The 288,358-nt window shown below is 39.5% G+C and overlaps 1 protein-coding gene and 1 pseudogene across 2 annotated transcripts; one reads left to right on the top strand and one right to left on the bottom strand.

Annotated features, from left to right (window-relative positions):
• The first annotated feature begins 82,832 nt into the window (after nucleotides 1–82,832).
• Nucleotides 82,833–208,384, top strand: epha7 (eph receptor A7). Of its 2 annotated transcripts, none has more exons than XM_063001847.1 (17): nucleotides 82,833–82,883; nucleotides 88,447–88,511; nucleotides 90,481–91,150; nucleotides 122,907–123,062; nucleotides 139,697–140,032; nucleotides 182,983–183,107; nucleotides 184,806–184,980; nucleotides 188,829–188,937; nucleotides 191,344–191,399; nucleotides 196,365–196,478; nucleotides 197,503–197,688; nucleotides 199,035–199,096; nucleotides 200,041–200,250; nucleotides 201,223–201,372; nucleotides 205,136–205,329; nucleotides 205,978–206,133; nucleotides 207,575–208,384. In XM_063001847.1, the coding sequence occupies exons 3-17, from the start codon at nucleotides 90,547–90,549 to the stop codon at nucleotides 207,687–207,689; spliced, it is 2,748 nt and encodes a 915-aa protein (XP_062857917.1). In that variant the 5' UTR covers nucleotides 82,833–82,883; nucleotides 88,447–88,511; nucleotides 90,481–90,546; the 3' UTR covers nucleotides 207,690–208,384. The 2 variants fall into 2 exon arrangements, with proteins under 2 accessions (XP_062857917.1, XP_062857916.1); XM_063001846.1 differs by having other exon boundaries at nucleotides 196,353–196,478.
• Nucleotides 208,385–239,997: 31,613 nt separating this feature from the next.
• LOC134320820 (large ribosomal subunit protein eL13-like) lies at nucleotides 239,998–244,411 on the bottom strand (annotated as a pseudogene).
• Nucleotides 244,412–288,358: the final 43,947 nt, after the last annotated feature.

Raw genomic sequence — 288,358 nt, 5'->3', positions numbered from 1 at the left:
TGTCGCTATTGTACAGCAGCAATAAAACTTTGTTTCCACCCCTCCCTCAGGCACGGACAATTGTGCCAGTTTAGCACCACCTGGGATTCAAACGCGAGAGCTTAGGATCTGATGGATTAGTGAAATAAACAATGCAAACAAATAAATAACGTCACAGCAATTTGTGAGTCAAAGTTCAACAATTTTAAACTCTGTGCAAAGTTTCCTTGTTTTTCTTGCCATTTTTACCAATGGGGAACATGCAAAACCACAAATCACTGCAAATTCCATTAACAGGAAAGTAATTTTATTTGCTGGATTTCTCATAAACAAAACTGGGGTTTATTGATTCTTTTACAGCCTGTGAGGTTTTTATGATGACAAAATGATAAACTGACAAACCCTGGAAGAAAATATGACACATTTATTGGGCAGATAAGCATGTCTATTATTGCAAAATTCTTTCTTTCAGCTGCTCCTGTATTAAGGGGTCATCAGAGCGGATCGTTCTGGTCCAGACATCTTATTTGGCACCTTTTTTTCATGTCGGATACTTTTTCTGATGCATATACCTCAGGGACAGCCAATCATGTCTGTGTAGCCCAACCAGCCGATAGCACTAGTCAACTAGCATATTTTACTGCAGTGCCACCCCTTGGCGTGTCGATTGATTAGTTGTTTATAAAGCTTACTCAGGATGAGCTATAGGAACACTTCGTGTTAGCAGCCTGCAAGTTTATTTAGCGAGTCAGTTCACTTGGTTCTTTGATTCAGTCCGAATGTTCACAGATTTTTCTCCTCAGTTTGGGTACTTTAACATGCCATTCCTTCATTCCACAACGTCTTTTTCAGTCTTGGCAGTAACAGAATGCGCTCCACACCCCGTCCACTGTGGCTTTCTCTCTCTGACGGCTTGTTGGACAGCGAGAAAGATCAGGCTAGTTTGCAAGCACAGCTTGGCTTTTGCAGCACGATGAGAAAGAGGACAGAAGATCAAACTGTTTGTGTTTACTGGACAGACTTTTCAAATGCTGCTACACAAATACGCAAACATGCAGTCACCCGTGCCCGAAGCGCCCTGTCCAATACAAACATGACACTGTCGTTTCTATAGTTCCTATTATCATAAACGTGTGTGTACCTGTGGGTCCAGTTCCAGTACCAAAGCTTCCAGTACCAAAAAACTCAAGATCTGTAAGACTGTGTTGGAGTCATTGATTGTCTTTTCTCTAAAGTAAAATTTCTGAGAATTTCTGGTAAAAAATAAATAAATACATAAATAAATACATAAAAAAAAAAAAAAAACATAAATAAACAAATCATTAATAAATAAAATAAAACAAGCAAATTAAAACATAAATAATAAAATAACTAAAAAAATATATGAATAAATTAATAAATTGTAGTAAAAAAGTTCCAGTACCAAATGTTTTAAAACCAGTACTAAAATAATATGATATGAAAATCATATAATTCATGATATGAATTGTCTTTTCCCCCAAGTAAAATCTATTAGAGGTTCTGGTAAAAATAATAATAATAATTATAATCATAATAATAATAATAATAATAATAATATTTAAAATAATAATAATTAAAATAAATAAAAAATAGTAAATAAAACAAACAAATTTATACCTAAATAAATAAATAAATAAAAAACATTAAATAAGAGGTTTTGATAAAACAAATTAAAAACATGAATAAATAAATAAATAAAATAAATAAATAATAAAAACATTAGTAAATAATAAATTAAATAAAACAAATAAATAAATACATGAATAAACAAATAAATTGTAGTAAAAAAAAAGTGTCAAAAATAAAAAAAACATTAAATAAGAGGTTTTGGTAAAAATAATAAAAAACAAATTAAAAACATAAATAAATAATGAAATAAATAAATAATAAAGAAATCAAACAAATAAATAAATACATGAATAAATAGATACATTGTAGTAAAAAAGTACCAAAAGTCTGGTCTATGGTCCAGAATATATATATATATATATATATATATATATATATATATATTCAATATAATGTAAGTTAGCATATCAAAAGTAATTAGTGACCACGCCCTATTGATAACCCCTGATCTGTGGTACTAACTTTTCTTTGTCAGTTAGTGCGACAAATTACATATTTAATGTCCAACAAATTAGGTCGACCAAGAAAATCTCTTGTCAGGGACAGCCCTAATATAATTCAGTTCATGCCTGATTTCCAACTCGACTTGTGGCTGCTGCCAGCGGGTGAATTCTTAACCCTGAAAAAAGCAGATGGGCCGAATTAGCGGGAGCGCGCTCTTGGATGGCGTTCAGTTGCTCCGCTTTGGAAATCTGCAGAAGAGATGGTCTATGACCATTTGGCCTGGAAGTCTTCGACAAGAACGGATCAGGTGTTCGCCAACAAATGATCCGTACCAGAACGGAGCGATGAGAGCAGATTGCCTGGCCGGGCTTCGGGTTACCGCGGCCTACAGATGGACAGCACGGAGGAGAAGAAGAGGGAGAGTGTGGGTGAGCGAGAGGAAGGATCGGGGAAGGTCGATGCTGGATCACACACAGTAATACACAGTTTGTTTTCTCTGCCATACCAACACAACGGGAGTTGCTGTTCTAATTTCAATGCCAAAAATAGACCATAACGTTCAGGGGCATCTGTGTGGTGTCCAATTCCTTCATTCTATTTGGACAAATTGTTGCGTGAGATCTGTTTCCAGAAATGCTAGCTGTACTGGTGGGTGAATTGTAGACCATTCATTGTGAAGAAATCATTCATTGTCAGTATCAGCTGAATTCCATTCATAGTCATGCGGAGAAACGCTGGGCTTAAGGAGGTAATCATGGTAAGTCCTGACATGGCACCAGTCCAACTCACTTACCCTCACGTTCATACCGGTCAGTCCCAGTGACTGAGACATGGTCTCTGTGCCTGTCAGGCCTGGTGAAGTAGGTGGGATTTTCACCTATCATTGGATCATAAATGTTTGGCCTTTATTTCTGTTAATGCCAGTTCAGAGCCTGTGAATTTACCTTCCAGTAAGTGTACCTGCCAGTCCCAGTAAAGGAGATAATATCCTGCCAAAGGTGTAAAGAAAAAAGTAAAATAAAAGTTAAACTAGATTTCTGGTTACCTTCATGGCTTAAATATTAGTTCCTCTTTTCTATGTGGAGTTTGCATGTTCTCCCTGTGTCCGTGTTCAAAGACATTCAGTCAGGCCAACTGGAGCTACTGAAAATTGCCCTCAGTCAAAGCACAAGTGTATCTGTGTGTGTGCCCAGTGATGGACTGGTGACCTGCCTGGGGTGTGTCCTGTCTTTTGCCCAATGAATCAGACCCACCACGACCCTGATCAGGATAAAGCGGTGGTAAAATAGACAATGAATAACTGAATGAGTACAGTTATTCTTTTCTTTTTGCCCATGCATTCTGCACAGGCGCCTCTGTCTGTTAATCAGGGTCCTTACACAGCGTTTGAAGACCCCACTCACATAGTCCGGTCATCCCGCCCTAGCAGACACGGTGGCCAATTATTGTCTGCTGCAGGCACTTCCAATTATTCCCGCTAGATGGCGCCCAGCCGACCGGTGACAACCCCGAGATTCGAACCGAGGAGTTCAGAACCTCGGCGCTGGTGTGCTAGTGGGATATCCCGCTGCACCACCTGGGTGCGGTAAATCTTTTTATTTCATAATTTTTATCAGGTTCAGATTCACTAGGAACTTCAGTACATTTTTACATTTCTAATCAGTGATTATTACTATTATTATTATTATTATCATTTTTTATTATTATTATATTATTGTTATTATTGCTATTATTATTATTATATTTAGTATTATTATTATTATATTATTATTATTACTATTATTATTATCATTATTTATTATTATTATTACTATTATTATAATTATTATTTATTGTTATTATTATTTATTATTATTATTTATTATTATAATTTATTGATATTATTGTTATTATATTATTACTATTATTATTTGAATCAAAACTTTACAATTTAATACACTGTTTTCTTTCTTTTTTTCCTTTTAAACTTTAATACCGTTCACTTTTTTTCTACTCTTTCTAGATGGTGAATTCTTGGGTAGCATGAATGATGCATGAGAAAGAAAAAGGTCAACACTGCGAATAATAAAATAAAAATCCTTTTTGTCTGAGACAGAAAGGAACAATGATTTCTCCACTGCTCTTAATTTTTTATTTATTCGCCAGGCTGGAGCCCTTTTGTGCCAGAGCACTTGTGTGAGAAGATGCCGAAGGATCACCTACGTTTCTTTAAAAAAACAAAACAAAAAATCCATTGGCAATGACGCATCCCGACCACATAGGATCAACCAAAATAAATGGCTGCATATCCTGAGGTTTGGGAAAAAGAGTAAAGCATATTACCTCATTAAAGCGCTATTTACAAATCCTAAAGCACACAGATGCGTTCGATTTAGCATGAGGCTTGCACAGACTGATCCAAATGTAAAAAAAAAAAAACCTACCACTAAGAAACAGAACATTAGCTTTAGCTCCTATGCAACACTGGGACTGTACATTTGAATTAGCAAGCATGTGGGTGTCATCACACACCTCATGTGCTGCCACTGTGTATGTTTGGAAGAGAAAGATTGGTAAACTTCCAAAAATTCTGGTGAAATCAATCAACGGTCAAAGATATTAGCATTACAAAACTGTCTTGTATATATATTTAAAGCAGTAAAATAGAAGATCATTTGGATTAAGGACAGACACAGCTGGATCAGGGTCTCTTTCACAAATTTAAGATCTTCCACATGTTTATGGTGGGTTTTTAATGATATGAAAAAATCTGCTGAATCAAAAATATACAGAGCACACAGCATAGTGTTGCTGACATCGTGATATATGTTCCTCGTTTCCATCAATAATGTGAACATCTGAACATGAGCTCCCAACCCCCTGAAGTTGTGTCCTCAACCCTACAAGCATATGTAGACTGTACTAAATAGAAAGCCAGAAAACCAACACTTGGTTGAACCAATTCTGCCAGTCTTGGTTATAAATCTTCTTTATAGCTACATTATGTACAGGATATGACAAACGTATGTTGGGTTCATGTTTCAGCCACACTTATTGATAACAAGTGCATTAAACCATTCTCTGTGCCAGCATTATTTTGTCCTGTAAACCAATGAGGTCACTAAAAGACCTGGTTTGATAAGTTTGGTGTGCAAGAACTCCAGTTGGTGCCCCATCCAGTCACGCAGGCAAAGAGAAGGCCTGGCTCACAACTGCCATTCCAATTCATCCTAAAAGTGTTGTATGGAATTAATGTATTAGCTCTCTGGTGGGAACTGGAGTTCCTTCACACCAAACATATTAAACCAGGTCTTACTGACCTTGCTTGGTGTACAAGGCAAAATAATGCAAATAAGTATGGCTGAAACATGAGCCCAGTATACGTTTGTTATATCCTGTACATAACGTAGCTATTAAGAAGCATTTGCAACACCTGCAGAATTGGCTCAACCAAGAGTGTGTTCGAAAACCTAGTGAGCTGCCTTGCTGTCTTACTGCCTACATAGGCAGCTGCCTACGTATAAAGAGTTCTAATAAGTTCTAATAAAATTATTCGAACGCACTACTTATACAGCGCTTCCATCAGTTTTTGCTTACTAAGCTAACACAGTTAGCCTCATGCAATTCAAACCAATGGGATGAGGTGGCACAACGCACTAGCATGTCAACTAACATCTCCCTCCGTGTACCGAAAACAGTTACATTTGCTGACAAGCCCAAATTTGCTAATAAATCACACTTGTGCGCATTTATACAAATTAAAAATCAATTATAATTTATTTATGTTTGAAAATAACTCGGCACGTCAGCCATATTTTTTATTTTTCTGTGAGAAAAGTTGTGCGGCACTGAATGCTGGGATTGCCTTTACTGTTAAGGCAGCATCAGATTTAAGGTACATTACTAGACAGCATTTTAAGGTCGAATCCAAGAATTCGAACAGCCTCCTTCTCTGGAGCGCGGGTAGGATGATGTACAATGCTGTCTATGTAGAGAGATCACTAGAGAGGGTTTTTGAACACACCCCAAGTGTTGGTTTTCTGGCCCAGACTGAACTGTTTGGTACAGTCTACACTGTAGAATTAAGGAAAAGACTTCAGTTCAAGATCAATCCTTCATTTCAGCCTGATTTAGTCACTTTAAAACCAGGGTAATAGTTAAAACATCCAGCTGCTTTAAAGATTTCACATTCTGCTGGTGTTTGTACTGAAGAATTTTGAGGTAATCTTCATTTATTATTCCATTTACTTTCAGAAGTGTTTCAATTCCACTGGCAGTAAAACAGTCCCAGACCGTAATCCCAGCGTTGGAGGGTTTGAATTCCCTACCTCCTCTTTTCCAAACATAATTCTTATTATTGTGGCCAAATAAATATTTGTTTCATCAGATCACAAAACTCTTATCAAGAAAGATTTTGTTTGTCTGTGGAATCGGTAACTTTGGTCAAGTTTTAAGGTGTCGGTTTTACTGCTTTGTAGCTTTTAAAACTATACTGGGGTAAATCAGGGTTCCAACAGGTTTAAATTAATCAAAAATCTTTTTTTTATTATTACATTTCACCCTCTGTATAATAATAATAATGATAGTAATAGTAATAATAAATATTACTGTTAAATATTATTGTTATTAATTACTTGTTGTTGTTATTATTATTATTATTATTATTACTGTTATTATTGTTATTAATTACCTGTTATTATGTTAATATTATTATTATTATTATTATTAATAACCTTTTATTTATTTATTTATTTTACCACTGCTTTATCCAGTTCAGGGTTGCAGTGGTACAGTTCACTGGCCAAAAAGGTAAGAAACACCTTAGACAGTTTGCCAGTCCATCATACAGCTATTATAATAATTATTATAATAATTATTATTATTATTAAAATAATAATAATAATTATTATTATTTTAATAATTATTATTATTATTAAAATAATAATAATAATTATTATTATTTATTATTATTATTATCATCATTATTGTTATTTTACTATTATTACTATTATTGTTATTATCATTATTGTTATTTTTACTATTATTATTGGTTTTTTTATGCAGATTGACTGAACGATTCCACAGAATATTACAGATTGTTAATTGCTTGATTTTATCATGCAGTTGCGGTGTCTCCTCAGTCATTTTTTTTATTTTTCTTTATTTGTTTTACATGTCTGTAGCAGTAGGGCAGATAAAACACAAGCTCATGTAATAGAGCTGTAATCAGTGAATGTCTGTCCACAGCAGGCAGAACCCACAGGCGGGAGATTAGTCTTTACTCAGAGAGTTTTACTCTACCCCAGCTTCTGAGGAGGGGACATCTTTTCTCACCCAGATCCCCGGTGTGGGTAGCTGCTCCTCAAACAGCCCTCTAGCAAGAGCATGCCATTCTGGGGTACGTCGCTCAGCTCCCCGCTGATAGTCGGATCTCTTTATTTTACTTCGGGTATCGCAGATTCAGTGCTAAATGTTTGAGGCTGTGTTGGTGCGGTTATGGTGACAAGTGTAACATTGTCTGGTCCAAGCAAGTCAAGTCTTGTTCAAAATACACTGTTTGACTTAGTAGAATTATTGCTAAATAAACACTTTGATTGATTTATCTACACTGGGTGAAAGAAAACACATTGGACGAGGTGCAAATTCTTTGCCGGGCAACACACACAATTGTCTATTCACTTGGTCATTCACTCACTCCAATGGGCAACTGGAGGCATCCAATCCAACCTTACTAGCTTTTTTGAGATGCTGGAGGACACAAAGCACCAAAGTGGGTGAACATGGCAAAATCCTGCATACAGTGACTGGAAGTGAAGTCTGTGTCACCCATTAACAATTCCATCTACTAGCAAAATAATACATTAATTTACTGTCTGTTTTACCACAGCTTTATTATATTTATGGTTGCAGTTTGATTTGAGTCACTGGGCTAAAGGCAGGAAACACCCTGGACAGGTCACCAGTTCATCTCTGGGGTATTTCCAATTAACCTGACTGCATGTCTTGGACTGTGTCAGGATACCGGAGCTTCCAGAAGAAAACCCACACAGACACAGGGAGAACATGCAAACTACACACATAAAGGACTCTCCCTCACCACTCCACGTTGTCATTCTAGCTATGAGTCGGCAGTGCTACCCACCAAGCCACCATGCCTCCCCAAAACAAAAAATTCGATCTAGATGAGAACCAGTTCCATTCTGAGAGTGGGTTTGCAGGTCCAACAAAGTTATCCCAAGCATCCAGCACATGAGCCTCCAACGCCTGTTTCACTTGCCGCTAACGAGCTAACCAGTGTATCAAGTCCTACAGCTAATTGTACATAATAAAACGCACACATAAAAGTAAAACATGTTATTTTATATGATAATTAAATAAAAATGTAATCTTACTTTGTTATAGTAAAACTGATGGTAGTGCCGATGGTGAATTTATTACTAACTAACATACGCTTCATGCAGTACCGACTGCATCTTTTCACCTGCACGAGGTGCATTCATATGTGGATCAGCCTTGTGCACAGAGAGTCACACCCTGATCGCATTATCTCTTGTCTCTGTTAAGGCAGCATCAATCAGCCAGCAGAGGTCATAATTGCATCAGTTATGAAAAATCCCTCCGGCCCCCTCCCTGAACAACAAGCCAATCGTTGTTCATGTAGGCGTACAGCCCAGCCAGATGGCAGAGCTGAGATTTGAACCGCTGAGTTCTAGATGTCAGCTCTGATGTACTAGCGTGTTTTACCGCTGTGCCACCTGAGCGCATTTATTTAAATATTGTAAATTTACTGCACATGCATGTTTAGATCTTTGAAAGTTCACATCTAGAGGACTTACTGGACTTACTAATCAGCAAATCAGAAAACACACCAGCAAACAGCAAAACAGACGCAAACCATGACACCCGATTATTGTATTACATCCAAACATTCTTATTAATTTCCTCTTCGCATTAGATGACAGTTTGGGTTTTCCTTGTTCCAGCTGTGGAGACCACTGTTCCACATACGTACATTGTACTTGCTGAAAATTGTACAGATAATCCTGAAAGCTCAAATTACTCCGAGTGTCTAGAATGATTGTTTATGTGCTCAGGCTGGACACATCCTCGGCTAGTCCTCTCATAAATGAAAATATTTTTCCACGTGAGATGAGACAACACTTCCTGTAAAAGTTCAGCTGCGGAGGGCTCGTGGAGAGACGGCATGCCGGGAGATTTATTGCTTTTTATTGCCCCGGTCGCACCAATCCTGAACTGTAAATAATGGAGCGTATACTGTGGGCTGCTGGGAAAAGGAGGGCTGGGACCAAGGACAGAAATGAACACACGTTGGCCGACATTTCCTGCATTGTTATACGTCTGAAAATGATCAGTATGTCTTTTTATTGAATACAGTGGTACCTTGGTTCTGGGAGTGGCGTCGAGTTTAAAAGGCGTTGAGTTTCAAGGTATTTTTTTCTATAAGGATGTTTGGGAAACCTGTTAATGCATTCTGTGGTCCCGTGGAATTGCATATACTGTATTTTGGGCTAATGTAAAATAATGGGGTTGTTTTTGACACGTATACACTGAAAATAACACAAATATAGTATAAAAACACTAACATACAATCAACAATCAATAAAAGCTGCACTTTACCTTTACTTCTTTATTGTTTCCTTATGCTTCTTAACCGTGGAGATGCTTGATCTTGGAATACCATTCCGTTCAGTAAATATGAGAAGTGGCATAATCAGCTGTGCCATTATTTCCTACGAAGTGTGGCGGTGCTCAAAGCTTAACGTGACGTATTGTACTAAAACAACAAGCGAGGAATTTTATTAATGAAGAAAACTTATGAGCAATAATAATTAAGAGAGGTTTAGTGTTTCTGTGTCGTTCTATTAATACATTACGTCATGTTAAGCTTTGTTTTTTAACGATAAGTCTTTTAGACTCTCTCTGAGAAGCTGATTCTCACCATTTCTCAGCCCCCCGAGCTAAAACACAAGTTTAAAAGTGAAACAGGAGGAAAATCCAGCTAAACACAGATACTGTGGAGCTTTCAGAAAGTCTAAAATGCTTATTGTTAAAAAAAAAGACTTATCGTGACTTAATGTACTAAAAGAACGACATAGAAACACTATGACTGCTCATAAGTTCTCTCCACTAATAACGGGGCAGTTGTACCCTAGCGGTTAAGGTACTAGACTAGTAATTAAAAGGTTCTGGTACAAGCCTCACCACTGCCAAGTTGTCGCTGTTGGGCCCTTAAGCAAGGCTCTTAACCCTCAGTCCTGTAAGTCGTTTTGTCTGAGATCAGGTTGAGACCACGTTGAGGCTTAGCCGTACAGCAGGGCCGATGAGAACATTTTCAGCCTTATTAGCTACAGACATGCTCGTCAGGCATGATGGAAGATCTGGTTTTGTTCTAATGAGACCCTGAAACTTTGCCCTGCCTGGAAAACAAAGCCACAGCCTGAGCGCCAAGACACACATGGCACGAGCTGAAAGGCCTATTCTGTGTCTTTGTGTGATTTAGACCTGCAGTGTAATTAATAACCAGATCTACGTTCCAGCCGGCCGGTGAACGGGATTAAGACAACTACGATCTGTCTAGTGCTGTAATGAAGTAATGAATTCCAGAAGCCTTAACATCTAAATAATTCGCTAGCACACCAGCACCAATATTCTGAGCTCCTGGGTTCGAATCTCGGCTTTGCTACCAGTCAGCTGGGCACCTTCTAGCAGGCACAATTATCTATTGCTGCGTCAAGATTCTGAACTCCCGGGTTCGAATCTCGGCTTTGCTACCGGATGGCTGGGCGCCCTCTAGCACGCACAATTGGCTAATCGGGTGCAGAGATTTCGAACTCCCGAGTTCGAATATCGGCTTTGCTACCGGATGGCTGGGCGCCCTCTAGCAGGCACAATTGGCTAATGCAGCGCAGAGATCCCGAACTCCCTGGTTTGAATCTTAGCTCTGCTACCAGCCAGCTGGGCGCCCTCTAGCAGGAATAGTGATCTATTCCAGCGCAGAGATTCTGAGCTCCCGGGTTTGAATCTCGGCTCTGCTACCAGTCGGCTGGGCGCCCTCTAGCAGGCACAACTGGCTAATGCAGCGGCAGGATTCTGAGCTCCCGGGTTTGAATTTCGGCTCTGCTACTGGTCAGCTGGGCACCCTACAGCAGGCACTTGGTGGACTAACATACCCCCTGAGCCCCCCTAAATAAAAATAAAAGCATTTTATTAGAGTTCTACTGGAGTATAATGACATTCTTGCAGTTTAGAGCACAGTTCTACAGCACGTCTGAAGCTGAGAGGGATAATGACTTTGCTCAAGGACCCGGCAGTGCCCTAACCCTCAGACCCCCACCACTTTTGATTAAGAGCCCTTACGGCTGAGCTACCACTGACCAAAAGAAGTGTCACAAAAGGATGCATCCAAATTCAGGAGTGCCAAGCTAGCACAAAAAGCATTTGAATGTAATTAATTAGCTTGTGATAATATTTATTTAGATTTTTATAAATCTGATAATAATATCATGCAGCAGCTGTTAAATCACCCGGGTACGAGTGGACGACTGACAGCTGGTCGACCGGGTCATCTACAGCCTGCTGCTTTAAAACTAGCATTTTTTTTAATTATTAATTCAGTTAATTAATTAGGGCAACTATCAACAAGACAATGACAGGACAAAAGATTGGCATGCACCAGTCTCAGCTGCCAGCTGTTAGTGCAGCAGGGAATGCAGAGGACACATCTGCAGTGATGGATGCTGCACTGCATCTTCTGATTCTCCGCTTCATCTTATTCTGATACACCGAGCAAACCTCAGTGTAACTGTGGATTAAACTCTTCTACTCTATAAAGCATTGATCTGATCATGTGTGGCACTGTCGTACAGCTGGTACAGCTGGCATAAGAGTGGGTGTTTCACCTCCAGTCACTGTCTCTGAGGAGTTTGGCATGTTCTACTCATGTAATTTTTTTTTATGTGTGTTCAATATGTGTGAGTGTGTATGAGTGAGTAAGTGAGTAAGATTGACACTCTGTGTTGCTGCCCTGCACTCAGTGTTTCTAAGTCCCTGTGACCCTGACCAGGAGGTCGGTGCCTGAGTATGTCTGTTGGTGTGTTTAGATATACGTGTAAATGTGCTTGTATGTATATTGCTTGTGTGTGTAAATGTGTCTGTATACAGTATGTGTGCTGGTGTGTGTGTGTGTTTGTGTGTGTAAATGTGTCTGTATATGTGTTTGTGTTGGTGTGTGTATGTACAGTATGTCTGCATGTGTGTGTGTGTAGGTATGTATGTATATACAGTACTGTATGTGTGCTGGTGTGTGTGTGTGTAGATGTGCATATATGTGTACAGTATTTGTGCTGGTGTGTGTGTGTGTGTGTGTGTATCTGTACAGTATGTGTACTTGTGTGTGTATGTGTATAGAGTATGCGTTCTGGGGTGTGTGTATGTACAGTATGTCTGTGTGTGTGTCTGTAGGTGTATATGGTGAGTGTGTGTGCGTGTAGATGTGTGTATGTTTATACAGTATGTTTGCTGGTGTGTGTATACAGTTTGTGGGCTTGTGTGTGTATGTGTGTACAGCTTGTGTGTGTGTGTGTGTATAGATGTGCGTATATGTGTACAGTATTTGAGCTGGTGTGTGTGTGTGTATCTGTACAGTATGTGTACTTGTGTGTGTATGTGTATAGAGTATGCGTTCTGGGGTGTGTATGTACAGTATGTCTGTGTGTGTGTCTGTGTAGGTGTAGATGTGTGATGGTGTGTGTGTGTGCAGATGTGTATGTTTAGACAGTATGTTTGCTGGTGTGTGTATACAGTTTGTGGGCTTGTGTGTGTGTGTTTGCATGTGTAGATGTGTGTGTATGTGTGGTGTATGTGTATACCTCATGTGTACATGTGTGTGTTTGTGTATGGAGTATGTGTGTTTGTGTGTGTACATGTATAGAGAGTGTGTGTACAGTATGTGTGCTGGTGTGTGTGTGTATGTGTATGGAGTATGTGTGCTTGTGTGTGTACATGTATAGAGAGTGTGTGTACAGTATGTGTGCTGGTGTGTGTGTGTTTGTGTATGGAGTATGTGTGCTTGTGTGTGTACATGTATAGAGAGTGTGTGTACAGTATGTGTGCTGGTGTGTGTGTGTATGTGTATGGAGTATGTGTGCTTGTGTGTGTACATGTATAGAGAGTGTGTGTACAGTATGTGTGCTGGTGTGTGTGTGTTTGTGTATGGAGTATGTGTGCTTGTGTGTGTACATGTATAGAGAGTGTGTGTACAGTATGTGTGCTGGTGTGTGTGTGTTTGTGTATGGAGTATGTGTGCTTGTGTGTGTACATGTATAGAGAGTGTGTGTACAGTATGTGTGCTGGTCTGTGTGTGTCTGTGTATGCAGTGTGTGTGCTGGTGTGTGTGTATACACTGTGTGTATGTGTATACTGTATATGTGCTTTGGGTATATGTATGTGCGCCGATGTGAGTGTGTGTGTATAAAGTGTGTTTGTGCTGATGTGTGTGTGTGTACAGAGTGTGTGTGTGTATAAAGTGTGATTGTGCTGATGTGTGTGTGTGTGTGTGTGTAACCTGCACTCTTTTTGCAGTATACAGGCTGGTTTCAGTGCAGGAGCGACTGCAGAGCGTGATTGAGTGGAGTCTGATGATAGGATCCGTTTACGTCGCGGCTCTTTCCGTTATCTGATCCGCTCTGCACCATTTCACAAAAGCCCATCTAAACCATTCACACAAGACGTCCAATCATCAGCTACCACCATCATTCCCAGCTCCAGCACACACACACACACCACACACACACTTTCCCATGTCCTCACAAGTCAAGTCAATTTCAATTATCATTCTATCTACAGTATATACACACGTACAGTGGTGTGATGAGCTGTACAGAGATCTGTGTGGAACAGCTCGGGCCACACAGTCAGAGTTCCAACACATTTGACTCACTTCTCCTTCAATTAAAAATATTTAAAAAAGGTGCAGTGGGATACTCCGCTAGCACACCAGCGTCGCGATTCTGAACTCCTCAGTTCGGAACTCGGCGTTGCCACCGGTCGTCTGGGCACCATCTAGCGGGCATAATTGGCAGTGCCTGCAGCAGACAAGTTTCTGCCAGGGTGGGATGTCCGGACTATGTGGGTGGGGTCTTCAAACGCTCTGTAAGGACCCTGATTAGCAGATAGAGAGGCGACTGTGCAGAATGCATGGGTGAAAAAGGGTTCCGCTAAGGGTTCTGACTGAGGAGAGCCGTGACTGACACACGCCCCCTCCGACACGTGTAGTAGCCGTCCGTTTTTTTTCTTCTTTTCACACACAGAGAATCAGCTTTGGAATGAACCAGAACATCAGTTAATACATCCTTGGCCTCTATTTTTAAAGCTCTATTCTGAATGGGCACAAATTCCCACAGACATACGTCAAAGTCTTGTGAAGCCTTCTCAGAAGAGTGGCTGTTGTTCTAGGTCACTATTTGTTTTTAAACTGGGATGTCCAACAGATTGGTCAGGTGTCCAAATACCTTTGGTCACATAGTATTCGCTTCACATAGATGCTTAAACTTTTTAACATTTAAAAATGATCATTAAGCTACAACAACAGCTCGACAGATTGATTTTACAGAGCAGTGCATTAACATTGACTTTATTCAGAAAAGCTTTGGACACTCTTTTTTTGCTGAGTAAATCAACGTTCTAAATGATAGTCATCAAGTTCTCTGTTTTAATTTTTTGATGACTTGACTCTTTTAAAAGCTGCTAAATTAGGCTTTCATTAATTCTTTATTCTTTCATCAATGTATTTATATTGTTAAGTGCTTTTGACATGCATCCAGATGGTCAGATGGGATCCGAAAAATTGGTCTGCTCTGAATTTTGGCAGCGGAAGCTCAGTGCTTAAGGTAGCCTACTGCACTATTGATCCTGAGGTTGCTGGTTCCAGCCCCACCACCACCAGATTGCTTTTGTTAAGCCCTTGAATTAGACACTCTTCACAGTCAAATGATCCTTACATAGCCGTGGTCTTAGACTAAGGACGTAGCCATGAATTGAACATTGGCAGGGGACCAAATCTGTACTAGTACTGGTTAGTACTAGTCAACCTTTCGAGTTCTAGTCCAGTACCCTAACCAGTAGGCTACAACATATATCAACACATCAACCCCCTGCCCCAACCCCCCATATTGTGAGTACAGTTTTGTCTAAGAGCACCTACACCTGTAACCTGTAGTAAAGCTTGCTTGATTGTGGACCTGGCAGACCTGTTTTTGTTTGTAGGTGTGTTTGTTTTTTGATGGTGGGGGGTTGAAATGTAACTGACCAGGGCGCCCAGATGGCATAGTGGAATAATCTCAGCGCTGCTAACGATCAGCTGGGCACTCCCTAAGAGACACAATTGTCACTGCCTGCAGCAGACAAAATTGGCCACAAGTCTACAGAGTAGTAAAAGACCAGACTGAAAAAGAGGGTGTATCTTTGGTTCTGTGTAAGAACTGTGGAACGAAAGCAGAGCTTCAGTAAGAAAACCCAAGCCATACACAGGGAGAACGTATGGCAAACTCTGTGCAAACTCCACACAGAAATTACCCGGACCACTCCACCTGGAAATTGAGCCCAGGACCTTCTTGCTGTGAGGTGACAGTGCTACCCACCGAGCCACCGTGCCGCCAGTTGCCTATACAGTGCAAGCAACTGATGGTTAAGGGCCCTACTGAGGGGCTTAAGAATGGAAGCCTAGCAGTAGCGGGGCTGGAACCAGTAACTCACTGATTACTAGTCTAGTATCTTAACCACTGAGCTACCACTGGCCCAGAAAGCCATGGCATAAACGACTACATGTCTGCTGTGTCACCTCAGTAACTAAACCTCTCTAAAATATGGGGTGGTAAACTGATGCCATGCTGACGTATAAAAAAATAAATAATCAAAACAAAAACTTGGGTGATATGCTTATCACAGTGTGAATTCCTCATACCCTCCCACCCCAAACATCAAAGACTTTCTCCAGTCCAGCTTCCTCAGTTTCTCCAAACCTCACGGCAGGATGCGCTGTGACTCCAGCCAGCCTGTCCTACTTTTTCGCTCTAATCAGAAGCTGGATGGATAAAGCATTACCCACGATGCCACTGTAATGTGTAACAGTAGCACAATGGGGAAAGATGAGCGAAGAAAAAAAAAAACAGGAAAAAAAAGCCTAGAAGGACAAAATGTGTCCAAATGGACAAATCACCAACCTCTATGTGATTATATGAAATGGACCATCAAGGTTTTGTGGTGCTGTTTTTTTGCTACTTTTGGCTGCGGAGCTGCATTAGTCATGGAGGTAGTGCGTGCATGCTAGCGTTAACATGTCTTCACAGAAAAGAGAAGAAAAGAGCTTAGGGAGGCGTCTGTCTCTGCTCATTTTCCTTTTGTCATTCAGATGGACAGGTCTTGATGGAATCCTGGATTTATGATCTGCCAGCCGAGAATCTTTAATACTTATAAGAAATCTGGGTAAATGGTTGGTGGTGGATCAGTGGAACATTGTTCAAGCTTTCTATGCTACAATCTGCATTCCGGAACTTTCAAAACGTTCAAAGATGTTTAAGTATTTTGATTGAAGAAGCCATGAAAGGAGGTTTACTTCATTTTGATGTATATTAAAATACTTCAGCATTATGTATGAAGACATTCGTAGAAAAGTGTTTGCACCATAGGGTGCACCTGGTCTGCCCTCCTCGACCAACATGGGGGTTGATGGAGTAGGGGGGCGTCTAGCGGCATGATTTTGAAGCATTTGAAGACTGGATTGGGAGCAAATGGTAGAAGACATTATATTTAGTATAGTACTGTACATAGTATGCTATTTGGGACACAGCCACAACAAATGTCATGTTTTTATTTTTTTGTACTTCATCCTTAGGAGGCATAAATTGGTGTATACAATTCAATCTAAATTTACTCACTCACTCACTTTCTTTACCGCTTATCCAATTAGGGTCGCGGGGGTGGGGTGGGGGGGGGGGTGCTGGAGCCTATCCCAGCTTTTCAATGGGCGCAAGGCACACAGTAACACCCTGGACGGGGCGCCAGTCCATTGCAGGGCAGACACACACACATACACACACCCATTCACCTACAGGGCAATTCAGTGTCTCCAATTAACCTGACTGCATGTTTTTGGACTGTGGGAGGAAACCCATGCAGACACGGGGAGAATACGCAAACTCCACACAGAAAGTGTGCAGACTGGCCCGCCTGGGGATGGAACCCAGGACCTTCTTGCTGTGAGGCGACAGTGCTACCCACTGAGCCACCGTGCCGCCCCAAACTGAATTTATTCCCTCCTAAATGATATTGTGTTCCCACCCACCTTGAAACTAAACTCACAGACACAGTTATCTTATATGCTATTGAAAATGTAGACATCAATAGAGTGTTTGCACCATTTGGTGCACCTGGTCTGCCCTCCTCGGCCAATGTGAGGGTTGATGGTGAAGAGGGGGGGCGTCTAGCGGCATGATTTCAATAGAAAGAAACTGGAGACTGGGAGACTAGATTGGAAGCAAATGGTAAAAGACATGATGTGCAGTATAGTAGTATGCATAGTATGCAATTTGGGACACAGTCAAAACAACTCATTCATGTGTTTTTTTTTTTTTTTTTTTTTTTTTGGCTTATTGGCTTATACAATTCAAACTGAGTTTGTTCCCTCCTAAATGATTCTTTGTCCCCATCCACTTTTAAACCAAACTCACTTGATAGATTTTCTAGACTGCTATTGAAAATTTAGGCATCAATAGAAAAGAGTGTTTGCACCATAGGGTGCACTTGGTCGTATAAAATGCCATCACATTTGTTTAGCTGTATTGACTTTTCAAACCATTCAACCTATTACATATATTATATACCCATTACGGTACCTTATAGCTGGCAGCAGATATTGCGGGTTGAAGGCATCCTTTGGCTTCATTCAAACTAATATCCAACCAATATCCTTTTTTCTATTGCTCAGGGGTCCAGGCTTTGTGCTTTTTACACCCAGTTGTGCATCTTTACCAAGTGTTTTTTTTTTCAGGTCATAAAGGTGCTCATTCAATTATCTGGCAACATTTGTGGCTGGAGTTTTAACGCAGCGGCCCCCATCCTTTTAAACAATTAAAAAGTTTTTTAATTCAAAACAAATGATGCTTCTTCTCACCTACTTGCACCAGACAGGAGGCTTTTGCTCTTATCGTGTACCTCAACAGTCCTCCGGCAAACGCAGAATTACTTCAGCATCTCCTCGTGCCCTCGTTCTTTCCATCAAACGTCCTTTACTGTTAGTTAGCAAGCCTGTTTGTGCTCATTTGAAGGAAACATATTGCCGTGCAGCACAGCACCGTTAGCTCGAGGGGTGTTGGCGCTCACCGCCTTTGTGTTCGGAGGGTCTGTGGGTTTGGAGGACGCTGTGATGGTGGTGCTGTGGTTCTTTGAGGAAGGTTCAAAAGAGCACCAGTCTTTAATGTCAACAAGCCAGCTGTGTTTACAGACACATTGTTAGCAGAAAAAAGCAGAGATAGTTAGTGAGAGGGCAGCAGGGTGAGGGTGAGGTAATGGGTCTGGAGGGGGTTGAAGGGGTGACCTTTCACCTTTTTGAAAAGTGTGAGGGTTCTCAGTGAAAGTGTTTTCTGTTCCACATAGTTTATATGATTGATTTTATGAATCTGGTAGCAATGGATGTGACTGGACGCCTGAAATCAATAAGTGCACATATTTTTAGCCATAAAGTGTATCAATAATATAACTATTAGTGTCTGAACCTGCATTTCATCTTCAATCCGGAGTTAGACAGGTGCAATTTAGGTGATTAGCATGAGTGAACTGAATGCTAATGTTAGATGTTGAACTCTTGTCATTTCAAAAAAACTAAAAAAAGAAAACTAAAAAAACAAACAAACAAAAAATAAATAAATAAATAAAATAATAATATTAACTATTATTATTATTTGTTATTATAATGTATTTATTATTTTATTATTATTATTTATTATTTTTATTATTATTGTATTATTATAATTTATTCATTTACCATTGTTTGAATTTTTTTTTTTAAATAACTACTCGCATATATGGAACCAAAAGCAAACAAACAAAAAAAAAACCTCCTGGGAAGAAGGTCCTGGGTTTGATTTCTAGGTGGAATGGTCTTGGTCCTTTCTGTGTAGAGTTTGCATGTTCTCCCAGTGTCTGTGTGGGTTTCTTCCGGGAGCTCCGGTTTCCTTTCGACAGTCCATCCAAAGAAATGCAGTTAGGTGTGTGTGTGTGTGAGCGTGTGTGTTTGCCCTGTGATGGACTGGCAACCTGTCCAGGGTGTTTCTTGCCTTTCGCCCAGTGAATTCTACCCACCACGATCCTAAATAGGATGAAGTAGAGGTAAAAAAGACATTAAATGAATAAATGAATGAATGTCTCTATGATAAATTTAACAGGCTAATTGAATAAAGTCCTTAGACAATCCGATTTTTGCATTTTTCACCTTTAAAATACACCAGGTAGGTCAGATATAGCACAACACACAGCTTTAAACAAATTCTCATTGCGTTCCCTCAGCCCCATCGGCAGCGAGCGCACTCATTCATATTTAATTGCTTGGCCTGAAGTGTTCAGCATTGTTATATACATGCGGCCTTCTGCATCACTACCTGCACACTCGCATATTTATTCTGTACACATAGACGCTCCACATATTGCAGTGGAGTTCTCCGGGAGCCTGTGCTGCTTCTGATTGTGTGTGTAATAAACAATAATAGAGTTATCGTTTTTACACAGGCTAGCATTATGCAACGCTAAGGGATTCAGCACGTCAGTGAACGAAAATATTGATTTTTACACATGTTAAAATGACAGAAAGTTGCTTGAATCAGGATTTTAAATCCCTGGAAGCACTGGTAGATTTTTATGATGGATATTTGGTAGTGATCCAATTAGTCTGAGAAGACCAGTCGACCATTCTCAATACACCCAAGGTATACATAATGATGTACATATTTTGGATCAGACAAGAGAACCTTATCCGAGGATCTAAGAGAACATGCAGGAGAACAGGGGTATAAAAGTTCTGATAAGTAGATTGGGGCCAGACCCTTGAGGGATTGAATTGAATGAAATGACGTTATATGGTTTCAAACCGCATCCTGTGTCTTACACAATGTTTTTCAAACATTTCTTGTGCACTAATAAGACATTCTATTTAGGGGCGCCTGGGTGGCATAGAAGTCAAATGCACTAGTGCGTTGCCACTGAGATCTGAATTCGAGTCTCAGCTGTCCTATCGACCTGCCTGCAGGCCTCAGACAGATATGTTTGGCTGTGCCTGTATGGGAGGAAAAGGTTGCCACAGTACAGTTGTGGCCTGTGAAGTCTGGCCAAGGTGTCAGGTACATTTGCAGTGGATGCTCTGGAAGGCTTAGTGTGTCTCTCTAAATGTAAAGCAGCTTTCTTTGAGACTCCAGTGCAGAGAGTTGTGATGTGGCCAGCGACTACCTGTATGTCTGAGGAGATGCATGGTGGTCTGCCCTCCTCAGCCAACAAGGAAGTAATCAGAGACAAACTTGGGAGCAAATACTACTGTTTAGTATTGTAGTATGCATAGTATGCTATATGGGTAGAGCTTTGGACTATCAATTGATAGGTTGAGAGTTAAAATCCCAGCTCTGCCTTGCAGCCTCTGTTGGACCCTTGAGCAAGGCCCTTAACCCTCTCGGCTCCAGGGGCGCCATACAACGGCTGACACTGCACTCTGACCCCAGCTTGTTTGGATATGTTAAGAAATAATTTTGTGGTGGTGGTGTGTTAGTGTGTGTTGTGCTGGTATGAGTGGATCAGACACAGCAGCGCTGCTGGAGTTTTTAAATACCGTGTCCACTCACTGTCCACTCTATTAGACACTCCTACCTAGTTTGTTCACCTTGTAGATGTAAAGTCAGAGACGATCGCTCATCTATTGCTGCTGTTTGAGTTGGTCATCTTCTAGACCTTCATCAGTGGTCACAGGACGCTGCCCACGGGCACTGTTGGCTGGATATTTTTGGTTGGTGGACTATTCTCAGTCCAGAAGGGACAGTGAGGTGTTTGAAAACTCCTTCAGCGCTGCTGTGTCTTATCCACTCATACCAGCACAACACACACTAACACAGCACCACAATGTCAGTGTCACTGCAGTGCTGAGAATCATCCACCACCCAAATAATACCTACTCTGTGGTGGTCCTGGGAAAGTCCTGACCATTGAAGAACAGCATGAAAGGGGGCTAACAAAGCATGCAGCGAAACAGATGGACTACAGTCAGTAATTGTAGAACTACAAAGTGCTTCTATATGGTAAGTGGAGCTGGAAAAAATGGACAGTGAGTGTAGAAACAAGGAGGCAGGTTTAATGTTATGGCTGATCGGTGTATATTTTTTAATATAGCAATATCACAGGATGCCATAGAATTGGTAGAGCTGCTGTTGCCAACTAACTTTTATGATATAGAAATATCCAGGAGTAACTATTGGCATGCAAACTCAAAAACAATGGCCGCTGATTGCTGAAATGAATGTATTGTAAACGATGTCTGTTTTGGTCATAACAGTAATTCTCTCTGAATGCAGTGTTGATTAAATTTTGGTAGTACTAAGCCAGCTATTGATGAAACTATGCTAGGTCTAGATTAAGTACAAAAGCACCACCAACTTTTTTTCTTGCGTTTGCCTTTCGCATTAACTAGGAACTTCTAATCTAAGCCGTGTTCCACGTGTCTTTTATTCTTTGAGTACTTTTAGTCTTTCTAAGACATCATCTGATTTAATAATGAGCACGTATTACATTAATAAAAATATCTACTCACGTATATGGATCATTAGTCGATATAAAGAGACTCAGACAGCATGTACTGACTCTGACATTTGTTATGAGCTCCTACAGATGTTATGTGAGGTTGGGTTTCAAAGAATCATTTATTTTAGGAATATTGCCAAAAATTCACTTCTTCTTGGCTCAGTAACGTCTGACCCAGTTTTTACACCCAGCTCGGCATAAATCGTGTATAGAATCCTCCAGAGGATGTGGGAGGAATATATGAAGGTACATTGCTTAAGGAAATGTATATGCAATGGTGTAGTCAAAAGTTTCTATACACTTTAAAGTTACGTGTTTGTCATTTTAGTTTTGGGATTTTAAATCAACAGTCTGGATCTTTCTTGTTTCAGCGAGACATAGTGTTACCCTGGGTGCAAAGCAATGTCTATATAGATATTTTGGGATGAATTGGAACAATCATATTCAGTGCTTTTTTTGATTGAATGGGCACAAATTCTGCACACTGTTTTATGTAAAGCCTGTTATACAACCCCAAATCAGAAAAAGTTGGGATAGTATGGAAAATGCAAATAAAATAAAAATGCAGTGTTCCTTACATTTACTCTGACTTTTATTTGATTGCAGACAGTTTGAACACAAGATATTTCATGTTTTATCTGCTCAACTTCATTTCATTTGTTAATACACCTCCATTCCTGCATTTCAGGCCTGCAACACATTCCAAAAAAGTTGGGATGGGGGGAATTTAGTGCTAGTAATGAGGTGAAAAAACTAAATTATGATGTGATTTTAAACAGGGGATTGTAATCATGGTTTGGTGAGTGAATCATGAGTCTTTGATGAGCAAAGATGAACAGAGGATCTCCTGTTTGTCCAGAAATGTGTGAGAAAATTGGAAGAGATTTGCATATTTCTCCCTCTACAGTGCATAATATCATTAAACCAAGGAACGAGGAGGAATTTCAGTGTGTAAAGGCCAAGGGCACAAGCTTAAGCTGAATGCCTGTGATCTTCGATCTCTCAGACGGCACTGCATCAAGAACCACCACTCAACAATAGCTGATATAACCACATGGGTGAGGGATTACTTTGGCAAACCTTTGTCAAGCACTACAATACAGAGTTACATGCACAAATGCCACTTACAACTTTACTGTGCAATAAAAGAAGCCTTATGTTAACCATGTCTACAAGCGGCGTCGACTTCTCTGGACTCTGAGGCATCTAGGATGGACCATTACACAGTGAAAACGTGTATTGTGGTCAGATGAATCAGCATTCCAGGTCTTTTTTTTTTTTTTTTTTTTTAGAAAAAATGGATGCCATGTGCTCTGGAGCAAAGACGAAAAGGACCATCCAGACTGTTATCAGCAACAAGTCCAAAAGCCAGGGTGTGTCATGGTATGGGGTTGTGTCAGTGCCCTTGGTAGAGGTCATTTACGCTTCTGTGATGGCAGCTTTAATGCAGAAAAGTACACTGAGATCTTAGAGCAACATATGCTGCCTTGAAGTCGTCTTTTCCAGGGACGTCCATGCAAAACCACATGCTGCACACATTACAAAGGCATGGCTGCGGAAGAAGAATTTACAGGAACTGGATTGACCTGCCTTTTTATTTGCATTTTCCATACTGTCCCAACTTTTTCTGACTTGGGGTTGTAAATGCAAGGGAGCCAAAATTAATGCACATGGTTTTGGAACTAAATATCGAAAGAGCTCACGGTAATTTTTCCCCACACCTTTAGCCATATAGTGCATGTAATGTAAAATAAAAACAGCCTGAGGCCAGTTCACCCCAGGTTATGTGTGTTTTTCTTGCACCCTGTCTGGCCTTGTTATAGTGAATAAATGACACCTTACACGGTACTCTATGTATCCCTGTTTCTCGTCCAGTCTTCCCAGGACAGACACCACCACCGATACTCTGAAAGGTTCCTGAAGATCGACCGAGGAATGATTAAATTAAGGCTTAAACCAAAAAAAGAGAAAGCATTCTTCTCACAGATTGCTAGCTCATAGCAACACAATAAGCTTGCGATTGGGGCTTTTACTCAGTAGTGATCGCTTATTGTGGACAGGGGGGAAGAAAAAAGAAAAGTAGCAAGGGTTGCCGTGGGAGAGAGATAGCAAAAACGAGAGAGCACAAATCCGGACAAATGAGGAGCTTGTTGCAGTGACACAAAGCGGCCTGGTTGAAATCAATAAAGCAGAAAACAATGAAGCGCTCAGCGAGGAACAAGCCTGAGATGACTCAATAGCCTGATATTAACAGAGATTTGGAAGGTTGGAGAGCGCTGTAGGTTCAGAATAAAGTATCAAACTGAAAATAAATCGTTCTACTATGGAAAAAATATAGGAACATTTAGGAAAATCAAGTAATTTTGGTGCCACAAAGCTTCAGGTTTCTGGAAATCCTGGCTGTAAAGATTAAATAATACACTCACTCACTGTCTTAACCGCTTGTCCAATTAGGGTCTCGGTTTGGGTGCTGGAGCCTATCCCAGCTTTTCAATGGGCGCAAGGCACACAGTAACACCCTGGACTGGGTACCAGTCCATCGCAGGGCAGACACACACATACACATACACACATACACACACACTTATTCACCTACAGGGCAATTCAGTGTCTCCAATTAACGTGACTGCATGTTTTTGGACTGTGGGAGGAAACCCACACAGACATGGGGAGACCATGCAAACTTCTCACAGAAAGGACCCAGACCACCCCACCTGGGGATCAAACCCAGGACCTTCTTGCTGTGAGGGGACAGTGCTACCCACTGAGCCACCATGCCACCCTTAAATAATACATTTAAATTTAATATAAATTTATTATTTATTCATTCATTTTCTTATTTACCACTGTTAATCCTCTTAGGGTCACAATGGGTCCAGATCGCCAGTCCACAGGGCAAACACACATAAAGTCCAGTAAAGTACAATGTTCTTGTATGCAAACCAGTCTGTATAACTTTCCTTTGACAGTAAATCTTGAGAAACTTGGGTGTTGCCAAAAAGCTCCTGTTAGCTGTTTGATCTGGCCATCAAACCAAGTTACAATCAAGGTCCAGAAGCATCACGCAAACTCCTTGCTCTTGTGTTTGTGGTTATATAAGCAAAAAACCTTCTCCTGGCATTTTAAATCTTTGAATCTTGGCATGAAGATGGCATTGAACTGATTCCAAAATACTGCAGCAACTATATAAAAGCAGATAATCATCCTCCCTTCTATCTTATATAAAGGATAAACTATTTTTCTTAATAAAGAACACTTCTCTAAAGTACATGATGAAATATAACTGCTAAATCTCCCGTGTGCTTACCATCTGAATCCACCAACAAGAACTGTTTTATTTAATCAATTATTTAAAACTAATGAGCTGAAACTCATTATTCAGGGATACATTGTTTAATGTAAGAAACCCTTGTTTGAAATTAAAATAAATCAGAATATTTACACACCTGTTTACACTCCACTTGGTTCATTATCTCAAATTGTTTTGACTCCACATATTTCATTTAAATGGCAACGCATGGATGCTGCGAACATAGTGTTAATTGTATCTTAACAGCCTCAATTAGTCTCAATTACTGCAGCTGCTATGTGGTATGTGTTAGTGTTTTTCCTACTGCTTTCATTATGAAGAAATGCTCTTTCTTGTCTTCTAACAGTGACAATCAATATCAGAATTTGGTAGAATTTCTTTTGTGAAACATCACTTAACATGTAATCGAAATGACCCCCAATGTTCATGAGACGTTCATGAGACGTGCATTGGATTTATAAAGTATTCAGACCCCTTTAATCTATGCACACTTTACTGTGCTGTAGATTTGTTGACTGATATAACTGATGTAATGGTCAGGATGAAGTGAAAACAAAAGTATTCAGACCCTTTTTGTAATAATGGTCACATCACCAGAAGGACTACAAGAGCTGTTGTGTATAGTATCTGGTGGACTCCTTATATTTGGGAAGTAGAGTATCAAATACTACAGAATGCGCTAGTGAAGTGAAGTCTACAAAAACAATGGGAATGGTGGTGATTGTCAAATTGACAAGGATATGAATCAATTAGTACGATAGCCAGGCTACGATTGAGGAAAGCTTTGGTCTGGCCAGTAGCCACATATAGATGTGAAGCCTGGACAATGAAGAAAGAGAAAGAAAGATGCATTCATGCTATTGAGAACAAGTGCATGAAAAAATCTGAAATCTTATGAAGGAAGATGACCATCACTGAGCGAGTTTACAAGATGGCCAGAACAGAGCCCTGCAAGTTACGTGACCTTAGGTATGCAGTAAGGCACCCACATGACAGTGTTATGACAGGACTTGTGGAAGGAATTAGAAGACAAGGAAGACCAAGAATAAGTGGATCTGGGGCTAGTCTGTTACAAGCGACCCAAGACAAAGGGCATTGAAGAAAGCTGACCCATCAGTGCAGCCGACCATTGCAAGGCTATGACGGCAAAGAGACATGACATTCAGACCCTTTTTTCAATACTTTGTAGGAGTTTCTTTGGCAGCAATTACAGCTGTAAGTCTTCTGGGATACGTCTCAACAAGCTTTGCGTAAGTGGCTCCATCATGTCAGATCCTCTCGTGCTATCTTCAGCTGATTGGATGGCAAGCGCTTCTGAATTGCAACTTCAGGTCTCTTACCAGATTACACAGTTTAAATCTGGGCTTTGGCTGGCCCACATTTGGGGACTTGCCCTGAAGCCTCTCTAGTGTTGTGTTGGCTGTTGGTTCGGTCCTGTATTTGGCTACATTCATCAATCCCTCAATCTGCACTCCCTTAGCATGATGTTCCAAGACCATTTTGTTCTGTAGGGATGATATTAGCTACGTAATCAGCAGTGCCTGTTTTTCACAATTCATAGTGCTTGCTCTTCTACTCAATCACTTCAATTTTTGTTTTATCACATTTCAAGGTCTTGTTCTTTACATGCCGTTTAGCAAACCCCAACTGGGCTGTCATATACTTTTACTCAACAGTGGCTGCTGTCTTGTCACTCAGCTATAAAGGTCTGATTTATGGAGAGCTGCACAGATAGTGCTGCAGAGATCTCTGCACAGGACATTGGGAGACAGGGCAGTTGTACCCTAGTGGTTAAGGTACTGGACTAGTAATCAAACCCCACCCTTGCCAGGTCGCCACTGTTGGGCTCTTGAGCAAGACCCTTAACCCTCAATTGCTTAGACAATTTACTGTCACAGTAGTGTAAGTCGCTAAATGCTAAAAATGTAAATGTAGATTGACTGTGGGGTTCCCTGAAAAAAAGCCCTTCTAGCAAGGATACAATTTGGATGGAGAGCCAACTTTAGGAAGGTTAAAGGCTGTGCTTAGCTTCTTCCATTTCAAAATTATTGATGCCAGTGTGGTCCGGGAATCACTCGAAGATATTGACATATGTAATATTTAAGGCCCTACCTAATTCACGGCCGTGAAAATGGTGTCACAGACTGTTAAATAAAATGTTTCCAGTGTTGCTGTGTTCGTAGCATTCAAGTGCATCACGTTTACTGGTTAAATTGCACTATGAGGTGGTCCTAGTGATCCTACGGCAATTAAGTTAGCACTTGCTTAGTCAAAATGTCCAAGATGTTGAAGTCCAAAGCTGTTAAAAACACGACTCTGGTAAATAAACTCCCAACCAGTTCTGTAGACACCGAAGGGGGTGTCAAAACAAGGATGAGTATTTTCATATTTGAGACGGAGCCTCGCACTGTTGCTGGATGTTTTAGGTTTCCATTCAACTCTTAAGGTAGCTGTGCTGTGTATTGCAGCTTCCATTTATTCTATTATTCAATATATGAGTGTCATTTAATGACCGTCATAAAATATGGATACAATTTCATGAGGACAAAGTCACAGGGTCTAAATACTTTCTAAATATGTTGATCCTAAATAGGGTCTAAATATGTTGATCCTTGATTTGTTAATTTACATTTGCAATCAAAAACCAAGGCTTTACATTACATGTAGAAGAAACCCTGTTCCACAAAAGTTGTGACAGTAGGTGATGTGTACTAAGTAATTTATGAGCTTTTTAAACATGTAATCAATTGGAAACAGTTTAAAAAAGAGATGTTAATATTAATCACCATTGATTTTTGTAAATATATGCTAATTTCTAAATTAATTAAATCAATGAAAGGGTCAGTCAAGGATGGGTTAAGGTTTACCACAAAACTTACAACTGATTAAAATCAATGGTTCTATGTGCAAAGTTGCTAAGAATTTATTGATGTTTCCAGCTACAGTGCATAAAATTATTAAAAGATGTATATGCATAAACGGGCAAGGCCAAAAATAAATATCAAATGTCCATAACCTTTAATAAGTCAGACTACCTGAAATTCCACTTTTGCTACTACAATTGGCACTATTAGGTCCCAAACAAGAACATTTTTGGAATGAGTGTGTGTGTGTATGCATAGTGTTAATTCGGCCCGCCACGTCATTTTATGTGGCCCGTGAGATCTTAAAAGACGTATGATTGTCTTTAAATACACTGTAAAATCGTACATAAACTGCATCTCCCGCAATGCATGTCGATTTTTTGACCCACAAAGTGACCTCATCCCGCCACTAGATGGCAGTGTTTCCACATTAGCGTTTAACTGAGGCGGTTTTCCAACAAGTGATGTTGAGAAATATTTACAAATAATCCCAAAATGTGTGAGGATACGTTATAATCTGCCCTTCGAGGGCCAACATAATGCAGATGTGGCCCTTGGTGAAAATGAGTTTGACACCCCTGTGTCTAATTTGCTAAATGACCGACACTGGCTGGCCATTTCCAAATAAACTTTCCCACTCGCAGCCTGACCACGTCCCTGTCACAAAGCAAGACGAACTGTGAGTTTCTGGTGTTTTCGGTGCTGGCACTTACCATATTTTGCTACGCTAATCCCTTCCCCCTCCTCACAAACACAGATAGACACACACAATTACACACACACACACACACACACACAGAGAGAGACAAGCAGGTGCAGGGTGGTGTGCTAACAAACTAATCTCTCATCTGTGCTATCTGAAGCCCATTCCAGCACTAAATGTGTGTCCAAGTGTTAAATTCGCCTGAATCTGCCCTCCCACAGCCCCTTCGTGAACCCACAACCCATCCCCCGCCTCGCTATTCACTCCATTAACTCACACAGAGGAAAAGCCAAACGCTGGACTAATAATGTCACACACAAGTTTTAAAACAATACACAACAATATTTATATTTAGTTCAACTTTTTAGATTGGCAGTTTTTACATTCCCACAACTAGGTAGGATCTTACTTGGATGTAAAAAGGACCCCCACAGGACCACCACAGAGCAGGTATTATTTGGGTGGTGGGTCATTCTCAGCACTGCAGTGACACTGACATGGTGGTGGTGTGTTAGTGTGTGTTGTGCTGGTATGAGTGGATCAGACACAGCAGCGCTGATGTAGTTTTTAAACACCTCACTGTCACTGCAGTGCTGAGAATGATCCACCACCTAAATAATACCTGCTCTGTAGTGGTCCTGTGGGGGTCCTGACCATTAAAGAACAGGGTGAAAGGAGGTTAAAAAGGCATATAGAGAAACAGATGTACTACAGTCAGTAATTGTAATACTACAAAGTGCTTCTATATGGTAAATGGAGCTGATAAAATGGACAGTGAGTGTAGAAACAAGGAGGTGTGTGTAATATATATATATATACAGTATATATATATATATATATATATATATATATATATATATATATATATATATATATATATATATATAATGATATTAATATGATAATTTATTTATATGAATTATTAATATATTTTCTAATTAATTATATGAATTGATTAATTTAATTATTATATTATTTCAACTGTTGCGGCTGAAACACATGATTTTAATCATTAGAAGGGGTGTCCCAACACAACGTGCCATCTACTATGTGCCATCAAGTTGATTCTGAATCCTGGCAACCTGACACCTAACATCCTGTACCCATCAGAGCTTTGCCCGTTTTCTCACTGACAGCCTTTTTCTACTAATAACTAGACTAACCAGATCACTACTAAAGCTAATACTCATACAGGGCTTCCACCTTTGTGTGTGTGTGGCGCTGGCGTCCAGAGAAACAGGTCTGCAAGATATCCTCACCCTGCTGGGGTGTATTTTTAGCCAGAAAGGTTTTAAGGTTTTTAAACCGAGCCTTTGCTTTCAGGAAGCATAGTCATGAAGAGGACGCACACAGTCCTGTAACAAGTCAAAAGGAATAATGCAAGAATCCGTCTCAAAGCACACTGCAGCGCGGCGTTCTGTAAAAAGTGCAAGAATTTTTACACTTTGTGTGCGCGTGTGTGTAAATATATAACTTAGTATAGATGGGTCGTGTTAATAATTCAGATCCGATGATGCGTAATGGACTTTCTGTGTAAATCTATACGCTATCCTTCAGAAACGCCGCGCTGCAGATCGCATTAGTAAGCAAAAGCTGTCGGGGCAATGCTTATCCGAAGGGACAGCTGCAGCTGATTAATTCTCTGTCGATAACAGCACGAAAGTAGACGGGCCTAAAATAACGTCCAAGAAGGTCTCCGTTCGGGGCGGGGAAGGTTCCGAGGCCCCCAGACGGTCCGAGCAGTCTCAATTGAGTCGTCAAAAAACCAAAGGTTCTGCTCTGACAGCTGCATAAAGGTGATGAGAGGCGTATCTGCGGACTCAAATATTGACACAAAGACACATTAGCGAAAGCATTCAGCCCAATTTTGAAAAAAATCAGGGATCAGCTGACCTTGTTGCTTTATTAGTATGGAAATCCACTCATTACAATATCCAAAGTCTTTAACCTTGCGCCACACACCATGTCAGAAGAGGGATTAGTCTGGTGAGGTTCCAGCACTCCCATCGGCAGGACAGAATTCCACAATGTGTTTGAAGCATCATCAGGGGTCAGTTAATAGTGGTCAGTTTCACCCAAAGATTCAGAATTCAGATTGAATTTACATTGAAATTATTGTGACTGACTTAAAAAGTCTCAGTCTAATTATTCTTTAATCTTTTGGCACAAATGACCACTCTAGATTACTCTGGACAGCATAAAGGGGTTTGGAAAGAAGGTCACTCTTTCCACAGGGTTCCTTTTAAGAATATTTTACAACAAAGGTCCAGTTTCTCTCTAGTGAGGGTGTCTGAGAGACTGAGAGACGCTTATTGTCCGGATTTAGGGCCATCTGATTTCCACCTTTTTGGACACTCAAAAAAGCTTTAAGGGGAAGAAGATTTTCATGTGATGATGATGTGAAAGCAGCGGTGCATTAGTGGCTACACGTTCATGCTCAAACTGATGGTATTAAAACGGTACGACACTGAAAAATGCATCTCGTCATTTGTTTTAATAATTTGTTTTTAATAATAGTGCTGAAACTTTTTGAAGAACCCACGTACATATTTTCTGAACACAGCAGCTCGGGTTAACCTTGTACTGACATTCATGATCACACCTAAATCACAGGTATGTGTGTGTTTAGAGAAATTGACAGTGTGGGAAAGGGTGTGAAGGAAACTAAACAGTAGTCCACATCAGGAAGCACTTTTACTGCAGATCAATGACTGCCCGACCTGTTTGGCCTTTTCCTGACTAATGCCTGCGCAGTGGTGAAGAGGATTGGCTTGGCATGCTAAATTACCTCCATTGTGATGTGCTTTCCACTCTTGCTCCTTGTAGCCTATCAAGTTGAATATTAATTGCCTGCAGAGAAAGGCTCGTCTGGCAGGTTGAAATAAAGACCTGTGGGTTAGTTCGTACACAACAGCGGCTAGGTTTTTTTGTTATTCTGTTGTTACTGAGACATTGTGTCAGTTATGGCGTTTGTGAAAGAGAAAACATGGGTGGCAGTTTTGAATGTTCAGAAGTGATTTGGAAACAAATACTAGCAAGAATACTCAAGCATTTTATGATCCAATCAAATTGGTTCCAAATTGGTATTTATTATTATTATTATTATTATCACTATTATTATTACTATTATTATTATCACTAATATTATAACTTTATTTATTGATATTTTTTTATTTTGATTATTATCGTTAATATTATTACTATTACTATTATTATTATTATTATTACTATTATTATTACTATTTATTTATTGCTATTTTTAGGTTTTTATTATTATTATTATCATTATTATTATTATTATTATTTATTGATATTTAGGTATTTATTATTATTATTATTATTACTATTATTATTATTACTATTATTATTAGTATTAGTATTATTATTACTATTTATTTATTAATATTTTTAGGTACTTATTGTTATTATTATTATTATTATTATTTTATTATTATTGTTATTTATTGATATTTTAGGCATTTATTATTATTATTATTATTGTTATCATTATTATTAATTATTTAATTAATGTATTTATTTATTTATGTATTTATTTATTATTGACCTTTGATCGAAAGTCAGATATTATTTGCATTATGTGTAAATTGTGAACTAGCATTGCTTCATTTCTAACACATTATGCTTGTGGCATTTAGCTTAGCTTTTCTTACACTGATTCTTATACCATATGGCCAAAAGTATGTAGACACCCTTTTTTAAATATCATGTTCGGGTGGTTTACCCACACCCAATGATAACCCTATTTTTATTAAATTATTTATGTATTTATTTTAGCCTTTTTCTTAAATTTATTTAAACTTTTTTTATGTGGCCAGACTCGGCCCAGACCGAAATGTCATTGCAATCTTTCGGCCAGAATGGCTGGTCTGTTGGGGGACCTATCTACATATTTAACCATAGGCCATTGCTGCTGGGTCATACCGAATAATGACACAAATGACATCTATGGAAATTTGTCCTCCCAAGCCATATATAGCTAGTACTTAGATAGAGAAGATCAGGGCACAGGTGACTAACTGTATTTGAATATAAGGTTGAAGAAGATTGAGATGTATGTATATTCTACAGGGCTCCTAAACTCAAGTCTGATTGTCTGGTTGTCTTAAATGAGCTACATTGTCTAAGCATTGACAAAATAACTGTTAGATTACATTTGTTTGGACAGGGATGATATGAATGTAAGATAACTTTGTTTCTTTTGTGTAATACATTTAGTTTTTTGATCTGAAAACAATTAGTGTGATACATAAGATGTACATGGGATACATGCAGCTGAAAAAGGGGGCATTTAGTTTTTCACGCCAACATATTTCATGTCTAACTTTGTCCTACCGGCCTGTAGTGGCAAGGAACAGTTTCCCTTTCTAACCATGGTTTAGCTTAGCCTACCTGTATCAAGCCTCCTAATGAGAAAGCTAACAGATGGAGTCATTGGCTCGCTTTCACTCAGCCAAGGTGATTAAAAATACCTCTCATGAACCCATAATCACCACGTCTCTGTGGCCTTCCTGCTACACTTTATCACTTCTCCATTTTACACGTTTTTGGCCACTCGTCCAGAAGTGAATTCTGCTCGTATCATTTCTGCTAAACCCAAGATCATTATTTTGTTGGAGAGGAATAAAGAGCCTCGTTGCTAAATATCCTGCTACCAAATCAATAGGTTTCATTTTCAGTCAGGCTTTTTGGTCCAAAATATGTTGGCAGAAAGAGAAGGCTAGTTCGACGTTTGACGAGTCAGATATTAGCTTGCATTATTTATAATAAGTGAACTAGCATTGCTTCATTTGTAGCACATTGTGGTTGTGTCATTTAGCTTAGCTTTCTTTAACTGGGTCTGACCATTTGGCCATAAGTATGTGGACATTTCTTTAATTAATGGGTTCAGGTGGTTTACACACACCTATTGATAACAGCTGTGAAAAAATCAACCTAAACTTTGTGGAAAAAGTTTAGGGAAGGACCTTTGCTATTTCTTTCTGACTAAATCTAAACTTCAGAGACTTTTTTTCGAATTGTGAGCTCAATCTTCTCAACACTGGTGCCTGATGTCACAAATGCTAATCTGATCACCACAGCGACACTAAAAATTTTGTGCCTTCCAGACAAGAAGAAACTGTCCATGTCCCTGGTTTTGTAATAATCACATGTCCAAATACTTGCAGTCATATAGTGTATTACATTACTGGTAAACTCTTGCCTTAATTTTATTCAGTAATTATACGAGGGATCTTCAAAAAGTTTCTGCACTTTTATATTTTGGATGGAGGCGGTGAGGGTGAGAGGAGTAGTAATTGGTCGTGTCTGAGAGACGAGTTGGACCTTTTTGGACCTCTCAGAGAAGCTTTAAGGGGTAGAAGATTTTCATGTGATGATGATGTGAAAGCAGTGGTGCATCAGAGGCTACACGCTCAACCAAAAACATTTTTTTGCTGATGGCATTAAAACATTGGTACAATGCTGAGAAAATGCATTGGAGGGTGACTATGTAAAAGTGTGGAAACTTTTTGAAGAATCCTCGTTAATTAAATATAATTTTTTTAGCCCGAATCTGCTACAGAAGGAGTCATTTATTACTTCGTGTTTACACATGTCAAACATTACGACCATGCAGCCATAAAAATCTATAGTCCTTATTTATTGTTTAGTCTATTGATGGGTTTACAGCCGATCTGTCATGACGTCTGATGTGTCTGATGTTTGTTAATGGCTGATTATTCCTGAAGTAGGCAACAATACATTGTGTAATAAACAATAGTTTCTAGAAATACAGTAGTTTCTATAAATAATTCATTTTTTGAGCATTTTAAACAGAAAAAAAAGATAAATATAAAATAAGAATAAAATATAAAAAAAATACAGATTATATAAAAAATAATAATAAAATTTTTTAAAATAAATAAATATAAAATAAGGATAATAAAATATAAAAATATATAAAAAACAAATAATAAATTTTTTTTTAAAAAATTAATAAAATATAAATAAAAACAAATAATAAAATATAATATATATATATATATATATATATATATATTTATAAATAATAATAGATCATGACATATTATTCCATGTTTCTAAAATTTGTTTAATTAATTTAATTTAATTTAAAATTCCCAACCCCATAATAAATACATTTTTAATATGGTGACGGATACTTTTCTTTTATCAGTGTAATTCAAGACATATGTTTGTTTATACTCTTTTGGTAATGTCATAGTAGTGTGTTGTATTAATATTTAATTAATAGTGTTTCAGGTGCAGCAGTGTTGTTGGGATAACATCTGGCGATTGGGGGTTCAATGGGGTCTGTTTTATTTGATGAATGGGTACAGAGCAACAAACAGGCTCCAAAGTTTATTTGTATGGTCACTGTGGCTCAATTATTAGATGTAGCTAATATAAAGCTCTGTATGTTCTTGTCTTATTTGAATATCGAGCACTGTTGTTTCAGCCACGCCCATTTCTAATACCTAAAAATAGAAATAAGACTATAAAACAAGGTCTATGACTAAATCGTTTGGTAACTGACCCTTTGGAATTGACTGGAATGCGGATTGTGAACGGGGCATTTTGTCCAGCATCAGTACCTGACCTGACAAATGCTCGTTAGACTAAATGTGCCCAAATTCCCACATAAACAGTCCAAAATCTTATTGAAAGTCTTCTCAAAATGGTGCAGACTGTTTAGCAACAAAGTGCAGCCAACTCTATTTTAAGGCTTATGGTGTCTACATACATTCAACTCACTCTCTTTCTAAGCTGTTTATCCTAATCAGGGTCTTTGGGGGGGGTTGCTGGAGCCTTTCCCAGCGCTCAATGGCCACAAGATACACAGAAACACCCTGGACTGGGTGCCAGTCCTTGCAGTTTTACCCATACAGTGTATATTAAATATAAAAAAAAAAAAAAAAAAAAACAGGTTGGATTTTTGTTTGCTCACTATGTATTTGTCAGATCTATGCAGTCATGATCAGCCATCCGGAAGAAGATAACCGTTAAAATGACATTTTGGGTTGACGGGTGCTTTTAAGGAACTGGTCCTGCTAAGACGTGTGCAACTGGATGTGAAGCCTAGACAAAAAATGTGATGGTTGGATTCTCTTAGGCGATTTTTCCCAGCCTCCGTCTTTTGAAGGCCGCCTAAGGCACGAGGAGCGCAGTCAGATCGTGCCAAAGCTCCGTCTTTTGAAGCGCTCGGCATACTAATTAGTAAACACGGCAGACTTGTAGAACATGTGCGTGACTGCGAGCTTTTACAGTGCAGTGTGACAAACAAAAGGAAACGTCACTTCGATGTCAGACGTCGCTCTGATGCATGCAGTGACGTTTAGAACTACTGGCTAACAGTTTCTTAGGGCTGGCATGGTGCGGCTAAAGCTCATCAGAGTCTGTGTATGAGACGAATCTGCATTTGTCCAGTACAGTCTGAAAGTGTCCACATACATTTATGTTTAGCTGTACAGTGGTACCGGCGGCACGGTGGCTCAGTGGGTAGCACTGTCGCCTCACAGCAAGAAGGTCCTGGGTTCGATCCCCAGGCAGTGCGGTCCGGGTCCTTTCTGTGCGGAGTTTGCATGTTCTCCCCGTGTCTGCTTGGGTTACTTCCCACAGTCCAAAAACATGCAGTCAGGTTAATTGGAGACACTGAATTGCCTTATAGGTGAATGGGTGTGTGTCTCTGCCCTGCGATGGACACCCGTCCAGGGTGTTACTGTGTGCCTTGCGCCCATTGAAAAGCTGGGATAGGCTCCAGCACCCCCACGACCCTAATTGGATAAGCAGTTAAGACAGTGAGTGAGTGTACAGTGGTACCTTGAAACTTGATGTCCCCTAAACTCGAAACTTTTGAAACTCGACGCACTTGAGAAATCTGTACCCTTAAACTCAGCGTTTACCTTAAATTCTTAAATAACTGTTTTTAATTGTACTTTAGAGTTTTTATTTTATATTTGTGCTATTCTCAGTGTATAAGTGTCAAAAACAATCTCATTATTTTACATAAGCCTAAAATATATTCAGTTCCACAAGACCATGGAGCACATTAACAGGTTTCCCATACATCCTTATGGGAAAAAATACCTTAAAACTCAATGCCTTTTAAACTCAATGCCACTCCCAGAACCAATTGATAGATCCAGCTTGCTCATAGTCAGGTGTCTACATACTTTTAACTCACTCATTTTTAACTCACTTATTCTAATCAGGGTCTCAGGGGGTGCTGGAGCCTGTCCCAGCTCTCAATGGCCGCAAGGCACACAGAAACACCTTAGACAGGACACCGGCACATCACAGTCGTAACCATTGAGCTGAGGGATTGAGTTGAAACTCAATGCCTTTTAAACTGCCAAAGTTTAATCAGGTGACTGCCACACTCCATAGGAAACAACAGCACAGCCAGCGCAAAAGCGGTTTTGCCACTTCTCATGTGAATGCAGTGAGTTTAACCTGGGTGCAATTTAACATCCTGACAAACCAACTCATCCTTATCAACGTACGCTTTCCTGAACATGTCACCTGCCCGGATATCAGCCGGATAAAGACGTTCGGTTTCAGCCGTAGTTTAGCGGTGCACCGTGGGGAATCGGTGATAGCACGCCAGCCCGGAGTTAATCAGTGGAGCATGAATATTTCACACATGCGTCTCTTTAGATCGAGATCATTATTTACTATCTGCTGTTATGGATAAATTATGAAGCTTGCTCAGCTTGCGCACATTTTAATTAAGTGAGGCCCACTTTTCATAGCACGCCAGGCAGGGGGACGGGAACTCGGATGTGAGCCGGCAGTCCTTGAGCGATGCGATGCCCTCGGATCTTCCTGTTGAAGGGGTACGGTCAATATCGGCCGTTTTTTTCCGGATGAAAAGTGTGTATGATGCCAGAGCTTTAAAAAATGTCATTGTGTCCGTGATTATGCATCGGAAGAACTCAGATGCCAAGAATCAATGTGGACGCAAGAACTAGGAGGGGCATAATCTATCAGAAAAGAGCAAAGTAGGCAAAATAGCTGAGCTCTGTCTTTAATACAGACACAGTGACATCACTGGTGCAGATTATATATGATAATTCTAGTAGTGCTGACATCATTGGCCCACTTATCTTTGGCTTTTTTTTCTTCTCAGAACAGTATTGAGGGTAAATGATAAATTTTTAAAGCATCATTATTACACAACCTTCTCTGGTCTTACAACCACATGGTACGGTTTCCCGCTTAAATGCTGCCCAATTAGATACCAGCACTGCTTCCTTCTTGAGAAAGTATTCACCCTTATCCCTTATGTCTCTTAAATGACGTTCACAACCTGGAATTCAAATACATTTTAAATATTTATTTAAAATATTTAAATAGTTATTTTGACCCATTTTGACTTGGAAATTGTTAGCGTACACAGTTCTCAGAATTGTTTGATAGCCAACTAATAACAAACTTTCTCAAATCAATTATATTATACATAGCCTTAATGTCATATTTTACACATTATCAGTAAGAGACAGGTCTGGACTGCTGGCAGATCAGTCTAGCATCCGTACTCTGATCATATAGTAATGCTTCTGTAACATGTGAACAGTGTGGCCTGATGCTGACAGGATGAAATACACGTGAAAACCTCTAAAAACGTCATTCTTTAGAAAGCAGAATATGTAGCTTCAAAATGTATAAATTAGGGCTGTCAAACGATTAAAATTTTTAATCGCGATTAATCTCAGATTAATCATTTATTTATTTATTTTTTAAAGGAGGTGGTTTTAATGTTATGGCTGATCGGTGTACATACACTAACATACACAAAAACTCATTCACAATCAACACAGTCTTGTTCCCTGGGTTCTGACAACTCATACTAGTGACTATATTACTTGCATCTTTGCACAATATTGCATTGTTTTTGCACCTTATTCTCACCTTATTCTACCTGCTGCTATATAAACCCTACTCTGCTAACTGGATATCAGAATAAGTTTTTATTAGGGCTGTCGAAGTTAATGCGATAATAATAACGCGTTCCAGTGTTGCCAGATTGGGCGGTTATCTGCCAAATTGGGCGGATTTTGTTGGAAAACAATTTAATAGCATTTAAATAACACTTCTGTTTAAAAGAAAATATTCAGTTTTAAGAAGCACCAGCATTGTAGAAGGCTATTAAAAGTAAAGTAAATTTTCAATGCTGATTTGGCTTAATAGTGTTGGTCAGTCTGTATCATATTCTTGAAATGATAAAGTATTGCAAAGGAATATCTTTGAAATTCTTCCTCATAATGTTAAGGTTGCTATATTTTGGTTTTTCACTTGTCAGGGAAAATTAAGAGAGAAAAAAGCTTATTATTATCATGCGTGTGATATATATCATTTACGTGATCTGCGTATCACGTTACCACTGTGTTGTACGTCACTGAGCTGATATGTGTATCAGGTGACCAGCGGGTAACGGCGTGTTATGTTTAAGTGTGATGCTCCAAGTTGTGGATTAAGCAATAAAGACAACACGTTCTCCACATAACTAGTGTTATTTGTATTTCGTGGTTAAGTACAAAACATAACAATGCGGGTCTTCGTGATGTAATTCTACATGGCACTCACTGCCTGTATAGGTAAATTTTTCCTGTATAGAATTTGCGTTAATGGCACTATTTTTTAAATCGCGTTCAATTGAGATCGCGTTAATGCGTTATTATCGCGTTAACTTCGACAGCCCTAGTATAAATATCTTTAAGGGTTATAGGTGCCTTTACTAATGCAATACAGGTGCCATAGGCACTAATACACCCTCATATAATAAGAGACTGAATTATTTGCAGACAGCTTCTTTCTTTTTCTTTCTTTCTGTCTGATCGTCTGTTTTTGTCACTTTTTTCTCTGCTTTATCCTGGTCAGGGTTACAGTTGGTCTGATTCATCAGGCAAAAGGCAGGAAACACTCCAGGCAGGTCGCCAGTCTATCACAGAGCAGACACACAATTACACTTTTTTAGTAGCTCCAAATTGCCTGACTACACACAGTACGGACCCTGGCTGCCCGGCTGGGGAATCAAACCCAGGCCCTTTATGCTGTGAGATGACAGTGGTACACACTGTGCCACAGTGCCGCCCAAACAGTTTAATGCTTCTGAACATGACTACTGAGGAAGAATAATAGACTGAGAATTAAAGAAGAACCTGGGTGGTGGAATAACGAGCATCCTGCGTCTAAAGCTGATTAGACTGATTGTGCTTCAGCTTAAGACAGAAGAGGGACGAGTTAAGCACTCTGGTTTGACCTCTTCAGATCCCTGTCACACTGCTATTGTCCTCAGAAGCATGGGGCATGTTTGAGAAATGGCTCACGGGCTCAGCCGCATGGCTGGAGAACACTCCAGCGTTATTAAAACAGAACTAAACGACGAGACAGGGAGGATCAGCTGATCTTTAATATGGAGCCAATAAGCCTGCAGATGTTTCTTCAGCCATGCTGGTTCTCATGGAAGAGTGCTATGTGTAAAATGTTATATTTAATAATGATACTGACATGTAATCAAATACGGGAAATGCGTGGTTCCGGAGGTCCTTAGTTCAAGCCCTGCTTTTGGTCACTGTCTGTAAGAAGTTCTCAGCATTTAGAGATCCTTAATGTTTAAAATAATAAGAAATAAATAAATAATTAAATAAACAAATAAATAAATAAAAAGTATGTAAGTTAGTTAAGTTAGTCAGTAAGTGAATAAATAAATTATAAATAATAAATAAAAACTAAATAAATGAATAAGTAAAGCAAGTCAGTCAGTAGGTAATAAATAAATAAATAAATAAATAAATAAGAAGTAAGTTAGTAAAGTCTGTCAGTAAGTGAATAAATAAATTATAAATAAATAAATAAAAAGTAAATTAATAAATACATTAGTAAAGTCAGTCGGTTAGTAAGTAAGTAAATAAATAAATAAAAGTTAAATAAATAAGTTAGTAAAGTAAGTCAGTCAGTTTGTAAGTAAATCAATAATTAAAGTAAGCAAGTAAGTAAATAAATAAATAAGAATTAAGTAGTCAGTCAGTGACAGAAATAAATTATAAATAAATAAAAATAAATAAATAAATAAAAAGTACATAAATAAGTTAGTTAAGTAAGTCAGTCAGTAAATAAATAAATAAGTGGGTAGCACTGTCGCTTCACAGCAAGAAGGTCCTGGGTTCGATCCTCAGGCGGGGTGGTCCTAGTCTTTTCTGTGCAGTTTGCATGTTCTCCCCGTGTCTGTGTGGGTTTCCTCTAGGAGCTCCAGTTTCCTCCCACAGCCCAAAAACATGCAGTCAGGTTAATTGGAGACACTGAATTGCCCTATATGTGAATGGGTGTGTATATGTGTGTGTGTGTGTGTCTGCCCTGCGATGGGCTGGCGTCCCTATTATTACTGTGGTGTTACTGTGTGCCTTGCGCCCATTGAAAAGCTGGGATGGGCTCCAGCACCCCCCGCAACCCTAGTTGGATAAGCGGTTAAGACAATAAGTGAGTGAGTGAGTCAGTAAATAAATAAAAAGTAAATAAATAAATTAGTAAAGTCAGTCAGTCAATAAGTTAGTAAGTTAATAAATAAAGTAGGTAAGTAAGTAAATAGATAAATAAATATAAAGTATGTCAGTAAGTAGGTAAATACATAAATAAATAAGAAGTAAGTTAGTAAAGTCAGTCAATCAGTAAGTGAATAAATAAATTATTAATAAATAAATAAATATTAAATAAATAAATAAATTAGTAAAGTCAGTCAGTCAGTAAAGTTAGAAAGTAAATAGATAAAGTCAGGGTGTGATACTGCATTGCGCCCAGTGATTCCAGGGTAGCCAGACCCACTGTGACCCTGACCAGGATAAAACTGTGATAAATAAAAACAAAATGAAATGGTGGGGCAAATGGACATGTGTTGCTTGGGAGTAAACACGAAATTAGATTACATTTACCGCCTATTATGTATTTATTATTTTATTTATATTTTTGAGGATGTGATTTGACAAAAATGCAGCTTATTCTTCTTTTTTGACAGCTGTGTCTCAATAGTGTTGGTGCTAAGCGGCCCTCCAGAGTGACCTCACTCACCACAATAACCACTCAGTCGAGAGGAAAAAATTGGAAATAGCATTGTGGAGTGTTTTATTCTTCTGGCTGGTGTGTGTGTGTGTGTGTGTGTGTGCAGTGCGGGAAACACAATTTGACCTTCCCTTAAAGAAAAAAGTTTCTTATTCAGATTGTGGCCACAGTGTTAAAATGAACCGTTCAGGAAGGTCAGGAGGCTTTTTTAATGTAGCGGTTTTTTAATTTGCTGACTTCCAGGGACTTTGAAGCACAAAATAATAAATCAATATAATAAATCATGCCATGGAGCTAAATTCTTCTGTCTGGATCTGCAGACGGTGCCAGTAACGGTATGTTGGATTGATTAGGATTCAGTAGAAATGTGGATGTTAATAGATCAAATTAAGTAGCTCTAGCAGGTCTGAGATGATTATGAGCTTCATAAATCAGCTCTGGATTTACTACTGAAATGTTCTGCAGGGATTCACATATGTCCGTTCTTTTGTGATGCCAATTTATTATTATTATTATTATTATTATTATATTCTGTATAATATCTTAACTGGGGTGGGTCGGTGGGTAGAACTGTCACCTCAGAGCAAGAAGGACCTGGGTTCGTTTCCCAGATGGAGCATCCTGGTCCTTCAGTCCAAAGACATGCAGTCAGGCTAAATTGCCCCTAGATGTGAGTGCATGTGTGAATGTGTGTGAGTGTGTTTGCCCTGTGATAGACTGGCAACCCTGTTTTCTAAATTTCGCCCAGTAAATTGTACCCACCACGACCCTGAATGAGATAAAACAGTCATAAATCAGACTGTAAATGAATGAATGATATCTTCACCATGCACTGATCTGAGTGTTTGTCGTCTCTAGCATAATCCTGACGTAAACATGCATCATGCTGCATATTGCCAAGCAGTCTGGCACAAACTAGGTCATCTTCTCAACAGTTACAATCTGACTTGCCAGTTCTGCATGAAAAAAAGAAACTCAACAGCCATCAAAAACCACATGAATTCTTCATTCTTCATTTAGCTTGAAGGTGAGGTGGAGCAAAGGCTCATTATGGAAGAAACAAACTTAGTTTGGATTGGATACAAGAAACAGCTCAGGATTCAAGAGGCTTTATTGTCATTTCATTTATATGCAAGTACAACCCCAAATCAGAAAAAGTTGGGACAGCATGGAAAATATAAATAATAAAAAAAAACAGAATTTCTTACATTTACTTTGACTTATTTGATTGCAGACAGGATGAACCTGAGATATTTCATGTTTTATCTGCTCAACTTCATTTCATTTATTAATAAACATCCATTCCTGCATTTCAGGCCTGAAACACATTCCAAAAAAAGTTGGGACAGTAAAGCATTTACCATTTTGTAATTTTGCTATTCCTTTTCACCACACTTAAAAGACATTTTGGCACCGAGGAGACCGAGTGATTTAGTGTTTCAGCTTTTATTTTGTCCCATTCTTCCTGCAAACACGTCTTAAAATGTGCAACAGTACGGGATCGTCGTTGTGGCATTTTTTTTTCAAAATTCTCCACACATTCTCTATTGGGGACACGTCAGGACTGCAGGCAGGTCGATCCAGTACCCGTACCCTCTTCTTCCGCAGCCATGCCTTTGTAATGTGTGTTACAATCACCTGCTGACATAATTTCACTTCATTACTAGCCCTGAATTGCCCCTGTCCCAACTTTTTTTGGAATGTGTTGCAGGCCTGAAATGTAGGGATGAAGGTATATTAACAAATGAAATGAAGTTGAGCAGATAAAACATGAAATATTTCTGGTTCAAACTGTCTGCAATCAAATAAAAGTCAAACTAAATGTACGGAACACTGCATTTTTATTTTTCTAGCATTTTCCATACTGTCCCAACTTTTTCTGATTTGGGGTTGTACATATTCAAATGAAACAATGTTCCTCCAGGATTAGAGTGCAACACAGAACACAAGTGCAAACAATACAATACACACAGTGCAGATAAAAAACAGTAGGGCCTAAGAGATACTTGGTGTACGAGCAGACGAGAACATACAAACTTTTGTACAACAATGGTCTTATTATTATATTATTAAAAAACCGAGTATGTAAACAGCAGTGATTTGGTGTAAGATGATGTTTGCTGTTATTTAAGATCTGATGAATTCTGCCCCACTATCAGAATGTAATGTGGCCTGTTCATGAACTGACACTGAGGTATAACTGGTTTATGCAGGGAAAAAATAATCCCAAATATAATGGGACATCTGAATGTCTAAAAAGAAACAGAATTTATTAATGTTTTTGTCTTTTGTTTGGAAAAAAAAAAGTAGGTAGGTTTCCATCATGATTAAAATTTCTCCCAATTTTCTCCCAATCAGTCTTGCGCAAGGAGAGTCACGCACAGATATCCACCTTCCTCCACTTTAGGTTTGGGCTACTAACCAGGGTCCTTACACCGCGTCAAAGACCCCAAAGTCTTTTTAGTCCAGTCTTTTCCCAACCTGCAGACTAGAGGCCAATTTGGTAGCCTACTGGGAAGAGCTTTGGAGTTCAAATCCCAGCTCTGCCATTCAGCCACTGTTGGGTCCTTGAGCAAGGCCCTTAACCCTCTCTGCTCCAGGGGCGCCGTACAATGGCTGACCCTGCGCTCTGACCCCAGCCTCCAAAAGAGCTGTGATATGCGTAAAAAGAATTTCATTGTACTGTACATCTGTATATGTATGTATGACAAATAAAGGCGTTCTATTCTATTTTGTCTTCTGCAGGCACAGCCAGTTGTGCCTGCTAGGGGGTGCCAAACCGACCGGTAGCAGAGAAGAGTTCAGAATCCCAGCGCTGTTGTGCTAGTGGAATATCCTACTGCGGCACATGGGCGCCGAGTACAAGAATAGTGCAGAAATGTCCACAAACGCAAGAACAAACGCATTTAGTAGCTGTGAAATAATTAGCATTAACAACAAAAAAAAACCTATAACCCCTCTTTTATGTAGTCAGTATTGGGACATGGGTGCTAGCTAAATTACACTGGCCCATTTCCACTACTGCTATCAGCTGGTTGGGTGTCTACATACAGACACGATTGGCTGTGTCTGAAGGGGGATACCCGAGTCACTGCACTAGATTAGCATCCTTTCTGGGTGTGTTACTGTATTACACCTAGTATTTCCAAGGAGATCTAACCCACAACAATCAAGACCAAGAAAAAGTAGTGGTAAAACATCAATATTTAATGTTATAATTGTTGCTAACAGGGTTGCTAATAATCTTTTGCTGTATTTATTAGCTAAAAGGTCATTCAATTCTCTAATAATAAATGAAAGTTCAGGTGTAATTGGTTCTTTATTGTGAAGTTAAGACAGTAACGTTATCTGAAAAAGCATGTTATACCTCTTTATAAGAAGTACTCGGTAAGTCCCTGTTTTAAATTGAGTTGGTATTTCTAAACGTTAAACACTGAAGGAGCTTTAAGCATCTCTCACGAGCACCTTGTTGAGGACATAAATCCTTGCAGTAGCTCTTCTTACTCCTCCCGTGTTTGACCCGTGTCACGTTCAAAAGGTTTTCCATCTGACATCTGTCTGTCTAAGTGGATAATGAGTATATATTTCCCTAAAATAACTGCTATGTTTAGCTATCCTGCCACACCTTATAAAAAGTTAGCACTTACATCCGGCAGCCTCCGGGTTCCTCTGGTTTTTCTCCCTCTCTTGGGGATGACAGTCTCCAGCTGTGTAGTCCAGTGTCGGCCGTGATCTCTAATGAGTAAAACATCTGGGGAGGTCTGTGCGAAAGTTATCCAGAGGTTGATTCATAGCACCAGCAAAACAACATTTTAGACTTAACAGTAAACAAGGTAAACAAAGACGTCAAAATAAATGTGTCACAAATAGGCTTATTGTTGGATGTAGTTCCCTCTAATAGGTTTTATTGCACTTTTTTATCTTTTCTCTTAGATAACAGAGCACCATTTACACAACATTTCCATAGCAGACTGTGATCAGCAGAGACACAGAGCAAGACAGTTTAGGGAAGGCCCTTTCCTGTTCCAGTATGACTGTTCCCCTGTATATCTATATCTATAAAGACATTAAAAAAATCTCGGTTTAAAGAAACCTGACCTCATCCCCACTAAACAGCTTTAGAATGAACCTGAACATCAATTGAGGCTTTTTTGACCAACATCAGTGCCCAGCCATACAAATGCTTTGTTGACTGAATGAACACAAATTCCCACAGACACATTTCAAAGTCTTGTGAGAAGCCTTCTCAGAAGAGATAAATAGCTAAAGCAGGTCACACAGAGGTCACTGTTTTAATATGATTTGTCCAATAAGCTTATGGTCAGGCGTCCAGATACTTTTGATCATATAGTGTAGAAAGGAAGGAAAGAAGACAGACAGACAGAAAGAAAGGAAGACAGACAGAAAGACAGAAATAAATAAAGGTAGACAGACAGCCAGACATCAAAAAAGAAACAAACAGACAGAAAAAAGAGACAGACAGACACGGACAAACAGAAAGAAAGAGAAAGAAAGACAAACAGAAAGAGACAGACAGAAAGAAAGAGACAGACAGAAAGAAAGACAGAAAGAAAGAGACAGATAGAAAGAAAGAAAGAGACAGACAGAAAGAGAGACAGACAGACAGAAAGAAAGACAGACAGACAGAAAGAAAGACAGAAAGAAAGACAGACAGACAGACAGAAAAGACAGAAACACAGACAGAAAGAAAGAAAGACAAAAAAAAAGGAACACAGACAACAAAAAGAGACAGACAGTTAAACAGAAAGAAAGAAAAACAGAGACAGACAGAAAGACAGACAGACAGACAAACAGAAAACAAAAAAATTGGGCCAAGATTGAATAGGAGACATTAAATAGATCCAGACTGGTACAGTATCCAGCGTTCTGTCCAGGGTATGTTACTGCATTGTGCCCAGTGATTTCAGGGAAACCTCACTCACCGTGACCCTGACCAGGATAAAACTTCAGACTTAACTGACTAATGTTAGCTGGGATTTTTCAGTCACGAGAGCTGACGTCCATGTTTGTGATAGGTGTCTGTTATTTACGCTGCATCCCAAAAAGCATTGTATGAGCTACTTTGTGTTTGACTATAGTATTACTAGTGCACTAATTAGACCTACTATTAAGTACACTTGGTGGTTGGAACATAACCTTGATGCTGTTATGGGTCTGTAAAGCAGGTTTAACGTTCTTGTTATTTTCTTTTTAATTTCAGACAGAGTTTCTGTGTTGGATGAAAGATGGCTGTATCTTTTGTAATTACAATAATAAATAAATATATATTCCAAGCAGAACAATAGACACGAGTTTGGAATTTTAAGAAGGTCCGGTGAGGTATTTCTCAGGCCTCGGGCGATTGACGTATGTGTCAGCTCCCGTGGCAGGAGGCTAGCGAGGATCGGCTGCCCCTGACAGGACCTGTCTTGGGGGTAAGATCCACCTCAGCTCAGAAGCTACTTCTTGACCTTCATGCCCTGCTGTGTGGCTCTGGCACCTGGACAACACCTGAAGCTCCTGCCACCCGTCTGGAGGCCGAAGGCTAGATGCTGGAGGCTTGAAATGACACAGTGGGAAACGTTTCCATCCCTGTGGAGGTGTCAGGATGCCAACGTGAAGTCCAGAATGCAGAGGTTTGTGCAACCTTGTGTCACCTAAACAATTTACTGATAAACTTGGTTATGTTGAATAATCTACACACACTGACTATCAATCTAAAGCAACAAGACCACTGTTCTGTACTGGTGAGCCAAAATATTAGGACCACTGGTATAAAATGCTGTCAAAACAGCGCTGATCTACTAAGACATAGAATCCACAAGACATTAGAAGGAGTCCTGTTGTGTCTGGTACATTACCAGCAGCTCCTTCAACTGTACGTCCTGTGGTGGTTTGTCCCACATCGCACCCTGGTGCACATGCCAGACTGACCACATGATCTTGAAGAACACAGAATTTGTCAGACCAGTTGATTTTTTTCTATAGCTCCCAAGTCCAGTTCTGATGCCTGTTCACCCATTATAGATGCTTTTTTTTTAAATTATTTTTGTTTATGCATTTTCTCCCCTTTTCTCACGATTTTATTTGTATCCAATTACCCAATTTGCATTATGCTTCCTTTGTACTAATGCCAATCCCCACCCTGATTGAGAAGAGCAAGACTGACACATGCTCCCTCCGACACGTGTGCAGTAGCCGAAGGCATCTTTTCACTGGCACAAGGTGAGTTCATATGTGGATCAGCTTTGCACCTGGAGAGTCACACCCTAATCCCATTATCCCCCGTCTCTTTGCAGGCACCATCAGTCAGCCAGCAGAGGTCGCAATTGCATCAGTTATGAGGAATCCCCCACCAATCACTGTTGGTGTGGGCACCCAGCCTGCCGGTAGCAGAGGTGAGAAGACACTTTTATCCAAAGCGACTTACAATACCGCAACAGTATACAGTCTAAGCAATTGAGGTTTAAGGGCCCAACAGTGGCAGCTTGAAAGTGGTGGGGCCTGAGCCAGAGACCTTCCGATTACTAGTCAAGTACCTTAACCGTGAGGCTAGAGCTGCCCGATATTGTGAGGAATCATTACAATGAGAAAGAGAACAGGCCTGTACAGATTATTTGTACAGACAGGTAAAAACTATAACTACAAATTATTTAAAATAAAATAAATAAATAAATAAAAAAGTGGTTTGTTGGGGAAAAAGATTGGAAAGAAAACCCAAATAAATGAACAAACAAATAAATAAAATGATTAGAAAGAAAACCCAAATAAATAAATAATAAATAAAGTGGTTTGTTGTGGAAAAAGATTGGAAAGAAAACCCAAATAAATAAACAAACAAATAAATAAATAAAACGTAGTTTGTTGGGGAAAATGATTAGAAAGAAAACCCAAATGAATAAATAAATAAATAAATAAATAAATAAATAAATAAATAAATAAATAAATAAATAAATAAATAAATAAAAAGTGGTTTTCTTGGGGAAGAGATTGAAAAGAAAACCCAAATCGTGATCTTATCCAAAGACAAAATTAGTTTGTGAGAGTGTGACCTAATAAAAAGAAAAGTAAATGAAAATAAAAAGCATAAGATGATATTAGGACATATTTGTTTTCAGGCAATCAAGCTTTAATCAAACAAATGATTAGGTTATACAGCCACAATAACCAGAACTACAACAACACAAGTTGTGACAGGAAAATCCTGGTGCACAAGTATAAATAAATACTCTCTTCATTTCATGTTCATGATTTACCGTCAGTGAAATATGAGCTCACTTTAAAAGGATGACCTCAAAGCTAATGAAAATAAGCCAACATTGATTAGAAGGTTTGCAGGAAGCACTTCTGGGAAATGAGACATCTCATCTCAGCGAGTCGAGTACTGATCTGAGGAGGGACTGTAATCAAGGTATAGCCTTAAAATCTCAATCGTGAGTGCTAATTAAAACCTGAATATGAATGCTAATTGTTCTGAGCAGATCAGATTATATATTTTTATATTGTTGCATGTCGTACCATGTCTCTCTCGGTGCGTGTCATATTTCAGTTTGCGAGATGAACTATGAAAAGTTGCGACGTCTTTTGAAAGCATATGAAAGAGTGTGTGATTGCGCTGATTGCCGTATGTCAGTGTTTGTTTTAATTACACTAAACAGGTGTCATGAAATCATGAGCTGCATTGGCAAAACAGCAGCATAAAGTGGCACAGATTTGGCAGACTTTGCGTAATTATGCACTTATTGTAGAGTTCTGCATAATTATACGTGTGCTGTTGCTCGCGGTGTGATTTTAGAGCTGGGATCAGGCGCTCGGGCTCTAATCACTGTCCACCTTTATTAGCCTATTGAACCGCAGAGCTAAGCATAATCCAGAATCTATTATTCTTCAAATAGAGCTGAGGTCAAGAGTTTATATTTTACATACACTTGTAAAAACATGTACCTTTCATACATTTCATAATACAACCACAAATCAGAAAAAGTTGGGATAGTATGGAAAATGCAAATAAAATAAAAATGCAGTGTTCCTTACATTTACTTTGACTTTTATTTGATTGCTGACAGTTTGAACCCAAAATATTTCGTGTTTTATCTGCTCAACTTTATTTCATTTGTTAATATGCTTCCATCTCTGCATTTCAGGCCTGCAACACATTCCAAAAGTTGGGATAGGGGCAATTTAGGGCTAGTTATGAAATGAAAGAACTAAATAATGATGTGATTCCAAACAGGTGATGTCAACAGGTGATTGTAATCATGGTTTGGTACAAAAGCAGCATCCAGGAAAGGCTGAGTCTTTGATGAGCAAAGATTATCAGATGATCTCCAGTTTGTCAACAAATGTGTGGGAAAATGATTAAAATGTTTAAAAACAATGAACCTCAAAGAAAGATTGGAAGGGATTTGCATATGTCTTCCTCTACAGTGCATAATATCATTAAACCATTCAAGGAATCGGGAGGAATATCAGTGCGTAAAGACCAAGGGAGCAAGCTGAAGCTGTACACCCGTGATCTTCCATCCCTCAGACGGCACTGCATCAAGAACCAGCACTCAACAATAGCTGATATAACCACATGGGTGAGGGATTACTTTGTCAAGCTCTACAATACAGAGTTACTGCACAAATGCCACTTTACAAACTTTACTGTGCAAAAAAGAAGCCTTATGTTAACCATGTCCAGAAGCGGCGTCAACTTCTCTGGGCTCAGAGGCATCTAGGATGGACCATCACACAGTGGAAACGTGTTTTGTGGTCAGATGAATCAGCATTCCAGGTCTTTTTTGGAAAAAATGGACGCCGTGTGCTCAGGACCAAAAATGAAAAGGACCATCTGGCGTGTTTGCACCAAAAATGTCCAGAACTTACAAGGGGCTTTATCACAGACTGGACTGAATAATGAAGAATTATTTTTTTGCTAGTTATAACATTCAGTTCAATTGAATTCTGTGTTTGTATGATTTGTGTAAATCCTATTTATTTAAAGTATCCTCCAGGCCACCCAAGAAGGATGGGGGTCCCTGCTGAGACTGGTTCCTCTCAAGGTTTCTTACTGTAATTTTAAGGGAGTTTTTCCTTGACACTGTCACCCTCTGCTTGCTCAGTAGGGGTTTTTGGTCTGTTGGTCCTGGATTCTGTGCTTTGAGTTGCTTTGAGACAATGTCTATTGTAAAAAGCTCTATATAAATAAATTTGACTTGACTTGACCATCCAGAGAGTTATCAGCAACAAGTCCAAATGTCAGGGTCTGTCATGGTATGGGACTGTGTCAGTGACCTTGGCAAAGGTCATTTACACTTCTGTGATGGCATGATCAATGCAGAAAAGTAAACTGAGATCTTAGAGCAACATATGCTGCCTTCAAGACGTCATCTTTTCCAGGGACGTCCATGCATTTTTCAACAAGACAATGCAAAACCACATGCTGCACACATACTTCTGTGGAAGAAGAGGGTACGGGTACTGGACTGGCCTGCCTGCCTGCATATGCTGCCTTCAAGACGTCATCTTTTCCAGGGACGTCCATGCATTTTTCAACAAGACAATGCAAAACCACATGCTGCACACATACTTCTGTGGAAGAAGAGGGTACGGGTACTGGACTGGCCTGCCTGCAGTCCTAACCTGTCCCCAATAGAGAAAGTGTGGAGAATTTAGAAACGAAAAACGACGACCCCGTACTGTTACACATCTTAAGACGTGTTTGCAGGAAGAATGGGACAAAATAAAAGCTGGAAACACTAAATCGCCAAAACCTCTTTTAAGTGTGGTGAAAAGGAATAGCAAAATTACAAAGTGGTAAATGCTTTACTGTCCCAAACTTTTTCTGGAATGTATTGCAGGCCTGAAATGCAGGAATGGATGTTTATTATTAAATGAAATGAAGTTGAGCAGATAAAACATGAAACATCTCAGGTTCATCCTGTCTGCAATCAAATAAAAGTCAAAGTAAATGTAAGAAACTCTGTGTTTTTTTTATTATTATTATTTGCATTTTCCATGCCGTCCCAACTTTTTTTGATTTGGGGTTGTACATCAACTCACAGCATTGACTGACTTGTCACTCAAACGATCAACCGCATCGTTCATGACAGGTATCTTATAGCCATATTGCTGTATTTCAGAACAGGAAACAGTTTTAAAAGAACACAGCATGAAATCCTGCTCAGTGATTGCTGTAGTTAAAGGCAAGACCGTCTCCTATTGGAACTCTGACTCGGAAGTTTGTAGTTAATTCTGTCAAACTGTCGCTCTCGCCACATTGTCACTAAGGATCCAGTCAGATATTCAGTGGATTTTTACAGCTTAATTTGCATATATATAGAACTCTAAAGATAAACACACAGCTCATGATAAGCGCACAGACGTATTCCGGGACATACGGCGTTCCGTGACTATGCAGCCCCAGGTTTTAATATTTGTATAGGGATGACTATTACAAATCTAATCATAATGTAATCACCAGGAACGCAGACAACCGGTTTGATAACAATATCCATCAAAAATCTATTTGAGGAGAAGAAGTAAATATTACTTTTTTAGGATTTTATCAAAGTTTTATGCTTGAATGAGCAGGAAAAGTTCTCACTCCATCAAAAGAAGACTCAATGATTAGCTTACATCATCTTCTCATGTCTTGTCTGAATAGACAGTAAAATACACCAAGCTGTCATTTTACTTCAAATCTTTCATATTTATATATAAACCCAGTTCCAAAAAAGCTGGAACAATAAGCAGAGCAGGTAGCATTGATGAAGATGCTCTGATTCTTGTCAGGAGTGACGAGGATTGAATAGACAGGATTATGAAGGAGTTTATCAGAGGGACAGCACATATAATATGTTTTGGAGACAAAGTTAGGAGGCTAGATTAGGATGATTTAAGCATGTGCAGAGGAGGGATTAGAGTTATATAGGGAGTCGCCAGGCAGGAGGAGGACAGGAAGGTCAAAGAGAAGGTTTGATGGATGCAGTGATGGAGGGGTTGCAGGTGGTGGGAGAACAGAGGTGGATGTTCAGGACAGGACATGTACAGTAGTTGAATGATTCGCTGTGGTGACTAACGAGAGCAGCAAAAATAAGAGGAAGAAGAAGAAAAGGTTTAGTCATTTACAAGAGAGCATGGGTCAAGATTCCCACTGCCTAAACAAAGTATTCAACAGTTACAGAACATATGATGTAGTTCACCATTTACAGTCCTTAACATTATTAAAACATTCACACAACCTGCAGAAATATCTGTGAATTAGTGGGCAAGGACATAAGTCGATAGTAAATGCCTTTGACCTTCAGACAGATGGATAGACGGATGAAAAGACCGTAAAGTATGTAGACAAACCTTTTAATTATTTATTTTAGGTGTTTTAGCCACACCAGTTGCTAACAGATGTCAATTATATGAATTTCAGCATAACTGTGTGCATAGAGGCAGACTGACAAACAGACAGATAGACAGACATACAGACAGAGAGAGACAGACAGACAAATAACTAGACAGACAGACTTACAGACAGCTAGACAGACAGACAGATAAATAGATAGATAGATAGATAGATAGATAGATAGATAGATAGATAGATAGATAGATAGATAGATAGATAGATAGATAGATAGATAGACAGACATACAGACAGAGAGAGAGACAGACAGACAGACAGACAAATAACTACACAGACAGACAGACAGACATACAGATAGAGACAGATAGACAGACAGATAGATAGACAAACAGGCAGATAGATAATTAGACAGGTAGACACGCAAACAGACAGAGAGATAGACCAACAGACAGTGAGATAAAAAAGACAGATAGATAGACAAACAGACAGATAGATAATTAGACAGACAGACAGACATACAGACAGTGAAATTAAAAGACAGACAGACAGTGAGACAGTGAGATAAAAAGACAGATAGACAGACTGAGATAAAAAGACAGATAGACATACAGTGCGATAAAAAGACAGACAGACACGCAGACAAACATACAGATAGACAGACAGACATAGACAGGCAGACAGATACACAGACAGATAGACAAATAGACAGACAAACATGCAGACAGACAGATATATATATATAGATAGATAGATAGATAGATAGATAGATAGATAGATAGATAGATAGATAGATAGATAGATAGATAGATAGATAGATAGACAGACAGTCAGACAGATAGTCAGATAGACAGACAAACACATGGATAGATTGACAGACCGACAGACAGATTTATCCAGCTTTAGTGTATGACCTTACAAATACAAAATCGTGTGATTCAGTCATTTAGTAACAGATAAAGAACAGTTGCAGAAATCATTGATAAAGCAACACTGTAATGACATACGACCCCCAGCAGGTGCGTGTATACTTTTGACTTTAAATGTCGGTAATGGATTAATGCAGGTGATTCTCTGGTAAAAGTCACAGGGTGATACCAGTAAACAGGGTGATTATTACAGGTATCTGAGGTGGTACAGCGACAGCCGAGGTAGAGTGTAAGAGAACTGACAAGGTAAAGGTTAATGGTTCTGTCCCACTGCAGAGTAATGAGGGTGTTAATGACCTAAGGGAAGGTAAAAAAGGGGGTTTGTCCTTTCGCGGCTAATATTAGCTTTCTTCACACGACGGCTTAAAATAAACGAATTGACTTAATGAATTATTGATCATCAAATCAGTAACGATGTTTAATATGTATACGTCGTTACTGCCGCGCGCTGAGATACTCTGTCATTCTGAGTGCTGTGTGTTTTCTTTCCATGCTTCCAACTGGAGTGAAAATGAGAGATACTGGTGTCTTCTGGAAACCCCGTGAGGACCAACACCTGGATATGCACGATGGAAACAAACTCCTCAAAGGAGGAAAAATAAAGCATCTGTGTTCCATGTCCCAGCCTTCAGAACGTAGATCTCACTGGATCCAGATATGCAGTTGTGCTGAAACGCTCTCAGCTGGAACAGCATCTGGAATAACAATCAGATCTTCTGATCATTTTGACGTGTGAGGGTGCAACCGACACGTAGACGCATCATCTCCCAAACATCCTGGGTTTCATATATACACGGCAGCATGGGTGGCATAGCGGCTCAATGGGTAGCGCTGTCGCCTCACAGCAAGAAGATCCTGGATTCAATTCCCAGGTGGAGCGACTCGGGTCCTTTCTGTGTGGAGTTCGCATGTTCTCCCTGTGTCTGTGTGGGCTTCCACCGGGAGCTCTGGTTTCCTCCCACAGTCCAAAGAAGTGCAAGTGAGGTGAATTGGAGATACAAAATTGTCCATGACTGTGTTTGACATTTAAAATTTGAACTGATGAATCTTGGGTAACCGGTAACTACCTGTCCTGTAGTATATATCGACAGGGTTAAGACTCCAGACCCTCTATGACCCTGACCAAGCTACCAGTTACTGTAGCGATATAAAAAAATAATAAGAAGAAATCTTGGGCAGCATGTTGGCTAAGTGGGTAGCACTGTCGCCTCACAGCAAGAGGGTCCTGGGTTCGATCCCCAGGTAGGGCGGTCCAGGTCCTTTCTGTGTGGAGTGTGCATGTTCTCCCCATGTCTGCGTGGGTTTCCTCTTGGAGCTCCGGTTTCCTCCCACAGTCCAAAAACATGCAGTCAGGTTAATTGGAGACACTGAATTGCCCTATAGGTGAATGGGTGTGTGTGTGTGTGTGTGTGTGTGTGTCTGGCTTCGATGGACTGGCGCCCCATCCAGGGTGTTACTGTGTGCCTTGCACCCATTGAAAAGCTGGGATAGGCTCCAGCACCCCCTCTCGACCCTGATTGGGTAAGCGGTTAAGAAAGTGAGTGAGTTTGATATATAATACAGCTGCATAAAGCAGCTTATTAAGACTGTCTTCAGTTCATACATCCAAGGTTGCCAGGTTTTACTGTGTAGAGCTCCATGTAGCATGACATATTCATGATGGCATTCTATTTTAACAAACCACAGTTGAAAAAATCAAAACAAGCCTTAGGTCTAAAAGATGATGCATATCTTGGGTCTGTCCAATAACCTAGTAAGCTGCCTTGCTGCCTACTGCCTACCTAGGCGGCTGCCTAAGTAGAGAGGATTCTACAGTAATAAGACATTTAACTTATAAGGCAGCTTATTTATTATGACGATTATGACACCACAGTTTTAGCTTCCTAAACGAACACAGTTAGCCTCAGGCCATTCAAATAAATGGCCTGAGGCAACAGTTTGGCTGTTGTTCATCCAGGGAAGGGAGCCGGATAGGAACTCCTCATAACTGGTGCAATTATGATCTCTGCTGGCTGATTGATGGTGTCTGCACAGAGTAGAGGAATAATGCTGATCAGGGTGCGGCTCTCCGTGCACAACGCTGATTCGCACATGAACCCGCCTCGTGCAGGCGAAAAGATGCAGTCGGATACTGCTCACGTGTCGGAGGGGGCGTGTGACAGTTTGCTCTCCTCAGTCGGGGCGGGGGTCAGGACCAGTAAAGAGGAAGCATGACACAATTCGGTAAAAATTGAACGCGCTAAAATCGGGAGAAAAAAGGGAACTAAGGGCACCTTAGTAGGCAGCATTTTAAAGCATCTAAGAATTCGGACAGCGTTCTTCTCGGGAGCATGTAGGATGACGTACAATGCATCTATGTAGAGAGCTCACTAGGTTTTCGGACAGACCCCTTGTCTCAGTGAGGATTAGCATTGATTAGTTTGAAAAGCATCAGGAAGGAAATGACATGATTGGCAGGTTTGGCCAGTTTTAGGCTTCAGACCCCCTGTGGTCCTGATTAGGATCAAGCATTGACTAAAACGTAATGAAATAATGTCGTACCACCATGAGCCATATTAAGGATTGTCAAGCTAATTTAGCATTTGGAATCATTTAACAGACTTGCAACACGTAGCTGCATTGGCCAGCATAATCACCAGGGTAACCAGAGTAAAGTTTACTTCTTTACAAGGGTATGTAGGTTTGGTTGTGTAGTGCTGTTAAGGAATTTCAATCTTTAAAGCATCCGTAATGGCACTTTCTGCCTCAGCTTAAAACTCACTGGTACCTGAAAGCTTGACTGCTGCCATTGGAATATCAAGATAGCATAAAATGACAGGTTTGGTTTAACGCCGCATGTTGAAGGACAAATGAGCGGAAAAACGTCGAATAAATATTCCAGAGAGAGTGGTGTCAGCTCCGGATGATGGGTTAGGAACCCTGGGGTCGGGAGATGGAGGTTAAAGTGGAGCAGCTGAAGGAACTGGAGCAGTTAGCATATCAATTTCTACCTGCTGAGCTCTTTTGTGGAACCAATTCCTGTTTCTTTTATTCACCTCCCCCCACCTGTTCTGTTCAACTGTAAGATCTGTTTGTTGTTTCTATTACAACTGTATGTAACTTTACTTCATCCTTAACCCCAAAAAGACCCATTATGCTTTCTAATTATCTCTTTTATTGCATAATCATCACGCTAACAGATTGTGAATAATTTAACAGTACAGTAGGTGATGTAACAAAAAGAAAACAGTGCTGCAACCAGTTTTTGTCAATGGAGCAATTATTTTCTCACATTAACTACAATTTATTCAAATATGTGTTTTATATTTGTATGTTTTATTTAAAATCATGGAGTTAATGCCCTATTTAGTAGAGCTACAATACGGTTTCAGTAATTCTGAGGTCGCACTGGCTTTCAAGCTTTAAAACAATAACCCTGTCACCGGTTTACCACTGTTCCTTTCTTGGATCACTTTTGATAGATACTGACCACTGCAGACCGGGGACACCCCACAAGAGCTGCAGTTTTGGAGATGCTCTGACCCAGTCGTCTAGCCATCACAATATGGCCCTTGTCAAACTCGCTCAAATCCTTATACTCGCCCATTTTTCCTGCTTCTAACATCAACTTTGAGGATAAAATGTTCACTTGCTGCCTAATATATCCCACCTACTAACAGGTGCCACGATGAAGAGATAATCAGTGTCATTACAATAGCATGTGGATTTTTAATTTAGTGATGTCTTAGAGATTAAAGATTACATAGTCATTCTCTAAATCTTTTGATAATGTCGTGGACTGTAGCTGGCGATATCCCTTAAATCCCTTAAAGGTCTTGCATCTTCATGAGATACATTGTTCTTAAACTGTTGGACTATTTGTTTATGCAGTTCTTCGCAAACCTTGACTCAGCCTTGCTTGTACTAATGCTTGTTCTATACCCATTCAGGACAATATTTTACCTACTGCCTCATTGTTAATTGTGTCTGTAGATTTGGTTTGTATTCTGTTACTCTAGTCTAAGCCCGTGTTGTTTGATTTCAAGGCTGGTAATGAACAGAATATTGATATAACAGCGGAGTTAGTTGTTGAAAATGAATCAATTTGGACCGGACGCCTCCGTTAATTCCTCGACATCTGTCAGATCATCCATACAAAACAGAGAGAATGCACAGGTACCAGCTGTCTTCAATAAAACCCAGGACAGTGTAATTATCACCTCGCGTTCTCCGTGTCGGCTGGCATGTCGATGCATACGGAGGCTAAGGGTAGCTATTTTGTCCTATAATTGGGGGTTGTTTTTGCTGTTACAATGAAATCCCATTGAAGCAAATCATATTACCAGACATGATACCTTATTTGCAGGTCATGCTGCTCGCTGACAAATCTCATGATGCACTGGGGTGTATTTGTACATCCATAATTTAATGTTGATGGGGTAATAAGGTCATTACCAATCTTACCAAGTGCTCTAGTGTTTTCTTGACACGCCCTGGCAAACCCTGGGGTCTGTAGAGCTAGACTGAACCAATTCACACTTGTGTTAATGTATAGTCATTGGGAAAATGTTTTTACAGGCCTGCTGATGTTGACAGTCCAGGGATGAGGGAAAGAACACGTCTAAATTATATGTAGAAAAAAAATAACAAGATTGACCCTGAAATTCAGCTTTAATTAGAAACGTGAAGCCCACATAATAATATCAGATAATTAAATCGAGCAGCCATTGTGCTTTACATCTTAAAGCTGATCTGAAATCTGAAACTGCCACTCTCGAGGGCTGCAAAACGGCCATAGAGCAAAGTAGCACTTTCATTTTCCAGCAATAACTCATCATCAGAGGATTAGAGATGAGCTCAGCTGTGAGACGTGTCAGATTAGCAATTATTCCACCGACTCTTGAATTTCCAGCAGCTGAGTCCTGAAACGTACCTGAAACAGGTAACCTTTTTTTTAGGTCTAAATTGAAATCTCATCCCCTTGATAAAATAGATACGACACCCGCAAACGTAATAAGTCGCCGTTCGAACTCGTCTGCGGCTCTCCGGGTTCCGAAGGGCGCCGGACATCTCCGAGACTCGTGCGTTTCCTGTCAAATCGGAGACGTTTGAATGACACTCGGGGATGGCTATTAGACCTCATTTCGTCGAGGTGCACGCCCGCTTTAATATTGTGCGCGGCTGGAAGACACGCAGGGTGAAAATAGATTTGTTTATGTGAACGTCGGCTTCCTGCGACCGGTGGAGATATGAAGCCCCCGCCGCTGCACTTTATCAGAGCACAAGATGAAAGTACAGGGTGACATTTGATGACGGACACGTCGTGCACGTAGTGCGATATACAATCTCGCTATCGTCGTTCCACCCTTGTATCCTGTTGATCTTTACTAGGTTGGCGAAGAATCTTCATATAGATTGCCTTTATTTGTCATATATACATATACACGTGTACAGTACAACGAAATTCTTTCTTCACATATCCCAGCTTGTTTAGAAGCTGGGGTCAGACTGCAGGGTCAGCCATCATACGGTGCCCCTGGAGCAGAGAGGGTTAAGGGCCTTGCTCAAGGGCCCAACAGTGGCTGCATGACAGGGTTTTAGTTGATAGCCCAAAGCTCTACTCACTAGGCTACCACTGTCCCAATTCTGAATACAATAACAATACTTTGACCAAAACTGGGTCAGGTTGTTGGGCAGCCAAGACTTATTGATGTCAGAGGACATGAAGGCTACAGAGTCTGGTACGGTCCAACAGAACCGCCAGTGTGGCCCAAATTTCAGGCAATTTACTGTTGGTTGAGCAGTCACAAGCCAGGGGGACTTCTGTCCATTGTTGTTTTACTTTTGCAACATTTAGCAGACGCTTTTACTCACAGCGATGAGGGGGCTTGAACTGGCAACCTTAGGATTACTAGTCCAGAGCTTGAACCACTGCCCTTATCACTTTTTTTTCCTGTATTCCTTTTGCTTGGCATTGTTGAAAGCACCTGCAATGGGCACTCAGGTATCAGAGCTGGACGTTAGAGCAACTGATCCAACAAATCATGTGGACAGCCGGGCACGTGTGCATCATTTACATAAAGATTTGGCATCAGGATGCACTGTAGGAGGATCCACCATTCAGCATACAGAAGTTGAAGGACCTGCTGGAACCTGGTCTTGGTACGACATACCACAGGACTCTTCAGATGTCTTGAGGAGCCCATGTCCATCCTGGACCCCTCACCAGTATGTATTAGTTATTATTCTGGCCATTTAAACACAAAGTCATAAACCCTTGTACATTTGCCCACCCCCTCTCCCCCTCCACCTGTATATTTATATACACACTCACTCACTTTCTTACCCGCTTATTCAATCAGGGTCACTTGGGTGCTGGAGCCTATTCCAGCTTTTCAATGGGCGCCAGGCACACAATAACATCCTGGACGGGACACCAGTCCATTGCAGGGCAGACACACACATACACACACACACACACACACACACACATAGACACACCCATTCACCTATAGGGCAATTCAGTGTCTCCAATTAACCTTACTGCATGTTTTTGGATTGTGGGAGGAAACCGGAGCTCCCGGAGGAAACCCACGCAGACACGGGGAGAACATGTAAACTCCACACAGAAAGGACCCGGACCGCCCCGCGTGGGAATCGAACCCAGGACCTCTTGCTGTGAGGCGACAGTGCTACCCACCGTCGCCGTTGTTTATTTATATAGACTTGTTAAATTTCTCATCCTAGCACTTCATTTTTCATGTGTCATAATGTGTTTTCATATCCGTTTTCTTTAAGCCTACCATCAACACAAGTCTTGACAGTTTTGTATTTTCAGGTATGTCTGGCCCCTCCGGTGTCCCCGCTGAGCAAAAGGAAGAAAAGAAAAAAAAACAAGAAATAAATCACATGGGTAAAAGTTTCCCGTGTTGCTGTTCTCGCATTCTGATTTGCTATTTTTTTGTCTCATCTTTTAGATCCTGATAGCAATCTCTTTCAGTATTCATTCTTTTCTTTCCTTGTCAGCACTCCTGGGGGAGAAGGGTGATGCCTGTCAGAGGGCGCGTCCAGCTTTTGTCTCTGCTACCCATGTTGCATAGCAAAAATGTGCTCGAATGGGTCGAATCTTTTTATCGGCAACAAAAAACCACAAGGCTTGGTCTGTATTGGATCAGAACGCGTGTCAAGATCAGATGTGAGCAGCAAAGTCACGCAGAAGAAAAAGACAAACGTTGCATGATTCATAGTTGCCTTTTTAAAAAATGTGATACACTGTAAGTGCAATCATGATGAATCAAGATACAGGTCACTGTGCATCAAATAAATCCAGCGCCCTTTGTCGAGAAATTTGTACCCTCAAAGTTAACGTTTCCCTTAAACGTGTTCAGTTTGTTTTTTAAAAATGTATTTATTTAATGTCAAATTAAGGCGGCACGGTGGCTCAGTGGGTACCACTGTTGTCTCACAGCAAGAAGGTCCTGGGTTCGATCCCTAGACGGGGCGGTCCGGGTCATGACATGCAGTCAAGTTAATTGGAGACACTAAATTGCCCTATAGGTGAATGGCTGTGTGTCTGCCCTGCAATAGACGGGCGCCCCGTCCAGGGTGTTACTGTGTGCCTTGCACCCATTGAAAAGCTGGGATAGGCTCCAGCAAACCCCCCCACCATAATTGGGTAAGCGGTTAAGACAATGAGTGAGAGTAAGTAATTTCAAATTAACAATGAACAGTCGCTTTGTTCAGCGCTTGGCTTGAGCGGTGCGGTAATACGTCATCAAAGTGCAAATATGAGACGAATCTGCATTTGTGTTGAATAACCGTCAAATTTACTCTGAAAGTGTCCACATGTATCTGTGTTCATCTGGATTTTCCTCACTGTTTCACTTTTAAACTTGTGTTACAGCTCGAGGTTCTGAGAAATTGTAAGAATCAGCGTTTTATTCCAGTTTTTTAATATAATATTTGTGTTATTTTCAGTGTATAAGTGTCAAAAACAACCTCATTATTTTACATAAGCCTAAAATATATGCAAGTCCACAGGACCATGGAATGCATTAACAGGTTTCCCAAACATCCTTATAGGAAAAAATACCCTAAAACTCCACGCCAGTCCCAGAACCAATTGACGTTGAGTTTCATGGTACCACTGTATTTAAAACCTAAACTGGTTTCAAGAAGCACAGCATTTAATATCAATAGAGTTGTCATCCGTACAAACTTCACCTCAGTCAAAAATGCATTGCATGCATGTTAGTGGAGACCAGAGTGCACAGGGAAATTGACCACATTCCAATTGGGTGCAAAGAGAACAGGAAAAGTGACCAATCTTAATGCTTCATTGATTTTAGAAGGGCAGTGTTTGCAAAAAAAGACCTTTCTCTACACCACTACACCACCACCATGCTGAATTATTGCCACATGGCAGGTTGGGTCCATTAATTCATGCAGCTTATGGTCATTCCTGACCCTTCCATCTGCAAGCAGGAGCAAAAAAAAAAAAACAGTCACATGATCAGCATCTAGTTCTTGATGCCTCTTCACCTACCTTTTGGCTTCAGTATGAAGCTTAGATTTGGTCTATGGGTCCATGTTCAAGAATAGAATAGAATAGAAGAATTTTCCTGACCCTCTCCTCAACCTTCCAGTCCTTTGTGATTGGTTAGAGTCACAGTGCTGTTCCCGGTTACAGTATTTTAGATTGGTGGCCTGATCTAGACAGTGTGTCTGTAGCTTCATATTTTCTTCACACAAAAATCAAGACTCATCAAACCAATCATAATTTTTCCAATCTTTAATTGTCCAATTGTGGTGAGCCTGTGCCCACTGTAGTCTCAGATTTCTGCTTTTGGAAGGCAGAAGTGGAACCCAATGTGGTTGTGTTGTGTATCCTGAGAGGGCTTTCTGTGACAGTCTATATAATGCATGTACTGTACAGATGTGTGTGTGTGTGTGTAGTGTGCAGATGTGTGCACTGATGGTTCAAAGGGGTAGATATCAGTCTAGAGCAGTGGTGCCCATACTTTTGTGGCTTGAGATCTACTATTTTCAGTCGACAGGTCATTGCGATCTACTGTTTAAAGATTTTGCACAAAATGGTGTCAGCCAGGTTTGTGTAGTCTGGACAATAGCTGCTGATGCCAATTCTCAAGCAGCTTCCAAGTGTAAGAGAATCAATATGGGTGGACCGACATTTAGACTTAATTATTTTCATGTGGGATGATTCACATAAGTAGGTTGATCCAAAAATGCTGTTAAATATGTGACACATTTTCTTATGTTTGGATATTTTTCCTCCACCAGCAAGTTCCAAAATCGTCCATCAGAGGCCCTTGACTTCATATGAGTGTCAGATTGTAGGGTTAAAATTTCTGTTTGTAACATGAGATCTGAATATTCTCCGTTAGCCTCTTCCACGTATGAACGAAACAGCCGTCTCTGAAGTGCGCTCATCTTCACAAACAGTATAGGTTACAGTAGGAAAAATGCAAAAATTGCGCAAACTGGCTACTGATGAATGAAAACTTTCTAGATTCACGGTGCTTTAAATGGGCTGAGGTGTATCTATGGTAACAAACCGCAAATTAAAGAAATAATGGGCACATTTCATGTCAATCATGTTGACCTGTTTGATCAACTGGTCGACTGAGCACCCCTGGTCTAGAGTGTGTGTTGGTGGGCAGTATTGTGGGTATTTTGAAACACACTTCCAAGTGTGAGAGTGAGGCTAGCATATGCTTTGTCCAAGTCATAGGATGCTGGCAATCACCTCCGGTTGTTATCAAGCATTGAAAAACTGTCAAGTGTTTATTTATTTTTTTAGACAATTCTACAGTTGATAACTAGATGTAAGCAGCACTTGACAGAAATGAAGAGTAGCTCTGCTGTGTATGTTTCGTCTTTCATATTTCTTCGTAATGAGGAAACTATGAATATTAGTTTTGATTACTTTGTGACTAATACACAGACTCTGGGTGCAGTTTGTCCTGAATCTTACATTTATAAGATTTATAAGTATATTTTCCATCTTCACAAAATCCTACAAGGATTATATTTTCCTCTCCAGCTTCATCACTGTCCACCCATACTTCACTTCTTCACAAAAAGAACAAGACTGTCATCGTGCACATTAATGGTCCTTCTCTCTCTTTTTTTCTCATTTGATTGGAGTCACGGGCAGTGAAAGTGTTTATTTAGGCAGTGCAGAAAGAGAAAGAGATCAGAGCAATACAGTCTGCTGAACACATGGACGCCCAACACAAACACACCATTGTTAGAGGTGAAGTAAAAATTGCGTACAATTGTGCGAGACAAGTGCAGTCAAGACACTGGCACGACACACAAGTTGCTTTAAGATGCATTTGGAAGTCCTCCGACTTAAAAGAATGTTCTGTGTGCCTGAAAGGTTATTGTCAAAAGTATGTGGACACTTGATCATGAGCTTGCTAGACACCAGTGGCGGTTGCTGGTCTTTCAAACAGGGGAAGCTCATTGTTGGCTTACATCATAAAATTTGTCAATTTATTTATACATAAATTCTGCCCTCTGTTCCTTTTCAAGAAAATGGCCTGAAATGGGATGCAGTTTGTCTTTCGACTTCACTCGCAAAATCCGCTATGGGACTGAAGCTCTAAGTGATAGCTGTCAATCAAAACGGGATTCAGCCTTTCAACTGATCCTCCAATCATCTTGCAGAAGCTCAGCGTCCAGACCCGCCCACAGCTCCATTCACCCCCAGAGACGCTCAGCGTCCGGGGGCGGGACAAAATCGTGGCATTTATCCAATGACCGACGAGTTTCGAAGCAATGAAAAAAACCCTTCCCATGCAGCCCCATTGAAGTGAAGAGACGCTCATATTCTGCGGGCAAATGCATTGAGCTACGGGAATGTATGAGAAGTTCGAGTCAGTCGATTTGTGATAAGTAGCTGATTCTGAACAAACTCGTCTTCGAGATGAACGTGTTCTAACGCATTTGTAGTCAATGAAATGTTAACACAACTGTACATATTTGACCATTTAATTTTTGACATTTTAGGGGAAGCTGAGCTTCCCTTGCAGTCTTAGAGAAATCGCCACTGCTAGACACTCACTCACTGGGTCATGGGGGGTGCTGGAGCCTATCCCAGCTTTTCATTGGGCGCAAGGCACACAGTAACACCCTGGCCAGTCCATCACAGGGCAGACACACATACACTCACTTATAGGGCAATTCAGTGTCTCCAATTAACCTGACTGCATGTTTTTGGACCGGAGCTCCCGGAGGAAACCCACGCAGACAGGACCCGGACCCGGACCGCCTGGGGATCGAACCCAGGACCTTCTTGCTGTGAGGCGACAGTGTTGCCCACTGAGCCACGGTGCCGCCCTTGCTAGACATTTTACTCCAAAATTATGTGCATTATTACAGATGCTAAAACATCAAAACTAAAGAATACAAAGTGGTGTCTAGATACCTTTGGACATATGGGATACATTTAAAGTCACTTCAAGTGTTTTAAAACTGAGAATCTGGTGATAACGTAGATGCTGATGATAATGAACAGACACCCAGATAACACAAAGCTAACCTTGTCATTAATGAAGTTTATAATACATAATACATCTGTATTATAACAGATGCTAAAACACCAAAACTAAAGAATACAAATGTGTGTCCAGATACTTTTGGACTTTTGGTGTACATTTAAAGATTAATACTTCAAGTGTTTTAAAACTGAGAATCTTGATAATGTGATAACGTAGACGCTGATGAAAAATGAACAGACACCCAGATAACACAAATCTGGCCTTGTCATGTTTTATTTACATTAATAAAGAGTGATGGAAGTTTAAAAAGCATCATGGGAAATCAGCCAGTAAAAAAAACCTGGATGGATCTGCGATTCTGGACAATCACAGATCTGTCTGGCTCAAATCTAGCCTGGCAAGCATTGCTTTCTGGTCCAATGAGAATTGAAGCAAATATGGTAGAACTGTGTATGGAGGGGAATGAACTGAGACTGACTGAGATGATGAACAGAAAGTAAAGAATAAAAAGATTAATGTGAGGAGATAGAGTCAGGAGGTCATGATTGAGGAGAGTAGCGCAGGTCCAAGCTTAGAAACTGAACCCTTGTCAGCACATTTGCTGGCCCCTTTACTCTGATAAAGACTAGCATGAAGGAGGAGATAAAAAGACCAGGATAGCTCCAATCCGCTTCAGTCGTACATAATCAAGAGCTTTTTTTTCCTCAAGAAGAAGAATCGGCTCACACGGGAGTCAAAATGTCCAAGAGGAAGTGCTTCAGAAAAGAGCCGTTCACATGTTCAGCTTCAATTAAATATCAAGCTTAAATTTGTACCGAGGTCTAAAGGTTTATGTTCAAGAATAAAAATATCTCCTGACATCCTCTCTCCCACACTTTGTCCTTTGTAAATGTCCTTTATCACAGTGCTGTGACTCAGAAGGCTACAATTTGTATTTCAATTCCTAGCTACAGTATTTAGATTGGTGGCCTGATCTTGGCAGCGTGTCTGTAGCTTCATATTTTCTCCTTGAAAATGAGCTTTGAGGTATGGTAAATTTGCTTTTTCATGGGCTTCCACAGTGTGATATTTTTAGCTTAGATGATACTTTATAACCATCTATGGCTGTGTCCCAATCCACATCATTCTGTACTAAAGTCATAAACATCATTTAGTACATTTTATGTGGTTTGAAATGCAAATTTGACAGTGATGTGAGTGCTTTGAGTTTATGTCCAGGCGATCACACTTTTCTGCACACAGTGCTGCTGGAGTTTTTAAACACCTCACTGTCACTGCTGGACTGAGAAGAGTCCACCAACCAAAAATATGCAGCCAACAGCGCCCTGTGGGCAGCGTCCTGTGACCACTGATGCAGGTCTAGAAGATGACCAACTCAAACAGCAGCAATAGATGAGCGATCGTCTCTGACTTTACATCTACAAGGTGGACCAACTAGGTAGGAGTGTCTAATAGAGTGGACAGTTAGTGGACACGGTATTTAAAAACTCCACCAGCGCTGCTGTGTCTGATCCACTCATACCAGCACAACACACACTAACACACCACCACCATGTCAGTGTCACTGCAGTGCTGAGAATGATCCACCACCTAAATAATACCTGCTCTGTGGGGTTGGATTATTCCCCACATACACACAGTGATGTTCCTGAAAACTGTTTAATATATAAAATGACTTTTTAATATCATGTTATACTTTGATCAGGCGAAATTGCCTCTTATAGAATTTGGAGTCGGAGTCTTTTGAAAATAAAAAGTAAAAAATAATGTAAGAACAAAACAATAAGAACTATATTTTTACAGTTCAGAGTAAACATCAGCAGAGACAATTTGTTTTTGATAGAAAATCAGAACCTTTTATTTTAGTTTTCTGGCCCCAAAAGCGAGTTGAAAATAGTAAATTTTCTACATTAAGGCCACGAGATGAAGACATGTTTTCTATCTGCTCTTCCTTGACTTTTGCAGGAGCAGATACGATGAATAATTAAACAAGCTCAATATTGAATAAGCTTTCCAGAACGTGCTCTGGTTCAGGAACCATCTGAGCACCTTCCTGCATTACACTGAAATCCTTTTTTACATATTACTAGGCTGATGAAGCTTTTTTTCGAATCGTTTTGTTTGACATGGGCATTAATTATGTAAAAGTAAAGGTTATGAAATTAGTAACAAACTATATGGTCAGAGGTATATGGACACCAATTCTAAATCTTTTTGAGTGTGGAAGTTTGGGTGTTTAAGCCACATTTATTGCTAACAAGTGTGTACAATCAAATAAATGGATGGATGGATGGATGGATGGATAGACAGACAGACAGATATGGATGGATATGGATGGATGGAGTAAAACTGCCATCACAGAGGTGCCATAGGTCTCATCAGACAGAGCAAACGCCACCTACTGCTTCTTTCCAGAAGCTATCTATATATTTAACAGCTCTGGTTAATGCTATTTGTCAAAAAAATTTTTTACCACATAAGTCATTTTGACACACATGCACTTTTGCACCCGTCACGCTTCACCACGTTGTCTAATGTCATTTTTTTTGTACTTTTCAATGACAATAACTGTCATCTACTGTCTGTCATCCTGTTCATTGTGAAATCACTGTCTGTTGGCTGTGCTTCCTGTATAGCACTGTTGTCTATTGTTGTCTACTGTTTCACTGGGTAGCACTGTGGCCTCACAGCAAGAAAGTCCTGGGTTAGATTCCCAGGTGGAACGGTTCAGGTCCCTTCTGTATGGAGTTCTCCCAGTGTCTGTGTGGGTTTCCTCCGGGTGCTCCGGTTTTCTCCCACAGTCCAAAGACGTGCAAGTGAGGTGAATTTGGAGATACAAAATTGTCCATGATGAATCTTGTGTAACCAGTAATTACCTGTCCTGTCATGAATGGAACCAAAGTGTGTAAAACATGACGTTAAAATCATAATAATTACTGTAAATAAGTGGTAGCTTAGTGCTTAAGGTACAGGGATTCCACTGTTGGACCCTTGAGCAAGGCCCTTAACCCTGAACTGCTTGGTTTGTATTCTGTCACATCTGTATAAGCTTTGGATGAAAGTGTCAGCTAAATACCACAAATGAAAAATGCCTTGTAATAAAGCTTAATAAACTTTAACATAGCCAATCATAGCCGGAAAAAAAGGTGAGAAAACACAATATTTAGCTTTGGGAAACCAAAAACCAAACCCACCATGTATAGACTGGCATATCATTTTTCATCTTCACAAATCACACATAGCACTTTTTGCCATTTTGGACCTCGGTGGCCATAAATGTAAATGACAAGCTCACTGAAATGCTATTATTGACTAGAGAGGTGTCGACGAACACAAAGCTCGGGGGAGAGAGGCAGACAGAAAAGTAATAAGCCTACATAACACCAATCAACCCTGTGCCGATATACATACCCATCAAAAGGCATAAAGATTAAAACAATGCAATCTGTTGAATAAAAAGCCTGGTAGCTTGTCTTTTTTACATCAGCGGGCACGAGAACGGCGGGGAACCTCTGAGACTCGGACTGCAGGGAGCTAATTGCATGTTGTTTGCTTTTATCATCACAGATGCTCCGGTGAATGCCATTACTCTGAGCGTGTTTGCTGTCAGTATGTGTGTGTGTTCTGATGCTACTTCATTCAAGGCCCTATTTTAAGTCATTAGCGCCCTGATTGAACAATAATCACTAAAGGTTAGCAGATCATTTATTGGTCGGGCCAAATAAAAAATCAATAAGGTTCATATTTACCTCCCGCCGCCTCAAGGGCGTCAAATTTACACCCACCTTATAAAGTCTAACCAATAACCAATGTTGACGGCTGTTAGCGCACGATTTATGCTAATGAACTCAGAACGTAATGAAGTTAGCCCATAACTGCTGCGATAAACTATCCTGTAACGTTCAAGCTCTGAAATGAATAACGTTCCGTCCATCTACGACTAAATACAAAGAACAAAAAGTCCAGCCATGTTGGAAAAAGAAGCACTGTTCACATGCTTGAAATGTGAGACCAGACGCTCAGCGCTAGGTCAATTTATCATCCAGTACATAGTAAAAAGGGTGTTTTTTTCTCCCCCAGGCTAAATGGCTAGGACAACAGCGGGGTTAAAACACACATTCGAGAAAAGGTGAAAGGGGGCAACGCCAGCCGTCCTCCCACGGATCACAAATCAGAGCAGCTCAGTATTTAGGCCTGGTGGAATGCTGAAATTATACACTGGTATTTTAATTAAAATGAAATTATGCTTCATTCCTGCTACCAGAAACCAACACTGAGAACGCTGCTCTCCCTCTGTCTGTCATATATTCTTACCCCTCACTGCATCACTTTCTGTCTCTAGGGCAGAGGAGTTCCAGAACTGGCCCGTTGTATTGTATTCAGTTTGGGAAACGGTCGCAGCATTTGCAGTACGTGGGACAGAAGCAGCATTAAAGATAATCTGATCTGCTATATAGCCATGAGCTACATTTACATCCTATAGCAAAACCGCATGGACATTAATCATTCCACTATATTACTCCATTTATCCTTTTTTATGAAGTTTTGTTATTTGCTTAAGGAAAACAGTGTAACATCACAGCAACATTTAAACCACAAGCTGTTCGCTTGCAGTTAGTGATATGATACTTGAACAGATTGATTTGTACCAGATCAGAATCTAAACAGAGGATACTATATCAGACAAACATAAAAAAAGTGCAAAGATCAGATGCAATGTCAGCTTTACATGAGGTGGGGGTGTAACATGCCAGATGTTGATGTGTCAGTATTTATAATAATAATGAGAAGAAAAAAGAAGAAGCAGAGAAAAAGAAAACATAGAAAAACATAAAAAGGTGATTTGATAAATTATTACCATGTTATTCATGATTTAATTTATTTAATGATTTAATATAATTATTATTATTATTATTTGTTGCTTTTCTGTTATTGCTATTAATTATATATATATATATATATATATATATATATAATAATTATTATTATTGTTATTGCTATTATATGTATGTATAAATCATATAATTATTTTTATTATTTGTTGTTTTTTGTTATTGCTATAATAATTAATTATAATAATATAATAATATGATATATATATATATATACATATATATATATATATATATATATATATATATATATATATATATATATATATATACAAATTTTATTATAATTAATTATTATAGCAATAAGAAAAATTACTATTACTATTATTATTAGTATTATTAATAATATTATTAAGATAATGATGATGGATTCACTGCTTGTGAGGGACTGAATGAACGGGTAAGTGTGTGATGTCGTGTGATAAATTAGTGCCATGTTCACTGTGTATCCTGTGTTCTGTCTACTACATCCTGGTGGACTTGATTTACCACGCCCTGATCAGAAATATAACTATAAGAAATACAGTTAAACTCTAAGAAGAAGACTGCTAGGATGTGAAAGAAAAAAAAAATTAAATCTAAGCACCTGTGCCACATTGTTCTCTGCCCACATATTCACTTATTTCTTCATTCTCACCTAGCCACTGTCTGACAGACGTCATTTAACCTGCATATCTGATTAAATGCAAATCAAACATTTCTCCTTTTCACCTCCACGACTGTGAATGAATATAAACAGTAGTACAAAAACTAAACGACAATATAAACGCTGCTGTTTCCCCCTGAACATGGTGTGGTTTGGTTTGCTACTGAACCATCAGTAAACTCTAAAGCTTCCTTCCTCTGGACCAGCGCGTCCGCTCCACCCTGCGCTCCGTGTTTCCGTTTGTGTTTTGTCTGTTTATTTTGAGACTGAGGTGATCGTAGATCACTGAGCTCACAGAGTAACGTGTAAATGGGCCGGGCAGTGGTGAGGGGTCTGTTCTAATTAACTAAATGCATACGTGGATATGGAGACTCTAGGAAAAGCATGGATGCCTGGAGGTCTTCAACTGTCCAGATGGAAATTCTGGAGTTTCTCTTGTCCAAAACATGTTAGTGGCCTTCAAGCAGACTTTGCTTCTCACAGTAAGTAGCACAGTCGGAAAGGGCTCGCCCTAAATCGTTGGAACAAATTGAAAGCATGTAATTACATTTACACACATGGTATAAATGGCAAAAAAAATCTCAACTCAATAATTATAAGGGGTGTCTACATACTTATGATCAAGTTTTTAACGAGTATTTGCAGTTGTTAATGTGTCAGGAATTTGTGTACCCAGCGATCTGTCAAATAGGATAATGATTCGATTATAAGCGTGCATGCAAACCCGCTCACTGAAGGAGTTTCGTTTTTGGTCCTAATTAGAAGCGTGCTCTTGCTGACTGGACACAAAATGAAAACCTGGCGTGTTTTTCGTCCAGTGATATTTCATTGATTGGATTAATGAGGGTGTTTCATCTTTTCGCCTTAATGAGAGCAAATGATGCTGTGTGTAGATTAGCATTAGCTTTGAGCTTTCTGTAATGATTATAGTTCCTGCTGTCATCTTACCTGCCCTCCTGCTCTCTGTAAGGCTTTTTTATACAGTTTAATCAAAAGGAAATTAATTAGACGGTGATCAGACCCATAGTCAGCCTAAACACTGTGCCGCTGCTGCTGTGAGATTCAGTACTGATACATAAGGCCTTAAAGATTTCTAATAGAGGATTTGGTTAGTTTGAAACAATGACATACTAGATGACTGATATGAATCACATCACATCATATGTCTGGTACTGATGCACACTAAAAAAAATTAATAGTGACAAAATCTACTGCTATTAGACCCTAGCCTGTGAGGAGTTGCTTCAGTAGTTGTAAACTAATATATTTTGCTTCAACATACGAGGGATCTTCAAAAAGTTTCAGCACTTTTATATTTTGGTTGGAAACAGTGAGGGTGGGAGGAGTAGCAATTGGCCGTGTCTGATAGATTGAGAGATGCTTATAGTCCGGATTTAACGCCATCTGATTTCTACCTTGTTGGTACGACGCTGGGTAAAGCATTGGAAGGTGACCATGTGTGACTCCCAGATTTTGCTTGGCATCTACACAGACATGATTGGATATGGTGGTTGATGCCCTGCAATGGACTGGGAGGGTTTTGTTGTCAATGCTTTCTGGTGGAACTGGATCAGATATATACACACCAATCAACCATAACCACCTCCTTGTTTCTACACTCACTGTCCATTTTATCAGCTCCACTTACCATATAGAAGCACTTTGTAGTTCTACAATTACTGACTGTAGTCCATCTGTTTCTCCGCATGCTTCGTTAGCCCCCTTTCATGCTGTTTTTCAATGGTCCGGACCCCCACATTCTCAGCACTGCAGTGACATTGACATGGTGGTGGATCAGACACAGCAACTCTGGAGTTTTTAAATACCTCACTGTCACTGCTGGACTGAGAATAGTCCACTGACCAAAAATATCCAGTCAACAGCGCCCCGTGGGCAGCGTCCTGTGACCACTTTTGAAGGTCTAGAAGATGACCAACTCAAGCAGCAGCAATAGATGATCAATTATCTCTGACTTTACATCTACAAGTTGGACCAACTAGGTTGGAGTGTCTAATAGAGTGGACAGTGAGTGGACAAAGTATTTAAAAACTCCAGCAGCGCTGCTGTGTCTGATCCACTCATACCAGCACAACACACACTAACACACCACCACCATGTCATTGTCACTGCAGTGCTGAAAATGAGTGCTTAATAATACCTGATCTGTGGTGGTCCTGTGGGGGTCCTGACCATTGAAGAACAGGGTGAAAGCAGATTAAAAAAGTATGTAGAGAAATAGATGGACTACAGTCAGTAATTGTAGAACTACAAAGTGCTTTTATATGGTAAGTGGAGCTGATAAAATGGACAGTGAGTGATCTGATCAGTGTATATCAGTGTATTTACTGTATCTATATATCTATATCTTTTTCCATTATGTACAATTATCTGTAATGGACATGGCACCCCTCTCCCATTGGATTCTATGCCCCTTTTTATTGGATAAATTAATAAATCACTTTTTTTGTAGATTGAATCATAGCATTATAATCTACAATGTACAATTACCTTTATTACCCTTAATTATTTAGACATTATTAAAACAATAAGTCTGACACACAGAGAAAAAAACAGGCCTGCAATTACCCCAAATGCATGTCAGGTGCAAACGGTTGCTACCTGGGGTACAACCATCCCTCTACATATTAACACTGAACCCTCTAAACGTCCTCCTGGGCCGCAGAGGCTCTGCATTACTGAGCTAAAAAAAGACCTAAAATAGTTTGGGAGTGTTCACCAAAAAACCCCATGCCTCTCTCCTTCTGACTGCTGCTTCTGGTGGCTATTAAATCCCTGGGTGGTTTTTTTTTTCTTTCCCCTTTAAAAAGGGCCCTAGGAGGCTCCACCCAGGCTGGAGAGAGGGATCGGGACGAGGCCGCTTGTCCTTCTCTCTTATTACCCTCCCAGCTAAGGGTGCTCAGGAATGCAACACAGCACCATTCATGAGCTGTTAGACGTATAAGCATTTCTCTCTTTGAGTGAATGTGAGGACAACATGAAAAAAAAAGAACGTCAGAGAAAAAAATAATAAAATACACAATCGAGTCCTGCAGTGAACTAACCCAGAATAAAAGAAGTACATGTCATCGCCCGCTGATGAGACGATGCTGTCTCAGAACCTTCTGCAAATAAACACATGGTAAAATATGCAGATTGAAAGCAGCTCGCACGGCCAGTTTTCCGTTTTTGTAGATTGTACCTTTAAATGGACAGATGCTCGGAGGAAATCGTTCTCATTTTGGAATGATCATTTGCTGACATCAAGGAAAACAAGTTCTTTTTACTGGAAATTGCAACAAAAATTTTCCAAATGAAACTGAAGTTATTATTGTTAAAGTAAAGTGGTACCGACGCATGAAATAATGTAGTATAACACTGTTTCAGGGGAGCAGTTTTTCTCTGTGTCCTGTACACTATTTACCTTTCCATTCATTTTGACCAGATTGTCAAAAACTTCTGTTGAAAATCATTTCCATAATGTGATGCTACCGCCACTACATTTTACAGTTAGGATGATGCTATAAGGTTGCATTTAAATTTGAGGCATTTAGCAGACGCTTTTATCCTAAAGATTTACTTAAGGACCTTGCTCAGGGGACAAACAGTGGCAACCTGGTGATAGTGGGGCTTGAACAGCAACCTTATGATTACTGGTCCAGCATCTTAACCGCTAAGCTACCACTTCAACAGAGGATGAGGTACTTGGATAGATTTACATCACCCATATAATTTAACTTACAATTGAAGCCAAAAAGTTGTACGTTTGTCCCACCCCAAATTTTGACTGCCATCTACACAGACATGATTGGATATGTATAGCGGGGTGGTCGAAACCCTGTAATGGACTGGCACCCTGTCCATGGTATTGTTGTCAATGTTTTCTGGGAGAATGATACCCGCTGTGACCCTGACCAGGACCAAGCAGACCAAGCAGGAAAAAATAACGCCAGTTTGTTAAGATGTCACTCAAGTGATGTTTTGCAAGTGTCTTCAGTCAGAGCTTCTTTCTTGCAACACTTTGAGTGTGACACCTTATATATTATTGATTCATCATCTTCACCTTTAGTCATAGCTACTGACTTACAGTTATTACAATAGCCATTGTATTTCTTTGACTAGGTGTAAAGAAACGGCCTGAACTAGGCAGTGTGTCTGTTGTTTCATATGGGCCGGGGCGTCATGGTGGCTTAATGGGTAGCATCCCCAGGTGGAGCGGTTTGATCCCCAGGTGGAGCGGTCTGGGTCCGTTCTGTGTGGAGTTTGCATGTTCTCCCCGTGTCTGCATGGGTTTCCTCTGGGTGCTTCCGTTTCCTCCCACAATCCAAAGGCGTGCAAGTGAGGCACCTGTTAGTAGGTGGGATATATTCGGCAGCAAGTGAACATTTTATCCTCAAAGTTGACGTTAGAAGCAGGAAAAATGGGCGAGCGTGAGGATTTGAGCGAGTTTGACAAGGGCCAAATTGTGATGGCTAGACGACTGGGTCAGAGCATCTCCAAAACTGCAGCTCTTGTGAGGTGTTCCCGGTCTGCAGTGGTCAGTATCTATCAAAAGTGGTCCAAGGATGGAACAGTGGTAAACCAGCGACAGGGTCATGGGCGGCCGAGGCTCATTGATGCACGTGGGGAGTGAAGGCTGGCCCGTGTGGTCCGATCCAACAGACGAGCTACTGTAGCTCAAATTGCTGAAGAAGTTAATGCTGGTTCTGATAGAAAGGTGTCAGAATACACAGTGTGTTGCAGTTGCAGGGCTGTTTTGGCAGCAAAAGGGGGACCAACACAATATTAGGAAGGTGGTCATAATGTTATGCCTGATCGATGTACAGTATAATGTCCAGGGGAGGAAAATTGCACTGATTTGGTGGAATGGCCCAAATATTCTCCACCTTCTATGACAGAATAAACTGAGCTCTGAGTTTGTTTGAGATAACTGCACATCCATCTCCATATCTGTGCTTCTCTATGATTAGATCCCCTGACATGCATTTGAGGACCATATTTCTACAGGGATTTGAACATGCAACCCGCTGTTTTCTAGCACAGACCTTAACCACTGAGTTGCTCAGTGAGCTGTAAAAGAGAGACGGCTTTTTCGGAGGCCTGTGATAAGGAGCCGATGATGATCCACGTAGAGCTTCTCCTGCGGCCTGTCGTCCCCACATGACCACTACAGATAATCCCATTTCAAACAAAAGAGCCTCATTACCAGATGCTACCAAAACAATAAGGCGGTGTCGACGCGCGCTCACAGCTGTGCATTCCGAGTCGGGGAAAAACCATAATAATGCTAATTTCCTATCTGTGTTTTTTTAATCAAAATCCTTCCTCCGTTGCTAATTTACCTTTCTCAATTATGTACAAAGCAATCCAGAGCCAGACTAAAGCTGCCGTTTGCGGCCCAGCCACTCAAGGTTGGATCGAGTATGCATGCTAATGAGCAATTTTCTGATATAAATATTCACAACGAGTATTAATAGGTGCTCCTGTTTAATCCATTACCAACAGTGGTTTATAGGAAGACCCTGCTGAAACATTACATCGTCACTTACTGCCATGTTAACCAAGTGAAGCACCATTTATCTTATAGGAGCGTAATTACAGTTAATACATAACACTGTTCAATCAAAGCTCCTCAAAGTGAAAATTTTAGACGCTGATAATGAGCGTCACGGAATATAGCGGTGCAGGAGTGTGTGTCAAGGGTAAAAAAGGATTAGGCGTCATTTGCATAACAAACAGCAAATAAATAAGCAAAACAGTGGTAAATAAACCTTGGAGTGAGTCCTTGCTTTCCATGTACACAGTGTATTCATCAGTATTTGTGGGCCATAATTACAGCCGCTTCTCTTTTTCTAGGTAATGGAGATTCATAAGTGACCTACAGCAAATGCGTCATACGTTCCGAGGCTAATGAGTTCCCTTCCACGCCTTAATTTATCAATGATTTGCCAAGTCAACTGAGAGACCGGAAATTATCTTCACACTTTTAATTGCGTTTGGTGTTTATTTTGAATCTTTAATGCTACTTAAATCCCCTGCAGGTCCTTCTTCACGACCCGACCTCTCCAATAATTAATCGCTAAGCATGTATGTGTAGGGTGATACGATACACACAGTGGTGTTAGAACGTTCATCTGGCCAACAGTGCTCTGTCCTATATATACACTGATCAGCCATAACATTAAAACCACCTCCTTGTTACTTCACTCACTGTCCATTTTATCAGCTTCACTTAGCATATAGAAGCACTTTGTAGTTCTACAATTACTGACTGTCGTCCATCTGTTTCTCTACATGCTTTTTTAGCCCCCTTTCATGCTGTTCTTCAATGGTCAGGACTCTCCCAGGACGACCACAGAGCAGGTATTATTTGGGTGGTGGGTCATTCTCAGCACTGCAGTGACACTGACATGGTGGTGGTGTGTTAGTGTGTGTTGTGCTGGTATGAGTGGATAAGACACAGCAGCACTGATGGAGTTTTTAAACACCTCACTGTCACTGCTGAACTGAGAATAGTCCACCAATCAAAAACATCCAGCCGACCTCGCCCCGTGGGCAGCGTCCTGTGACCACTGATGAAGGTCTAGAAGATGACCAACTCATGAGTGGACACTGTATTTAAAAACTCCAGCAACAGTGCTGTGTCTGATCTACTCATACCAGCACAACACACACTAACACACCACCACCATGTCATTGTCACCGCAGTGCTGAGAATGATCCACCACCTGAATAATACCTGCTCTGTAGTGGTCCTGTGGGGGTCCTGACCATTGAAGAACAGAGTGAAAGCAGGCTAAAAAGGTATGTAGAGAAATAGGGTTGATGACGGTGAAGGAGGTGGGCGCTGACGTCCCGTGAAAGCCTTCTGTATTATCTCCCTTTTAGTTATGCTGTAATAATTAGAAGTGCCAGAGTCTCTTGCTACTTTCTGCAGAACTGACATTTACTCTTAATGATTTTACATTTTAACCACAATTTGTTTTTAACCTCAAGGAGGTTGACGGGAACCTGTTTACCCACCCGAGGTTAAAGCCTGCAAGTCGAGACTGCCGTGCCAACAATGCTGCTTTTGTTAGATTTGATGGGAACCTGGCATGTTTGCACCAAAAATGTCCAGAACTCACTATGGACGTTAATACTGACTGGACTGAATAATGAAGAACTCTAATTGTTTACATTATTATTATTATTTTGATAAACATAACTTGTGTATGTATGATTGTGTAAATCCTACTTATTCAAATGATTCTCCATGCCACCCATGGAGGATGGGTCCCTGTTGAGTCTGGTTCCTATCAAGGTTTCTTCCTTGCCACTGTCGCCCCCGGCTTGCTCAGCAGGGGTTTTTGGTCTGTCGGTCCTGAATTCTGTTAAGTTGCTTTGAGACAATGTCTTTTGTCTTTACTTGCTTTTGGTGTGGTGTGCACAGTGATCTAAGGCCTGTTAGCCGTAACTTGGCCATTAATACACAGTCCATGGAGCTCCTGACCAAAGATGCTTGTGCTGTTTTTGTGTTTGCGTTTAGTGGTGGTTTGGAACTCTGTAGTGAGGGCTGCAACTAAGGACAGACAGGTTTTCAGGGATTGTGTGGGATACTTCTTCACAGTGAGCTGCTGCTTCATAAAAACAACTTATTCATATGATCGGGCTGCTCTACAAGGAAGAACTTTTACTGGCACTAAGCTTTTCAGTGAGACTCACTTGTCTAAGGTGATGGCATCATTGTACGCTTATAAGAGTGGCCAAAATAGTCAAAATGTCTAAATAAAGGTGGTGTCCATTTGTTAAATGTGCTTATGCATTAAATATTGTTAAAGGATTATCAGTAAGTGTGGCCCAAACAAAGCAGCCCTGCTTAACAGTACAGAGCATGCACAGTTCTTTTGTTCCCATGATGTCTTGGCAAATATTGACACCAATTTGTGTTGAGACTTGTCCCTTATTGAATTAATCATAAAATAACAATCTTGACTGCTTCCTCATGAGTTGCCTGATCAGCTGAGTATTAGTAAGTATTAGTGCACCCACTGTGGGCGATATCCAACAATCATTTATGGTATTATGCTGCAATCATTTTTCCAAGACTCACTGTTGAGACATGCTAATTCTGCCTTGCCCAACTTCGACCATGTCAAAACTATTTCAGAGATCTGTAAGCAACTTGCCGCTAATGGCATTAAAATTGGGGATTTTCTCTTTTGTAGGCGTTTTAATTAACTGCAAATTTGGAAAAATATATTCAGGTTTCAACAAAGTTCTGTAATTGTTTCTAAACTTTACAGTGATTTTTCCATCCTGTCTTAATAAAACACTTCAGGTGCTCAACAATCCAGGTTCTCCATTGTCATACACTGATCAGCCATAACATAAAAACCACCTCACTGCTGCTACACTCGCTGTTCATTTTATCAGCTCCACTTACCATATAGAAGCACTTTGTAGTTCTACAATTACTGACTGTAGTCCATCTGTTTCTCTTCATATCTTTTTAACCTGCTTTCATGCTGTTCTTCAATGGTCAGGATTCTCCCAGGACCACCACAGAGCAGGTATTATTTAGGTGGTGGATCATTCTCAGCACTGCAGTGACACTGACATGGTGGTGGTGTATTAGTGTGTGTTGTGCTGGTATGAGTGGATAAAACACAGCAGCGCTGCTGGAGTTTTTAAATACCGTGTCCACTCACTGTCCACTCTATTAGACACTCCTACCTAGTTGGTCCACCTTGTAGATGTAAAGTCAGAGACGATCGCTATTGCTGCTGTTTGAGTCGGTCATCTTCTAGACCTTCATTGGTGGTGGACTATTCTCAGTCTAGCAGTGACAGTGAGGTGTTTAAAAACTCCATCAATATTACTGTGTCTGATCCACTCATACCAGCACAACACACACTAACACACCACCACCATGTCAGTGTCACTGCAGTGCTGAGAATGATCCAGCACCTAAATAATACCTGCTCTCTAGTGGCTCTCTCTGACCATTGAAGAAGAGCAGGAAAGGGGCTAACAAAGCATGCAGAGAAACAGATGGACTACAGTCAGTAAAAGTGCTTCCATATGGTAAGTGGAGCTGATAAAATAGACAATGTGTGTAGAAACAAGGAGGTGGTTTTAATGTTATGGCTGATCGGTGTATATTGTATTCCATAATGTGCCACACATTTTCAATAGGAGAACATTTTGTACTGTTTGGACTATGGGCAGTTGTAGCCTAGCGATTGGGGTTGAAGGTTCAATCCTCACCACTACCAGATTACCACTGTTGGGCCTTAGATTGTATACTGTCACAATTGTAAGTCTCTTTGGATAAAAGCGTCTGCTAAAGGCTGCAAATGTAAACGGACTGCAGGCAGCCCAGTCAAGCTCTTGCATTTTCTTTCTACAAAGCCATGCTGTTGTAGCATGTGCAGAATGAAGCTTTGATTACCAAGCAGGTATGTTCCTAAAAAGATGTCATCTAGATGGGAGCTCATGTTGCTTATGAATGGTGCCTTCACAGATGTGCATGTGACTTACACACAATTGTTTAATAATGTTATGGACTGTAAGTGACAAAACCCCCAAATTCTATGCAATCTCGCATTGAGAAATGTTCTCTAACTGTTGGAGTATTTGTTTACTAGCAAAGATTTTAAACCCAATCATAATAGCATCAACTGATGCCTGTTGAACTGTTTATATAAAGAAAGAAGTTTCATTTTTATTCCTTCCACAGGCTTGCCAGACTTAAATTAAATATATTGTTGACATCAAATTAGGGATTAGCATATATTATCATATATTAAATATAGTTTAAAAAGTTGATAAGGTTTGTGATCAAATTCTGTAAAAGACAATTCAAAAATTACTCACTGCTTCAGTTTTAATGGCTTGTTTTATTTTATATATGTTTTATTTTGTGGGTGGCACGGTGACTCTGTGGGTAGCACTGGTCCTGGGTTTGAGCCCCAGATGGGGCGGTCCGGGTCCTCTCTGTGTGGAGTTTGCATGTTCTCCCTGTGTCTGTGTGGGTTTCCTCTGGGAGCTCCGATTTCCTTTCACAGTCCAACGACATGCAGTCAGGTGAACTGGAGATGTGTCTGTGTGTATGTCTGCTCTGCGATGGACTGGCGCCCTGTCCAAGTTGTTTCTGTGTGCTTCGTGCTCAATGAGAGCCGGGATGGACTCCAGCATTTTCCACGACCCTGATCAGGATAAGCGGTTTAGAAAGTGAACGAGTGTTTTATTTTGCACACCTGTTGTGTGACTAAAACACATGAGCTTAATGATTGGGAAGGGGTCCACATACTTAGAGAAACATAGAGTTATTATATCTTATCTTTGGGGGGTGGCACGGTGGCTCGGTGAGTAGCACTGTCACCTCACAGCAAGTAGGTCCTGGCTGTGATTGACAGATGGAGTGGTTTGGGTCATTTCTGTGTGGAGTCTGCATGTTCTCCCCGGGTCCGTGTGGGTTTCCTCCGGAGTTCCGGTTTCCTCCCAAAGTCCAAAGACATGCAAGTGAGGTGAACTGGAGGTGTTTGTGTGTGTTAAGGTGTGAATGGACTGGCGACTTTTCCTAAGAGATGGGATAGGCTCCAGCATTTTCCTTGACCCTGATAGGATAAGAAAGTTAGAAAGTTGGTTTATTTTGCACACCTGTTAGCAATAGGAGTGGCTTAAACACATGAGCTTAATGATTAGGAAAGGGTCCACATACTTTTATCTATACAGTATACTGGATGTAAAAACATAGAGTTATTATAGCTTATCTTTGGGGGGCGGCACGGTGGCTCTGTGGGTAGCACTGTCACCTCACAGCAAGGAGGTCCTGGGTTCGATCCCCAGGTGGAGCGGTCTGGGTCCTTTCTGTGTGGAGTTTGCATGTTCTCCCCGTGTCTGCGAGGGTTTCCTATGGCGCTCCGGTTTCCTCCCACAGTCCAAAGACATGCAGTCAGGTGAACTGGAGGTGTGTGTGTGTGTATGTCTGCTCTGCGATGGACTGACACCCTGTCCAAGTTGTTTCTGTGTGCTTTGTGCCCATTGAGAGTGGGTAGCACTGTCGCCTCACAGCAAGAAGGTCCTGGGTTTGCTTCCCAGTTGAAGCGGTCTGGCTCCTTACTGTATGGAGTTTGCATGTTCTCCCCGTGTCTGTGTGGGTTTCCTCCGGCGCTCCGGTTTCCTCCCACAGTCCAAAGACATGCAGTCAGGTGAACTGGAGATACAAAGTTGTCCAGACTGTGTTTGACATTAAATTTGTGTAAACAGCTACCTCTGCTGTAATTAATGTAACCAAAGTGTGTAAAACACGTTAAAGTCCTAATACATAAATAAATAAATAAATAAATAAATATCTCTTATCTTTGTTTACATGGATGAGTTTGGACGCACTGAGCGTCTGTGTTGAAGCCCCGCCCCTTCTGCAGCGCGCTCGTTCTCACTTATCCTAGATTAACACCGGTGCTGGCCCCGCCCTCTCCCCGCCCTCGCCCCGCCCTCCGCTCCGCTATTAGGCTTGTGCGCTGGTGTGGGTCTCAGTCAGAGCCGGTGGCTGTACTGTGAGTTACTGAGGCATCCATGGCAAAGCGACGGATGTAAACGCGCACTTTTCTTCCTTTCAGCTTGAGCTGTTCCTTGTCCTGCCAGCACCATGGCCGGCGTGTCCATTCCTCGCCAGTGGACTGTACTAGTGCTGCGCTTCTGCTTGTTCTTGCACGCTGGATTAGCGCAGAACGCGAGAGAGGGTAAGTGAGCACGCCGACAAAAGTTTCCGCGCATCGGCCGTGGAGAGGAGCGTTTCAGCAACAGCACCGGAGCACCAGAGCGGAGTTTATTCTATTATTGAATACACACCGGTGCACCTGCACCACAAGAACGGATTATAGCCAGTGGATCTTATGTTGCGCTATGCAGATTTGGATATTGGATATGGATACAGTGTTGCGCCATTGGGTTTAGTGCGCAGCGGGTGATCTCTTTTTGGGTTTCATACTGGAGTAATGAAAACAAAAAATCAGCATTAAAAAAATCATGTCATTTTAGCTATAATGTTTTATCACGCACGACACCCGTGTTGGGACCCTGTTGGGTTGCTTCTGGTGCGCATTTTGCTCCACGATGCGTTACTGCCGCAAACTGTACGATCTCTGGTCCATCGAACACGTTCGGTCGGTGTGTGTTCTGTAGACGAAGTAGCGCTAAAACTAGTGTGAATCAAACTTTGAGAGCAATAGCCGCAGCGCAAATGAGTAAAAGCCGCATCGTGGAGCCTATAGGAAGACGCGTCTCTTATATACAGTGTCAGTGCACGTATTCAGAATTTAGATGCGATCCGCATAAAGTATTAGATCTAATTCCAGTTACCAGTTCAGAATTTTAGGACAGTTTTGACCCTGTTACAATGCCAACATAGGACCAGGAGGACATCCCCTTAATTTATTGTGAAATTACTTTACATTAACAAAACACAATCACTTTCTTTATACAAACAAGCTCTTTTCCATACAGCACTCGGTTTTCCCATAGAATTACCGACTTATTTTGACTTATTTTAATCCCTTTATTTATTGTGTAATTATTTTACATTAACAAAACACAATCACTTTCTTTCTACAGAATAGCTCTTTTCCATACAGCACTCGGTTTTTCCATGGAAATAATGACTTATTTTGTAGGTCTATTATTTTTGGGAATTGGTGCTCTTTACTAATATTAATGACAAATCTTTAATAATCTAATACAAAACACGTTGTAGACCTTGGTGAAACAACTTTTTAGAATTTTTTTTTTTTACATTTTTAAAATATTTTAGAATATCCTAGTTTAAGTTTAGGATGCTCCCTCTTTAGACTTTACAAGAAAGGGCCCAGCTGAAAACTCACATGACCCAGATATTTTTCTTTCAAATAGTTTTAACATGTATTCTCAATAAGTTAAAGTTTTCAAACTAAATTTAACACGCACATGTGTATTCCATAACAAGTAATTTAGTATAGGACTGGTGTCAATAATAAAAGTTTGATTTTATTTAACCCATGCCCGTGTAAGCAATTTTCATTATTCTTACACCATACTACACCATTATGTAAAAATAAATAAATAAATAAAAATAAATATGAACACACACAGCCAACCTATTAATGCCATTTAGTTTAATTAAGTTTGGACTTGGTATATTTTCAGTGATAAACACCTTGTTTGTAGGTCATGACATGGTAATTATCTATGGTTATCTGTGCAGTTCATTTGGTGGCACTGTTAGTACACACACGCACACACGCACACACACTTTCTGCATTTTCTGTATTTTTCGGTGCACATTTATATTGCGACGCTTCGGAGCCGCATAAGCGCGTTTTGCGCTCAAACGGCGCTCATAATCCTTATGACCTCCCGGTTTAAATAGCGCGTTATGACTGTTATCAAATACTTAATACATCTATAGACAATTGAATGAAAACCTGGTTATTCGGACACTGTGAGATATTTATCACCGTCTCTTTAGGACCCGACAATCCAAAACTGCGCACAGTTGATTACCGCACAGCAAAATTGCCATATATTGTTATGAATGATCTATTCACTGCACCGTTTTCTTTGTTATATGTAGACTCATATAAGCACGTAAGTGTAAAATAATCATTAAGGATTTCGATCTGGGTATGAGTGTTAATTACCTCCAATGATCATCAGTAAGTCAGTCGATAGACACAGTGTAGAACTGGCTCAGCTGTGTGAGCTACTGGCGTTGCTTTTATTCATAATTATAGTGCATACTATAATATTACTGAGCATTGTGTAAGCCATCATTTATCCAGATGTAGACCATAATCAGGGTAGGGATTACTTAATTTTAAAAAGAGAAAAAGCAACCCTTACCAAAGCATTTGGCCAATCATAAATAGTAATTAGTTGTAGTAATGTAGTAATTAACATCGTATTACAAATATGTTGAATATGTGTATATTATATGTATACAGATGAAAGAATTTATATACTCAGGTGTTCGGGTGTTACAAAGTTTGGATCATTGACCTACTTCGGGTACAGAAAAGTACAATATCTGGATATACAGGACACCATCAGTGTTCAGTTACTTAGTTAACTACTCTATAGGTATTTTACTGTGTTTTATTCTGTTAATGAGGGGATTGTTAAACAGCTCCACTGATAATCAATCGTAATATGTTTACTGTGGCCAGCAGTTTTGCATTGTATGTCATTATTTAAACTGATCTGAGCTCCCATTCAGTCCGTAAAGAGCTTTCCAGGTTTCTGTTCAGAACACTTGGGTTTACTTTTTATTTAAATTTAGAAATAATGACAAGAGGAAAAATCTAAAACAATATTATTTCTAATAATTTGTCAAACGGGGCAAAACAATGAGACATTGCTGCTTTTTTAAAAAGTTTGTTATTAAAAGTTGCACCAGATTTGCAGGATTGTGTTTCAGTATTTTAAAAGAAATATAAAACAAGCAACATGATGTAAAATTACATTTACCATGAAGAAGGTTATTTATTTAAGTTATATTGCCTGGCCATTAGATAGATATACATATTAGAAAGTTTTGATCCACCGATCATTGTCCCACTTTTAAATGCTACAGTGTTAAATTATGTAAAGTGATCACTTGCGTCCATTTGGACACAGCGCTCTGCTGTGCTTATGTACTTTAATGACCTTAGCTGGTCATCCGTTAATCGATAAGCACATGTGGGTGCCATATAGCACCAGTATCCTGAGGGTCAAACTTTTTCTCATTCAGTGTCTCTAAGAAGTTGGCTGTGATGTTCTTAGAATGATGCAGTGAGTAAAAATAAATAGTTAATAAATAGTCTGTTCGGCCACATTTTAAATTACATTTGTGGCGTTTTGTAAATGGGCCTACAGCAGTATTTATAAATTTATTAGAAAGGACCCGGTTAAGAGTTGGACCCTGCTGTACAAAAAAACCTAGTGCTTTAATAACCAGCTGTTATGTGCACTTTGAAGTCCCAGTTTTATTTACAAAAAATAATGCTACACCGTCAGACACCCATATAAGAAATATTACCAAATGCTTTGTCAGTCAGGGTTGCCAGATTTCAGCCGTGAAGAAAAAAATGCACGAGGGAGATAATGTTGTTGAATGCTTCAGTCACATTTAATCTCCAAACCTGTCATAACACAGCCTAAAATCTCAAAAATGAAAGTACTAAAGTGGACCATTTTGTTTCTTAGCTGAGGAACCTGAGACCTGAGGAACAACATACAAATATTTTACCTTATATAAGTTTTGTGTAATTTCTAATGTAAAAAAAAAATACAAACTAAAATTCATTTTTCAGCCACATTTCTGAGAGTAAAAATGACTTCCATCACGAAACCACTAGTTATTTATTTTATACATATGTTGTTATTTTTGAATCGAACGTATTGAAATGTACCTTCGCTTGTCACTTGTTCTGGGTTCATCTAGCAAAGTCAGTTTACAATAGTGTACAAACAAAAGTGTTAAAGCAGGATAAGAGTTCCATTCAGCTTGGCTTAGAAATGGGACGTGGGAACTCAGCAGCCTGATTTACGTCCCGTACGTCCCGGCAAGTTTGAGCTACAAGGTGGATGCTTCACTATTGTACACTTGTATTTACAGTAGTTTGGTCTGTTAAAGCACTAAAAGCTCATGTATATATTTGTACTTTTAGATACATAGAGCTACTGCAGTGGCTTTTGGGTTAATCTGAAATAAATATTACATTTACTACTTCATTATTGTTGACAGTGTAAGCGACCGTGTTATTATGACTTCTATTTCTTGTTAATAAGAGTTTGTCTTTGTTTTTTCCTGTAGTTAAGTGTTGGAAATTCCGAGTTCTGACCTTTAGACCACGGAAGCATTTTTCCATTAATGAGGAGCTTGTTAAACACGTTTTTACACTCCAAGATGTAGGCCGTACTATGTGCTTACTTATAAAGTAATGTAGAATATAGACCCACTACATTTACTGACAAGCAATTTATCTAGCACTGAATGAACATAGTGTGTTAAACTAAGTACAGTGATCGTTTTGTCTATTTGAATGTTTATAAACACCATAGGTAATTTAACTCCAGGGATTTTGCTGGGCTTAAGTATTTTAATTACCTCCACTGATCCACAGTAAATCAATAACCCCAGTCTAGTAAAGGACTACAGTTGTGAGTGTAATCTGTAGCGCATTATTTTGACCGTGGACTGTTTCTCATTATTGTGTCTGCGATAATTAATAGTTCACATTCCGACCCAATAAGCAGCCCCACTAGGTTTTAGTTCTTATTTGTGATTGTTGCAGACTAAAAGGTTAGATTTTGCACCAGCCAGTGTTTGAACCTGGTGGCAATAAATGCAGCACATTTCTGTATTTTATTGAACCTTAGTAAACTGGCATAGTTGCTTCTTTTAATAAAACAAGGAATTTGGGATTGTGGCTTTAGAATGGTACATCAGAAAGATGCTAGTCTAAGGCCTAACTTTACCATAAACCGATCATCTTTGTTGGGGCACCTGGATGGCGCAGCAGCCTGCATGCCAGTCCACTGCTGAAATCTTGAGCTCTCAAGTTTGATTCTCGGTACTTCTATCAGACAATCGGGGGCATACACAGACACGATTAGCTATGTCTGAGGCTGGGTGGGCCGAAGGGATTCCAAATTGCTTCATGCAATAGCGCATGCACAGAGATGAGGAATAATGGATAACAGTGCTTAACTCTCACTATGCATGTCAAAGGAGTACGGCGCTCTGCAGAAGTAGAGGGGAGATACAAGTGGGTAGTTGGATAAGAATCATAGCAAACATAAGGCCTATGTTATCCTGATGTAGTGAAGTTAATGCATGCTTTTAAAACCTTGAAGTTAAGAAACTATTCCAGTTAGTTTTTACCAGAAGAAAATAAAGTTCCGAAAATAAGTACCGGGGTAATTTGGCCCATTTAAATACGGACACACTAATCACATTGCTTTATTCGCTCAGTAAAGAAGTACTGTAACTTAAAGTTGTGAATAATTCATGCTTTCAAACATACTATGTGGAAACTAGGAGGGTATAGATCATATTCTATAACTTTTTGTCCTTAAATTTTAACCATTAAGATCATTTCATGGTGTTAATACTCAGTCCCACAACACTTCATCACAATCTGGTATTCCAATAGCTGATTTTGTCAGTGAATCGTATTGGAGCTAAACCCTCCTCTTTACCTCATGCCCTTGAAGCTTTTGCAAACTTCTTCTCACTGAAATTCTGATGTTAAAACTCATTCATGTGTTTCTATCCCTTATGGCCAGTGATCCTGCTGGACTCGAAGGCGCAGCAGACTGACACGGAGTGGATAGCATCTCCTTCTAATGGGGTGAGTTCTCACTGATATTGAAATCAGCATGGGATTGAACATCTGATCATTCTGGCCTTTGTATAACCAAACAGACCCCATATAGAAAGAGTCTGATCCATATTTAATACTGCCTACTACTAATGTATAATATACAGTTTATAACCAGATATATGTGGACATATAAGTTTAAGCCTATACACTAACAGCCCAGTTTTATTTTAAAATATTTAAAATATTTTTATTTTCTTTTTTATTTATATATTTTTTATGCTGTCTGGACAAATTTTTTTTTTTGAGTTTTTATTATTATAATATTATTGTTTTGCGCAGTCTCAACATATTATTGACCCAGTCTGTATTAAAAAGTTATTGGAAAACTTTTTATGGGAAAATACTGTTATTATTTTTGCACAGCCCAGGTTTTCTCTAGCAGTTAATGTTATTTGATTTATGCCTGTTTTTGACAAGTCACACTAAAAGTTTGCTTTAATATACAGATTCAGGTACAACAGTTGACTTGTCTATTTCTTAGTCTGTATTTACACATATACTGTATTTATTATATTGTATATAATATAGATCTGCAATGTTATATTTTGCATTTTTCTACAGTACATGACCTTTGTTGAAATAAAAGATGTAGCATTATTGAGTGAGCCAGATAGGAAAAAGAATATCTTGTGTCAGTAACTGCTGTGACTCACATTCACTGAACTCAAATATTATTACAATTTTTTGCACTTATTATTATTAAAAATATAGATACACAAATATTTCTATATTTTTAAGCTGAATTTTTTTAAATTATTGTGCAATTTTATATTATTTTTAATAAATAACAGTTTGTTGTGTCTTTTTGTATTTTTTAATTTTAATTTTTAGTTTTGTTTCTAGTGTGGTTTTTATAATAATAATAATAATATAATAATAATAATGAGAAGAAGAAGAAGAAGAAGAAGAAGAAGATGATGAAGAAGAATTATTATTATTATTTATATTATTTTATTATAATTATTCTATTATTACTTACCTGTTTTTTATTTTATTTTATTATTATGAAAAACATTAAAAACATTTCTATATTTTTTAACTGAATTTTATTTTGTATTATTCCTGGATTTTATATTGTTTATAATAAAAAAAAAGTTTGTTGTGTCTTTTTATATTTTTTAGTTTTAATTTTTAGTTTTATTTCAAGTGTGGTTTTTATAATAATAATAATAATAATAATAATAATAACATATTAACATTATTATTATTATTATTATTATTATTATCACTGTTATTGTCATTATTGTTTTTATTATTATTATTATTAATAACCTGTTTTTCATTTTATAAAATGTTTGTTTTGTTATGTTTTTAAGATACACTCAGGAGTTTATTCACAGTTTCTTGCATGTATGTCAATTTTTTATAGCCTATCCATCTACTGGCATGTGGAGGAAACCTGACATAGCCGACAGCCAAAGATTCTGATTAACCCTCAAAATATCAAAATACTTATTCAGTGTATTATTATTATTATTATTATTATTATTATTAATTATTATTATTATTATTATTATTATTATTATTATTATTATTATTATTATTATTATTATTATTATTATTATTATTATTATTATTATTATTATTATTATTATTATTATTATTATTATTATTGTATAAGTATTATTATTAGGGCCAGTAATAGCTCAGTGGTTAAGGTACTGGACTAGTAAACAGAAGGTTGCCGGTTCAAACCCCGCCACCACCAAGTTGCCACTGTTGGGTCCCTGAGCAAGGCCCTTAACCCTCAATTGCTCATAGTGTTCCTCTCATTGTGTAAGTCACTTTGGATAAAAGCGTCTGCTAAATGCTGAAAATGTATAATTATGGTTCTTTTTTTTTTTTTTAATTAAATTGTTTAATTGTACCTAAGAGGTCACAAAATCCCTAAATCCTTAAATAAATGCATGTCATTCACATGTCTTTGTTTCTGCAGTGGGAAGAGATCAGCGGGCTGGACGAGAACTTCACCCCCATCCGAACGTACCAGGTCTGCCAGGTGATGGAACCCAATCAGAACAACTGGCTTCGGACTAACTGGATCGAAAAGGGGGATGCACAGAGGATTTTTATCGAGCTCAAATTCACTCTACGTGACTGTAACAGTCTGCCCGGAGTCGTGGGCACGTGCAAGGAGACGTTTAACCTGTACTACCAGGAGACAGACGCTGAGATGGGCAGGAATATCCGCGAGAACCAGTACGTCAAAATCGATACCATCGCGGCGGACGAGAGCTTTACTCAGGGAGACCTGGGCGAGAGGAAAATGAAGCTGAACACAGAGGTGCGAATCATCGGGCCCCTCTCGCGCCGGGGCTTCTACCTGGCCTTCCAGGACGTGGGGGCTTGCATCGCCCTCGTCTCAGTGAAGGTTTACTACAAGAAGTGCTGGTCTATCATAGAGAATTTGGCTACCTTCCCGGACACGGTGACAGGATCGGAGTTTTCTTCGCTCGTCGAGGTGGAAGGGATGTGCGTCAGCGATGCCGAGGAGGAGGCAGAGAATTCTCCCAAGATGCATTGCAGTGCCGAGGGCGAGTGGCTGGTGCCTATTGGGAAATGTATCTGCAGGGCCGGGTTTTATCAGAAAGGGGACGCCTGTGAACGTGAGTATCTGCTGGTTTTGGGAACCTCATACAATGTAATGCCTTGAAAAGTACACTTTGTGACCAAAAGTATGTGGACACCTTACCATAGGCGTGTTGTTTGTCCCATTTAAAAAACAGTTGGCCTTTGGGTGGCTAGAACACCCTACACTTCTCACCTTGAGTGTGCCCATTTAGTAAAAATTTGTGCATTTGTGAGGTCAGGCATTGATGTTGGACAAAAAGGCACGGGTCACCGTTGACGTTCCAGTTCATCTCACATGTGATCAGTGGGGTGGAGGTCAAGGCTTTGTGCAGTCCACTGTAGTTCCTTCACACTATAGACCTGGCTTTGTCCACAGGTGCACATTAGGGCTGAAATTCAGGCTACCAAAGCTGGAGGAATAATAATGATAAGGAGGAGTGTCCAAATACTTTTGGCCATATAGTGTGTCATTTTTTTGTGTTCATTCTTTTACTGTTGTTGTAAAAATGTGAAATGTACTCCTTGTTAGGTGATCTGAACACTGTTAAGGCACTGTTGGATTAGATAATTGGATAAGAAAAGAAAGAGAACCGAAGAGTGCATGGAGTTTGGCCGAAATAACAATGGCGGATCAAATCTGTGGTATATCCATGGCGTACTAAACACGCATCTGGTTGATTAGCAAGCTCTTAAATGATAGTGGTTGTTGTGTTGGCTTTGGGATTAAGCGATGACTTGCATTTCACTCTGGTCTTTTGCTCTTCAATGACTCTCAGTCGTTCAGTCTCTCCTCTCGTCTAGAGAGCAGCCAAATCAATCACTCACAAAATCCTTCGGTCTGGAGGAAGTCCAGCTCCTCTGTCCGTCTGTCGTCCTTCCGTTGCTTATCGCTCTGTCTCACCTCTAACTGCCCTGATGGGAAAAACAACCAGCGTGCATTCCGTACTGTAAAACTCCCCGGCTTGTTTACTTACAGGAAAGGCAATCATGGATGTCACCATGTTTTCCTGCAGCCCTTCATAAAACTAATGGCATGAGCATTCCAGTTTAAAGACTCCTAGGGTCATCTAGGGCTTAAAGGGGAACACTTAGTTCCCCACTGTTTAAGCAGCCTTACGTAAGCTCTCATGTGCAAATCGGCACATAAATCGTACCCTGTCTGTGCCCGCTCGGTGGCTCGTCAGCTACAGCAAAAAGCGACGCCTCGTATCGGCGTTCGGCTCAGATGGTTTTTACAGCACGCCCAAGTCTGCATCATTGAGTTAGCATGTGAAGAGTGCTCCACAATGCAATTACACCATCAAAAAGCAGAAGCAGGCCTGATCCGGGCTGCTGCTACGCTGAGAACTTATTTTAGACCTGGAAAGAGTCAGTCCTGAGTCAAGGCAATATTTTATAATCAGAACCAGCTGAATAACGGCTTGTATTTTATATCAGACTTTTATATGGCAAAATCAGAGCAAATAGTGGAATGCAATGTATTCAGTCAGAGATCCATCAGAGATTTAAAAGGACGTAAAAAAACACACACACACAAACAACCCAAAAATAAATAATAATTTAAAACAGGTTTTTACATTTGAACTGAGTTGACAAAGATTAGTGTAAGATTACTTTGAGCTAAAAATAAATACTAGCCAAATTCTAATAATGGTTCTAATAAACCAAGTCTAAATACTTGAAGACTTTTTTAACCAGATGATAAAATGCAGGTTTGATAATCTGTTGGCTCTGGAAGAACTGTAGAGCAACAAAGCAATTTTTACATGGCACAGTTATAATTATAATACATGTTAATATTAAAAAGCTATTTTAAAAGAAAAATAGCTAAATAAATAAAAATAAATAAATAAATAAATTACCTCCCTTTTCCACAGCAGTTTTAATGTTTTTATATTATATAGTATTTGCAGTATATTATATTATATTGGTATTATATACTATTACATTAGATTACATTGGAATGCAATTCATGTAACATTATAATTACGTGTATATAGTTACATTATATTTACATCATGTTATTATGAAATACACAAAAAATAAAGAACTTAATAAATATTGCAGTTCAGCAACTAAACATGTTTATTTATAAATAGTTCATAGTTTACAGGATTTTATAATGATTAAAGTATCATTACACAACAATTTAATTATGTAATTTAATTAATATATTACTTTAATTAAATATTTAATTTGTGTACGTATTATATTAATTATGTAATAAATTCATTCAATTATATATTAAACAAGGGGAGCTTAGGTCGTGCAGTGGTCTATGATGATAGGAAAATACCAATGAGATCAGGGTACAGTTCTCAGCGGTGCTATCAGTTGGCTGGGCTTCTTTACAGACATGATTGGTGTTTCCACAGTGTTTCACAGTGAAACCCGGGCTGCCGTTACCCTGACTGGTAGAGAAAATAAAATGACAGTTCTTTCTTTTCATTTAACAAACCTTCTATTTTAGTGCATGATAATAGTGTAGATTTATGGAACAATTTTAATTAAGTGATTGTGTGATTATTGTCACAGCGCTACACAATCCCTTAAAATGTAGCATAGGGTAGGATGATGGTGTAGCAGATAGTGACCTGGATTTAAACCTTGTCTGTAGTCACATGGCTAATCCATGTTGCCTATAGCTTTGTGAGTAAACAGGTGTCCGGGGTAAATTCTCATTTTGCATTTAGTCTTCAGTCCCCTGACCCATCATAACCCTAACAAGAGTGATAGGTAGATAGACAGACAGACAGACAGACAGACAGATTGATACTGTATTTATCCCGAGGGAAAGTATTGGCCTCCATTAGTTGAACAAGCAAAAGAAGAACTAATACAAATAAAGTAAGTAGAGTTTAGTTCAATGTGCATATATACAGTATGTGGTATGCAAAAAAGTATGTGCAAATTGTGCATCTGGCATAATAATAATAGGAGCAGTGGTGTATCTATTCTTATAAACAATATGTACAGTTATAAAGTATAAATATAGAAATAAACATAAACATATCATTATAGGTACAAACATACACAATTAAATATATTGGTTATAGGTGTATTATATACAATAATAGACATTGTTTTATATATATATATATATATATATATATATATATATATATATATATATATATTAGGGCTGTCGAAGTTAACGCGATAATAACGCATTAACGCAATCTCAATTTAACGCGATTAAAAATAATAGTGCCATTAACGCAAATTCTAGTTCATGTTGAGACTTGACTGGTAGAACCAACGTTTTAATGTCGGACATGTCACCGTTGTTCATTTGCGGTTTGTTAAAATAATATAACTGAGCGTCGTAGGGATGCACTTGCATAATAAAGAAATAAATACACGGTATATTCACAAGTTGTCGGGAGCAAAACACTTTATTAACTTAATCTGTTACGGCACTGAATACCGGAGTCAAGCACGCTAGTCCATGAACTATGGAAGCCCCAAAAGGGTCAAAACACACTCACTTCGTGTAGAAACGTCCACTTTTCACATTTCACTTAAAAAACCTTGTTTTCTATAACATTTACACAGATTTTATTTAATGCGATTAATCGCGATTAACTATATGAAATTCTGAGATTAATCGCGATTAAAAAATTTAATCGTTTGACAGCCCTAATATATATATATATATATATATATACAGTATATATATATATATATATATATATATAAATATTAAATCTAAATCTATCAGATATAGGTAAGAATGAGTATGATAGTAATATACAGATAATAATAATAATAATATGAACAATAATAACAATAGCAATAATAATAATAATAACAATAATAATAATACTAATAATAACAATAGTAATAATAATAATAATAACAATAATAATAATACTAATAATAACAATAGTAATAATAATAATAATAACAATAATATTAATAATAATATAGATTATAACTGATACATTCACATAGGTATAAATATAAGAAAATGAAATGATGAAAATATAAAAGTAAATAAGTAACACCGTTACTGAAAATAAATGAATAAAGAAAAGTTTTGAATTGCCCATGTGAGTGAATAAGTAAATGACCTCAGGTGACCTGAGGGGGCTTGGTGCTTGACCCACGCCATGTGTTTCAGTGTAAATAAATTATAATGCAGTACAGAAATATATTACAGGCATGATTTTAAAAGAAAGGAAGAATAATCTTATAATAATCATATTTTGATGCTCAGTGGATTGTATTGCGTAATTTCCCAGTGCTCATGTAACGCTGCTCGTGTTGAAGCACCATCGGCAGGTCGGCGCTGAAACAAGAACCCAGTCGGCCTCCAGCGTGTGCCGTCCACATCGGCGCATTATGAGTTCCACTGGGCTGCCGACTTCGAGCTGCGGCGATATTACCAGCGCAGTTAATCTAAATAAAATGAGCAGGGGGTGCAGTGTCAGCGGTTTTGGGCCCAGCCATTTCTCCTGGTATTAAATTGCCCTGCTCAGTGTTTCCCCAGAGTTTGAAATAGGCTGAAAAATACCAGTGTTTTCTGCTGCTCTTGTATCTCAGTCACAGCGCTGAGAGGGACAGAGGTCTGTTTAATATGGAGGCCTGCTTTCTCTTTTCCTCTTTCTATCTGTCTCTCGGTGACCCGTGAGGATTCTGTAGCCCTGAAGCTTTCTCCAGTGTCTTTTTTCTGTCTTATCTACAGTGGATATTTTTAGGCTTCCTATAGATATAAAGCGCTTTAGAAGCATTCACTACAATCCTTTTATATATATAAATGATGGTCACAGCGTGGGATTTGTATCAATTTTACTTTAATCTAATCAGACCCTTAAGACCAAGAAGGAAATGAAACGGTAAAATAAATTCAGTCTTTTTACCTAGTGGGGCAATAAATGACATCAGAATTCTTTGTTCTGCGCCGCTCCGGTGTTGCTTTGGAGCCGAGTGCTGAAACTTCCTTTTACGTAGGTTTTTATTTAAGATATCTCTGAAATCTATCAACCTTGACCAGACTGCCACTCCCTGTTACTGTGTTACCTTGGCTGCTTTTTAACACTGGTTTTACCTCAGTCCAGTCAGACCACAAGACTCGATGCCTCTGCGAGTCTTATTTTTGGTGAATCTTCCAAGTACAGATACTTTAATGAGAGTTTCGCCTTTGCAATTCTTTAATAAAAGCACCACCTTGGACGTGGTCGATCCATGAACATTGCCTACAGTTACAGCCAATGACTGCTCCAACATAGAGAGGCAGTTGATGCCTTTAACCCTTTAATGGTCTTCTCATTTGGTTAAGTTTACTTTGAGTGTAAATACTTGCTGTATTTAAATAATCTTGTTTGGGTCATACTCCTCCTTGGTTGTATGTGTGTTAAACTCAAAAATATTGGTAGCTGTTTGGTACCAAGTGTTTGGTAGAGGTTCATTATTTAATACAGTGTGCACCAATAAAGAATATCAACTGTTTGATGTTGGTATGGTATAGTCACAAGAAACTAAGACTATTAGTGAGACTATTAAAGAATTACAGTGGTACCTTGCAACCAAACGTCAATTGGTTCTGGGAGTGGCGTTGAGTTTTAAAGGCGTTGAGTTTCAAGGTGTTTTTCCCATAAGGATGTATGGGAAACTTGTTAATGCGTTCCATGGTTCTGGTGAACTGCATATAGGTTTTAGGCTAATGTGTATTTTTATTATGCGATTTTTATACACTGAAAATAACACAAATATAATATAAAAATACTGAAATACAATTAAAAACACTCACTCACTCACTCACTCACTCACTCACTCACTGTCTTAACTGCTTATCCAATGCTTAACGTGACTTATTGTACTAAAACACTTATTATTGTACATGACTTATTGTACTAAAACACTTATTTTACTGTTCCTATGTCATAATTTTAATACATTTAGCTTTTTTTTTTAAACAATAAGCATTTTAGACTCTCTCAATGTCTCAGAACCCTGAGCTGTAACACAAGTTTAAAAGTGAAACAGAAGAAAAATTCAGCTAAACACAGATACATGTGGAGCTTTCAGAGTGGATTTGATGGTTATTTTACACAAATGCATATTCATCTCATATCCGCACTTTGATGACGTCTTTCTGCACTGAAGCGCTGAACAAAAAAGCTGTTCAATGTTAACTTGAAATTAAATAAATCAAATTATTTTTAAAAATGTGAGTTTAAGGGGACAAATTTCTCGACGAAGGGCGTTGTTTCAAAGATTTTGAGTTTAGGGGACGTTGAGTTACAAGGTACTACTGTAAATACTCTCCACTTCTTTGTGTTGGACTGAACTGAGCTGAATGATTAGATTCTTGATTAGATTGCTCTGGTTATTTGTTATGAGGTCAGACTCTACCATACTGATAGACCTCAAAAAGACGGCCCATGTATCTTTGTAAAATTGTGTAAAAAATCCACATTGAACAACGTTTAACAAAGCATCGGATACCCAGGCGTATAACTGCATTTTCACATTATTTTCTGTGTAATTTTGAAAGCTTTGGAGCTTTAAATTGAGATTATAATCTTTTAGAAGCTGCAATATAAGACTCCAAAATACTCAAACAGTTCAGGCGGCTGAATACTTTTCAAGGCACCGCAGATAGTGTGAAGGAATTCGGTGTAGGCGAGGCGACATGTCAGTCACATCGTGTTATTTAAGACAGGCCTGTCCGTGTGTTGTGATCCTGTCATTCATCACCTGTGGGGTGGGGGATCGTTCACTTGCCAGCCTTCTGTGACTCTGAATGCCACCTTTCACTCTATGGAACCTCCTACTAAGCTTAGCATTTAAAAAAGTAAAGTGAAGTGAAGTGCTTTGCTGGGTTTATTTGCATAGAGCCTGGTAAAAATAGCATCCATTTATTTGCACTTTGCTGTTCCTTCAGTGTCCGTGCTTGGAAAATTGAGACACAGCCTTCCATAACCCGTCTGAAAAGACCCTTATGGATAGACATTGCGGTCTTTGTTTTCGCTCTTCTAGCAATCCCTGGAATGTACGTTGCACAACTTAAGCACGGCACATAATTGCATCTTGGACGGTGCGTCATGGAGAACGGCTGCTTGACCTGCTGTGTCTGCATGCGAAACCAAAGGTCTGGTTTGCTTTGGGGCGAGAGGTTTTTTTTTCCCCGTTCAACATTTGCTAACATGCTAATTGCATTTTGGTTGGCATTGCTCGGCTCCTGTGAAAGCCGATCATCCGTCTCGGCAGATGTCAGGAAGGTGGACAGAAGTCTGTCAGAACATGATGGATGGCTCATTCAAACACCCCCCCCCCCCCCCCCCCACACACACACACACTTCAGAGTGGGAAGGTAGAGATGGGAGGAAGGAGGAAGTAAGTTCTTTCCACAGAGCCACAATACCAGCCTAGCAAAGCGAGACAAGGCTAACCCCGCGCTCGGTGCATTCTCAATGCGGCCCAGCAGGACGTACTGAATGAGAAATGAGAACAGAGGTGCAGGGTTTGTTTCTGAGCCTGACATTTAGCTGATTGATCAGGTGTTAACACGATGGCTGGAAACAGCATCCGCCAGCGCAGCCTAAGTGATCTCAATTATTCAAGTGCAGGGAAGTTCCTCAGGAGGGACGCCGCAGGCTGTGCTGCTGTCGGGGACCGAATCGTCGCCTGATGGATGACCGAGAAGCTGCATTCTTCCGAAGCGCTGGCGCTGGGTAGTTTTAGTCCTCGAGTGATTTGATAGCAAGGTTAGCGTGAGCAGAAATCAATCTGCGGTAGGAAATATTGTGAAGTTATATGGCTGTACAGACTCATTATGACTCACTATTAGATTTTTACAGCTTTTTATCACTGTTTCACAATATCACAGTTAAAACTGGGCTTTACGACGGTACATTTGGTATACCGGCTTTGATTCCTTGTGCGGTGTTGATTTCTCATATACCTCCATACCGCAGCATAGTTAATACAACAGCTGTAAGCTTCAATAGGCAGCAAATCGTATAATATTTATATATACTGTACAGTCAGTTGCAAAAAAGCAAACGGTTAAGCGACCGGGGCGAAAATACTTCAGTTTAATTGCTATACCGATGTTATACCAACAACACCAAAGCAAGCTGTAAGCCTAGATGTATAAAGTCGTCCACTTTACTACAACAGACCTGTGATCAAGTTGTATGTTCTGTGGTGTCGTTCATCAGTATAACGGTATAACTATGCACTTCATCAGTGGTGACTGGGAGACTGCAAACGTCGGTTTATTTGTTAAAGGAAGAGCTAACAGTAATTGTATAATACTTAAATATTATATTAATAATAAACATCAGTATACACCGACCAGACAACATTATGAGCACCGACAGGTGAATGAATAACACTGATTATCTCTTCATCACGGCACGTGTTAGTAGGTGGGATATATTAGGCAACAAGCGAACGTTTTATCCTCAAAGTTGATGAGTTAGAAGGGCGAGCGTAAGGATTTGAGCGAGTTTGACAAGGGTTGTGATGGCTAGATGACTGGGTCAGAGCATCTCCAAAACTACAGCTGTTGTGGGGTGTTCCCAGTCTGCAGTGGTCAGTATCTATCAAAAGTGGTCCAAGGAAGGAACAGTGCTAAACTGGCGACAGGGTCATGGGCATCCAAGGGTCATTGATCACGTGGGGAGAGAAGGCTGGCCCGTGTGGTCCGATCCAACAGACGAGCTACTGCAGCTCAAATTACTAAAGAAGTTCATGCTGGTTCTGATAGAAAGGTGTCAGAATACACAGTGTGTCACAGTTGCAGGGCTGTTTTGGCAGCAAAAAAGAGACCAACACAATATTAGGAAGGTGGTTATAATGTTATGCCTAATCAGTGTATATTGCGTACTGATTCCATCATATATTGTGTCATTTTGTGAGCCAAGCAAACCTTATAGTACTCAAAACCTTCACTATGTAGATGGTGAAATTAAAATGTTTTATATTGTATGTACTTATGACAGTAAAATCAGCCACAGACATATAAAAAGTCCCAGTCATACAAAAAATAAAACATACCTTGATATGCCGTAAAACCATCAGAATGTTAAAGAATACCGTGATACATTTTTGCTCATACTGCCCAGCCCTACTCACAGTATGATGTGACGGTATAAACATAAACATAAGTATTTTACATACATATGAAAATATACAAGCACATATATTAAATACAGCTTTTATTATTCCAACTCCAACTTAACATCTCAGATTCGGATTCCAAAACATCCAGGTTTGTTTCCTCCACAAGTACACTCGATCTGACCCTTTTAAAGCCAAATGGCCGTGTATATTCCCCGCGGATGTAAAATGTGCTTCCTCTTGTGCTCGAATCTCTGTCTTTGTGAGTGTAAAGTGAAGAGTGTGAGGTTACGTAATAACTTATCGATTTTGCTCTTAGCGAGAGATTGAGGTGCAGGGCCTGCGCTCCCCCGAGGAGCCAAACTACGACAACAGGGCCCTCTCCGCCACTCAGCCAGAGCTAAAGGCCTTCAGCCTGCTCACATATCACTTTCACCCGGGGTTAAAGCCACTTTTAACACACGCGTGGACACATACAGATGGACAGATATACACACTGCATGCACACCAGAATACATACAGTACATACATGCTTAAACCGACACGTGAAGATACTAATGTTTATACAGTGTAGAATAGATGCAGCAGTGGTGTTTTTTTTTAATGCCATGCTTATATTCAAGCTCTGGGCTGCAATATATGCTTAATGTTTGCACTAGAATAAACAGGATTGTCAGCAAGCCATTTTAAAAATGCCAAATTGATGACAAAATATTAAAAAATGATCAAATAGCAACCTCCATTATAATTACAATAATGATATTTAAAAACCCTTATTTGTGGTTTTATTATGGTAAATAAGTGTTAATTACTAATGGATTACTCATAGATTGTTGGTTTCATATGATTGCTAAAACCTGTTAATGCATTGCAATATTTTGCCCACCCCGAGCAGCATAAAGCAGCTCTGTGTGGGCATTCACAGTTAATCAGACTGACACACATATCTGGAGAGATGTCTGCGCTGTCCTGGAGGATTGCCTCTGTGCTGGACAGACAGCAAGCAATTACAAAAGAGACAAATGGATGTGTGTGTGTGGGTGGGAGTGTGTGTCCTGTGTGATGGAGAAAGTGAGTAAGCCTGCCAGGGTGTGTGTGCCACTGTGGAGGATGTTTAGACAGGTAAGAGATGACCATGTGAAAGCTAATGTTTTGTCTTCAGGGTTTAAATGACTGAAGAATGAAGGCAGTGTGTGTGTTTGTGTGTCTGTGGAGATGTCGGGATGTGTTAGTGTTGCCGGGGTGGTGAAAGGTAGGGGGTCTTTGTTTTGGAGGATAAGAGGTCACAGAGGTCGCACCTCAGAAAAGTCAGAGGTCAGCTGACCAGCTCATCTATCTTGCAGCCTGGCAGCGAGCTGTCATTGCATTGTGTGAAACACACCGTGTTCAAAAGTTAATATTCACTGAACTGACAGACCTCAGTGACATTGCAAAAATCATGCAGTCACCCTGCAAATGCCTGCTTTTCACAGCAGCATTTCATTTCTTATCCATCCTGTGATGGGGGTTTTATTTCTTCTGTGTATTCAGTTTGCAGAAAAGAAGTTCATCCAAGAGCTGGTAAATCATAATGAATATACAGACCATGTTTTACCCACATGAATTATCAAATAAAGTATTTATAAATAATAATAATAATTCTTCTTATTATATAATGTATAATTTCATAATATTTTATTAATTATTCAGACTAAATATATTTTATTATATTTAACAAAAATATATTTCATAATAAATACAGTATATAATACATACAATTTTTTTTTACAATTATTTACAATAATTTATAGTAGATTCATTTATTTCTTATGTGTATTCAGTTTGCAGATATAAAATATATATTGGTGTATATATATTTCATTATATATTTCATTTTATTGTATTAATTATTTAGAATAAAATATTATATATAACTAAAATATATTTAATAATAAATATACATAATACATTAAAATATAATATAATGTAATATAATATAATATAATATAATATAATATAATATAATATAATATAATATAATATAATATAATAATATGTTTATAAATATTATTACTATATTTTTTATTGGCAGGTACATTTAATGGGTTAACCTAAATAAAACTCCTGAAATTAAACATGAATGATAAAGGTTAAAAAAGGCTTGCACATATAAAGATATATTTTCTGTCAGTATAGATTTGTTTACCATTACAGACTTTGCTACTGTGTATACCACAATACAGTTTAATCATTAGGTCTGTGGTGCAGCCTGTCATAAAACAGTCCGGGTGCTCTTGGTTGGCGCTGAGGTCTAATACACTAGCAAGTTCCTTTGCTTTGCATATTTAAATACGTGAATTGACGTTCCTACAAAGTCAGTTTTTGAGAAACTTCAAGAAAATTTTCTTCCAACCAAATGTTTTTAGGAACTGTTATGAAAATGTCACCACACTATCCAACCAACAAGCTTTAAACAACTTGAACTGAAACTCAGGATTTAAATCAACCTTAAATAATGAAAAACAATATGATTAGCTTACTTCAGCTAAGCTTTATATTAGCACTACCTGAAAAAAACGAAAAATTGTCATCACAATGCAAACACACGTCAAAGGTCAATTGACCAGCTCGTTTATCTTGTAGGCTGGCAGTGAGCTGTCATTGTATTGTGTAAACCACACCACATTCAGAAGAAGCGTCATGACAAAGAACCCTGCTGTCATTAATTAAAACCAGGGGCCTGTGGTCTTTCACCTCATCTATTTAATTTCTCATTTATTCTGGTTTAGCTGGGGAGACATCAACACAGTATGCTGGCAAATAGACATGTGAGTTATGAGTTATGAGTGGTACATGAAATAATTCATACTGTGGAAGGTTCTTGTTACTTCCTGTCTGTATCTAAAACAGTATTTACTAAATAGTTGTTAAAACAGTTTGTCATCTGTCACCTCTGCCCTTTAGCATTCAGTGTCAGCTAATGGGGAAATGTTTCCTGCTGAAATAAACAAACTGGTTTACCCTTTAGTGTTAGCTAGGATAACATTAGCCATAGACTGTAAGGTCAATATTGAGCATACATTTGACAGGTTCTGTTGTAACAAAGCTTTTTTTTATCAATTGAATTAATGATTGCTGTAAAATGTTGTATAATGGCCTTTTAATTCCTTTTAAGTGATTATATTTGACTACAGTTGACTTTTCTGTGCCCAAATAAAATACAATTAGTTTAAATAAACCTTAAGCATTATATTTAGAAAGTCTAGGAAGCTCTGTACAGTTCTCATACAGCAAAGATCATCGTTCATAGATTTTCAGTCCGAAACATCATTTAAAGTCCCAAGCTTTTTGTATTGACAGCTGTCTTTAGGTACAAATCACATGGAACAGTGGTCTCTAAGCCACAGTCAAAAAGAAAACCCAAACCATCATCCTAGGCCTGGGGTATTTTGTCCAGATGGTCCAATTCAGTTCGAAAAGTACTGAAAAGGGTGAATTTGAAGCGTTTGGAACCCAGCTGTCACTGTCCATAGTCAATCGAGCTTTAGATAGACATTGGTATTAATGCTGCCCTTCTATAGACTTGCAAGAATATGTGGACTGTACTGAAAAGTGAAATCTTTGCTGAAAAACCAACAAATTTGAATAAACTTCAGTAATTCTGCCTAGTAAGGTGCTCAAAGATCATCAGCAAAAAGCTTTATGGCTATTAAAAGCGGCCGATCCAGGTAAAGTGACTAAAAATCCCAAGACTGCCAATGACATGCATGTACCTTACAGTGGTATGTGAATGTCTGTAGGTTTGACTCCTGTGTGTTTTTACACCAAGCTAAAACCATTTTTTTTTGTAGATCACAAGTTGTACCTTGCTAAAACATGAAAGGATCTTCCTCAATCAATTACCAATTGTGGCTCTTCGTACACAAAGCTGATCCGCTTATGAACTCGCCTCGTGCAGGTGAAAAGATGCAGTCTCGGCTCTCCTCAACCAGGGAGATCAACATCAATAGAGATGTAGCATATTGCAATTGGGTAATTGGATACACTAAAAAGTCAGGAGAAAAAGGGAGAAAATAACATACTGCATAAACAAATATATATATATATATATACAGTATATATATATATATATATATATATGAGATGAGGTTGTTTATGTGATACCATTTGAAAAGAATGAATAAAGATACACAATACATGATGAATAAATTCCCTTAAACAAACAAAAGCATAGCATGTGTGACTCAAGTACTGCTGACATTCACATAATAAAGAGCTGTAGAGAGATGCAAACATTTGGCTACAAATACAGTATGTAACACTAAATGATAAATCTGCTTCTCTTGTTAGCTTTATGTAGAGCTTCACATTGATAAAATACATCTTAATGTCAGTGAAACCGTCCATGAAGGAGGAAGAGCATTCGTTCTTGTTCTTCCAGGCTGCGATGATTAATGCATCTTAGTTTAGTTAGTTTAGTCATGCTTTTTATTTAATGGGTTTTATTAAGATTGTTTACATGTTGTAAAATGTGTGGCGTGTCCTTGTAAATATGTTCCCACTTACCTTGATAAAAAGAGACTACTACACTGTAAAAAATATGATTGTTTATTTTCTATTGAAAATCGAGCTGTGAGCCAAAGCTTTTTTTTCCATGCATGTTTTTACCTGCCTGATGTTTTTGTTCTCCTGAAGTTGATAGTGTGTGACCTTTTATGGAAAGCTGTTTTTGTTTATCTCTCATTATGGAGCATTTCTCATGATTTAAGTCGGCGTGTAGGTTTATGGCAGCGCCTCATTGGGTCCTTTGTTATAGGAGCTTGTGTGCTGTGGTTTTCCTAAATGACACTCTGAAGCATTTAGTCTGAAAACATGATGTCAGGGAATGAGAAGCAGATGCACCGCCATCGCACTACAGTGGATTTAATTTAGCTTATTGTTTGTAACCCCCCCCCCCCCCCAACCTAACCAAAACCATGTGTTTCTATAGTTTCTATTTATTTATTTATTAGGATTTTAATGTCATGCTTTACACACTGTGGTTACATTCATGACAGGACAGGTAGTTACTGGTTACACAAGATTCATCAGTTCTTCCACAGTCATGGACAATTTTGTATCTCTAATTTACATCACTTGCACGTCGTCACATACATGGGGAGAACATACAAACTCCACAAAGGAAGGACCTGGACCGCTCCACCTGGGAATCGAACCCAGGACCTTCTTGCTGTCAGGCGACAGTGCATTCATGCTTTTCTTTCTACATGATTTGGAAATTTGACTGCTTGGATTTATTTCCTATCATGGTCAGTGACAAGACCTGGCTTGCAGTCTAAGTTCCACTTCATTTCAGATCTGATAATGGGGTTGATGTGTGATGGGATTTATTCAGGGACCTGTGCAGCAATTACAGTTCAAGTCACTATGTACATATACTGTACTTGTAGTAGGCATGTACTGTGTGTTATGACCCATTCCTGTTCAAAAGCTATACACACAGTAATGTTTTATCATTTATTTAATCGTTTAACTTTGTGCCATGGCCTCTTTATTTCCCAGTTCCTCATTATTCATTATAATTAGCTAGAGCTGGTGACTTCTGCATGCCCATAAAAATAGGGCTAGTTTAACTGCACCCATTAAAAATGCATAGAACAGTGGTCTCTGTGCCAAGGTTGGAAAGAAAGAAAGAAAGGAAGGAAGGAAGGAGGGAAGGAGGGAAGGAAAAAATGAAAAAAGAAAGAAAAAAAAAAGAAAGAAAGAAAGAAAGAAAAGAAGAAAGATAAAAGAAAGAAAAGAAAGAAAGAAGGAAAGAAACAAAGAAAGAGAGCAAGAAAAAAGAAAAGAAAGAAAAAAGAAAGAAAGTAGAAAGAAAGAAAGAAAAGAAGAAGGAAAGAAAGAAAGAAAGAAAGAAAGAAAGAAAGAAAGAAAGAAAGAAAGAAAAGAAGAAAAAGGAAGAAAAGAAAGTAAAAAAGAAAGGAAGGAACAAAAGAAGAAAGAAAAAGAAAGAAAGAAAAAAAGACAGAAAGGAAGAAGAAAAAAAAGAAAGAAGGAAAATCAAACCTTCACCTTGTACAGGTAGATGAAATCCAAAAATCCTAGTTTTAATCATATAGACAATGAGAAAGTAATATGTTCTAATTATATAGTCGCAGAAAAATAACATTTATTAAATTATAAGAACTGCCTTGACAAGCATGTTTCCTTCAAGTGTATGTAATCATTTGTTTCATACCAAGCTCCAACCATTTCTTCACAGACGTGTTGAACCATGCTAAAACGTAAAATAACCTCTCCCAATCTGTTACCACAAGGCTGAATGCACAATTCACCAAACCAGCTCCAGTCCAAACCATCAAAGATCAACAGGCTTTATTAATCTCCACCCTATTTCACAGTGATCCATCATTTGTCAATATGAAACCAAACCATGATGATTCACTTCAGGAAGTGTGACTTTACTTCCCTAGAGATTTACACCTCCAGATTTTAGCATTGCACATGTTAATCTTAGGATTGTGTGGCTGCTCAGCTCAGCATTACATTAACAGTTCTTGTGCTAATGTGGCTTTCAAAACAGCTTGGTCATTGGTTGTTAGTGTAGCAACCATGACTGCAATTAGTTCTATTTAATAAGTTTGTGTGTCTACGTGGTTGAGCTGTTACTGCTCCTAAATGTTCCCACTTACAGTTCCAAACTGACTTGGAAGAAAAGCAGTATTCCATAACCGTGCCACCTTAAAAGTCACTGAAGTCTTTATTACGACCATACTTTAATTCACAGCACATGTAAAGTACTACATTTCTCTTATTATTATAATAATAATATTTAAGAAATCCAAATTCAGCACACAAGATGTTTGTGTAGCTAGCTGCTTATCACTAAAAGTGTAAATTTATTTGCACTGTGGCACTGACCGGATCTGGGGATTTAATCCGCTGGCTAATCAATTGGCCTTCAGACCCCATGCTGGGGGAACAGCAGAAATGTGTGTGTGCTAAGTGTTTGTGGGTATGTTAGAGCTAGCCTGAGGGAGCGTGTGGTACAATGGTGAAGGGATTCAGCTGGACTGACACTTTTCTTTTGCCTGGTCACCTCTGTCACGGCTTTAAAGTCACACAAGCAACATGTAATGCTGATGCTGCATGGTCTTAGAGCTGATTAGTTCTGGTTATACGAGGTCTTTGGGTACCCAGACCTTTTGGTTCTTTTATTTCTTTTATTGTGATGAATAACTGGTGACCATCTTTCTTCTTTTATCCAATTCTGCATCTTTCCTTTGATAGCGATGGGCATGATTCAAATCCTGTCTTTAAATATAGTAAAATTCCCTCCAAATATGGTTAATCAACCAAGAATTGATGTTCGAAGTGTGTTTTGATTTGTAAAGGAGTGACACTAGGTGACCAAACGTATGGGGACGCAGTTGTAGGGGCAGTTGTAGCCTAGTGGTTAAGCTACTAGACCAGTAATCAAAAGGTTGGTGGTTCAGGCTGGTTTAGGCCCCACCACTGCCAAGTTGCCACTATTGGGCCCTTAGGCAAGGCCCTTAATCCTCAGTTGCTTAGACAATATACTGTCACAGTACTGGATGAATTGCTGAAAATGTACGCTTTAGGACAGTGGTAGTGGTTAAGGGTAGGTCAGCGGTTAAGGTACTTGAATAGTAATCAGAAGGTTGCTGGTTCAAGCCCAGCCAGGCTGCCAGGTTGCCACTTTTGGGCCCTTAAGCAAGGCCCTTAACCCTCAACTGCTTAGACAATATACTGTCACAGTACTGCAAGGCGCTTTGGATGAAATGTTGAAAATGTAAACGTTTTAGGGCAGTGGTAGCTCAGTGGTTAAGTTACTTGACTAGTAATCAGAAGGTTGTTGGTTCAAGCCCCGCCACTGCCATGTTGCCACTGTTGGACCCCTGGGTAATGCCCTTTACCCTTAATTGCTTAGACAATATACTGTCACAGTACTGTAAGTCACTTTGGATGGAATGCCGAAAACGTAGGGCAGTAGTAGCTCAGCGTTTAAGGTACCTGACTAGTAATCAAAAGGTTTTTGTGGATTTTCTGACAATCTTATTGGTCAAAAATAAACATACAGCAACTATTAATGTGGCTGTGTAGAAAGTCCCATAATGTTTCGGTGCGTTGTCACATGACCTCATAATTAATATTTAATCCCTGTAAGTAATTATGATAGACTGTAACTGGTGACTTTTAGTATCAAGGTCAGGATTATGGCTGACACTACACACAGTTAAGCAAGCTATACATTGCTGTGACATTAAAGATGCCACTGCTTCTGCTTTTACTTGAAACAAGCTTCCTCAGGCTGTGCCAATTTTGGAGCATTTTTTTTTTGCCATTTAATGACCCATCAAAGATCTGGCAGAAGCGAGGGGCCACCCAGATGATTCTGTACAAGCAAAGTTCCATTGGATAATGTTTGGGTTTTTAATCGAATCTCCGTTCCTTGCGGCTGATACTCGGATCATTAGAAACCGGTTAGAATATTATATTTTTGGCAGCTGTAGCAGCCACGTCTTGCCAACACAAATTCGACTGCCAGAAATGAGCATGCTCAGAGCTGGAGGGGTAAATTGCCATGCTCATCTGTGATGTTACATGAGATAAAGGGTTTATTGTTGGGGAAATGAGGGATTGTCTGGGTCTCGTCTTTCTACTATTGGAGCAGTTCAGAAATGCAGGCCTGTATGAGATAAACATCTGTTGGAAATGGGTTTTGTTGGAAATTATTTCTTTAATCATAAAGCATAGAAGTACTTTAACTTTAGGAAAATGCTATCTCCATTCCTGCATTTCAGGCCTGCAACACATTCCAAAAATAGTTGGGACGAGGGCAATTTAGTGCTAGTAATGAGGTGAAAAAACTAAATAATGATGTGATTCCAAACAGGTGATGTAAACAGGTGATTGTAATCATGGTTTGGTACAAAAACAGCATCCAGGAAAGGAGTCTTTGATGAGAAAAAATGATCAGAGGATCTCCAGTTTGTCCACAAATGTGTGAGAAAATGATTAAAATGTGAGAAGGATTGGAAGGGATTTGCATATTTCTCCCTCTACAGTGCATAATGTCATTAAACGATTCAAGGAATCGAGAGGAATTTTAGTGTGTAAAGGCCAAGGGCTCAAGCTTAATCTGAACGCTCGTGATCTTTGATCTCTCAGACGGCACTGCATCAAAAACCACCACTCAACAATAACTGGTATAACCACATGGGTGAGGGATTACTTTGGCAAACCTTTGTCAAGCAGTACAATACAGAGTTACATGCACAAATGCCACTTAAAACTTTACTGTGCAAAAAAAGAAACCTTATGTTAATCATGTTCAGAAGGGGCGTCGACTTCTCTGTTCTCGGAGGCATCTAGGATGGACCATTACACAGTGGAAACGTGTATTGTGGTCAGATGGATCAGCATTCCAGGTCTTTTTTGGAAAAATTGGACGCCGTGACAAAAAGGACCATCCAGACCAAGCCAGGGTCTGTCATGGTATGGGGTGTGTCAGTGCCCTTGGCAAGAGTAATTTACATTTCTGTGATGGCAGCATTAATGCAGAAAAGTACATTGAGAACTAAGAGCAACATATGCTGCCTTTAAGACGTCGTCTTTTCCAGGGACGTCCATGTATTTTTCAACAAGACAATGCAAAACCACCTGCTGCACACATTACAAAGGCATGGCTGCGGAAGAAGAGAGTACGGGTACTGGACTGGCCTGCCTGCAGTCCTGGCCTGTCCCCAATAGAGAACTGTTGCACATGTTAAGACGTGTTTGCAGGAAGAATGGGACAAAATAAAAGCTGAAACACTAAATCACTCGGTCTCCTCGGTGCCAAAACGTCTTTTAAGTGTGGTAAAAAGGAATGGCAACATTACAAAGTGGTAAATGCTTTACTGTCCCAACTTTTTTTGGAATGTGTTTCAGGCCTGAAATGCAGGAATGGATGTTTATTAACAAATGAAATGGAGTTAAAACAGATAAAACATGAAATATCTCAGGTTCATCCTGTCTGCAATCAAATAAAAGTCAAAGTAAATGTAAGAAATTCTTTTTTTTTTTTTTTTTTTGCATTTTCCATGCCGTCCCAACTTTTTTAGATTTGGGGTTATATAAAAACCATTAAAAAAATCCTAATATTGCCTGATGATGTATCGGCTTGGCTCTACATGGACTGCTGGCTAATATAATGAGCTAGAACATCTCTGTAATAATTGAATTTCATCTCTCTTTCTGATTTCCAGCAGCTGACTTTGCTAAAATGCTTCCCCGCTGAGACCCTGCAAGCTGCTACATGTTAATTATTTGATTTGGCTAATTATCTCCGGTGCTACCTGTTTCGTTCCTACTCATTTTCTTCCAGGAGGTGAAGTTCTTGGAACGTACCATTTTGCACGATCTGCACTTCTGCCTCTGTGTCTGTGGGTTTTAGATTCATTCTGCATCCTCTCCAGGTCTCCTTCTCGCTCACGGTGTAAGAGAACGCTAATCTTCTCTTTGTTTCCTGACGAAAAAGCTACTTATCTCTCGCTCGGCCAAGGTAGCTGCCGTGAATGGGTGACTTGTGTGCATGTACAGGGTGCGTTCTTAATCTAACCCCTTCTCTCCTAGATAATGCAGGGGGTTCTGGGTGAATTAGCCTGAACATGATCTCTCTTGAATTACTTAATCCGGCATTTTGGCAATCCCTTGCTTATTTTTTTTCCCCGCGTGTAACATTTTGTACTTTGCACCCGAAGCCACTTTATTTACAGGTTGGCTGGAGGTGTTTGGATGGGCCAGTTGCTATATGAAACTGGATCCCTGCCCTGGTGTGTGGTAGAGTTTTTTTAATGGGGTTTGGTTTCTTATACCCTCCAACCCTCCTTTGTGCTCACAGGCTTGGTTTTTTTTTTTTTTTTTTTTCTTTGGAGCTGGCCGTGCACCTCACCTACAGAAGCAGCCAGATTAAAATGCCTGAAGATATTTGGTCTGTTGTCTGGATTTTTCTTTACTTTACGACGTGTTGCCTCATTTTTTGCAGGCCGATGTGGTCGAAAAAGCATGTGTTGCTATTTTCTTACACAGTCAGCCTAGGCAGCGTTTCAAAAAAAATAATGAATATTTTAAGGGCTATTTGGGTTTGATATTAATTTCGCTGGTGGCCATGCCAACATAAAATTGATTGTCTTGGGTAGGACGCCGTGAGCCAAGAAAAGAATTTGTCCATAATTAGGAGAGTCATAGCTTATAATGACATAGTCAGAGCCAAAAGGGTGGCCAGGGTAACTCCAGGGAATCAAGGTTGGGCCTCAGCTGTCAGAATCTAAAACACATTGTGTTGGCAAAAAGTATTAAAATGAGCAGTCCCTTGACCAATCAGTGTTTCTTTTATGGTCGCATGATTACATAGATTTTCATGGTACCTATAACTCATGGATCACTGGCTCAAAGGTCCAAACCCCTCTATACTTAAACCTGGATGGTAGTGTCCAGGCCTTTTTGTTATCCTTTATTGGGTGACACAGGCTAACTTTGATGTCTGGTTGCCACACTTAGTTGCCACATTATTTAGACATTAGTGACTAAATAATGCCTCTCAGACATTTGGAGGAACAATTAACACACATATTTTGCTTATGCACCCATTAAACTGGTCTTGGTCGCCCCAGGCCACCCTAGTTTTATGTATTATTTACATTTTACATAACAGTATCAGTGCTAGTAACTGATATTGCCAACAGTCAGCTGGTAACTGAGCTGGTTGGTCTCTTTCCAGTAATTGTAATATATGTACTAGTCGCTGGCTTGAAGACTCATCTTATAATTTGAGTCCAATGAGTTGACGTAAAGTCCGATAAGTTGACAAAAGTTATTATATCATGGAGTACATTTCAGGTAACCAAGCTGACTTCCACTAGTTCTAGTTGCTAATGTATGCAAACCAACTCTCTGCATTATTGGCAGGCTTGAATGCTTATAGTGGTAGCTCAGCAGTTCAGGTACTGATCCAGTAATCAGAAGGCTGCTGGGTTAAGCCTCACCATCAACGAGTTGGCAATGTTGGGTCCACGATCAAGGACCTTAATTCTCAATTGCTTGAGTTGTGTTGACTCATAATTGTAAGTCACTTTGTGAGAGTGTATATTGTCTAAGCAATTGAAGGTTAAGGGCCTTGCATAAGGGCCCAATAGTGGCAACCTGGCAGTGGTAAGGCTTGAACCAGCAACCTTTCAATTACTATGCTAAAACTCCCCTAAATGCCGCAAATGTAAATGTTAATGTTATAGCATCACATGTGGCATAATGTACTGAACTGCCAGAACTATATATATGTATGTATGTATCAAATTATATACATTTGTGTCATTTTGTGTCAAGCTCTGGGCTGTAACTGATATGACTGTGACCAAACCTTACATCCCATGAGCTAAAAAATGGTTCCACTTAATATCAGATCCTCAACATATATAGCATAGGCTCCAAGGGAAAAGATTAAAAAAGCAGGGAAGCAGAGCAGCAAAATTTAGGGCATGCTGGTTATAGAGTTTATATTTATAAAGACATTTTCCTATCACTGGCCTGAAATGAGCGGCACAGTGAGGACGTAAAGCGTTCGAGGACACAAAAAATTCTTAAAAAATCATCTTATTTTAACATGCTGTTGTTCTTTCTGTCGGTCTGTATCACTCTAATGGAGTGCTATCGCCGTGCTCTCCCTGCTGCCAGGCTTTCTTTGACTTGGCATAGTGGCATATTGAGATAAATTTGAAAATGGAAATGCCTTGAACAGGGTTGGCTGGGTGAAAGATCACTGACCTTGACGCAGACGTAGCGTCCATTAGGGAATGACAGTAATCGTTCTGTCTTGTGGTGGTTTTGTTGGCATCTTTTGCTTTTCTTGCCAAGTGCTGAATCAGTCAAACATATAAGCTGCTAATGTGCCAGCAAGTAGAAGCTGTGCTGTGCATTGTTGCTGGGGAATAGAGGGAATCAAGAGCAGTTGCACATCTTAAGACGTGTTTGCAGAAAGAATGGAACAAAATAAAAGCTGAAACACTAAATCGCTTGGTCTCCTCTGGGTCAAAATGTCTTTTAAATGTGGTGAAAAGGAATGGCAACAGTAGTAAATTCTTTAGTGTCCCAACCTTTTTTGGAATGCAGGCCTGTAATGCAGGAATGGATGTTTATTAATAAATGAAATGAAGTTGAACATATAAAACATGAAACATTTCAGTTTCATGTTTTGGCAGTTTGGATGCGGGGTTAGGGATAGGGTTAGGGTTAGGGTTGGGTATAACTTAGTGGCTGGTGGTAATGGCATGGTAGCATAGCAGGTAATGTAAAAGCTGGTGCTAGCCATAACAGGTGTTTTAGTTTTGTGCCTCTCTGGGTACTCTGGTTTTGGGTCTGGGTTCGCCAGAGACATGCCAGAATTTGGATTGGCTATTTATTTACATTTTTAGAATTTATCAGACACTTTTATTTAAACCGACTTACAGTACTGTGTCAGTACATTGTCTAAGCAATTGAGGGTTAAGGGTCTTGCTTGGCAATCTGGCAGTGGTGGGGCTTGAACCAGCGACATTTAGATTACTAGTCCAGTACCGTAACCACTAGGCTACAACTGCTACTGCTATTCTTAGTTGCAATTAAGAATGAACAATTTAGTTAGTAAATAAATGTGTAAAATGCCCCGCAATGTAGTCTGACCCTGTCCAATGTTCATTCCTACCCTGCAGTATTTCCATTATAGGCTCCAAACCCACCACAAGTTCTTTAGTTACACATTTGCATCTATTGAGGGTTCCATGTGTGCTAATTTACATGTTTGCCAACCATCCCAGTTGGTCGCTAGCAAGCTTACTATCTCTGTATCAATAAACCATAAAAATGTAAATGATTTTTAGAATGTGTAAACATAAAATGTCATTTTGGCCTCAGACAAAAGGCTAGTCTGACTGAAAATGATGTCCAATTATTTAAGTAATGATTACAAAAAGTGCCAAGTGTACCAAGCATGATAATCATCGCTTACATTAAAATGCTAGCATAAACAGTGGGAGCCAAACATTGTTGTGCTTTTAATCAATGATGTTCATTCATGCGTTGTGAAAGTCTTGACCGAGCACATTAACATTAACTTAATTCTTATTATTTCCATGTTAGATGAACTGTAGAAAAGGCATCTCCTGTTAAAAGCCACCTGAGTACAAACGTTTGCCAATCAGTGGAAGTTTATCTGACAGAGAAAAATAACAGCAAAGGTTCCAGCCTGCCATATCTGGACATTAGAAAAAATTTTCATCCATAACCAGGGCTCTAGAGTGCGACCAGTTTGGTCGCACATGCGACCTAATTTCTCAATGGTGCGACTAAAAAAAATCTCAGGTCGCACCGGTGCGACCAGGCTTCCGAGGAAAAAAAAAAAACAACAGACACACATTAGGCCAATATCATGGTCTAAACCAATCAGAGATAGTGAAGGGCGGGACAATATTCTAGCGGTGATATGTAAGCAACATTCAGCTCAGCCAATCAGAATGCAGCACCCGGTTTATACATGTGCGTTCGGATGTTCTGCAGTAAGTTTAGTTTTGTATATGAGACTCGCTGGATGTCCCCAGAATGGAAGTTCGGGTTCTGGAGCTAGGCAGTCTAAAGTGTTGTAATGCTCACCGAAGCCTTAATTCCCACACCTCCACCACCGCACAGCAAAAGACCCGTTACATCCCCACCGGACAGCGGCTAGGTGAGCCGACCCTCTAGTAGCAAGGGGCTAATGCTAGCGATAAAGTGCGATGATAGCGAAAGTAAAAACACGACAATATTTTCGTTAATAAAATATAAAAATAACTAAAAGACCATAATATATTAGAATACATGTAGTCAAAATACACAGTGAGTGCACCGCAAGCGATTTTGGGAATCTGTGTAAAAGATTCAGTAAAGCCGATAATATAATGCACTGCATTTAACATTACACTCTAACACTCTAGAGCCCCATACACACACACACACACACACACACACATATATATATATATACATATAATTTTAAATATACACACACATATAAATAGATATACACACATACATACACATTTACTCTATTATTATTTTTATAATTTTTATAAAAAAGAATTGCTATAATTAGACTATAATACTATAATTAACTGTAAAGAGCATGGGAAGACAGTGGCCGGCAATAGTGTATTTGTGACTGGTTCTAATACATTTTGAATTGAAAGGCTGAAAAAGCACAATGCATCTATAAAACACATTACATGCGGCGATAAATGCACTGCCCAAGTGTCCCCTCTCCCCACTGCCTTTCAGTGGCAGGCAGTAGCAAACAGATCATCAGACGAGGCCATGTTGACCAGATTGTTAGTTAATTACAAGTCAATATTGCCTGTATGGACAGTGAGTAAAAAAAAAAAAAAAAAAAGTGAACCTGTAAAACTGCGGTGTTAAATGCGATGCAGTCGAAAATTTGGGTGCACCTAACTTTTGTGCTGGTGCACCTAAGAAAAAAAGTTAGGCGCACCAGTGCAACCAGTGCAAAAAGTTAGTCTAGAGCCCTGATAACGGTCACAGGAAACGATCTGTCAATCTGTCATAAAATGCTAGTACAGCCCAGAAGGCTCATCCATCCAGCATCCTTTTTTTTCCATCATGAAAACCTTCCTTTGTTCTCTGATTTACACTTGGCATGAATTTGGATTCCACTCAAGAACGATGAGAAAGTGGCAAATTGCACACAAAAAGCACTAAACCGGTATCTTAGCACCATTCTTTTAGCAAGAGTGTTCGTCGCAGATAGCGCTTCTTTGTCTTACAGACTGTCTCGGCATGCGAGACATTTATATCGTTAGGAGCCAAGTCTTGCTTCTCTCTGGAGTGGGACGATTGTGAGGGTTTTCTATTCTGTCATGGGTTTGAATGGGAAAATCCTGACTGAGACTCTCATGTCTGCATGATGCAATAAGGACTATTAGAGGGATTAGAATAGATACGAGGTTTCGTCCAGGAATGCTAAAGCTCATCTAATTCTGTCTGATCTGTTTCTGCATGATTCACTTTTTTATTCATGTTTTTGTGCTTATTTTGCACTTATTTGGTAATCGTTTATAAGCCTGATGTGAGAAATTGCAGAGCAACACTTGTACTGAGTGGTGTTTTTGTCATCATTTGTCTTTATTAGCTTCTGTAGCATTCATGGCCACATATCCTATCAATCTTAAAATACTGGATATTTACACCGATCAGCCACAACATTAAAACCACCTCCTTGTTTCTACACTCACTGTCCATTTTATCAGCTCCACTTACCATATAGAAGCACTTTGAAGTTCGACAATTACTGACTGTAGTCCATCTGTTTCTCTACATAATTTTTAGCCTGCTTTCACCCTGTTCTTTAATGGTCAGGACCCCCACAGGACCACCACGGAGCAGGTATTATTTGGGTGGTGGATCATTCTCAGCACTGCAGTGACACTGACATGGTGGTGGTGTGTTAGTGTGTGTTGTGCTGGTATGAGTGGATCAGACACAGCAGTGCTGCTGGAGTTTTTAAATACCGTGCCCACTCACTACCTAGTTGGTCCACCTTGTAGATGTAAAGTCAGGGACAATCGCGCATCTGTTGCTGCTGTTTGAGTTGGTCACCTACGGGTCGCTGTTGGCTGGATATTTTTGATTGGTGGACTATTCTCAGTCACGCAGTGACAGTGAGGTGTTTAAAAACTCCAGCAGTGCTGCTGTGTCTGATCCACTCATACCAGCACAACACACACTAACACACCACCACCATGTCAGTGTCACTGCAGTGCTGAGAATCATCCACCACCTAAATAATACCTACTCTGCAGTGGTCCTTGGAGAGTCCTGACCATTAAAGAACAGCATGAAAGGGGGCTAACAAAGCATGCAGAGAAACAGATGGACTACAGTCAGTAATTGTAGAACTACGAAGTGCTCCTATATGCTGATCAGTGTATTTCTCAATGGTCAATGACTGTTAATGGTAGTAAATAAAGCCTGGGTTGTCTATAAACAGTTACATTCGTGCTTCCTGCGTTAGCTTGTTCTATCAGCTTTGCTTCTTGATTGTAGACTGACAAAAACCCTTCATTAAATTGTTAATATGATGATTTTCCAATCCAGAAGAAATTCATAATGTCAGCTTGGTGTATAATTCCATCTACTTCTTGTTATGCATCATGTTCTTGAGTAAATCTTGCCGCATTTGGTCACAGAGTGCTAATAATTATATGCTAGCAAAGATTACCAAGACGATTATGCAAACAGATGATTTTGGCTTTGTTTTTCTTACAAATAAAGCTGTCAGGAGGTTGCTTGCTAGGCTATCATCCATCATTTCTGGGGTATGTTAGCATAAGAATGGTTTATTGTTAATAGCTAGCCATGCCAAGCGCTGTGTTTGTGCCTATAGGCAGGCCTGCAGAAATGCCCGTGTTTGTACATGTCAGTCCGGAGTGAAGTGAATAAATGTGAAGGAGAGGAAGATTGACGTCTTTAAGATGATCCTATCTTCAGCCCACACTTTGATTTAAAGGCTAATTTGCTGCCAAGTTGCTTGTGTAAACATCAAAGATTCCTGGGCTCCTCAGACGCTCCCATAAACACACCTTGATGGCACGAACATAAAAATAAACCAGCCCTGCTAAGAGCTTGTGAAAAAACGGGGTGTCAGCGGGTTAAGAGCCCTCCTGTTTTGGTGATTTGTGACAGCGCTAATCTTAGCATGTTAGCAAGGGAGCTGCGGAGAGACTGTGGTCAGGGCTTAAGTCCTCAGCTCATGTTGGATCAAGCTCTCCTGCCGGGGCTCGGACACTCGGACAGGGCTGAAGCATATAGCGGATCAGCAGAAGCCCCGGGCTGATTGATTATCAACTATTTAAATTGATTTAGGTTAAATTTTTTGGAAGATTGATTTATGTTTTATTTATTAATTTATTTTTAATTTGGTGCTGCTATTTCTTATATTTAATGATATTCTTTACTGGAATAAGGGATGCAAGAAATATTAACCAACCAACAAACAAATAAACAAACAAACAAATAAATAAATAAATATTAGTAAGACAATGTTTATTGCTGGCAATGCTCTTTTCCATAGACTGATAATAATAATAATAATAATAATAATAATAATAATAATAATAATAATAATAATAACAATAATAATGATAATAATAATAATAATAATAATAATAATAATGATAATAATATTAAAATAATAACAATGTTAATAATAATAAAATAATAATAATAATAATAATAACAATTGCTTTTTCTTCCTTACAAACAAACAAGCAAGCAATTAAATAAATAAATAAATATTAGATAATGTAAAATAGTAAAATAATGTTTACTGCTAGCAATAGACTGATGATGATAATGATGATAATAATAATAATAATAATAATTAATAATAATAATAATAATAATGGTTTTGTCTGTCTTACAAAAGAACAAGCAAGCAATTAAATAAATAAATTTAATTAATGAATAAATGAATGAATTAATGAATTAATAGCACAAATATCAGTAAAATAATGTTTACTGCTGGCAATGCTCTATTCAATAGACTGATAATAATAATAATAATAATAAATGGAAAATAAATAATGAAAATAAATAAACCAAAATAAAAAAATATATTGTTAAAACACATGCAAAAAAACAAACAAACAAAAAAAAAACGTACCAGTAAAATAATGTGACTAGTAAAAATACAGCAATATCATTAGTCTCGACAGGTATCATGCCTGACACTTTAATTCATCTTTATTGAAGTTCTGTATTACAAATAAAATTAATAATTTTGATAATGCATCACATGATAATCATTTAAAAAATACCTTATCAGCACAGCAATTTTTTGTATGTTTTATTTGGACCATCTGCCTAGCCATAATTAATTAATAAAAAAAAAAAAGCAAAGAAAGAGTCCAATTATCAAGACAAATAAACAGATGTTCAGTCATGAGGCAATTATTTATTACTAAATGTAAATTTTTATTGAATTAATAAAACACCAATTGTATAATAAACCCGATACTAAAAGCTTGAAGCTTTAATCACCGTCATGTATTTTTCTGTTTCCCATCCCTCAGACTCAGCTTTAGGTCCTGCTTTCAATTACCAGCCTTTGCAGGTTCAAAATACCCCAGATAAAATCGCATCTCTTTCTCCTTTAGCAACCAGAGAGCGCTTTTATTCAGCCCGGCCGTGCCAGGCGCCAACTCTGAGCTAAATAGACAGTGACAAGGCTTTTATGTAGCTGAAATAGGTATACTTTGCCCCTCCTAAACCCCCATTTTCAATGCCGAGGTGTTAAAAAGGAGAAATGGGCAAAGCCTCTGGCATACAAGAGGTATTTTTTTCTTTTCTAAAACTGTTGTGAAGAAAAATAAATACAAATCTTAAAATCACTGCAGGTTCACTATTTGACTGTAAAAGCAATGTCCTTAGTAATAATCATTAAACACATAGCAGTGCATGAAATCTACAAATAACCATTATGGAGATGCGGGCGTGTTCATGGCTTTACAAGAAAGCGAAGGGGTCGGGTTCTCCCGAGCAGCTGGCGGATGCATGTGTGAGTATTTGTGGATTAGCTTTACTTGAATGTGAGTAAATGCCTGACCAGAATAGCGCATTTCTGTCTGAGCTGTGATGAGAAGGTGCACAATAAAAAGGTAAATTCAATAAATTAAATAAAAAATCATTTAAAAAGTGTAAAAAATGAATAAATAAATTAACACCAAGCTTGACCTGTCTTAACCCTTCATTTTATACAGTTTTTTACTCGTGGCAGTTTTGGAATAATAAAAAAATAATAATAATAATAAAAAAGAAAAGAAAATAATAAAAATATAAATTAATAATAATAATAATTATAATAATAATAATTATTATTATTATTATTGTTATTACTTCATTATTATTATTGTTGTTTTTATTTTTTTTATTATTATTATTATTGTTGTTTGTTATTATTATTATTTTTACTGGTTCAAAGCTATCCATCCAACTAACATTATTCATTTTACAGTGTAAACATTTCTATGATGTCCTTTTATTTGTTGCATGTCCTGCTAATTCATTGGTTATTTCTTCTAATTGACTACAGCTGGGTGTCCATATAATTACGGCTAGTTTGCCAGCACACATTAAAAATAGTAGTGGATGTGGTGTTTGCCAAGGTCACAAAGAAAATTCTATTTGCTACCTCATATAATTCAAATATCCAGAAATTCAGGTTTGCTATGAAATAGAAGCTGCTGGAACAGATTAACTGCCTACAGCCAAGCAGGCTTTTTATTATCATGAGCTTAGAGACTGCAATAGAACAAATCTGCCTGTGCTTCTAATTTTGATATGTTGATATACTACATATATAACTATTTAACTTTTTAATAAGCAAAAGTATATAGACATCTGACTTTGAGCTTGTTGGACCATGGACCATAATATATGGCTAATATAAAGTCAATGATGCTTTCCTACAAAGCCAAAAATGGACCAGCCCCAAGCTACTTTAGAGAACTAATGATTACTAAGCAATTAAGCTGAGAACTGTACTTACTAACATTCTTGTGTATTTCTATATTTAAGAGTAAGACAAAAATGGAAAATTTTATTATTAAGTACAACCCTGAATATGAGTAGCTTTGTGGAGAGCAACTAAATTCATTTTGTCTGATTTTAAAATTGTTATAAGCTTGGCGATGTGACGTCATGCATCTCGTGACTTTGGTAAGATGACTATTGTGTGCATACTGCACACTTGTGTACTGAAAGAGGCAGTTGTAGCCTAGTGGTTAGAGTACTGGACTAGTAAGCAGAAGGTTGCTTGTTCAAACCCCACCACTGCCAGGTTGCCACTGTTGGGCCCTTGAGCAAGGCCCTTAACCCTCAATTGCTTAGACTGTATAATGTAAGTCGCTTTGGATAACAGCGTCTGCTAAATGCTGAAAATGTAAATGAAAGAGCTTACTGCTGTACCGGATGAGCAGTGCTCACTGCCTCCAATCTACTATGTACTGTTTAAGCATGTGATTTCAGATGCAGCCACGTCTTTATAGACCTTGCTTTGTTCAGAACAGGAAAGGACCTTTTCCAACCTGTTGCCACAAGTTGGAAAGATCTGATTTATTAATTTTTTATGGCACAGATTTCATACACCTGTTACTAATGGGTGTGGCAGAGGCACCTGAGCTTGTGTGTCGTTTGCTTGGAATCACCCAAACTGCACCTCAGACACCTTGCAGATCCTTTCCCAGATTTGGTTTCAGACATGGCGTTTAAGTTTTGTTCAGATTTTGGAATGGAACGTCTGTTATGTTTAATAAGCACAAGCTTAGCATGACGTGCTTTTGCACTGAATGCTGGGATTGTCTTCATGGCTAAGAAAGCATCGAATGCTCCCTCGTTATTCAGTCAGATTATCGCTTCAAATTAAGGCGCCTCAGTGGGAAGCATTTTAAGGCATATAAGAAGTAAGCTCCGCCTCTTCTCCAGGATAGGCCCAGTGATTGGTGACGCCACTGCCGAGGCACTACAATCTATTTGCTGCTCCTTTCCCAGGTTTTGTTTCAGACATGGCGTTCAAGTTTTGTTCATATTTTGGAATGGAACGTCTGCTATGTGTAATAAGCACATGCTTAGCATGACATGCTCTTGTTTAGTAACTGAATTCCATTCAGGTTGAGCGCATTGATGTTACGTTTCTTTTATTTGAAAAGTACAATGTCTGCTACTTTTTCTGTCTATCTATTTCCTCGGCTGCTCCCATTAGGGGTCGGCGTCGGACCGTGATCCGCATTATTGATTTGGCACAGTTTTTATGCCGGATGCCCTTCCTGACACAACCCTCCGTATTTATCCGGGCTTGGGACCGGCACTACAATGCACTGGTTTATGCATCCTAGCGGCTAGGTATCTATAGGACAATTCAATATCTCCAATTAGCCTGGCTGCATGTTTTTATACTGTGGGAGGAAACCCACGCAGACACGGGGAGAACATGCAAACTCTGCACAGAAAGGACCCGAACCGCCCCACCTGGGGATCGAACCCAGAACCTTCTTGCTGTGAGGCGACAGTGCTACCCACTTAGCCGCCCTTCTAGAACTTTTTCTCTTGGCCTGATAAAGTAAATTGGCGGTGTAAATGACTCACTGTCATTGAGACGTGGGGGAGAGATTTGCGCTGGGCCTCCGGCTATCCGGCCCTAATTTCAGCTTCATCTCTGATCCGGGCTGCCTGCAGGACGTCCTTTTTTCCTCATTTTAAAGCTGAATGCTGAATTAATCCCTTTAAGTTGCCTATTTTTGACATTAACCTTGCCTTTGTTTGTACCCGACTTGGAGGACATTTGTCTCTTTCACCGAAATGTAAAAAATGGTTATTTAAAAATAAACCTGCAGCGGGGGGAATGATCTGATCAGTACTGAATAAAGAAAAGGAAGGTCTGCTCGGCTTCCTGCTCATGTTGTTTTTTTCTGAGTGTTCATGATGCCGACGGGTCGGTTTGATTCAAACACCAGCTGTTGTAAGATGTGAACACAAGCTCAGATCTGTTCTGCCCTGCCTTCTTTCATATCAGCTCAACTGTGAAAGTGCCTATAACTCTCTCTCCTCTCTCTCTTATTCACATTCTCTCTTACATTGTCACGTTTTTCCTTTTCGTTTCAGCTTGTGGTCGCGGCTTTTACAAGTCCTCGTCGCAGGATCTGCAATGCTCCCGATGTCCCGCCCACAGTTATAGCGACAGAGAGGGATCCTGGAGATGCGAATGTGAGGACGGGTACTACAGAGCGCCCTCTGATCCCCCCTCCTATGCCTGCACCAGTAAGTCAGACAGACGTATTATATTTGTTGTAGCTTTTTCAGGACCAGCTCTGATCCCTAGAAGGATCTTGTCTGGGAAAGTCTTTGCAAAAGTTGGCAGTAAGTGGGTTTACTTTTATGGAGAGGTGGTTACTTTCTAAAACTGCTTCCATATTAAAACAGACAAGTTTAATCCCTTACAGAAGTAACCGTGCTTCAGACTCGAGTACAGAAACAGATTCTTCAAAAGATATGATTCAGAAATAGACTTACTGTTGGATTTAGTTCTCTCAGAGTCTTTCTTTTTATTCCTAGTGTTAGTAATTGCATGACGTGGATAGCAGTCATGTTACTTTTGACAGAATGGTCTTGATTCTGATTCCTAAACACACAGCACTGGAGTGCTTTAAAATGTTTGTGACCCCGCCACATTCCCACTGCTTACCTAGGGAAAAGACTGTAAGCTGTAAGCTCCGCCTCATCTCCAGGATCTGCCGTGGTGACTGATTGACTCACTCATTGACTCACTCACTGACTCATTCACTCACTCATTCATTCACTACTCACCCACTTACTGACTCACTCACTCACTGACTCACTCACTTATTGACTCACTCACTCATTTATTCACTACTCACCCACTTACTTTCTTACTCACTCACTGATTCACTCACTCAGTCATTCACTCACTACTCACCGACTTACTTACTGACTCACTCACATACTGACTCACTTACTTACTAACTCACTCACTTACTGACTCACTCACTTATTGACGCACTCACTCACTTACTCATTCATTCACTACTCACCTACTTACTTACTGACTCACTCACTGACTGCTATGATCTATTCGCTGCCCTTCGGTTGAGTCTTTGGGCGAAACAGGGCTCAAGTTGTCGATTCCCTTGGGAGAGATGACGGCACATCAAAGCGCCTGAGAGTGCAAATACTAATAATAATACTAATAACATAACATTGATAATAATAGTAATCTCCTGTGACCCCATGCTCATGTCAGATGACCTATGTGGTGTCCTGACCCCATGGGTGAGAACCTCTATGGAATTCGGTGATTTTTTAAAGCTATTTATCAGACACCTTTATCCAAAGCGACTTACAATACTTGGCAGTATACAGTCTAAGCAATTGAGGGGTAAAGGCCTTGCTTGGCAGTGGTGGGACTTGAACCAGCGACCTTCTGATGACCTTCTATTAGTCCAGTACCTTAACCACTAGACTACAACTGCCACTTCAGACACCTATGTTTATGACATGCGAACATTGTTTACACAGCACACGGGAGTGAATTCCCGGCTGCTTTCCAAACCACGTCCTATTTATAACCCTTGAGCTGATGATATGCTATTTTTTAAAATATATGCCAGATTATTTAAAACCCAGACCATCTCTGGTGAACCCAAAACCTTTAATTTGTCCAATATGTCATTACAATTGTGAACACTAATGTTGCTCCTCGCTCCGACTCTCTCTCTCTGTATAATTTCTGTCGGGTAGCTAATGAACAGAGGGCCAATTTGCTGTTTTCCGTCAAATTACATTGCAATTAGTGTCAGCAATGGAAGCCACGGGTCCCGGACGCTCCTTCCCACCTCTCGGTTCCTGTCCTCCCTCCCCTCGTTCCTCTCTGTTTGCCCGACCCCCACCCCCCACCCCCACCCCCCAACTTTCATTTGTTCCGGCGAGTGCCGCAATTACGCTCCAGCCATTGATGACTTGTTTACACAGTCGCGTCGGGCAGAGCGGGAGAGTGAGGCAGGCGGGGAGGCTGCTGTTGGCTTGTTAATCCAGTACAATCAGATTTATTCATGGAGAACCTTTCCCCATAAGCGAGCCATTGAGGTCAGGGTCACAGTGGGTCTGAGCCTCCTGGAAACACTGTGGGACAGTGTACACAGATCTGCCAAAACCCACTTACACCTTCGCCCTCTGACTCTCAAATCAATTTTGTGTGGAAGGAAACCGGAACAAAGCTTACATTTACATGTAGAGAACATGCCAAAGTTCTTCCGCACAGTGGGTAGAAGCAAGTATTGAATCCAGAACCTTGTTGCTGAGTGACACCTACTTTTCCAGCTGGGCCACCTTGCCACCACCACTGTCTGATTCATTCATTCATTTGCACTAACCACTTCATCCTGGTCAGAGCCACAGTGGGTCCAGGCAGGGACACACCCAGGACCGGACACCATTATTGCCGGGCAACACCCTAGTAGCAGTTTGGAGCAGGCAATCCACCTTCTGCATGTTTTTGGACCTTATTTAATCATTCATTTGCACATAATGATTTATCCTGGTCAGAGTCACAGTGGGTCCTGTGGACAGAGCACCAGTGTAACATTGAGCAACACACTCACTTTCTCATTTACTGACAGTAAGTGAGTCAGTGACTCACTCGCTCACTCACTGACTCACTCACTAACTCACTGACTCACTCACTGACTAACATATTGACTCACTGACTCACTTACTCACTGACTCACTCACTGACTAACATATTGACTCACTGACTCACTTACTCACTGACTGACTCACTAACTCACTGACTCACTCACTGACTAACGTATTGACTCACTGACTCACTGACCGACTCACTCAGTGACTCCTCCTTAGTCTGGCTCACTCACTCATTCACATACTCACTGACTCACTCACTCACTGACTCACTTACTCATTTACTGACTCACTCACTCACTGATTTACTGACTCACTCACTCACCAACTCACTAGCTCACTTAGTGACTCACTCACTCACTCACTCATTCACTCATTAACTCACTCACTCACTTACTGACTCACTCACTCACTGATTCACTTACTGACTCATTCACTCCCCAACTCATTTACTGACTCATTTACTCCCTGACCGTCTGACTCACTTACTCACTGATTCACTCACTCACCGACTCACTCACTCACTCAGTGATTCACTGACCGTCTGACTCACTCATTGACTCACTCACTCACCAACTCACTTACTCACTCATTGACTCACTCACTCATTTACCGACTGTCATTCACTGACTCACCGTTTGACTCACTTATTCATTCACTCACTCACTGACTCACCGTTTGACTCACTCATTCATTCACTCACTCACTGACTCACTGACTCACTCGCTCATTTATTGACTCGCTCACTTATTGACTCACTCACCGACTCACTCACCTATGTAGCCAATTTACATCCTGCATGCTTTCAGAAGGTGGAAGGACCCCAAAGTACCAGGAGGAAACCCAGTGAACCCACATCTCACAACACCCACTCTTCAGCCCACACCACTTTACCGACCCGTTCGATTGGTCAGAAGTCGATGCGAATTTGCATATCAAAGTTCTGCAGAGTTTAGCTTTGCGCTAACATAACGCATTCTTCTCGGACCTGTGTATAACGGAGCGTAATTTTAACAGCTGTAATCTAGTGAGGCTACGTTCCCTCTTTTCTTCCCCTCCAGCCCACACTGTAAAACGTTTTCATCCCACACGCCTGCTTCACTCGCCTCCCAAACAAAAGACAGGAACACGCTTTTAGCAGTTTCGTCTAATGGTTACCCGCTACACCAAATTAGCAGGCAGTCGTTTGGTTGTTCTATTTCTTGCTTTCTGTCTCTGTTTTCCTCACGAACATGGCTGCAGTGTGGTTTCAGCATCCGCCTAAAAAATCTTTCTCTGGAATGCTGAGCTGAAAGCACAGGGTGAGCGAAAAATTGCTAGAGTTTCATTTAGCGACATCTGAAGACCTGGCAACGTCACGCCAGTGAAAGAATTGGTTAGAATGTTTCATTATTTGTACGACTTCATTGCTAAAGGTTCTAATGTCTGGTGGTGTCTGTGGCGCAGTCGGTGCAGCACAGCCTTATGAGACCTGTGGATGTGTTCAAATATTTTCTCCAGTCAAAATCTGTCAGGAGTTTTGTATGTTCTCCTCAAATCTGTATAAGTCACTAACATGCAGAAGGTGGATAACATGACCAATAACATGCAGAAGGTGGATAACATGACCAATAACATGCAGAAGGTGAATAACATGACCAATAACATGAATAACATGACATGACCAATAACATGCAGAAGGTGAATAACATGACATGACCAATAACATGCAGAAGGTGGATAACATGACCAATAACATGCAGAAGGTGAATAACATGACATGACCAATAACATGCAGAAGGTGGATAACATGACCAATAACATGCAGAAGGTGAATAACATGACATGACCAATAACATGCAGAAGGTGAATAACATGACCAATAACATGCAGAAGGTGAATAACATGACATGACCAATAACATGCAGAAGGTGGATAACATGACCAATAACATGCAGAAGGTGGATAACATGACCAATAACATGCAGAAGGTGAATAACATGACATGACCAATAACATGCAGAAGGTGGATAACATGACCAATAACATGCAGAAGGTGAATAACATGACATGACCAATAACATGCAGAAGGTGAATAACATGACCAATAACATGCAGAAGGTGAATAACATGACATGACCAATAACATGCAGAAGGTGGATAACATGACCAATAACATGCAGAAGGTGAATAACATGACATGACCAATAACATGCAGAAGGTGGATAACATGACATGACCAATAACATGCAGAAGGTGAATAACATGACATGACCAATAACATGCAGAAGGTGAATAACTTGACCAATAACGTGCAGAAGGTCGATTGGCTACACTACATTGCCTTATGTAAAAGTAAATGTGTGATGCTGTGTTGCCCTCTAATTAAAAAATGTGTTACCGTGGGTGGCACTGTTAAGAAAGTGGGTGCTGCACACCAACATAGGTCCTGGGAACCTGGGTTCGAACTTCATCTCCGGTTATTGAGTTTTGCATGTGACTTAATTGAAAGCTGTCTTCATGACACAGTGGGTAAAATGGGTGGGCTCTGTATACCAACTTTCCTTTGGCTATTATGAGTTTTGCATGTTCTCTACATGTTTTTTGTTTTTTTTCCTCCTGGCACTTTTACTCCCTCCCATTTTTCAAAACCATCTGAAGGTGGATTGGCTATATCTATCTATATTCCCCCTAAGTGTGAGTTAGTGAATGTATGAGTGTGTGTTGCCCTGTGTGTGTGGCGAACGGTTCAGGACCCACTGCGACTCTGACCAGAATGAAGTAATGAATGAAAATAAATTGATTAATAAAAATTAATACATTATTTAAAGGCGTGACCATGGCACAGATTTTCTTAAGTACATTTGTTTTACCTAGCACTAAAACATGCAGAAGGTGGATTGGCTACTCAATAGGTGGGTCCTGCGACCAGTGTTTTCAGATGACACTGAACCCACTGCGACCCCAACCAGGGTAATGTTCTGAATGAATGGTGTCACAGCTGTGGAGCTGCAACACGGGTCCTAAGTACCTGTGCTCAGTCATCACTTGTAGTTTCTGTCTGTTGAGTTTTGTATGTTCTCCATGTGTTTGCTACAGAACTTTCCAACTCATGAACACATGCAGAAGGTGGATTGGCTACTCAGTAAGTGGGTCTCTTCAGGGTGTCCTGCGACCAGTGTTTTCAGATGACACTGAACCCACTGCGACCCCAACCAGGGTAATGTTCTGAATAAATGGTGTCACAGCAGAGGAGCTGCAACACGGGTCCTAAGAACCTGTGCTTGATCATCAGGTGTAGTTTCTGTCTGTGTGGAGTTTTGCATGTTCTCCATGTGTTTGCTACTGTTCCTTCCAACTCATGAAAACATGCAGAAGGTGAATTGGCAGCTCTAGAAAAGTCTCCCTAAAGTGAGTGAATGAACGAGGTAGTGTCTGGATTGGCGCTCATTGAGAGTGTTTTACCGTCTAGTGTTCCTAGGTAGGGCCAGACTCACTGTGACCCTGACCGGTATGAAGCAGTCAGTAAAAATGAATAAATAATGTCACAACCAGACACAAGGATTTAAAAACAGCCTGTATACAGATGTGAGACGGCGTTACAGTGAACTCTTCAAAGTCTTATCTTAATTATCTGTGGATTAAGTTATCGGGGCCGTGGATGAAGATTTCGTCTGGGGGATTTGGAGCCGTCTGAGGTAATTGGGGGCCAATTTACATCCGCTGAATAAACATGTAGCCGGACGGCTTCGGAATGAATGTTTACGACCAAGAAGAACCGCTGGCGCTAAACAACCAGGCGCATGCAATCCTTCAGAACGGGGATTAGTGCGCAGCGCAATAAAATTTTAAATCAGGGCTTTGGCATGTCATAGTACAGATAATAAACGAGCGCGATCGTAACCTAGTCAGTGTAAAAAATAACGTCTTCTTGAGGAGTTTTATTGCACCTCGGCATGACTGAACCAGACAGACGGAACACAAATAAAAACATGCTTAGTGATTAGCTCAGAAGTGGATGAAACTACAGCTAGACTGCATAGGTCAGTCCACTTTGTCTTACAGAGTGCAACGGGAGGTCCTACAAGCCCCGACTACGCTTTCCGTGATCTCAGCTTCAAAAACAGATATCTGGAGTCGCTGTTCCCCTCCCACTCGGACCCGTTGTGTTCGCTCCATTCCAGTATACTAAACTGGGCACCTTAATAAAGGACGCTTTATTTTCAAACCCACAACATAAAAGAGCCAGCAGACCTTCTTAATGTAGAGGTCAAGCATTCAAACATGTACTGTTCTCTTGGTGTATCCATATACATTTACATGTTCAGCATTTAGCATACGCTTTTATCCAAAGCGACTTGTGACAGTGTACTATCTGAGCAATTGAGGTTCAAGGGCCTTGCTCAAGGGCCCAACAGTGGCAACCTGGCAGTGGTGGGGCCTGAACCGGCAATCCTCTGATTACTGGTCCAGTACCTTAACCACTAGGCTACAGCTGCCCTACATTTCTATATCCCACATATGCCATTAAACACCGGAAACACTATTCGAATGAGCAGACTTTGTGACTGAAGCTCCTGCCATTTGTGTCGTATTTGTTGAACTTGCATTTTTTTTTTTTCATTTCCTGGTCAGGGTTGCAGCGGGTCCAGTACAGGGTTTATGCACCCACCTTGGCTGAGATTCGAACCCATAAAAGGCCACTTCAGCCTGTTGTACATGCTCTATATGCCACAGAGAGAAGGAATGAATTATTATTACATTGGCAAAAGTATGTGGACACTCCAGCATGTGTTTCAGCCACACCCATATCCTAATATAGTTTGGGGAAGGCCCATTTTTACTCTTCCCGCATGACGAAATGTACAAAGTCATTTGCATACTGTAAAGACATGGTTTAATAAGTTGGGTGTGAAGGATCTCCAGTGTGGCCTCATCTCATCTCTTCTGACTCAGTCTGTGTGATTTCCTACAAGCTCATAGCGAGGTGTCCACATACTTTTGGCCCTAGTGGATGTCCATGCCCAGGCACCGTTAGAAGATTTCAGTTCAAACTGAAGTTTTTATTACTTTTCAACCTTTAAAGAAAGAATGAAATTGTTGATGGGATCTCTAGATGGCATCAATCATGCATCAGCTGTGGGCAGAGCCGCCACTGGGCAGCGTCTCCGCTGAGTAAAGAAAGAGAGAAGCTGGAGATGTTGGCTTTCCATTTATCTGCAGGCATATCGAAAAAGAGTCGAGCAATAAAGCCTGATAGATATGGATTTTCGGAATAAACGATGAGGGGCTGCGTGTTCCAGCCTCACCACCACTGCCTGTGTTTGGCTGGTGCTTTTTTTTCATGATTTCAATAAATATTTTAATACTTCTGCATTTACCAAACACTTTATTAGGGACACTTATCTGGTTATTATTTTATAAGATGCACCTGCCACACAGATCAAGGTATACTTTGCTGGTATACAATTACTAACAGTCGCTCTCTTTAAAAGAATTTAAAAGTCCTAACAACACTACTTCACCTGCTACACATTCCAGTAAAACGCACACAGATACAAATATGCACAGTGTTTGGCTCAGAAATGGATGAAACTACAGCTAGGCTGCCTAGGTCAGTCTGCCTCATCTTACAGAGTGCCTCAGGAGGTGAGCTTTTCTGGTATACAATTACTAACTGTTGCCTGTACACCATTTGCGATCAAAAAGGGACCCCCATTTGGGTGGTGGACCATTCTCAGCACTGCAATGAGACTAACATGGTCATGGCATGGTAATGTGTTTAGGTACAGCAGTGTTGTTGGGATTTTTAAACACCTTGATGTCAGTGCAGGGAGGAAAAAGGAAGGAAGGCTAACAATGTATGTGTTCCTAATAAAGAGGCCTCTTAAACATAAAATAAAAATCATAACGACACCACTGCACCTGCTACACATACCAGTAAAACACACTGTTTAGGTACAGCAGTGTTGTTGGGATTTTTAAAGACCTTGATGTCAGTGCAGGGAGGAAAACGGTGCTCATGGAAAGAAGAAAGACTAACAGTGTATGTGTTCCTAATAAAGAGGCCTCTTAAACAGAATATAAAAATCCTAACAACACTACTGCACCTGCTACATATTCCAGTAAAACACACAGATAATATGCATAGTGATTAGCTTAGAAGTGGATGAAACTACAGCTAGACTGCCTTGGTCAGTCCACCTGATCTTACAGAGTGCCTCGGGAAGTGAACTTTGCTGGTATACAATTACTAACTGTTGCTCTGTCCACTTTGTCACCCCCTGTACGCCATTTGCGATCAAAAAGGGACCCCCATGTAACCCTACTGACCGATGTAATTTGGGGCGGACCAATTTCAACACTGAAATGAGACTAACATGGTCATGACATGGTAGTGTGTAGGTACAGCAGTGTTGTTGGGATTTTCAAAGACCTTGATGTCAGTGCAGGAAGAAAAATGGTGCTCAAGGAAGGAAGGAAGGAAGGAAAACAGTGTATGTGTTTCTAATAAAGAGGCCTCTAAAACATAATATAAAGATCCTAACAACACTACTGCACCTGCTACACATACCAGTAAAACACAGAAAATATGCTAAGTGATTAGCTCAGAAGTGGATGAAACTACAGCTTGACTGCCTAGGTCAGTCCACCATTCTGAGCACTGCAATGAGACTAACATGGTTATAACATGGTAGTGTGTAGGTACAGCTGTGTTGTTGGGATTTTTGAACATCTTAATGGTAGTGCAGGCAGGAGGGAGGGAGGGAAGGAAGGAATTAATTAAATAATTTTATCATTTCCAATTCACCTCAGGTTTGCTCCACCTGGGAATCGAACCCAGGACCTTCTTGCTGTGAGGCAACAGTGGTGCTACCAGTGTATGTGTTTCTAATAACAAGGCCTCTTAAACGGAATATACAAATCCTAACAACAATACTGCACCTGCTACACAAAAAATAATAAATATGGATGAAACTACAGCTAGACTGCCTAGGTCAGTCCACCTCATCTTACAAAGTGCCTCAGGGGGTCCTACAGGACCAGGCTATAACCCCCTTGATCCCAACGCCAAAACCAAACATCTGGAGTCACTGTTGCAGTGGTCAAGAGGTTATATCCGATCCGATCTCCCCCCGGCCCGTTGTGTTCGCTTCATTCCAGTATATGAAACTGGGCACCTCAATAAAAGACGCTTTATTTTCGAACCTGCGTTCTCAGCTGGCATCTTTTACTCCAACCAGTTTTGCTTGTAGCACTTTGGCAGCAGGGAGTCCAGAGCTACGCTTAATTATTGACTTGACTACTAATAGCGTCAACATAGACGAGAACAGCATTCCAGAGTCTAGCCACAACACACACACACACACACACACACACTGAGGATCAGCGCTGACCTAATTAACATTCTGCCACTGGAAAGCAGAGGTTGAATTTCCTTGGAATGTGCCTTTGCCAGCTAACTGGCTTTAATAACTTGAATTGGAAATATGGACCGAAAGGTCATGAGTTCAAATCCAAAACCAGTAGAAATCCACACTTGGACCCTTGAGCAAGACATGTATCTGTTATTTTTTCATGGAAAGCAGAGGGTGAATTTACTTGAAATGTGCTTTTGCCAACCAGCTTTAATAACTGACCAAAAGGTCATGAGTTCAAATCCAAAACCAGTAGAAATCCACACTTGGACCCTTGAGCAAGACATGCATCATGTATCTGTTTATTTCTCATAGAAAGCAGAGGGTGAATTTCCTTGGAATGTGCCTTTCCTAACTAGCTTTAATAAGTTAAATTGGAAATACTGACCAAAAGGTCATGAGTTCAAATCCAAAACCAGTAGAAATCCACACTTAGACCCTTGAGCAAAACCTGTAAGTGTTTATTTCTCATTTACAGACTTCTCTTTGTAAGTCGTTTAAAATATGTATTGTTCACCAGATACCAGGTAAATGTATAGCCAATATCAGGAGCCACAACATTTTGGAGTGTGTCTGTGGGAATTTGTGCCAATACACATTAAGTAAAAAGAGCCTTTTGCAATTGAAGTTCCAGACCCAATCTGTTTGGGATGAATCGGAATGCTGACTGTAAGCTAGGCCTTATAACAATACAGTAGCTGACCTTACTAATGGCTTAAAGTAAATCCCTGCAGTTATATTCCAAAAAATAAATAAACTATAAAGCCAAAGTGAGAACAACTGGCTTTGAATGTGATGCTGGTGTCTTAAATACAAAACACTTGTTGACCCTGTAACTGGTCAAGTACTGGTTAAATTGGTTGTAATTTTCCAGATGTTGTACCAGCCTGTCCTCGGTGGCACACGCTGCCCGTGTCGCATATATCTCGGGTCTTTACTGTTTGGCCCGGCTGCATAATTCATGCAGCTCCTCCGCCATCAAAATCGCATCTTCTTTCCTTCAGAATCGACCCGACGGCACCCTGCGGAGGAGACGAGATCACACACACAGACACGAGCGTGCAATCACATGGTCGGAACATGATTGAGACATCAGCTTTCCAGGGCAGAGCAAGATTAATCGAGGAAATGAAAGTTCTGTCGGAGGAGAGAGAGAGATAGGGAGAGAGGGAAAGATCTAAACAGGAGGCTTCTGGGAGTGGAAACTGGTAGAATGGCATCACTAAAGGCAGAAAAATTAAAAAAATACATTTTGGTAGTCAAAACCAACACCAGTTAATCTGAGGATTGTTGGTACTTATTTAAAATTTCATTAAAAAAATGGGGAGGGACAATGGCTGAAACTGACTGCTGTCCCGTCGAGGCACCTACACAGGGTGTGATACTGCACTCTTTGTGACTCCGCCCCTGCCAGGTGAAAAGAAACGATTAGCTGCACACGATCGCCAGTGTTGAGATCTTGTTTTATTTTTTAAACAATCGTCTCCATGCAGACTCTTGTTTGGCTGTGGGTCTGTAAGGGGGAGGGACAATGGCTGAAACTGACATCGTTGTCTCCCCAAGACTAAGTGCAGCCTCTGCTGTCCCGTCGAGGCACCTACACAGGGTGTGATACTGCACTCTTTGTGACTGAAAAGAAGCGATTAGCTGCACACAATTGCCAATGTTGAGATCGTTTTATTTTTTAAACAAGCGTCTGAAACAGAGATCATTGCTAGTGCAGAGACACCAACACAGGGTGCGATATTGCTATCTTTGAGACCCCGCCCCCCTGTCAGGTGAAAAGAAGCGATTAGCTGCACACGATCGCCAATGTTGAGATCTTGTTTTATTTTTTAAACAAGCGTCTCCATGCAGACTCTTGTTTGACTGGGGGTCTGTAGGGGGGAGGGACAATGGCTGAAACAGAGATCATTGAGACCCCGCCCTCCTGTCAAGTGAAAAGAAGCGGTTACCTGCATCCGATCAGTGGTGGGAGTGGCGGCAACGACAAGAGAGAGGAAACTTCTGATCGGCCATGACTAGATTAGGGTGCAAAAAATAACAATAATGCGTTCAGATTTTGTGTTTTAGGGATTGTGGTACCAACATTTTGCACAATCCTACTAGGGAACATGTTGCTGTGGCAAGTTTAGACAGAATATAAAAATCCCAACAACACTACTGCACCTGCTACACATATCAGTAAAACACACAAATACAAATATGCATGTTTAGCTCAGAAGTGGCGTACAGGTCCAGATGGGGTATAGCTTCACGTATATTTTTTAGCCCCAAACTGCAAACTAAAAAGAAGAAGTTGAGGCGTTTGCATGATCCCGATCCTCGTATTACCTTCGTCTCTCCACTGTTGAGTGAAAAACTGAAGTGGCACTAGAGGCAGACCGTGTGCTAGCCGTTGTTTATTGCTGGATAATCAGTCCCTTGATCTTTGCCACTCGAGAGTCAGAAGCGAGTGGCTGTGATCATGGAAGCGTTATCATCACAGGTAGCCATGACGATACTACACATATCCCAGGAGTGCTTGTGTATTTGTGTGCCACGCTTGGAGGTGGGTGGGTGGACGGGAGTGGATGATGCTGTCCCAGGTGAAGCATGTAATAGGAGCAACATGAATACATTTGTGGGATGATAGTAGGATAAATAAATTCATTAATTCAGTGCTCAGGGTCACGGTGGGTCCAGTACCATAAGAAAACTCTGGGTCTTCTGTCGGGCATCACTTACTCACGTATGTCCTCGCTAGTCCACCTTCTGCATGTTTCTGGTAGGTGTTTGATACTGCAGTAAAGTGTGAAACCCACTTGGGACATCTGATCATGCTTACTGGGCTCCTTTCATCCAGCTATAACAGTCTCCACTATGGGTCTGTTTGGCAGTTGTAGCCTAGTGGTTAAAGTACTGAACTAGTAATCGAAAGGTCGCTGGTTCAAGCCCAACTACTGCCAGGTTGCTACTGTTGAGCCCTTATGCAGGGCTCTTAACCCTCAATTGCTTAGACAATTTATTGTCACAGTACTGCAAGTCGCTTTGGATTAAAGCGTCTGCTAAATGCTGAAAATATCAATGTAAATATTTGAAAACCTTTTGAGCTGCCTTGCTGCCTAATGCCTACCTAGGCAGCTGCCTAAGAAGAGAGGATTCCAATAAGACATCAGACTTATGAGGCAGAAATTAAACAAACTACTTAGAGATTATGCCATTGATTGTCCCTGCAGTTTTAGCTTACTAAGCTAACAGAATTAGCCCCAGGTCATCTAAACCAATCAGCTGAGGCGATACAACCTGCAAATAAATTTTAATTTAGCATAGCCAATTCGCTGCTGGGGACCCCAATGGCGTCCAAGGAGGGTGTATATTCGCCCGACACACTCCCTTTGATGTGTGCGCAGTCCACCAATCATTCACCCTTCGTTATTCACCCGTACTTCGGTGGATTTGCGCATGAGGTCGGCTCCTCATGTGGCGAGCCACGCCCCGATCTCTGCGCAGGCGCCCTGGGCAACCCAAGGTCCTTACACAGCGCTGATAACCCCACCCCTTAGTCTGGTCTTTCCCACCCATCAGACTGGAGGCCAATTACATTAGCCAATTGTGCCTGCTAGAGGGCCCCCAGTCCCGATTCGACCCGGGAGCTCAAAATCTCGGTGCTGGTGTGCTATTGGATTGTGCCGCACTGAATGCTAGGGTTGCCTTGACCGCTGAAAAAAAAATATTGGATGCTCCCCTGTTATTCAGTCAGATTATCACTCAAAATAAGGCACCTCAGTAGGCAGCATTTTACAGCATCTAAGAATTTAGACATGCCTTTCTACTCAGGAGCATGTCGGATGTGCTAAAATGCGTCTGTGTAGAGAGCTCACTAGGTTTTCAGACAGACAGACCCTTTGTCTGTGGAAATGTCTGTGCATTTAGTTTTCAGTACAGGTCACACCAGGGTCAAACCAAGTCTTTATGGACTTTGCTTTGTGCCCAGGGGACAAACAGGAAAGAACCACAAAAGTATGAAGCATGAAATTGATTTTGTTTAGCAATGTCAGGAATGAGTACTGAACACAACCCAACAACACACAACAAGGGACGTCCATATACTTTTGGCAGTACGGTGTACGTTATGCTTTGCGTGTTGGCATAATTGCTTTGAGATTATTGTGAATGAGTCTTAGCTGCAAAGCAAATGCAGAACAGGATTGAATTGGGACAGATGGAGACAGAATGAAATAGGATCGACGGCAAGATAGAAAGCAAACACACACACACACACACACACACACACACATGCACAAACACACTCGACCTCGCTCTTCACCTGCCACAGGTGGCTCTTTCATCTTCTCTGTTTCCCCTCCCTCCTCTTCTGATGAATACTGCAGCGTGAACGCGCGCTCGGGTGCCCGGGTGCCATTATCATTAATGAGAGGCACCTTTTAAGTGTCGTATTTTTGTGTCTAAAGCCTGCTTTTTGCCCTCATGCATATGGATAACGTGTTTTGTAAGTAAACGTGTCAGGGTTTGCATAAAGAACAAGACTTCCAAAAACACAAGCTCATAAAGCCCTTAATTAAAATGACTATAGAAAGGGTCCGGGTTCAATTACCCACACGACATCACAGCATCAGAAGCGAGGGTGGGTTAGATGTGGCTGGCTGACCGGACGTCGTTATTTTTGGAGATGAGTATTTTGAAGGGATAAAGGGATTTTCCTCTTTTCTCCCGACGAGGACTGATGGGTATTGTAGCTCAGCTGTGACGGGCTGTGACGGCGCCCATAACTCACGTTTTAAACCCGACTGGCTGTCTCCTCGCTTGTCAAAAGCATTAACTTTTACTGCTGCTCACGGCTAATCGTTACGCAGAAAGCTCGTTTAGAGTACCAGCCGGCTAATTAATTCACAGAGGTTACGAGTCTACAGTTTCCCTCCCTCGTTTATCATTATTTTTATTTATCAAGTATTAACCTATTGGACTGTATCTATAGCTGCAAGGTCTAGTTAGAATGGAATGCCTTTATTTGTCATATATACATACACTGATCAGCCATAACATTAAAACCACCTCCTGTTGCTACGCTCACTGTGTATTTTATCAGCATCACTTCTCATATCATATAGATACACTTTGTAGTTCTACAATTACTGACTGTAGTCCATCTGTTTCACTGCTTTCACCCTGTTCTTCAATGGTCAGGACCCCCACAGGACCACCACAGAGCAGATATTATTTGGGTGGTGGATCATTCTCAGCACTGCAGTGACACTGACATGGTGGTGGTGTGTTTGTGTGTGTTGTGCTGGTATGAGTGAATCAGACACAGCAGCGCTGCTGGAGTTTTTAAATACCGTGTTCACTCATTGTCCACTCTATTAGAGACACTCTTACCTAGTTGTTCCACCTTGTAGATGTAAAGTCAGAGACGATCGCTCATCTATTGCTGCTGTCTGAGTTGGTCATCTTCTACACCTTCATCAGTGGTCAGTGGCAGCATGACAGAGCCAGGATTTGAACTCTTAACCTTGCGATTGATAGCCCAAAGCTCTACCCACTAGGCTACCACTGTCTTAAGTTATGTCCTGATGAGTTCTGTGTCTTATGTAATATGTACAAATATTATACTTCTGATATCTACAGTCAAAATGTAAATAAACATGTCTGGGACTTGAACAATATATGGACAAATGTATTGGGACACTCCTTCAAATTATTGAATTCTTGTGTTTTAGCCTAACCAAATGCCAACAGGTGTAGTAAATCAATTATATAAATCAAATGATATGCTTCTTACTATGGAGCAAGAGTTAAGGGAAGGAATTATATAAGAGCAATATGCTTTAAACTCTGCAGCAACAGTTTAGGGAAGGCATTTCCCTGGTCAACAAAACAAAGCAAGGTCTATAAAGACATAAAATAAAGTTTGGTTTAAAAAAAAGACCAGTGGCCTGCACAGAGCCCTGTACTCAGTCCCACTGAACAGCTTTGGAATGAACCTGGAACGTCAATTGAGGCTTTCTTGACCAACATCAGTGCCCAGCCATACAAATTCTCTTTTAACTGAATGGGCACAAATTCCCCCCACAGACCTAGAAAGTCTTGTGAGGTGAAAAGATCACATAGAGGTCAATCTGTTTTAATGCCATTTGTTTTTGAAATGCAATATCCAGCAAGCTCATACTCTGGTGTCCACATACTGTATTTTGGCCATATAGTGTATACCAGACTGACCCCATTAAATAAACAATGACTTCTTTGTCTCTTATTGGTTAACCAGTTAATTATTAACATACCTGATCAGGACTACTGTACCTCTACTGGCGGATACACCCACCTTCCCTGGTTCTCTGATCTCTTCCCAGTCTGTGCTGTGCTGACCTTGGTAACTGTCAAGTCAGTCTCCTCTGCATTGTGAAACATCTCGCAGTATCTGGGTTATGCTCTAATTGTGTGTGAGTGTTGCCGGCGGGACAGATTTCGCACGTCCCCATAGCGCATTAATATGGGGGTTGAAAGGAGAGAATAATCCAGTGTCGGTGTCACTCTTCTTGTCACCCGGTTACATAACTGTGCCCTCTTTTTTTCCCTTCATCTCACTTACTCTTGGCATTTCAAGACCTCCACAGTTTTTTAGATCTTGGGTTGATAGGTCAAGCAGAGCAGGGTTTCTGATGGCAAGTCTAGGGAATATAATTTCCCGGGCTTTCTGACACAGTGGTTGTGTTTTAACAATTTTTGAAAAATGTATTTGATACACTGTACTCCCTTTTGGAAGCAATGTGGCAGCAATTAAAACTGTCATAATTGTAGACTTTGCTAACCACATACACCTAAACTTGTTCTTCTCTTTTCTAGGACCTCCATCAGCTCCTCAAAATCTAGTTTACAACATCAACCAGACCACGGTGACCCTGGAGTGGAACCCTCCAGCCGATACGGGCGGCCGCAACGACCTGACCTACCGGGTGATGTGTCGGAGGTGTAGCTGGGAGCCGGAGGAATGCATACCCTGCGGAGGAAACGTAGCATACACGCCTCTGCAAAGTGGCCTAATCGAAAACTACGTCACCATCAGCGAGCTGCTACCTCATGCCAACTACACTTTTGAGGTGGAGGCCGTCAACGGGGTCTCGGAAATGAGCCGGACGCAGCGACTCTTCGCGGCCGTCAGCATCGCTACCAGTCAGGCCGGTAAGAGTTTTTACTTTGCTTATGATGCTTGGTTGGCGGTTTTGGAGAATATTACTTTTTAAAGTTCAGTGTCTGGATTAACTCTTGTTTTCTGTCTGGGTAATGATCATTTAGAGTGTTTAACATGAAACAAGGGTGATATTGCGATTTATTAAGCTAGGCCACAACTTCTGAGGTCTGGGTTCGAATCTGAGGGGTGATATTGGCCATTTGTGATGTTTTGGAGCCCTGTTTAGGATATTCCTACCAGTTTGCTAGTGGAACTGGATCCTCCATGACCTTAAAAGGATAACGAGGTTGATATAAATGAAAAAAAAAACGTGACTTTTTCCCAGAGACTTTAAAGTTTACATCAGTTTGACTACAAATCAGCACAGGCTACACTTAAACTACCATTTTAATTCCAATATAGAACCAACTTACCCCTTTTATTCGCCTGCACTTCGGTGGAATTGTGCGTGAGGCCAGTCTTGCGCATGGAGAGTCAAACACCGATCTCTGCATTCATCCACTTCTGTATAGGTGCCTTGGGCTACTACCTAGGGTCCTTACATAGCATTGAAGACCCCACTTCTTATTAGTCCAGACTTTTTCCACTTGGCCATTTGTGCCTGCTAGGGGGCGCCCAGGCGACCAGTAGCAGAGCTGAGATTCAAACTCGGGGAGTTCAGAATCCCAGCACTGATATGCTAGCGGAATATCTTGCTGTGCCACCTGGGCACCTTACTTACTATATTTATCCAGATTAGGGTCACTGTGAGTCTGGCAACACCAAAAAATAAACCCTTGATAGGGTGCCAGTCAATTGCAGGTCATTGTACAGTCACACTTTTACTCGCATCTAAGAGTAATTTAGACCAGCCAATCTACCTACCAGTATATTAATGGGAATTTAGGTTTACTAAAGTGTCTTTTCTCCCAAATTCTTATTACTTCCAGAACTGGAATTGTTATTTCCTTCAATTAATGTATTCTCTCAATTTCATTGTGAGGGCCGGCACGGTGGCTATGTGGGTAGCACTGTCGCCTCCTGGGTCCTGGGTACGATCCCCAGGCGGGGCGGTCCGGGTCCTTTCTGTGCGGAGTTTGCATGTTCTCCCTGTGTCTGCGTGGGTTTCCTCCAGGAGCTCCGGTTTCCTCCTACAGCCCAAAAACATGCAGTCAGGCTAACTGGAGACACTGAATTGCCCTATAGGTGAATGGGTGTGTGTATGTATGTATGTATGTATGTGTGTGTGTGTGTGTGTGTGTGTGTGTGTGTGTGTGTAATGTGACATTGTGAGATTGATCTAATAAACCACAGATATTATTATGACTTTTGATGCCGATCTTTACCAAGGTTGCCAGTAGTTTCCCAGCTGACTGTGTCTCCTAATTATAATGTACTCGTTATTTTAAAATCCATTTCAATGTACTGAACACAACATGGCAGTTAATATGCGTTCTGAAATTCAAGGCATTATATTAGGAACAAGTATCTGGAAGAGTAACCTTGATGTTATTTAGTCATTCTTCATGTTTGAAAGGCCGTGTCGATGGTTCAAATGGAAATCCTTGACGTATCTGGGCGTATAACGACGTGCTCTGCCTTCGGATGGGCGTCTGCTGTTGCGTTGTGGGTTTGCGCTCATGCGGCGGTCAGCTCCCCGAATCCCTTCTTGAGAGACTGTATAATTTAATGTGGGTCAGTTCCGTCATGCCAGACGCACCATGCTTACCTCTGCGGGCACAATTTTACAAATGATTTGGCGAGTGTTGTCCTGCAGTTCGTAATTTGTGGCTGGTCGTTCAGATGCTGTGGTTGGCAGTGGAAGATGAGATATAATGAAAGTCACGCGAGGATTGGCTTGTTTATCTGCCGGCAGTTTCACATTAGCATTATTCAGAACGTAGACTGAGCTGTAACCTCCGGAGTTTGATTGATTGATTTGTGCTGGGATTGTCACAATTATCATATAATTACTCAGTTGTGATTGTTTAAAGATTATTGACTGTGTCAGGTACCACAAGCCTACATTTTCATGCACTGGCAACCACCACGTTCATTTTTAATGACTAATATATTGAAATATTGCAGAAAAACAGGCATAACACTATTACTATTAATATACACTATATGGCCAAAAGTATTTGGACACCTGACCATGAGCTTGTTGGACATCCCAATTTAAAAACAAATGATATTAACATTTACCTCTACGTGATCTTTAAAGCTAGAATAACAGCCACTCCTCTAAGAAGGCTTCTCTTAAGACTTTGAAGTATGTCTGAGAGAATTTGTGCCCATTCAGTCAAAAGAGCGTCTGTATGGTTGATGTTCCAGTTAATTCCAAAGCTGTTTATAGGGCTTGCTTTGTGTACAGGGGTGCAGTCATACTGGAACAGGAACGGCCGTCCCCTAACTATATTGAAATTTCCTTTATATGATATGTTTAGGGTGGCATGGTTTAGGTGGGTAGCACTGTCGCCTCACAGCAAGAAGGTCCTGGGTTCGATGCCCAGGCGGCGAGTCCTTTCTGTGTGGAGTTTGCATGTTCTCCCAGTGTCTGCGCTGGTTTCCTCTCTGAGCTCTGGTTTCCTCCCACAGTCCAAAAACATGCAATCAGGTTAACTGGAGACACTGAATTGCCCTATAGGTGAATTGGTGAGTGTATGTGTGTGTGTGTGTGTGTGTGTGTGTGTGTGTGTGTGTCTGCCCTGCGATGGACTGGTGCCCCGTCCAGGGTGTTACTGTGTGCCTTGCGCCCATTGAAAAGCTGGGATAGGCTCCAGCGACCCAGATTGGAAAAGCGGTTAAGAAAGTGAGTGAGTGATTTGTTTATTACACCTGTTAGCAATTGGCGTAGCAGAAACAGATGAATTTAAAAATTAGAAGGGGTGTCCCAATACTTTTGTCCATATAGTGTATATTGATTTATGCTAATAAATACATTTTTATTCATGATTAAGTACAATGTGTGGGCATAAACAGTTTATTAAGTGTATTAAACAGCCCCCGCCCCCATTTCTAGACTGCACATTTCTAGGTTACACCAAATAAAAATGCCATAATGGTGACAGACGCCTTGTTCTAATTATCCTAAAAATATAATTTGCATGAAGGTGCCATGTTTTGCACATGCTGCAGTTCCGTTATTATCCCAGCTAGTGAAACTCTCAGGTGGCAGAAAGACCGGTAAGCAACGTGTCCTTATTTCCATTCGTCTCTAGCTGTGTTCCCCTGAGGACGGCTTCCGGTTTTTATCGCTGGCTGCACACATGCTGGGGTACAAAAAAAAAAAATAGAAAAGCTGGATCTCTTTTTGCTAATAGACTATTTTAAAGGATCCCGCAAACAAGATTTCTCTTTCATGCCCAACCACCCATGAAATATAAATTGCCATCAAGTGCACACTGAGTGCACTCATTAACGGGGGTTAGCCGAGCTCCATAGCTCTGTGTTTAACAGTAAGTACTGTAAGCACAAACACGTTCAGGTTCTAGAGCTTCTCCACACTACGGTATGTATTTACACATTTACAGATTAGAACAGATTACAACGTTCTTTAATGCCATTTAATTTTAGGTGACTTCTTTGTGACCATGTAAATAGGTTTGCCATTATTGCCATTATGTACAATGAAAAAAAAAAAAAACACTACAAACAGGTCTGCCATGGATCTGAAGCTGGAACCATGGGAAACTATCCACAGTCTAGCAAGTTTTATCCTCAAATTGTGTATCTGCATTATCTTTGTGCATGTGTTTAGCAAATGATAAAATAATACATACATACATACAGTCTTTAAACCCATGATTATGTAAAGCCTGCTTGACTGTGGGCAGTGTCACCATGTTTTAGCAAAATGTTCTACATCACTAAAACAATCTAGTAATAATAATAATAATAATAATAATAATAATAATAATATTATTAATAATAATAATAGTGGTTGTAATAATGTATACTACTACTACTACTACTACTAATAATAATATTAATAATAATAATAATAATAATAATAATAATAATAATAATAGTAATAGTAATAATAATATTATTAATAATAATAATAGTGGTTGTAATAATGTATACTACTACTACCACTAATAATAATAATAATAATATTAATAATAATAATAATAATAATAATAATAATAATAGTAATAATAATATTATTAATAATAATAATAGTGGTTGTAATAATGTATACTACTACTACTACTAATAATAATAATAATAATAATAATAATAATAATAATAATAATAATAATAATAATAATAAAGGTTGTAGTAGTAATAATGTACAATAATAATAATAATAATAATAATAATAATAATAATGGTTGTAGTAGTAATAATGGTTGTAGTAGTAATAATGTATAATAATAATAATAATAATAATAATAGTGGTTGTAATAATGTATACTACTACTACTACTAATAATAATAATAATAATATTAATAATAATAATAATAATAATAATAATAAAGGTTGTAGTAGTAATAATGTACAATAATAATAATAATAATAATAATAATAATAATAATAATGGTTGTAGTAGTAATAATGGTTGTAGTAGTAATAATGTATAATAATAATAATAATAATAATAGTGGTTGTAATAATGTACAATAATAATAATAATAATAATAATAAAATAATAGTGGTGGTAATAAGAAAAATAGTAGTAGTAAATTAATTAATAATTGAATACAAAAACCTCATCATGCTCCTGTGTATTACTTATCAGACTAATCAGAATTTGCTGTCAGATCTTGTGTCATACACTAGAAAATGGACATAGGCTCTTTTATAAGAGTACGGTTGTGTCGTACTGCGCTGTCCAAAGAACAGGCACTCTGAGAAGCAGGCCAGGTAGATAATTTCACCTGAAAAGGTTCATTTCTCCCAATTTAAGGTGTGTCTTTTTAAAAGAGAGCAAGTCTCGGATCAGATATGATATTACAGTTGCGTCCGTCTAAAGGAGGTGAGGAGAGATGGAAGGATGAAGCCAGATAAGAGAGTAATGATGGATGTCTAGTGACAGGGACCCTGACAGAGACACACGACTGGGCGAAAGACCACAAGGACACACACTTACACACACACTTACAGAATGAAAATGGGTTTTGATGATGTCTGGCTTGGTGACAAAGCACGATTACTACAGCAACCCTGAACTACATTAGTAGTTACATTAGTCGTTAGTTTGTGGGATTGTTAGGTCATTGTAATTATGATGCTTAATAATAATAATAATAATAATAATTATGATAATAAAATTACATTTAAATCGTATTGCTGTACAATCATATTATTTTATTGTATTTACTGTATTAAAAGTTGTGACATTCTGTAAAATGCATTAAACAGAAGCATGTGTGATCTTTAATTCTTCTAAACCTTTATACAAATGGCAAAAGTTCAAAAGAGAAATTTTCAGTTACTGCACTGACCAACTAAATTGTATTTTGTAAATATAAACACTGTTAAAATTTAATACCTTTAACACACTAAAAAAATTCTCCTCTTTATGATAAGGCATACATTTTCAATACCAGACAGATTTGGACTGCAGGCAGGCCAGTCAAGCACCTACACTCTCTGTCTATGATGTCACTGTTGTAGTCTGTGCAGAATAATGTCTAGCATTGTCGTGGGAAAAGACTCATCTTGTGTCTCTCTTAGGTCCCACATACACCGACTAGGCCTAACATTATGAGCACTGACAGGTGAAGTGAATAACACTGATTATCTCTTCATCACGGCACCTGTTAGTGGGAAAGTTGATGTGTTAGAAGCAGGAAAAATGGGCGAGCGTGAGGATTTGAGCGAGTTTGACAAGGGCTAAATTGTGATGGCTAGACGACTGGGTCAGAGCATCTCCAAAACTGCAGCTCTTCTGGGGTGTTCCTGGTCTGCAGTGGTCAGTATCTATCAAAAGTGGTCCAAGCAAGGAACAGTGGTAAACCAGCGGCAGGGTCATGGGCGGCCAAGGGTCATTGATGCATGTGGGGAGCGAAGGCTGGCCCGTGTGGTCCGATCCAACAGACGAGCTCCTGTAGCTCAAATTGCTGAAGAAGTTCATGCTGTTTCTGACAGAAAGGTTTCAGAATACACAGTGTGTCGCAGTTGCAGGGCTGTTTTGGCAGCAAAAGGGAGACCAACACAATATTAGGAAGGTGGTTATAATGTTATGCCTCATTCGTGTACACCTCTGCATCGATAGTATCTTGACATAGAAGCAAGTCATCCGTGTGGGCACTGATACACCCCCACCCCCATTTTTTCTTTACATGTTTTCGGCATTTAGCCTTTATCCAAAGCGACTTACATTACAGTTTCAGTATACAGTCTGAGCAATTGAGGGTTAAAGGCCTTGCTCAAGGGCCCAACAGCAGCAACCTGGTAGTGGTGGGGCTTGAACCAGCAACTTTCTGATTACTAGTCCAGTACCTTAACCACTAGGCTATGGCTTTAATGTGTAAAATGGCTGTAATTGTGACTCCTCTGAAATGTTGGCTAGTGAAAAGCACTAAAGAAACAGTTGAACAGAACGTAGCAGGAACAGTGAACAACACATACAGTAGTTACACTATTAAAACTACACTTAATTACAGTGTTTTTACAAATACTGAATAAACAAACAAATAAAATAATGTAAATGTGTAAATTATGGTAAAAAAAAAACACAAAACATCCTAACTGATAAACTAGCTCTTGCTAGTGGAGAGCATTTCTGCGGTGAATGGAGTCCTCAGAACAATGCGTCCCTTGTTTTGGGTCGAGATAAAGGAATTTAACCTCATCTGGCCACCCTCGATTCACTGCTCACCGAAGCCTCGCCATTGCAATTTTATCCCTGGCTGCTTCATAAAGGCGAGGATGAAAGTAATCTCGTTAGCACTGACATATATATCCACCCCCCAGGCCTTAACGAACTCCTTAATGAGCTCGTCAGCCACCAGCAAATGAATGAACGGTTGGAAGTGGAGGTTGTCTAAAAGCAAAAGGGATCCGGGCTGATGATAAATAGGTTGGCGAGTTTAGTATGTTTAATACAGAATATGGACAAAAGTATGTGGACACTCCTTGTAACTGTTGTGTTACGGTATATATTGAGGATTGCTTTGGTTCCGGTGCTTTGTTTACTTCTGTGAGTATATGGCCAGTAAAGTTCATTGCAGGTCCAGTAGCATGCAAGCTAACCTTCTGTTTGTGATTTTACTGTCCAGGAGCAAGCAAGCTAACATTCTGTTTGTGATTGTAATGTCCAGGAGCAAGCAAGCTAACATTCTGTTTGTGATTGTAATGTCCAGTAGCAAATAAGCTAACTTTCTGGTTGTAATTTTAATTTCCAGTAGCAAGCAAGCTAACTTTGTGTTTGTGATTTTAATGTCCAGTAGCAGTCAAGCTAACTTTCTGTTTGTTGTTTTAATCTCCAGTAGCAAACAAGCTAACATTCTGCTTGTGATTTTACCGTTCAGTAGCAAACAAGCTAACTTTCTGTGTGTTTTTTATTTCTAATAGCAGGCTAGTTAACTTTCTGTTTGTCATTTTATTGTCCAGTAGCAAGCAAGCTAACTTTCTGTTTGTGATTTTTGTCCAGTAGCATGCAAGCTAACTTTATGTTTATGATTTTACTGTCCAATAGCAAGCAAGCTAACTTTCTGTGTGTTTTTTATGTCAAATAGCAGGCAAGCTAACTTTCTGTTTGTGATTGTAATGTCCAGTAGCAAACAAGCTAACTTTCTGGTTGTAATTTTAATCTCCAGTAGCAAGCAAGCTAACTTTGTCTTTGTGATTTTAATGTCCAGTAGCAAGCAAGCTAACTTTCTGTTTGTGATTTTATTGTCCAGTAGCAAGCAAGCTAACATTCTGCTTGTGATTTTACCGTTCAGTAGCAAACAAGCTAACTTTGTGTGTGATTTTTATTTCTAATAGCAGGCTAGTTAACTTTCTGTTTGTGATTTTATTGTCCAGTAGCAAGCAAGCTAACTTTCTGTTTGTGATTTTTGTCCAGTAGCATGCAAGCTAACTTTATGTTTATGATTTTACTGTCCAATAGCAAGCAAGCTAACTTTCTGTGTGTTTTTTATGTCTAATAGCAGGCAAGCTAACTTTCTGTTTGTGATTGTAATGTCCAGTAGCAAACAAGCTAACCTTCTGTTTGTAATTTTAATCTCCAGTAGCAAACAAGCTAACCTTGTGTTTGTGATTTTAATGTCCAGTAGCAATCAAGCTAACTTTCTGTTTGTTGTTTTAATCTCCAGTAGCAAACAAGCTAACATTCTGCTTGTGATTTTACCGTTCAGTAGCAAACAAGCTAACTTTGTGTGTGATTTTTGTCTAATAGCAAGCAAGTTAACTTTCTGTTTGTGATTTTAATGTCCAATAGCAAGCAAGCTAACTTTCTGTGTGTTTTTTATTTCTAATAGCAGGCTAGTTAACTTTCTGTTTGTGATTTTATTGTCCAGTAGCATGCAAGCTAACTTTATGTTTATGATTTTACTGTCCAATAGCAAGCAAGCTAACTTTCTGTGTGTTTTTTATGTCTAATAGCAGGCAAGCTAACTTTCTGTTTGTGATTGTAATGTCCAGTAGCAAACAAGCTAACCTTCTGTTTGTGATTTTAATGTCCAGTAGCAAGCAAGTTAACTTTCTGTTTGTGATTTTAATGTCCAGTAGCAAACAAGCTAACTTTATGTGTGTGATTATGTCTAAAAAAAGGCAAGCTAACTTTCTGTTTCTGCAAATGGTATTTCATGCAATAACAGTATCTGAAGATGCTAGGAGTTTAGCAGTTGGTCTGCAATGTTTTTCGGCTGATGTATGAAGGGCTCTTGGTAACACAGATTTGTCCTCAGAACACGTCTAATGTTTGCTCAGATCACGATGCTTTAACAATCGTGTTGTATTGTGTTCTCCAGATTCTGCCACCTAATTATAATACTAAGAACAATAAAATATAAGAAGGAAATGCTACCCCGTGTAGCTTTAATTACTTTCTCATGCACAAATGAGCGAGAGAGGTAGAGAGAGTATGAGATAGAGAGAGAGCTGAGTTGTTCCTCTGAAACGTAATTACTTCCCAGTTCTTTATTAAAGGGTTTAAATAGCTGCTGTTGTTCAACCCACGACTTCATTATCATCACATCTTTTTTTTTCCTTCTATTTTTTTCTTCCTGAGCTGCTTCTTACCTGTACTAATGGTGAATATGAATGTGGTCTCTTTTGTTCTAGCTAGTTTTTTTTCCCCAAGTCTGCTGATCAGAATATATTGTGAGTGAACAGCTCTGCGCTACTTTTTCCGTTGTATTATTTTCCTCTCTTTCTTAGTAGTTCTGTTCTATTAAAGTGGATTAGTCGTGATACAGTAGATACAGTGTATCAATTCCGTTTCCTTAACCCATAGAAGTACAGAATTGTGTTCACAAACAACCTGATGAAGAAAAATATATATGAATTTAAATGGCATCGTATTCAGTGTATGTTGTACCGTTTGTAGTATGGGTTAGGTGGTTATTTTATTTTATATAATTTTTTTATATATTTCTTTAGATTTTTATCATTTAGTTTAAATCCTGAGAGTGAAAGTTTTAAGCAGGGCTCAGCAATTTTCAGTCAGAACACCCCCCCCCACCACCATCTAAGCTACATAAGAAAGCCATTTATTTTACTATACAATCCAGAAGCTAACAAAATATAAAAATAACAAATATGACAAATATGAGATGAATCTGCATTTGTGTGGAATAACCGTCAAAATTCACTCTGAAAGCTCCACATGTATATGTGTTTAGCTGGAATTCCCTCCTGTTTCACTTTTAAACTTGTGTTGCAGCTCGGAGCGCTGAAAAATTGTCAGAGCGTTAAAAACAACCCAATTCTTTTGCATTAGCCTAAACTATATGCAGTTCCACGGGACCACAGAACGCATTAACAGGTTTTCTATACATCCTTATAGGAAAAAATACCTTGAAACTCAATGCCTTTAAAAACTTGACGCCAGTCCTAGAACCAATTGATGTTAAGTTATAAGGTACCACTGTTTTTTTTTTTCTTGATTTTTACTTACATTTACAACATTTAGCTGATGCTTTATTCAAAACCACTTTTACTTGCTAACAAAAACAGTACAAGCAGCTGAGGGTTAAAGTACTAATATATTGGATTAATAAATGAATCACCCTTTGTTAATGTTCCATTTATTAAATGCTTTCTCAGTGCTGATTCGGTACACTGTGTGTGTGTGTGTGTGTGTGTGTGTGTGTGTGTTGTTATGCTCACAGCAAACACAGTAATCTGTAAAAACAAAAGAATCAGAAATAGTTTCCTAATGCTAAATCCACATGTTACAGCAATTCTGTTTACTCTGATTGCTTCCCGTGTCGCTGCTGTGCCGCGTTTGTGATTTTTGGAAGCCGAAACTCGAGCGTGTGATTGTGTAGCGCGTTACCCCCACCGTGTTTTGGCACTTTGTATACCACCTTCTGATATGAAAACAGACCGGTTCAGCTAGAGAGGAGCGATTCTGCAGGCCTCGTCAAACTCTCTGCTAAGCCAGTTAAATGTTAGCATGGTTGTGTTGGTGTGGTTTGTGGATCGGGGCTGGCATTATTAAAACATTATTTATACTGTCTGCTCTGTTTCGTACCAGTCTCCACGGGCTTGATGTTTGCTGCATGTGTTTAAAGGAGCTGGGAGCTGGAAATGCAGTGTCTGGAGATGATGTTAAAAATGGGATATTCCCGTTGGCCGCTGTGGCTGTGCTTCCGAAATAAAATACAAATGTTCTGAAAGGAATAAGAATCAGAAGAGTTTAAGTTTCGTCCCATTTGCATTTTATATAAAAAAAAATGTATAGAATGATAGTCTTGATCCTTCTTAAGGTTCATGGTTGGGTTAGGAATTGATCATTTGGTTTAACCAGGTGGGTGACTGGCATGGCTGGATTACTGACCGGGCCAGTGGGGCCAGCGCCCAGGGGCCCTTGAGGTCAGGGGGCCCCGGGGGGGCCCTGGCCCAAAACATTTTGCGATGCCTATCAACATTTATGATACAATATATTTTTATTTCCGAGGGCCCTCCATTTTAAGGATCCTCTGTCTATTAGGGACTTTGACCCCAGGGCCTCTTGGGGGCCCTAGCCATGCTTTTGGGGCCCCTAGCCATGCTTTTGGGGCCCCTAGCCATGATTTTGGGCCCCTTATGAAAATGGATGAGGCGTTGTGGCACTGCTCTGACTTCGACTTCTGGCTATTAGGGGTCCTAGGAAAGAGGGGGGCATACCATTAGAGGGCCCTTGATCACGAGAACCGCCTGAACTCACTGTCACTTCTGGCCATTGAATCAGATTTGGTCAGACAGCTTAATTTTGATGAATTAGTGGATGACTTTGCAAGAAAGAAGAGTAGAAAGAAACTTATATAAAATAGATTCTTGTGTTAGGGTTAGTTATTGACAGGTTGTTTAATGTATTAATTTATTTATGTTTTTGGAGGGAGGGGCCCTGGGCAACTCTTTGCCCAGGGGCCCAGACTATCCTTAATCCGTCCTTGGTGACTGGTTGAACTATCAATGGAAAATAGCTAATCATGAATCATGGAGGTTGTACTATGGTAAATTCTCAACTGTAGTAAATAAAAAGACTATTTTTATTGGAGTTTTTTGTAACTGGTAAAAACACTGTAGCTTTTTACACTGTAGCTGTAGCTTCTTACACTGTAGTGTTACTGCACTGGGCACACCCTGGTCAGGACGCCAAACCATCACGGGACTTCGCCCATCCCGCCATCAGACACAGCAAATCATATCTGTAGGTGGACACCCAATTGGCTGATAGCACCAATGGGGATTTGGACCCTGAATCCAAGTGGTAGCGAGGTACTTTTATCAAATGTGATAAATGTCTCGGTGGTAGTGTAGAAAACAGCCCATACAGGTTGCCTGTACATCACAGTGTAGAATCACACATATACACATTCATACACACACTTACTCATATCTCACACTTAGGGAACTAGTAGCTCCAATTGGCCTGACTGCATGTCTTTGGTCTTATGGGCGAAATCAGGAGCACCAGGAGAAAATCCACACAGACACATGCAAACATGCACCCAGAAAGGACCCTGACTGTCCAGCCGGGAAATGGAATAGATCCCAGGCCCTTTTTGCTGTAAGGCATCAGTACTTCCCCCTGTACCAAACACAGAAAATTCAGATCTATAAAATGAAATGACTTAATTAATAAACTTAATAAATTGACTTTTAAGTGCACTTTTAGTATCAGAGTCATTAGGTTGTACCCAAAATAGTGCACTAGTGTGCACCAATTTGGGATTCAGCATTACTTAGAACTCCCTAAAACAACTGTACACAAAAGCTAAAGTAAAATATAAAGTTTACTTATTATTAATAAGTAATATAATTAATTATTATTATTATTCATAATTTATATATAACGTATAAATACATGATTTTAGTCGCATGCGAATTCTTAAAATACACAAATTAAAATTAAAGCACATATTTGAAGTATGAACATTGAAGTTCATTTGAAGTATAAATTGTAAATAAATAAAATAATACATTTTTTTTATAGATATCTCACAGTGTGAGACAATTTTGTATTTATTTATTTATTTTCCTTCAGCATGTTAGCACTACAGCTATATATGGCTAGCTTGCTAATCAGAGCTGTCAACACAAAGCTAGCTTAAAAAGAACTGCTAATAAAAAAAAAACTACAAAAATAGATTTTCAAAAGATAAAGTGAGTCACTTATGTCTAGGGCAGCGGTAGCCTAGTGGTTAAGGTACTGGACTAGTAAGCGGAAGGTTGCTGGTTTAAACCCCACCACTGTCAGGTTGCAACTGTTGGGCCCTTGAGCAAAGCCCTTAACCCTCAATTGTTTAGACTGTAATTCGCTTTGGATAAAAGCGTCTGCTAAATGCCGAAAATGTAAATGTTTAATAAAATACACTTTTGCCTCGTTAAGCTCTCTGTTAAGCCATTTAAATGTTAGCATTATTGTGTTGTGGGTCGTGGATCATGGCTAGCATTATTAGAATATGATTTATACTGTCTGCTATATTTCTCACCAATCCCTGTGGGCTTATAATAAAATACACTACTAAAATACACTTTTTGCTGGCTTCTAATTCACGTCAGAGCTTTTTGGTGATATTTTTGGTGGTTCTTAGATTATATCTGACCATCCACATTTTTTTGTAATTTCTTTTTGGGAATTGTTGGGAATTTTTGTGAAACGTCCCTTATAAATGTATGTATACTTTCGACTTCAGCTCTACTCCTCTAAAGACCGAGATGGTCGTCTTGTTCTTGCGCCCATCCACCTCTTTGGACTCTCTCGTAATAAATGCGGCCGCTCCTCAGACACGCTATCTCTTCAGAGCGGATCTCGCTGGATACCTCAGAGACGGATCACACTTTCTTTGAACAACGAGGCTATTGATCCATGGCTTTAAAGTCCTAATCTGTGGAAGGGCTGTTAAAAAAGAATGGACTGATTGATTCCCGGGATTCCCAGTTGGCCGGTATGGTTTTCTGGTTAAGCGGATCCCACAAGCCTTTTTTTGTGGTGCCTGTATAGAGTTTTGAGTTACCTGGTGGCCCTTTCTTCCACCTTGCACTCTCTTATTCTCCAGGTTCTCAATTTCAGACTCGCTTTTATATAAGGTAACGTGATACGACCCGGCCTGGCGTCTGTGCTCCAGCAGGTAGGGCTGAATCACCGGTGGTCTCTGGCGGTCACTGGTGGTCTCCCTGGCTGGACGAGCAATTAACCCACAGCTTTTGTGCACAATTCTCCCATAACTTGATCTTCAGTGAAGAATAGGTTTCTTGGATGGTGCACTTTAATTACTTTGACCATTTAGGTGGCATCGTGGCAGCCTTGCACGCTCATTAATTTTAGACCGAGATCCCATTGCAGGGTCTTTTATTACAGCCAGACTCAAATCCCCAACAATCCTCTCTGCTCGAGCGAGCACAAGGGGTCAGAACCTACTGTGTCCATCCGTCCGTCCAGAACCGCCTTGCTGTGTTGAGAAGAGAGAATGGAGCTCAGATTTAGTAAACAGATTTAGTTTTTGAGGAAATATGATTTTATAGGAGGAAGTTTGGATGAAAAGAAGTAAAATTATTTACTGAAATTTAAAGAATTAAGGTTGTGCTGTTGCCTCACATCAAAAAGGGTTTGATTCCTTGAGACTTTTCTGTGTCATTTTTACATATTTTTTATTAAAGAAAAAGATTTTTCCTATCCACATATACTGTATAGTCAAATATATGTGGACACCTGTGTGTAGGCTTGTTGGTTGTCTTCCAAACCATAGACATTGATATTAGATTAGATTAGATTCAACTTTATTGTCATTACCCATGTACAAGTACAATGCAACGAAACCGATGAGGTTGATCCTTGTTGCAGTTATAACAGCCTCAACTCTCCTGGAAGGTTTTCCACAAGATTTTAGTGCCTGTGGGATTTTAATAAAGAATAATAAAGAACTTCATTTGTTTACATTATTCTTATTTTTATTTTGCTAGGTAGTATTTTCTAGTTAGTATTTTCCAGGCCACCCAAGGAGGATGGAGGTTCCTGCTAAGTCTGGTTCCTCTCAAGGTTTCTTTCTGTAATTTAATGGGAGTTTTTTCTTGCCATTGTTGCCCTCGGTTTACTCAACAGGGGTTTTTGGTCTGTCGATCCTGAATTCTGTTAAGTCGCTTTGAAACAATGTCCATTGTAAAAAGTGCAACTTGAATTTTGTGCCTATTGTGCCAATGCAGTAACACACCCCGGTCGGGGCGCCAATCCATTACGGGACATCGGCCATTCTGCCATCAGACTCATCCAATCATATCTATATGTAGATGTCCAGTTGGCTAATAGCACCAATGTTGATTCGGACCCTGAATCCAAGTGGTAATCCCAGTGATAGTGGGGTAGCGTAATTTACTGTTGCGCCAACCAAGTGCCTTTAGTTTTACATTATTACATTTTTTATTGTTCACATCTTTGGTTTAATCCATAGTGAAGATATTTGAACAAATGTATTTATTTATTTAATGAGTGTAAAAGATGTAACATGACTTGTAAAAGGGTTCTGCAGGGTACCAGGGTCTGAGCTGTAATTTAGTCACAGACACTCATTATAAAGGGAGAACAGTGTATCAGTGTATCAGCTTTTGCCTTCAGCTTTGCTAACACAGCAGGTATGAATGATGGTGTTACTACACGACAACATCACTGCTTATCTCCTTCTGAGCTGTTTCCTCCTCGGCTGTCTCTGTTTACTGTGTGTAAAGCTCCCTGGGAACAGAACGTTGAGGTGAGGCACGTCGTCTGATAGCATTGATGCCAAACGCGCAGTGAAAAGTTGAAGTGTGATAATGGGTTTAGTGGCTGGTGTGTTGATGAAATGAAAAAGTATTCGCATTCAGGTTCATCTTTCCATTTACAGCTCGTTCTACTTCCTGTACCTTCTCTGACATGAAACATGTCCAGACGTGTCCAATTATTTAAATTCCTCTGTCTTTTTTCTGGAATTTAATAGAGTTTTCTGGAGTTTTTTCTTTTTTATGTCTTGACTGATATCAGGCTGTTAAACAAATATTGATTTTGATTTTGATTAACACAGTAGGCTTGATTGTTATCTATTAACATCATGCTACCATTTAAGCACTGCAAATCAACATGCATCCCATGAACCTGGGTTCAATTCTCATTCTGTCATTTTATTATCATAGTCATATAAACTTTTTATGTGTTCATGTTTATGTTAGCAGTAATTGTGGCTAAAAGCCACCAAATCACTGATTGAGAGGGGTGTCCACATACTTTTATCCACATAGTTATATATTTAACATTGACAAATGCCCAGATGTGAGAACTAGACCCGCCTGTTGGATGCAGAAGAGCTAAAGAGACAATGAAACATACAGAGACAGTTTATTCGTACTGAAGACACTCACACAGGAATCCATTGGTCTCCAGCTGTGCCTCCTGGTGCTCTTGTTTGTGTTACACAACTTATCTGTGTTTGTCAGGTCGAGCTAAATGTTTCATTTCCTTCAGTGCAGGAACGAACCAGTAAGAGGACAGACGTGCACACACACATGCACATCAGCATTGCCTCAAAGCAGCTGGCTCTGTGCACCATGTGGCGCTCACTAGGTCTGATCAAACCTGTTATTGCTTACCCTTAAATTTTATTAGTCATGATCCAGTGTGTGTGTGTGTGTGTGTGTGTGTGTGCATATAAGGATTGAAGGTCAGTTGGTATGGGATGCCCTGCAAATCATTGAGTTTAGGTGTTTTAGCCTCAACCACTACTTTTCAGTCACACCTACTGCAAACAGGTGTTTTGGGCACACCCACTGCTTTTAGCCACACCCACTTCTAACTTTATTTCAGTAACTACACCATCAGTTTATACCATTTTGACTTAAGCCGGACTAATAATAATAATAATAATAATAATAATAAAACTCTTACAATAAATAATAATAATAATACATTTAAAATAAATAATAATACAAATAAAAAAATAAATAAATAAATAAATAATAATAACAACAATAATAATACAAATTAAAAAATTAATAATAATAATAATAATAATAATAGTCTTACAATAAATAATAATAATAACAATAATAAAAAATAATAATAATAAGAACAAATATTTTTTGTTTTGATTTTAGTTTTAACTTCTAACTGATATACAGATTTAGAGCCAAATAACTTATCAAACTCATTTTTGTCTAATACACAAATTATTATTTCATTCATTTATAAAGAGATTTTTTTTCGTTTGAAGACTATTATACCTGCAGAAGAAGTTAATTCATCTCTTATACGCTATTCTGTCATTTATTGTCTCATCTCCTGCTGAGAGAAAACTAATTACATCCTCACACGTCCCTGCTCGCACCTCTGATTGTCCCCATCACTACAGACTGTATAATCACTTCAACCACTTACTATAAAAAGTGGTAGAAAATTCCGGAAGAGGGTGTAATCACATCCTCAGGGAGACAAACACCTGTGTAAAATGGTAAGAATAATTATGAATGAACTTTGACTTTTAATAGTTGTAACACAGTTGCAGGGTGTGACCCTGAACTGGGTTAAATGCCTGCTGCTCCACTTCTGCTCTGTAATCCAATACCCACCTGAGGCCGGCTATTTATTATTAAAGATCAGGGACGTGAAGACGATTTGGCCATCTAAATTTTAATGCATCCTATTACATAGTAAAACTGCTTCAAATGTATCAATATTAATATTGTTAGAATTTTTTTAGCTGGGTTTACTCCAGGTTTTCAGGTCTTCATGAAAAGTCTGGGCTCACTGTCACTGTTCTAGTTCATCCTAAAGACATGAAGAAAAGGTTTAAAGAAACTTCAGTATCCTACACAGAGCCCCGACCTTAGCCCCGACCTTAGCCCCGCTCAACAGCTTTGGAATAAACTGGAACATCAATTGAGGCTTTCTTGACTAACATCCTTTTGACTAAATGGGCACAAATTCTCACTGACACACTTCAAAGACATTTCTCAGAAGCAATCACATGATTTTTATAGCATTTGTTTTTTAAATAGAATGTCCAGTCTCATGGTCAGGTGTTCAGGTGTCGTTCTTCTGCTTTTGCTCACATACAGAGCAACAGATTTTACACATTCACACACACACATTCCATTTTTTTTTTTGTGGAAAATGACAGGCTCTGTAAAGATCATGTGCTCAGGGTTGAAATGATTTCAGATTAAAATAACAGTATGAATGTGGTAATGCCACAGAGACCAGGGTGACTGATGGGAATCACATGTGGGATTCATTACTGAGGCTGGAGAAGTTTTGTGCCTCTGAATTATTCAGGATCTTGGACACTTCTAGATTTTAAGTGTTCGTGTTCTAAACACTAGAGTGCTTAAGGTTCAGTTTTCAGATGAATACAATATTTTTAATATTGTATTCAATATTTAATATTCACAATATGTGAAGCAGTTTATGAACCTGGTTCTAACTCACGCACTCTACTATTTAGCAGATGGACACTAATAAATACTTGTGTGAGAAGAACTAGTCCCAAAGTACCATCCATCCTATGGATCTTTGTATATTAGCATAAAGTAGAAGTATTTTATTGTATTTTTATACCTGCATAAATTGCAGGCTCCACTAGTAAACTGTGGGATTTTAGTATTGCAGACCCAGATTTGCACCATTATTTATTACCTGTTATTTATACAATTTAGCCATTTTGGGGTATAATTATTTAATAATAAGTCCAATTTGGACTTAAATAATATGAAATAAGTAATAATTAAATAAGAGTAGTTGGTATTGCTTTAAAAATGGAGTTTCTGTACTGTAAGTCACCTTAATTTTATGGTTTTGTTTTTAGAGGTCTAGATGTGAATCCTCTTTATTAATTAAAAAACATTTTTTGAATGAATTGCTAATACAACATTTTTATTTATCCATATATATATATATATATATTATTATTATTATTATTATTTTATTATTTTTATTTATTTCTATTTAATTTTTATATATATATATATATATTATTATAATATATATATATTATTTATTTATTTTTTTTACCAGAAAAAAATAATTCTCTAAAAACTAAAAGCTATCTACAAATTTTATTGCAGAACCAAAAACAAAAAATCTTTAAAAGTAATTTAAAAAAGTGTATTTTTCTTATCTTAATCCTGAGCTTAAGAAGTATTATAGCTCAGTACCAACCATATACCAAATGTGTATTTTTCCCGTATTTTGTGGTTGTATATTATTAGAGCCGAACCTTATTTTACTTAGCTCAGCCAAGACGAAAAGGGTGATTTTTCTCCTCTGACAGCTCAACGTAGACAAACACAGCCAGGGTGGACAAAATGAACCAGTGTCATTTTTCTATTTTAGGGCATTTTCACCTGACGTTAGACGAAACACGGACCGCGGCATCTCTTTGTTGCTTTATCCCGGTTTTGCTGAGCTTACATTTCTGCTGCTGAAATTGGAAGAAAATAATTACAGAGGAGAAAATGTGTAAACTCGGTTAGTCAGACGTATCTCCTCTAATCAACCCGAGTCGAGTCATGAGTACCGCACTGGCTGATATCTGTACATCAGAGGTTTCTAAAAACATCTCATTTTCCTTGCCTTGATTTTCTTTCCATTAGCTAAAACAGTCTGAAAGCATCTAAATACTGAGATACGTCAGTGAAAGCCGGTCCGATTCTTTCAGTGCCACGTCTGAGTCGGACTTCTTTATACAAGCGAGTGTGTCAGTGCCAAAATAGTTGTTAAACTAAGTGCTTCAGCAGGGGTAAAACAATTTGGCAAGGCACTCAGAGCTCGTAACGGCATGAAGATCTTCCATATTCTCGATGCCTCAATGTTTTCTGGGCAAAAGGGGGACAAGTTGGCTTTTAAAGTCAAAGTCAGTGTTGAGGATTTGGCATCTACAGATGGTATGAGTGGCTGAAATGTGGCACTAATGTGGCACTTCTCACAAGAAATGGTGCTTAATTTTGGGCTTGTTGGAAACGTTCTAGAAGTTAATGGCATTGCCATCACAATTTCTAAATATTAAAATATAGCCAAATGTGGATGATTTAAATTGTAGCAAGCCTTCAGCCTTTGTGTCTTCTTGCTAAAACATTTGGTTCTGCAACTGAAACCACAAGTACTGGAACCACAGTTCTCAAATCAAAACCTTTGGTTCTGCAACTGAAACCACAAGTACTGGAACCACAGTTCTCAAATCAAAAGCTTTGGTTCTGCAACTTAAACCACAAGTACTGGAACCACAGTTCTCAAATCAAAACCTTTGGTTCTGCAACTGAAACCACAAGTACTGGAACCACAGTTCTCAAATCAAAACCTTTGGTTCTGCAACTTAAACCACAAGTACTGGAACCACAGTTCTCAAATCAAAAGCTTTGGTTCTGCAACTGATACCACAAGTACTGGAACCACAGTTCTCAAATCAAAAGCTTTGGTTCTGCAACTGATACCACGAGTACTGGAACCACAGTTCTCAAATCAAAAGCTTTGGTTCTGCAACTGATACCACGAGTACTGGAACCACAGTTCTCAAATCAAAACCTTTGGCTCTGCAACTGAAACCAAAAGTACTGGAACCACAGTTCTCAATTCAAAACCTTTGGTTCTGCAACTGATAGCACAAGTACTGGAACCACAGTTCTCAAATCAAAACCTTTGGTTCTGCAACTGAAACCGCAAGTACTGGAACCACAGTTAGTCCTCAAATCAAAACCTTTGGTACTTAAACTAAACCATTTGGTGGACAAACTAAAATGTAACTAAGAGTAAATTAAAGCAATGAGAACTAAACTTTGGTACTGGAACTGGTGACAGTAAACCAAAAGATTGGTTCCTGTTCTCTCAAGCCAAAAGCTGATATAGCAAGCGAGTGCAGGCTTGTATTTCACAGATTTTTCTTTGATAACACCTGAAGAAGATTAACATTATAAAAGATAAGCAATTTTTTAAATATATCCCCCCAAAAAGTATAGAAGGTAGTATAAGTCACTAAACACCCAATATCACCATTAACTGTTTTAATGACATTTTAACAGCAAACATCAGCTAAGCTATATATTGTAAAATTGTTTATTGTTCAAATGTTTCTACAGCAATAGCAATATTATTTATTTACTATATTTTCCCACTGTCTACAGGTAACACAAAAATCTTTGCTATACTAATATGTTTATTATAGTAATGCATTACCGACCAGTCCCAGTCAGACGCATTATGGGAAATTGTATCAAGCCAAGATCTGCCCTAAAAAAGGTGTTTGTAAAATGAGTGAAGGTCTATTGTGATTTTTACCTTCAGCAAACTAAAAGTGTTTCAACAAACCGTGTGAAACCACCACCATTAACATTACAATCAACCTGCATCCGCCAATTAAGTGCTGACAGGGCGGATTTGGGCTCCTCAAAAACACAAAGCGGGACCAAAGCTGCTTTTGCTCGCTGTGTAATTGGGAACGAGCTTTATTTAAAAGCTCGACACCCCAAGAGCGAACCGCCCTTCTGTCCCCAATTACAGTAAACCCTGAATATCTGATACCCCACACAGAACGCCAGCACCTGGTTGGTGATTCCATTCATTTGGCTTGAACTGTGCTCTGTGTCTTTTGTTGGAATTTGCTGTCAGTGTGTAAAAGTGACATTGATGGTGGTCTTCCGTTGAACCCCGTAGGTACGTCCTCCAGGGCGCCTACACAGTGTGCTCTCATTGTCCTGAGCTGAAATAGTTAGGGGGTTATAGGTGGGCATGGCTGCAGCTCTGTGGTAATGCTGAGCCATTCAAGCCAATAAACAATGAGAAGCTTCTTTTTCAATGCTGGGATTTATTTAACTGCAACAGACTGGCCACTAAAAACACAATGCAATTAAGAAAAGCCAGAAACATTGAGTTCCAGTTAGACCCAAGTTTTCCATGAGAAGGATTTCAGCAATGCTCTATATAGTTTTTTTGTTTTTTTTCTCTGTTTCTACAGTACAGTATTGTGTAAAAGTCTTAGGCCTCCACTGGCTTTGTTGGTTCAGCAAAGTTTTAATGACCACCCATATTCATTTATTTGGTCTCTTTATAAAGATTCAAACAGAAAGTACAGGGGATATCACTTGGGGAGACTGTCCTAAAGTTTTCTGAGGTAATCTTCTGGTATATTATAGAAAATACAGCAAACCTGGTGTAATAGATGGACCAATACTGGTGTTAGAAATGACATTATTTTGGGTTCCATTCTATTTCGGTTCAAACAAGCCAGGTTACTGCTATTACTCAAGTATAATACTTGGTACTTCAGCTTATAGAAGCTCTTTTAAAACTGCATACAATATTTTCTGGCTGTTTTATATGGTCATTATACCATTGCTAAAACAACAAATCTATAATATTGGCTTAAGAACATTGTATATATGGCTTAAAAGTTTTGCATAAATGGTCATTATATCATTGCTAAAACAACAAATCTCATGGTGGCTTAAAACCTTTGCATATATGGTCATTATGATATTGCTAAAACAACAAATCTAATGGTGGCTTAAGACTTTTGCACAGTTCTACGTAGTATATAGCATTCTCACATAGAAATATGTATATATGGTCATTATACCATTATACTAATATTAAACTATATCCAAGTAAAAATATATATCGACACAACGGTGGCTCTTAAGGTGAGATTATGTATTAATGTACCTTAGTAAACTGCACCAAGATCCATTTCAACTTCAAAACTGTTTAAAAATCAAAATAAATGTAATAAAGCAACTGTAATAACACCAACACAGGCACATTATTGTTCCCCATGGTACAAATATTATTCTAAACGTGGCTTCAGATAAGTCCTCTAGGCCCAATTATTTACTCTAAATGAGCCTTAAAAGTACACTTTATCCTCTGTGTCATCTTAAAGGTATTAAATACTATGAGGTTACTGCCCCTGACTGGTCTTGCTACCCTGAGGGGTACAACTTAGTAGCTCTTTTTTAGGGAACAAGGTGAACAAATAAAGGTTGAAAGGAAGGGTTTACATGTTAAGATAATCAAATAAAGGAAAAATTGGGGTTGGTGGATCTGGCTCCCGACCTTAATCAGCCCGCTGACTTCAAAAGGCCACCCGAGGGGCACACACACACACACTCAGACATACGCGCATACACACTGCAATACTTTCCACCAGCAAGAGCAATCCGTCTTCCATGCTGGGTTCACCAGGGCTTGTTTTTCCCCACTGCGCCGTGCCTTTTGTCATTTTAAGGAATGAGCAATAACCTGCCGTGCTGAAACGTTCGGCTTTGATCCTAAATTAGGATTCCTTTAATGGAGCAATTTTACAAAGTGAACCTTCATAATTACTGGCCTGTGGTATTTGCCATACACTATTTCCCCCCTGTCTTCTGAGTGCTTTAAACTCCAGAACAAACAGAACTAATGCAGCTGAAGTCAAATGTTTACATACACTTCTGGGATATGTACTGTGTGTCACAGCAATCTTGTCTTTTAAATGGTTTTTGTCATTGTTCCTTTTTGTGATTGAAAGACTAAATTCATGTATTTAATCTGCTTGATTAAAAATATCTTCCAGCTTACATCATTTATTTGGTTGTTTAAACGTTATATAATGTAATTTAAGTTTGTAGCATGGCCATTTATCTCCTTATTAATAATTATAATTGACTGCTACTGTTAACTTTTAAGTGCCCATACAAACAGAAATAGTTTGACTGCACCTATTAAAAAGGACATGGAACAGTAGTATTTTGCCAGGGTCAAGGGGGAAACCAAATGGGGAGGAAATTTGTCCAAATTGTGTCTGCATTTATTAGAAGCTGAAACATGAGACATTGTTCATAATCAAACAAGCTTTACATCAACATGGACTTTAAGGCTGCTGTGCAAGAAAGAAGATCCTGCTCCTGCTTTCTTTAAAACTTGCTTGACTGTGAACAGTGTCACACATGTTAGCAGCTTCTTATCCATCTTTATTTTAACCTGTTTTGATGGTTCTTGTATGTTCCTCTCAGCAAATGAAGGTAGAAGGAACCAAGTACCAAGAGTACCAAGCTATACTATTACTTTTATATTGACAGCGAAGTCTCTAGCTATAATTATAATCTCTCAATCATAATCGCTCATAGTCACTGGAGTGGTATTAGGAGGCCATGATACAAAAGTAAAGGACAACACAGAACATCCTGAAATCTATAATTTATCATATGTGTAAATTTTGAAACCATAAACATAAAAAAAAAAATTTTGTTGCACAAAGTATTGAAATTCCAACACTAGCATCACAGGCATCACTTTCACATGGACGTTAGCTTTTGACTGCAAAACTGGCAGAACTGTACATCAATATATGCTTTAAATTTATTTCAGTTTTTATGACCCTAACAACCTATCCGTTTTGGATTACGGTTTCTCAGGTTCTACGTCGAGTCAAAAGCCAATCGTGCGAAGTGGATTTAGTGGAGAAATAATTGCTAAGCTTTTCAGCTCCAGAGATATCTGGTGTTTGAAGCCGAAACGCAGACGCATTATCTAGTCCATTAGAGGTGATGACCGCTAAATGTACCTTTATTGTCTCCTGATTGCCGTACGAACACCGGCATGAATATGGAGCAGAATTATAATGCAATAATGGTAGAAGGACAGAGTGATGATGGAAACCTTGGTGTCCTTGTGAATATTTCATAGCTCTTTAAACACTTGTTTGAAAGATGTGTCATAGAGGGTTTTAAAACGGGTCAATCAAAATTAAATGTACATTATATACATTTTTTATCTCGTGTATATTTATTATCTCGCCTTTATACTCAGAGAAGCTTTACACCAAGGGCTGGTTCTAGAAACACTAAGCACAGGGCTGGAATAAAACCTGAACTGGCTACTAGACCATTGGACACTATCCTACATTGTAGGTTTGGGACCATTTTAAGTACCCAATCAAATCACAGTGTTGTGTACCAGGTGGAATCCCACATGTGTTAGAAGTCAGGAACAAAACAGATACATTGTTAGTGTTGCTGCAGCACAGGTCCAGTGTACTGGGTTCACATATTAACTATGGTTTCTAGTGTTGAGTTTGGCCCACTTTTCTTTTAGTTCAGTCCTGACACTGACAGTAAGCAGTTTAAGAGTTTAGGGTATATTTTGGTTTACTGGCACCACCAGACAGTCGGTGAAATTTCCAAATGAAACTGATCAGGCAAATGTGGCATCTGTAGCTTGTTTAGTACTACACTGGACCCACAAAGGCAGCTTATAGATGCCTATTGTGCGTTGTAAAACGTATATGTATGTACACATTCATCAAGCCGAGATCTGTCAGCCAGACTTGGAGATGGTAAAGTGTGATTCTTGACTTCAGAAAACAGGTTTCTGATGCTTTTCAAAGTTGCATCCAGTTGTTGATTGACATTGCACAATTTGAATTTAGGATTATGTGCAGCTGCGTAGCTATGAAAACTCAATCCTTAAAGCTTTTGATAAACCATTCATGTGCTGATGTTGCTTCGATGAGTTGTTGTTGCCACTGGACATTTGTAGTTTCAAATAATTCATTTGACAAAGACATTTGATAAACTGGCTCGTTAAAGGTTACATATAAGAATTTATATAAGAAAACATAAAATAAATGTTAAAAGTCACTGAATTTTCTGTACAACTGTTATTTATGGAGATTGGGAGGCTGTAAGCTATTTAATGTTCCTGGCACACATAGATCTTATCCTCGCTTTACCTCACTTTTACATATTTATCCTCAAACACAGAGGACTAAGCTGACCCAATATTGAGCAAGTCAGTTCATCCACCAGGGAGCTTCACACATGTTCTGTTTAAGCCTCCTTATTGTTGTGATTTTCATTGCATAAAATAACAGCGAGAGGGGATTATGGAATGGACGTCCTGGGAAAAACAGGTCTCTCCCAGCTGTTCTGTTCACTCTGTGGAGCTGAGCTGCTCGCACAGCATCAAGGGTCTGACCTGTCTTCTGAACTTGCACTGTAAAATACAGATGAAGCATAGCAGGATAGAAATACAGAATAAAATATATGGCCGCTATACTGTTCTGCCATCTCAGTGTGTCTCTCTGGTTCCAGGGTTAGTTATGCGACTCACAGAAAGACAGACTGGCACAGTCAATGCCCTCATGCTTTTGGCTGAACCTTGAGTGGGGACATGAAAGTGAGTGTAGACCTGTGAGGGAGAGCTTTGTCCAGCAATCACTCATCGACTGAGCCGGTTCACAGTCTCACTTTGGGGCCACAGAGAGGACAGAGAGGCGATAATCCGGCGTTTCTCATGCCGCTTAGCTCATCCTCGGAAACCAGGGGAGCAAAGTGAGGTCATATAGCGAGTCTAGAATCCCATCATTCTGCCAATTTGAATGAAGTCTAGGAGACTGTACTTATAAATACTGGTGGACTTATGGATAAAATGGATCAATAGAAGCCTACGGGTTAATTTATAAACGGGCTCTGTACATCTTGGAGTCATTTTTATGTGTTTTATTGGCTGTTTGTCATTATGTTAATTGTTTAATGGACTGTTTAATAGATGTATGGGTGTTTATGGGATTAACAGGGTATTCATTTGTTAACTGAAGTATTAAATCATGTATGGATGGATGGATCGATGGAGAGATTAATATGTTGATTTTTTAGTTATTTTTGTATTTATATTTCTCTGATTAACTGCAGTTTGGTTGACTCACTGATTAGCAAATTGCTAATGGACAGGTACAGTTTGCAGCCAAATGTTATTTTATTGTCTCTAACTAACTTGCAATCCTTATTAGGCTGATCCAAATGTTCTTTAATTTTGTCCTACTAACATGCAGTTCTCTAGTTAAAATTAACTCAGCACATGTAGAGAATAGCGCAGCTGTGAAAGCAAAACATTTACAAATCTGTATTAGGTTTAACTTGTCAATATTCAAAGTTAATAGATGTCTAAAGCACATCATTCATTCTGTAAATGTAGTAAAGTCCCATCTGTAGCACATTAGTGGAGGTTCTTTAAAATGGGAAGGTTCTTTATCACCCAGCTAATAAAACAGAGGCTCAAATTATAGTAAAAACTTTAAAATCCTTCACAGTGATCCAAGTAAGGTTTCTTTTTTATGAAACTTTTAAAAGCTAGAACCGAATCATTAAAGACAGAAAAGTCAGGAGTGAAAAAACAGATCCTTCAAATAATAACTGTGGTAATGCTTATGTAACTGTTCAAGATGTGAATATTTGGAGAGACGTATGGAGGTCAGAATGCACTGTCTGCTAAATTACCAAGTTAAAATAAACTTTATTTATTTATACATTCAATAAAATAAATTCATTTAATAATCATAATAAAAAATGATCATTCTGTACAAAGTTTAATGATGCTTTTATCTGACGCTCCATAAAAGATTCGTTGATGCTCTGATAAAAGCAGATTTAAGAATGTTATGATCCACTACATCCACCCTGCACAACAGGCTGGAAAGGTCCCGAAAGACACAGGGACGAGGCTTTCATTTTGTTTTGCTGTCGGAAACTTCTGCACCCTCTGCGAACGTCCATTCATCACCATCAACTGATGTTTCCTTAAGCTAGCAGAACAAAGCGCTCTGTATCTGCAGTGCTTTATCATTAGCTACAGGAACGTCAACTCACCGGCCGGCTGAAGCACTACTGTTTGTTTTAAAGGAACACTCCAGACTTAGTCTAGACTTAGGCAAACTGACCGTCTGCATTTTTGTGTATGTATATTTCTTTTTTTTTTTTATCCATATAAGATAACAGTATTATGTTCATGGTGTGGCACTGTCACCTGACAGCAAGAAGGTCCTGGGTTCGATTCCCAGGTGGAGCGGTCCGAGTCCTTTCTGCATGTTCTCCCCATATCTGTGTGGGTTTCCTCCCACAGACACTGAGTGAGGTGAATTGGAGATACAAAATTGTCCATGACTGTGTTTAATGTTAAAAAACTTGAACTGATGAATCTTGAGTGACCAGAAACTACCTGTCCTGTCATGAATGTAACCAAAGTGTGTAAAACATGACATTAAAATCCTAATAAATAAATAAGATATGTTCATGGTAATTACAAATACATTACATATTTGGTAATATAGTTCAGTCTGAAACATCCTGGAGGGTTCGAATTCTTTCCAGGGGATTAATATATCAGCATAAGTGCTGGTGTCTGATATAGTGCTGAGTCTAAGCCTAAGTGAAGTCTGTAGTACCGCGTCTGAAAAGACGACGTCAGGCTTAGATGAGACGTGATAATGATAGGCTGCTGACAAATGCGCGTGAGCGATCGTAAATTAGCAAACACGAACGTGTGACTCAGGGGAGAAACTTGCGCAAACTGGACCTTAACAGCTGGTGAAATCGAATGCATATCTGAAGCGGGATTAGGGATTAGCGTTAGTCATTAGACCATTGCCAAGATCTGGGACACACACCCTGCCCTACAGTTACTCACTTCAGTACAGAGGATCAAAGTTCTTCTTCGTTTGAGTCTGAACTTGTTTTTGCTGCTGTAGCTCGTGTTTATGTTTAATAAGGTTTGTTATGTCTGCGGTGCCTGGGACTATTTAGGCTTTGTCACACATGCACTTTTTTTTAAGGTATTAAACAGTAATTTACTAGGTAGGTGTACCACACAGCTGAATGCTGAGTAACCTGACATGGCAAATTACAAGGTTGAGACCTGGTACAATTGCTCGGTAAGTATCAGGTTGGTTCATGTGTAAATAAAAGCAGATACAAGCAGCAAAAGCTGTGTGTTAAAGACAGCTGTCAAGCACCGATTCAACCAGGTGTAGGAAATAAGGTGAAGATTGATTTATCTGAATGTATTATTATTCTTTTTATCTGTCAGGTGTCCAGTTTAGGGGTTTCTTACAACATGTAATACATTTACATCTGCATTTAGCTGATACTTTTATCCTAAGCAACTCACAATTGAGACGGAATACATTTCAAGCCTAACAAGGCAACTTAGCAATGGTGGGGCTTGAACTGGCAACCTTCTCTTTACTAGTCCAGTACCTTAAACTCTGAACTAACACTGTCCATCAATATGTATCATACTTTGATTCAAAAGGCTTCTAAACTGCAGCTCTGCCACAAATTTAGCTTTTTGAACCTTATAAAGTACAAGTTTTGTTGAGGCATGATCATAGAGCTGCTTATTCAGCTCTGTGTTTATTGTAAGGCTGTACAAATGGGTCATTTAGTAACTGTCATGGGAAGTTCCACCCATCCATGCCCACAATTTGTGCTCTTTGGAACTCTGGTAGTTGCCACATGCTGTTTTGAAATTTCACTTCTAGAAATGATGTAGCTTTATTTTATGTCTTTTATAGCGAGGGCCCTACTAAATTAAAATAAAAATGTGCTTAATTTAATGGACCTTGTTTTTCAAAAAGCACAGATTTCACAGATTTAAAAAAAAAAAAGAATAAATAGAAGTTACAATACACAGCACAGCTACCTTAATAGTTGAATGTAAACCTAGAACATCCAGCAACAATCTCAAAGATGAAAATTCTCATCAGTGTTAACACATCTCTCTCTGCGTCCACAGAATCGATTGGTAAGAGTGTTTTTAGCTGCTTTACACTTTGACATCTTGGACATTTTGACTAACCGATGGCTAAATTAATTTCCGTATGTACATTTATTTCACAGTCCGTAACACGATTTTCACGGCCGTGAATTTGTTAGGCCCTTATTTATAGCTGATACAACCTATTAATTGCAAACAAAATCTTTTGATATATTTTCCTGCCAAATGATCCGTTGTTAATTCTCTATTATAAATGTATTAAAGTTAATAAATTAATGAATTACTTTAATACATAGTAGCCAAACCTTCTACCACATGGGTGTGTATGTTTGGGTGTATTAGGATGTCTGCTGTGAGGGTTGATAAAGTATTTCGTAGGTGTATAAACAGTGATAAATGCCACATCATCTGTCTGACATGAAAGACGTCTCTCTTTCCTTACTGAAGACGAGTCTTGGCGTGTCTTATAGTGTGCTCAGCAGTATGTGTTCAGTCTTTGTTTTGGAGAAATTGCAACATGGACGGAAATCAGTTGGTCATATATAGCACTTAAATTCTGATTAATCTGATATTCAGTAATTGAAAACCCTAATTAACTATACAAAAAAGCAATGAAAATCAATGATCATAATCTAAACCTAATGAATTGTGTAGCCCCACTTGAACTTCTCATGTCAAACCAGGTTTGACTTGTTCTTCTGAATAGAAATCTTGGTTAAACTGTATTTTATTAAGTACTTGTCGTAAGATTCATGTTAGAAAAATAATTTTCGCATTATTCCACTTTCAGTACGTGTACATGTTTAATACATTCTTTTGTTTAATTTAATAATCTTGCTAAATAGAACATGAAGGTTAGATGTAGAGAACAAACCTAGACTGTAGTGCATTTTAAGTGCTGCACGATATTATAAAATGTCAGGATGAATATGTTTACATGATGAATGTGTTATTACGTTTTGATTAGCGTGAACTCGGCGGCGGTGGGTTCTGATGAAATCGCTTCAATGGTTCAGTCATAGCTTGTAGAGCAGGAGTTTATTCCACATGGGCGAAATGTTCCAATGCAATAACGTAAGTGTGTTCTGCATTTTGATTTAATATGCACTGAGGCGCTCTCCGATCTGCTGGGAAATACAGTTTCCTCCATCTTTATCTCTACAAACACGCAGATGATTTTCCATCACTGTCATTTAAATTCACTTTACTTACTTGTTTGTATATTACCTTTTGAAAGAAAAAAAGAAGAAAAGAAAAGGAAAACTGTGTCTTACTTAAAGTGCTGCATTGATTTGACTAAGGAAACCTGAGGAGTCAACTTTCAAAAACTAACTTGTCAAATTTGTCATGAAGACAAAATACATCTTGCATGTCTTTAGTAATAAAAATAAAAAAGTTTGCTGTGTTTGAGTAAAATAAGAGGTAATAACCATGTATAACGCTTCGAAGACTTCATAAAGTCGGTATCAGCTGCTCAGAGCAGTTTGAACAAACAATGATTATTGTTAATATTAGAAACTACACCGATCAGCCATAACATTAAAACCACCTCCTTGTTTCTACACTTACTGTCCATTTTATCAGCTCCACTTACCACATAGAAGCACTTTGTAGTTCTACAATTACTGACTGTAGTCCGTCTGTTTCTCTGCATGCTTTGTTAGCTCCCTTTCATGCTGTTCTTCAATGGTCAGGCCCCCCACAGGACCACCACAGAGCAGGTATTATTTGGGTGTTGGATCATTCTCAGCACTGCAGTGACACTGACATGGTGGTGGTCAAGTCAAGTCAAGTCAACTTTATTTATATAGCGCTTTTTACAATAGACATTGTCTCAAAGCAACTTTACAAAATCCAGGACCAACAGATACAAAAACCCCTGTTGAGCAAGCCGAGGGCGACTGTGGCAAGGAAAAACTCCCTGAAAATTACAGGAAGAAACCTTGAGAGGAACCAGACTCAGCAGGGCCCATCCTTCATGGGTGGCCTGGAGGATACTTTAAATAAATACACGATTTACACAAATCATACAAACACAGAATTAAATGATCTAAAAGTCATAACTGGTAATAAATAGATAAATAAACAATTAAATAATAATAGAGTTGTTATCCACTCTAGTCTTCAATAAAGTCTGTAGTGATTTCTTGTCGTTGCAATTACTCCAGACCAGTCACATCTGACAGGAGCAGCATCGTTGTCCCGGCAGTCTCGACTTCAATCCTTAACCTCGGCGGGTAAACAGGTTTCCATCAGAATGCCCTCGGGGTAAAACAACAGAGAATGTAGTTAATAATGTACAATGCTAGTTGACAAACAGTTTTACAGAGAGTTTTAGACTCCGGCAGCCCTAATTATTACAGCATAACTAAAAGGGAGAGCAAGCAGGTAACAAGGTCATGAAGGCTTTCACAGGACATCAGCGCCCATCTCCCCACCGTCACCAAACCTGAGTGATCGGACAAGAGAGGCAGAACGACAGCAACCCAACATCCCTGATCACCACAAGTTTCTATGACCAAGAACCCCCAAGCTCTGCGCCTTTGTCTATACTAATCAAAAGCCTGAGAAAATAAATATGTTTTCAGTCTAGACTTAAACATTGAGACTGTGTCCGAATCCCGAATAGAGGCAGGAAGATTATTCCAGAGTTGTGGAGCTTTGTAGGAAAACGCTCTTCCACCAGCCGTGATCTTTTTAATTTTAGGAACTATAAGTAACCCTGCATCTTGTGAACGAAGTGGACGCGCTGGGCTGTAGTGATTAATAAGTTCACTCAGATACTGTGGAGCCAGACCATGTAGCGCTTTATAAGTTAGTAAAAGTATTTTGTAATCAATGCGAAATTTAACTGGCAGCCAGTGTAGAGATGATAGAACAGGAGTAATATGGTCAAATTTTTTAGTTCTAGTTAGCACTCGAGCTGCTGCATTTTGAACTAACTGGAGTTTGTTTAAGGATCTACCAGAGCATCCAGTTAGAAGAGCATTACAATAATCTAACCGAGAAGTTATAAACGCATGGATCAGTTTTTCGGCGTCATTAACAGATAGTATATTTCTTATTTTAGAAATGTTACGCAAATGATAGAAAGCAACTCTAGTAGTATTATTAACGTGTGTATCAAATGAGAGATCTGAATCTATTGTGACACCTAAGTTTTTTACATCTGGGCTGGGAGTAACAGAGAACGTGTTTAAGTTTAGCACCAGGTTAGACAATTTGTCTCTTGCAGCTTTAGAGCCAACAAGTAAAACCTCTGTTTTATCTGAATTAAGTAAAAGAAAATTACACGACATCCAGTTTTTTATGTCGTTTACACAATCTTCTATCTTACTGATTGTGTCAGTATCATTTGGTTTGGCTGATATATACAGCTGTGTGTCATCTGCATAGCAGTGAAAGTTTATGCCATGTTTATGAATAATTTCACCTAGTGGAAGCATATAGAGTGTAAATAATAGCGGTCCCAGTACCGACCCCTGTGGAACACCATACTTTACTTTTGTAGTTTCCGAGCATTTATTATTTACATAAACGAATTGAGAGCGGTCAGTCAGATATGATTTAAACCAAGAGAGTGCGAGTCCTTTAACACCTACTGTATTTTCTAGCCTCTCCAGTAAAATGTTATGATCGACCGTATCAAACGCTGCACTAAGATCTAATAGAACAAGAAAAGAGACACATCCATTATCAGAAGACATTAACAACTCGTTAACTACTCTAATTAATGCGGTTTCGGTACTATGGTTGGGTCTAAATCCTGATTGAAATTTTTCATGAATACAATTTTCATTCAAATAAGAACATAGCTGTTTGGAAACGACTTTTTCTAATATCTTTGAGACAAAAGGAAGGTTTGAAATTGGCCTATAATTAGCTAGTACATGTGGATCAAGATTAGGTTTTTTAATCAGGGGTTTAATAACAGCACTTTTAAACAATTTAGGTACATATCCAAGGCTAAGGGATGCATTGATTAATGTAAGCAGGGGCTCTACAATAGCTGGGAGTAAATCTTTAAGTAAACGAGTTGGAACAGGATCGAGTATACACGATGATGACTTCGATGATTTAATCAACACAGTTAGTTCATTTTGGGAGATTGGATTAAAGGAATTTAGTTGGATTAACTCGTTACTATTATCACCACTGTTATCACCAATGCTGCTCGGAGTGAGTCCATACTTAACATTGGCAAGTGACACACTCTGACTCTGAAGTCGTATTTTTTCTATCTTGTCATTAAAGAATTTTAAAAAATCATGGCTGGTACAGTCAGGCGGTATATTAGATTCAGTTTCATTAACGTTTTTAGTTAATTTGGACACTGTCTCAAAAAGGAATCTGGGATTGTTTTTATTTTTCTCTATTAGGGATGAATAATATAAAGATTTAGCTTTTATAAGTGCATGTTTATACTCAGTTAGAGCATCTTTCCAAGCAATCTTATACACTTCTAGTGTAGTGTGACGCCACTTGCGTTCTAATTTTCGTGCTGCTTGTTTAAGTGCGCATGTGTGGTCATTGTACCAAGGAGCAAGTTTTTTCTCCCTAATCAGTTTAGTTTTGAGTGGGGCTACGTTATCTAAGGTTGTGCGCAGTACGGTCTCTAGGTTTTGAGTTGCCTGATCTAGTTCTTTAGGTTCTGATGCTGATATATTTGGTAATTCTGGTAGGCAGTTTATGAACGCTGCTGCAGTTGCAGATGTAATAGTGCGCTTATATTTAAAACGATTTGGTTGCTGTATATTATTGGACAGGGACACTTCATAAATTAGTAGAGAGTGATCAGAGATTAAGTCATTCTGTGGTATAATTTCCAGGTTGTCTATGTTTATACCATAAGTAAGTATTAAATCTAAGGTATGTTTACAGCGGTGAGTGGGTCCTGTTACATTTTGGGTGATGCCTAAGGATTCTAAAATAGAGTCAAACGCAATTTTGAGTGGATTACACTTATCCTCATAATGAATATTAAAGTCACCAACAATTAAAGCTTTCTTAGTTGATAAAACTAATTTAGAAAGAAAATCGGCAAATTCGTTAAGAAATTCTGAGTAAGGACCAGGGGGTCGATAAACAGTAACCAGTTTAAACATACTATTTTTATCAGATGAACATTTATTGGTTATGTCAGAGATAAGAACTTCAAACGAGTTTGTTATGGGAGATGATTTTACAGTAAGACCTATGTCTTTATCATAAATTGCGGCTATTCCTCCACCACGACCGCTAAGACGTGGCTTATGTTCATAACTGTAACCCGGAGGAGATGCTTCATTTAAACCTAGATACTCATCAGGTCTAGCCCAGGTCTCGGTTAAACACAGGGCACTAAGACAATTATCTGTAATTATTTCATTTACAATTACTGTTTTGCATGCAAGTGACCTGATGTTTAGAAGTCCTAACTTTAGTTTAACTTTACTAGGGTTTTCATGATGCTCATTTAGATTAATTTTAATTAAGTTATTATGACATACTTTTTGATTTTGTTTTGGCTTACACCTGCCACGGTAAACAGACACAGTCTCAATGGTTTGTGACCTAAGGATTCCAGGTGACGTCCGATGGCGACTCGCAGACAGTCGGTTAGGCCACAGTCGGTGTGTTAGCGTGTGTTGTGCTAGTATGAGTGGATCAGACACAGCAGCGCTGAAGGAGTTTTTAAACACCTCACTGTCCCTGCTGCACTGAGAATAGTCCACCAACCAAAAATATCCAGCCAACAGCGCCTCGTGGGCAGCGTCCTGTGACCACTGATCAAGGTCTAGAAGATGACCAACTCAAACAGCAGCAATAGATGAGCGATCGTCACTGACTTTACATCTACAAGATGGACCAACAAGGTAGGCGTGTCTAATAGAGTGGACAGTGAGTGGACACGGAGTGGACAGTGCTGCTGTGTCTGATCCACTCATGCCATCACAACACACACTAACACACCACCACCATGTCAGTGTCACTGCAGTGCTGAGAAATTTTACCTACTCTGTGGGGGTCCTGACCATTGAAGAACAGGGTGAAAGCAGGCTAAAAAAGAATGTAAAGAAACAGATGGACTACAGTCAGTAAGTGCTTCTATATGGTGACTGGAGCTAATAAAATGGACAGTGTGTGTAGAAACCAGGTGGTTTTAATGTTATGGCTGATCGGTGTATATAAACTATATATTTTTAATGTAAATGAAACTTAAATACAGTTGATTACTGTATGTAATGTCTTGTAACTGTTCCTTCTCTTTGACTGAATAACTAGAACACATGTTACTATGTCCAAAATAATGCATTTAAGAGATTAAAAGTCAGTAAACATTATGGGTCAAAATGCATACAGCAGCTTTGTAAATGTGGCATGTTCTATAATGTCATTTAAAGTTTTGTGACATGGCATGAAAGGAATACATTGCAAACTGGACGCCAATCCATCACCCATTCACTTACTTACTCTCTCAAACCCCAGAACAATCAAGAGTAGCCATTTCACCTAACCTGTTTTGGGAAAGTGAGAGGAAATCAGATTACCCACAGCATCCCACTCAGACACTGGAGATACATTATGAAATTACATAAAAAATATGTATTATAATTATGCAAATAAGGAGACATGGGTTTGATTCCCATGGCAGGGTCCTTTCTGTGTGGACTTTGCATGTTCTCTTTGTGTCCGTGTTAATTAGAGTTACTAATATTGCCCTGTGATGGACTGGCGACCTGTCCAGGGTGTTTCCTGCCTTTCGGCCAATGAATCAGACCCACCATGATCCTGACCAGGATAAAGCGGTGGTAAAACAGACAGTAAATGAATAAATGAAATATGCAAATGCAAGCCAATAGGAAATAAAGTACTCTGATATTATTATTTTATGTGAATCATAAAGACACAATTTATTAATTTATTAGGATTTTAACGTCATATTTTACACACTTTGGTTACATTCATGACAGCACAGGTAGTTACTGGTTACATAGGATTCATCAGTTCAAGTTTTTAATCTCAAACACAGTCATGGACAATTTTGTGTCTTCAGTTCATCTCAATTGCACATCTTTGGACTTGTGAGAGGAAACCGGAGCCAATGGAGGAAACCCACACAGACACGGGGAGAACATGCAAACTCCACACAAAAAGGACCCGCTCCACCTGGGAACTGAACCCAGGACCTAATTGCTTTACAGTGACAGTGCTACCCACCGAGCCACCGTGCCACCCCATCAAGGCATAAAGAAACTATTTAGGGCAGAGGTAGCTCAGCAGTTTAGGTGCTGGACTAGTGTTCAAAAGGTTTCCAGTTCAAGTACACTCATGGGCTTTGCTCACAGAGAATGGAATGAGCTGGTGGGCTGAGATGATTGTATCTGTATGTGAACATTGTCACCTTTGAGTGTTCCGATTCCGTTCGGCTCTAGTGCTGGGACTAAATCTAAAAAAGCGTCTGTTATTTGGGTCTCTTTCTAATCCCGCTTTGCCACAGGATTTAAAGTGTACACTTCTGAGCTGCATCCTAATTCTCCTAGACATGATGCCTGTGATCAGTACTGAGACTGAGACCAGTAAAATGACTGGTTTGAGTCATGAGCGCTGCTGTGACTCACGTCGTCTGTTCACATGAAGTAAACAGAGGATTTACAGGGAGTCCATTTGGGGTGTGGTGTGTGCATGTGTGTGAAGTATGTCAAAAGTATGTGGACACCTGACCATGAGCTTGTTAAACATCCCATTCCAAAACCATGGACGTTCAGGTTGCCCCCTCTTTTTGAAAAGACTGCTGGACTTTCTGAGGTCAAACATGGGCGCTGAACAAGAAGGCCTTGTGGTGTTTCTCCATACCAAACTTGACAGTATCTTGTTTTATGGGTCTTGCTTTGTACATAGAAACACTTAAATGCTGGAAAAGCAATAGACCTTCCCCAAACTGTTAGAAAATTGTTTTATTTCTTTTTAGACTTTTGCACATTGACCTTTGGCTCATTTTTCCCCCAAAAAATCTAAGTCTAAAGATCTAAAATCACCTGACCACAGCAAAGGTTTCCATTGTCTTTCAGTCCATCTGAGATGAGCTCATCTTTTTACAATATTATGCATGGTGGATGGTGTAAGATCTAAGTTATTTCAGTTTTGAGTTAATAAATGTTCTTTTTTAACCTCATTGGCACAAAGTGGTCAGTCCCAACCCATCTTGCAAGGACTAAACTCCTGTTATACTTAATCATAATGTCATTACTTGTTACCAATCCACTTTCTTACCTTTAATTAGGTTGGTCAGTCAAAGCATCTTTTATTTGTACTTTTATCTTTTAAAAAAATGTTCAGAAGAACTCACTGTGTCCTGTTTATATTGCATTTCACAAAATGTCCCAGCTGTTTCAGAAGTGGGCTTTTGAACATCACTGCTGTTTGTTGGTGTATGACACATCAAATTACAGTAGTATTAAAATCAGTCATGGATTCGGTCGTTGATTCAGTCATGGATTGGAGTGAAAGAGAATATTGCATGTATATCTTACAGCATCTGCTGAGCAATCTGCCGCTCACGTTGTTCATGCCCACATTATTAGAAACCACGTCTCTCCATTTCCTGCGTGAGTAATTGCATTCTGCAGAAATAGACTCCAGAGTGGGCGTATGAGGGATCAGTGTGTGTGTGTGCTGTGTTCAAAACTCTGTTTGAATGGGTTTACTAATTGAAAGAAATGAGCTAATACTTTACTCTTCAAGCCAGAGAGAAGAGAAAAATGGAAACGTGATAAAACTTTTATAATGAAGTTTTTATAATGAAGTGACATTTCTCTCCTGCTAAAGGTAGGAATTGTGAGATGGCGAGGAGAGATGGTGACATAGACAGAGAGATAGAGAAGAAAGTCGAGGATATTAAAAATCCCCATGCATAATGTAGCCCTAATGTATTCTAATGCAGGACATGATGGAAGCGAGCTTCTGAATGAATTAGCATGAGCGCACCAAAGCTTCAGAAGGTCGCTAATATGCCATTTGTATCTTTTTTTTATAAATAATTTGTGTTTTTGTCTACACATTAATTTTTAGAAATGTAAGCATTCCAGCAACATTTAGCGTTCCTCTGTTGTTGTTGTTGTTAAACATGAGCTTAATAAAGAACTATGAAATGTATAGCATGTGAACTAGCATTAGCTTGTTTACATACAAGTTTGCTTACAGTAAGAATGTTTGTGTGTGTGTGTGTGTGTGTGTGTGTTTTCCATGTGTTTAGATTTCTAAAAACTTATATTCCTAACCACAGACTATTTCATAACAGAAAGACACATCTGCTTTGATTCATGCTAGCCCGCTAGCCGAGCATTCTGTATGCACATTAAAGCTTCTCTAATTACCACAATGAGTTACAAAGCAGCGTCGATATTTGTTTCTTTCGGTGGTATAAAACGACCGGTCTCCACGTGTACTTTATAGCAAACAAGGAAAACTGTCTGACCTTCAGTAATGACCTGGCTTTGCATTCCGTCCTCCAGCTTTGCGGTAAAGAGACAGCCTTTTAGCCTTTTATGCCAACCTGCCAATCATGTGACAGACAAACAGCGAAGGGCTAAAGTATCCAATTACTTAGCTACAAACCTTCTCAACTGTACAAATGTCATTTTAAATTGCAACCCCACCTCACTGCTATGGGCCTGAATGTCTCGGGTAATTGACACTCACTGCATACAATGAATTTAGATAGAGCACAGGGTTAAAATATGAACAAAAGAAATAATATCAATTAAAAATCAATTCTGTTTTATTTTACTTTATGTAAAAAATCTGTTTTATATTAAGATACTTTTGTTGGTTACTTATGTCTTTTTTTTCTTTTTTTGATAAAGATTATTATGTAAATAAATACACACTGCACATTGTGTATCATGACTAGAATTGGGAAATAAATCTAATTTTAATGGTGAACGTTTTTGCTTATCAGTTACTGGCTGTACCTCATCTATTGCTCTAAACTCATTGTTACCCTCCTGTATCTCATTTATCAATTAAAAAAGACCCCCACAGGACCCCCCACCTAACAAACAGCGCCGGATGGAGAAAAGCACTCCAACCAAAAATATAAAGTCCTGTGACCAGAAAGTGTATTTAATCAGAACGAGTTGCTTTTAAAGACTACAAGTCTAACATGATATGTGGTCATAATAAATAGACCAGTAAGTTAAAACAGTATTTAAAAATTTCACTGGAAACCACTGCTGTACCTGATATCCTCATACCAGTACAACACACACTACCATGTTATTACCATGTTAGTGTCATTATAGCACTCAGACATCATCTAGTCAGTGGGGGTCCTGCGGGGTCTGTAACTGGATTTCAGACACTTCAAAGTAAAGCAACACCAACAGGGTTTTGTTGATTTTTTTTTCAGGGTTTTTGTTGATGTTTTGTAGGGTTTTGTTGATTTTTTTTTCAGGGTTTTGTTGATGTTTTGTAGGGTTTTGTTGATTTTTTTTTCAGGGTTTTGTTGATGTTTTGTAGGGTTTTGTTGATTATTTTTTCAGGGTTTTGTTGATTTTTTTTCAGGGTTTTGTTGATTTTTTTTTTCAGAGTTTTTGTATATTTTTTGTAGGGTTTTTAATTTTTTTTTCAGGATTTTGTTGATTTTTTTTCAGGGTATTGTTGATTTTTTTTCAGGGTTTTGTTGATTTTATTCAGGGATTTGTTGATTTTTTTCATGGTTTTGTTGATTTTTTTCTTTAGGGTTTTGTTATTGTAGTCGACCAGAATGGTGAAGTCGATCTAAATTCAGAATGCAGTAGAATCAACACTTGTGTGTTCCAGCTACTGAACATACACAATCTGAATTACATTACATACAACATGTCAAAACAGATTTTGACCGGTTAGGTCTGGAGGCAAACGCTGTCGTTTTTATTAGCATCAGCACAGCAGGAAAATTTAATCCTCAATCTCTTGGTAACAATGGGTCAGTACAGAACAAAGACCCGGACCAGCGGTGTCATGCTCATGGCTTTTACCTCTTAATGCTTTTCCCACACACTCACACTTACTTATTCTTCATTCTGTTTGTCCAGCTTGAGTGAATTTTTATAAGCAGTACTTTCAATGTACTCACAATGCACTTTCCAAAGTTTACTCAGGCTGATGTCATTTAAGTAATTTTGTACTGTGCATAGAGTAATATTTTACTGCAAGTGCAGAAGTGGACGAATCATAGTTTTATCAGAAAACCTGCAAAGCAAGTGGATGTGTGCTTGCTCAGAAATCAGTTGCAGCCTATGGTCTATTTACCATTAAGGCTAGAGCTCTGTTGGTCTATTGGTAATGTTGGAGTGCTATGGCTGTTTTTAGTAGCTCTATGTGTAATTCTATGTGTAACATTTTAATATAAAAACTATTAGTTTTATTCAAGAACAAATATGTTATACACTGATGAGGCATACCATTATGACCACCTTCCTAATATTGTGTTGGTCCGCCTTTTGCTGCCAAAACTGCCCTGCAACTGCGACGCACTGCAATACATTTCTATCAGAACCAGCATTAACTTCTTCAGCAATTTAGTGCTGAATTTAAACTACAGTACCTCGTATGTTGGATTGGACCACACGTGTCAGCCTTCGCTCCCCACGTGCATTAATGAGCATTGGCCGCCCATGACTCTGTTGCCAGTTTACCACTGTTCCTTCTTTGGACCACTTTTGATAGATACTGACCACTGCAGACCGGGAACACCCCACAAGAGCTGCAGTTTTGGAGATGCTCTGACCCAGTCGTCTAGCCATCACAATTTGGACAATTTTCATCACAAAACTGGCTCAAATTCTTACACTTGTTCATTTTTCCTGCTTCTAACACATCAACTTTGAGGATAAAATGTTCACTTGCTGTCTAATATATCCCACCAGTGTACCAGCTGTTATAATGCACTCCAGACCTATAATTTGCTAGTTCATTGCACCCAGTCCACTTTGTTCCCCTTTAAAACCTGTAGCGGTTCCTGTTTTTGATGCACACTGAATGTTTAGCATAACTAGAACAATTCGATTTCAAAGGGCAACAGTAGGTGGCATTATTTTGAAAAATACATCAAAGCCTAATAAAATAACAATAAGATGATCAAGAGGCATCACAGTGGGGAAAAGGGCGAGCGATGTAAAAGATGAGAAGCGAGATTTGAAAGGTGAAGGATCATAGCGAGTTGTTGAGTGCTCGCGGTTAATTGGAGCATCGCTGAGTGAATCCGGCAGTTCCAGGTAAAAAGGCTTTTGGAGTTTTAGTCGTCTTGAGGGTACGAGAGGCACCGACGTGGTTGGAATTAAATTGACTTAATTGCCATTCGGCAGTCAGACGTGTCGTTTTCTTTCTGGCTGGGATGAGGCCGTCTTCTGCTGTTTGCTCTCTAATTGAAATTTCCATTACGAGGCATAAACATTTAGGAGCCGGCGTGTGAATATTCATCAGTCTGAGTGTGAAGAGGCATGTGTGTGTGTGTGTGTGTGTATGTGTGTGTGTGGGTTAATAAGTAATGGTCTTAGCAATAGCAATGTACACTAGACACATCTTGAATAAGGAACACCTTTGTGATGTCTTTTTTTTACATTTTCACTGCTGTTGTCCTTATATTGCTTGAAAAAATTGGCATTGTACAGGGCAGTGATAGCTCAGTGGTTAAGCTACTGGACTAGTTATCAGAAGGTTGTCGATGGCCGGTTCAAGCCCAGCTGCCACCAAGTTGCCACTGTTGGGCCCTTGAGCGAGGCCTTTAACCCTCAATTGCTCAAACTGTCATTGCGATAACTGTAAGTCGTTGTAGCTTTTGGTTAAGGTACTTGAGTAGTAATCGAAAGGTCACTGGTTCAAGCCCCATCACTGCCAGGTTGCCACTGTTGGGCCCTGTTGGGATTAAAGCGTCTGCTAAGTGCTGGTCAGTTGTAGCCTAGTGGTTAAGGTACTTGACTAGTAATCGAAAGGTCACTGGTTCAAGCCCCACTACTGCCAGGTTGCCACTGTTGGGCCCTTGAGCAAGGCCCTTAACCCTCAATTGCTCAGATTGTATTCCACGATAACTGGATTAAAGCGTCTGCTAAGTGCTGGTCAGTTGTAGCCTAGTGGTTAAGGTACTTGACTAGTAATCGAAAGGTCGCTGGTTTAAGCCCCACCAATGCCAAGTTGCCACTGTTGAGCCCTTGAGCAAGGCCCTTAACCCTCAATTGCTCAAATTGCCTTTGGTGATAACTGTAAGTCGTTGTAGCCTCGTGGTTAAGGTACTTGAGTAGTAATCGAAAGGTCACTGGTTCGAGCCCCATCTCTGCCAGGTTGCCACTGTTGGGCCCTTAAACAAGGCCCCCAACTCTCAATTGCTTAGACATTAAACATGGCATTGATGCAGCTTCATTTTGTGGCTTTAACAGCCTCCACTCCATATCAAAATGCTTTCCAAAGGATAGAGTATGTCTGTAGGAATTTGTGCCCAATTAGACAAAAAAGCATTTGTAAGGTGGATGAGAAGGTCTAGCTTACAATCAAATGCTCACATTCATCCCGAGGATGTTCAGTGAGGTTGAGGACAGCAATAGGTGTAACATAACCAGTGGTCAAAAGTATGTGGACCCCTTTCTATTTTAAGTGGGAACTAGCTCATGATGATTTCTCCTACTTGTGAGCGAGTGATTGAAGTGCCAAGTGAGCAATGCCCTGCGATGTACTGGCATCCTGTCTGGCACACCCACCGCGACGTTGCTCAGGCTCAGGGGGAAGTAGTAACTAAAGATGCATGAACGAAGTCGATTGAAAGCCTCTAACCATCTCTCTCGATTTCTCTTCATCAGTTCCGTCTCAGGTCAGCCAGGTGATAAAAGAGCGAGTGCAGGAGCACAGCATCCAGCTCTCGTGGCAGGAACCCGAGCAGCCCAATGGAGTCATCACCGAATATGAGATCAAGTACTACGAGAAGGTGAGTGGAGGACTGAGAGATATAGCGTGAGCGTGTGAGAGAGCTGCAGCGAGAAAGCCGGAGAGAGCAAATGTGTAGGTGTAAGGTTTGAAAGCATGATGGCTGCTTTTCTCCATCTCACTCTCTCTGCATGAGTACCTGTCGTTTGCAATTCTCTCGTCGGGCATTCTCTTTTTCCCCTGGCTCGTGTAGCTCTCCTCCTCTCCGCTGTAGCATTAGCATTCGCTCTGCCCGCGGACGCCCGGCTCTGTCAGCAACGCATCCGTCGCCCATAATTACAATAATGAATAAGACACTCAGGAGAGTTGAATTAGAACTGCTTCACATGCTGGAATATATCAGCACGGTTGCAGGCGCACACACACAAACACGTGCATACATGCGATATTGCTGCAATGTGTTTTTCATTAACCTTGACATACAGAAAATGTCTATGAAGAGGGTTTATTTGGGAAGGGGGGGCACTCCCCCAAACTCTCATACCTATTGTGAGTTTGTCATTAATACCAATACTGGCATTGCTGACTATTTATTCATTTATTCTGGTGCTTCATTCTACTCAGGGTCACAGTGGTAACACTGGGTGTAAATTATGTATTTTAGTGGCACCCGAGTGGCACAGCAGTCTAGCATGCTGGCTAAACACTCAGAACCTCGGATCCTGGGTTTGAATCTTGGTCAGTAGGCTTTGTTTGAGGGAGGGAAGGCAGAATATGGAATCGTGTCTTTGCCTCTGCAATAGCAACCAGGGTGCTTGGACGAATGGCAAAAGAATACAAAGAGAGTAGTGTGTTCCTCCATACATGCTCAGGCTCTTTGTAAGTGTTCTGCCACTGTAATTTTTTTGAAATGTATTTAATATTATTATTATTTTTAACTTTTAATTAATGTATTTGTTTAGTATTTTTTATTTATTTATTTATTACTATTAATTTTTTATTTGTTTAATTTTTAAAATGTATTTATTTATTTATTTGTTTAGAGTTTTTATTTATTTATTTATTAGTATTATTATTTATTTTATTGTATTTTTTTAATTTTTGTTTATTTATTATTTTATTTATTTATAATGTTTTAATTTGTTTTATTTATTTGTTTGTTTGTTTTATTGTCTTTTTAAATGTATGTTTTTATTATTTATTTATTATTTTATTTATTTATTTGTTTGGAAATGATGTGTTAACTTGTTAAATGAAGATGACCTGGAGTTTGACCAGTGGTGTCCAAACCTTTGCATTGACTGTATACTGTACAGGTTAGCTAGCCATAAATCACATATGCTAAAATAGGAAGTTTGCTCATCATCCTGTTGAATTGTTGAATTTTACCCTTCTGGGTGATTTCCTGGGCATATCCGGACCAGTGGTCAGAAAATTACAGGCATGGATTCCCATAACTCTGCCGAACAATCATTAACTACGTGTGTGAGAGAAAGAACAGATCACACGTGAACATCTCAAATCTCAAATCCATTGTAAACCGAATACTGCTGTGGACATGCCGCTTTCTGGTGGTTACCAATAAACATGTTAAGACTCTTGTACTTTTAGTAGACCTATTGAGTCTTGAAAAATGCTGAGACACTCAAACATACATGAATTACACCGCTGACCGCTCGCCAGCTTTCTCTCAAAAGGAAAAGGCAGCTCCCTAAGAAATGAATGTTTAAACTGATTGTGTTTCTTGTTTTGTCTGAAGGACCAGAAGGACCGCATTTACTCGACAGTAAAGTCCAGGTCAACGTCAGCTACAGTGAACAACCTGAGGCCTGGTACGGCTTACGTCTTCCAGATCAGAGCCTTCACATCGGCTGGATATGGCATGTTCGGCCCAAGGCTGGAGGTCACCACCAAGGACGAGTCGTCTGGAGCTGGTATGTATCAGCAGACGTTATTAGTGATGTTTCAGATGCTCATTTAGATTAAAAAATCATGATAATCACCAATAAACATACAAAAATGATGAAGGGTTTTCTCCGGGTGCTCTGGTTTCCTCCCAATAGTCCAAGGACATGAAGTCAGTCCAACTGAAGTTACTAGAAATTGTCCTAATTGTAAGTGTGAATGTGAAAGAACCTGTCCAGAGTGTTTCACCCAAAGAATCGGACCGACCACAACCCTGACCAGGATAAAGCAACAATAAATAAAAACAGACAATGAATGAACAATGAATTTCCAATTGATCCACTGCTAGGTGCATCGCATACACATAGGCAAAGCTTTATGAAAAGCACTGAAACGTTTATACATTTGGTTTTAATTATGGGTTTTAATTTTAGTTCCTTTTCCCTGTTCCTCAAGAGGGTAATAGCCTCAGCTAACAGGATGATTGGACATTTCAAAAGGCATTTACATCACAATAGTGACCGCAGGAAAATACTACAACCCAGAAGGCTTCTCAATTTTAATTCTTTTTTATTACGAGCCCCTTTTAGAACATACTCCTTGCCTCTTGGGCTTATAGTTCTCCTAAGTTGCCCACTGAGCTATAACGGTATATTTAGCTATTCCATAAATTGCAGGGCTGAGAGGCGATACAGAAAAAAATCTATTCTTCAAATACAGCCACTAAAACATACTCGACTCATGATTTGGATTTGAATCAAATTCATTACTAATTAACTGTGGAGAACATGTATCATGCACCCAGTCAGTCTGAGTGGCAATGTACGTGCCAGACAGTTTGCTAACAAGATGACTGGACATTCAAAAATGATAATTTAATCACCATGGCAACCACAAGGCATTTACATCAATTGTGACCCCAGGAAAATAGTACAACCTAGAAGGCGTCTCAATTTTAATTATTTTGTTTTTATTACACCGGTATTCTGATAAAACACAGTGAACGGAAGCTATAGCAGAGAACATCTCCCATGACCCCTTGGGTTTATAGTGCTCCTAAGTTGCCAACTGTGCTATTATTACATATTTAGCTATTCCATAAATTGCAGGGCTGAGAGGCGATACCGAAAAGAGTCGATTCTTCAAATACAGCCACTAAAACAGAGTCGACTCATCATTCGGATTTGAATCAAATTTACTTCAAAATAGTGAATTTATTAATAAATTATAGAGAACATGTATCATGCACCCAGTCAGTTTGAGTGACAATGTACGTGCCAGACAGTTCGCTAACAAGATGACTGGACATTCAAAAATAATCATTTAATCACCATGGCAACCACAAGTCCAGTTTTGTTATGATTTTTTATTTAATTATTATTTGGCGCCCTTTTTGCAACGTGATTCATGTTTCTATGAATCATTCAACTGTGTCCGCTGTCTGCAAGTAAAATAAAATCTCTGTAGTTTTCAGTCAGTAATTTAAAAGAAATGGTCTGAGCTGTTTGATGTAATGAATTTCAGACCGGTTACTAATTGTGGTGGATCGAAGATATAAAGGGTGTTTAAAAATTAACAGTGGGAAATCCATCACGTAGACGAAAGAATTTTATGGTCAATAAAAATGGACAATTAGGAATTATTTATAAATTCATTAATATTTTTTATGTTACATTAAGCAAACGTTTAGCAAAGAAATACTAAGGATGCATTAAAATGTGCAATTGTTATTTATTTATTATTATTATTATTACTATTATTATCATTATTATTATTATTATTTTTATATAATTATTATATTTATTATTATAATTTAACTGTGTCTGCTGTCTGCAAGTAAAATAAAATCCCAGTCAGTAATTTAAAAGAAAGGGTCTGAAATAAATATAAAATAACTGAGCTGTTTGATGTAATGAATTTCAGGCTGGTCAATAATTGTGGTGGATCGAAGATATAAAGGGTGTTTAAAAATTAATATAACAATCAGTGGGGAATACATCACGTAGACTAAAGAATTTTATGGTCAATATAAATGGACAATTAGGGATTATAAATTTAATATCAAGAGGTATATGGACGTCATTAAATATTCAACATATAAAACCAATATTAGAATTGGTTAGAAATAGAACAGTGTAGTTTGGCATTCATTTACTGACTCTGTTTGTTCAGGACTTTATGGAAACTGTATATTACAGCAGAACTTACAGTCACAAAATCCTCTGCATTGCTTGTCAGAATTGCATCGTGATGTGCTCTTTAAATCCTGCTGTCTCAGTGCATAATTTATCGAGGCCGAGCCGAAGATCCTGTTCCCTCAGCATTCTGTCAATGCGAGTGCTCTTTTAGCATCGCAGGAACGGTCCGAACACGAAACGCTCCAACCTGAATGTGTCATTGTTTTAGATGAAGGGCACCACGTTACCGCTGGGAACTATTAAGCCCATTTTCAGAAACAGTAGAACCGTGCACTCAGAGAAAACCCCAAAATAGAAAGAAGAGCAGGAGAAAAGGGGGTGGCGGCTCTCCCACTCATCTACACGCTAACATTAGCACTAGCGCTGGTACACTTACCAACACTTGATGGAACATTTAAAGACCATTGTTGGTGTAAACTGTTAGTAGAGGTGTGCAATGTGACATTATGATCTCGAAATTAGATTAGATTAGATTAGATTAGATTTAACTTTATTGTCATTGTGCAGAGAACAAGTACAGGGTCAATGAAACGCAGAAGCATCTAACCACAAATGCAAGATAGAGATTATTTACATATATTACATTAAAGTGCAGGAGTGACCTAAATAAATAGTAAACAGATATGATTACTACTAAAAATGATGGTACCATGGTGGTAATTACTTGTAATTACTCACAGTGACAGGTAGTAAGTTGTACGTTAAACTTAAACTCTTGGGCTTAGATCTTAGTAGTGCTAACGGCCTGGCCGGGTACTCAACAGACAAATGTAGCTGTCTGATCAAGACAAGTAATGAATAATTGTGTGTGAGTATGAATGTGTGGGTTTTGCCTTTCGCTCAATAAATCGGACCCACCGCGGCCCTGACCAGGATAAAGCGGTGGTAAAACAATGAATGAATAAATAAATGAATGTTCCCTTATAATAAATTAGATGAATATCAAAATTATATAATTTGTCAATGTAATTTTACTAAAATCGCCCTAAATGTGAGTATAAATGTGTGTTTTCTGCCTTTCGCTCAGTGAATCAGACCCACTGTGACCCTGACCAGGATAAAGCAGTGGTAAAACAATGAATAAATAAATGAAATAATTAATCTGCCCTTTTAATATTTTAGATGAATATGGATATTATGTGCACGGTGGCTCGGTGGGTAGCACTGTCGCATCACAGCATGAAGCTCCGGGTCCTTTCTGTGCGGAGTTTGCATGTTCTCCCCATGTCTGCGTGGGTTTCCTCTGGGAGCTCCGGTTTCCTACCACAGTCCAAAAACATGCAGTCAGGTTAATTGGAGACACTGAATTGCCCTATAGGTGAATGTTTGTGTGTGTGTGTGTCTGCCTTGCGATGGACTGGCACACCGTCCAGGGTGTTACTGTGTGCCTTGCGCCCATTGAAAAGCTGGGATAGGCTCCAGCACCCCCCCGCAACCCTAATTGGATAAGCGGTTAAGAAAGTGAGTGAGTGGATATTATGTAATTTGTCAAGGCAACCTGCATTCATCTTATCAAAATTAATTGCTATTTTTGATGATGCTAACTTTCATCAAAACACAGAAATTCAACAAAAAATGAATAAATGATGCTGTTTCATTGAGCTCTCTGTGACATAATATTGTAATATTGTAGTCTCTAACCACAGTCTTTGTGTGTGTCATGTGTTTGTGCGTCTCAGCCACGATCGTGTCGAGCGAGCAGAACCCGGTGATCATCATCGCAGTGGTGGCGGTGGCCGGCACCATCATCCTGGTGTTCATGGTGTTCGGGTTCATCATCGGGAGAAGGTACGCTCTCGCGGCCCCCGTTGATTCGCCGCTCCTGTGAGTCTCCTCCGCTCTGGCTCTGTGCTTGCCTTTTTTTTTTCCTGTCCCACGTGGGTGTTACCTTGGAAACGTCCACACTTCCACCGACTCGATCACACTCACCCATCAGCATGCTGCTTGTGCCACCAGTGCTCATGCCAGGACTGATAGTGTGCTACCTTTGCATGGTGTCATCGGATCAGAAGATAGTGTGGCGAAAGAAAGTGTACATCGTGTCCATCTTGTTCATTCCAGATGTGCATGGGTGTGGCTGAATGGTGTGCTATATGTTAGCAACTTACTGTCAATATATAATAACATCTCTGCACAAATGTAATATTTGCGATATTTTATTTCATTCAGAATTAAGAATGCCAATTAAATGACATCCTCTTGAAGAGGTCTTTAAGTCGACGACCACAATTTTACACCAGGATTCTTATAGGGCGGCACAGTGGCTAAGTGGGTAGCACTGTTGCCTCACAGCAAGAAGATACCCAGGGGAGGCAGTCCGGGTCCTTTCTGTGCGGTTTGCATGTTCTCCCTGTGTCTTCGTGGGTTTCCTCCGGGTGCTCCGGTTTCCTCCCACAGTCCAAAAACATGCAGCCAGGATAATTGGAGACACTGAATTGTCCTATAGGTACCTAGCCGCTAGGATGCATGAACCAGTGTATTGTAATGCCGGTCCCAAGCCTAAATAGGGAGGGTTGTGTCAAGAAGGGCATCCGGTGTAAAAACTGTGCCAAATCAATAATGCGGATCACGATCTGCCGGCGCAGGAGCAGCCGAGAAAATAGAGCGGTGGATTCTTATAAGAGCCTCAGCACATATAGAGGATCACACTACTCTCTCTGTATACGTCCACCGCTCTGACCAGCACCTCGATCAGACAGCAGGATTTTTGTCTGTTGAGTGTCTGGCCAGGCCAGTGGCACCACCAAAACTTGAACTTTGATCTTGAAGAATCTGGTCTAGGCTATGGTGATCTAGAGCAATGGTTCTCAACCAGTAGGCCAAAGCACCCATCAAGCCTAGTGTTGAGTCCTGTTGCATTTAATTACGAGCACAATATGAGGGATGTCATGAAGACCTATTTTAAACTGGCTTTGGCCTACGTTGGGTCTTTGAGAGAAAGGATACATATTTGATTTGCCCAAAGGTCAACAAGCGGCTGTGAAAGATTCAGATTGAGTTATTGATGCAGATCCCACTAAAGTAGACCAAGATGAGGTAGCTCCGATCACCAGTTCACCAGAAATAAACCCAATACATCAACCAAAATTAGAAAACACTCATTTTGGATTAGAAAACACTCAAAGATTCATTTTGGATGAGTTTCCCATAAGCAAGAACACAATATGTTTTGTCATCCTTGCTGAAAGCCTAAGAATAATATCATAACCCGTGTTAAGGGGGTACCTGTTGTGTCATGCAAACACAATCACTGTTCATTTATTTTATAAACCATTCTCTCTTTCTCAGCCTTATTATGGTCAAAAGTATGTGAATACCAGTTCTTTTTTTTTTTTTCCTCCCAATCCAGTCATATCCAATTGCATTACGTTCCTCTCTACTGATGCTGATCCCCACTTCTGATTTAGGAGAGCGAGACGTGTGCAGTAGCCGACTGTTGATCACCTTTGCGTACGGAGAGCCACATCCTGTCCACATTATCCCATGCCATAAACCAGCCAGCAGAGGTCATAATTGCAACAGTTATGAGGAGTCCCTATCTGGCTTCCCACCCTGTATGAACAACAGCCAAACGTTGTTCATATAGCCGCCCAGTCCAGTCAGATGGCAGAGCTTGAAATGTCAGCTCTGGTGTGCTAGTGTGCGCCACCTGAGCGGCTGTGAATACCAGTCTAATGATTAATTGTATTTTTTCAGCCAGCCTACTGCTAACAGAATAATAATAAACTGAATAATACCAATCGTATGCTTCCAACTTGGTGGCTTCAGTAAAAGCCCATTTTTGTCATGATTTCATAAGCTTGGTGTAAAGGTACTCTAGTGGCCTACACACCGCGCCTGTTGAACATGTGGCGCAAGAGTCGAGAGCCTTTTTATCCAACGTCAGGCTCAATCTAGTTTAGCTAAATGGGCACACATTATCACAGACACACTTTAGAACCTTGAAGGCTCTTATTGCAGCATTAGAAAACAGCATTATTATTATTATTATTGTTTTAAAACAAAGCTCAAAACTACCTCGGGGTAAGGTGTCCACATACTTTTGGCCAAATTAATTTTCCTTTCTGTCCCATCTTCACCGAGCGTGCTGATAATTCTGAAGCTGACTGTATGTGACCCTGAGCCTTGCTTTTGAAATCACGGCTGTAAATCATCATGTCCTTGTTGACTGTATATTATTTACTTCTATTACAGGCACTGTGGCTACAGTAAAGCGGATCAGGAAGGAGATGAAGAGCTTTACTTCCAATGTGAGTATCGACTATAGTTAGTTAACGCAAAGCAGTGTTGATGCATTAAAAATGTGCACTGAATAACTGAAAAAAAAACTGAATAAATGGGTGAAGAATGCCCCAATTTATTGGGTACAGAGCCTATCAGAATAAAATCCTTCATCACATTGATTCCAATAAAGGGACCCAATGCTGGAATACACATTTTACTGCATCTTCAGCATATCCCAGCTTGTTTGGAAGCTGGAGTCTCAGCCATTGTTTGGCACCCATGGAGCAGACAGGGTTAAGGGTCTTGCTCAAGGGTCCAACAGTGGCTGCATAGTAGAGCCTGGATTCAAACTGACCATTCAAACCTTCCGATTGATAGACCGAAGCTCTACCCTCTAGAAACCACTGTACCACTGTCCCTTAGTGCCTATTAAGTCCTGATTATGACAATCTGTGACTGACATGCAATTTACTTGATTTTGTGACACCTTGGTGTCTATAGAATTACTGTGTGGGCAAACCCATACAGGTTCTAGTTTAAACCAGCCCGAATGGTTTGCTGGTTTTAGCTTGTTTGGGCTTTAGTGCCGTGTTGGTCTAGTTATTTGTTGACCTGGTCTTGTAACCTAATGACTGCAGAGACGCTAGAAATGCTTAGCGCCCAGGAAACAAACATAATATTATATATACTATAACTGAAGCATTTTTAATTGATAAAAACGTATCCCAGTATGACTTGAAAGACCTCAGAGATGCTAACATAAATGCAAACATATCGTGTTAAGGATTATTCAGCTGTGTTTAAAGCTAAACTTTTAGAAATGACTTACGAATAACTCAAATACAATATCTTAGCCATGACAGGCTAATGTTGATGCTGAAACGTGGGACATGAGTGACTCAGGGCAGTGACAAGACTTGGGTCAAAATCCTAAATCCACTTAAACCATCTAAGACCAGCTTGTCCCAGTAAGGGTAGTTACCAGTGAAAACTAGCTTGTTGACAGAGTACATATAAAGCGCTAGTATTCATAGGGACACTTCTGCTGTCATGGCTAAGATTATATTCTGAGTTCTTCCGAGTCATCTGACTTGAACTTCAGTCCAAAGCTTCATATAAACGGATCAATAAGTCAGATCCATCAGAATTAATGTCTTGCTGGCTCTTGTCACTGCCCTGAGTCAGTCATGTCCCACATTTCAGCATCAACATTAGCCTGTCATGGCTAAGATATCGTATTTGAGTTATTTTTAAGTATTTTCTAAAAGTTTAGCTTTAAACACAGCTGAATAATCCTTTACATGATATGTTTGCATTTATGTTAGCATCTCTGGGGTCTTTCAAGTCATACTGGGAAAAGTTTTCATCCATTAAAAATGCTTCAATACTAGTATATATGATATTATGTTTGTTTCTTGGGCGCTAAGCATTTCTAGCATATTTGCGGTCATGGCTATGACATTGTAGTCATAGCTCTGTTGGATTTGTGCTGATTATCTGTAGGCTGGACAGATTTGAAAGCAAAATTTTAACTCAGTGCTGTCTGACCCTGGGCTGCCTGGTGATAATCCAAAAAACAAGATGCCCACACATTATGTTGGCTAGCCTTATCGTCCATTATGGGCTTTATACTGTATGTGTTTGCCCTACGTGCATTGCCCATAGTCAGGCCACAATGTGTCCCATTACTAAATGTGGGTTTCAGTTTGATTTCCCAAGCTAAAACAGTCCACAGTCTTGATCTAGTGCAGCTTTGTCTTGATCTGTCAGATTTCAGTCATCTTGGTCAATCCCATCACAATGAGTGAGCATCTTCATCCACACCATTCCTAAGCTAAGATATAACTCTATTGGTTTGAGCTGAGATGAATCCTCGGACCCGTGTTTCGGCCTTTCACCCAACGCAGCGCTCCCCCTCAGCACTCGCTAATGAACCCCCTAGAGATGACTCCGCCGCCGGCCTCCCTGAATAAGCATTGCACTAACGACGCACCGTAGGCAAAGTGCTGATTTGGAAACAAAGGGTCAAGATAGCGGATAGCATCCTGCAAATCTGGACTTGCACTCATGGGCTAGCCCTAGCAGCTTTGCTAAAACAAGAGCATCCTAGATAATAAAATGCCCCTGGTCTGATAAATGACCTTTGTGGCTGGGGCAGATGTGGTGCAATAGGGCACACTTGTTAACGATTGTATCAAATCCACTGACAGGCTGGATAAACAAAACTGTCATAGCAACGGTGGGACTCTTATTGTGTGTTTGTTCTGTGTTTGGAAGGAAACTTAATTACTCGTTAGGAACAGTCTGTTTTAGCTGTTTTTAGCACAGCATGACACTAGCTAGTGTCTGTGTCTCATTAAATAGGCCAGTGTATCAAAGCTGTCAGGTAGGGTTGTAATTAGCCAATGTGAGAAAGAGGAACATTGCTGGAATTTATTAGGCGGAGTACTATAAAAAAAAGTTAGATGCATAATTAGTGGGCTTAATTGTTTAGGTCGACGATTTAAACTGAAGCTCCAAATTGCGTCTGAGCGTTGCTATCGAGATTAAGCTAATCGACAGTAAGCATGATTAAAGCTAATAAGTATTCTTCACATCTAGCCAGAGACATTTTCAGAAGCAGAGATGGTTCACTGACTGAAATACACATGGGATGTACAACGGCATTATGGGGTTTGAGTGATGTTTGCAATTGATTGAAGGTTTATGTAGGTTTTTACTGTTTACAGTCAAACCAGCTTTACATCACAATGAGCTTTAACCTGAAAGCTCAGGTAGACGTTCTTGCTGATCATGCAGAGAAAAAAAGCAATACACACATTAGACATTGTTCTTTTATTGCAGCCAATAATAACCAGTGATTATGTAAAGCTCGCTTGACTGTAAACGATGTCACCTATGTCCCAACAGCTTTTAATTCATGGATCAATGGATTACAGCTAAACATCAGGGCTTATTTTCTCTAAGTGTAGGATTGAGTTTCTTTATGAACTTTATATCTGTACTTTGTAATTGGTACAGTCAGACTAGCCCTATTTATGTGGAACTGAACACCACAAATAATTGATCTGTTGGTTTTTAACCCTTCATGTTTTCAGAAAACCCGTAATTAAATAATATAAATATTTAAAAATAATAATATAAAAAATGGGTGGCACGGTGGCTCAAAGCAAGAAGGTCCTGAGTTCGATTTCCAGGTGGAGCGGTCTGGGTCCTTTCTGTATGGAGTTTGCATGTTCTCCCTGTGTCTGTGGGTGGGTTTCCTTTGGGTGCTCCGGTTTCCTCCCACAGTCCAGACATGCAGTCAGGGTAATTGGAGATACTAAATTACCCTAAGTGTAAATGTGTTAGTGTGTATGTCTGCCCTGACATGGACTGGCATGTTTGTTTGTGTGCCTTGCGCCCATTAAGAGCTGGGGTAGGCTTCGGCAACCCCGACCCCATATAAATATATATACATATATTGAACAAAGGAGTATCTGTTCCAGTTATTCAGTCACAGATAACTGTCATGATATGAAAGTTATTTATAAGTGACTTAGTGACTTATAAGTAAATAAGTGACTTATAAGTATAAGTCTGTAAATTGCTTATACTTTACTGTAGTATTTTATTTTATTTCATGTCTATGTTATTAAATATTGACTGTGGTTTGTGAAATAAGACTTTATTAATTCACAAAGGGAAAGAAAACGAGGTTGTAAAGTTACCATACCAGCTCTTGATCTTCACCAGTACAAGCAAAGCCTGGTCTTGTTTTACCAAAATGTTGTATAAAGTCACAGATCAAGCAAGAATGGACAAAAATTCTGGACAAAAAACTGCAACAATTGTTGTCCTCAGTTCCCAAACTACGGCGGCACGGTGGCTAAGTGGGTAGCACTGTCGCCTTACAGCAAGAAGGTCCTGGGTTCAATCCCCAGGTGGGGCAGTCCGGGTCCTTTCTGTGCGGAGTTTGCATGTTCTCCTTGTTTCTGTGTGGGTTTCCTCCGGGAGGTCCGGTTTCCTCCCAAGGTTAATTGGAGACACTGAATTGCCCTATAGGTGAATACGTGTGTGTGTATGTGTGAGAGTACGTCTGTCTACCCTGCGCTGGACTGGCGCCCCGTCCAGGGTGTTACAGTGTGCCTTTGCCCATTGACCCCCCCCCCAACCCTAACCCTGGCGATTAAGAAAGTGAGTGAGAGTGATTGAGTTCCTAAACTATTAAAAAGTCTCATTAATAGAAAAGGCGATGGAACACAGTGCTAAAAATGCCTCTGTCCCAACCTTTTTGGAGTCTGTTGCAGGCAAAATATAATAAAATCGGTCAGTGAAAACATTTGAAATCTTTTCTTTTTACTTTTATTCGCTAAATAAAGATTCAACAGAATGAACACATCACAGATTTTTCTATTACTGCATTTTACCAAACGTCCCAACTTTGTTAAAAATAGGGTTTGTAAATTCATTTGACCAGAAAGGCCTGATCCATTTCATTTTGATCCTTCATAAATGAAAAATATCCCTCAGCATTCAGGTCACATTATTTTCCTTTAATATTAAATCAGACACATATTTTTCATCCCCACAACACAAGAGTTTACAAAGCCTGACCACGTATGACCCAGTGCAATTCTGAAAATTCATCTCTAGTGTACCGCCACGTCATAACTCTCCAGTTTCTAATCTGCACTGAGTGTCTTACAGCATACAAACAGCAAATCGGATTTGCGAAAGCCATTAGCCGGTGAGCGACAGCTCCATATGTCTCAGCGTTTCTAACCTCCCCCGTAGCTCCTTTTGGGGAAGGTTAGATGAAAAATGGGGCGGCATTTTAATTTCTTTTTTTGGGTGAGAAGGAAAAAAAAAGGTCTGGTTTATGATAAAAACCTTTTGACACTGGCTTCCTTCCAAGCAGACGGCTTGCTAATCGCGTCCGTCCATCATGGAACGCATACATATTTAATCGTGACAGTAATCCTTTTACCCTTGTGTAGTTAAATTTCCAGGTACCAAGACGTACATTGACCCCGAGACCTATGAGGACCCCAACCGGGCCATTCACCAGTTTGCCAAGGAGCTGGATGCCTCGTGCATTAAGATTGAGAGGGTGATCGGTGCAGGTAATTTTTCTCTAATACACATACACACCACACCTCGCTTGATCATCACTATTCCGGCCAGATATTTCCGCCTGTAAGCGCACCTCATCTCACATCGCACACGCTCCTGTCGGATTATTAATAGCCCTCTTTCAGAAAAGGGGGGCTTAAATTGTATCTTAATTAATATCTTCTGAGGCGAGGACGCACCAGCATGCATCATCATTTGACGGGATGCTAAGACATCGTTTTTTAAATGATTCCAGTGGTCAAGCATTACTCTGCAAAGTGGATTTAATTATGACTAGCGCGCCGTCAGCCAAAGTTAAAGTTGGATTAAAGGTCAGAAAATGTGCTTAATTAGCTCAATTACATGGTAAAATACAGCTTTCTAATGGACTGTAATGGCCATAAGACTGGAAAGCATGACTCTGCTCTCTTTACACCATGATTGTGTGGATTTGCATGTAGGTTCTGGATTATTGTCCTGCTAAAAGATCCATTTATGAGTCAGATTTAGCTTCCTAACAGAGGTAGACATTTTTATCTCCTGGTACTTCATGGAGTCAGTAATGTTGGGTGTATCGTAACATTTTTAGGTGGCAAATAATGTACATTTGGAGACGTTGTGACACCAAATTGTTACCATCTTTTGCCAATTTTTAACTGTAATCTCTGGAAAAATGTTTACCTTGTGGTGGCAAAACATACCCGTCCTCCTTAAGCCAAGCTAAAGAGGACATGTGTATTTTGTTTTAATTACTGCCCTAATGACTTATGTAGGGTAACACTTTAGTTAAACCTTATATTGGTGAGTGGTTTTGTTACCTTGTATTCATACCCCAATGAAACAGAAAATCATGGATTTCTTCTAATCATTTAAAAGTAAAATATGAACAGGATTTTGCTTCTGTGACATTTTGTTTATAGCAATGAAACTATTTTGATTAATAATTATTTTTTTATATATTGATCTGTGTAGCCAAGGTGCAGATGTGTTCAGGGTTTCACTGTGTGTGTGTGTGTGTGTGTGTGTATGGTGTAGGAGAATTCGGGGAGGTATGCAGCGGCCGGTTAAAGCTTCCCGGAAAAAGAGACGTTCCAGTAGCAATCAAAACTCTGAAAGTAGGCTACACAGAGAAGCAGAGGCGGGACTTCCTGTGTGAAGCGAGCATCATGGGACAGTTCGATCATCCCAATGTGGTTCATCTAGAGGGCGTCGTCACCAGAGGTCAGTTCACCTTTAATGTGTGACATATTAGAGACCTAGATAGCTGATGGTGAAAACATGAAGCCTTTATGCTTTTGTATTTAATCATACTTACAGTGCAAGTACAATATTTATTAAAAGTATGTGACACTGCTGGTCAAATTCCATGTTTAGTTTATTTTCTAAATGCAACGTTATTATATTGTTATCTTAATGCAGTATAGCTGTTTATTTGCTGAATGTATTGCAATAATAATAATAATAATAATAATAGTAATAATAATGGTAATGTTAAAAATATTAATAAAAGTAATAAGAATATTAATAATAACGGTAATAATAATAGTAATAATAATAACAATTAAATAATAAATATATTAGCAGTAAGAATAATATGTTTTGTTTAGTTTTACTTTATAAAGATTTGCAAATGATCTAACATAATTATTATGCAATAAAATACATTAAAAAGCCAAAGTAGTAGTAATAATAATAAAAATAATAATAGTACTAATAGTAATAAATATGAAAGTAATAAAAATAATAATAATAACAATATTGATAAAAAATAATAATAGAAGAAATACGAATATTATTATTCTTAATAATAATGATAATAATAATAATTAAAAGAATAACAACAAAACAACAACAATAATAATAATACTAACAACAACAATAATAATAATATGTTTTTTTTTGTTGTTTTATTTGGTGCAATTTATAAGGTTTTGCATACAGTAAAATGCATTTAAAAGCCACATTTAGGCAGTTGCATGTGAAGGATGTGTTTACATTTAAGACACTTAGAAGACACTTTTAAGTGATTTGCAGTACTGTGACAGTATACAGTCTAAGCAATTGAGGGTTAAGGGCCTTGCTCAAGGGCGTAACAGTGGCAACCTGGCAGATGTGAGGCTTGAATCAGTGACCTTTTGATTTCTAGTCCAGTACATTAACAACAAACATGTTTTTGTATGTTTCACATACTATACACAATAACGTCATATTCTGTAACTTCACTAGTGAGCAGAAGGTTGTGGGTTCAAATCTGTGTGCAGTAGATTAAAAAAAAAATCAATAGTAACTTCTGATGAAAGTCAGCTGGGCTGGTTGATTAGTGAATGACTTAAGCACAGCTGTGTAATTGGATCTGATCCAGAGCCTCAGCACTGACAACATTAACTGGATAATAGAAACTGGAGTGGAGCAGTTAATGGTAAAGAAGAAGGAATTTACTCTGCACTCTGCTTTCCACAGTGAGCTGCGCTCCAGTTATTTTCTCTCATTACAGCTTTACACACTAAGTGGATGGAGTTTATCTTCACAACTCTGCATCTAATAGAGTTTACTCTTCTCTCTGCCAGGCAAGCCGGTCATGATCGTAATCGAGTACATGGAGAACGGAGCGCTGGATGCCTTCCTCAGGGTGAGTACCGGACTTAATACTGAACCGGCTCATGTTTAATTATTTTATGGAAACTGTAAATTGCAATTTTTTATGTAAAATATTTACATTTGGTTGTCGTATGAAAGCATGCTTTATGTTGACCTGAACATAAAGAGCATTTTTTATATTAGATAATTGTTGTTGTGTTTTAAATTTGTAAATAATTAAAAACAACAATAAGACTGAAAGACTAAAATAAGACTTGCCTGGACTTTTGTGTATTATTTTTATGGTTTTTATTTATTTTTACTTTGGGTTTTTATGCAATTTTCATATTTTATTATATTAAAAAAATGTATAATTATAGTTTAAAGTTTTATAATTATAAGTCTGGTTTTGTCATTTATTTATTTCTTTATTAATTCATTTATGTTTAAATTGCTTGTGTATATTTACTGTTACAGTAAATATTATTATTATTATTAGTAGTAGTAGTAGTAGTAGTAGTAGTAGTATTAGTATTAGTATTATATATTTCACTGGTAGTGTTAGCCAATTCTCCCCAGGAAAAAAAAAAATAATAATAATAATTATTATTATTATAATTATAATTTATTATTATTATTATTATTATTATTATTATTATTATTATTATTATGCACATAATATTTTACAGGTAGTGTAAGCTATTTTTTCCAGTAAATAATACAATGAACTGTTTTTTGTATTTTTCTTGACTCATTTTTCCAAAGCAGAATTAATTTCTAATTTCTATAATTTCCCTTAAGGGATAAATACAAGTCTGGTGTAACAGACTATTTAGTGTGCACAAGCTAACACACTGTTTAAATACATGTGCAGTGTACCAGTGTGCACATGGAATTAAAAGTCTTTATTTAGAAGTTTATAAAATAATAATAATTGTAGTTATTAACTTTTGAGGATTGGGAAAATCACTTAGTACATTCTGTGTTTTTTTGCAGAAAAATGATGGACAGTTCACGGTGATCCAGCTGGTGGGCATGCTGCGTGGTATCGCCGCTGGCATGCGCTACCTGTCAGACATGGGCTACGTGCATCGCGACCTTGCGGCGCGCAACATCCTCGTCAACAGCAACCTCGTGTGTAAAGTGTCGGACTTCGGCCTGTCCAGAGTGATCGACGACGACCCTGAGGCTGTCTATACCACCACTGTGAGTCAATAAAAAACCCCTGAGTGCAGCCTTCACCTTCAGAATACCTGATTCTACTGCAGCATGGTGGTGGTACAGTACACGAGCGGCTTTGACTTCACGTTTCATTCAGAGTGACCAAATTTAATACAATAAAAAATACAGAACATGTTTTATTAAGGGTTTAAATTATTTGCCCCCTGATTCTGTAATTAATAAGGCACCACAAACAAATCTGATCATGTTTGGAGGCCGGATAGAGATTCACCCCCTTATAAAGCGCCAGCTCTTGTTGGGTCAAGCTGAAAGCAGATGTGGTAGAGAAATACAGAAGGAGTAGTGTGATCTACTGTATGTGTACCTTGTACCTTGTAAACCATCTCTGTTTGTTTGGGCACAGAGAAAGTACGCGACTTACAGTACTGTGACAGTATACTGTCTAAGCAATTGAGGATTAAGGGCCTTGCTCAAGGGCCCAACAGTGACGACCTGGCAGCTTGAACCAGGGACCTTTTGATTACTAGTCCAATACCTTAACCACTAGGCTACAACTGCACTGTAGGCGCCCAGCCTACCGGCAGCAGAGCTGAGATACGAACTCACAAGCCACCTGAGCACCACAAATTTGTGTACATTTTTAATGAAGAATTATGTGATCCAATCAGTCACAGTAAATAAACAATCCTGAAAATGCCACAACATGCGTTTCTTACCACTGTATGTAAACTTTCTGAGCCGTTCTGAATGCAACCTGCCCACAGTTTTGCTATAAAACTGAATTAAATAAGCTGAGTTGCTGAGAAAGCTGTTGCTAGGTAAACAGTACATTAGGATTATTGCGTGCTCACAGTGAAATCAGGTACACGAACAGCGACGCTGATGCAACCGCACGCCAAGCCGTGACTCTCCTCTGATTGGCGTTTTTAGGGGAGGATGCAGGATGTAATGCATTTGATGTTTGCTCCAGCGACTGACCTGCATTTTACCTAACAGGGTGGAAAGATTCCGGTCCGGTGGACGGCCATGGAGGCCATTCAGTACCGTAAATTCACCTCGGCCAGCGACGTGTGGAGCTACGGGATCGTCATGTGGGAGGTCATGTCCTACGGGGAGCGGCCTTACTGGGACATGTCCAATCAAGATGTGAGTCACTGTTTCCATGCTTTTCAGATGTTTATATAGATGTATACACTACATTGCCGAAAGTATTTGGACACCTGAGCATGAGCTTGTTTGACATCCTATTTCAAAAACGAATTGTATGTGAACTTTTCAGCTCTTCTGAGAAGGCTTCTTACAAGACTTTGAAGTATGTCTGTGGGGATTGCAGTTAAAAGAGCATTTGTATGGCTGGGCCTCAATTGATGTTCCAGTTCATTCCGCTGTTTAGTGGGGCTGAGGTCAGGGCTCTGTGCATGTCTTTATAGAGCTTGCTTTGTGCACAGGGGAACAGTCATACTGGAAGAGGACAGGGCCTTCCCTAAACTCTTGCTGCAAAATTGGAAACAATTGTAATTTCATTTATACTGTATAATTGATTTATATTTATACCTGTTAGCAATTGTTCAAGTCCAAGTCTTCTTGTATATTCTGTATAATGCAAGGAATTAGCATGATGTTTGGGATACGTCCCTGTCTGCTGCCTAGTGTTTCTGGTTGGCACTGGACCCACCACCACCCTGATCAGGATGAAGCTGATTGAATGAATAACTGTTAGTAACACACAGCAACACAGGTTTTGATGACCAGCAATCTGTCTTCACCTTCTGCAAGGACTTTCCAGTGTTTCTTTGTGTTTCCCATTTTCTTCCACCTTTCAAAAACATGTAGGAAAATTTGCCCACATTTTGACTAACCGATTGGTAACTGAATTGCCGTAGGATTGCAATGAGTGAACAAAATTGAGTTCATTTTGTCTCTTTGGGGATTCCATAATCAATGGAAAAGTGTGCTTCTCTATACACGTGATCATCTTGTGTAATCACGTGTTGTCTGTGCTGTGCCTCAATAGAACAAGCCAGTAAAGTATTAAGCTCCTGATAGTTTGTCTATGTACAGTTTATTTCTTACTTACTCTAAAGACACGCAGTTAAACACAGTTTAACCAGTAAACGTGAGGCACTTGAACGCTGCACAAATGAAAAACGTTATATTGCAAAACACAAGCCTTAAATTTTTTATTTCACAGCAAACTGCATAATACACAGGAAAAGGCTCATTTATTATGTAGCGCTTTAGTTATCCAGCTTCTCAAAATTGTCTTTTATGCATGAACGAGTGATTAAATTGTGTGTGTGGGGCCCTACTACAGATTGCCCCCTGCCCCGGGTGTATTCCTGCACAGTGTGTGATCAGGATGATCAGTTAATAAAGATAAATGGACGAACAATATCTGAAAATAAACACATTTGGATTAAACATGTCACGTCAACCAAGACAGGCTTATTAAATCCTCAGTCCGTAAATCCAGCACCGGTGTGTTCGCGAGTCCCGACAGCACCCTACATTCTCACGCCCTGCTTATTCATACGGACGCTCAATAAAAAATACCATTTTTTTCTGGGCCTGATTCGAGTGAACTAGCTAAGTATGAGTCAACAAAAGTAAGACTGGCAGGGTTCAGCGCTGTGTTTTTTCCCGTCTCCCACAGATCGTCTGTTTACCCACTCGTCAGGTTCATCTGCTATTCTGGTCTCGTCTATTTAGACCAAACTTGGGAATCTACAGAGAGGGAAGTGTCAAAGTGTGTAAAGTGTTGTGGAAATGTAAATGTTTCTCTCGCTCTCTTTCGACTCACCCTGAGGAACGTCTTGACAGGGCACAGGAATCACTGACGTTGAGGCCTGTCAGGAATACGGAGCGCCATAAGGGCCAGGTTTAAAGCGTGTTGTTGCATAGCAATATGAGTCCCGGAGACTTGGGTTTGGTCTTTCCATGTCAGTTAAAGACATGCCTGTATGTGGACTGGCTACAATACATGTTCCCAAGATGCACCGAGTAAATGGGTGGGTTTGATGCCCTGCTTTGTGAATGTAGCCTGAGAGCGATGCATACACAAAAGCTGGTCCAGTAACATTTACATCTTTGGCTTTTAGCAGATGCTGTTATCCAAAGTGGGTGTCACGGTGGCTTGGTGGGTAGCACTGTCGCCTCACAGCAAGAAGGTCCTGGGTTCGATCCCCAGGCGGGGCAGTCCGGGTCCTTTCCGTGTGGAGTTTGCATGTTCTCCTTGTGTCTGCGTGGGTTTCCTCCGGGAGCTCCGGTTTCCTCCCACAGTCCAAAAACGTGCAGGCAGGTTAATTGGAGACACTAAAATTGCCCTATAGGTGAATGGGTGTGTGTGTTTGTCTGCCCTGCGATGGACTGGCGCCCGTCCAGGGTGTTACTGTGTGCCTTGCGCCCACTGAAAAGCTGGGATAGGCAACCCAACCACACCCCCCTCGTGACCCTAACTGGAGTGAGAGTGAGTATTATCCAAAGTGACTTACATTATACAGTCTAAGAACATGAGAGTTAAGGGTCTTGCTCAAGGGCCCAACAGTGGCAACCTGGCAGTGGTGGGGTTTGAATATGCTTTACTAGTCCAGTAACTTTACCCCTAGGCTACACCTGCCCAAACCCCTGAACTGTATAAAAAGAGTGCACTAATGAGGGAACCTAGTACGCCTCTGATTAACTGATACGTCATTAACTGAACTAAGATCGAGTTGAGGAGGTATACGAGGGCAAGTTCAAGGTCAGCACACGGAAGGGGGCACACGTCCTGCTCTACATTACCCCTAGTTATCATGTATGTCACGAAATACCTCAAATAGTGTGACCTTGGGTGGTATCGCAGGTCTGACCACAGTTCCATGCATCTGTTTTACCTATTTCATCCGCTTCTTAATACATTTCAAAGCCGGAGGTAAACCGTGAAAGATTTACTTGATGAGGCCTTTGTTTGTACAACCGCTGATTAAAAGCTAAAGAAAAGAAAGAATGGCCGAGCGCTGGACGTGCAATAACAACCTGATCCTGATCTGTGTTAGTTTTGGAACTTTAGCTTCTTTTCTTTCTTTTTTTATTATTGTCTCTGAAAGCAAATTCTCTGGTCCAACAGGCCATTTAGGCAGTTTGGAAAATCCTGGTTTAAAGTGCTTTAAGAGTGCTGCTAAGAATTTCCCCAAAATAAACTTCTGAAAGCCTGGAGTGTTTAGGATTTATCAGAACTTCTTAATAAGAACGTCTTACATGTCCATCTGTTGAAAATGATAAATAGTGGGGTCGTTAACGGACCGTGGTGATAGGTTCAAGTGTCCATGACTTCATTGGAAATTCTTTGTTATGTTGAAACTTGTTTTAATTAAGTCTGGAATATTGTTGGCTGGTGTGGGCGATCACTAAGCCAGTGTAGGTTGGATTGGTACGAAGAAAAGAAGTCTAAACAGAACCTAATAAAAATAATAAAATATATTATAATTCTGACTACAGGCTTTTGTTCAGTATGCACATGATGTTTGTTGGGGTTTGTTTTGTTGAAACTTGTTGTTTTAATTCAATCACGACTCGGTAACTGGGTTTGGGAAACTTCTAGCCAATTCTGTGGATGCAGAGGGGGGTCAAAACATGGACAAGAATTTTTGTATTTGAGACAGAGCACCATTGCTGAATGTTTTAGGTTTACATTCAACCTTTAAGGTAGGCTGTGCTGTGTATTGTAGCTTCCATTTACTCTATGACTCAATTTATGAGTGTAATTTAATGACTGCCATGAAATGTGGCTCTTTTCTGTACAAATCTGTGAAATGAAGCTGATTTTAGTTAGTTTAGCAAAGTTTAATAGGGCCCTACATATTACATTAGAGTAAATGGGATGAAATGTATACAAAAATGATGTGACGCTTTGACTACGTCTCTCTTAAAGGTCATCAAGGCTATAGAGGAGGGGTATCGTCTTCCAGCGCCCATGGACTGCCCTCCAGGCCTCCACCAGCTCATGCTCGACTGCTGGCAGAAGGATCGATCAGAACGTCCCAAATTTGACCAGATAGTCGCCATTCTGGACAAAATGATCCGCAATCCCAGCACATTGAAAACACCAGTCGGGACATGCACGAGGTAAGCAGCACAACTTCTCCATCGAGAATAATCCTCAAACATTAGTCATCCACAGCAAATAAAATTCTCCTAACATTTATGTTCCATCCATTATTGCTTTGTTATTACTTCTGGATTTTTGGTGTAACTGGATTTAGGACACAATCCCAATGTCCACCAAAATAAATCCAGCAAAATCGTCAGAGTGACACAATTCCCATGGCTGTACGGTCAACACCAGGCCTTTCAATCACTCAGCGTAATAAGAGACTTTTTTTGAGTTCTGTGTGGGTTCTGGCACCCACTGTGGCATTTATCAGATGAAATCCATTTAGGACAGGAGCACGGCTTGAGCCCCACTTGTACCTGACTGAGATGGAGGACATAACCTGAGAAACTGCAGGAGCCTGGTCCACTTAGCCATCATTTTTAGATGGACTCTGGCTCCCAGCTTTACCTCTGGGAAGGAAAATAACGACCACAGAAATGAAGAGAAATTAGCTGGAGGACTGGAATTGTGATTAGATGTTACACTAAAAGATGTTGAACTTCTGGTCTGGTGGTCTCACGTTACCTAGAGCAAAGAAACTGCAAACTGTAAGATTCCACTTGAAGCCCACGAGGCTCATTGTTTTGGGGGCGATCATGTTCATTTCCTGTCATTTTCAGACCCATCAGTCCACTGCTGGACCAAAGCCCTCCAGACTTTAGCTCATTCTGCTCGGTGTCCGAGTGGTTGGAAGCCATCAAGATGGAGAGATATAAAGATAACTTCACAGCAGCCGGTTACAGCTCACTCGAGTCTGTCGCAAGAATGACTATAGAGTAAGAGATCATTTATTTACTATTTTATTTTCTATATTAAATTAACTGCTCGGTCATGACTAGAACAGACCATGTCCATTTCTCTCTCTCTCTCTCTCTCTCTCTATCTCTCTCTCTCTCTCTCTCTCTCTCTCTCTCTCTCTCTCTCTCTCTCTCTCGCTCTCTCTTTCTCTTTTATTTTATTTTATTTATTTATTTTACCAACACAAGTATGTAAAATGCATGTAACGTGTTTAATATATTACACATTATTATCTATTATAAACATTCAGCAGCCAACTAGCTAAGCCAGTCTATCACAAAAAACATTGAAATGTATAATAAAAATCTTATTTTAAAGGTTTTTAAACAGTTTTATTTAGGATTCTTATATTTACACCATTATATATACAGTATATAATACATATATATAATATTTTTATAATGTAAAGGAAATGGGGTGGACAAAAACAGCATAGCCATTTGGGGGGTGGACTTGTCAGTACACTCTCAGTGCTGGTCCCAGCCAGGCCTGGATAAAAGAACCAGATCCACTGTGGAAACCGCTAAATACGGGAGAAGCTGAAAGAAAAAGAAAAAAAGTAGTTTAAATAGGAAAACAAATAATCAAATTAATTAATATTGTTATCTTATGCAATTTTTCTTAAAGATATGGTAAATAAAAATGTCCATTTTTATAGTTTTATGGCAATTATGACAACAAAGTACTAAATATCAGTTTAGCTAAATAAAATACAAATAAATACAAAAAAATATTATAAGCCTATTTGTATAGGCTTATGCACAAAGCAACAATAGAAAATAGTTTAGACTGATTTTATAAATTTTAATATAGTTTTTAATTATTTTATGTTTTGATGGTTTTAAATAATACATTTTTAAAATGTATTATTATTATTATGAATTGAGTTGAGAGAAAAATACACATAAGCTATCCTTATTTTTCAAAAGTAGGTACCATCAGTAGTGCTATACCCTCTTGCTATGAGTATGAAGATGGCCCACTTACCTACATCTACATCTTGCCTTAATTTTCTCCCTAAATTTAGTGCTATAGTCTTTTACACAGAGTCCTCACACTGTTTCAAATTATGCCGCTAATTAAATATACCAGATTACATCGTTATGTTCAAGCGTATGTGGACACACCTCCTAATTATTAAGTTCGGCTGTTTTAGCTACACTAACGGGTGTCTATTATTAATTATAGAAACTTAACCCAGTATGCAGGTTATCAGACTTCCAGCTTCCAGTCCAGCTTCATGGGAAGTTTTACAAGCTCACTCATTCACCCCCATTCTTGGTTGCTAGTCTATGTCCTGGTCTAAGCTAACCAGATATTTTACCTCCTGTCTGCTCTCTATTAGCAGAATAAAGTGCTAGTCTATAAATCCTGACCACTGGGGGCTGGTAACTAATGAGTCTGTGTTTGTGTCCGCAGGGACGTGATGAGTTTGGGAATCTCGCTGGTGGGCCATCAGAAGAAAGTCATGAGCAGTATACAAACCATGAGAGCGCAGATGCTACACCTGCACGGTACAGGAGTCCAGGTGTGATGGACTGCACCCGAGCGACTCCCAGCGCCGCCACCATGAAAGAGGGCGGGGACTCATAAAGACAAGTGGATCATTTCCACAAAATGCATAACAGTAATAAAACCACAAGATGTCTCTCTTGAACGGTAACTCTTCCAGAAATGACAGGGAAAGGACTGTTTCTGAAGGTGCTGAACTAACAGAGAGAATTCTTACTACCTGGGTACGACGGCGGAAAGACGAAGCGGTTTGATGCTTTTTTTAAACTTTTTTCAGTCATCGTTGGGAAGGACTTCTCTAGAATAAGGAAATTTTATAAGACTTTTTGACAGTGCACAAAATAAAACCCCGAACAAGAAAACCTTTGAGTTCTTTTTTGTCCTGATAGCCATGCTGATACTCAAATAAAATGTCGTAGCTTCCGTTATTTTTAGATTTCGATTTGTTTGAGTTTGACAGTATGCCTTTCGGATTTTAACGCGTGAATTTGACAACAGGGTAATAAAGTCGGTTTTCCAAAAGAGCGTCACTCTCTTTCAGATTTGCAATCAATGAGAGAATTTCGTCTTAATGGACACCCAGACGGAGGGTCAAGGAAGGTTTTGTGGCGCATCTGAAAACCAAGCGTGAACTTACAATGACAGCTGACTCGCTTCAGACTGATTCTTGAAAACTAGGTCCAATGTAATTTTTCAACACTTGAACGCATCTTGTTTTCCCGTTTGTCTTTTATTATGCTGTTTTATAAGGTGTCTTCACATTATTCAGTATAATATTTAATATAAAATGGTTTTGATCTAAAGCTGATTGTTTGGCTTTGCGAACTCTTTAGTTTTCATGTTGTTTTGGAACTTGTGCTTGAGGTCAGAAGTTTACACACACTTGTTTGTATAATGGCAGTCTTTGGATATCATTTTTTGTGACAAAATATGAACCATTACAGAATATAATTATAACTGCAAGACTGCCAGCAAATAATTGTCCTATATAAGTGTATGTAAACTTTCGACCTCAACATCTTAACTGACAGATATTGATGCTTTTCTTTGGCTGAATGATTTCGAACCTTCAGGAATTTAATTTCTGCAGAATGTGCTTGTCTTTACTGTTCTTGACTTCTGAACTAGGCAGTGTGGATCTAGACGGAAAGAGATACATTACAAGTCCGGACGAGACTGATTAATCAGAGCAATAATAACCAAGATGGTTCTTCTTTGTGATATTAAGGTGCTATGTAGATCTTAATCATTTTCATCATGTAATTTAGACAGGCTGCATTGATCTAAAAAGGTTGGGGGGAATTTGGTTTATATTTAAATATGAGGATCAGGTTTCCTGTCTAGAACCACAAGAATGTGTTCTTTTGTTTGTTTTGCAATTCTGCTCTTCCTTTATAATCAATAGTTTAAGCCAATCTCTGAGTGCCATGACACCCACGATCCATGTTTGGATTCGTTCCCGGGATTGTATACGTCTTTGGATCGCCAATTTCCCCTTTTTAATTTAACGAAAAAAGGACTGGTGTTTGTTTTGGGATTTTTTGGCCACTATACAGTTACACTGAAGAATAACAATAATCATTGGGAAATGAGTTGATTTAGCTCAGCTTTGGCATGACCCTCCTTTTAATTATAAACACATGCAGTGGGGTTTTGAGTGACTTCAGTAAAATGTAGAGCTTCGGATACAGCAGTGCCCCTGACATCCATGCTTAGGAGTCCTAGAAAGCGTAACTGGCACTCCATTGAGGGTGGAAGTGATGCCAATCTTGTTTTACCTCAATCGGGTCCAATTTTACTCACTAGCTAGACCTGATCTTCTCAGTTTGTAGCTGCTGCGTGATAGATGACTAAGTTAGATTGTGGGAAATGGCAACTGAACTAGGAGAGAGCTGACAAACAGTAAATTATTATTATTTTTTACTTACTAACAATAATCTCAAGCCTTTTTTTAAATCTTAAGTTTCCAGGTTCCCAGTTTCTAAAATATCCAGATTAGTAGAGATCTGGTAACTGTAAAAGACACTGCACCTTGTTTTTATATAATTTTTGTACTAAACTATTTGGTGACCCCTCATGCCCTGTTAAAAAGCAATATCAACCTGGAAGAGACCAATGTGACTAGTTAAAATATCGGTTTAATCATTTGTAATTGTTTTTCCTTCTAAAGGGACAGGTGGACTAATACCATGCCAGCAAAATCCCCCCATAGACCCACAAAATGTTCTTACTTTAGAGGTCAAGCAATCACAGGGCCTGTTCTATTTTCTTTTTGTACACCACCCATGCACAACCCAGACAACCCAGGTGTACCCATAATCCAGACTTATGTTCTGAATGTAAATATACACTAATGGGAAGCAAGTATTCAACCACTTTCATGCCCAATGATAATATCCACTTCAACTGTACACACATAAGGTTGTAAATTAGACCAAATAATTGTTTTTATGTTCCCAAGAATATCATACCCATAGTAAAGTAAAAGGTGGGAGCATCATGATATGGGGTTGGTTCTATAAAAACCAACTTAATTTGGCCAATAACCTAAATCAAGATTAAAATTAAAGCTGAAATACTACAAAAAAGTAGATAAAAATGCTTTTATGGCCTAGCCAATCCACTGACAAATCTTTTTTTAAATTATGAATGATTTTAAACTGGGAATCCATGAAAATCTTCTTAACCTTGATTTCCAGGGAGATTAGACCAAAATGACACCACTATGCTGCAAAAAGCTATTTATTCTTTCTGTAGATTTTGTTTCTGCTGTACTTGACAACATTGGATTTCTTGAAGTACTAATTCATGGTTTCTGAATATTCTCCAATTATTTTTAATTATTTCAATTAGTTTAATTATATTGTGTGTAAATTTAAAGTGAAAATATCTATTAAAAAACAAAAGTGGTGAAATAACACAGAATATACACAGATTAGCCAAAACATTAGAACCACCCACTTAATATGCTGTCAAAACAGACCATGATATGAATTCCACAAGACATCTGAAGACGTCATGTGGTATCATTATCCAAGATATAACCAGCAGGTGCTTTGACTTATGTATGAGGTGGATCGTCCTACAGTGCATCCTGGCATCATTTCTTCTGCATGTAAGCGATGCAGAAGATCAGATGAATGCCTGTGTGCTCATTGTAGGTGCTTTTGATGGTGGACAGGAGCATGAGCACTTTGACCTCCTGCAAGAATACAGCTCCATACACAGAAGGGTTTTACATTTACTTTATCACCAGAATTAAAATGATCTGCAGTTTGAGCCATAGTAGCACTTCTGTTGGTCCATATCAGAAGCAATAGCGCATAGTCTTTACTTCTTTACTTTACTTCGACAGTGATAGCTCAGTGGTTAAGGTACTGGACTAGTAAACAGAAGGTTGCCAAGTTGCCACTGGTGGGTCCCTGAGCAAGGCCCTTAACCCTCAGTTGCTCATTGTGTTCAGCTCATAGTGTAAGTCGCTTTGGATAAAAGCGTCTGCTAAATGCTGAAAATGTAAATGTAGTCTTTTGATGACCATGACTCTTGGCCACCCAGCAACCTGTCGGCAGTTTGTGGTTTGTTACTTTGAGCACCGCTTGCTGTTTTGGACAGTCTTTTTACTGTGACGTGTTTGCCCTTATTAAAGTTTCTTAGGTCTTAAAACGTGAGCTACAAATAACTACTATTAGCTCAACATTTAATAGATCCTTAACTATGACGTGCTCAATTTGTCAGAAATAAGCATTGTCATGCATAATTTTGAGGGTGGTCCCAATCTTTTGGCTGATTGTTGCATTTGAGTCTGAATAACGATAAATTGCAGGACTAATAATGATAGAAATCTGTCTTTTTATTGTGCAGTCCTATTGTGCCCTATTGTCAGAAAGCCCTGACCACAGGTTTTGTGCATGGGTGTGTTTTAATGTGTATCTGGGTATGTGTGTGTGTGTGTTCTCTTGAATTACACCATGCCTCTATATCCACTTCGTTGCGCTGGCCTCAGCACTGAACCAACTCCAGTCCCTTTTTCCAATCGAATGTAAGCGGAAAGCATTCGGTCAGCACAAAAACGCCCCGACTCCCATGCATGCGCCAATTTTTAGCTCCAAATATAAACACTTGTGCCAATTTTCTGTTTTCTTTTTTTCTTCTTTGTGCTCCAGTTTTTATATAACTGAGCACTGTCCTGCCCTAATGGACAGCCAGTTTAAAATTACCACCAGAGTTCGATCAATCCTCCATCCAGGCCATCATGACAATGATAAATCTGCCATAGTGGCCAAGACATCTAAGTAGTATTGGGCATGAGGAGTTTACAGGTTGAGTGCAGTCTCATAGGGTTCCTACAGAACACCTGAGTTCACATTTATTTGATGATGTTAAAACAGGAATGTCATTCACTTATTAAATAGTAACAGGGTGTATAAAGTGCATTACATAGGTACCACAATCATTGTGTTTTTTACAGATCTGAAGATAAGTATTAGGAAATTAAGAGGGAAGAAAATAAATGGGAAAAATATAATAGGGAAGGGCACATATACAATGTGTGGGAAACATGTTGTTATACTCTGTATACAGTGAAGAGGAATCAAATTCAAAGATTCTAACCCCCGTTGCCCCAATTCAGATTACAACTTTAAGGTTGTCTAGTAGTAAGTACTTTGCCCTTAACATACAACGACCAGGCATAACATTATAACCACTGACAGTCTGACAGGTGAAGTGAATAACACTGATTATCTCTTCATCACGGCACCTGTTAGTGGGTGGGATATATTAGGCAGCAAGTGAACATTTTATCCTCAAAGTTGATGTGTTAGAAGCAGGAAAAATGTGACGGCTAGACGACTGGGTCAGAGCATCTTCAAAACTGCAGCTCTTGGGGTGTTCCCGATGTGCAGTGGTCAGTATGTATTAAAAGTGTTCCAAGGAAGGAACAGTGGTAAACCGGCGACAGGGTCATGGGCGGCCAAGACTCATTGATGCACGTGGGGAGCGAAGGCTGGCTCATGTGTTCCGATCCAACAGACGAGCTACTGTAGCTCAGATTGCTGAAGAATTTAATGCTGGTTCTGATAGAAAGGTGTCAGAATACACAGTGCATCACAGTTTGTTGCGTATGGGGCTACATAGCCAGTCCATTAGAAAGGTGGTCATAATGTTATGCCGCATCGGTGTATAAAAGAACATATAAAAGAAGTCTCCCTCTTTTTAATATTTGATTAAGTTAATTCACTTAACACGTTTGATGCCATGCCTTTATTTTCTAACCCTAACCCTAGTTTGTTACCCAGGGAAATGAATTTTGTAGTACTTCAAATCAGCAAACAAAGCAAACAAAACATTCAGTGCTTGTATTTGCAAATTGAATAACTTCAAAAATAATATTAATTCATTCAATAAATTCTTGGATCAATTAGCAATTGAATGCCCATCACTGCTTTTAAGGCTTGACTATAGGAGGTTCAGCAAAGTTTAAAGTTCCCTGAACTCAGGTCGAATGTTTGTACGTACCATTACTAAAACTGAAAAGAGACCCTATAATGAAGATGCAGTCACCTCAGCCCTTTTTTTTTGGAAGATTCCAAAGACGTCAGCACTGTTGATTGTGTCTGGTTCTAAGGAAACTTTGTATATGATCTGATTGTAAAACTTGTACATTTTATTTATATTCTTCAGTTTTCTCTTCTTTTTTTTTACACCTTTCTTCCTCTCTGTAGTGAGCTCTGATTTCATTTTTATTAAATAAATGCACTATATTTTTCTATCTCACAAATGCTTAGTTCACCCGGATGTACATAATTTCTCATTTAGGACCAAAGACGGACGATAGGTTTCCATTTCAGTGGTTCTTAGTTTCAGTTTTGATGATTTTGTCTTTCGTTTAGGTTAAAATGTACAGTAAATGAAGTGTTGATTTATTATTTATGGAAGGAAGGAGATGATTCATCGGTCGACAAAGTATTTTCCCCCCAACTGTAGATCTGTAACATTATTATTATGAGTTTTGTTTCTTGTTTCATAGTTTATTTCCTTTTTTCTTTGTAACCTTTGTAATAGACTGTACATATATTTTTGGAAATATAATGCAATCTCTATAAAAAAAAAGTGTGGGTTTGAATTTATTCAAGAATGGGGCACGTGAGCGTCGGAACTGGACCATGGAGCAATGGAAGAAGGTGACCTGGTCTGATGAATCACATCTTCTTTTACATCACGTGGATGGCCAGGTGTGTGTGTGCATCGCTTACCTGGGGAACACATGGCACCAGGATGCACTATGGGAGGAAGGCAAGCCGGCAGAGGCAGTGTGATGCCTCTTGGGTCCTGGCATCCATGTTGATGTTACTTTGACACGTACCACCTACCTAAGTATTGCTGCAGACCATGTACACCCTTACATGGAAATGGTATTCCCTGACGGCTGTGGCCTCTTTCAGCAGGATAATGCACCCTGCCACAAAGCAAAAATGGTTCAGGAACGGTTTGAGGAGAACAACAACGAGTTTGAGTGTTGACTTGGCCTCCAAATTCCCCAGATCTCAATCCAATCGAGCATCTGTGGGATGTGCTGGACAAACAAGTCCGATCCATGGAGGCCCCACCTCACAACATACAGCAGTCAAAGGATCTGCTGCTAACATCTTGGTACCAGATACCACAGCACACCTTCATGGGTCTAGTGGAGTCCATGCCTTGGCATGTCAGGGCTGTTTTGGCAGCAAAGGGGGGACATACACAATATTAGAAAGGTGGTCATAATGTTATGTCTGGTCGGTGTATATTTTACATTACAAAGTTCATGATGTCCGTCTGTTAGCAATGATATAAGCTAAAACACCTGAACTCAAACCTTAGAAAGGTTGCTCACATACTGCTGGCTATACAGTGTAACTGAACACTAATTAGAAGAATCATCCAGGCTCGGCAGTGAATATAAGTGGTGAATAAGGGGAATTGTTTGATGACCCTGGCTGACCAAGTCTGTGAGGGCGTCATTAAAAATGCATTATCTCAAACCTTGGCATGTTCATCTCGTCCCCTCTAGAATTAAAGAAGGCAGCGCTAATGGATTTATGAAGATTTTATCTCAGCAAATATTTCAATATTTATTTTATGAACTCGTAGGAATCGGGTTCCATTGGCGGCTGGAATTCACCGTGGTGTAGTGCGGTAATAAAAGCTAGCGTGCGGTCACATTCTCAACACTGCTTAATCCTTCCTGAATCCTGCATCCAGTGAGCAGTACCAGGTCATATTTGGTTCCTCTGAGGGAAATGCAAGTGCCTGAATGATCCCATGGGCCCTTCAGTGCTTCGTGGTGCTTTTTCTGATCTGCTCAAGACTGACGAGATGTACAAGATGTACACTATATGACCAAAAGTATGTGAACCCCTGACAATCAGTATGGAGTCTGGAACTGTGACTTTGAGAATTTCAGCCTGTTCAGTAAGCATCTGTAAAGACTGACTCTCAATCGACATCCTTATTCATCCTGAAAATGGTAGATAAGGTTGAGGACAGGACTCTGTGCAGGCCACTGAATTTCCCTCTCACCAAGCTTGTCAAACGTTTTCATGGACTTTGAGCGCATGGGCAGTCATGCTAAAACAGGAAAGAACCTTGCCCAGTGTTGGCACAAAGTAAAAAGATTGTTTTTCATTTTATACTAGTTAGAAATAGGTGTTGGTGTCTACATACTTTTGTCCAAATGTTGTATGCCATGACAGTCTTGGCTTCCTTCTGCAGTCTATGCAACATTGCTAGCCAGATCATTGAGCTTGAATGAAGTGTGATGGTTGCTCCAATGTGTCCACATCCCTACAGATACCTGAAATTGACTTGCATTACATTGAATTAATAGGAGAGACAAAAACACCATTCCTCCAACCTAGAAAAAGGGCTGGTACTGATTTCTTGGATGCCCGACCACAAATGGTAGGTGGACTGCTTAATTGTTGTACTTCTCAGGAACCAGTAGTTGTCTTAGATCCTGGTTAAAAATAAACTGTTGTGTTGCTGGCCAATAAACAGCAAGCTTCTTTAGTCGATAGGCTGTGTCTGAGGGAGAGGAGTCAACAGGGTTCCTCATTGCTGAGACTGCAGCTTCCAGTTGAGGCCAGTTGAGCTGCCTGCACAAAAGGGTTGATAACTGATGGTCTCTCTGTACAAGACTTGGCTCCCTGTGAGACTTCGCCTCTGGTGACTGAAAAGAAGCAGCCGGCAAAGTTAAAGAGGGGCGCGTTATACTGTAGTATCCCCTCTATATTTAGGGAATTGGAAACTAGATTGAAAGTGAACATGGTGAACAGAAGTATGTGTTAAGGTTGGCTAAGAAATACAGGAATTTACTGGATCTCTTTTCTCCCGGTCTTTGAGCCAAATAAAAGGATCATGACCCTCTGGTTTGGATAATGTGGTTCAGATTGCAGTGTCCTTTACACCAACAGGTCTCTGGGGAAAGTCTAGCAAACAGTAAGTAACCTGTAACCTCTGGCTCGAGACCAATTCACCAGTTCACTCATCCAGAGGAGGAAGGAGACATTCCACTGAGGAGCCACTCAATGAGACTAAACAAGAGGGCACCTTGCTAATATCAGAGGTCGTGAAATCACTGGACAGTGTGTATGTGTATAGCTATAGGGGTGTTGTGAACCATATCTGAATTTGGAGTTCTTTATCATAGTTGACCCAGAGAATAAAAAGCCCTGTGTGAGGGTCTATAGAGCCAGCTCCTGTCCCAACCTTTAGTAAATATTATAATATTTAATAAAATCAACGGATTTATATATACAGTATATATATATATATATAGTGACCTCTGTGTGACCTTTTTTTTTTTTTTGTTATAACTACAGCCAATCTTCTGACAAGGCTTCTCACAACACTTTGAAGTATGTCTGCAGAAATTTGTGCCCATTCAGGCAAAAAGCATTTGTATAGCTGGTCTTAATTGATGTTCCAGTTCATTCCAAAGCTGTTCAGGAGTTTCTTTAAACTTTTTTTTTCTTGTCTTAATAGAGCTTGCTTTAGTACACAGGGGCACAGTCATACTGGAACAGGAAATGACCTTCCCTTAACTGTTGCAGCAAAGTTAATAGTATATAATTTCCATTATACAATTGATTTATTATTCCAGTTAACAATTATTGTAGCTGAAACACATGAATTCAACAACTAGACGGGTGTCCCAATTTTGTTTTGAATTTATCTTAATTTACAATATAATGTGGACGTTGCATTGTCACAATTATTTACTTTAAAGAACAGATTTAAATGTTCAGAGTTGATAAAATAAGAACATTTATTAAGAAAGATGTGTTTTCATTGATAAACTACTTTTATTTAATATTGGAGTCCCACAAGGTTTAGTGTTAGGTCCTCTGCTCTTGTATATCTTTACATGACTAATATTTATTGTCAATAAAATAATAGCAGTGCCTCGGTGGCATAGTAGTAAATAAGTACATGCTAGCCCACTACCGCTGGAAACCTGGGTTCAAATCCCCAGTAGTGCTGTCAGGTGTCTACATAGTGACATACAGCTTGGAGATGACTGGGGGTGGCTGAGGGTGGCCAAGGCACCACGACGAATTGGTGTCCTGTCCAGGATGTGCTACTGCACTGAGCCCAGTAATTCCAGGCCAGCTGGACCTATCGTGACCCTGACCTGCTAATATTTTCTTTCATTCATTTCATTGACATATTTGTGAATGATTATCATTCATGATTTACTTTGCAGCTGTAGCCACAGGAAAGGAAAACCGTTGTTCCTTCAAGTCCTAAAATAATATGACCCATAGTGTTGAAACTCCAGTTTTTCATCGAGGGGTTTAATTAATTTGGTTAGTTTTACATTTTGGCAAACATGATTTATATTGCCTATAAATATTGACAAAAAAAGTTACATTTTTAATTACTACCTCTGGACAGAATAATTCGAGAACCCATCAGTCAGTGCCATTTTGATTTATCAGCATACCTGCGCAGAAATCAGACGGATGAAAGATCGTTCCTGTTCTCATTCACATCTACTTTTAAACACACTCGCTGTCGTCGGGTCACTGAATCCTCATGAGAAAAGAATCCAGCAAATAATCAGAAGGGTGCAGACAAGATCCTGGCTAGAGGTTTTTAATGCCCTTTAACTCTATGGCATGGCTTTCTAAATTCTTGGTAACGTCTCTGTGCCCAGGGCTAGTTTGAATGCAACTACTATGTAGAAAACACACAAACTGTCACGATAGGTAAAAAAAAAGCAAACAGTGAAAAGCTGTTAAACCCAAGATGTCATCGTCCACTGTCAATCAAGCTTTACATCAGCTTAGACTTACATGATGCTGAGCAAAAAAGCCCCAGCTTGTGTTTTGAGGTGCCAGTTTTAAAACAGAGTCAATTTTCCATCTTGCATTGTGATGTGAGCTTGCTTGACTATGGACAGTGTCAACCATGTCCTTGGATTGTAATGTCTAGATTACACAGATTAGGCATAACATTATGACCACCTCCCTAATATTGTGTTGGTCCCCCTATTGCTGCCAAAACAGCCCTGAAACTGTGATGCACTGTGTATTCTGACACCTTTCTATCAGAACCAGCATGAACTTCTTCAGCAATTTGAGCTACAGCAGCTCGTCTGTTGGATCGGACCACACGGGCCAGCCTTCACTCCCTACATGCATCAATGAGCCTTGACCGCCCATGACCCTGTCGCCGGTTTACCATTGTTCCTTCCTTGGACCTCTTTTGATAGATACTGACCACTGCAGACCAGGAACACCCCACAAGAGCTACAGGAGATGCTCTGACCCAGTCGTCTAGCCGTCACAATTTGGCCCTTGTCAAACTCATTCAAATCCTCACGCCCATTTTTCCTGCTTCTAACTCATCAATCTTGAGGATAAAATGTTCACTTGCTGCCTAATATATCCCACCCACTAACAGGTGCCGTGATTAAGAGATAATCAGTGTTATTCACTTCTCTTGCTTTTTTTGCATTTTCTTTTTTTTTTTTTTGCTTTTCTTTGCATTTTATTGTTATTATTTTTTTGCATAAATTTTTTGCCTGTTTTGCATTTTCTTTCTTTTTTTGCATTTTTTTGCTTTTTCTTTGCTTTTTCTTTGCATTTTATTTTTATTATTTTTATTTTTTATTTTTTGCTTTTTTTTTTATTTTACCTACAGTCATGTATATGCACATGGACCAGCAAGCTGTTTTAAGACTAGTTCTAGCTGGCCAAACTGGTCTGATATAATGGTTTTAGAGTGGTCTGATTAGACCCACGATTCCACTAGCCTGATAGAGGTCAGCAAACATTTCTAAATCTGTTTTCACACTATCTAATAATATTGACTCAAGAAATTGCTTCTTTTCTCAGTAGACTCCAGCATTCCTTCTATATTAGCAATAATAATCAGATGACTGCAAATCATTAAGGACAGGAAGTTCATCTGTATTACAGCAGCCTGTCTGGGGAAGAGGTGTGGTGTCGTATATGGTGTCTTTTAATTGACATTATTTTCGTTTAATCAGAATCAGCTTATTCGCTAGGTATGTTTGCACACACAGGGAATGTGCTTTTGGCTGTTTGGTATCTCTGTAGAACATACAGATAATACATTTACAGACAAGATGATATGCAGACACGTAATTTATATACACATTTTATTGTGCTAGGCAGCATATATACAAAAAAATGGAAAAATAGCATAAGAAAAATGAAATTACAGTAGAAACAATTTAGTATGGCTGTCTCCAGCTGAGCTTTCACTCATGTAGTGTTAGTCTTATTGTAAATACATGAATTATATCTAATCTCTAGTTTCTGAAGGTCTGTTAGTGTTAGAGTTGGGTTCACCTCTTTGCAGGATGGCCACTTCCATTAAGTTAATAATTATAGACTAAATGTGATTTTTATCTGTGATGTATTGGTTGTGGTTACTATGATAACCTATAATACAGAAAATTACAAATAAATTTCACTGAGTTGTCACAGACAGCACAGCACTGAATAATAATCCTCATTATTAAGCCTATCACTCTTTTATAACTGTGAATGGTTTAGTGCTGAATAAAGACTGATAGCACAGCTGGAGACAGCCATATTATATTGTTTATTAAAAGCCTTTTATATGCTCTTATCATGTCACTGCTGTCCCTCAAGGCTATTTTAGTATTGGCACATTTTCCCATTTTTATGGCCTGGCCTATGGCACCATATAGCATTAAGTATTTAAAGAGACTGTAAAATATGTTTCTTTTTTCAGTCCCTCCACTCCCATCCCCTGGGCCGGTGATCGATTTCATAGGTCTACTAGATGCCTTTTTTGGACGGAGCCAATGGATTTAGCAGATATGATGGGTTCCTCGACAAAGCACTCGACCGGGGTAAGTTATAATGTGGCGGCCATGATTTAGCCACTGGCACAGATAGCTCATGGTGTCATAGGCTGACACTCCATTTACTGTGCTGTAATGGCTGCAGGTGAAGATGAAGCTTGAAATGGGATCCGGCTCAGATATTAAGGGTCGTTTGGATTAATAGCTTTGCAACTTGGTGGACGATTTGCTAAATATTAGACATCCGAAGTCCAGAATGGGAACAAGTATGTAAACCCCCTGTGGTTAATTACTGGTAGATCCTCAAGTAGAAGCAATTATGTTTCCTGGAACTGCTGATAAGTCTTCTACAAGGTGAGAAGGCAGATCTTTACTGTTTGGGGATTTGTTTTGCATATACTGTACATTGATCAGCCATAACATTAAAACAATCTCCTTGTTTTTACACTCACTGTCCATTTTATCAGTTCCACTTACCATATATGAGCACTTTGTAGTTCTACAATTACTGACTGTAGTCCATCTATTACTCTACTGTACATACTTTTTAGCCTGCGTTCACCCTGTTCTTCAATGGTCAGGACCACCACAGAGCAGGTATTATTTAGGTGGTGGACTGCAGTGACACTGACATGGTGGTGGTGTGTTAGTGTGTGTTGTGCTGGTATGAGTGGATCAGACACAGCAGCGCTGCTGGGGTTTTTAACTTCCGTGTCCACTCACTGTCCACTCTATTAGACACTACAAAGTGCTCCTATATGGTAAGTGGAGCTGATAAATGGACAGTGAGTGTAGAAACAAGGTGGTGGTCATAATGCTATGGCTGATCGGTGTATGTAGTCTTTTCACAACATACTGATTGGTTGAATGCTGGATGTGTACTAGATTAATCCAAAAACCTTTTAAACCATTTTCAAAATAATTTACTTGTGTGGTTTGGGTCCTTTTTTATAGTTTTGGAAGAAAATAATTATTTACTGGGATTAATAAAGTACTATGCTGCTGTGACTTAGATGGAGATCTGACCCCAATTACCTTTAAACCAGCTTAAAATGGCTTGTCAGACTGAGCTGGTTTGGGCTATATAGCTGGTCTCCCAGCGTAAGAAAACCTGAGGTTAGATTGGTCCCAGCCTGATCAACATCCAACAGCCTTCTAAAATAATCAAATTAAACCAGCCTGATTAGAATTACCAGCCAAAACCAGGAAATAAACAATGAATGCACAGCTAGGATTTGTAAATGGTATCTAATAAAATGTTCAATAATGCAGAAACAAGCTGCTCAGGTGGCGCAGCGGTAAAGTACGCTAGTGCACCAGAGTTGGGGTTCTAAATGCATCGCATCGAATCTCGACTCTACCTCTCCGACTGGGTTGGGCAGCAGCATGAACAACGATTGACTGTTGTTCAGGGTTAGAGGGTAGAGAGTCAGATCATAGGTCCTCATATCTGGTACAACTGCGGCCCCTGCTGGCTGACTGATGGCGCCTGCACAGGGCTGAGGAATAATGCTGATGGGGGTACACAGCCTCCATTAGTGTATGAACTCGACTCGTGCAGGTGAAAAATGCAGTCTGTACTGATTGCGTACCGGAGGGGGCGCAAGTCAGTTGAGAGGCGTCCTCAGTCAGCGGTGAAGGTTCGAACCAGTATAGAGGACGCATTCAGGGTAATTGGACACGACTAGAATAGGAGAGAAAAATTGGGGGAAAAAAGTGGGGACAAATAGATAATAAAGAAAATAAATAATTAATGCAGATACAAAATGGCCATATTTAAAAAAAAAGTGTTTCTACTGTATATCTGAATGTAAAAATTAGTGATTCAGAAGTCTTGAAGAAGACAAGATCTTTGTTCTTTACTAAATGATGAGACAACAAATCCTGTAGATGTGGCTGACCCATTTTATCTATTACGTGTGCAGGTTGAGTGCTTTCAGTGTGTGGGCTGTATGAGCGTGAAGGGTCAGCAATGAGGCCAAGCTTTCTGTAATGTGAGGCATGAAATGGCCTTTGGATTGGAGAATAGCTCATTGTGGACAGAGATTAGGGAGAAATGTGTGGCTGCATTGTGACACTATTATCAGTCCTTCACACATGAGATTGAGGGATATTATTTATAAAAATGAGCAAAGAGGAGGTGATTCCATACGCAGTCGTAGCAAAGGGTCTGGGGGGAAATGTTAAAATAGAGAACCATATACACTGATCAGCCATAACATTAAAACCACCTACTTGTTTCTACACACACTGTCCATTTTATCAGCTCCACTTACCATATAGAAGCACTATGTAGTCCTACAATTACTGACTATAGTCCATCTGTTTCTCTACATGCCTTTTTAACCTGTTTTTACTCTGTTCTTCAATGGTCAGGACCATCACAGGATCACTACAGAGCAGGTTTTATTTAGGTGGTGGATCATTCTCAGCACTGCAGTGACACTGACATGGTGGTGGTGTGTTAGTGTATGTTGTGCTGGTATGAGTGGATCAGACACAGCAGCGCTGCTGGAGTTTTTAACTATCGTATCCACTCACTCTATTAGACACTCCTACCTAGTTGGTCCACCTTGTAGATGCAAAGTCAGAGACGATCGCTCATCTATTGCTGCTGTTTGAGTTGGTCATCTTCTACACCTTCATCAGTGGTCACAGGATGCTGCCCATGGGGCACTGTTGGCTGGATATTTTTGGTTGGTGGACTATTCTCAGTCCAGCAGGGACAGTGAGGGGTTTAAAAGCTCCATGAGCGCTGCTGTGTCTTATCCACCAGCACAACACACACTAACACACCACCACCATGTCAGTGTCACTGCAGTGCTGAGAATGATCCACCACCCAAATAATACCTGCTCTGTAGTGGTCCTGGGAGAGTCCTGACTATTGAAGAAAGGCTAACATGACCATGAAAGAGGGCTAACAAAGTATGTAGAGAAACAGATGGACTACAGTCAGTAATTGTAGAACTACAAAGTGCTTCTATATGGTAAGTGGAGCTGATAAAATGGACAGTGAGGGTAGAAACAAGGAGGTGGTTTTAATGTTATGGCTGATCAGTGTATATAAAGACAATGTATAAAATGTATAAAAGCCTAAAGCATATAGGAAATGTGATGCCTGATCACACTCTACCATAACACTACCTTGGCAATGATTCAGCAAGTCTCTAGGATGTTCTGAAGGGGTGGAACACCAATCCCCTAAAAGACCTTTCCTCAATTGGTGTATTAATGATGGTGATAAAGGGTAATGTGTGTGTAAAATCTCTCATTTGTGTTATAGCCGTTAAATTGAGTTGAGATCTGATGACCAAAAGTATTGTATGATTTACGTCATATGAATTAGATCATTGCCAGCAGGATAGAAAGTTCACGATTGAAATGTCCAATCATATTGATCAGGTCATTAATTTATTGGTCCCTTAAATTGGCAAGTCATCTAATTTCCTTCATAAATACTGAACCATAATACTGACTGTTTTAAATACCAGTCTTTATTTTTTCTATTTTTTTTTCTATTGTGATTGTAATATGGTTGCATTGAAGAGGCTGAAAGCACTGCAGCAGGTGAGCGGATCATCAGATCTGCAGAGCATCTTGGGAAGAAGGCTGTGGTGGCATAAACAGATGTTCTGGCAGTTCAGCTGCTGCTGGATGGCAGATTGTGATAAACACAGCTGGGAGAGGTGGCTACAACACAGCCAGCAATCATGGCAGATGCAGAAGGGTTTGGAACAAGGAAATACTGTATGGTTTGTTTGTTTTTTATCTAAAAGATGTATTTTTTTTCATTTTTATCCTGGTCAGGGTTGTTGCGAGTCCGGTTCCACTAGGAAACTCTGGGCACAAGGTAGAAATACCCTGGACAGGGCACTAATTGGCCTTTCTTCTATACCAGAACCTTGTACTCTGTTCTCCCTACTATGATATTGTTATTATTGTAGGTTACCTTAGGTAACCGTAGGTAGTTCTCTTCACCTCGACTTATTGATTGGAAAAAAAAGTTGATCTTGTGTTTCAAATTAACTAATTAGAGATTACTGCCACCTACTGCGCTGAAGTGTGGAAAGAACTGTACTGTATTGGATTACTGAAACCAGAACCGCTAAAAAATTATATAATAGAGGAGTAAATCACCCGGCATGCCAAGTGGGTCAATGCCCATCCCTGTAGAGCCCCAAGGGAGCGTAATAGGAGATCCATTGATTGGGAAACAATCACGAAGGTGAAACAGAGTTCAAAGAGTAACAACAAAGTTTTTGTATTGATCAGACACCGATGGTGGGAGCAGATTAGCCCCCCTCCCTCCTAGCAGCATGGTATATCCCTCACAGTGATAATACCCCTCAGTTAGAGCACAAACCCTACTGTTATTCACAGCAGACTGACAAGCTAACTTTCTACAGGTCAGAACATCTTAAAAGTTCCACTTTTTGGCAGTGAATGTTCAATTGAGCCAGGTTTGTTTTTTGATAATTTTATTGGTATTTTGTATTGATCTAAAGAGGAAAATGTATGAAAACACACTGCATATGGGAATAAAATACAACCCCAAATCAGAAAAAGTTGGGACAGTATGGAAAATGCAAATAAAATAAAAATGCAGTGTTCCTTACATTTACTTTGACTTTTATTTGATTGCAGACAGTTTAAACACAGGATATTTCATGTTTTATCTGCTCAACTTCATTTCATTTGTTAATACACCTCCATTCCTGCGTTTTAGGCCTGCAAACACATTCCAAAAAAAAGTTGGGACGGGGGCAATTTAGGGCTAGTAATGAGGTAAAAAAATAAATAAATAATGATGTGATTCCAAACAGGTGATTGTAATCATGGTTTGGTACAAAAGCAGCATCCAGGAAAGGCTGAGTCTTTAATGAGCAAAGATGATCAGATGATCTCCAGTTAGTCAACAAATGTGTGAGAAAATTATTGAAATGTTTAAAAACAATAAACCTCAAAGAAAGATTGGAAGGGATTTGCATATTTCTCCCTCTACAGTGCATAATATCATTACACGATTCAAGGAGTCAGGAGAAATTTCAGTGCGTAAAGACCAAGGGCGCAAGCTTAAGCTGAACGCCTGTGATCTTCGTTCCCTCAGACGGCACTGCATCAAGAACCACCACTCAACAATAGCTGATATAACCACATGGTCAAGGGATTACTTTGTCAAGCGCTACAATACAGAGTTACATGCACAAATGCCACTTAAAACTTTACTGTGCAAAAAAGAAGCCTTATGTTAACCATGTCCAGAAGCGGCGTCGACTTCCCTGGGCTCGTAGGCATCTAGGATGGACCATCACACAGTGGAAATGCCATCCAGACTGCTATCAGCAACAAGTCCAAAAGTCAGGGTCTGTCATGGTATGGGACTGTGTCAGTGCCCTTGGCAAAGGTCATTTACACTCATGTGATAGCCGACCGTCTCATGCAACATCAGTGCCTATTTTTACTAAAAAGGCACAAACTTCCACATACACACTCAAGAATTTTGGGGAAAGTCTAAAGCAGCTAATGTACCTTCTGCCTTTTTGGGAGGTGGAAGGAATCTGGAGGACTTGGACAAAACCCATCAGTACAGAATGCAGAATTAAGTATCTTTGCGACACCCATTTGTACAGTGAATCTATTTCCAATAAATTGACCATATTCACTGTTTTTTTATCTTCTAATGTTACTTGCTATTTATTCCCACTACAGGAGAATTTTACACACAGTGTTGTCGGGAGGTGTTTACCAGAGTGTATTGTTCTTCTTTGCATTGCTGCCTTGATGATGTATGGGCTACACGTCCCCTCCTCGCCTACGCTACTGTGTTCAATATAAACTAGGTTAGCTTAGCATCACCTTTACCTTTAAAGTGTAGCTCATAGCGATAATGATCACGTCCCACATGAGCACAGGTTTAGTGCAGTTCATGTACACCTGACAACAAACTATGGTTCTGGTACTTGATGTGTTTTATATGCGCGTACAGAAAGAGTGGTACAGAAAGTGTTCACCAAGTGTCTTTTTAGAGAGAAATAAATGAGGATGTGCTACTTACACTGACCTACATGTATCAGGATTTATATACAGAAATGTAATAATTTTGGGGTGTGACACCCTCAGTTCTAGCCAGCTGTTACTAAAGTGACATTATTCTAACATTGCATTATTATATCACTATTGTTTAATTTGCATATTTAACGGTCGCCTCACAGCAAGAAGGTCCTGGGTTTGATTACCAGGTTGGGCGGTCCGGGTCCTTTCTGTGCGAAGTTTGCTTGTTCTCCCTGTGTTTGCGTGGGTTTCCCCACAGTCCAAAAACATGCAGTCAGGTTAATTGGAGACACTGAATTGCCCTATAGGTAAATGGGTGTGTGTATGTGGGTGTGTCTGTGTGTGTGTGTCTGCCCTGCGATGGACTGGCGCCCCGTCCTGGGTGTTACTGTGTGCCTTGCACCCATTGAAAAGCTGGGATAGGCTCCAGCACCCCCCGTGACCTTGATTGGATAAGCTGTTAAGAAAGTGAGTGAGTGAGTGAGTGAGTCCCATTGGCAGACAACAGAAACCAATACAATTTTTATTTTTTTAAATCATTATTATTATTATTTTCTTTCCTCCCTGTTTCCAAATTTTGACATTCTTAATTTCCTCTGTGCCTTCTGACTACCTTTGCCTGCCAAACGATGCCAGACATAAAAGTTGCTCTTGCAGTGGCAGGAAGGTGATACCCTATCTAACTTGTGTCAGTTAAGTGCCTGGCTAGGCTGATAGCACTGCCAATTTTCTATCTGCTTTTTAGCACCATGGTTGCCGAGATACATTGTTAAGTGATTATGACAGAATATGAAATTCAAAAATACAAGCCAAATCTAATTTACAAACAAAAAATTGAAATACATTGATTTACATTTATCAGGATTTATATATAAAAAAAATCTCATATGAAAATAAGGATATTTGACAATGAAAATAAAGAAATCAGTTAACATAAATTCAAACACTTTAAGGGCGCATTCACATGAGAAGCAGCCAAACTGCTTTTGTGCTGTCTGTGCCATTGTTTCCTATAGGGTGTGGCGGTGCCGTCTTTGCTTCCCTGAATGGCGCATCTGGCTTGCGTTTTTTGTGCACTTTGATGACGCAGTTTTGCGCTTCTCATGTAAATGCTCCCTAAATCTGTTCCGATGCCTCTCAGTTTCATTTACAGAACAGAGCAGCATTTTCGGATTGCATAATCAGTCACATCTCACAATAATAAAGATTTGTTGATTAGTAAATTAACCTCTGAGCCTTGACTGGTATTTAATTGTTCAGGAAAAATATAGCTTTTCACTTAACGATGGTCCCTACTTTACTGGTAACGACTGCAGCTGTCAGCTGTGCCCCTCATCTGTCAATAAACTGGACTGAAGCACAAAAAGTTAGAAAGCATCACGGTCCAGAGATCAGCTGCATGATATATGGGGGGAAAAGCAGCATTCTAATTACAGCATGTGACAGAGGGATTCTGGGAAGGTGTACCGTCATCTCATTATCCAACAATTAGTTCAAACTTATACATCCATTATGGGACCGGATGTCATTGTTCACAGCTGTGGGCTGAATGATCTCACACAGTCGAGAACAGCTTTTTAAACTTCCTGCTAATGCTGTGTGTGACTTTTTCTTCGAAATAAAGTCTGCTGCACCTACGTACGTATCCATGATTAAATATGATTAAAAGTTTCTTTTTATGAACAAAGTATGCTGTGGAAGGACAGGACATAGGGTGCATGGAAAAAGTAGTGTTCAGACTATTTGATGCTTGGTAAACCAATGATTCTGCTTTATTGTTTGATCCATATTTGATAACATATTAAAAGGATAATATAAGACATTTGTTATCCCAGTCATATGCAAAAACCTGGTACATGCATTTATAACTTTTAGAAGTATTCCCCACACATTTGAAATAAAGGAACAGGAAGGACCAGGGTGCATTTTTGTGATACTGGGGATAAGAGGTCTAGTATATAAATTTACACCAACCAGGCATAACATAATGAGCACTGACAGGTGAAGTGAATAACACTGATTATCTCTTCATCACGGCACCTGTTAGTAGGTGGGATATATTTGGCAGCAAGTGAACATTTCATCCTCAAAGTTGATGTGTTAGAAGCAGGAAAAATGGGCGAGCGTGAGGATTTGAGCGAGTTTGACAAGGGCCAAATTGTGATGGCTAGACGACTGGGTCAGAGCATCTCCAAAACTGCAGCTCTTGTGGGGTGTTCCCGATGTGCAGTGGTCAGTATCTATCAAAGTAGTCCAAGGAAAGGAACAGTGGTAAACCGGCGACAGGGTCATGGGCTGCCAAGGCTCATTGATGCACGTGGGGAGTGAAGGCTGGTCCGTGTGGTCCGATCCAACAGACGAGCTTCTGTTAACTATGGATTAAAGCGTCTGTTAAATGGAAAAAATGGAAACGTAAAAACAAAACTATAAACTTTGTTCGTTTTTTGGTAATCACATGGACACAAATAAGAAACCGGTGGGAATCTCTGAATTTTTTTTATATTTACAGTGGTGGAGCTTGAACCAATAACCTTTGAATGACATGTCCAATGCCCTTACTGCTCAGAGTCCAATACAATTCCAATACAAGAACTTTTTAGTCTGATTTTCGGCTGTTGGACTGACCTGTTGGGTTACAAAACACCAAGTCTGCTCACTTGTCTGGTACAGAATGATAGCGAGATGAAGCTGAGAGTGCAGTTGACCCTTTCCGCTCATCTGTTGACAAGATCCATCTCGTTCATGTCACCCTGTTGATGTAGCTGTTCTCTTTAGGGTCCTCTTGCTTGTTCAGGCTCGCAGATGTGAACGTCTCATCCCTTTGCCGTCTCCCCAGCTCATTTCTCTTTCTGCTTTTCTTCATTTGTCATCACCGTGTTTTCAGCTGCTTGTCAAGCAATGGCCTTTGAACCTGATGCTAACCCGCAACAGAAAAACAAATATAGGATTTTCTTTTCAGTCTCTGTCTAGGATTTGAGTTTTTTTTTTTTTTTTTTTTTTTTTTTGGATATGCAGTTAGGTTGCCTGGCTTTCTAGTATAAAACAATTTAAAAATCTTTGGCTAAGCACCCTTGGCTATTTTATATTTTATTTCAGATTGTACTGTACAAAACATTTAACTATTAAACTATGTATCACTATGCTAAACATTGTCCACAAAAAGCAAAAAAGATCCAGTAAACACACACTAAGATGTATTTTGGACACCCATTTTAATTATTAATTCAATCGGTTTTAGCCACAACTTTTGCTGACAGGCATATAAAATTACTTATAAAATTAGTTCCATGCTTCCATTCTGTGGCTATACCTTGGTGAAGGCCATAATCATTTCAATGTTTTGTTTGTGTCACGCCCCCTCAGTTCAGGTAGCATATGGGCTTAGTGTTTGTGTTCCACGCCCCCTTTGTCTCCACCCTGACTGCTAATTTGCCCCCATGTTCATGATCCACAGCTGTTCCTTGTGTTTCAATAATTGCCCTGAGTATATGTAACCCCAGTGCTGTGTTGTGTTTGAGGGTTGTTGATGTAGTAGGAATGTGTAGTGAGGATGATTGTGGGCCATGAGTCATGAACATAACTGAAGTTTAGTCTTAGTTATTGTCATAGTGTAGACATAGTGTACTTGTTCAGTCATTGTTAGTGTTTAGTCTCTGCTATGGTTTAGCCACAGCTAAGTTGTTGTACTAGTGTGTCATTACATTAGTCATAGCCATAGTGTTACAAAGACACCGAGGGTAATATACTATGTAAGACAAGGACAAATACATGACCAGGGGCTAGTTAGCCATTAGCTTGGTATAAGAATAAACATTCTTGACTTTAATTGAGATTTACTTGTGACTTGACTATACTTTAGAGATCTGAGTGTATCCAAGTTAGGATCAGCATTTAGCATTAGTGTAGCTGTAGTTTAGCATTAACTATTAGCCTAGAGATAGGGTGACCCTATGCCCTCTTTCTCCTGCACCTGTCCTCTTTTTTTGGACCGAAACAAATGTGTCCGGCTGGGATTTTAAATATCCAGAATTCAGCAAAGCTAAGTGTCAAAGGTGCCAGTTCAGCAAAACACAACTGCATTTGTTAGTTGTCTCATTAAACAGTAGCTGTATTTATAATTTCAATAGCATGGTTGCATGGTTATTGATGCTATTATGTAATGTTAAATTTCCCAAGTCTGCCATCCTGCCAAGTGTCCTCTTTTTAAAAAAACCAAAATATGGTAACCCTACTAGAGAGTCCATGTCCATTGTATAGCTCTGTGTTCGTAGTGTTCCTTGTCTGTTGTACCTGGCTTATTAATTGTTAAATAAAAGTAGTCCTGTTGCCTCACCTAGATGGGCATGACTGCACACAATTATGTTCATAAAGACACAGTTTGCCATTTGAGAAACCATGAATATCTTACTAAAAAATACATTATACAGTAGCTTTATTGACAAATCATGCATGACAATCATTAATCTAACCATAAAAATCATTGGTGTATGAACACTGTTCAAATCATTAATATGGTGTGAGCGTATAAACACACAATGCTATAAAAATTCTGATCAGGGTGGGTACATGGCTGTCCTGTTGTAGATAATTTCTGAAGAGTGACCATTGTTCCCAGAGGTATACGTCAATACTCCACCTGTTTGCATAAGCATCCGCTCGATAAAATATGCAAGAATGTCAGTGTAGAGAGTGAGTGAATATCACTGGAGGTTTTTGACAGACACAAACACTGAAAGTAGAGCAGCCCCAGGAGGTTGTGTCAAAATCAGCAGGTAGAAGAGAATTAATGAAACTGTCAGAATCATTATGATTTTTTATATATAGAATTCTACAATATACAATAATACCTTCCAGAAAAATGTGTCCCTGTGCACAAGAGAGCTATGAATGAAGACATGATATTCCAAGTGTGGTTTAACTCCAGTGGCATGCACAGAGCTCTGACCTTAACTTGATTGGAGACATCTGAGAGGAATTGGAATGCTGATTGTGAGCTAGGGCTTTTTACAAGTGCTCTGACTGAATAGGTGAATTTGATCTAAATTCTATTTCTATAAACACCCATGGGGTGCTGTTGGCTGGATATAATTGGTTGGTGGACTATTCTCAGTCCAGCAGTGACAGTGAGGTGTTTAAAAACTCCAGCAGTGCTGCTGTGTCTGATTCACTCATACCAGCACAACACACACTAACACACCACCACCATGTCAGTGTCACTGCAGTGCTGAGAATGATCCACCACCCAAATAATACCTGCTCTGTGGTCCTGGGAGAGTCCTGACCATTGAAGAACAGCATGAAAGGGGGCTAACACAGCATGTAGAGTTATAGATGGACTACAGTCAGTAATTGTAGAACTACAAAATGCTTCTATATGGTCAATGGAACTGATAAAATGGACAGTGAGTGTAGAAACAAGGAGGTGGTTTTAATGTTATGGCTGATATATAGGCTGTATATACAGTTTTACATTTACGACATTTAGCGGACACTTTTATCCAATTGTGACTGAATACAATTTGAGCAATTGAAGGTTAAGGACCTTGCTCAGGGGACCAACAGTGGCCACTTGGTGGTAGTGGGGCTTGAACCAGCAACATTCTGATTACCAGTCTAGCACCTTAACTGCTAAGCTACTGAAGTATGTATTGTAATCATGCAGTCACAGAAACAAGCAGACATACATGTCAAGTCAAATTTTGACCTGAACAGATTGGAATAAAGACTAGCGACGGGTGCATGGTGCGTTCTTGCTTTGTAAAATCAATTCCTAAAAATGCATCACAGGTAAAATGCTTTAATGCACTTTGATCTTTAACGTTGGCAGTCATCCAGATTCAGGATGAATCGTCCCTCTCTCTCAAGATAACAATTAGCATGGAGGCAAGTTCTGCTCCGATCTGCACAGTTCTTTCTTTATCCCTCTGTCTGTAAGGATGAATCTGAGCTTTCCGCAGACAGACAGGCTTTAATTTGCCATCAGTAGGTCGCTGTCAGGTTTGGCTTTGTATTTTTCTTCACACAGAACTAGAGCTAGTGATTCATCCTACTTTCAACCTGGAGCTTAAAGCATAAGAGAAATGGAAATTAAAAAAAAAATTATATTTAACTGTCCCAGATTAAATTATTGTATTATTATTTTATTATTACTATAATTATTTTATTGTTATTTTATTATTAATATAACTATTTTATTATTATTTTATTATTACTATAATTATTTTATTATTATTATTTTATTATCACTAATTATTTATTTATTTTATTTTTTTTAATGTTTTTTTTTTTTACCCCTTTTTCTCCCCTTTTAGCGCATCCAATTGTTCAATTAGCATCGTGCTTCCTCTCTGTCTGCCGAACCCTGCCCCGACGGAGGTGATTGAAGCTAACCCGTATCCCCTCCGAAACACGAGCAGCAGCCAGATGCATCTTTGCCACCCAGCCACCCAGCGTTGCATGCGGAGAGACACACCCTAAGGGCACCCTCTCCCATCTCTGTGTAAGCGCCTCCAATCAGCCGGCAGAGAACGCAATCGCATTCTGACAGAGAGAGACCCACATCTGGTTCTTTGTCCCACCCCCCATATGAGCAACTGGCCAATCGTTGCTCATATAGCCACTCAGCTTCGAACCGGTAAAGCAAGGCTGGATTCGATACCACGTTCTCAGAATCCAGCCCTGGTTGCAGCGCGTCTCTTTTTACCGCTGCGCCACCTGAGCGGCTCCACTATGTGTCACAGTGTCGCAGTGGGTCTGATTAACTGGGTGAAAGGTAGGAAACACCCCAGACAGGTCACCAGTCCATTAAAGGACACACACACACACAATTTGAGGCTATTTTAGTATCTCCAATTGACCTGACTGAAGGTCTTTGGACTGTGGGAGGAACCTGAAGGCACCCAAAGAAGACTCACAAGGACACTAGGAGAACATGCAAACTTCACACAGAAAGAACCCTGGCTGTCCAATCAAGGATTCAAACCCAAGCCTTCTTGTTGTTGAGCGATGGCGCTACCTACTGTGCCACTGTACCGGCCAAAAAGACTATTAATTAATATTAATTATAAGCTTTGCATTACACTTTCATGCCAAATTGTTAACACTTGTTACTAAAACAAATAGCAAATCTCTTCATGAGGTTTGTTTGTATGGTAGAAAAAAAAACGAGTAAAAGAAGCATTTAAAATGCATTAGTGAAGCAAAAGTGAATATAAAGCTACACCCAAACTGCCTAGGTCAGGCTTCCTCTCTAAACTCTTTAACTTGAATGGTAATTAGTTCAAATAGCTTCTCTAACACAAAGTGTCATGCTCAGTAAGTGACCTGATGTAACCCTCCTATTTTTATTGGTACAGAGAGCACTCTGACAAGTGCATCTCATAATAACCAGACTGTATTGGATATTTGCCAATCATATCCAGACACCAGACTGATCAATAGCACAAGTAAGATCCAAACCCTGTTTACTCAGATCCCATCAGTACAGGGCTAGCGTACATTACAGCTACATTACCTGAGTGCCTTTCAACCACATCTGATTTAGGACCTTGAGATTGCTTTCCACCACTGCTGCCCAGTTAACCTAAAATATGCTGTAAATAAATAATTTTGATAAATATTAACAAGTTTGTCCAAATAAATTGGTCAAAGCTGCACACTGGGAATATTAAACTAGAACTGATGCTTAAAAATACTACTGGCTTTAACAGCTGCCAAAATGGGCTCATCCAAGTACTAACCACACAGGATGGCCACCCAAAATTGTTGGCAATTTAGCTTTTTCGCTCTTGGGTAGGTCCCATTTTCTTTAGCTGTTACTGACAATGCATGTATTGTCCACTATAAAAAAAGGTTCTAATTTATTGAGTACAAATTCAGGGTTGTGACATAATTAAGGCCCTAACTAATTCACAGCCATGAAATGAGCCTTTTTACCCTGTGTAATATGCAATTTGCTGTGAAATGCAAACTTTAAACAGTGAACCCAAGACGTTTACTGGTTAATCTGCACTATGAAGTGGTCCTAGTTTAACCGAACATCTTAAGAGTTTGCTGAGTTTATAAAGTAAGAAATACACTGTACATAGACAAACTACCAGGAGCACTCACTCACTCACTGTATCAACCACTTATCCAATTAGGGTGGGGGCAGTAACAGTAACACCCTGGATGAGGTGCTAGTCCATCACAGGGCAGACACACACACACATACCCATTCACCTATAGGGCAATTCAGTGCTACCCACCAAGCCACCGTGCCGCCACTACCAGGAGCATAATATTAAATAATACAATAATACTGTTTTTTAAGGTGCAGCACAGACTACACAGAGATGATCATGTGTGTAGAAAAGCACACTTTTCCAATGATTATGAAATCCTCAATAGGACTCAATAAGTAACTCAATACATAAACATATATATCAAACATTGTCAGCCCACTACACCACAGAGAAGTCTGTTACACTAGCAAACCTATGGCAATTCAGTTAGCAATCAGTTAGTCAACACCAAGATGTCAAAGTCTAAAGTCTAAACTTCCAACCAATTCTGTGGACACAGAGTTGGGTGGGTCAAGACACGGACGAGTATTTGAGACTGTCAGGTATTAAGGTAACTGTTCTGTGTATTGTAGCTTCCATTTATTCTATCATTCAATTTATGTGTGTTATCTAATGACTGATCACGATCCGACGGCGACCCCTAACGGGAGCAGCCGAGGAAATAGATTGATTTAATGACTGCTGTGAAATTAAGCACATTTTTCCTTGAATTTAAAATGCCCTAGACATAATTTATGTGAATAAACATTCAGGATATAACTGTTAAATGAAATAAACAAAAAAGTGTAACAATTGCACACTTCTGGATCTGAACGTGTCTAAAAGACAGCGAGAATCATTGCTCATGGCATCGGACCACCTCAGAAACCTGCAAACACTGCAAACAAACCAATGGCCTTATTTTTTACCGCCAAAGCTCCAGAAGACATGGCACTTTAATAGACTCGGCGCTAAGTGCTCTCTGATCGCAGTCCACTATAACGGTCTGAAATACCACTCGGCTCTGTCTTCTGCCAAGCAAGCACTCATCCATGAAGTGGGGAAAGAATTCATGTCACTTGCAGAAAAAGATTTCCACTAAATATACACGGTTTGTTCTGGATATGGGCGCTAATTGCGTTTTAATGCGTCGTTAAAACTAAACTCATAAATCACCGTTCTGCGTGGTAACATCGCTTCAAAGATTTAACGTCCTCTCGCTTTCTGAAGAGTGGAGAGGATGAACAGAGCAGGAGGATTTGATAAACACACCAAGAACCAACACTTTTTTTTGGCTGTCGCTAATGGTGCCACTTGAGTATGGAGGAATCCCTCCGCAGTTAAAGCAGAAAAGATGAAGTGGACTGAAGAGGGTCAACGTTTCACAATGAAATCAAGTGTTTACTAGTTTCCTGCCTTAAAAAAAAGAAGCTTTTGGAGCTTTTTTGTGGAGTCTGTGGTGTTTGTCCACATTTACTTCTACGACAGCCTCCACTCTCCTGAAAAGGCTTTTAACTTGATTTCCAACATCACTCTACATCTTTACATAGATAGATAGATAGATAGATAGATAGATAGATAGATAGATAGATAGATAGATAGATAGATAGATAGATAGATAGATAGATAGATAGATAGATAGATAGATAGATAGATACAACTTTATTGTCATTACTCAGTACAGGTACAAGGCCAACAAAATGTAGTTAGCATCTACCAGAAGTGCAAATAGTAGCACTGTGCAAAGCAAAACAGAAAATATCACTAAACATATATCTATGATTAATATAAATATGAATATAAAGTTATAACTATAGCTATTTACATATATGGAATTATATATATATACATAGTACTACAGTATATACATAATAGTAATAATAACAATATGCATATGAATAAAAATGGGTATGTATTATAATAATAACAGTAATGATAATAAAGGATTAGTTAGGTATATATTATAATAAAACAGTGATAATAATAAAAGATTAGTTATGTATATATTATAATAAAAACAGTGATAATAATAAATTATGTGTAAATAATAACTATACAACTGTAACTACATAAGGATGGTGCAAAATAACTATAACTATACGTATATATGTATGACAATTGTGTAAAGTGCAGGTGCAAATGATAAATAATTATAATAACAGTCCAGTGTGTAATCCGTGGTGTTGATGGTTTTATCAGTGCAAATGATAAATGATTAATAATAGATCCAGTGTGTAGCCCAGGGTGTTGGTGAAGTTAGCAGCATAGTGTAGTGTTCAGTAAAGTAATTGAAGTGGAGAAAAAAATATATTTTTGAGCCAACTGGTCCTGGCACGGATGCCCCTGTATCTTTTCCCAGATGACAGAAGGTTATACAGTGTGTGGCTGGGGTGGTAGGGGTCCCTGATGATGCTGTGTGCTCTGCACACACAGCGCTGGTGGTGAAGGTCTCCATCTATATAGCCACAAATTAAGGAGTGTAAAGATCTGGTTTAAGGCATAGCTCAGTCAGCATTCTAATTCATCCTAAATGTGTTAGATGGGGTTGAGGTTGGAGCTCTGTGCAGGCCAGACAAGTTTTTTTCTATATCAACATCTTAATAGAGACAGAAAAAGACTTGTCAAGAGAGTGAGCTGTGTCTTGGACTGTCCTCTCAAATCTGTGGAGGAGTTGGGAGAAAGGAAGATGATAGCTAAGCTGTCATCTATCTTGCATAGCACCACACATCCACTGTACGAGTATGTAGGGGTTCTAACAAGCTCCTTCAGCACCAGACTCCTCCACCCTCTGTGTAAGAAAAGGTATATATTCTCTATACTCTTCAATAACAGTCACCTTCCTCCTATAGAAGTGCAATACAAAGGTGCAATATTATTTATTATTTATTTATTAGGATTTTTAACAACATGTTTTACACTCTTTGGTTACATTCATGACTGAACGTGTAGTTACTGGTTACACAAGGTTTATAAGTTCAAGTCTTTCATGTGAAGCACAGTCATAGACAATTTTGTATCTCCAATTCACCTCACTTGCATGTCTTTGGACTGTGGGAGGAAACCGGAGCTCCACCTGGGGAATCTAACCATAAAACTCCAGCAGCGCTGCTGTGTCTTATCCACTCATACCAGCACAACACACACTAACACACCACCATTTTACATTTACATTTTCAGCATTTAGCAGACGCTTTTCTCCAAAGCGACTTACAGTATACAATCTAAGCAACTGAAGGTTAAGGGCCTTGCTCAAGGGCCCAACAGTGGCAACCTGGCAGTGGTGGGGCTTGAACTGGCAACCTTCTGATTACTGGTCCAGTACCTACGCTAGACTACAACTGCCCCACCACCATGTCAGTGTCACTGCAGTGCTGAGAATGATCTACCACCCAAATAATAGCTGCTCTGTGGTGGTCCTGTGGGGGTCCTGACCATTGAAGAACAGGGTGAAGGCAGGCTAAAACAGTATGTAGATAAATAGATGGACTACAGTCAGTAATTGTAGAACTACAAAGTTCTCCTATATGGTAAGTGGATCTGATAAAATGAACAATGGATAAAATGGAGTGTAGAAACAAGGAGGTGGTTTTAATGTTCTGTCTGATCAGTGTATATATTATAGAGAATAGCAAAAGAAAAATCTTCATTAAATTTCTGTTAGCATGAATAAAATTTTGGCTGATGTAGCTCTTACTGGTTAGATTAGCTGTGTTATATTGTTAGCTTATTTAAAAATGGTTGGTTTTGCAGCAAAGTGTGAAACCACAGAAAATCCCATTACCCCGGGGTCATTTGGACACTTGCTTATGTAAATCCTCGCTCCAGAATCAATAGAACATTATTAAAGCAGGTGAAAGAGGGAGTGCGCAGGAGGGAATCGTTGCAGGAGTGTTATGAGCGTGCATTAAGGCTGCCGAATGCAGCTCTTTTTATACTTCGTTCTTTCCAATTCTAAATTCAAGTCAGTAGACTAGATTGGATTGGAAAACTGGTGAGTTATAGTGTGATTGTGAAGCCAGTCAGGCTTTTAAATTAAAGTAATTTACCATTATTGCCCCTTTTCACAAATTACCTCTGTTATTGCAAATTTGTCACATTAATTGATTTCAGATCATTAAGCGAAACATATTACCCAAAGGAAATAAAACACCACACAGCCTTAAGTATACAAACACAATTTCATTTATTTCAGGAGGAAAGAGTACGGAGCCTACATGCTGTAAGGCTCGGCAATAGGGTGCCTATTATAGTATAATGCCCACCTGCCATGCTATGCCTGCCTTGTGCCCAGTGTTTCCCAAGAAAACTGGACCTTCAATGACTCCAGCAAGGATAAAACAGCGATGAAAATGAAATAAAATTTATGTCCATGTAATTATCTAATCAGATGGTCATCTGATACAGGTCAGGCCATAGCGGAAGCCCACAGTGAGATCCATTTTATGAGCAAAGAACAGTCTGAGGCTGTAGTGGGCACAATATCACTGACACAGGACATTTAAAGACCGGAAATACCTTGCCTATTTGATAATCCTCGAAGTCAAGCAGTCACCTTAAAAATTTTACAGAAAGGCTTTTACCCAATCTAAAAAAAAATCACAAAAGCTGGAAAGAAAGCTGAAATGTAAACACAAAAGAAGTTTTGAAGCCTCGGACTTTACCGAACCATAGCGAGAGCTTAAACATTGATAAAGGTGCCCAGGATTGGCCAGCCTACTAAAGTTTTGTTCAACTTTTAATGGCTAAATTTATTAGTTATTTAAATCTGTAAAATTGAACTACATTTTATTGCATTACAGACTCATTCTACAGTATAATAGATTGAGTTCATTTTTTGTCACAAAATTCTACACAAAACAGCCACAATGACAAAGTGAAAGCAGGTTTTTAGACATTTGTGCTAATTTATTAAAAATCAAAATGTAAAATATCATATGTACACAAGTGTGCACACCCTTTGATATGACACCCACAAGTGAGCTGAGATGCATTTTGTTTTCACTGATACTGCTTGAGATGTTTCTACTGTACAATTTAAGAGTTTACCTGTGGTAAATTCAATTGATTAGACATGATTGGGGATTGCCAACACCTGCCTATATAAGGTCCCACAGTTGACAGTGCATATCAGAGCCATGGGGTCAAAGGAATTTATCTGCAGACCTCAGAAACAGATTTGTGTCAAGACGTAGATCTGGGGAAGGGTACAGGAAAATTGCTGCAGCTTTATACGTCCCAAAGAGCACAGTGGCCACCATAATTCGAAAATGGAAGACCTGAGGTGAGCAGGAACCTGAGGGTCACTCTGACAGAGCTCCAGCGTATCCTTGTGGAGATGGGAGAATCTATCAGAAGATCAACCATCCAGGCAGCACTCCACAAATCACGCCTTTATGGTAGAGTGGCCAGATGGAAGCCACTCCTTAGTAAAAGGCACATGACAGCCCACTTAGAGTTTGCCAAAAAGCACCTAGAGGACTCTCAAACCATGAGAAACAAGTTTCTCTTGTCTAAAAATGGCTGTGTACCGACGCTCCCCATCCAACCTGATGGAGCTTGCAAGTTAAGCCAAGTGGAATGGGCAAAAATGTCCAGAAACAATTGTGCCAAGCTTGTTGCTTCTTTCCCAAGACATCTTGAAGCTGTAATGTATTTAGGGTGTGTACAGATATGTAACCCCTAAATAAACCATTTTTGTCAGTAAAATAAAATTGCATATTTTCTAAACCCAGTTAAAACAGGTAATAAGATGTAATTTTTGCATGAGTATTTTTAACTCAGGTCTACTCCTTTCAGATATTATTAATGATCAAATGCATTGAATTGTGCATTAAAGGTGAGAAAATGCTTTACTGTGCACTTTTCATGTCTCTAGCGAATGCTGCTTTAGTATCATGGGAAGTTCTCCTCTTCCTCTACCGCAGTTAGACGTTCCTCATGGAAGAACTGCTGCAGACCCGGAGGACCCTTCCAGCTTCTGTCTCTGTAATCCTCTGTTACACCTTCAATAGCAACCAATCAGATCACAGAATGCTGAACCCCCTGCACCCTGGCAGGATCAGAGTAATTATCTCAGGATTTTTCAGTTCCCTCCTGTCCTACTGTCTGACCGACAACCGGCCCCTTCACTTAAAGAACCTCTCAGTCTTCAAAAGCTCTAAAGCCCCAGCTCGTTTTCCCCTCACAGACCCCCCAGTTTCCCCCCAGGTTTTTTTCTAACCTGCTGCGGTGTAATCCTTAAGATGACTTCATCTGATTCATACTCCAACGTTACTCAATTACAGAGTTGAGAAATCCCAACAGTGGAGTTTTTTGAAGTAGTGGTGGAGCACAGTGTAAAAAAACAGCAGGATCTCATGATAAAAGATCTGTAGGATTTAATGTGCCAGCGCTTACAGTATAAAAAGCTACCAGTGGTTTTGGTTAGTGCAAAAATGTAGCATGAATGACCGTGAACAGCAGTTAAAACAAACAATGCGTTTTGTGACATTTTGTGAATGTATTATTACTTTTGTTGTATTTTTTTTATTTGTACTTTCTCATTTTCATAAGGATTTCATAAAATTATAATGAAAAAACTACTCATTTTAATAGAGATTTTATGTCTAATGTTTAAAGTCCTTAACTGTTAGTGTTCACCAGACGTATTTTCTTTATCCACAATTTTAGAAGCTTTTCTCACAGTAAGAAACATGAAATGTCCTGCGGTGTGACATCACAACACTGAAATAAAAAAAAGTAATAATAATTTTAAATATAGATCAGTTGAATTTAAAGTTTAAGGGTTTCTTTTTACAAACTATAATTAATAATTCGTATATGTCATTTATTTTATTTAAAGTGATGTCACACCACAGGACAAGATGTCACACCACAGGACAAGAGTCTTGTGCATTTTAAAATCTTATTGTGGTAAATACTTATAAAATAATGCCAAAAGCATTTATATAAATTACAGACAGACAGACAGATAGATAGATGGACAGACAGACCGACAGATATATAGACAGATAGAAAGATAGACAGTTAGTCATACAGACAGACAGATAGATAGATAAACAAATGGACATATAGATGGAAAAAATAGGAATATAGATAGACAGACGGACAGATAGATGTATATATAGATAGACAGACAGGCATATATAGAGACAGAAATACAGATAGATCGATAGACAGACAGATCAATAGACAGACAGACACACAGACATAGGCAGACAGAGAGATAGACAGACAGACTGAATGATAGTGATAGACAGACAAATAGATCAATAGACAGACCTACAGACAGATAGATCGATAGACAGACCTACAGACAGATAGATCGATAGACAGACCTACAGACAGATAGATCGATAGACAGACCTACAGACAGATAGATCGATAGACAGACAGATAGACAGAAAGATAGATTGATAGACAGACAGACAGATGGACAGACATAATTAGACAGACAGACAGAATGACACAGATAGATTGACGGACAGATGGATGGATGGATGGATAGATAGATAGTAGATGGATGGATGGATGGATAAATGGATGGATGGATGGATGGATAGATGGATAGATGATAGATAGATAGATAGATAGATAGATAGATAGATAGATAGATAGATAGATAGATAGATAGATAGATGGATGGATGGATGGATGGATGGATGGATGGATGGATGGATGGATGGATGGATAGTAGATGGATGGATAGATAGATAGTAGATGGATGGATGGATGGATGGATAGATGGATGGATAGATAGATAGATAGATGGATGGATAGATAGATAGTAGATGGATGGATGGATGGATGGATGGATGGATGGATGGATAGTAGATGGATGGATAGATAGATAGTAGATGGATGGATGGATGGATGGATGGATAGATGGATAGATGATAGATAGATAGATGGATGGATGGATGGATAGATGGATGGATAGTAGATGGATGGATGGATGGATAAATGGATGGATGGATGGATGGATGGATGGATGGATGGATGGATGGATGGATAGATGGATAGATAATAGATTTGTAACCAGACCACAGATCATCGAGCTACTATATCTCTACATCTGCCATCCTGCTATCACTTCTCCTCCTGGCAGCAGGACTGTGAGCACAAAAAAGTGAGGCCTGATTCCCTCGAGAAGTTTTGGCCGCTTCTGCTTTATACAGCCACTTGAGAACTGCTGTGTGAAACAGAAAACTGGGTCAGACAGCAGCCAGAACCACTGTGGAATAATCCGAGAAATAAAGAAAAAAAAAATAAAGAAGAAGAAGAAGAAAGAGGAGCAACATTACTGTCGAGTGTGTATTCTGTCCGTGCGTCTGTAGCCTCCGCAGCGCCGTTTCCACCTGAGACTTTTTGCACTTAGTGCATGATAATGACCCCGCTACCTGCATATAAATCAGATTACCACACTCTTCTGGGACTGCATGCATACCTCACACATATTAAACGCTTTTACTGCAAAAAATTTGACAAAAAAAAAAAAAATAAACGATGCTTTTTCTCATGGGATAGGAATTCTAATATAAGTGAAAAATTGGAACCGGTATGGGCTGAATGAATTACACGGGTTAAATTACGTGGCAAAGTTGTTGCACAAAGTCCCAGATGGGACACCTGAAAATAAATGATGGAGAACAGACATGGCTATTAAAATAAAAAAAACTGCGACTGCGAACAGACGTGATTCTAAATTGTTAAATGAATAAAGAAGCCACCACAAGCCTTACAGTAAAAAATTCCACTGCCTCGGCGATAGCCAGGATGCGGTCGGCAGTAAAAGTGGAGCGAGCCTGTTCGTTAGTTTAAGGGCGGAGCCCAGTTAAAAGAGGCACCCGGACCACGGTTCGCCACATGCAAGGCTTCCAAAACAAACTCGCAGACCACAACGTCCCGCCGGGTTCAAAAGAACTCCGTCTCATTAGCACGTTCTGGGTTCAGATGAGGTTTGCTGATGGTTTCGAGAGTGCTGATTCGTACCGATTCGAGTTCTTTGAGTTTGTGGGATACAGGGAGTCACTGGTTTAGCGGGGCGTGTTGCTATGGTTACAAATAGAGCACAGGAGAATCAAGACACGGGTTCGAAATTTTGCACGGCGGAGGTTTATTTACATTTTATTTACACGCACAAAAACGTTCTGACCTGGTGGTCGGTTGCCATGGAAATGTCAAACTATGATGTAATCAGAGAGCAAGACCTTCAAAACTGGTCAATAATATCTGGACAGTAATTATTAAGCTAGTTATTATTCTTTCATTTTCTCTAACCGTTCCTCCTGGTCCAGTTCACAGTGGGTTCAGAGGCTAACCCAGTAACACTGATTGATTATAATAACATTTTCATTTAGCAGGCACTTTTACCCAAAGCGACTTACAGTATACAGTGTAAGCAAGTGAAGGGTAAGGGCCTTGCTCAAGGGTCCAACAGTGGCAACCTGGCAGTGGTGGGGTTTGAACCAGCAACCTTCTGCTTACTAGTCCAGTACCTTAACCACTAGACTACAAATCAAACAATTATTTACTATTTTTTTATACTATACACTATATATTTGCTTATCCAGTTCTTACCAGTTTTGATAGGTAAGATAATTTTGACACAATGAGAACAAACTCCACACAGACAGTTATTGAAGATGAGCCTTTTTATTCTGGTCAGGGTCAAGGAGGGTACTGAGCTGACCAGGAAACACTGTTTACTAGATAGATAGATAGATAGATAGATAGATAGATAGATAGATAGATAGATAGATAGATAGATAGATAGATAGATAGATAGATAGATAGATAGATAGATAGATAGATAGATAGATAGATAGATAGATAGATAGATAGATAGATTATTCATCCAGAAGGAAATTATTGGGCTTTCCTTTTGTATTTTGGGGATGCGCAGCCTGGCAAAGGCATTGAATTCCTTCCTATACACCTTCTTAATGGACATGACGTTGCCTTGACCAATCTATTTTGAGCTTCTCCTCAGTGCTGTCTCCCTTCTTGGGTGTGGATGCCTTTCTTGAGAATTGGATGAGTTTGGAGCAGTAAACCTTTAGCCTATGGACATCAATGCCAATAGTGCGGGCGACTCTCTTGTTAATGCTGGCAGCCTTCAGCTCTTCCATGCCATGGCCAGCTCGGACCTTACTGTGATACCTGATGGTCTGACAATTGGTCTCAGAGACTGGGCGAGGTGCAATGCGGCAAGCCTGGCTGGCTGGTTAAACCAGGTATGGACACTCTTCTGCCAGTCTTTATGGAAGTGGGGGTTCAGAATCGTGCCATTCCTACTGGGGGCCATGACTGCCTACTTTCTTCTGTGGCTGAATATGGCCGAAAAGATGAAATGCACCAAACACAGGGCATCACATTTACATTTTCAGCATTTAGCAGACGCTTTTATCCAAAGCGACTTACACAATGAGCAATTGAGGGTTAAGGGCCTTGCTCAGGGACCCAACAGTGGCAACTTTGTGGTGGCGGGGCTTGAACCGGCAACCTTCTGTTTACTAGTCCAGTACCTTAACCACTGAGCTATCACTGGCCCATCACACACTAAAACGTTTACTCAAACATGTTCACTTACTCACAACCACAGACAGCTTTACTTCGTTTCCAGTTTGTGTAAAAAAGAAAAGGAACCCATACAGACAGTAACCATACAGACAGAGGCAAGAATCAAACCCTGGTTTCAGAACTTTGAAGCTATGCGGTACCCATACTGTGTTACTGTGCCATCCAGTGCTGGTTTATCCTAACTGCCTTTCTATTCAGGGTCATGATGGGTCTGATGGCTCTGTCCTCGAAAACACTGGACTGTGTGCCATTTCATTTCAGGGCAACACACACTCATACTTTCGGCTAGAAAATCACTTAACCTAAAGGCAACCCACACAGACAGTGCTCAGACAAGCAAGGAATGGGCCCAAGGACTCAAACTATCTTCAGTTCCATCATAGGATGTTTACCATCACCCAACAACAACAACTAAACAAAACCAATTGGATATGGGATGAAAAATTATAAAAGACAGTTTGTGATTAGCTTGGGTATAATCCAGTAAACAGGCTAATGTTTTGTAAAAACACATCATTCGGAGTTGGTACAATGATTTTTAAAAATGGAGAACATCAATACACTATAGAGGTTTAATTTCAAGGTTAAGTGGGCACAAGACGCTTGGCAAAACAAACGCAGGTTTAGAAAGTAGAAAAATGAACCCATTTGAAACTGCTATCGTTTTTAGGTTTTACAAAAAAGCTGCTGGTAGGACTCTTACACACTCTGAGAAGACTGACCACATCACTCCTGTCCTTCAGAGTCTTCACTGGTTCTTACATATGGTATAAAGCTCCACATGGCCTGACTCTACATCAATATGGCACATTTCTTACCCTAAAATCACAAACTTTAGATCTTCTTGATGGTCCAGGGTTTAAGCTGACCACTGTGGGTAATCAAACGTTTAGTGTGGTGGCTGCCAAATTGTAGAATACTCTTGTTTTCCTTGTGTTTCATGGTTCTGCCTGTACTTGAATGTTAAACGTGCCTGTACTTGAATGTTATACCCCGGCGTCCTGTCCGGGGTGTGTTAGTGCATTGATCCCGGAGACACCAGGAAAGCCAGAGCCACTGTGACACTGACCAGGACATGATGGTGGTACAACAAGATGAACATTAAATAAAAACGTAATAAAACAGAGAGAGCCCACCTGCAAGCTGATTTTCTTTGATCTGACAAGCCACATGACTTATTCAGGATGAAAAGGATGACAGATCTTGACGAACAGAAAAGCCTTTTCACTGGTGCAGATGTTCGGCATCACAGGATTTGTGTTGTTTGGAAACGAATGCGTTCCACTGAGGCTGAGTCGTCAAACAGGGTTGAGTTGCTTTTATTTATCTCTTTCTGCTATCAATTGCTGATAAACCTGAATAGTCTACGTACAAAATGATAAATAAGCATCCTGAAAGGTTGTGGCTTCACATTTACATGATTATCTAATCCCTAATTCCTGGTCATGGTTGTGGTGGATCTGAACCCTATTTGGAGTCTACATGGCATGTGTACATGGCAGCAGCAAGACCGGTAGGCACCCCACACCCACTCAGTCATATACACACATGGTATTGCATACAGTGATATGGGACAGTGGTAGCCTAGTGGGCTATCAACGGAAAGGTTGAGAGTCCGATTCCCAGCTCTGCCATGCAGCCACTGTTGGGCCCTCTCTGCTCTACTATTGTATAGTATGTAACATTACAACCACCTTAATATTGCTTAATATTGTATAGGTCCCCCTTCTCCCACCTGATAAGGAATGGACTATACTAAGTGTCCTTTAGTATCCGGCACCAAGAGATTACCAACAGATCCTTTAAGTCCGAGTTTTGAGGAGGGGCCTCCATGGGTTAGACTTGTTAGTCCAGCACATCCACAGATGCTCAATACATTTACATTTTTGGCATTTAGTAGACACCGAAAGCGACTTACAATAATGTTACAGCAACCTTTTGAATACTAGTCCAATACTTTATCCACTAGGCTACAAGGCTACAACGACTTACAGTTATCGCTTAATACAATTTAAGCAATCGATGGTTAAGGGTCTTGCTCAAGGACCCAACAGTGGCAACTTGGCAGAGGTGGGGCTTGAACTAGAGTTCTTTTAATTGCTAGTTTAGTACTTAGCTCACAAAGGTACAACTGTCCTAACAATAGGATTGAGATCTTGGGAATTTGGAGGCCAATGGTAGTTTGGCTTGCTGTGTAGTTTATCCACCGCTTGTGGGTTGCCATTTTAATGAGATCAACAATAATACTAACGTCACCTAGGGTGACCATACGTCCTCTTCCTTTTTGGGACCTAAAAATGCGTCTGTCCGAATTTCTAAAGTACCGGAAATGTACGGGATTCAACTTTTGTAGTCCACGCACTATTCTTCATGTGTGTTTTTGCACTGATTTCATCTTTCTCGTTAGGTTCTGCCTTCTCGCACTTCTCTTAAAAATGCCCAAGAGCAAATGAAAATTATAGACCAATTACAGAAATAATTCTCATGTTTTTGTCTCGGTCGGGATCCTTGGGAAGCAGAATGCACAAACTTGCATTTGTCAATTGCTTAACTCAACCTTCCACCCAGTGCAGGCCAATGCTTTCACACTGTTAAAACTTTGCTTGCAACAATGATTTCCAACAAATACTGAAAGTAACACAGTTGCTGGATCTTTTAGCTTGCATACCCATTACCTAGCTACGTAGATAGCTAGCATAGATAGCCGACCTATGCATTTTTAGGAAAATTATGCCTAATATTTACTTAAAGACATCATATAGGATCGCTGTGTTAACCCAGAAGCAGTCCATTTTATATTAACTTAGCAGCAAAGTTCTGGAACTGACAGTTTAGCTTTAATGACACAGTAAGCTAGTTAGCATAATGTGGTCCCAGGAACATCATCTATGTGGTCCCAGGAACATCATCTGTGTAGTCCCAGGAACATCATCTATGTGGTCCCAGGAACATCATCTGTGTAGTCCCAGGAACATCATCTGTGTGGTCCCAGGAACATCATCTGTGTGGTCCCAGGAACATCATCATTGTGGTCCCAGGAACATCATCTATGTGGTCCCAGGAACATCATCATTGTGGTCCCAGGAACATCATCTATGTGGTCCCAGGAACATCATCTATATTAACATTACTAGCAAAGTGCTGGAACTGATAGCTTTCGCATCACAGTAAGCTAGTAAGCATATTTGTCACATAGTTGATGTTCGTGGGACCACATAGATGATGTTCCTGGGACCACATAGATGATGTTCCTGGGACCACATAGATGATGTTCCTGGGACCACATAGATGATGTTCCTGGGACTACACAGATGATGTTCCTGGGACCACATAGATGATGTTCCTGGGACTACACAGATGATGTTCCTGGGACCACATAGATGATGTTCCTGGAACCACATAGATAATGTTCCTGGGACACATAGATGAGACCACATAGATGATGTTCCTGGAACCACATAGATAATGTTCCTGGGACTACATAGATGAGACCACATAGATGATGTTCCTGGGACCACATAGATGATGTTCCTGGGACCACATAGATGATGGTCCTGGAACCACATAGATGATGTTCCTGGGACCACATAGATGATAATCCTGGGACCACATAGATGATGTTCCTGGGACCACATAGATGATAATCCTGGGACCACATAGATGATGTTCCTGGGACCACATAGATGATAATCCTGGGACCACATAGATGATGTTCCTGGGACCACATAGATGATGTTCCTGGGACCACATAGATGATGTTCCTGGGACTGCACAATATGCTAACTAGCTTACTGTGTCTAGCCAAGGCTACAATATCTAAAATATTATTCTGTGTAAGCAAAACCAGTACTACTACACGTTAAAAGCATGTATAACAAGAAACTTCTAAAATAAATATCTTACCTTCTGCAGAGGATTCAGTTCACGGAGCTTCTCTGGTTGAGGTTAAAAAAATAAAAAATAGAAAGACCCGGCAAATGTGGTGATGTCATAGCAGCTAGTTTGTGATTGGTTGAACAATTTCAATTTAAGCACCTCCCCTGTTGACCCAGGGCCACATCTTACTCTGCAATATCAGGACGTGCCTGTGTACACTACCCACATTTATTAGGTTGTGTCTAAAAACGTGTAATTAAATGTACACCAGTACTGCTTACTACAGCAAATAGTTATATACAATATGTTCTGTTACATTAATAAACACCCTGAGGAGTTTTGGGTAACAGTCCTTGTTTAGATCGAGCATATTTCAGTAATTTCAGGACACATATTTACCTGTTTTAATGTGATCCATGCCTTCTGGGGGTACACTGGTTTTCTTTAATACTGCTTTAATTAAAACACAGTTCCAGTTCTCAAACTGCTGACTTGCCAAGTTTTTATTTCTGTCAAACTTACTGCATAAACAGAAATACCAGAGGCCATCGAAAAACAAAAAAAACAATCTTCAACCCTGCTCATAATTCAAACAGTCTCACACAAACTTTAGTTTGTTTGTTTTTGCAAAGTTATAGAAGTAATGTTGGCTTTTTACATCCACAAAATTTACCTTATGGTATTGTATAACATACTACTCCTCAGCTTCAGCTCAGGGACAGATGATCTTATGCTCTTCTTAAGGACTTTCCTCTTCAAGATAGAGTGGAGCTAAATAATGGCATAAGTCTTCCAAGACACCATCACACTACCACCACCATGTTTGACAGTTGGTATAAGTTTATAATAATTAATGCTGGGTTTTTTTCTTTCCAAACCTGATGAAACCCTTGTTTTTTATTTATTTAATTTGATGTATTTATTTATTTTTACTTATTTATTTTAAATAATTATTTTATTATTAATTATTTTATTATTTGTTATTTATTAAATAATAATAATAATTATTATTGTTATTTTGCCAAACTTGTTTTCCTATTTATTTATTTATTTATTTATTGCTATAAATTGTTTATTTATTTATGTATTCATTTTTATGTTTTCTTTATTTTTATAAATGTTTTAGCTTTATTAGTATTATTATTATTATTATTATTATTATTATTGTTGGTTTTTTGCTAAACCTAATAAAACCCTTGTTTTCCTATTTATTTATTAATTGCTATAATTTTTATTATTATTATTATTTATATTTGTATTTTTTTTTTTTATTATTAGTATTTTATTATTTATTTATTTTACAAATATAATTTAAGCATTTATATTGCTCCTGGCTAGCAGTAGTTTTCTCTTTCCTAACTGATCCTGAATCCCATTTTTGTCTAGTCTGTTTTATATTGTGGCGTCTTTAACACTGATCTACAATTGCTAAGATCTATTCTGAAGATCTCCTGTTACTTTCTGGAAAACACTTTAGCCTACTGGTTACTTTATCATGATGGACCTTACTGTGGACCGGTGGAGTCCTATATATTGGGTTTGAGTATACATTTTCAAATCACATGACCAAGAGTTTGTGCTGCTATCATGACCGGAAACACCTAGGAACAGCAACAGCTCAGCTGTAAAGTGGTATAAAGAACCATGGAATTGGACTCTGGGTAGTGCAGAAGTATCTTTTAGAGTAATGTATTATAGTTTTTAATCTGGAGCACATTAGAACAAATTCTGTAAAGTGTGATGAAGAGGGAATCCTGACCTCAGTGCTTTTGCCACAGTGCATTATCTCACATTTAGTCATTTGTGACATGCTGTTATCCAAAGGAACTTACAATTAAGCCAAAATGCATAAAAATAGGGTAAGATGTCTTACTCAGGGGTCGAACAGTTGAAACTTGGTTGTGGTGGAGCATGAACCCCAAACATTATCGGCTGATCCACCACTGGCCTCAAAAACAAACATAAAAATGAATGGGCCAAAACATATTACTCATAAACAAAAAAATATATATATGATAAAATAAGATAGAATGGGAGAAGATCCCAGCAGTAATGTTCTGAAATCTGTTATAATGTCCTTCCAGAAGAGGCTGTGGTCGTAGTGAATAGTAAAGGCGGATCAACTCAACATACTCTGTTCTGTTCTGTTGTTCTGTTGTTAGCCCGGGATGTGTTCATAATTATTTGTGATTTAGCTAATGCTAATGGCTTGATATGCTAATTAAAGTGCTACTCTGAAGAGGGAGAGTGAAAAAGTTGTTGAAAGGAGATTTTCTCATGCCCCGTGGAGAAAAAAAGCCACAAGTCTTTTGTTTAGTCGGCCCACAAAAACCTTGAACAAACAACTGGGAGCCAAACAGACGATGTTGGGAGCACTTAGGACATTTGAATCTGAATGACGGTTTAATGACCTCTCTTTTCCCCTCTGTCAAGTGTTCCTGCAATTCAGCCTGTGCTTCACCCGCTTTTGTAATCTGACTTTCAGTGATACTCCCCCGGATCCTTGTAATTGCGGGTCGTAATTAAGTTTTGGGCCGTGCGATACACAAACAGGTGCGTATGAGCTGAAGCTAAGTGTTTGCTCTGCAGAACGCGTACATTGATCCAAAGCCGCAAAGACAACAGGAGCTGTGCTGAATTTAAATGTTTGGTGAAACGTAATGAAAGGTGACGCTCGAAAGAGGTAGAACAGGAGCACGCTCAGCTGCTGCGGCGTCCCGGGAGCCAGTAATTAACTTTGCCATGACGGGATCGCAATTAATGCACTACTGCGATTATGACAGTTCTGCTACCGTGCACAAGCTATTTGTGGCTGCCATGGCTTTTAGTTGACAGATTTAAATAAGGTTCTTTTCCACCCGCTGGTTCTTGATAGTACCGCATGCCAGCCTTACGCTTCCCGTCAAGGGCTTTTGTTTTTATCAACATGATGTCGTTCTCTTTTAAAGTCTTTTTACCCAGAAAGCACCCAAATTAGACAGTAACGCAGCCGCCTCGCCAAACAGTGCAGTCAGAAACTACAGTGGGGTGTTTAAAAGCTCCCCAGCAGGAACCTGGAGGTAATGACTGCCACAGCATGCTTTTTTTTGGAACAATTTTCATCAAGTACTTTATGTAGAAAAGTAATATATTTACATATATGGTACTTGGCAAAGCTTCAAAGTAACTTTTTTTTTAATATTCCAGACAATACAGTGACGAAATAAAATATGTGAAAAAAAAGTATGTACACCTGCGCTTAATAATGTGTTTATATTTTATTTATTTATGAATTTTTAATAAAGTAACAATTTTTCTTGTTCTTTTATGTAAAAATAAATAAATAAATACATATTAATATGTAGTGTTTTTTTCCAAGAAGTAAACCACCATTAAGAAACCGGTAGAGAAAGGGAAGGAGAACGGAAAGAGGAAAAGGAAAGAGAGGGGAAGAAAAGAAACAAAATTAAAAATGAGAAAAGAAAGGGAAGAAAAATGGAAAAGAAAAGGAAATGGAAAAGAAAAGGGGAGGAGGGAAAAATGGGAAAGTAGAGGGAAGAAAAGAGAGAATGGAAAAAAGGAAATAAGGAAAGAAAAATGGGAAAGTAAAGAAAGGAAAGGGAAATGGGAGGGTAAAGGAAGGAAAGGAAAAATGGGGAAGAAAGGGAAGGAAAGAAATGAGAAAATGGGAAAGAAAAGATAGGGAAAGGGAAAGTGGAAAAGGAAATGAACAATAGGAAAGGAAAGGAAAGAATAGAAAAGAGAAAATGGGAAAGGAAATTAAAGGGAAAATGGGAAATTAAGGAAGGAAAGGGAAAATGGGAAAGAGAAGGAAAGAAAAGAGAGAATGGGAAAGGAAAAGGAAAGGAAATGGAAAATGGCAAAGGAAGAGGAAAAGGGAAGGGATATGAGGAAGGAAAGGAAGGAAAGGGAAGATGGGAAAGGGAAAGAAAAGAGAGAATGGGAAAGGAAATAAGGAAAGGGGAAATGGAAATGGGAAAGGAAAGGAAAAATGAGAAAGGAAAGTGAAGGAAATGGAAAACGGGAAAGAAAAGGAAAGGGAAGGAAAATGGGAAAGGAAAAAGGAAAACGGGAAAGAAAAGGAAGATAATGGAAATGGGAAAGGAAAGGGAAATAGGAAAGGGAAGAAAATGGGGAAAAAAAGAAAAGAGAGAATGGGAAAGGAAATTGGAAAGTAAACAAGAAGTAAACAACCATTCAAAAAATGGAGGGAAAGTGAAGGGGGAACCGAAAAAGGAAATGGAAAAGATGAAAGAGAAATGAAAGGAAGGGAAAAGAAAGAAAAAATGGTAAAGAAAAGAAAAGAGAAAATGGGGAAAAAAGGGAAAGGAAAAGAAAGGAAGAAAGAAAGAAGGGGACGGGACAAATGAATGGAAGGAAGGTTTGAAGGGATGGAAAGGAAGAGGGGAAATAAGGACCACATCTGCATGTCTCCTCTTTTTGGTGTACAGTCATGCAGCCCAATTATGTCTCTGAAAATGTGGTTCTCTTGAATCGGTCCTTCTAAACAAACTGTAATGCACAACACAAAACATGTGCAAAGTGTCAATTTTGATCCTTCTCATCAAGAGCTGCTGAGTGAAAAACAAAGTTCCTCCTCTGCAACTGTAAAACTGGTCATTTCATTTCAGCACATAAGCCTATAAAAGCTTCAGCCTTAAGTATGTAATGCCGTGAGTGGCAGTCGTTCTCGTGGTTGTGGAATAACACAGCACAGATTGCAAAACATGTTCCGGCTCGAAATGCTTAGTGCTTAACTGCTCAAGTGGTTCAAAAGTCAGATAAATCAGCTCATCCACCCCCTCTCATGCTTTTCTTTTCATTCTTAAAAGGAACAATGCTGGTAAAACGAGCTCTTATAGTGACTCATGATAAAACTTTCTGAAGTCTTTGATTTTGTCTGTGTAATAGGTGATAATTAGACAGTCCTTTGGAGTTCCACTTAACAATTGCTTTCATTTGTTAGAATTTGTCTAAATTGAAGTACAAGTCTGCACACTGCAATGGAAAACAGCCTCAAACTTCAACAAGTGTCAAATGGGTCCTATAATTACTATAATCCGCTGTTATGGCACCTATGATTTTTGGTTCATAACATGGCATAATGTGACATGACGTTTAGAGCAGAGTAATAACAATCATTTAGCATGATAAACCACAGCATAACAGAACTAACCTAATGGGACATACATAATAAAATAATTCTACTCAAAGTAACTACTGTAAGTATAACAAAACAAAGTTAAACAGGAAGTAACATCACATTATATATATACAATAAGAATTGAATCATGCCACCATATACAGATACAATGAAATTTAGCATGACATCTCTCTAACAGAGGTATTTATTTATTAGACACTTTGGTTACATTCATGACAGGATGTTTTAAATATCCATCACAGTCATGGACGATTTTGTGTCTCCAGTTTACTTCACTTGCACGTCTTTGTACTGTGGGAGGAAACCGGAGCTCCCAGAGGAAACCCACACAGACAATCGAACCCAGGACCTTCTTGCAGTGAGGCGACAGTGCAACCCATCGAGTCGCCTTTCCAACAGCTGTAGAGAGAATAGCAGGACTCTTAAAAATCATTTACACTCTGAAAATAGAATGTACACTCTGCATAAGTAAATGTACATGTGTAGTTATTAAAAAACTGTAAATATTAAATACTGGATAAGATAAATGCTGTATAGTCCTTGTGTGAATCATAATCTTTTGTTTGTATGTGATTGTGTTTGTGTGCGTGTGTGTGTGTTCACAGTTCTGTTTCTTAAGTCCTGTCGTCATGTAACATCATTACATCATGTAACACGTAGCACAACATAATGTAACATGACATGCTGTAACGTAACACATAACCTGACAACATAATACAATCTGACATAAGGCAGTGACACTGTAACATGTGACATGACACTACATAGCACATAATGTAACATAGTGCAACATAACATGACAGAATCAAAGGATAAAAACAATAATAATAATTAAATAGAATAAAATGTGAAAGAAGAAAGCTGAAAATAAAGTACACATAACCTGACAATATAATGCAATATGACATGAGGCAAAGTGTAAACAAAACATAACATGTAACATGTGGCATGGCATAACATAGCATGTAATGTAGCATAGTAACATACCCTGACAGAACCTTCAAGAAATACTTAGGAAAAAAAGCAAAAACAACTCAAACATAAGTGGGACGGAAAAAGAAAAAGACAAGAAATGAAATGAAGGAAAGACAGATGAACCAAAACAAAAAAATAACAATTAAGTGCAAAAAGAGAATTTAAATGAAAGTAAGAAAACATAATAATAAGATAGAATAAATTAGGTTAGGAAAAGCAAGGAAAAGAGGGGAAAGGAGAGAAATTAATGAGGGGACGAAAGAAATATGGCAGGTGAATATGGTAGGTGTCTGGGTAACTTAAATATTCATTTAATATGAATAAATATAGCCTGGGTGCACTATAGAGTAGCTTTATTACCCATCAGTTAGGTAAAGTTTTATATATTCAGCATATACTACAGTATATGTCCAGGAGTGTGCAAACACCCCTCCTAATTATTCAGTTCACAAATAGTTGAGAGAAAATGTATTTCATTTTATGTTCTTTTAATTTTGCTTTCAGTGTTTTTGGTGTGATGGAACATCCAGCATCAATGACTAACCTCACAGATGCTCTTACCGTATGGGGACAAATTCCTTCAGACACACAAATGTTGTGTAAAGCCTCTCAGAATATGGTAGGCTGTGACATCTGTAAAGTTGCACTAACAAGCTCATGCTTATGTGTCCCAAGACTTTTGTCCATATAGTGTAGATGTATTTTTTACATATTAAATTATAGTTATATTAAATATACTATATATAGATGCCCAGGTGACACAGCGGGATATTCCGCTAGCACACCAGCGCTGAGATTCTGAACACCTCGGTTCAAAACTCGTTGTTGCCACCTGTCGGCTGGACGCCATCTAGCAGGCATAATTGGCAGTGCCTGCCGCAGACACGGTTCTGCTAGGGCGGCATGACCGGACTATGTGGGTGGGGTCTTCAAAAACGCCGTGTAAGGACCCTGATTGGCAGATATTGAGGCACCTGTGCAGAGTGCATAGGTATAAAAGGGTTCCGCTAAGGGCTGCGTGTGGGTCGGAGGAGGCGTGAGCAGTGATATACTCACCTCGACTGCAATCAGAGATCCCCCAGCAGCGGAAGACAAATTGACTACGCTAAATTGGGAGAAAAATGGGGAAAAGAAATACTATATATATTATTGTGTAATTATTTTACTTTTTTGAATACATAATATATTAAAATATTTTAAGAAAATATAAAGAATGTTTTGAGGTATTTTTATAACTGCAGGATGTAAGTTAAAAAGATCCAATTATCTAAAATATTCATCAAAAGTGGCAGAGAAGACAAGAATAAAAGAATCAGTTAGACTTTATTTAAGGTGGTTTACTTAGTGTACTTGAAATACCACCTTAAATAAACCCACATGAACGGCCGTTATGTTTAAAGGACTGATTGAGTCTATTTTGATGTTAGGAAGTACAGAACAGAGAACACAATAAGCTACAAATCCCAGCTGTTCAGACATCTTAACATCAGTCACCCCAAAGGGTGTCATAGCACAACCTAAAGTCAACACAGATTTGTATAGCCGGGTGTTATTTCAACCTGAAAAACAGTCGAAACGGACAAAAGCACTCACTGACAGCTGAAGCCTGCTGGAATACGCCTTAAGAAAATGTTTATGTAGGACTGTCAGAAAGAAATGTAGGTGTCATGTAGTCTTTAGGGCACCCCTAAAGTGGAACAGTGCCACTTGTCTAGTTTTAATCACCCACTCTTGATGTATTGTGGAAATAGTATTTTAGAAATGAGCTTGTGAAGTATGTAAGGACTATAATACAGCGGGCCGTGCTATTGTGAGAAAGTAATAACTGATTGGTATACTGATATATACATAATACAAATGCTATAAAATTATTCATATGCTTCCAAATTGTAGAATACTTGTTTTGTTCTAGCATGACCGTCTATAATAACATGGTTTGACAAGTTTAACGTGGGGGAACTCCAGAGCCCAAAACCCTGATCCAAACTCCATTGTTCAACTTTGGTATGAACTGGAATGTTGATTGCAAGCCAGGCATCTCATCCAACATCAGAGTCTGACCTCAAGTACAGTCTGTCTGCTGAATAGGCGCAAATTACAGTATAACACAGGGGGTCATGCTATTATGAGACGGTAATCAATAACTGGTTGTATATTTTTGTAGTCTTTATTGGAAAATAATGTAAATAATCAAGACAGGGTAGTTTATGTATTGTACCAATGTTTTCTTCCACCGATCACTTCCACTGATCTACCAGGCAAATTAGAAACTGATGAATGTCTGTCAATTTTAAATGGGATTTCCAACAAGTTCATGATCTGATGTACACATATAGTGTGTTTTTTGACCAATCAAAATCAAGGATTCAGCAGGTCCATGGTATAACATTTACATTTTTCAGCATTTAGCAGACGCCTTTATCCAAAGCGACTTACAGTACAGTTACAGTATACAATCTGAGCAATTAAGGGTTAAGGGCCTTGCTTAAGGGCCCAACAGCAGCAATCTGTACTAAATTTTCTGTTGTTTTACCCCGAGGGCTTTCTGATGGAAACCTGTTTACCCGCCCGAGGTTAAGGAATGAAGTCGAGACTGCCATGCCAATAATGCTGCTCCTGCCGGATGTGACGGAACCTGGCGTGTTTGCACCAAGAATGTCAAGAACTCACTACAGACTTTATTGCAGACTGGACTGAATAATAACTCTATTATTATTTATTTATTTATTTATTGATAGTTATAAATGTTAGTTCACTTTAATTCTGTGTTTGTATGATTTGTGTAAATCCTATTTATTTAAAGTATCCTCCAGACTACCCAAGAAGGATGGGCCCTGCTGAGTCTGGTTCCTCTCAAGGTTTCTTCCTGTAATTTTAAGGGAGTTTTTCCTTGCCACTGTCGCCCTCGGCTTGCTCAACAGGGGTTTTTGTATCTGTTGGTCCTGGATTTTGTAAAGTTGCTTTGAGACAATGTCTATTGTAAAAAGCGCTATATAAATAAATTTGACTTGAATCTGGCTGTGATTAAACCAGTGACCTCCTGATTACTAGTCCAGTATCCTAACACCTAGGCTACGACTTGCCCTATAATGTATAATGTATGACGATACAGCTAAGAAGGACGTGATGTTATTTAAACTGTATATAACAGTGACACGGTACTATGCACATGTACTTCCAAACTGTGCTAAAGTAAAAGGTGAAGTTGATTTTTTTTCTCTCCTTTTCTTTTTTTCTTTAAAAAAAGTCAATACATGACTGATATGCATGGTTTGCTTTTGTAATTGTCTTGGTGCGTTGGGCCCAATGACAGACACGGCCATCTTTGCATGCGCTAAAATGGCTCTCACAGTGAATTATCACTTCGGGCTCTGCCACGGCCACGTCCGTGTCCTTGGAGAGTGAATCACTGCCAAGATCATCGTTATTAAGGCGAGGTTCACGGCGGATGCGCTGCACAATTGCATCAGCATGAGAAGGTGTTTATTTCACAGAATTTCACATTAGAGCTGAAGACGTTGTTATCAGTTCAAATTTAAATTCACTGTAGTGTTTTAATAGCTGCAGTAAGACGTACTGGCTAAAAGTATTTGGACACCATGAGCTTGTTGGACATCCAATGGTATTAAAATAGAGTGACCTCTATGTGATCTTTTCAGCTATAACAACAAGGCTTCTCACAAGACTTCTGAAGTATGTCTGTGGGAATTTGAGCCCATTCAGCTAAAGGAGTGTTTGTATAGCTGGGCACTGATGTTGGTCAAGAAAACCTCAACTGATATTCCAGTTTATTCTGAAGCTGTTCAGTAGGGCTAAGGATGATATTGTTTCCTATATATAGGGAGGCACAGTGGCTTGGTGGGTAGCACTGTCGCCTCACAGCAAGAAGGTCAGGTGGAGCGGTTTGGGTCCTTTATGTGTGGAGTTTGCATGTTCTCCCCATGTCTGTGTGGGTTTCCTCCGGGAGCTCCGGTTTCCTCCAACAGTCCAAAGACATTTAGTCAGGTAAATTGGAGATACAAAATTATTCATGACTGTGTTTGACATTAAACACTTGAACTGATGAATCTTGTGTAACCAGTAACTACCCGTCCTGTCATGAATATAACCAAAGTGTGTAAAACATGACGTTAAAATCCTAATAAATAAAAATAAATAATACTCAATAGTGAGTAAATAAGAGAGATACAAGCCGGCTCCATTAGGTGCGCCACATCTAAAAACCAAACATCAGCGCCTTTACCACTCGAGAAATGGTTAAAGAATAAATTCTACCCCAGCACTGCAGGCTCCTGTTTATACGGCCTTTAGCTTTACATATAGTCGAGCTGAAAAAGAGATGTTTTACTGCTCCCTTGATGGTTCAATATTGGCCCAGAGTCAATTTAACCTTGGCCCAAATTGTTGCACTATTTTTATGCAGCAGAGGTAGCAAAGCTGCTCTCACAACTCACCCAGACTTCTAAAATCCTCTTTCTTCTTGAAGTTCTATAGGACACTTGACTTGAAGTTCAAGTGTTTAGGCATTGGTAATGTTCACGGCAGGAAGGTAGTTCATCATGTATGGTCTAGATCAGGGTTTTTCAAACCCTGGGTCACAACCCTTGGGTGTGTAGCAAACCCAAAAAAACTTGTTTCCCTTAAACTCAACGTGTTCACCTTTAAAAAAAAAATTGCTTTATTTAATTTCAAATTAACAATGAACAGGCGCTTTGTTCAGCACTTCACTTCAGTGATGCAGTAAAACGTCATCAAAGCGTACACATGAGACGAATCTGCATTTGTGTGGAAAAAACCATCAGATCCACTCTGAAAGCTCCACATGTACAGTATCTGTGTTTATCTGAATTTTCCTCCTGTTTCACTTTTAAACTTGTGTTACAGCTCGAGGTTCTGAGAAATTGTAGGAATCAGCTTTTTTTGAGAGTCTAAAATGCTTATTGTTTAAAAAAAAGCTTAATGTGAATTAATGTATTAAAATTATGACATAGAAACACTAAACCTCTCTTAATTATTACTGCTTCTAAGTTCTCTCCACTAATTAAATTCCTCGCTCGTTTAGTACAATAAGTCACGTTAAGCTTTGTGCAACAGTTATTTATTTGTAACTGTTTTTAATTGTATTTTTGTGTTTTATATATTATATTTGTGTTATTTTTTAGTGTATAAGTGTCAAAAACAACCCCATTATTTTTAATGAGCCTAAAATACAGCACCATGGAACACATTAACAGGTTTACCAAACATCCTTATATGAAAAAATATCTTGAAACTCAACGCCTTTTAAACTCAATGACACTCCCAGAACCAATTGACGTTGAGTTTCAAGGTACCGCTGGATTTCATTTTGTTTTATTTTTGTTTGTGTTGTCTGGGTCACCATAAAAATCATGGGCAAAATGTGAGTTGCTTAGGAAGAGGTTTGAAAAATGCTGGTCTAGATCATTAAATGTGTGTTTTCAATCCTGTTTGGGTGAGAATTTGAGAAGGTTCGAGGCATGTTCTTGTTCAAAGGCTTCTTTCATAGTCTGGCATTTTCAGCAGGCGTCAGGTTTTGTGCATTTCTAGAGGATTCAGTTAGTATGTGTTTGATGGTCAGTACAGTGGCATGAGTGGGTGATTTTGGAGTGGTTGATGAGGCATCTGGGTATGGTAGTTTGATCTGCTTGGATTTGTGGTCTAATCATGGTGTGGGTGTTTATGATGGGACATTTTTCATCTAGTTTATTTCTGTCCTTGGATTCCCATTCGGTTTGCCATGTATTTTTGGTGTACCTTATGATCCGGGGTCTTGCATCTGCTGAGTAGAGCTTGTGTTCGGTCTGTTATGGGTCTGGAACATTCCCTGCCAATCTGTCTGCTTTTTCATTTCCTAAAAGAGTCCATAGTGTCCTGGGATCCTGCATAGTTTCATGTCAGTTTCTGTGGTTAGTTTTGTTTTGGAATTTGGTCCAGTATGTTATTTATTGTTGGGTGTTTCGGTTCTTGTGGTTTGGGGGATGGTGTTCATATTCAATCACATTTTTTAGTGATTCTAGTATTTCTAGAGTTTGGGTGGAGTTTGGTCTGGAGGGAAGTAGTGCAGGTCTTGATGGTAGGCAGTACCTGAGCTCCAGGGGTGGTTCATGGGCCTCTATGAATCGACTCTGCACTGGGGATGTCTAACGTGGTGGACTGTGTTCAATTTGGTTAGGTATGGTTGCCCAACGATGCAGTAGATGATGCTCCACAATCCAGCTTGGTTCTTGCTGGGGCTTGGTAGAGCTGCATGAGGGAGAAAAAAATGGCTCCCACTTTGAGCTTTCCAACAATTTTATAATAAAGCAATAAGCCACGAGAGACCGTGCGTTTCTGCGATTTTATCATGGGGAAGGATGTTTTGGCATGACGCGAAGCGGACCGCAACGCACGGTCTCGAGTGGCTTATTGCTTTTATAAAACGGCGGTCAACATAAAATATAATAAAATACAACAATGTTCAATTTATCAATGTTTTTATTTACAAAGACACTTACAAAGAGCATTCTTCCGCGAAATCAGGTAGTCCGTTAAGAGATGTTGCTAGGCAACATGAGGGCGAACATAGCATTCGCAATAAACATTCCTCCACAAACACTAATACACTATTTCTTGCACGAAACACCCGCTTAATGATTAGGATTACTGTTTATATTAATCTGGACATTTCCATGTATAGTACATGACTTAAAATAGTGTTCAACCAAGTTTGTACTTTTTCTTTTCAGTGGCGTATTAATATGGAATGATGTGAGGTGGTCATAGGTGTGCGTATATCGGGGATTTTACAACGGCTTCGAATGCAGCTCAGCCAATCAGATTTTAGGAACGGAACTATCTTTTTTTATAAGTTAAATTTTTGCGAGCGTCAGTGTGTGGAATGAAGGTAGGTTTGGAATCCAAGGTGAGTTTTAGGTATTTGATTTATTTTGTGAACTTGATGAGTGCACCATCAATCTGGAATTCTGGATCCAAACCGATGCCCTTTGTCTAACAAAAGTGTACCCATGTACCCATTGTTTTTTTTGTTTTTTTTTTACTTCTAAATGTTTGAATCAGTTTGTAGTGACCCAAGCAAATCAATGCCAAATATAAAGCAACAGATGCAAAGATCAGCTATGTAGAGATTACACAGGGTCTTGGTGGAGGTTTCTTTGCCCACACTGTTCATTTTTAGGTTAAAGAGGGTGACCGATTAGATACAGCCCTGTGGGACTCCCATTTCCTGCTCATGGCTCTCTGAGAGGGTTTTGTTTATTTTTACTTTTAAGTGTCTGTGGATTGGAAATGCATTTATACATTTTGGAGGGCGAGTCTGGAAATCTGCATGTCGTAGATCCATCATTATTCTAAGCAGATGATTACAGCACGGCCCTTTTTGTCAAATGTGTCTTAAATGAATTCCTCAAACCTCAAAAGTTAATCTATTAGGTTCTCCATCTGCCAAATAGGTCTGCTGTTCACCAGCCTGTCCATCATTTTGCCCAGGAAGCTGGTCATAGTAATCTGGTCAACTGTTTGGGAGGCTGTGGTCTTTCCCAAGCTTAGGAATCAAGAAGACTCTGGCTTCCTTACTCCCATATTTGTTGATAACGTATTTTGTCCAGTCCTGCTGCTGTGTGTTGGGATTTCTGTATGGCTGTATAGAGTTCTTCTATTGTAAAGTCTTTGTTATATGACTCATGTTTCATCAGAGTGGAAACTGATTCCCTTCCTCTCTGTTTTAAAATTCTTGTGTGTAATTGTTGTTGGCTGATATTTTTTGAAGCCTTTGTCCAGTTGTTGTGCTATTTCCTTTTCTGTGATTGCTGTGGTATAATATGGACCTGTGGTTGGTCTCCATTGCCTTTCATTTGTCTAAGTAGTTTTCAAATGCTGGCAGGGTGTGTGCTGGTTGTTATGGTGTTTATGAAATGTTGCCAGTTTTGCGTGTTTGGGTTCTGGTAATTCTACGTTTTCGAGGTTTTCTGTTGTTGGGTGTTTATTGAAATTTCTTTCAGTTCGTTTTCGATTTTAGACAGCGTGTTTACAGTCACTGTTAAACCAAGGGTTGTTTGGGGTGATGTTTTTCTTGAACTATTTTCTTTGAGCGTGTTTGTGAACTCTTCTATAATGTCGTGAGGTTGTGTGGTTTCTTTGTGGAGCCTTTCTTGACGTAGCATCTGGAAGGCGTGCCAGTTTGTTAAGTTCAGTTTCCATTGTTGTGGGAGCTTGGCTGATTGTGATTTGTCTGTTGTGATAATGATTGGGAAGTGGTCACTACCACATATACAGATCAGGCATAACATTATGACCACCTTCCTAATATTGTGTTGGTCTCCATTTTGCTGCCAAAACAGCCCTGACCCGTCGAGGCATGGAGTCTGCAATTTGAGCTACAGCAGCTTGTCTGTTGGATTGGACCACACGGGCCAGCCTTCGCTCCCCACGTGCATCAATGAGCCTTGGCCGCCCATTACCCTGTCGCCGGTGTACCTCTGTTTCTTCCTTGGACCACTTTTGATAGATACTGACCACTGCAGTGGGACCACCCCACAAGAGCTGCAGTTTTGGAGATGCTCTGACCCAGTCGTCTAGCCATCACAATTTGGCCCTTGTCAAACTGGCTCAAATCCTTAAGCTTGCCAATTTTTCCTGCTTCTAACATCAACTTTGAGGATGAAATGTTCACTCGCTGCCTAATATATCCCACCTACTACCAGGTGCCGTGATGAAGAGATAATCAGTGTTATTTACTTCATCTGTCAGTGCTCATAATGTTATGCCTGGTCAGTATATGCCCACCTCCTACGTAAAATCTGTCAGTAATTCAGGTTGACGTTGTAAGATCTGGGTTGGAATAGGTACCGTGAGTTTTAATTCATGAGGCATAGGTTGTATGTATTGATATTTTTTTACATGGTAGTATTTTTGTAGTATTTAATTAACACATTATGACTGTAAAATCTAAAATAGTTATATGCAATGAAATTCACATTTCTATTCTTTTTTTATTATTATTTATGTGTTAAGGTGCCACACAGCTCATACAACGCAGCAATCATGTTAAAAAAAGAGGGAAATAAAAGCTAAAGTCACGAAATAAATAGATAAAATATATTGTCAGGACCTGTCTTGACCCCTCATCTCCTCTCATCACGGTCTGTCTTTGCCCTCATATAGGGCGAGCTTTCACCCAGAATATAAAAGGTGGATCATGAAACCCATGATCAAAGTCAAAGATGTAAGGTTTGTTGGGCTGAACCTGTTCATTTATTTCCTCATATAGCTCTTAGAAAAAAAATCCTTTGACTTTCATCACAGCAGTGCACTGACCCTGCGCTGACCCTACAATTGAGGAGTTAAACTTGACCGTAGGAAATGACTCCAGGATGTTGTGCAGGATATCTTAACTAAAGAACTAAAGACCAAGGTTGAATTGTTGTTCAAAAAAGGCTACTGTGGACTTGATGACTTAGAAAACAATATAAACAATAGTTAATAGACAGGATGGCAGGCTACAGCCAGTAAACATTGAACTATGTGGAGAAAAGTATGTAGACACCTGACCATAAGCTTTCCATTTCAAAACCATGGGCATTAAAATCAAGTTTCCCAGACCCTCCACCCAATGGAGCATGTCTGGTCAAAAGAGTATCTGTGAGGTCAAACAATGCCTCAACATACAATCCACATGTCCACCATGCTGTGTACATTTATTTAGACATACCTACTACCAGCTTAGAATGGTTAGCTGTAAATAATGGATGTAAGTAAGCGCTGCTGGTTTAATTATTGTCCAGGACCAGAGATTAAAGGATTAAGTGTCCATTGGTTTTTTTTCTATTTTTCCAACCTTTTCCCTCCCCAATTTTCTCCCCTAATTTAGTTGTGTCCAATTACCCCGATTGCACCCTCCACCGCTGACTGAGGACGCTTCTCACTGACACACGCCCCCTCCGACACGTGCTGAGTATAGACTGCATTTTTCACCTGCACGAGTTGAGTTCATATATACCGATCAGCACTGTGCGCGAAGAGCCACACCCTGATCAGCATTATTCCTCAGCCCTGTGCAGGCGCCATCAATCAGCCAGCAGGGTTCATAATTGCACCAGTTATGAGGACCCATGATCCGGCCTGCCTCTAACACTATGAACAACAGCCAATCGTTGTTCATGTAGCGGCCCAGCCGGGTGGCAGAGCTGAGTTCCGATACCCAGCTCTGGTGTGCTAGCATACTTTACCGCTGCGCCACCTGAGGGGCCTAAGATGCCATTGTTGAGACTTTAAACAATGCTTTAAATGTATTCTGTCTCAACTGTAAGTCGTTTTGGATAAAAAGCATCTGCTAAATGCAAAAAATTGTAAAGTATGAGGTAGACATTACTAATAAATTGGCTAATGGTTGTATATTTAATAACAGTTCCCTTTATATCATGTTCTAACTGCGTTTTAGCTTTAAATATTGTAAAACGGATTACACGCCATCATGGCTCTGCTTTTGGGGACAGAATAATAATAATCTGCTTTATTTTTCCTGTCTCACTGAGAAGACATTCAGCTGAATGTTTCAATAAAACTAATCCTGTTACTCGCAAGTTTCAGTCCAGACCATCACATTTCGGAACTCGTAGGCCCCCGGTTTCATGGATTAGCAGCAAATGTAATTGGATTTGGTGTAATATATCTACTTTTGGCTCATTTAAATGTCATAGACAGTTTAGGGAAATGGAACCATTGCATTTTAATGACCTCATTTGTTGAACTATGATCCCGGGGGTTATTGTTGGATCTTTGAGTGTAATTAATTTACCATACTATCCATTGTAATATGAAGAAATACGGTCCTAATGTTTGTGGAATGAGCTCATGCCTACACCCAGTCTTATCCACCAGTTATTAAAAAGAAAACATTAAAAAATATAGACTGACAAGAAGCAATATGAAAAAGGGATGCAAATAAAGGATTTGAGAAAGTTAATGAACCTTTGAGGTTTGAAAGTTTGAAGTAATGAAACATGACAGTACATAAAGATGCATTTATTTAAGCTGTGCTAAATGCTAATGTAATTTAAACATTGTATGTATTTTTGAGTAGCCTTCCTGCCACACTCATCAGCATGTCTACTATTACTTTGCAAAGCACAGCAACGTTCCAGTTTACCTAAAAACTGCAAATAGTTTGACTGTCAGCAACAATTTAGCAATCAGTTAGCAATTTAGCCATGAAGTAGCATTTTAGCTACACCTAATGTGTATATTGAATATTTATTTAGTTATTTTGCAGGCTTCATAAATGCAATTTATTGTTTAATATACTGTAAATGTAGGGGACCAAACCAGGTTTACATAAAGTACACAGCCAGCAAAGTTTGGGTTTACCAGCCCAGGTCACTGTTAGCAATCTAAGCTAACTCTGCCTTTGTAAACAATAAAAAAGTTTGAAGTCTTGTTAAATGTTGTATAACAAAATCATATACATTGATATACACCGATCAACCATAACATTAAAACCACCTTCTGGTTTCTTCACACACTGTCCATTTTATCAGCTCCACTTACCATATAAAAGCACTTTGTAGTTCTACAATTACTGACTGTAGTCCATCTGTTTCTCTACATACCTTTTTAGCCTGCTTTCACCCTGTTCTCCAATGGTCAGGACCCCCACAAGACCACTAAAGAGTAGGTATTATTTAGGTGGTGGATGATTCTCAGCACTGCAGTGACACTCGTCACGTCATGGTGGTGGTGTGTTAGTGTGTGTTGTGCTGGTATGAGTGGATCAGACACATCAGCGCTGCTGGAGTTTTTAAATACCGTGTCCACTCACTGTCCACTCTATTAGACACTCCTACCTAGTTGGTCCACCTTGTAGATGTAAAGTCAGAGACGATCGCTCATCTATTGCTGCTGTTTGAGTCGGTCATCTTCTAGACCTTCATCAGCGGCCACAGGACGCTGCCCACGGCAGTCCAGCAGTGAAAGTGAGGTGTTTAAAAACTCCATCAGTGCTGCTGTGTCTTATCCACTCATACCAGCACAACACACACATGGTGTACATGTGGTTACCTTTGCTGTTATTATGGCTTCCACTCTTCTCAGAAGGTTTTCCACTAGAGTATGAAACATGACTGTGAGAATACTCTTCCTTTGAGGTTGGACACTAAGGGTAGGTGGTGATGGTTGAGATGCAGCATCCAATTCTTCCACAGCAACCTCGTATGGACCTCATTTTTGCATGTGGGTATCATTACCTACTGAAACCAAAGAACAAACCATTTAAGACAAACCCAGAACATTGTTCCTCATCCAACCAGATTTGACTGTCAAATGGTGAAATATATTGGTGAGTAAATGTTTTCACTACTAAAGAGACCACTCCTAAAGAATGCTTGGCATTGCACATTTTGATCTTAGGATTGGGTGCGGCTGTTAGACTATGAAAACTTAACTTATGATGTTCTGGATCAACAGTTCATAGGCTAATGGAATAGATAATGGTTTAGCATTGGCTTCATTATGAGATCATATGACCTGCTGTTTGAGGACTGAGCTCTTGCTTGTAGACATTTCGGTTTAGAATCACAGCACCTACAGTGGACTGGGCAGGTAGTTATAAATTTGTTGGAAAGGTAGTATCCCGGGCGGCACGGTGGCTCGGTGGGTAGCACTGTCGCCTCACAGCAAGAAGGTCTTGGGTTCGATCCCCAGGCGTGGCGGTCTGGGTCCTTTCTGTGTGGAGTTTGCATGTTCTCCCCATGTCTGTGTGGGTTTCCTCCCACAGTCCAAAAACACGCAGTCGTGTGTATGTGTCTGCCCTGCTATGGACTGGCGCCCCGTCCAGGGTGTTACTGTGTGCCTTGCGCCCATTGAAAAGCTGGGATGGGCTCCAGCACCCTGATGACCCTAATTGGATAAACGGTTAAGAAAGTGAGTGAGAGAGGTGGCATCCCATGACAGTGTTACGTTAAAAGACGCCAAGTCTTTGGTACCCATTCTGCTATACCAGTGTTTCACCCATGTCTCTTTTGGGCTGTTATAGTTCATTTATTTGATAAAGTTAGGGTAAAATAGCTCAGTAAAAATACTTCTAGGTTATTCTGTGTGTCTATTTTCCACTTTAACATTTTCTGTCACAGACCGCTGGGATTGAGTAGGACCATCCAAACATTTCTGACATCCTTATTGACCTCCTGCTGACATGTTTGTCAAAAGGAAACTCACACACTTTGAGATCCTTCAGTCCCGAATCAAATCTTACCCCCTTCTCCCAACATGCTGTCAAAGCAGGTTTTGATAAATGGCAGGCGTGATCTAATGACCACCAAGGTCAGGTCCTGCAGATACAAGAGTATCTCCTGTAAAACGAGTCACCTTCAGAGATCTGCGCCTGTGGCAGGAACTCATTTTGAGGAGATTACAGTTTATTTTCTCTCATTAGTCCAGTTGCGTAAGTCTCACCAGAGCTCTTCTGGCATCCAGCATGCATGCGAGGCCATTGTTTGAACTTTTAAATTGATGAGTGAATCAGATGGGTATTGCGCTATCAATTATTAATTTCCCATTGTCAGTGAAAAAAGGGGGAGAAAACGAGACCGGATCAAACAAGCCAAATGAATCAGAATGACTCTGTGCGTGTAACAAAGGAGCCTGAAAGTGAGGTGAATATCAATGCGGAGCTTGTGTTTTTTGCTCATAATGGTACAGGCAGACTCCGGCCCCACGGACCTCTCCGCTAATGACCTACTGCAGTGTGGAAATTGCTATCGGGATTGCTAAGGGACTGTGCTCGTCCTCGCTGGAACATGACTACTGGAAAACGATGAGAAGAAGCAAATACATATTTAGAACAAATTGCAGAGACTGAAAAAGATCATGATGCTTAAAAAAAAACATCATGTAAGTCAGTATGTATTTTTTACTGTGTCTGAAATGAAGAAGTGATGCTCCGTGAGTAATGAGTGGACAAAAAAGAAATGGTCTCATAGCTGGGTGCAGTTTGTACAGCAAAAAAATAAATAAATAAAAAATTATATATATATCAGCCATAACATTTAAACCACCTCCTTGTTTCTAAACTCACTGTCCATTTTAATTTAGTCCATCTGTTTCTCTACATACTTTGTTAGCCCTCTTTCACCCTCTCTCTCTTCAATGGTCAGGACCACCACAGAGCAGGTATTATTTAGGTGGTGGATGATTCTCAGCACTGCAGTGACACTGACATGGTGGTGGTGTGTTAGTGTGTGTTGTGCTGGTATGAGTGGATCAGACACAGCAGCGCTACTGGAGTTTTTAAATACCGTGTCCACTCACTCTACACTCTATTAGACACTCCTACCTAGTTTGTTCACCTTGTAGATGTAAAGTCAGAGACGATCGCTCATCTATTGCTGCTGTTTGAGTTGGTCATCTTCTAGACCTTCATCAGTGGTCACAGGACGCTGCCCACGGGGCGCTGTTGACTGGATATTTTGGGTTGGTGGACTATTCTCAGTGCAGCAGTGACTGAGGTGTTTGAAAAGTCCATCAGCGCTGCTGTGTCTGATCCACTCATACCAGCACAACACACACTAACACACCACCACCATGTCAGTGTCACTGCAGTGCTGAGAATGATCCACCACCCAAATAATACCTGCTCTGTGGTGGTCCTGGGAGAGTCCTGACCATTGAAGAACAGCATGAAAGGGGGCTAACAAAGCATGCAGAGAAACAGAGGGACTACAGTCAGTAATTGTAGAACTACTAATTGCTTCTATATGGTAAGTGGAGCTGATAAAATGGGCAGTGAGTGTGGAAACAAGGAGGTGGTTTTAATGTTATGGCTGATTGGTGTATATATACACCCACAGTCCAAAGACACGCAGTCAGATTACTTGGAGATACTGAAGCCCCCTTTGGTAATGAATGATTTGCCAATGAAAAAATGAATGATGGCAAGGTTGTCCACTAGATTTTGGAACAAGACTTCTAGGATTACTCTCAATTTAGGCACAGATTTAGTCAGCACCGCTGCTTTCACATCATCATCACATGAAAATCTTCTTCCTCTTAAAGCTTCTTTGAGCGTCCAAACAGATGGATATTAGATGATGCTAAATCTGGACTGTAAGCTCTCTCTCAGTCTCTCAGACACGACCAATTACTTCTCCTCCCACACTCACCGTTTCCAACCAAAATATTAAAGTGCAGAAACTTTTTGAAGATCACTTGTATATATTTATATATGATTTATGGGGATGTGTGTTGGCAGATGTGGGCAGTGACAGTATCCATGTCTGTTCGTTTCCCCGAGGTGGTGTGTATGAAGGAAAACAGTGCATATGGAGGCCAGAGCGTGGTGAGTTTGTTCCCCACGGAGGTTGAAGGTCATTATTTAGTAGAACAAATGGCTGGCAAATGGCTTTTTGTCCTTCGCTGCAGATCTGTGTGGACGTATAGCCACAAGGTAGTGCTATATGTGGTGCGACTAAATCACACTGTGTGTTTGTGTGTGTGAGGGGGTATGTGAGTGCATGTATACGTGAGAGAGAGGAGAAAGAGCTTCATAAGGAGAGACAGGGGGCGTGATGGAACATCATAGCTAATGCTGTGAATCATTACCCCAGGCCCAGAGAGAAATTCAGAATAATGCAATGCGTGTCTTGCTGTGTGTGTGTGTGTGTGTGTGTGTACACTTTTTAACATTACGGTGATGGCAAATTTAGATTTGCCCAGGGATGTCGGTTTGAGTGCATCATCTTCTGGAAGCATTTTAATTGTACTTTAATATTGGCACTGTGGAATAAACAAAGCGCTGCAGTCTCTGCGGCGCCAGGGGACTCGGCTAAATGCATAAAGTGCCGTGTTAATGCGAGTGCGGCGGTGTATCCATCATATTCATCTGAGCGCACAGACAAGCCAAACTCTGTTTAAGGGACTTTGGGACTCTCAGGCTTGCGGTGAGAATTTTGTCTGAGGTGTTACGGGACACGAGACGCATTATGCGCTTACTCACAATTTTTCTGCATCCGCTGTGATTTTATTAAGAAGTTGAGCTGCATCGGGTGCATTAACGTTTATTGGCTTTCATTATTTGGTACCAACTTGAGACCTGAAATGAACTGAATGACACCGGAGTGTGTAAGGGATATTATATCGCAGATATATCATAAGTATCTCCGTGTCTCATGAGATCAAATCTTCTTAATACAGTCTCTCTAGATGTTGTAGTGAATCAGAACAGCAAATACCGGAGTGTCACGAGCATCGCTGGCTCCTGCTCTGAAGGTTGTAAGGGATTGACTCTAGTTTAATCTAAAATCCTTTTTGGATGGGAGTCAAAAACCATCTTAGGAGTGTAAATTTCAGCAGACAGCGGGCTGAAGTGTTCCGCCGGCCTGGCTTCTAATTTACAACCCTGTCCCAAATGCTAGAAGTCATGTCTCGTTAGTGTTCCTACAAGGACAAGGACAATTTTGAAAAATGACCCAAATGTTGCATACTAAATCTAGTCCTGATCTTCATCCAACACACTGAACACACTGATTAAAGATTAAATTATAATTAGCAGTGGGGGGAAATGAATATTTAATCTTTATTTTAATGGACTCATTATTTTTTGCTTTGTTTTATTTAAATGTATACATTTTTCTCTATTTTCACATGGAAGGTCACACTATGCTTATGTATTCCTCCACCACTTGTGCAAATGCTTTATGTGATCACTAGGAGTTTTCAGTGCAGCATCATGAAGATGCATCTTCAACCAGCCCTCCCTCCCTCAGACACAGCCTAGGCAAATGCTAAGCTAGTCTGTTCGACTGCTGGGCCACTCAAGCAGCCACTCACTTTTGTTTATATTCTGTACTATAAGACAAAATGATTAGAGACGTATTTACACACAATAATAACACAGTTTAAATACATTAAGGTTGTTTAAATTTAATGCTATTACACCAATACAATTACACCATAAAAGATTTCATACCCTTAGACATACCCAAGAGGACAGGAATTGTTGGAAAATGGTTGCAGGATGAGCTGAAAACGGCAGGAACAACAGTTACAGAGTGTGCAAAGTCAAATGAGCATTTTTAAGACCAGACACTGATGCTGGATTAAAATGCCAGGGTCACTAAGGTCATTACACAAGATTCATCAGTTCACAAGGTTATATCAAACACAGTCATGGACAATTTTGTATCTCCAATTCACCTCACTTGCATGTCTTTGGACTGTGGGAGAAAACTGGAGCACCCGGAGGAAAGCCACACAGACACGGTGAGAACATATAAACTCCACACAGAAAGAACCCGGACTGCCCCGCCTGGGGAACAAACCCAGAACCTTCTTGCTGTGAGGCGACAGTGCTACCCACTTATCCACTGTGCCACTGTGCCTCATTGTAATGTACCCATTTGTATATATGACAAATAAAGACATTCTTATTCTTCTTCTATAGGTGTTGGTGAAACACCCGAATCCTAATAATTAGCATGGATGTCCACATACTTTTGGCCATATAGTAGATCTGTTTGATTTGAGAGACATCTTGTTCGAGATTTGCTTCTTGTATCCATGACTAGTGTGTAATTATTACAGTGACCTGAACTGTTGTTGAATTATTTATTATGTTTCACACTGACAGCTAATGATGATAAAATGTCTCAAGTTGATTTTCCAGAGAAAACACAATCATGGAAATGACCTTTATTGAACCATCCACCACCCAGATAACCAAAGCAGCACGATTCTACACAATTAGCCATGTTTCTACTGACACACATGAACTCTTTCAACCTTTTGGTCACTGCAAGGCTTTAAAATCCCACACATTCCACAGAATGTAAGTAATTATTTTATTACACTGCTCATTGTAAATTTAGATTTTCCTGGGTCCTGGGTCGTGAGTAAAAGTCTGTGGTCTGCAAATGCACAGTGTGACAGGTTCACCGCCGGTCATTTTAATGCTGCTCTGACCAAAGAAAGCTGACGGAAAAGTTCTGGCAGTGTCAAAAGTTTTGTAGCAAAATTTCACAGTGGTGGCTCAGAGGTTAAGGTACTAGACTAGGTTCAAGCCCGACCAACACACTGTTTAAATTGTGTTCAATCATAATTGCAAGTCTAAATGAAAGTGTCTGCTAATGCCGATCAGCCATAACATTAAAACCACCTCCTGTTTCTACACTTTGTAGCTCTACAATTACTGACTGTAGTCCATCTGTTTCTCTGCATGCTTTGTTAGCCCCCTTTCATGCTGTTCTTCAATGGTCAGGACTCTCCCAGGACCACCACAGAGCAGGTATTATTTAGGTGGTGGATCATTCTCAGCACTGCAGTGACACTGGCATGAGGGTGGTGTGTTAGTGTGTGTTGTGCTGGTATGAGTGGATCAGACACAGCAGCGCTGATGGAGTTTTTAAACACCTCACTGTCACTGCTGGACTGAGAATAGTCCACTGACCAAAAATATATCCAGCTAACAGCACCCCGTGGGCAGCATCCTGTGGCCACTGATGAAGGTCTAAAAGATGACCGACTCAAACAGCAGCAATAGATGAGCGATCGCCTCTGACTTTACATCTACAAGGTGGACCAACTAGGTAGGAGTGTCTAATAGAGTGGACAGTGAGTGGACACGGTATTTAAAAACTCCAGCAGCGCTGCTGTGTCTGATCTACTCATACCAGCACAACACACACTAACACACCACCACCATGTTAGTGTCACTGCAGTGCTGAGAATGATCCACCACCTAAATAATACCTGCTCTGTGGGGGTCCTGTGGGGGTCCTGACCATTGAAGAACAGCGTGAAAGCAGGTTAAAAAAGTATGTAGAGAAACAGATGGATTACAGTCAGTAATTGTAGAACTACAAAGTGCTTTTATATGGTAAGTGGAGCTGATAAAATGGACAGTGAGTGTAGAAACAAGGAGGTGGTTTTAATGTTATGGCTGATCAGTGATATATACAGTATATATATAATATAAATACAGACTTCATAACACATTAATTCATACTAATCAAGAGAGGTTAGCCTTACCATCATTACGGCATCACATTTACAACAGCTTACATCTACATCTTACATCTTTGACTTACAGTACTATGACAGTGAATCATCAGTGAATTTAGCTCATTTGGAAGCTGGGGTCAGAGCGCAGGGTCAGTCATTGTACAGCACGTCTGGAGCATATAGAGCATGGCCCAAGAGTAGCTGAATGGCAGAGCTGGTCTTCAAACTCTCAACCTTTTGATTGATGGCCCAAAGCTCTACCCACTAGGCTACCACTGAATAATGTCATATAGTGTGATAAGTAATTATCTTATAAGATGACTGACATTGTTTAGTGTAAGTCAGGCTGTAGGCAGCATCAACTGTTTGTGTGGTAACATTTCTATTGTACATTTTTCTCTCTGTCAGATTTTTTTGGAACAAAACGGCAGGTGTGTACGGGTCACGTCGCACAAACTGGCTTGTAAATAATTCACGTTTCAGGTCGGTGAGGTTAATTGGAGCAGAATGGTTTGGACTGTTTGAAACACTATCATAAAGCAATTTTTCTGGTTCCAGGAGTAACCCTGTCACAGCTCAAGCTATGTAGGGAAAGAACCGATCAATGAGCTCATCAGTTCAGAAGAAATCGCACCCCATCAGCGTGTCGCACCACACTTCCTGGAACTTTTACGCCTTCAAGGCAAAATTATGGTTCAATCAATGGTTTCTGTCGACAGGAAATCGATACGGAATTGAAAGGGATGTGTGGACTCCACATCGATGATTGAGCTGAAATTGCAAGTCTTTGAAAATGACTTTAGGTTGACAATTACCTAAATGTGCAAATTATTCTCCAGTTAAGGCTTCCAATATTATCACAATAATGACCTGAAGATTAAACATACTACTTAAAATCTACACAAGTTTACTTAATATTGTAGCTGGTTCGTGTTGCGCGTATTTTCGAACCTGTATGGTGAAACCCATCACAGATTCAGGTTTTTAATGCAGTGTTGTCAGTAGTGCTCTTTGCCCCCTTCTTGGATTCCAAAGATCTTTTAATATCACACAGTAGATGGTAAATATTTCTGCATTATTAGTTAGTTATTGTAAGTTATTAGTTATTATTTTAAACCTATTAAAATAAGTTTAATATGAATAAGAGTATATTATTTATTTAAATAAGTTTAAAATTAAAATTATGTAAGTTTATTATATTTATATATGTTAATAAATATATGTTTTTAATATTAATATAAAATATTTGATATATTAATATAAGGTGCAAGAGTATGTTATTAATTTAAATAAGTTTATATATTTAAAATAAGTTTTTAATAATATTATAAAATAATTAATATGTCAATATATGGTGCAAGAGATATTATTATTATTATTATTTATTTAAAAAATGATTAAAATTCTATGAGTTTATTATATTTATATAAGTTTATATATTTAAAATAAGTTTTTTAATATTAATATAAAATATTTAATATAATAATATAAGGTGCAAGAGTATTATTTATTTAAATAGATTATTTAAGTGATATAAGTTTATTGTATTTATATAAGTTTATATATTTAAAATAAGTTTTTAATATTAATATAAAATAATTAATATGTTAATATAAGGTGCAAAAGTATATTATTTAATTAAATAAGTTATTTAAATGATATATGTTTATTATATACATATATATATATTTAAAACAGGTTTTTAATATTAATATAAACTATTTAATATATTAATATAAGATGCAAGAGTGTATTATTTATTTAAATAATATATTTAAGTTATATAAGTTTATTATATTTGTTGTTTAAATTATATAAGTTGAATATATTTATATACTGTGTTTATATATTTAAAATAGCTTTTTATTATTAATATAAAATATTTAATATATTAATATAAGGTGCCAAAGTATAATATTTATTTAAACAAATTATTTAAATTATATACGTTTATTTTGTATATATAAGTTTGTATATTTAAAATAACTTTTTTAATATTAATATAAAATATTTAATATATTAATATAAGGTGCAAAAGTATGTTATTTATTTTAATAAATTATAAACTATATTATATTATATTTATATATTTAAATAGTATATATTTGTAATAGTAAATTTTTTAAAATCATTTTTACTTTTAAATGTTTAGCTTAGTTGTTATGAAGTATCAAAAGCACAATTTCTTAGTTAGGGAAACTTAGTTTATAATGAGAGATATTTATACATATTACTAACTGTTAATATCAGATATTACTCTTTATAAAACAACACTAAACACAGCATAAGAAAGACAAATGTGATATTCAAGCTGAATGTAGTGTAATGTAATGTATTTCCTTCCAACCATTATTTATATACTGCATTTATACTCACCATTGCATTATTTATGTACCTGAATACATTTATTTTGTTTTATCTTTAATCTTTCACCATCAGATTTAGTTACAGGCTGTAAATGCTAATTTAAAGAAGAAATAGCAGCAACCACATGACAGCCCGTAAACATCTCAGCACTCCATTCCCAATTCTCACTAGAAAGTGCTTATTTTTCCTTCAGTAGATTCACTGGCTGATATTTGAATCGAGTTTACAGAAGGACTCTCCATCACTGCTTTCTCTATTTTTCACTCTTTCTGCCTCCCACTGAGATTCATCCACTTTCTCACAGCAGCAGTGAGTCAGTAATCAAACTCTCTTCATCAGGATCAGATGCTGAATCGGATGTGGTGATGAGGAGAACCTGGACGTGGTGTTTCTGATTCAGCTCTCTATACAAACATAATGCAGCTGATGACCTGCTTTCCGACACACTATTATTTTCGTCAACGTTATAGCGTGAGTCATGACGTCTGCCGTCTTCACTGTGAAGCATGGATGATGTTTAGTATATGAAGCACTACAGAGACGGCTCCTGCACAAGTGATTCATTCCAGACATTAAATGCCACATTAAAATGTTATTTATTTAATTACTCATTGTCTGTTTAAACACCACTTTACTCATTGGGTAGCTCCAATTGGCCTGACTGCTTGTCTTTGGGTTTCTTCCCAGAGGAAACTCATGTGGACACAGGGAGAACATGCAGACTTCACACAGAAAGGATTCTTGCCGCCTGATTTTTACTTATGTATTATTTATTTGTTTATTATTTATTATTATAAAAAATAATATAACAATATTATTATTAAAATATATTTTAATAGATTTAAATATATTATTACTTCTATTATTATTATTATTATTATTATTACTTTTATTATTATTATCATTATTACTTTTATTATTATTATTGTTATTATTATTATTATTATTATTATTATTATTATCATTACTGTTTTTATTATTATTATTGCTGTTATTATTATTATTGCTGTTATTATTATTATTACTGTTATTATTATTATTATTATTATATTTTTTATTATTATTATTACTATTATTATTGTAATTATTATTATTACTATTCTTCTTCTTATTATTATTATTGTTATTATTATTATTGCTATTATTATTTTATTATTATTATTATTATTATATTTATTATTATTATTATTATTAATGTTTTGCATGTTCTCCTCATGTTTGTTTGGGTTTCCTTTGGGAACTAGGTGCTAAGCCACCACAGAGCAGCCAATCCACTTACTGCAAGTAATCCAGTAATACTTTATTTTTTTCCACAATATTTAAGAGGCACTATAAATACTGTCAATATTGGTTTTAATTTTGTTCATTTTTATATTATTTTGATATATTAAATTAGAGAGACCATGGGCTACTGATCACGCACACACACACAGAAAAACCGAGCATAACCCTATTAGTGACCCCTGTCTCTGCTTGTGTCATGAGAGGTGCAATCATGTGATTCAGCAGAGTCAGGGGATGTAATTTTAATTAACTTTACTCTGTTATTTAATGAAAAACATGACAGATGAATCAAATATTCTGCTCATAATAATTATTTTTGAATGACCTAGTGAGCAGCAGATTTGGGTGGGTTCAGTTTTTCTTCTTCCTACCTGAGGATTAACACAAGTAACAAACTAAACTTCCTACTCCATGCTGTGATATTTTTCTGAAGCACGGTAGATGATGCCTCATGATGGAGTGCCGGCTCTTCATAATCAGCCCAGTGGTCCCAAATGCCAGGATATAAATGATGCGTCAGCTCCAAAATAAATATATTTCAGTTTGACCTTCTTGATCCTGAATCTCCTGTGCCAGACATGAAGGTGCAAATACAATCTTTTTTTACACTAACACTTGCAGGCAAGCAATGTTTGGAAAAGTATTTGGACAAGTCGTCTAACTTCTAACTGAATAAAGCTGCTAGTTTAGCGACTTTGGTGGTAGTAGGTGCATTAATTAAACCTATAATAGAAAGGGTGACACAGAGGAGCACTGTCAACTCTCTTTAGTTTATTTAGTTTAGTCAAATTTCTTTGTGAGTATTGGAAAAATGAGGAACTGCACACAATCCTAAGATCAAAATGCACAATCCCAAGAGTCGACTGAACATTATGCTACACCATAGCAGTCTGACTGAGTAAATAAACCATACACTCATGAGTTAAAAGTAACAATGAAGGGCTTTACTTGAACAGAGAGCAGTCCAAAACTCAGGGACAGTAACAAGACGAGATGCACAATCTGTATCTTACAACAGTGAGGCTTAAATAGGAGAGTGCAAGTGCTGGACTGCCCTGCCTGCACTGCAGTTTTCTCTTAAGACATAAACATTATGTTGTGCAATATAATCTAGGACTAATAATATAATAATACTGACAAACAAATACTGATACTGTTTTACATGTAGGCCACGGCACAGTGGCTCGGTGGGCAGCACTGTCGCCTCACAGCAAGAAGGTCCTGGGTTCAGGTCAGGTTAATTGCACTATAGGAGAATGGGTGTGTGTATGTGTGTGTGTGTGTCTGCCCTGCGATAGACTGGCGCCCCGTTCAGAGTGTTACTGTGTGCCCTGCGCCCATTGAAAAGCTGTGATAGGCTCCAGCACCCCCCAGCGACCCTAATTGGATAAGCGGTTAAGACAATGAGTGAGTGAGTGTTTTACATTTAGGTGACAGTGAAAGAAAAAAAAGGTTCCTGATTGGACACTGATGATGACTTCCATGTGACTTCCCAATGACTCCTGGGAAATGTAGTTTGACTCACTCATTGACTCACCTGAGCCAGCAGAAGGAATAAAAGGTGTGGAATAGCTGAACTCTACAGGAAATGTGATACTAATACTACGACCCAAATTAATAAATGTAGCCACTGTTGGGCCCTTGAGTAAGACCCTTAACCCTGTCTGCTCCAGGGGCGCCGTCTAATGGCTGACCCTGTGCTCTGACCCAAGCTTTCAAAAACAAGCTGGGATATGCATTAAGTACAAGATGGAAATGGTTTGGCCCCTTTGGATCCAGTGAAGCCAAGTTCTGGCTTCCTTGCAATGGTTTTTGGAATCTTCTTGCCCTCATGCATCACTCAGCAACATCCATAAAGGAACAAGGTTTTTTGTGGAATAACTTGATTGGCCTGCCTTGGAATCCAACACAATGGGTCTGTCTGAAAACCTACTGAGCTGCCTTGTTGCTTACTGCCTACCTGGACAGCTGCCTAAGTAGAGAGGGTTCTAATAAGACATTGAGCATATGTGGCAGATTATTTAGACGCACTGATTGTGTACATCCCTGCAGTTTGAGCTTACTAAGCTACACAGTTAGCCTCAGACTATTCGAAACAGTGGGCTGGAGAGACACAACTTGCTAACATGCCAGCTAACATATCCCATCTCAACATCTGTATACCAAAAATTGCCCCTGACAAGCTCGAATTTGCAAGTAAATGACACTTGTACATCTTTATACCAATAAAAAATCAATAAGAATTTGTTTACATTTAAAAAAAAAATCATATTTGATTTTGTGAGAAAAATTGTGCCGCACTGAATGCTGGGATTGCCTTCACAGCTTAAAAAGCGCAATTCAGTCAGATTATCACTCAGAATAAGGCGTCTCAGTAGGCAGCATTTTAGGGCATCTAAGAATTGAGACAGTCTTCTTCTTGGGAGCGTGTAGGATGATGTAAAATGCGTCTATTTAGAGAGCTCTACACACGCTTGTCTCACAGTTAACATTCCAATTCATTCCAAAGTTTCCTACAGAACATGACTGACCAAGCTCACAAATGCTGTGGATTCATGAAAGCAATTCCCCTTTGTAATGTTCCAAAATCTAGTTGAGTGAAGCCCCATATTTTTGGAATGAGATGTTCACCGAGCACACATGGACGTGATATCCGGGTGTATCAGAGCACACACTGGTACACACGACGATGTGCCGACGGGGCCGAGTTTTATTTACAATCTCGTCTCATTTACGTCGGACATTTTTGATGGATTGTGGTTTACGGCAGGTGGGTTTATTCCATTATCAACGTGTGTTTGATTTATGAAATCAGTGTGTGGCTGTATCTGGGCGAGGAATTTGATTAGGCTCTGCCTTCTGACGCAGAAGAGAGACTTTTATTGCGCCGGATCTCAGCGTCACTCTCACTCCGGCGCATAATAACGATCGTTATGGAACAAAGCTTTTGGGGAAACGAATGTGCATATTGCATATTTTAGCTTGCTCTCCTGCAGGTTTTTTTTTTTTTTTATCAATTACAGGATACAGGAGGAAAATGACTGATTGGATTGTATCTGACATGGATAGAGCAGCTAGATGGTGCATGCTGGGAAGGAGAGGCGAGCAGCGTTGCGTTTCTCCTCGCCCCGGTGGACTCGGCTGCTCTAGTTCCCCTCCCTGAAGCCTTTAAGACCATCGGGTGGAATTTTATCATGCCATGACAATACATTTGATTACACTGACATTGATTAATCCACCCACCCGTCATATTTTCATGACTTAGCAAAACTGATCAGCTTATTCAGCAGGATGCAGATCTCCCAGAGCCAACCAGCTTCCATGTGGCCTCAGAGACCCAGAAATGCAGCACATTGGAACTGTTTGAAAACCTAATGAGCTGCCTTGTTGCCTACTGCCTACCTGGGCAGCTGCCTAAGTAGAGAGGATCCTAATAAGACATTGAATTTATAAGGCAGATTATTTGGAAGGATTAAGTCACCACAGTTTTTGCTTACTACGCTAACCCAGTTAGCCTAAGGCCATTCAAACCAATGGGCTGAGGCAGCTAACGTCTCCCCCAGTATACCAAAAACAGTTCAGTTGTCACTGACAAGCTTAAATTTGCAAATAAATCACACTTTTACACATTTATACAAATTAAAAATCTATTAGAATTTATTTACATTTAAAAATAACTTTACTGTTGCTTTAAATTCATCTGCCATAGTTGTCATTTTTTGTGAGAACAGTTGTGCCACACTGAATACTGGGATTGTCTTTACCATTAATAAAGCTCCCTTAACATTCAGTCAGTTTATAGCTGTAAATTAAGGCCCCTTAGTAGACTGCATGTTTAAGGTATCTAAGAATTTAGACAGCCGCCTTCTCTGGAGTGGATAGAATGACTTAAAATGCATCTATGTAGAGAGATCACTAAGTTTTCAGACACCATGGTCTCTTCCCTCTGTTAAATTGCATTTACACCATTCAGCCATAACATTAAAACCACCTCCTTGTTTCTACACACACTGTCCATTTTATCAGCTCCACTTACCACATAGAAGCACTTTGCAGTTCTACAGTTACTGACTGTAGTCCATCTGTTTCTCTGCATGCTTTGTTAGCCCCCTTTCATGCTGTTCTTCAATGGTCAGGACCCCCACAGAGCAGGTATCATTTAGATGGTGGATCATTCTCAGCACTACAGTGACACTGACATGGTGGTGGTGTGTTAGTGTGTGTTGTGCTGGTATGAGTGGATCAGACACAGCAGCGCTGATGGAGTTAAACACCTCACTGCCACTGCTGGACTGAGAATAGTCCACCAACCAAAAACATCCAGCCAACAGCGCCCCGTGGGCAGCTTCCTGTGACCACTGATGAAGGTCTAGAAGATGACCAACTCAAACAGCAGCAATAGATGAGCGATCATCTCTGACTTTACATCTACAAGGTGGACCAACTAGGTAGGAGTGTCTAATAGAGTGGACAGTGAGTGGACACGGTATTTAAAAATTCCAGCAGCGCTGCTGTGTCTGATCCACTCATACCAGCACAACACGCACTAACACACCACCACCATGTCACCATGTCAGTGTCACTGCAGTGCTGAGGATCATCCACATCTAAATAATACCTGCTCTGTGGTGGTCCTGTGGGGGTTCTGACCATTGAAGAACAGGGTGAAAGCAGGTTAAAAAAGTATGTAAAGAAACAGATAGACTACAGTCAGTAATTGTAGAACTACAAAGTGCTTCTATATGGTAAGTGGAGCTGATAAAATGGACAGTGAGTGTAGTAACTGTAATGGTTCTGTGGCGTTTGTGGGACTTACCACTCTTCCCTGACGTCACAGGCCTTACAGAGCAGTACAGAGCTAGGCCTTTAATACTAGGCCAGCTCGTTAGGGTGGACGACCTGCAGCTGCGGCTCCCTTATTTAAGGGTACGCCGCCTGGCTGCAGGTGTCGCACCTTTTGTCTTGTTTGCTCCTTTTGTTTTGGGCACTGCGGTGTCCGTGGGGACTGCTGACGGCTCCCCCACGCTTCTTTTGTAGTTTTAGAGGTACCCCCGGTGGCATTAGGCCATCAGGGTGTGTAGACTGCAAGGTTGAGGTAATTAGCTTTTCTTTTACCTTCTTAGAAGTAGCGTGGTGCGATGTCGTGCAGTCCTCGTACTGTTTTTATTTTGCCCGTTAGCATTTAGCATTAGCGGGTGAAGCCAGCCCCGTGACACGGCGCTGGTCCTCTCACCGCTAATGTCTACCTAGCTGATCTAGCTGTGGTATTCGGCAGCCGGTGGGTGGCGTCTCGGTAAGACACTCGGTTGGTCTGCCAGCACCCCCGGTTCGAATCCGCACTAGGAGCTTGTTACTCAGTTGTCATAACAGAGTGGCTCTAGCTGCGGCGGATGACGGAGCCCTCTGTTTCCCCCGAACTTCGCCAGTGGCGATTTCGGGGTTTTCGGTAGCTTAAAATAATTAATCTGGGATTCTGCAACCGCTGGATGGCGACACCGCTAAGTGCGCGGCTGTCCTGCCAGCCTCCCCGGTTCGAATCCGCACCCTTTTGTGTGCTTTAACAGATTGGCTCTAGCTGCGGCTGATGAAGGAGCCGTCTGTTACCCCGAACTGCGCCTGAGGCGATTTCGGGGCTTTGTAGCAAAACATTTAGTCTGGGATTCTGCAACCGCTGGGTGGCGACACCGCCAAGCGCGTGGCCGTACTGCCAGTTCACCCGGTTCGAATCTGCACCCTTTTCGTGTGCTTTAACAGATTGGCTCTAGCTGCGGCTGATAACGGAGCCGTCTGTTACCTCGAACTGCGCCTGAGGCGATTTCGAGGCTTTGTAGCTAAAACTAATTGTAGCGCCTTAAGCGCATGTAGTCATCTGCTTTCCCCCGCTGCAGCAGCGCGCTGGTTACGCGCCCGGCTCTCACCCGAGCGGCCGGGGTTCGCGCCCAGCGTCTTTTAGTTTTCTTCTTTTCTTTTTGTTGCTGCCTGCATTCCCCAGCTGAAGTCCATCGGGGTTCCTTATGTTTGTTTTTGAGTTCTGTCTTGTGTGTGATGTTCTGTGTTTTTCTGTTAATAAATAAACTTATTTATTTAAACCTCCGCGTTTGAGTCCTTTCTCTCCCACGTGACAGTAACAGTGAGGTGGTTTTAATGTTATGGCTAATCAGTGTATATGACCAGGACACTCACTACCTTTTCCATGTAGCATGCCTAATCCTCTTTAGCATGGGCCGAATATTTTGTTGCTCAGGCTTACACAACTGGACTTGGTTAAAATCTGGCCGGAACACTCATTTCTATCAATGCGAGAACTTAACTGAACTGGTCTCCACCAACAGATGAAAGTCTTTAATCTGCAAATTCCTGGAAGTAGGCCAGCGAAATCACACACTGGCATGCAGTTTCTATAAGTGAACGTTTCTTAAGCTCAAAAGCACCGTCCGGCTCTGCTGACAGATGGTCGAGGGTCAGGACTCGAACACAGAGCTTACAGTTCAACAGATTTGTGAGTCTGGAACACAATACGGATCTAAAAGTCAAAAAGCCACAACAATCACGAGTAACGCCTTAATGCTTGCACAGCTAGCAAGTGCTGTGGATGCTAGCTTGAGAAAAGATATTTTGTTTAAAAGGCTGAATAAAGGCCACAGACTTCTTAGTATCGTACATTAAAATGTCTGGTATCAGAATTTGTTACTTTATGTATCGGACTGCATGGTCAGATTTTACAAATAAGCTTTCCTGGTGTTACTACCTAGTTAGCTAAACAGCTAATGCTGCAATTCATAGCTCCACTGGTGATCCTACATGATTAGCTAAACAGCTAATGCTACAATTTATAAAATAAGTCCCTTTTATGTTTTTAATGATCTTGCCGTTACTTGCACTTTGTTAGCCAGTATTTTACAGAAAGTACTTTTAGCAACAACCAATATATTACTTTTAATGCACTAATAGTGAAGTACTGTAGAGACTTTATAGCTTCCATTCTTTCTGGAATGCTATCAAAAATTCCTGAACGCCATGTGGATGATCTTTGTTCCTAAAAATAAATTAATTAATCATAATAATAAATCTTTCATTTCTTGATGAATTGAAGTAGATGGAGATCTACTTTAAAATCTGCTTTACAAAAGTCATGGTTAGGGATTTATAGATCCTTGTGGGGATGATATGGCTGTTTAAAAATGTCTCAGATACAGAAACATTCAAACTTGATACCCAACTCAGCAGCAAAGGGCCAATAAACATGTCAAAGGGGGCGGCACGGTGGCTAAGTGGGTAGCACTGTCGCCTCACAGCAAGAAGGTCCTGGGTTCGATCCCCAGGTGGGGCGGTCCGGGTCCTTTCTGTGTGGAGTTTGCATGTTCTCCCTGTGTCTGCGTGGGTTTCCTCTGGGTGCTCCGGTTTCCTCCCACAGTCCAAAGACGTGCAAGTGAGTTGAATTGGAGATACTAAATTGTCCAAGACTGTGTTTGATATAACCTTGTGAAGTGATGAACCTTGTGTAATGAGTAACTACCGTTCCTGTCATGAATGTAACCAAAGTGTAAAACATGACGTTAAAATCCTAATAAACAAACAAACAAACAAACAAACATGTCAAAGGACCATCCCTAAAATATAATAGCCAGTGCTATAATGGTATGGGGGTGCCAATGAATGATGATATTTAAATCTAGTGATTGGGGAGAGACCATCAAAGGTGCTTGAGATTACATAAAGGTGCTGGTCTTCATCAAACCACTCTTAATACTGATAATATTTTAATAATTTTATTCATTAATTAATTTATTGCTTTACTTTGGCTTTATACTGGTCAGTTTTGCAGTAGGTCTGAAACACCTGGACAGGTCGTCAGTCAATCCCGGGTCAATTTAGCACTTTGTATTGTAGAATTATCACTCAAAAATATGCAAACAACATTAAAAAATATTCTCTGTACAAGGGTGCACCTGGTCCTAAAAAACGCTGAGAGTAATTATTAATAATTCAGTTTCTAGCATCACACAAACACTAAGCACCAGCTGGGAACACAGCCTCCAGGTTACCAGTGCACCAGGGTGCCAGCCCATCACAGTAGAATGGGTGGTATTGCATAAACTTTTATTAACTTACGTACATCTAGTGGCAATTTAGAGCAGCCAATCCACCTGCTGTATGGTTTAAAAAGACAGAAGGAACCGGTGCACGGAAGAAACTTAGAAACAGACAATGACTGGAAGCACCTGTTACACTCATACCAGTACAACACACACTACCATGAAATGATCTACCACCCAACATGATCTGATCAGCGATATCATTTATCAGTTCAAAGTGTACAAAGCAACACATGGCCTACAGTTAGTAAATGTATACCCACATTCATCTGTCTGGTAGGTGTGGGTTATCAAATCAATGAATGGACATACCAGACAGATGTACCTAATAAAGCGCTCAATAGGTGTTGACGGCAGGAGCTGCCAAATATTGTGTGATGACCGAGTTTGAAGACATACAGTATATTGTGCACCAAGAGAATAATACATGCCTGAATCATTGACCTTGTAAAGTAAAAGGGTCTGGTAGTTCTGTTTTGCTTTTGGGAAGGGGGTGGGTGTCCACTTTCCGGAAAGGGTCTTTGAATGTTTGACTAAATATCTAAATATGATGAAGCGTTTGATAAGAATATTTTATGAGGATTAATAAGGTCTTTTCCAGGATGACAATGCCTCTATCCAGAGGGCATACCAAGTTTTATTAGCATGGAAATTATTCATATCATATACTACAGCCTTTCAAAGTCATGACGTAGCAGACCACTTGGAAAATCATTTTGGAGGAATAGTCCCCCCCCCCCTTAGAATCAATGCCAATATATGGTAAAGCTATTCAGGTAGCCCAAAACCATCCTTTGATATTTAGTTCTCCTTATTTAGACAATGATTACTCATAATTGTTCCAAAAACACCACACTTCCCTTCCATCCTCTGTGCCACCTGGTGCAAAGAAGCCAGAACGGTGCATCATCTGCTTTCCGTGCCCACCTGCCTGCGTTCCCCATGGGTCACCAAGCTGATGCCCACTGTGTTCGATAATGACGAAGCCTGCATGTGTGGGAGCACAGGAGTTCCAGCAGCACTCTAGTCACATCTGGGGGGTGCCACCGAGAGGAACGTAAAGGTGCCAGGAGGTGCACAGGTGTTAGGGAACCAAGCCAACCTGTCTGCATGCATTCGGAGGGACACTGTAACCTCGCCGTCCTCCTGATAATGAGTGTCGAGTTGGCAGGTGGGTGAGTTAGTGACATTGAGACCTGCAGATGAGTGATAGGGCAAATGGGGAAGTGCTTCTAGGGCAAGAGTTCAAAGGAAGTCATGAAGAAAATGGGAAAAGAACCATTTGAATTGGGGTTTCAAACAATGCCAAATATGCAATGTTGACTGGAATGTGAGAGGACTGTGGTTAAAAATGGATCTCTGTGGTTACAGTGCTTTCTCCAGTGCTAAAAAATAGTCAACTCTTGGAGGCTTGAGAAAGATTTGGGACCAACCCAGTCTTAGGGCTGTAAATTTGTAAAATGTAGGAAAAGCCAACAAGAATTTACCAGGGGTCATGGTTAGGGATTTATAGATCCTTGTGGGGATGTTTAGAAATGTCTCAGATACAAAAACATTCAAACTTGATACCCAACTCAGCAGCGAAGGGCCAATAAACATGTCAAAGGACCATCCCTAAAATATAATAGCCAGTGCTATAATGGTATGGGGGTGCGTTAATACCAATGAATGGGTACCAGTGGGTAACTTAAAGCAATAACGTCTAGCATCTATATAACACAAGCCACAATCTGCATGTTACAACAGCTTGGCTTAAGTAAATGAGTGCAAGTGCAGGTCTGACCTGTCTGCAGTACAGTTCTGTCTTAAGTGTCAAGCATTACGAAATTCAATACATGACAGTAGAGACTCTAGAGTGCTATATATAGAATACACTGTCAAGTCATATTATTATGACCACCAGCTAATATTCAGCAGCTAGACGGGCTGGGAGTGACTCTATAAGGTCCTGGTTGGTTGTCACAGTTATCTGGAGCCATGCTGATTGCAGTGCATCCCACAGCTGCTAGAGGGGGCGTGGGGGAGGATCCATAGAGCAAACACGACAATCAAGGTGGTCCCTCAGATGCTCAGCTGGGTTCAAGTCTGGGGAATTAGGGGGTCTGGGTAGTACTTGGAAGTCTTGGTCATGCTCTTCCAAACAGTGTTGGACATTACTAGCTGTATGACGTGTCGCATTGTTTTTCTGGAAGATCTCATCCATCCCAGGGAAGACAATCAGCATGAATGGGTGTACGTCATACCCAAATCGACTGAGAGTGCCTTCCACATGGATGCATGGACCCAGAGAATGAACATTCACAGTGTGGTAACAGCCATTTACACAGTGCGCAACAGTGAAGGAATAAAGCCCACTAAAGAACACAACAGTCAACCAGCGATAACGAAGGACCGCATGTCCGTTAACGGCAGTGGCTCCCAGGCAACTGACAGACTGCTACTGCACTGCTCTGATTGGTGGTTGACGCTCAACCTTCTAGAAATCGCAGAAATCTATTGGCTACTATCCCGAAGAAACCTTTACTCCAATCAGTGATCTATTTGCTGGAACCTTCTACAGAACATAGTGGGACATGATGACTGTTAGGGAGGCGTAACAAGCCCTGTGTTAATAAGCAGAGTGAAGTTACCAGCTTTAGTTAATCCTAATCATAAGCCACACAGCAATTAGCAGACACTTTTATCCAAAGCGACTTACAACTGTAACAGATACAGTGCAGCCAATTGAGAGTTAAGGGCCTTGCTCAGGAGCCCAGAAGTGGCAACTTTTGGGAAGGGGGTGCTTGAACCAGCAAGTAACCACTAAGCTGCTATGCCCTAAGTGGAGCTGATACAATGGACAGTGAGTGTAGAAACAAGGAGGTGGTTTTAATGTTATGGCTGATCGGTGTGTAAGTAAATAAAA

This window comes from Trichomycterus rosablanca, chromosome 9 (assembly GCF_030014385.1).
Source record: "Trichomycterus rosablanca isolate fTriRos1 chromosome 9, fTriRos1.hap1, whole genome shotgun sequence".
NCBI classification, from domain to species: domain Eukaryota; kingdom Metazoa; phylum Chordata; class Actinopteri; order Siluriformes; family Trichomycteridae; genus Trichomycterus; species Trichomycterus rosablanca.
Note: the sequence above shows the minus strand (reverse complement) of the source record. Positions and strands in the feature narration are given on the sequence as shown.

Excerpts from the sequence above, each read along its gene's own strand:
- epha7 (XM_063001846.1), top strand. The coding sequence starts at position 90,547 with ATGGAACCCAATCAGAACAACTGGCTTCGGACTAACTGGATCGAAAAG. Across the intron at positions 188,938-191,343 it reads GGGTTCATCATCGGGAGAAG|GCACTGTGGCTACAGTAAAG; the intron begins GTACGCTCTCGC and ends CTTCTATTACAG. Across the intron at positions 191,400-196,352 it reads TGAAGAGCTTTACTTCCAAT|TTAAATTTCCAGGTACCAAG; the intron begins GTGAGTATCGAC and ends ACCCTTGTGTAG.